The sequence below is a fragment of the Talpa europaea genome (assembly GCF_964194135.1).
Source record: "Talpa europaea genome assembly, chromosome: 14".
Classification (NCBI taxonomy): Eukaryota; Metazoa; Chordata; class Mammalia; order Eulipotyphla; family Talpidae; genus Talpa; species Talpa europaea.
Window position 1 is genome coordinate 69,452,321 of NC_140082.1, and position 288,358 is coordinate 69,740,678.

Here is a 288,358-nt window from a genome sequence, read left to right on the forward strand (position 1 = left end):
GGATCTCCTGGGCTGCCACCAATGTGATGCTACTCCAACTGCTCCAGCCATGGCCTTGCTCCCCCTCATACTCTAATTTGCGGGAGAAGCTGGTGGGCCCAGCTTGGGTGACGTGTCCACCACTGTGATAATCAGGTCTGATCTCGGGCAGAAATAGCTGTGAGGAGCTCACATGTGAGTTTTAGGGTCTTCGTAGAGAAAGGGGGACTTTGCAGGCCAGGTAACCCTTGAGAGGAATCTATGGAGGCAGCCACAATGGAGACTGGCAGAGGAAGGCTCTCTGCAGAGAGAAGAAGGAGCCCAGTGTGTGGAGAGAAGCAGATGCTGGTGGTGAGGTGGGGCTGTGGCAACGAGCAAGAGGTCCCCCCTCACATGTGAAGTTCAGGGGTGTCCCTCCAACCTATCTTTGAGGCTCTATGGCTGCTACTCAGTGATTCTACACATGATAAAATTCATCCTCACACGTTATTTTATAACAGCTGCCATGAGAAGTCTTAGCTGCCCGTGAGCCCTGCGTGGAAAGCGGATTTGTTCTTTAATTTTTTTGGTAAAGATTTATTTATTTATTTGTTTGTTTGTTTGTTTGTTTATACAAGCACTGGGCACAGTCAGAAGCGCGGGAGGGTGAGAGAATTCACCAGAGCCAGAGCAGGGAGCAGAGCAGGCAGACTGACTAAGTACACTACTGAGGGGAGCAGCGGGTGTCAGGAGAGGTCTGCAAGCCATGTGGGACCCTAGCCTGGCAGCTGGGGATCAAACCGGTGCTGCAGAGGCTGCGGGCATCAGGCTCCCAGAAAAGGAATAAGAAGACCTCTCTGTTTCCCTTGGAACCCTCCTGGGAACTATCTGCATCTCCCATTCTTAGTCTTATGGGCCAGACCAACATGCCTCTAGGGATTGAATTCCCAAGAGCACAAAATACTAAGTGCAGCTGCTACCGCTGGGATAAAAGAACCAAGTTGTCCATGTGTTTCTTGGCATGTATTTCGTGCCAGTTTCTGGGTTGGAGGACATGTCACTCAAATCCTCTGCAAACTTGTCTAATACTGTGGCACCTTTGAAAGACAGGTGCCTGGAGAGCCAAGACAAACAGGCAGTCATAGGGCAGGTGGGCCCACGACGAGGAGGGGGAGAGTGGATGGTGGGTATGGGTTATGCCTCAGCCAGGCAAGGAGCGGGAGAGAGTATTCAACTTCAGAGCTGAGGATGACAAATGCACATCGGGGGAGAAGTGACTGAGCTGGAGAGTAGATTCAGTGAGTGCAGGGAAACTTGCAGATGTGAGTGTGCTTAAAATCTAAGATTGAATCCTGCAGGCGAGGACAACTGTGGACTGACAGGACAGACAACTATGGAGGCGGCAGACAGGTAAAGGTATTGAGGATGTTTAGGCCTGGGGACAGAGGGCTCTGGCAGTGCTGTGCAGGGTGGTTTAGAGCAGGGGAGGGCTGGTCTCTGGGAGGCTGTTTAGAAGGATTTCATACAGTAATGGGACTAAGAATTCAGAGGTAGGGGTGGAGAAAGAAGGTGAAATTCACATGATCCAAAACTGTTAGTGGAAACGGAAAATAGGCAGCTCAAGGTCAACCATGGGACCTGGGACCAGAACTCTTGTTGAGTGTATATTAACTTCAGGATGGTGGAGGCCCAGGCCTTAGCAGTGGGAGGAGATGAGGCCAGGATGAGGGTGAGGTGTTGGGGTAATCTACCAGAAGGTGACTATCAAAAGCAGTGAGATACAGAAGAAGGGAGTGTTTTGGGCCTAAGACAATATCGGGATGCTGATTTATTTTTTTTAAGATTTATTTTTTATTTATTTATACAAGCACTGGGTACAGTCAGAAGCGTGGGAGGGTGAGAGAATTCACCAGAGCCAGAGTGGGGAGCAGAGCAGGCAGAAGGACCGAAGTACACTGCTGAGGGGAGCAGCGGGCGGCAGGAGAGGTCTGCGCGCCATGTGGGACCCTCCTCTGGTGGCCGGGGAGCAGCCAGGATGGAACTGGCGCTGCAGAGGCTGAGGGCAACTTCGCAACCCAGCACTCAACCGCTGCGCCACCGGGGAGGCCCGGGATGCTGATTTTTTGATGCCCCTCATTTGCAAATTGCTCTGTCTACTTGGTAACTGAGATAGATCCCCAGCAGCCATTTCTTTATCGAGTGACCCTGCCCACTGGCCACAGGGATTTCTCAGGAGTGGACACCTTCTCTGAGTTGGAGAGCTCCTTCCATGAGCATTAGGGATGGAGACAAAGGTATCTCGGCCATCCTCTGGGGTGGCTCCTTGAATGTTGTCCATGTGAACACGCAGCATGAGCACAAGGCTGCAGAGTGAAGAGAGCTGGAGAGAGTAGGCAGGAGGAGAGAAATAGGGACAAAGAGAGACAGAGACAGAGAGAGATGATGAGAGAGGCAAATACACAGATGGATAGAGCCAGAAAGAAAGGCAGAGATGTTACCTTTCTTGCTATGGCTTATTTCTGAGGCCCAGGACAACTGTCACATGAAATCCCTCTAGAATATTCTGCATTCTAAACAGGGGTGATCTCACCCCTAAGAAGGCAAAATTACTTCTTGTGGTGGGGAGGCCTTAGATAGTACGATGATTGATGACCCTCCAAAAGGACATAGCACATAAACAGATACATAGTATATGGAATTGGGGGGACCTTGATTACCAGGGAAAAAATTGTCTGAAATGGTTCCTGAGTGTGTGTGTGCGAAAACTTTTTTAAAAGGTTGAGAAACCTACTCTGAATCTTTGGAATGAAGTCTCCTCTCCACCTTTGTTTCTCTAGCCAGCTCACATCAACTGTGGTGTCTTTATTAGGGCCCTAACTTGTGCAGATGCCCTTGGCTGGTGGCCACACTGGAGGACTGGGGAGAGCGGGGAGAAGAGCAATGGCAGGCTGAGGGTCTGGAGAGAGGGGCCAGCCCTCAGGATGACCAGCAAAGGCTGAGGGCTGGGAACAGAGGTCTGAGGGGACCCTCATGGGGACTGGGACCAGAGGGAGCAAAGCTGCCACCCTCCTCCAAGGCCCTCATTAGCTGAGTGTGCACCATTCTGGCAGAAGAGGGATGTGGATGTGTTCTTGTGCCATGGAGTCTCTCTCAGCTTTGCAGGCCTATGTTGAGGATTCCACTGCCCTGCCATTCCTGAACACCGAGGCTGGAGTCGGGCAGCATGGGGTAGGGGTGAAGGGAGGTGGTTGAGGGGTTGAGGGTAGAAGTCCCTCAAGCATAAGGAGGGAGGTAAAGCCCAGCCCAGGGCAAGGAGGGAGCCATGAAGACTCCAGACGTGACTCAGGCAGGTGTTGGCACCATGGTTGCTTTACATATTTTAAACAGCTTTTTGGAGCTATAATTCACATACCATATGTTCACCCACTCAAAGCATGCAGGTCAATGTTTTATAGTCTATCCAGAGAGTTTTGTGGCTATTACCACCATCAATTTTAGAACATTTTCATCACTTCAGGAAGAAGCCCTGCACCTTTTAGCTAACTCCTCTATCCCCTCTCTCCCTACCCAGCCCCAGGTGGCCATCAATCTGTTTCTGTCTCTGCAGATCTCTCCTTAGCCCTCGGTGTGTCTGGCTTCTTTCACTAAGAACAATGCCTTCAAGGATCCTCCAAGTTGCAGTAGGTGTCAGTACTTTCTTTCTAAGACCAAATAGCACTCCATTGTGGGACAGACCACATGTTGTTCATCTGGGCCTATACACTGAGGTCATTTGCACCTTTTGGCTACCGTGAATAATGAACATTCATGTACAAGTTTTTATGTGAATGTATGTTTAATTTCTCTTAAGTGTCTATCTAGGAGTGAACTTGCTCACCTAGTAGCCTATGTGTAATTATTTCCAAAACTTCCAGACTGTTTTCCTAAGTGGCTGTACCATTATGCACCCCCATCAGCAATGTATGGCCATCCTGATTTCTCCTTATCCTCACTAACACTTGTTATTATCTACGTTTTTGATTCTAGCCCTCCTAGTGGATATGAAGCAGTATCTCATCATGGCTTTGAGCCAGTACCCAATTTTCAGGTAAAAATTGGTGGCAGGAGGAGCTGAGCAAACCAAAATTCTTGGAGGTGGCAAGTGATCATATCACCAAGGGCAGGACACTAGTTAGGGAGAGAGGGAATGGTAAATGAGGTCACTTCCCTGAGGGGAGATGGAAGGGATTTGGAACGCAGACCAGACTTTAAAATCAGCAGAAAATCAGAGATTTTTAAGGAAACCGAGGCTCCAGTTCTTTCAAATGGCAGCCACTCAACATGTAGTCCACCCCTCCCACTCCTTTCTCATGGCAGATGTCACTAACTGATCACATCATTCCTTCTTGCTGGGCCAGGCAGGCCAGGCAGACAGTTCAAATGCCAGCTGTAAAGCATGGGTCAAATAAATTGGATGGGGTCAAAGAGCCAGAAGGAATCAGGGAAAGGGGACTATACAAGTGGGACCATTACCACAGGCCCCAGCAAGCAAACAGGTGCCCCCAGCAGGTGCCCCAAGGAGATGATCCTCCTGGCACCTCACCCAGGGGTGTCAGGAGCCCAGCGGCCAGGACAGCAGGCACCCAGGAGCACCAGGGTAGCTAGGGATTATGTGCAAGTAATAGTGGCAATGCCTGAAAGAGAAACCCAGCTAATTTGTGGGGAAAAAATTCCAGCAGAGAGAAAGAATTTTCACAGATGCAAAATATCAGTAGCTATCAAGCCATAGCAGAGGCTGACTATTTCATTGGTCTCTTAATTCACAAAGCAAAGAGAAGGTCAGATCAGTACATATTATACACTCAAAACCAGCATCCTTGAGGAGATTGGAATCTCCAAGTGTTTGAGTTGAGCTGGGAAGCAGCTACTGTATTTGCAATATCATTTGTTCCCCTCTGGCTGATCCTATGCTGCACACAGAAATATATTTGATACACATTCTACTAATCCTTTAATAGCTCTCATTGGCCCTAAACACAGTCAGGGTTTTGCTTGCTCTACAGTATCTTTACAGTATCTCATCATGGCTTTTCAGTCCTTCTTACCTGGAAAAGAATGCTTCACGAAGTAAAACTAAAATCTAGAATTTATTATCTTCATTTATTCATAATTTAAGCTATAATTATAACTTTTTGCTATTTTTTAGAATTAATGAATACTAACCCAGGTTGATTTAAGAATTTTTTGCATAATTGTGAGATGACACTGTGTAATGGCAGAAGACGACCTTCTTCACTGACCAACCCAAATGGTGGTATTTTTCTGAAAAAATAGTCCAGGGTTTTATTAATTTTCCAAGAGCCTCTTCTGATTGTTTGGTGTTGAGATAACTGTTTCCTAAATTCCCTTCAGAGTTGACACTGTTTTTGTTAATCTCTTTTTCACTTGCTATGTGTCAACGAGAGTGTGAGTCTAGACAGTTCTTCAACATCACTTTCACTGACTTTATGAAATTTACATCCTTCCCGAGTGTCCTCATTATGAAATTTGCATCCTTCCCAAGTGTCCTCATTTCACTTTGTGATCATTTGAATTTTATGTGCTATATAGTGTGGATGTTTGCAAAACTCCTGTTGGGAAAAAGTAAAGGGTAAAAGCTGGGAAAAGCAAGTGAACATGTGAACTAGGATCCAATGGGACTGCTTTTATTAGGGGTCAGGTCCCCAGCCAATATTTGCAAGAGAAGACCACTCTTATTTCCACATGCAACAAGTGTCTGTGGGACACCAATATGAATACACAGATAACCCTCATTTCCTGTGTATGGGAAGACCTTAAAGAAAAGATGGCTTTGGTGTTCTGCCCCAGGGAGCAAAGGATTTGTAGAGACAAGGGAGTGGGGTTTCCAATGGGAGGATCCAACCTCAGCATCAGCAGAGTTGGTTCAACCTAACATGTGTGCCATGAGCATCAAATAGAGCCTAAGGTGAGTGTAAGAGTATAGTGTTGGGAGAGCCAGGTGCACAGCTCACAGAGGACTTAGGAGAGTGGACTTTATTTTAAAGGCAACGGGGAATCACTGCTGACTTTGGGTTCTGAGCTCAGCTTGGAGTTTGACACATATTAGGACTTAAAAAAATACTTTGAGAAAAGCTGATAGTAGGCTTTGACGGTTACTGAATCACAGCAGACAGTAGAACAAAACCTAGAAGTCAAAATTACCTATGTGCAAACCCTCTCTATCCATATTGGAAATTGTTCTTTTCCAAAGGGACTTTGGCATGTTTACTACAGATAGAGAAGCTATTTCTCAAAGTAAGACTTAGATTGAATGCAGCCACCATATATCCCAATATGCTTTTTGAAGCTGTTACTCTGAAGTGTGAGCCTCTGACCTCTCTAGTGACATGGACAATGAATACAGCATGTGACTCACTCCCACAGCTAATTAACTCATTTGTGTTTTAAATTTTAGTCTCTACCGATCTTGTAGTAACAGCACCAAGGTAGAAGCTCAATTGGTGGAGAGTTCATGTGCCCATGATCCTGTGCCCAGGGGCATGTCAATGAACCAGGAGATAGCAAGGTCTGGGGAAAAACAAAGAGCTCCTAGAATTTCTCTGAGGCAGACAGAGGCGAGGGCTGTGCTGCACTGGGAAACACCGCAAGGGAGTAACAGCTGATGTTTAGATTTCTCTCTCTACTTGTGATGATTAAAAACCTACTGACTTTCTTTTTTGGTACCAAACCCAAAGGTACACCAGAAATAAAACAGAATTTGAAATATGCAATAGGCAATGCTAATACCCTCTGTAGTTATTTTTCAGATGGGGAAAAGGGAATAAAAAACAATGAATGCTAATTAGTTTACATTAATCAAAATTGTTTCCAGCTTTTTTTTTTTCCTTTCCAGACCTCTTAAGTATGAGGAAGCAGTTTATTCAAATTTAACCTCTGTTTTTCAAAAATTAATAAGGACTATACATTAGTGTAACATTCTGCCTGCCTCATAGAATATATTAGTAAAGGTTTTAATTACTGAAATTATACAGTCATAAAAAGATGATTTAATGAAAGCAATCATATAATTTACATTCTGGGTCTGCCTGCACGTAGATACTGTAAATCACACTGAAGTGCAGTCAAATAATTATCTCCACTGTCACTCTGCCTGAGGACCTGGGCTCAAATGACTTCAAGTTCAGTAAATACCTTTTGGAGGGACAAGAGAAGCAGCTTCCTTTGAGACAGACTAGAGACAGCAGTGGAATTCTAAAATCCCCTTTCTTTCCAATAGCCAAAGCTTGTCTTTCCTGGAGGAGCTCATGATGACCTCACCTCACATAAGGGAAAATTAATTGGCATGCTCTTTTGTTGAAGAGGGTTTTGTGCTGGTTAAAATAATTAGATTTGAGCCTGAAAATGATGGCCTGGGTATAAAAAGACAGGTTCTTTCACAACTCTCATTCTCCCTTCCCCCTGCCATGTGACAGGGCAAGTGGACATGTGAAATCTTGCAGAATGTTGTGCTGGTTGAAAACCCAGACTCTGTGTGGGCGAGTGGGGCTAGACCTGCCCCCCAGGTCCTCCTGGTTTCTCCACACAAAGAAGGGGGCAAACATGAGTGATATGTGAGTGATATGTGACTAGTGAGTGCTGTGGAAAATTATTTAAAGTGAAATGAAGAAAGGAAAGTTTGTTCAACGAATGGTGTTGGGAAAATTGGAAAGCCACATGCAAAAGGATGAGGGAGAGGAATCAAAACAGGGAAGAGCACAAGGGACTAATGTGATGGTGCTCGGGTGAATTGGTGGTGGGAATTCTACAGGGACAATACCAAAAGGAGAAAGCAAACAGTGTACAAAAATGAACAATGATGTAAAAATATATATATATATATATATTTTAAAAAGAAAGGGAAAATCAGTTGCACTTCTATCAGTTAGAACATAATTTGCATGTCTAGAGGTAAAAATTATTTTGCATTGCTCTTATTTACCTATAATTTGCACTTGTAACATTGTTCCCATAAATCAGATAACCTGAAGGAGACAAAAAGAATGAAACTTGACCACTGTCTCACACCATACACAAATTCAAAATGGATCAAAGACTTGGATGTAAGACGAGAAACCATAAAGCATATGAAGAAAACACAGGCAAAAAAACACTCTACAATACTGGTTTCTGGGTGTCTTTGGGTACTCAACTACAATGGCAAGGGAAACAAAAGCAAAAATAAACACAGAATTGTTAATGGGTTTATCCAAATTTTACTTTGATTACCTTCTTGGGGAAGCTAGGTAAAAGAACAAATAATTTGAAAGTTAGAAATATGTATTGTTCTAGTTCCTTGGGCTCTTTATTTCCACACTTTGGACACTGGTTTTCTCAATGGAGTGCTCAGAGGTAGAGATTGCATCAGTTTCTCCAAGCTATGTTCATGAAACTCTAGTGTCCCATAAGACACTGACTACTTATAGGCAAGACAAGTTCTATGATTGAGTAAGTTGGGAAAAGCTACACACTGTAAGTACCCTTTTGGGCACACACAATGCATATAATATATTAAAGCTGCTTCCCAGCTTTTTGACATCATTACACACATAGAAAATGATGATACTCTATTTCTATAGCTCACTGGAGTAAACAGGAGGGAATTTACATTCACATATATTACATTTTAAAAAATATTATATAATTATGCTTAGAAACTAAAATACAAACTCTCACTCTTCAAAAATAGCCTGTCATGAGAAACCTGAGCTTGCTTTCAAGTACTTTTAATATCAGGGTTTATATTTGAAATGTTTACATATAAACCTTAGTTAATATTTTTAGGGCTAGCATTGGAACACCTATGTGATGGCAGCTGTCAGATAATACCTTTCATTCTTCATCTGGTAGAAACTTCCCCTTCATCATTAGTCAGAATCTATACAATTTAATCTCTTTAATGTGCTTTAATGGTAAGATGACTCTTTAAATCCAGTAGCTCATTTTCTTGCATTGATGAATATATCTCGTGATAATGGGAATGGATTTAGAATGCAATCAAATTTGATAATATTGAGTATTTCTAAATAATAATGAAGGTTTTCATTAAGCCTACACAGATGTTCTCCTATTAGGCTTAATCATTTTTAGGATTCACATATTAGACCTGATTAGTATCACTGTTAAATCACATTAACCCCACTTATCCAAAGTAAAGTTTTGCCTTGCTTTAAATTCATATTTTTTTCCATATACATTTATGTTTTCATATAATTTTCACACTTTTCATTGGTTTCTAGCATATGTTCAAAAATATTTGTTAAATAGGCCAATTTAAGAGGTCATTTACTATTCCTTAGTAAATCTGAATAGCATGAGTGATTCAAAAATCAATTGTTAATTCTTTCATTCATAAATTCCAGACAGTTCTTTCCCTGACCAGTCAACACACTTCAGTATGAAGTCTCAGAAACAGCATTATGATACCGTTTAGAATAAAGCAGAAAACATATGGGACTGTACAGATTGAATTTAATTAGATTTACCATTCTTAGGGTGTAATTCAATACAAAATTCAAACCTGTAGGTTACATGTTCATAGGAGGGCTTCTCCGTGGGTAAAGCAAGATAAGCTTGTGTCTGCAGACTCAGTGCATGGTCTCCCTGCATGGCCTTGGCCCCTCCTGTCGCTGCAGTTATCCTGTCAGTGCAGACTGATGCAGCACTTTGTGATATTTGTCTCGCTGGTTCCATTTACCACTCTGAATAGTTCATCACCTTGCTTTGTTTTTGTATTTCTTTGCAAAAGAGATCGAGTTCTTCCACGCCTTTTTCTTCAGGAAGTCTAGCCAATGCAATTACTGAACACCATTACTGACATCTGTAGATGGATCAGCCTGCAGTGGAGGTATTTTGATTCAGTAATTTGCCATGTGCCATTCGAGGTGATGGGCGACACCTACTAATAGCCTCAATCAGCAGTGGTGCCTTTTTGATCCCCTTTGCTTCATTGGTCCCAAACACAGGCCTGATACTTTCCAGGAAGTTGGGTAAAATGAGTCATTAGGCAATTGTCTGTGGCATTTTGACTTTTCGTTATTAATTGCCTGACTTTATGCCCACCTTCTTGAGTTTGGTCTGGTAAAGTCTCTTAATTTGCACTTAAAATACTTAGAATACTAATTTTTTCCCTTGGTTAAGGTGGATGATTTGAGATAACATGCTGACATAGTTTGCTTGGTGTCATTTCTTCATTTTTTTTCCTTTTTAATTGTAGTGAGATACGCATAACACATCGTACTGTCTTTAATAATTTTGGTGGGGGGTTGAGAATCAGAATAATAAAAATCCTTTTTTTTTTAAATATGCTATAAGTTATAAAGATTTTATATGGCTAAAACCTCATGTTGGAATAAAGTAGGTATACTGTCAGTCTTCACTGAACACCTGATAGGTTCTCGGAAATGGCAACTTTAAACACAATGACATGTTATAAAGCCAGGTTCACAAGGAATGTTACTTTGTTCAGTGTCAGCTGGGATTGTTTTTCTCATCAATGTTGTCATGAAAAATGTGAAATGAAATGATACTATGATACTAGCAGATACATATTTTACCAAGGTAAAGAGTCAACATGACCAAGAACCCAGTAGTCCCCGTGCATTAGCAGTGACCCATAAAGAAATGGAGTTTAGTTGTTGTATCAGTCAGTTGTCACAATTAAAGCTGCATAACAAAAAAAAAAAAAATCTATCTTTATGAATGCACACAAAATATTTTAAATCTAGAGACAAATCTTTTTTTTTTTTTTTTTTTTTTTTTTTTGGTGCACACAATGATTACCAGCTGGAGTAACCTTGCAGGCTGGGCCCTGTGCCGGTAACCCACAGAGTGATGCTCTGAGAGCCAGGTGGAGGAAGCACTAAGTGAGTGGAGGCCTCGGCCTGTGGACACAGGACACAGGGAAGTGAATTGTTGGAGACTCCTAAGGCATAAAGTGCTGAGACAAGGAAAAGATCAAGGTCATGGCTGGAAGACTGACACATGGCTAAAAGACTGATCAGCATGGGTCGGAAGACTGGCCCCTGTACAGATCAGGATGTTTTGTGTGTGTGTGTGTGTCTGCAAAACTATGTCTGGGGGACAAACTAGTTTAGAAAAGAAACAGAATAACCTGATGATGCAGAACCTTGGTGGTGAATGTGTGCCCAGACAAGGCCAAATGCTAAGTGAATGCTTCATTGTTTGGTAACTAACCAGGAGGGGAAGGGGTCTGTTTGCATCAATAAAAATGAGTTGCACTGGGCACTTGGGAAGCTTGAGCATGAATGAGAGGCCTTGCTTTCCCGGGGTCCCACTTTTCTTAAACTCTGTTTTGTGTCTGTAATTTCATTATTTCCTCAGTTCAATCGCATTCCTCTCTCAACCCTGTTCACCGGAGCTCAACCCCTGCAGGGAGAAGAGGAAGCTTTCTCTCCTTCCCCTTATGAGAGAAGCTCTTTGCAGTCTTATAGGAAGGGTCCTTACTTCCATCCTAATCCTTCACTATGTAAATGCTCTCCAGTGTCTCCAATTTTACAACACAGAGACATCTCCAAATTGCCAGGCCTCCTCCCCTCTTGAAATGTTAACGAACCTCCAGAGTTAGGTACATCTTGCAGGAATTCTCTCTTCCGAGCTAATCTGTTGTGTGTTGGTTTCCAGGGCTTGCTTTTAGCTCAGGAAGCAAATCTCAGTAAAATTTGTTTAGAAAGCACTACTGCATTTGTTTAGAGTGCACATTGCAGAAATATAGAAATAGTTTCTCTGCAACCCCACATCATCCCAAAGTTGTGACTTTAAACAACAACTGCTCATGGTTTCGGGTGAACTTGGGCTACACTTAACGCATCTCAGCCGAGCCCACTCATGGCCCTGTGCTCGGCCACCAGCTAGGCTGGCTGTGGCCTCAGCTGGGTCGGTCAGGCTCTGCTCCATGTGGCCTGTCATACTCCAGTAATTCCAGTGCAAGTTTTTTAGTCTTATTTTTACAGCAGAAGCCAAGGTCTAAGGCAGAGTAAAAATATACCAAGCCTCTGAGGCTAGGACCCCCTACTCTCCTACTTCTGCCACAGTCTGTCAATCATAGTACGTCACAAGGGCTACACCCAAGAAATGGAGAAACAGACTCCACAAAGGGGTGGATTCAGGGAGATGTGGAACATTGGAGCCATTTTTGTAATTCATTTCCCAAGAGGAGCCCAGGATTGCTTTCTAGTGAGAAACCAAGCAGCTTGACTTCAAAGCAGTGAGTCACCTCTGATTTCCATAATCTAGACAAGGAACATCAAATCATTACTCTAGAATCACAGCAGAGCCCGCCTTCCAAACCAGCAGGCTTGGCAGATTATGCCACCCCCACACTCCTCCTCCCCCAGCCTCATCACACTTCTTTCTCTCAATATTTATACTATTGAAAAAATATGAAAATGAACATCAAGGGTAGCCCTGAAAGGCAAAATAAAGGATAAAAAAGCAGCACAAAACACAGAGACGTGGGTGCAAGAGGAGGGTGGCGGGGGGGGGGTCATCCCAGGCCCATCCTAAGATTTTCAGGGTTCAGGGCAAGAGCAGAAATGGCCGCCCATGTACAAAATGTCTATATATTGCAGTCCATAAATGTTCTGAACATAGCCAGCACATCGCTAGGTGAAATATAGTCTTACCTCCTACTTGACAAAATGCCCCTGAAGATTTGGACTGAAAACGCTTGAGATTCTTGGAGGTCTGTGCTGAGAGCACGGAAAGTGCCAGCCCCAGGCCCCTAGGCAGGGCCCGTCCCCTTCTGTTCACACCTGACTGCAGCCACCTGCAGGGAGCTGGTGTATTCACATACCCACGTATAAGGGCACACTTGTGAACACATGCAGGCTCTGTCACACCCTCTGCACACAACACTCCACTTTTTTGGCAGCTCAGAAACGGGGAATAGTCCATGGATGTCCCATGAGTGGGTGGCAGTCTTGAGCGAGCTCTTCTCATGTTCCAGACACCGAGAATGTGGCAGGATGGGGGTGATGGGGGCCAGGTGTTGGATGAGCTTCCCACTCTACTGAGTGGGATGTGGGTGGAAGGGGGCCAGAACAGCACCTGAATCACAGGACCAGAACAGTGTCCCCCACCCCACCTGGGGCTTAGGGGACTGTGTGGGTCAGCTGGTTTGCTTGGTAGTGATGGAAGATTTTGTGTTGCCTCTAAAGAAAATAAATTTCAGATCCTCTTAGTCACTTCTTCCTCTGATGACCGTTCTCCCTAAGTTTCAGTCTAGTCACTAGTTACGACAGCAACAAGGGCCAGGAAAGGAAGGCAAGCAAAGCAAAAGGCAGGAAAACTCCCCTGAGATAGAGGACCCCAGAGAGCATGAGGCGGTGACCACAAGTGACCGAGTACAGACAGCACTGGGGTTTTTGCCCACAATACCCCACACAGAAAAGAAAAGCCTCCCCATTGGTATATCACAACCCAACTTTGTACCTCATGTCTGAACAAGGATTTTCACATGAATGTTCACAGAAGCTTTATTTATCATAGCCAAGCCCAAAAAACAACAGATGTCCATCGGGTGAAGGGACAACTCAAGGCCAGTGGACATGGACACAGCAGCTGCATGACAATAGACCAAACCAAGCACCAGGCCACAGCGCAGGGAAAGTCTCCATTATGCTGAGGGAGAAAGTCCAGATGCAAAGAGTGCGTGCTCTAGAAAAGTCTGGAAGAGGCAAACTAATCTCTTGTCACAGAAAGCAGGTGAGCGGTTGCCTGAGTTTGGGGGTGGGGGTGGTGAGAGGGAAGGATGGGGAGGGCACTTTCTGGGGGTGATGTATCTCTTCATTATTTTGATGATGGTGATGATTTCATACTTGTATACTTCCTGTCAAAAATGGTCAAATTGTACATTTCAAATGTAATTAGTTGTATGTCATTCATACCTCAATGAAGCTGTTAAAAACAAGATGAATCAAACCATGTGACCCACACAAACTTCCCTTAAAGTCAACCACGCCCTCTTCAAATGTGTTCTTCTGAGCAAAATGTTTCAGCAGCTTCGACTCCAGTGAGAGCATTTTCTTTTTCCTGGGTTGAAGGAGTGACTCAGAGTGTTGGGGTCTCCTTTTAACACCACAGACCTCTGAGGTCTTCATCACCTCCCAATCCATTTCCCTCTCAGAGCCCAGGTCTGAGGTGAGAGGGAATCTCCTCCCTCTTATGGAGGGCCATTGTCACATCTTCATTCTTATGGACACTGGATAAGTTGTCTCACCCCACGACAGTGTTCAGACACCGACGTGGCTGATGGTGATTTTTAATCTCTACTGCTGAATATTTGGGGGCGAGAAAAATGCCTGGATGGCAAGATAGCCTTGGGATTCTCATTTCTGGGCTTTCTACCATAAATTTCCTGGAGACTTTCTTCTCTAAGTGAAATCCCATCCCCCACAGTCACCATGGGGATTAACTAGGTAATGTTCAAAGTATCTTGGAGAATATAAAGGGCTAACTAGCACACAATTGCCAGAGGAAGACTATGCAGTGAAACTGCAGGGACAGGATCCAGTGGATGAAGAGATCTCTTTCTCAGGGATTGTTGCCATGCTGTCCATCATCCACCGCAGTCCAGAGGGAGGGAAAGTGATTTTCCACAATAGCTGCACTTAAAAGAGAAAATGCATTTTCTCTTTATAGAAAAAAAGACTGTTGTAGAAGACCTTTAGAGTTTCTGATCCAGCATCCATTTTGTTTCTTCTCCCAAATAGAATTATGCTTTTTGTTTAGCTATCCACTCCCCTATCCTGTGTCTTAATGGTTGAATTGTATCTCCTTAAAATTCATATGTTGAAGTGCAAACAAATTAAAAGCATGACTGAATTTGGAGACAGATCCTTGCAGATGCCACTAGTTAAAGTGAGATCATACTGGAGTAGGATGGGCTCCTAATCCAATGTGGCTTTTATCCTCAGACATAGGGTCACCGAGACAGAGGTGCAAAGAAGGAAGGATATGTGAAGGGACACAGGGAGATGACAGCCACCCACAAGCCTGAGACAGAGACCCTTTTCCCTCAACCCTCAGGAGAAACTAACCCTGCTAACGCCTTGATTTTGGACTTCTGACCTCCAGAAGATGATAATTTTTGTTAAAATTATCATCAGAAGATGATAATTTTTGTTAAGTCACCTAATTTGGGTAGTTTTTAGAATAATAGGGCCTAAAACTCTTAGGACAAAGCTGGGTTTCCTCTGTTTCCCAGGATGAGTCTTGTCTGGTTTCCATTAAGCAGCACACTCCAGCCCTTGTGCCACCTTTATGTCGAGTCCAAAAAGAATCCTAGACAGTGTGGAGTGTGACTGAGACATTGGAACCAGGAGGAAGTCAGTCTTGGGAAGAGAAAGCAGAAAGATGAAAGAAAGAGGATCTGAGCAGATAGTCCAGTGTTTCTCTATCCCTCGATCAAGTCCAAAGTCTGCTCTGGCTTCAGAAGTTCCAGTTTATGAACCAATGAATCACTTTTATGGTTTCAGGCAGTTCACATTGGGTTTTCTATTTTCTATTTCTCTTTTGCTCCCCAAATCACCTTACCTTCATGTGATAAGTACAGAGCTTTTGAGTATAGTTTTCTATTGAAAAAGTTGTGAAGAGAATGTCATCCTCTGTCCATCCATTTCTACTCACCCTCCCTGCCTTGTCAAGATCTCCCCACTGCCACCACTTTGACCTGATATGGGGAGTGGACGATTCACAGGGAGCATTTACTATTGCAAGACTTACACTGGGCATCGAGGGGGATGTAGAACCAATAAGATCTGTTGAAGGAGCTTAGAGTTTAGTAAGATGGATGTTATTTATGTAAATGACAGATAGTAGGTGTACTATAATAAATGAATAAATACACTAAGATAAATAAATACATGGAGAAGTGCATTAGATCATGAAGCAGGATGGAAAACTAATGTTACAAAGAAAACAGAGTGCTTGTTCACCATTAGGAATAAAGTTTCAATAGAGTAAAAATCCAATATATCAGTCAGTCAGGATTCTCCAGAGAAATAGCATGTATGTTCATAGCATGTATATGTGTATATATATATAATTCATATATATGTATATATGACTGTGAAATATAGATATGAGATTTGTTATAGGAATTGGTTCACATGATTATGGAAACTGACAAGTCTCACAATCTGACAACTTCAAGATGAAGAGTGGGGAAGCAGTGTAATTCAGTCCAAATCCAAAGGCCTGTGAGAATCCAGGGAATGATGATGTTAATCCTCGTCTGAGTCCCAATACCTGAGAACCCAAAGCACTGATGTCCAAGAACAGAAGACGATGGATGTCTCAGCTCAAGCAGACAGTGGCTTTTTCCTCCCTCCCCTCTTATGTTCTGTTTAAGAGACTGGGTGGTGCCCATCGGTACTGATATTGGTGAGTGATTATCTTTACTCAGGGCACAGACTAAAATGCTAATTTCTTCCAGAGACACACACTGACACACCCAGATATGTTTCCCAGTCATCTGCACAACCCTTTGCCCAGTCAAGTCGACACATAACTTTAACCCTCACAAACAATATGTGCTGAGTCCCTTTCATGGCTTGATAGTATCAAGGACACAACGAGAAGGGGCAGTGGTTACAGTCTCTTCCTCCACTGACCTGGAACTACTGCAACAATATTGCTGCAGTAAATAAATATAACCTAAATTAAAGCTAGCAGAACTGGGCAGAGGCAGGAAAAATGGGGAGAGGGAATGATGAACTTTAAAACTTTGTGAACATCTGCATTAATCCATGCCCAAAAGCCACCCATTTCTAGACTTTTTAGTTCCATTCATTTTATTATTTGAGCCAGTGTAAGGTAAATTATCTGATACTTGCATCTGAAAATATACTGATTGATACAGAATCAGGAGTATAATCTCTTATCCCAAATCCCTGAATTAAGCATGTCTGTAACTTAGAGTTTTTTGATTTAGAATTCAGTTCCTAAATTATGTCACTGAACACTGCAAGTGGAGTCTGAGGTGGCACTTTGCAAGCCACACATAAGCAGTGAAATACATGAATATTAACACTACGAGGATAAATAAAGATTGTAAGTAGTCTGATAAACGTTCAAGTCAAGTTTTGCCACCTCGGGAGTTTGCCTAAAACTTTGGGAAATAGGGCCTCCCTAGTGGCACAAGGGGTTAAGATGCAACCTATGAAGCTGTCCACAGCCACTGCAGCATGAGTTCTATGCCCGATGAGGGAGCTACCCACATGGCGCAACAGACCTCTCCTCCTTGCCCATTGCTTCCCTCAGCAGTGTATTTCAGTCAGTCTGCCTGTTCTGTTCCCCACTCTGTCTCTGGTGAGTCCTCTCACCACCACCCACACACACCTCTGGCCTGTACCCCAGTTTACATAAATAAATAAATATTAAAAAAAACTTTGGGAAAAAAACCACTATGGTTCTTAGAGATTTAGTATTCCGGGGTTGCAAATAGAGTGTTGTGAGTCACATTACATTTCTTCCTGTCTTTAAATTCCTTCCAGTCCAAATGGAAGAAAATATTTTAATAAATGAAGCATCCTAGATTAGATCAGATAAAAAACAATTCAACTTTGTGTGTTGTGAATGCATGCAATCTTTTTTTTTTTAAAGATTTATTTATTTATGCATACAAGAGCCAGGGTACAGGCCAGAGGTGTGGAGGGTGAGAGGATTCACCAGAGACAGAGTGGGGAACAGAACAGGCAGATTGACTTCGATACACTGCTGACGGGAGCAGCGGGCTAGTCAGGAGAGGTCTGCTGCACCATGTGGATATCTCCCTGGCTGGGGATCAAACTTGTGCTGCAGTGGCTGTGGATAGCTTCATGGATTGTGTCTTAACGCCTTGCGCCACCAGGGAGGTCCCAATCATTTCTTTTGTTAAAGATAGGTGTTTATTTACAGTCTTAACAAACTGGCTAATAAATATGTATGTTTCTAGACCCAGTGTGTTGAGAGATGAGAGTCAGGCCCAGAGAAAGGAAAGGGAATAAAGGAATATAGTGTTTAAAAAGACCCTGGAGGGCCTTCCCTGGTGGCGCAGGGTTGAGCACTGGGCTGCGAAGCTGCCCGCAGCCTCTGCAACACCGGTTAGATCCCCCGCCACCTGCGAGGGTCCCACATGGCACGCAGACCTCTCCTGCCGTCCGCTGCTCCCCTCAGCAGTGTACTTCGTCAGTCTGCCTGCTCTGTTCCCCGCTCTGGCTCTGGTGAATTCTCTCACCCTCCCGAGCTTCTGACTGTACCCAGTGCTTGTATGAATAAATAAATAAATCTTTAAAAAAAAAAAATAGAAAGACCCTGGAAGGTACAAAAGGCTAAATGGCAGCCAATTAGTTAAGTAAATTATCCTCTCCCCAGTAGTGGTTCCTTCAGAAAGAAATGGGGGCGGGGTGCACACAGCTGGGAGGGTGGGGAGAGCCTATAAGGTAGAGACCAGGCTGGGGTCTTGGAGAAAGGAATCCCCACAAATGGGGACTGGAGGAGGAAGCAGATTACAGAGGTCCCTCAAATTCCAGGTTAGAGATTTTGGTCTTGATGCCACAGGAAGAGCAGTGACAGTCACTCAGAAGTTGCTGCCAATCTTGTTAGAAGATGTGGAGAGAATAAGAGGTTTGGAGTCAGGCAGACCTGGGCCAAATTTTTGTTCTGATGTTGGGTGAGTCCATTTTTTCAATTAAAAATTATGTCTCCTGTGAGACTGTGGTGGGGGATCCAGGCAATGAATGTGTGTAAAAGTGCCATCAAGTAAATGCGCACTCAGCAGAGCTCATGATTGGTGCTTGCTATTTGCCCCATGTGTCAGCCATATCAGCCTTCTCCCAGCTGCCTCTCTGGGCTGCCAGTCCCCATTCCCCTCCTGACCGAGCCACCCTGTTCCTCTCCAACTGAAGAGCACCCTGAATATAGAAGTTGCCCTAATTTGAAAGTTATAACTAAGGGAAAAGTTTGCTGCCATGATCCCAGCCCTGTTTTTTTTATTTATGGAAAGCATTACGCTTGGTCAGTATGAGGACCCAATTCTGTTCATTGTAGAGGGTGCAGCTTTTGTTATTATTGCTGTGGTTGTCCTTATAAATTCCATAGAGCACTGGAAAATATCCGGCGCCAGATCAAGTCCCTGAACGATCCCCGTGAGTAGAACGCACTTTCGTCTCTTGAGTTTCTGAATCATCCAAAGAAGCAGTGGTCTACTAGAGTAAAATTAATCACTGTTAGTACTTGACTCAAGAACGAATTCGCAAGAATCAGGATCAGACTTGGGCAAATTTTGCAATGTCTTAAAGATGTGCTGCTCACATCGTCCACTGGAGGGAGCCAGATTGACGGGTGGCTCCCAGTGGCTGCGCCATCACACTGACTTAGAGGCTGCATCTCCCCTCCCTGGCCTCCAGTCAGTGACCAGCCCAGCTATGGGCCCAGCACAAGTTTTCTTAGAAAGGCTGGGAAGTTTGAGACTTTTCTACTCCATCATTCTTCCTTCTGCCTCCCCCTCCCCAAGGCCCAGACCTGCTGCAAAATCTGAGGTCTCTCCTTCTTCCTGCTGCTCCCTCCTCTTTATCCTTCAGACATTGCAGTGAAAATCTTGTACTGTGGCACGATGTTGGCCAATCTTGTCTCCTGCCACAAAAGTTGAGGACACGGACCGTGGGGAATGAGTTTTAGAGAGTTTATTCAGCAATAGGAAAGCATGAAATCTCCCTATGACGACAGGGAGGGGAGACCTGAAACAGGTTACCCCCAAAATGCTGTATTTATACCAAATATAGCTCACTAAGGGGCCTGTATCTGTGAATGCATGCGTGAGAAGATAGCTTGCTAAGGATTAGCACACCACAGCTAGAAACTCAGAAAGCTCTCTAGAGATTAACACAAGTAGATCAAAATGTGGAGGTCATCACCCCGGTCCCTCCTCACCCCTCTTTCTTATCAAGCATTTTAGGCTGTCTTCTGCTTACAGGCACAGGGGCCTGTAATTTTCCATTCTCCGGTAAATTTTTCACTCTCCTTGGGGCTTCTACCCTCTCTGCCTAACCAGAATCTGTCTCATTACCAGGTTGGTATCTGCTTCCTGGAGGGGCTTGAACCAGCACGGTTCTGCACAGCTCTTTGAAGTAAAGGTGAGGCCTATGTGACCCCTGCGCTAGCCCAGTCTGAGTCCATCCTCAGATGTGGGAGGGTGGACCAGCACTTCTTAGACCTACATGGGTTAAATAAGATTTTCCCTCTTGGCAGAAGTTCCCACTTGGCGTGTGTTTATCTTGCCAAGCACTCCTGGCTGTTTTTGCTCTGAAACAGACAGGAGCCTAGATGAAAGATGAAAATATCTAGGGTTGGCAGCCTCAAGCAACTACTATACAAATCAGCATATCAACCTCATTCATTGTTTTAAATAGGAAAATGAATCTTACAGTCCCACAAATTACACCTGGTCGTGTAGTGATAACGGCAAATTATATGCTTTCAGAAAAGCAATCCTTTAAAAAGGTCATGCATGTTTCATGGTATTTAAGTCACATTTGAATGTCAGGAGGAGTGTATGGGTGGCACTTTATCATAAATAATATGACAGATTCTGATTCATCACCCCCAAAGATACCAAAGAGAGGAAAAGAAATAATATAGGTCTCTGGTCAGGTTGCTCAGCTTATTTCCAAAATCACTAGATGATGAGAACATTGTGAAGGGAATGAGTCAGGAGTGTCTTGTGGGCAGACAGCCCCAATCAACTTCAAAGGCAGTTCCCTAGGGCATATCCATGCAAGGAGAACACAGGAGCACCCACAGAGGAGTGCCTCCCTGTCTGAGACTAGCAGCCGGTCCTCAACATTGTCCTGTGCTTAGAAGGAGAAGGCAAGACATAGAGAGAGCTGGAGTCTGCCTCATGGCAGATTTTCTAGCCTTCCCCATGGAGTCCTGGCTCACCTGTCCTAGGGGCCCTGCTACACTCAGAGATTGGGCACCCCTGCTAGAACCCCAGGGCCCTGCCCTGACTTGAGCCTCCTCTCCATTGATCAGAGTCACTGCCTTGTTTCCCCGATGGTCCCCCCACCTGGCTCCTGTGTCTCAGGGTCTCCGAGGGTCTATTCTGCCCTTGCCCTTCATCGGTGCCCATGGACTTTTCCTTCCATCTGTGGTCCTGACAGCTGTTTCTAAGACCTCAGTGAAACTCCCTCTGGAGTAACCAACACCTTGTTGTTTGGACCCAGTGGTTCTCGTCAGTTCCTGCACAGGCTGACACAGGCTTTGACACCAGGGCGAGCCACTCCTCTACCCTCTTTCTCCTAAGGTCTCCAGAGCTCCAGGCTTTCCCAGGCCCTCCTGCCTGTAGATGTTCTTCGTCCACTTGGTGGACCTCCAAGAAGAGACTCTTGTCCTTCTTTCACAAACATCCCTCTACAGGGACATATTCTTCTAGCTGTAAGTAGGGAAAATAATAACCACTCACTTTTCCTTGGCACTCACTATGCTGGGCCCCATTTGTGTGCTCTATGTTGTGAAATAGGTTCTTTTATTTTCTCCCACAGATGAGAAAACTGAGGCCTGCAGAAATGACAACTACCCTTCACCCTGCCTTCAAGTGGCTCATCCCATCAACTCCTTAAAGCATTCCTCAAAATGTTACTTTCCTCAGTGTGGCCTTTCCTAACCATTGTATTTGCATGTTGATCCTTCTCATCCTTTCACCCACCCTGCTTTCCTCTCCTCCACAGCACTCACTGGATTTTAACTATGTTTTCCTTATTCTTGTGCTTGTAATAAGCCTCTGCCCACTGCAAAATGAGCTCCATTACATCCCAGTGCAGGAGGTAGTCAGCTTTGTCCGTCCTTTCTCCACTCTGTTCCCAGACCCAAGGGAACAAAGTAAGTGTATACTCTTAGATGCTGGTGGGTTTCTTTACCTCCTCCCTTTCTTTACTCTCTGCCCTGGACTCACCAGGATTCTCTGCCTGGCACTTTGTGCCCTGTACTGCTTCTCCCTATTCTTCTACCTATAGGGCAACCTAGCTAGCCTCCTACCCTGCTCAGGCCCTCCCCCGGCTTCGTCCCTTTTTTTAACCAGGCCACTATGTCAAAGACCAGGCTATGTGCCTCCTTCTCCAGGCAATCTTCTCAGCCCATGTCATCCCACACAGGCTTTTCCCTTCTCTGGGCTCCTTTATACTTGTAACTCTGGACAGATGTGGTAGCTCTGATGACCCCATCATCTGGGAAAGGATTATGAAGGGTGGAATTTCTAGGGGAGGAATTGCTTGCATTTTTCCCCAAGCCCGTTGATTCCCAAAAAAGAGAGGAATTAGGTAAATGCAGATGACCACTGCAGAGATAGATGGGCAAACCTAGAAAAACATTCCTAGCAGCCCAGAGAACAAGAGTGTGATGGTGGTGAGGTCAGCCCCAGAGAAATCAGCAGCAATGGAGCCTGGTGAAGCTACAGCACAGTTGTCTGGGAGAGACACAGAACTGGCATGTGGGAACGCCATGCAGGAAACTCAGTGAGAGGGAGCAGAAAAGGTAACTTTGACTTTAGAGGCCCACATGTTGATGAGCCATCGAGATTTTCCCCAAATCCTCAAACTGTATGTGGTGTCCATGCTTGTTGGTTCTCAGGGTTATGAAATGATCATTTGTTGATCAAACATATTCATATAACTAATATGCTAGACTGTTTGAAGAAATGCCATATTTGCAGAAACACTGCTCAGTCAATCTTCAGAAATATTCTAAGGGAATCCTTCCATCCCATAGAAAGGGAGTCCTTCCCAGGGATGAAGACAATCCTTCAGTCATGCACACGGAGTCCCGTTTTCCTCCCGTTCTTTCATATGCATTGTTATTTTAAGCTAGTTGATTATTCTCTGAATGGCTGGGACCATGCCAACCTGTACTTTCTCTTTCAAAATTCCTCGTAATAAACACACAGTAGATTCCGGATAATTTTTCAATTGATTTGTCAATAAATAAAAGGTAAATGTCTTCCTATTTCTTCATGAGAGATGAGTAAGTACAGATCTGATGCCTGGCCGTTTCCTGAGACTTCAGCATTGACATTAGTTTATATTCTCTGTCCCCGCATAGGGAAGCCTCAGGTAAAGGGAGAAAATAGCTTTTCAAGGAGACTCAGGGGCCTGGGAATTATTCCAAGAGACAGACAGTATTAATCAGCTTGTGACACAGAGTCAGAGAAGGATGGCTTGGTCTGCAGAGGGCAAGTTAATGCAAAGCACAGTGGCAGTGCTGACAAGTGTAGATCTGTGTGGATAACAGAGTGCAGGGCAGCCTGTGACCCTCCATTTCTGGTGTGGTGCACCCACCACCTACCCCCAGGTAGTGCCAGTGACCCTTTCCCAGGCCCCTCTGCTGTGACTAAGTCATTCTTTCTCTCTCTCATCCTTTGCCTGGAATCCAGAATGTTTTGGGCAATGGTGGTAGCAGTCCTTTCCCTCCTTCCCTCTCTCCCATAGAAGGCCCACAATGAAACGAATCACCCAGTGGCTGTTGGCAGCAGAGTGAAGGGACCCCCTTCACCCCATCTGCCATGGATCATGGAGTAACATTAGGTTCTCCAGCAGTTGGGACACCAGGAATGATACCGCAGATGCGCTTAAACCACCTCTCAGACAGCTGAGAGCCTGCTCTGCTCCCAGCCAGACCATGCCCATTCTAGAAACTTGCATAAAAGATTTCACCCAGGGCAAAGCAAACCCCTTGTATTAGGCGATCTCCCATGTCTTTCCCAGCTGCAGGGAGCTGTGTGGTTCTAAATTCAGAGCTTCACTAGCAGATCATGAGGGCCCTTGCTTATTTTCCTCTGCTGCCTGCATTTGCTATTTCATCCTGTTCCTTATCTCCCTGGCCTTATGGGACTAAAAGTAAAAAGAAATTAAAATCCATCATTTTCTCGGCTTGTTGACAGCTCAAATTCTCCACCTTTGCAGTTTGTTTGCAGCTCCTGGGAAAAAAAAAAGTGTGCTGGGGAAGGGTGATAGAACTACTGCCCAGCAGTGAGAGGGCAGTGTGAGGGCATCCAAATTGTAAAGGTACGTGGAAGCACAGGCAGGGAGTAACCTGCAGCTCAGGGATGCGAGAGGAGATATTGAAGAGGCTTTAGCATTGGGACTGAGTCTTATGCAAAGCTCATGAGTTGCCTAAGTCTTTATCTGTCCTGTTTCGTTGTCAGGAAACCACTTGTTCCCTTCAAGCAATTCCCATGGCTCATTATAATCATGATGATGAGGAGGATGATGATGCTATTTTCACCACTGATTGTGGCTTACTTGGGTTCAAATTGAGAGCAAAGGGTACAGTGACGTGAGACACACATGGGAACTTCCCTTGTCTTGGGATTTCCCAAACAGATGACTATCACTCATCCTTCACCCTGCCTCGTGTAATGAAAGAGCATGAGGCTTATCGTTGCGTGAGCCTGAGTTCAATTCTTATTCTGAAGCACATTCATTCTTTGATTCAACATGTATTTATTGAGCATTCATTCTGTGTCAGGCTCTATACCAGGAACTGGGATATAAGAAATAAGATAGAGAATATGTCTGGATTTTATTTTCATGGATTTTATTATATTAGTCAACAAAAACTTTTCAAGTTAATTTCATATCGATACATACTAAGGAGAAAATAGAATAAAAGGATAGAGAGTGATGGGCTCAAGTGATTACATTAGCTAAATGATCAAGGATATTCTGAGGAGGTGAGGGATCTGAATTGTGTGAAGGAAAAAGCTGGAAGAAAGATCGGAGGAAGTATATTCCAGGTAAATACAAGCTCTCTGATACAGGAATGAGAGTAACATGTCTAAGAAATATCTAGTCAGTCTCTATTATTGGGGCATCAAGGGCAAGGGTGGGAATGGGAGATGGGGCAGAATGTCAGCAGGCTGTGTATGTCATGGTGTCTGGAAATCATCGAGGCCTTTTAAGCAGGATGTTATTGTGATCTAGCGCTCTACAAAGAGTGTTCATACTATTGTAGAGAGAATGCACTATGTGGAGGAAAGGTGGGTGGTAGGAGTGTCCGCAGGTAGAGTTACTTGGAAGACCACTGTAGTCAACCAGGCAATAGATGGGGGGCAGGGTTGGTATAAAGTATTGTATGTGCAGATGATGCATTTGGACCCAAGGACTGCTTTGGAGATAGAGCCCAGATGATTGACTAATGGTTTATCAAAGGCAACATGTCTGAAGGAGGGAAAGAAACAAATCAAAAATGACTCCCAGATCTTTGACCCAAGCTACTGTGGTATCACTAATTGGGTGAGGTGGATGTGCAAGAGGGACACAACTATTTTGATTGGGGAGGGGGAAATCAAGATGTGTTTTGGACATGGTAAATCCTCTAAGTAGAATAGCCATCTAAGCAGAGATGCAAGTGGGTAGTTCAGCATAGTCCAGAACATAGAGCTGATTGTGTGGATGTGAATTATTTTTTTAAAGATTTATTTATTTATTTATACAAGGTATTTATTTATACTGGGTACAGTCAGAAGCGCGGAAGGGTGAGAGAATTCACCAGAGCCAGAGTGGGGAACAGAACAGGCAGACTGACGAAATACACTGCTGAGGGGAGCAGCAGGCGCAGCAGGAGAGGTCTGTCGCACCATGTGGGATCCTTGCCAGTGGCTGGGGATTGAACCAGCACTGCAGAGGCTGCGGGCAGCTTCACAGCCCAGTGCTCAACCGCTGTGCCACCAGGGGGGGCCCGTGTGGATGTGAATTAAGGCAGCATCCGCTTATGGGTGAGATTTTCAATCTAGAGGAGATCATGTAGGGGAAGATTGCAATGGGAGATGAAAAGGTGTATGACCTGAGACTCATTAGATATGTGATTTGAACATGTTTTTAACTTTCTGAGCTTGATTTTGAGCTAGTCTATAAATAGAGTTTTATAATATCTCCCATGCAGAGTTGTTATACGAAATAGGTTAGATAATGTATGCAAAAGTATCTGGCACAAGACTTGGTAGAGTTGAAAGAAATTTTATTTTCTTCACTCAGAGTATTCTCATCCCATTTTGTTTGGTGATAAAGTTATTTATGTGAACTATTAAAATTGGATCGAGGCAAAGTGCGTGCCCAGGAAGAAGTTATCCTTGACATTTCTTTTTTGGTTGACCAACTTTGAAAAAGTTATTCTTGAGTACTGGGAGATTAATAAGAAAGAAATTGTGTCATATTTCTCTGCAAAGAGAACCCAGCTTTCCTTACATAGGTATGGGGTTTTTGTGAATGGAGAGGGCTGGTATAGGAGAGCAAGGAAAATGAGGAAAAAAGTATTACAGACAGGGTAGATTGAACAGAGGTGGAAAAGCTCCAGATCTCAAACCTCCGACCTTAGGACAATGGTGGCTCTGGCCAGAAAAAGAAACATCTCAATATGAGGTTACTTTGGGGTAAAGATAGAAATGATAGATTTGGTTTGGGCCAAGTCAAGTTGAGTGTGAGCTCCTTACAGGGCATTTTAGAGGAGATACTAGGCAGACAGTTAACATTGAGGGAGTTTTTGTAGCTTAGGAGAGAGAGAGACTAACCCAAAAGCTAGAGATTTAGAGAGCCCAGCATGAGATGATTGAAGCCTTAAGAATGTGAGGTCGTTGATGAGTCCATAAGGAAAGTCTTTTCCAAAGAGTTCTTTTATTACTGTGTTGTTTGACTTCCCTATTTGTAAATTTCTTAATTGCTCTCCACTTTCTCAAAGGTGATTTGGTAAATTCCCTATTAGCTTCAGCTACCTCAGCTCTATAATGGGACTAACAATACCTGCCACATAGGTTATTGGGAGGATTAAGCAAGATCATCTATCTATAGTGCCTGGAACACAGCAGGCGCGCAATACAAAGCTGAATGTTGTACTGATACTAGTTTCTTTGGTTCAAAATCAAGAAGTGCTTGCAGATCTATGGGTGTATGAATGCTTCCTATCCTTTCAGGGGACTGTGACAGTGTGGGGAATACAGAGGGGGTTCTCTTCTTATAGCTCCCTCTTGTCTAAGCCTAAAGCCACTTCCTAACCAATATTGGGAGAGCTGTCCCTTCATTCCTAGGGTAGAGAGGAATGGTAGAGTGTCCCAGATTCAACCAAAAATAGTATATTTCAGTTTCCACAACTCATATACTGTTTTGATGACTCTCACTAGCATAAATATGCAGTTCTTCTTGTCCCAAATAGGACTTCCTCAGCAGGACATATGAGAAGTTGCCAGAAGTTGGGCAGGTCCAATTATAAGTCAATTAAAATTGAGGGTTACCTCAAGCCAATGGCTGGAGAGGCCATGAGGCACTTCTATTTCAACCCATACAGCACTTTGGGCCTGGCCCACAGTCCCTGTAAACTTAGGCTAACTGCTGCAGAGGCAGGTGGTTTGATTTGAGAGCATGGTGCTCAATGGGTGAATGGCTCCATCTGCAAGTCCCCCTGCTTATCAACACAATTTGCTTGTCTCCTGCTCCTTCAATGCCACCTCCTTGGGTTTTGAATGGCAGTGATAATCCACTTCCTCAAAACAGTGGATACCCCAAGGGCAATAACTCGGAACTAGGCACTTGCATAGAGAAGGATGAATGCATGAAAAGACTTGCTGAAAGGAAAATACCAAGGAAGAGAAAGCAGAGAAGGAAGAGCTGCCTGTCAGAAGCAGCCCTGCAGAATCCACCCGTTTGCTCCCCAGGAAACATTCAATCTCATCTCTCATTTCATTGAACACCAGAACATTATTCTCTCTGGCATGTGAAAAAGTTATCCTAAAGAAAATTTATAGTGGTATTAATGTATCTTTGGCACAAAGATAACTCGAGCTTCCCAAATTGCAGAGCAGTTGTGTTTGGGGATCGCATCAAATCAAGCCCCATGCATCTGTCTTCGAATTCTAATTTAGGCAGCTTTAATTTGAAGTGCCGGGTGCACTTGCCTCTGTGTACACCTTAGTAGTTAGCATTTGGAAGTGGCTAGGGGTACAGTGTTTTCTACAATACAGCCTTTATGTCAAGTTTTAAAGACATGTCACCATTCACCATGCAGGATAACCTTGGCCTCCCCAATGTAACTCCTTCAGCGTTTGTGTGTAGTTTTGAGACAAGCAAGTTTTGCACTCCTGCATAGGGCTGTATGATGCTCCCAAGCCCAGACACTCGCCCAGCTACCCAGAGGCTACCTGATCTGGCTCCCTCTCTACAAAGTGGGGATGGACTCAGCTGACTATTCTGCTCCTGTTGGATGGTACTTGTGTGACGGCCTCTGAGTACCCCTGGGCAGAGGTCATCCCTCCTGGATAGGGGGTGTCCCATGGAGCTCACAGAACAGCTGTCTAAGCCCTGACCTTCCCATGGAGCCATCATAATTCAATTTTAAGAAATAGTTATTGGCAGTCAACACTAGAACAGATGCTCTGGGATGAGAGTTCAGGATACACAAACAGTACCTGCCTTCAAAGATGGACAGCCTAGTGGGGGCTCAACTAACTTGTTGAGGGAAAGTGGTAGCCCACAAACACAGCCGGGGGCTGGAATCACTGGGTTGGTGTTGGGTCCACAGTCCAGTTGCTTCGGCGGGCAGTGGCAGTTGGCGGCTAAGAGTCTCCTGGAACCTCCATTGTAAAGGGAGGAAAGCACTCCTTCCAGAAATTTCTCATGAAGGTTAATATGAGAATAGACATGAAGTCCTTAGAACAGCAAATGGCCCAAAGGAGGAGCCCAGTAAACAGTAGCTGTCTTTGAGGGTCTCCCCCAGGCTTGTGAGCAGGGTGTAAGGCTGTGCCTTACAGCCGTGGGAACTCAAGGTGAGAGAAGTGAGGGGCTCGCTGCAGTTAGCAGTTTGTCAGCAGAGGGGCCTCCCCGACACAGCTGGCTCTCGTGGTGTCATGATCTTCCACAGAGAAGAAACATTCTGGCGTCTTCTTAGAAACACGCCACTAATAACAATGGTCGCTTGCCTTGGTGTAATCTCATTAACTTTCCAAAGTGCTTTCACATCTATTATCTTCAATCCCATCTGTTCCTAAGGAGATTCTTTTTTGTTCAACCTGCAAAAATCACTTCTGCCAGAACTTTTTCTGCTTGAAAGACTGAAGCGTGGCAGAATGAATGTCTTCTTCAGCCTGGCAAGAGTAGGATGACTTCTCTTCCGGGCTGAAAAGGCACTGTTCTTCTTTTGACCTTTGTGCAGTTCCCCTGGCCCACCCTACCCACTTCCTGCTTTATGTCCTGAACTAGAGGAACGTTTCTTCTAGTTATCCCTAACTCATTTGGGGGTGCAGCAGAGGTCGCATTGGTAGGAACCTTGGACCAACTGCTAGTTCTTGTGTCCCTTGGGATGTGTGTGTGTGTGTGTGTGTGTGTGTGTGTGTTTGTCATTTTCCCCAATTAACTTTCCCAAAGGCCCAAATGTTGATCATCCACCTCTCCTTCAATTTGGTTTAGGGGTGCTCCCATTCATATAGGTTGTATTAAATAGGCACATTCTATTCTTTCTCTTTGAGCAAGGTTATTTTTCAAACACTAAGCGCAAATAATTATTCAAGAAACACTTTGTGAAAACTGCATTGTATGAAAACTATACAATTCAAAATCTATTTTAGAAGCTTTTACATAAAGCAGGAAATGTGGGGAGGGGGAAGCAGGTGCTGCATTCTTGATAAATGGTTGCACACCCACAGAGCAGGGTGGGGAGCTGGGGTGGAAGGCTGTCTGAATATTCCCTAATAGAGTGCATGAGAAGGTTTTTCAAACAGTCACTTTTAGCTCCAAACCAAAATTCCCTTCAACTCAAATAGTTCTGACCATAAAGATGGGAATGAAATGTCCATTTTGCTGGTTCTGAGATTTGTAGGCAGCACAATAAAGCAAACAGTTGATTTAGCCTCTTGGCCCTGCTGAACTTACCTTTTGACAATCCTGCATGTGCCCCTGGCAGGAGTTTCAATGACAAAATAACACTAGCCATATCTGGGGTGTGGAGGGTCCCCAAAGTAGCTTAGGAGGAAAGGTCTTCAAGTCTAAAGACATCTGTAGAGTTAAACTCCTCTGTTTCTTGTGTTTCAACCCTAACAGTTAGTGAGCTTCTGGTGAAGGAGGTGATGAAGAAAATTAATACCAGTAGCAACATAGCTACCATTTTTCACAAATTTCTGAGCCACAGGCTTCACATACATTATCTCACCCACACTACTGAGTATGGTTGTTTGTTATTCACCTGCTCTTCACAGTAGAGAATTCCATCATGTCTCTAGTGCCTCAATTTATTTATCCATCCTTAAATTTATCCATCCTACCATTGATGGATGTTGAATTGTTTCTGGTTCTTGACTGCTACAAAAAATGCTACTATGAAAATATAAACTTTTGAGGTTGTAGACGAAACAGTGTTATCTGGATGATCACATCATCTGGAAATAATGAGTGTGAAGGCTTTTATTCCCTTTCCAACCTTATACCTTTCATTTCTTTTCTTTTTTTCTTCCTGATTTAATAATGTTGGTTGTAGGTTTTTGATAGACTCTCTTTACTGGACAAAGGAAACCCCTTTCTATTCTGAGCTAGTTAAAATTTTTTGTATCACAAATAGGTATTTTGAATTTCATCACATGTGTTTTCTCCATCTTTTGAAATAACCATATTGTTTTGTTCTTTTAGTATGCTAATGTGGCAAATGATAATTACAGACTTTCTGAAATTAGGACTTATATTCTGGGATGAACTCAGCTTTGTCATGATGAATTTCTTTCCCCATAAAATGCAGGATTCATTTTGCTAATATTTGTGTAGGATTATTGTCTTTATTGTATTTTTCAAGTTTAGCAACAATGGTAGACTTAAAGAGTAAGTTGGGGAATATCCTTTTCCTTTTTTTCTTAAATAATTTGCATAAAATTACAATGAATGTTCCATGAATGTTTGGTAGAATTTACCTCTGAAATTATCTGTGAGTGGTGATTCTTTATAGGAAAATTAAGCAATTGATTCACTTGATGATGGTTATGAGCTATTTGGACTTTCTATTTCTTTGTGAGTTGGTTATTTTTTTAAGGATGTGTTCACACATCTTTATACAAATAAATCTTTGCAGAGAGGCAAACTGTTTTTTCTCTGTTGGATCTCTCATTATATTCCACTTGTTATTTTAATATTATTTGTGAGTCTTTCTTTCTTGAAAAACTCTACCTGAAGCTTACCTATTTTATATTGCCTTTAACGAATCCATTTTTGATGTCGTTAATTATATATTTTTTGTCTATTCCACTCATTTCTGCACGTACAGTTATCCTTCTACTTTATTTGAATTAATTGTTGTCCTTTTTCTAATTTCTTAAGTTGGGTGCTTAACTCATTTATTTTCACCATTTCTTCTCTCATATTAATAAGTGTTGAAGTATCTACATTTCTCACATAATCTTCCCCACTAAATGCCATAGGGCTTGGCTGCTGGTATTTCCATTATGGTCCAGTTCTAAATATTTTTAAATTTCTCTTAGAGTTTTTTTGGCCACCAAGTACTTAAAAATGAGATTTAAAAATGTTCAGTATATGTTTTGAAATCTACTTGGATTGCATTGTTGTTAGAAAACTCAGTCCATACAATCATGTATATTTGAGAATTTTAACCCTTCTCTTCCAGTATATCCGACTGTCAAGTTTTGTAAATATCCCATTACTATATGGAATCTACATAGGTCCAACAAACCACACTCATTGATCTATCTTTAGTATTTGTACTAACTTTCTGTCCTATCATAAATAAAAGCAGCACCTTGCACATGTCTGCTTTGAGAATGGGGTCTTCAGTGGGACCTTTCAGTCTTGCTTGACTTTATTTAAAATTATTTTATCTTCTAAGTTAATGAAATATTTTGTTTTTATTTTATTTTACCTTTTTAAAAAGATTTATTTATTTATACGAGAACTGGGGTACAGGCGAGAGAAGCGGGAGGGTGAGAGAATTCACCAGAGACAGAATGGGGAACAGAACAGCCAGATAAACGAAAACACTGCTGAGGGGAGCAGCAGGTGAGACAGAAGAGGTCTGCCGCGCCATCTCCCTGGCAGACCAGGAACTGAAACTGTGCTGCAGAGGCTGTGGCCAGCTTCATAGCACTGTGCTCAACCCGCTGAGCCATCGGGGAGGCCCCAAATATTTTGTTTTTATAGAGAGACCCTCTTTACATGATGCTTTTCTGATTTAAATCTTTTTTTCCTGAAGCATCAAACTTTCTTTTGATTAATATTTTCTTTGTAAATCTTTTACTTCCAAAATCTAAGTGTGTCTGTAAGTGTCCCTTGTGAACGGCACATAGATTTTTCAAACATTGAGTGTGACAATCTCAGTCCGTGGGGTGGTGATTTTAGTCCTTTTCCATTCATTGTTATGACTGACATCTTTGTTCCTCTTTCTACTGTGTTGTTACCTTTTGTTTCCTATTTATCCATTTTCCTCTGCCTATTTTCCTCTTCTTGACTATTGAAACTTTGCATTTTTATTTAGTTTTTATGCCCTTCTTTTCTTCTGCTTGCTTGAAAGTTGTACTGCATGCTCCTTCTATTTTTGTTTACTCCTGAAATATTATCATGCAAAACTACTAAACTCCAACTTTGGTCCCCAATCCTCCCATAAGATCTCACAACCATTTACTCTCTCAGCTTTCATATGCTATTATCTGGCAGTCTTTATTTTGTTCTTTTAAACATCTTTATTTTCATGAGTTAGATATGGAATTTCAATATTGTCATTTGATAGCTAATGTTAATATATGCCTGCTTATTTACTTTTTTGCCTGCTTATTTACTTTCTTTCAGAATCATTTTCCTTCTTCATCTGGAGGCATCTTTTAAAAGCGTCTCTGGCTTTTAAGTCTGTTGGTAGTAAATTCTGTTTCTGTTTATCTGAAAATGTTTTTATATCACTCTGAGTGGAGATATTTTTGCTGTGCAGAGGATTCTAGGATGACTGATTTTCTCTCAGCACTTAGACGATATGATCCCACTGTCTATAGGTTTTGATTTTTTGCAGTTGAGAAAATTGCTGTCAGTCTGACTGTCGTTCCTTGGAAAGTGATGCATCCTTGTTTTTAATGCTTTTAAGATCCTCTATTTTGGGGGCCTCCTTGGTGGCGTAAAGGGTTAAGTGTCAGAACTATGAAGCAATCTGTAGCTACTATAGCATGAGTTCGATCCCCAGCCAAGATGCGAAGCCACATGGCACAGCAGACCTCTCCTGTCTAGCTGGCTGCTCCCCTCAGCAGTGTACTTCAGTCAATCTGCCTGTTCTGTTCCCCACTCTGTCTCTGGTGAAACCTCTCAACCCCTGTACCTTTGGCCTGTACCCCAGTTCTTGTATGCAAAAATAAAAATAAATCTTTGAAAAAAAAAAAGATCCTGGGCCTCCCCAGTGGCGCAGCGGTTGAGCACTGGTCTGAGAAGCTGCCCGCAGCCTCTGCAGCGCCGGTTCGATCCCCGGCCACCGGCGAGGGTCCCACATGGTGCGCAGATGTCTCCTGCCACACCTGCTGCTCCCCTCAGCAGTGTACTTCATCAGTCTGCCTGTTCTGCTCCCCGCTCTGGCTCTGGTGAATTCTCTCACCCTCCCGCACTTCTGACTGTACCCAGTGCTCATATAGATAAATAAATAAATCTTTAAAAAAAAAGTAACCTATGATTTAAAAAAAAAATCCTCTATTTTGGTGTTCAGCAGGTTATTTTTACACCAAGGTTTGATAACCTTTTCTTTGTATTGTTTGGTAACTGCCATGCAGACTGTCCTGACACATCTTTCATCAGTTCTAGAAAATCATCTCTAAGTTGGCCTCTCCCCTTTTGATCCCTTCCTCCTGGACTCTGACTTGATACTGGAATTGCTTACTTCTTTATCTCACAACCTCTGCTTTGCATTTTATATCTTGTTTCTTTGCAGTGCATTCTAGGAACTTTCTCAAATCTTACTTCAAGTTCACTCTTCGGACATGTTTGATATGTTATTTACCCCACCCTCTGAGATTTTGAAAATAACATATGTTTTTCATTTTGTAAGTCCATCCCTTTTTCAATCAGCCTAGTCACGCCTGCTATTCCTTTCTGTTTATTTTTATCTCTCCATTTGAAAAAAAACTTAAGCTTTTAACACATGACTTTCTCTGTTCTCATAGTGTTTTATTTCTGCTGAGAAGAACTCATGATTTTCATTCTTATGTGATGATCTCTGTGAGCTCATATTTAGCTGATTTTGATCTGTGAAAAAACCAAGAACTCAAGAAAAGGGTGCTTACCTTCAGATTGGATTTGTCTTTGCTTCTGTCAGGAGTCAGAGACATGACGAACCTGAACCAGTGTTATCCCCTTCCAGGTGTAAACAAGGAATCTCAGCTTCTCCCTTTTAATCTGGCAGCATTTGGAAATGTCCTCAGACTCTCTGCCAGCAGTCTGTGTAATGACTGCTCAGATCTCTGACCATGTGTGTGTGTGTGTGTCCTTGCTGAGGTTTCCCTTACTTTCATAACTTCAGCAATGGAAAGAAACTATTTTATGAAGGACATAGCTGTTCTGAAGCAGGAGTGCCCTCAAGATTACTACTTTCCTGTAGTACGGGAAGCAGACGTTGGGCTTCTTTTTGAATTAACAAAAGAGTGTGAGAATTTAGATAAAGGTGGAAACATTCCATTGCCATTAAATCAATTCTAAATAAATGCTAGCTATTGTTTTTGGCATGAACTAGACCTCATATCTCATCTCGTAATTGTTCTCTGGCTACCTCGTGTGTGTGAGGCTTGTTTCCTTAGTGAGTTCCAGTAGCTACCCTGGTATTTTTTTCATCTATTTAGAATCCCAAGAACCCTCTGTCCCACTCCACCCCATCTGGTAATGTCTCCAAAGCCCCTATTTACAGGCTGAACCAAGTATAATACTCTATGGTATAATGCAATGATGGACATAAAAATAGGTTTGAGAGAAGGGCTTATAAGCCAAGTTGGCCCAAATGTAAGTCTTTCCTGGAATTTTCCAGATTGAAAGCAGAGAAGTCTCTTTGCTTGGCTGCAAATATGAAATACATATGAAGATTTTGGTGGCCATTTTCCATGTCATTTTGAAAAAGTCTATCTGTAGCCATGGTTAAAACCTGAACCTAAAGAAGACATTTACAAAATGATTATAAAGAAGGGTTGTAGGGGCTGCCAGCACATGTAGATGTTTACAGGAGGGCTCCCCTACTGTGCCATGGCTGTGCAGCCCTCTGTCCACTTGCCACCGTCAGGGCATGACTTTGAGCAATTGCCATCATCCACCCAGTATAGAAGAAAATTAGGCTAGTAGAGAGGATAAGATTCATTCCCTTTTGCAGTGGTTCCCCCTCCCCTTTAAGAATTAGCCCTCCTCTACTTTAACTCACAAAATATAAGTTTGTCAGTGAATCTGATCCCATATTTTCTTCGACTTAGAACATCTGTAACATCTGTAGCCAGAGAACAATTATAAGATGAGACATGAGGTCTAGTTCATGCCAAAAACAATAGCTAGCATTTATTTAGAATTGAAACTATAACTCCCTTTGAAGTATAGGAAAATTTACTGAAATTAAAACTATCCGAGTTTTAAGAACTGTAAGAAAGGCAAGTGAACCTGGTTATAACAGAATTAGAATATATCAACAACTGATTTTTGAAAAAGGCAAAAATTGGCAAGAGTTTGTTACCTCAGAAAATAATTTAAAAAGCCCATTTATGGAAAGACTCTTGATTATATAAGATACAGAAAAGAACACAGTTCCAGATCTTTCAGTGACATTCGAAAAGCAGGAAGGACTAATGCCTGAGCATACTCAACTGAGTCAGCACTTCCCCCTCCACACAGAATCAATACAGGTCCAGGATGGAGTGGGAACATTAATAAAAGCTGGTCCAATGTGGAATTAATTCAAGCATACAATCACTGGGGAAAGACTCAGATCCCTTAGAGAAAAAGGCAATTTTTTTAAAACTCCTGATATCAATTTAAATCTAAATACTATCATTGTCAATCTTCAAAATTCTATAATAAAAGACATGGATGTTAATATTTGACAAGAATTAGGCTACTTCACCATTCATTCCTCCAATTCCTGAGTGTTCCCAAAAATCAGATTTTTCAAAGTGAAAATTTTTCTAGCATTCGATTAAAAAATATTTTATTATAAAAGTTAACATGGAGTTCGTATTGTGTATTAGGCACTGTTCTAAAATCCTTACACACATTAAGTCATTTGATCATCATAACCCTATGAGTTATATGGATAAAGAAACCAATGCATTAATGGGTGAAAAACCTTGTCTGAGGTCACTCACTAGGTTAAGTGACGGAGCTTGGACTTGAACATGGGCAGTCTGGTTTCAAAGCACGTATCCTGACCACCACGGACAACTGCTTGTCATCACTAAAAAGTTGTGTAATTTGCAGAAACAGCACAGGGAGTCAAGCAGCACCATCTCAGAAATCCCGCTCAGCTTCACTAAACCTCAGCTCATTTGTGAACTATTATAATGTCATAAAGAGAAGTTATAAAATTAAAGGAGATAAGTGAATGTAAAAGACTCAGTGTTAAGTACCTGGTACACAGTGAGCATTTGGTAAGATTTGTCTATTAGAGGATGGGATATTTTGATGCCTTAGTTTCCATCAGATAGGTTCTTAAATATAAATGTTTAAGCCACAATACTGAGGCTAATATATTCCCATTGAAAGAGTATTGTCCAACACAAACTCTTGTAAGCCACTCTTTTTTTCAATTCTGTGATCATTTTTCTAAACAGTACCACCATTGTTTCCAAAATATCTAGTTTTCAATTACATTTTTTTTTGCATTGAGATCAATTGCATTTATTTATCAGTGGTTTGACAATATCAAATGTGATCAGTTATAACCTCTTCTATGTGGGCTTTTGTTCGTCAAAATTATTTCTACTAAGTTCAGTTTCCCTAGGTCAGATTCTATAGATTTAAGTTTTGTCAAGAAAACCTGGTTCTATTATTCAATTTTAGTCAATAGCAACTTTACTCCTACAGTTTTAGCCTCTGTTGAGTTTACTTTATGTGAATAATTTTCCACTAAATCTAGTTTTCCTGAGGCTAATTTTTGAAGTTCTCACTGTTACCAGCAGAAATGTTATTTTCCCCCAGAAATATACAATGTCAGTTTTAGTAATGTCAGCTTTGTTTTTAGAATTCTTTGAGATAATTATAGTTCACATGCAGTTTTAAGAAATAATACAAAGAAATCCTGTGTGTACTTTACCAATTTCCCTAATGATAATATCTTGTGACAGTGCCACAACACACCTCAGATGTTGACATTGGTACAGCCAAGATACAGGACATTTCCATTACCAGAAGTATACCTCATAGCCACATTCATTTCCTCTAGTCTCCTATAGCCATTAATCTGTTCTCCATTTCCGCAATTTTGTCATTTCAATAATCTTATATAAATGGATAACACATTGTATAAGCTTTTGGGAATGTTTTTTCACTCAGCATAATTCAGCCAAGTTGTCATGTACACCAGTTCCTTTTTCAGTGCTGAGTAGTATTCCATGGCGTGGCTATATCAAGTTTTTTAACCTTTCAAGTCTTTGAAAGACATCTGGGTACTTAATGTGTTATATTAACAAAATGGTGATTGATTTTCAAATATTGAATAAACCCTGAATTCTTGGAATAGTTGTGGTGTACAATTCTTTTTGTATATTGTTGAATGCAATGTGCTAATATTTCTTAAGAATTTTTATGTCTGATGGGTATTAGTTTGCATGTTTTTTGTATAGCTTAGTATCACTGGTAATACCTTCATGAAACAAATTGCTATTCTCTTTTGTTTTCCGGAAGCAGTTGTAGAAATGGCTTTAATGCTTGAATGAAACTTTTTGGGTCTGGAGATTTTAGGGAAGAGTTCTTGATTTAGGGAAGTTTCTTGATTAGTAAATCATTATTTACTAATTTTGAAAAATCATTATTCAAATGATTTTTTTCATATTGGATAAGTTGTGGTAGTTTGTATTTTTGGAAGAATTAGTTCATTTATCTAAGTTGTCAAATTTCTATGTGTGAAAGTGTTCCTAGAATTTCCTTTCTTTTTTATGTCTACAGAGTCTAAAGTGACATCCTTGTTTTATTCATGATATTGTGTCTTCCTTTTATTCCCCCAGAGGTTTGTGAATTTTATTGAGCCTTTCAAAGAACTATGTTTTGGTTTCACTGAATCTCTATTTTTTGGATTTTGCTCTTACTTTGATTTCTGCTCTTAATTTTTTTCTGCTTACTTTGGGTTTATTTGCTCTTTTGCTGAGTTCTTGAAGTGGGTGCTTAGCAATTGAGAGTTTTCTTTTCTTATATATGCAGTCAATGCTATGAATTTCCCTCTCCACATTTAGTTGTGACCCACAAATTTGACATCTTTTATTTTCAGTCAGTTTAATGTATTTTTTTAAATTTGCTTTGAGACTTTGAAGAATTATTTAAAAGTATTTTGGTTAATTTATAAGTGTTGGAAATTTTCCTGTTAACATTCTGTTATTTATTTCTAGTTTGATTCTATTGTGGTCAGAGAACACATATTTGTGATTTTAATTCTTTGGATTTTTATTCTTTTATTATTTTAATTCTTCTCAGTTTCTTAAGTTTATTTTATGGTTCAGGATATGTTCTTTCTTGGTACATGTTCCATTGGGAATGGAAAAAAAAATATCTATTCTGTTGCTTGCCATTGGCTGGAATTGCCTGCAAATGTTTAGGTCTTATTGGATGATGCCATTGAATTTTGATTCTTTTTTTATTTTATTTTTAATAGTCGATCAATTACTGTAAGAAGGATGTTCAAGTTTTCAACTACAATTGTGAATTTATTTTTTTTTCCCATTTCTATTAGCTTTTGCTTTACATATGTGTAGCACTATTTGCGCAATCCATATTTAGAATTGCTGTCTCCTTGGTGGGTTGATTGTCATAAGTTTACAGTCTTTCTGTCTCTGATAGTTTCTGGTTTTGTTTTTGCTCTGGAGTACATGTTTGCAAATGTTTTCTCCTAGTCTGTAGCTTGTATTCTCATTCTCTTAAGAATTTTTTATCTTCTTCAACTTTACAAGTTCGACTATGATACGTCTTATGGATTTCTATAGGTTTATACTTTTGGGGGCTCACTTACTTCTTGAATATATAGATTTAGCTCTTTTGCCAATTTTGGAAAAGTTTTAGCTATTATTTCCTTGAATACCTTTCAGTCCTGCCCTCTTCCTCTTCTCCTTTTGGAATTCCCATGCCACGAATGTTAGATCTTTTGTTGTAGTTTCCTGGGTCCATGAGGCTCTGCCAAGTTTTTTTCCCCCATAAATTTTCTGTTTCTAAGATTGGATAATATTTATTGTTGTTAAAGTTTCTTTCCTCTGCTTCCTCCATTCTGTTGAGCCCATCCATTGAGCTTTCCATTTTTTGTTATTTTTATTTTGTTCCATTTGTTTCTTGTACTTTTTGTTTCCTTATTGAGAATTTATGGAGACTTTTGCCAAGACTGAATTTTTTTGGGTGTGTTTCAAGTGCATTCATAATTGCTTGTTGAAGCATTTTTATCATGACTAATATCCTTTTTTAGCTATTTCTAACTTTTGTCATCCGCTTGTTGGCTTCTATTGAATTTGTCATTTCCATTCAGTTTGAGATCTGCTTGTTCTTGGTATGAAGAGTGATTTTCCATTACAACCTGGATATTTTAAAACTCTGGCTCTTATTTAAATTTTTGTTTGTTTGTTTGTTTCCTCTCAAGCTGCACCAGAAAGGTTGGGCCTCACTGACAACAGGTGAGGCTCCGCACTCAGCCTTCATTGCCATCTGAAGTGTGTGTGGGGGTGTGTGTTCACACGTGTGTGCATCTTGGGAGAAGTGCTCCTCATCACTGCTGCATCACTGGGAATCTTGGCCCCTATCTACTGACACTTCATGATGGGGAGAGCTAGGACTGTCTCGTTACTGCCCCTCATACAACACCTGCTGACACCGACAGAGGAACATGTGACTTGTTGCTGGATGGGCAATAAACATCTTTATTCTCCATGAGGCTTCCTCTGACACCATCCTGTAGTGAGATAAGGGGCACCCTGTTACTCTGTGATGGTGGTGGTTGAAAAGTCAAGGCTTCTCATGTGTCACAACTGGCATTGCCAGGGTGGAGGGTTCCTTTTCACAGCCTGGAGGGGAAAGTGCTTGACCCCCCAGTCTTTGCTGGCCTGGGTATGACTGGGGCCATGGGTTTTCCTGTGGTGTTTGGCTGGAGTAGAGTTATTATCTGGAAGTTTTTGCTAGGTTGCCCTTTTCCTAAGTTTGAGAGAGCAAACTTCTGTTAGGGCTTCTTTAATCTATTTGGGGGAGGAGTTTGGTTTGGGGGTTTCTGGTTTCTTTAGTGCCAGGTCTGGAAGATATGAGGCAAAATGGAACTCTAAGGAATGACCACTATGTTGTTCCTCAAGTCCTGAAATCTTTAGCTATTTGTATTTCCTTCCATCTTCAGAGTCTTTTCATGTTTGCTTCATATATAATATTCAGGATGTATATATAATACATGCACATATAGAGGCTATAAATGTGTGGGATATTTTATGTAATATTTACAATATTTTCAACATTCTATGTTAATATTTATAATATAAAATATATAATACATATAAAGGAGGAATAGGGAAACACAAGCCTACTTCATGTTGTCAGTTATATTTTGTATTGATCATTTTCACTAGTAATATTCACAAAGAACTGGATAAAAGAATGAAATCCATTATTTATTATTTCTTGGAGCAGAGAAAAAGTCGGGCAAAAGGCATAGCCTATAGATGTGTTGTCAAAACAATTTGCTTTATTGCTTTCATCTTTACCATCCATTGACCACCATTTAAACATGTGTAAAAGAAGTTGAAGACAGTGGCCCTGCCCTCCAGTAACATGCAGCCTAGTTTGCAGCCAAAATGTGGATCACAAAATGGATGTGATCATAAAGCAATAACTGCAATGCTCAGCCAGCCATGCTGAGTTTGAGATCTTCTTGTTCTGAAGCCACCCTTCATCAAAGAAGGGTGATGACAAGAAGTGGTAGTAGGGAGGCCCCACATTCCACTGAGCAGCTGAATGGGTACTTGGTTCAGAAAAAGCAGATTTGGACATGATGGGAGGAGATAGCTGGTGTGAAGGCATCAAGTAGGTAGAACGGAAGTAACAAAATTTGGAGGTCAGTATTATCAATAATAAAAGCTACAATATTTAATTGTAGAGTATGTGTTAGACTCTAGGTACTATGTCACACACTTTATACGTATTACTTTATTTAATCATCAAGACAGCCCTTGAAATCTAATTTATTCTACTTTACAGATGAAGAAACTGAGGCTCAGGAAGGTGACTTCCCCAAAGTCATGGAAGTATATTAAGAGGTGGAGTTAGGGTATGTGGGAAGTCTGACTGAAATATCCCCACCGTTACCCTCCCACAATGCCTGGAGTGTACATGACATTTAGCTAGAACAGGGTATTGATTCGGAAGGGAGAATAAGATTGGAAATTGAGGCAAGATGTATGAGCCCCTACATTTTTGAGCAAAGAAGCAACAGCCCAAGTCAGCCTCTTTGGGAACAGCATGTAGAGGTGACCCACAGCAGGGGGATTACAAATAGAGAAGAGGGTCCCTGTTTCCATTATATGAGAAAGTGCATCTCACAATGAACTCTGAACAGAATCCCTTACCAGGTTACCTTTCACATCATTTAAAAAATACTATTAAGGCAAAAATCTTCAAATGGGGCTTATTCTTTCTCTAAGATAAATGATACATCAGAGTCCTTTAAGTAAAACATTTTTAGAATTTTTCCATGGAGACTTTGAGATGTGATGGGTTAAATTCTACTTAGCTTCTGGCTTCTTATTTTAAAAATGTCAGGTTACTGAATCATGCTTAGTAATTCATTTGGAGCTTGGTTAGGTTAATTAGATACAATGTGGGTAGACAGAATGACATCATATATCTTCCTCAGAAGAGATAGAGGGGAAACAGAGAGGAAGAGAATTCCAATAGAATTTTGTTCCAAAAGACTAGATAGGACTGACAAAAAAGAAAAAGAGAATTTGATCCAATAGTTTCCAGTGAGCTCTAGATAGCTTGGCAGTGGTAGAATAGTCTTAGCAGTAGTGTTGAAGGAATTAGGGACACTTCCTATCAACACAGGGAGAAAAGGCCAAAGAAGTTCACAATCCGGGAGGAACTATTTCCAAAAACATTTCACAGAGTAACAATTCCATGGGATGATCTGAGAAAAAGAAGGTTTCATGGTTTGTGAAAACGATAGGTTAAACAAATCCATTTTACTGCAGGCCTTTAAAATTTTCATGTGCCTTACAAACTCCCAAGTATGTCCAAATCTACTAGCTTACAGAAATCTCTCCTTCTTTGAGATTTTTCATTTCTTATGACTGACTACTTCACCCTTTCCTAGGTTCTGGAACATGACACAAAACTGTATCCCCTACAATAGATTTTTCTCTCATTCCTCCATTAGTACATGATGATTTGAAGATTACTTGAGATCTAAATGAATATTTTCTATTTAAATCAAAAGTTACAAAAACAAGTAATTTCCTTTAAAACCCCCAATATCTATTCCCTATCCGTTCAACTATCCAAGTCAATCAATAAACTAATTCATGAGAGGAAATTGTAGCTATTTTATATACTTAAAAAAATCAATGCTCAATTATAACCAGATTATAAATTGGATCACCCTGCCACATCTCTTTCTGGTCGCCTGGGCTGTGAGCTGTTTATCTCTGGTTCTCAGTAGCCCCCTCTCTGTTGACAGGCTGAGAGCTGGGCCTCCCGCGCAAGACCCCCAAAGTAGCTGCTAGGGGTCGCTCTTCGGTGGTCTCTCCTGGAGGCCCGGGAGATCTTATGGAGGCCCTCGAAGTGGGCATCTTTCTCTCGCGAGATTTGCTCCATCCTCTGCTCCTTTTTCTTAATGGCTTCTTTGATGCCCTCGATATGACACTTTTCCTCTTTCTCGGCTTTCAACTTCAGGATGTGATGGTTCTTCTCCCGCAGGATGCTGAGCTCCCGAAGATGCTGCACCTTGTCCCTGATGTTCTTGTGGGCGTTACTCCTGGCCTGCCTGATCTTCTGGTCCTCCAGCTCCACCAACAAGTGCCTGTGCATCCTCTTTTGTGCCTCTAACTCCTCCGCGCGCGACCTGACCTGCTGGAACTGTTCCTCTTCCCTCCGGGCCTTGTTCCTTCGTTCTCGGTGACGCTCCCTCACCAGGCTCTGCTGGATCTCTTGGGACCACTGGGAACTCTGCTCAAGGGAAAGCTTCCTGAGGAGTTCCTCCGCCTTGGCCTGGCAGTCCATGAGAACCTTCCGGGCCTGATAATTGACTAGGGAGCTAAGGTTGGCTTCCTGGACCTTCGCCTGGGTCTCCATCGTATGCAGTTGCTTCCTGTGACTGGCCTGCTCCAGCCTCTTCTGCAGCTGCAGGCTGTCGTACTCCTGCAGGTCCTGCAGCATCCTCTCCTGCTCTTGCAAGCGCTGCGCTTGGCACTGCTTCCGGTGCTGGGCCTGGGCGTGGACCTTCTCCAGCTTCTCCTGGCGCTGGTTCTCCTGGACCTGGGCACGGGCCTTCTCCAGCTTATGGCACTGGTTCACTTTGTCCAGAGCATGGGCGCTCTCTGACGTCTCCTGGCGCTGGTTCTCTCGGTCCTCCAGTTGTGCCTTCCACGGGTTCTGGTGCGTGGCGTGCTTGGTTCGGCTGTCCCGCTGTCGGTCACGCTGCTGCTCCCTGTTGGACCGAGTCTTGCATTGCTCCACCTGCTGCCACTGCTCTTGGCTCTCCTGCAGCAGCAGCTTCCTTTCTTTCTCCAGAGTCATCTGGACCTTCTGGTCCGATTGCTTCAACTCCTCCCAGGCTACAGCCGCCTGCTGCTGCAGCTCCCGCATCTTCTGGGCCTTCTTGAGCCGGGTCAGCACTAGGGCCACAATTTTCTGGTCTCTGGAGGACAATACCACCTCTTCCAGCTTATGCTTGAGGATCTGGCTCTGCATTTCCTTGCTGGAGACTGAAGGCTGGGAGTACTGACTGGCTAATGACTCCACCAGGTCACTGATCTCTTTTTTCTGGGTGTACCCGCAAGCGGAGGGAGTTCTGAACTCTTGGGACTTCTCGGTGGGAACGGAGGAAAGGGACCTGAGACCCTGTGCTCTGCAGACCCGCACAGCCCACTGATCTCCACTTTGCGCCTTTTCCACCCCCAAAGTGTCACTCAGGGGAGAGTAAGTGCCCTCAGGGTAAGGTGGGGGTGAATCTCCCAGGGCTGCAGGGAAATGCTGGTAGAGAGGCGATTGTTGGGGCTGCTCCTGCCAGGTGAGGGTGTGCTGACTGCCCTCCTGGGACTGAGGCTTGGTCTTTGTCTCCCTGCAGGCATCTTCCAGGTGCCGGTAGCGGGACCTGTGCTTCCTCGCGCGTGGCGGCGGCCTCCGGGCCAGGTCGGTCAGGCTACGGCTTTCCCGCGGCAGGTCGTGGTACCGGTGCCCGCGAGACCAGGGGGTGGGTGCGTTGCCCTGGGGCTGCCAGTGCGCTGCCGCCTCGCTCCCTTCGCGGGGAGTCCGGGCCCAGGAGCACAGGCGGGGTTCTGCCTGCGCCCGGGGCCAGCTCAGCCGCGCGGAAGCAGTGCGCTCTCCGCGGGGCGGCGAAGTCCCCCACAGGTCTGGGTAGGGCGGCGGGGAGAAGTGGGCAAAGCCCTCCATACCACCTCCAGGCGCCCAGCGTCGGGGCCAGGGGCCTTGGGCTGCCAAGGCGCGCTGCGGGGACCTGCCCCGCCCTCCGATTCTGGGGCTCCCGGTCGCCTGTGACGCTCTGGCCACTTCACAATGCGCCTGAGCCAGGCGGTGCCGCAGTCCTTGCCCTGCACCGCCTGCCTTGGTCTTTCTGGGACCCCTCAACGCCCGCGGCCTAAGGAGGCAGACTAGAAGGAGGCTAGGGCAGAGCCAGGGTGGAGGGAGCTGTAGGGAAGGTCAAGGGTTACCTTTAAAGGTGGGGGCAGGGGCTGCACAAAGCGGGCTACGTGAAAGACATGGGGCTTCTCCCAGGCTGCTGTGTTCACCCTGTGCTGTGCTCTTCTCTGGGGTACAGAGAGGTAAGGGTTCTGGATAACATTCCCCAGTTATGGTCACCCCTTAGATAGGAAAAGTGAGCATTCGAATACTCACCCCCGTCCTTTTCACATCTCATTGGAGTTTCACAACCCCCACCAGGCAGGGCCACTGGCGCTGAGAACATCTAAGAGGGCGTGAGGCTTGGCCATATTCTCTGGTTTTCCCAAAGGTCACTCAGTCAATGCCAGGAGTTTTGACTTCAGCTTCTCTCCTTTTCCCACGATATCAAGCTGCTTCTTAGGAAATGAACTTTCATTTGAGGCACATGTTACAGGTTAAATATTTGTGCCCCCCCCCCCCAATTCCTATAGTGAAGTCTAATCCACCCATCCCCAGTGTGGTATTATTTGGGGGTAGGGCCTTTGGGAGGTAAATAGGTTTCCATGAAGTCATGAGTGTGGGGCTCCATGATGGGATTAGTGTCCTTATAAGAAGAGGAAATATGTTCTCTCTCTCCCTCCCTCCCCCTCTCCTTACTTAGGGGACTTCCCAGCCTCAGGAACTGTGAGAAATAAATGTCTGCTATTAAGCCACCTGGTCTATGGTGTTTTGTTATAGAAGCACCAGCTGATTAAGATGACATGCTTTTAAGAAAATTATGATCAGACTTACACCAGAGGGTCATGGTGACAGTGTCCTTGAAGCCAAGTGGTAGCAGCCTGGACTAGAGTGACTGAGCCTCCCCAGGAGCCCATTCTGGCTCCAGGGGTTTCAAGTACAGTCATTAGCACATCTATAGCTGAGCATAAGAAATTGTTTCTGCTTAGATTTCTAATGGCACACTACTCATACCTGTTAGAGAAATTATTTTGTGATTGTAATTTTTACTAGGTGGCAACTTTTTTTAAAAAATCAAATTTCAAATGGAATAACTAGGAAATGTTTAGGCATGAACTGAGTTGTGCTGATAGCTGATACATCTCTTTATTATAGCTAAAACATAGCTCTCCTAGATCATCAAGTGCTGTAAAACATTTTGCACCTCCAAATGTGACTCTGGCCAGTGCCAGTCCAACTCCTGTCCCAGAGAAGCAGTGTGGTGTGGGTGAGAGCACAGCACAGCAGAGCCAGCAGTTACTAGCAGGCTCTGTCACCTGCTGGGTCACCTGAGTGGTCCTTTTCACCTGTGAGTGCCAGTTTCCTCAGTACTGCAAGAGATGATCCGTAATATCTTTCAGCCCCAGATGTAACTGGATAAAGGGCTTTGTCTAGTAAATACTACAGCTTTCATTCTATAAAGTAAAAATCAGTTCATTCATGAAAAAACTTACAACAGTGCCTGGCATGAGCTGCTGCCTTATAAATATTAGCCACTAGAATTATTGTAATCATTATGCCAAGAGCACTAAAATCATAGCAGCACATGGCTGGTGGTAAAAGACCTAGTTTGGAGCAGAGCCAAAGTTAGAACCCAAGGACTTCCATTCTTAATGCAGGGTTCTTTGGCTTCTTGCCTTCTCTGAAGGTCCTCAGAGCTCTTGGTGAAACTGAGGCCAACTCACTCTGTGACGATGCAGGATATAGTCTTATCTTCTTGGAAGTCTGGACTAGAATTAGAATGATAATTTAGGGCCCTTGCCTACAATATTGCTAGCAGATACATCTCCAGGAAATAGATGTGGTAAGTAAATGTTAAATAGTAACTTTAATTGGATTTCCTGAGAGAGAGCTTAGTTCATAAAGGAGTTGGTGTGGGTTGTTTATAAGGGAAGGTTGATACAGGGTGACATTGGTGCTAAACCTGGGAGGGCCTGTAGGATCTCATCCAGGGGAGTGAGTAGGAGGACATGCCAGGCAGGAGGAGTTCCAAGGCTACATTATGGAGCTTCAAAAATGCCTGGCACATTGGGTCTTGTGGGTTTGTGTAGTAGGACCCGAGGAATGTGCAGTGGAGTGGCAGGTGTTGACCTGCCAAATTGGACTTGACCCTGATTCCATATGACCTGGAGTGTCAGACCAAGACTCACAGGCCTTCCACTTGGCAGTAGTGCTCTAGCTGTGTCCAGAAGAGTAGGGGTTCCTTGAAGCTACCATGGGCCCTGGAGGGAGTACTTTAGGTCAGGATCTGTGATCTCTGTCCCTGTTCCACACAGAACAGCTCAGGTTTTATTTGTTTTATATCCTGGGATTCCTGCTAACCCCTCATTGAAAAAATTGGGGGTTCTGCTTATAAAAAAGGATTGACATCTACCATCTATATAGATAACATATAGATAACAGTGAGGCAGCAATAAATATTTTGAAACCAAAATAATGACCTGATTGGATCTACACTTTAGAAAGCTTACACTGGCAGCAGTGTGGAAAATAAAATAGGGAGTAAAGGGAGGACAATGGGAGAGACAGGGACTCCAGAGGTCGGGTCAGTAATGCAAACAAACAAGAAGGAAGTATCACCTGGATAGTGGCAGGGGGACAGGAAGGGATGGGTTCAAGGGACGGTTCAGAGGTCAAGGGACTGGATCTGAAGGTAGATTCGATTTGGAGAAAGAAGGCTCCTAACCTGGATGCCTGGGCATGTGGTGTCAGTGATAAGAGGTCTCAATCTAGGTGTCTTGAAAGCAGCGCTCTTGGAAGTGGAGTGAAGGAAGTTGTAATAACAAGTGAAATCCACAGAGAACAGTACAAGGAATGTCTGGATGAAACAGAAAAAAATGGAAAGAGGGGCCTGGCAGGCCTCAGAAGGCCAGTCTTCTACACCTGTTTCTTTAGCATCTGATTAAGACCCCTGGGAAGGTGACAAGTTGGGACTCCTCAGTCAGCTCCTCCATGAGGAGACTAAAGAGATGTTTTGCAAATGCTAAGGTGCCAATCATTGCTGTGAGACTAAGAATAATCAGCCTCATTTTTATTTGGCAGAAAAATCCTTAATGTATTGCATCAGAGGCCTCCGAATTTGGGTCTCCTGCCAAAGGACCTGGACCTCTTTTCCTCATTTGTGTGAGACTTTGGAAATATAGGGAATGGATTCTGACCCCACAATTCTAATTAATTTTACAGAATAGAAGTGTGCTCTGGTCCCTTCCTCAGAAGGATGATTAGCTGTTGTGGTGACTTCAAATTCAATCTCTTAGCAAAGCTCCTAGTTCTTGGATGGCCAAAGGAGAGAAATAAAATAGAGAAATAGTGTTTCTTTCCACTGGGACAACCAGTAGCCACATCTGAGGATAAGCACTTGTATGTAAGTAGTTCTTGTGGCAATGTATTATATGAAATGCACACTGGATTTCAAAAACTTACTAAAAAAAAACTATCTCAAATTGGTGACTTGTTGAGATGGTATTTTGAATACAATGGACTAATTAAAATATATCATCAAAATTAATTTCACATGTTTCTTGCTACTTGTTTTAATGTGGCTTCTAGTAAATTAAAAATTGCATAGATATGTATATATAATATAGATCGTGGTCTATTTCTAGATAATTAGATTAGATAATTCTAGATAAAACTGTTCTAGATAATTAAATTTCCCTAATATTCATGTTGTAAGTAAAAGCTTTCAATATCTAGGTAATTTTTATTTTATGTAAATTTATTGCTCTGAACCCACCTTTTCTAAGAAGATAATATTTGGGTCAGAAGATAATATTTTTTCTCAGTGACTAGATGATAGGGTAAATTATTAATTTTCAAAAGTCAGCTTTGCAGTATAATTTCACAGGAATTCAGTTATTTTACACCAACTCCCATTTTTTCCCTATATACAAGAAAACAGATGCCCCAAAGTAACAGAATACAGAACAAGGCCACTCTCAACATGTGAATTCAAGATACACACTCATTAAAAATACCAGACCCGTAAAGCAGTGTAAAAAAAAAAAAAAAATCTTATGCAAACCCTCAGGGCAGTAAATGGAAAAACTTATGTTAATGCAGTACTAAGAATGAAAATTGTAGCCTATAAATTTCTATTTTTTACAAAAAGAAAATAGTGGAGTAAGAGCCTGGAAATATAACAGTTAAGTTCCCATGGAAACAAATCATTTACTCACAATGCAAATATTCCATGTGCGTAAGAGTTTGTGTGTGTAAAATTGACGCCTGACATATTGAGCATGTGTTGGACATTGCTCTAAGAGCTTTATATGTAAATCCTGCCACAACATGTTTCTTCTATGAGGCACAGAAAGAGAATTCCAAGATCAGAAAGAGAGTGGGCAGTGGGAAGCCCCACCCTCAGGCCTAACCTCTATGGCATGGCCTTCTGCTCTAGTGCTGCATAATTACAACCAGAGCAAATCTGTGTGGAATAGAGCAGGATGGGGTTTTAAGTTTTGCTGCATTTGTAGGTTTTGCTGCCTCTAAGGATTTTGATGTTTTTCACATTTGTAACCTTACTGCAATTAAGAGCAGGAGATGGTAATTAACCAATTCTTATGAAGAAAGGCAGGACTTGATATTTACAGAGCTGAAAGCTACTCACTTCAACAGTAATGTAACAGAACTAGTTCCAAGCCTAGTTCCAGGACTACATGAAAGTGGCACAGAAACACGGAACCACAGATAAAGTTATTTGTTTTTGAAATTTTATCACAGATACTGTGATTGATAGCACCCAAGAATGTGCTTTATTGAAACCTTAAAAACAAATGTGTAGTTTTTTTAATTCTTTTTTTTTCTGTTTGACTAATATTGAGCCTGGGATTTTTATTTTTATTAAAGATTTATTTGTTTATGCATTCAAGAACAGGGGTACAAGCCAGAGGTGTGGGGGTTGAGAGGATTCACCAGAGAGAGTGGGAAGCAGAATAGGCAGATCTACTGAAATACACTGCTGAGGGGAGCAGCGTGTGAGACAGGAGAGGTCTGCTGAGCCATGTGGGTTAGCAACTTGGCTGGCAGGGATTGAACTCATGCTGCATAGGCTGTGGATAGCTTCACAGTGCTGTGCTCAACTCCTTTGGCCACCAGGGAAGCCCCGAGCCTAGGTTTTTAATTTCAAAGGAAATTTATTTTAGAAAGGTCTAAGTAAGGGAAGTTAGTTCTGCAATTGAAGTTTGGTGATGGATGATTTGTGGTGCCTGCTGAGTCTGCATGTACTATAATATGTTATGCATTGTGCATCCTTTGCTGATGTTGTCAGCAGGGTAGGCACCCTCAGCCCACTAAGATTCCAGCCTCCGCATCCAGCATTCTTTTATGCTATGGGGAATTTTCAGCAGCCAGCATAGTGTTCTTTCATTCAAAGTCACCGGCACACAGGGCTGGAGTAGAATCTCAGCAACCACCTCCCTCTGCAGGAAACTTGCAAAGGTGCCTTTGCCCATCTGCCTAAATTTCTGCATGATCACAGTTCTGGGCAAAGTCATTAACTGTCCTCCTTTCTACATGGAATGGTGCCCCTTCTTCAAGTTTGGGTTCAAGGGAAGCTTCTCCTGACCTCCCTTACTGGATGTCATCACCTACTACACCTACTATATGCTCTCATAACCCTTCTAGAGCACCAGCCTCTCCTTGGTCCATAGCAGACTTGGGGGCTCTGTGGATATTTAATCAACAAAGTCCCAACAGTATATTCCATGAAAGAAACGTTGTGCCTGCTATTGTCACTACCACTTACTATCTATTCTATTAATAGAATAGTGCCTAGAATAGTGCCTCACACTTCATAGGCACTGGGAAAATATTTCTTGAAACAATGAAATAAAAGGTAGCACTGAAAATACCATATTTGATCATGGCCAAGCCCCTTAGCTGGGCATCAGTCCTTCTTGAGTGTTTGCACTTAATGCAGTGATGATTTCTGATCTTTGTGACTTCAGCCAAGCCCTCAACTTGGCCCCTGCTCATTCTTTGCTCGTGTTCTCCATCCCTAGACAAGATCACAGTCTTCAGAGCAAATGTCTTCAACATCCCCTTCTCTGTTTTCTTCTTAGACTCAGAGCAGACCCAGACTCAGAGCAGAAATTGGCCCTGAGCCTTGCCAAAGCTACACCTCCTCTTCTAAGTCTGTCCTCCACCTTCCCCAGGCCACTGCTCTATTCTGTATCCCCAGTCTCTCTTCTCTCTCTCCCTACTTTAGCCCTAGAGCAGCACTGTCCATTAGAAATTTCTGTTACAAAGGAAATACTCTCTCTCTGCTCTGTCCCATGTGGTGGCCACAAGTCACATGTGGCCACTGAGCACTTTAAATGTGGCTGAGGAAATGGAATTTTATTTTATTTAGTCTTAACTAATTAAATTAAAATTTTTAATCTGCTCATGTGCCTAGCAGCCTCCATTGTGGAGAGCACAGGTATAGATGTAGTTTAGAATCAACTGTCTTAAGTTAAAATAGATTGTCTTTGCACCACCTTCTAAGCAAATGGCCCGGGAAAATCTACATAAGTTCTTTAAGTCCTGGACTTTTTTCATCTAAAATTGTGATGATAGGGCCTCCCCTGGTGGCGCAGCGATTGAGCGCTGGGCTGCAAAGCTGCCTGTAGCCTCTGCAGCGCCAGTTTGATCCCCAGCCACCAGCAAGGGTCCCACATGGTGCGACAGACCTCTCCTGCCATGCCCGCTGCTCCCCTCCGCAGTGTATTTCGTCAGTCTACCTGTTCTGTTACCCGCTCTGGCTCTGGTGAATCCTCTCACCCTTTCGTGCTTCTGACTGTACCCAGTGCTTGTATAAATAAATAAATAAATAAATAAATAAATAAATAAATAAATAAATCAATCTTAAAAAAATAAAATTGTGATGATAATACTAAAGTTTAGAGTTGCTATGAATGAGATAATTTGTAGCATTACATTTAGCACCAAGTGTATACATTCACTGTCTGTTTGCAGTTATCGTCACTGTTAGCCAGTCCTATACAGATCATTTCTTTAAACTTCAGGTCAAAGTGTTTTAACTATTCTGATGTTAACGGAATAAAATTCTCACCTGAGAATGAAAACATAATAATATAAAGTCCATTGCAGAATGTACTTGTGACGCAATCTGCAGGGGTAGATATAATCCTGTTTTGCACATTCTAACCCCATTCCCAAACCAGTTAGGGAGAAAGCCGTGGGAGGGTGTGGAGGTCAAACCTATGGAGCTTCTGACTACACTGTTGACTCTGGATAACGGAAATGAGAAAACATTTTCCGCTTTCTGTGCGTCTTCACCTGCTTTAGCTATGCAGATTGTACTTACATGAAAAGACACTCATTGAGCCAATAATCATTAGGCACATGGTAAATATAAAGATAAAGACCTAGTCCCTGCTCTTGTCAACTTAACTGTATCTGCCAGAAGAAAGATACTAAAATATCAGGGAATATCAAAGATAAAGGAAATCATTTCTAGGTTAGAAGGGTCAAGAGTGGGGATAGATTATTACCTGAAGCATGAATGTACCCCAGAGGACCAGGTCCTTTGTTTCCTTCAATTTTATAGTTCCGGTATCTAGAGTTGCACCTCACCCATAGTAATACTCAATACATATTTTCTGGATGAATGGGTAACTAAAGACAAAAATTGTATGCTTAAGAAGTTTGTTTAGATTCATAATTGTGAACTTCTTGAGGACTGTAATGATGTCTCTTGCATGAATTTGCATTGTGTTTGACATATCAGGTACTCAATAAATGCTGGATGACTGTAGAATAAGTGATTCTACAGTGAGGTTTACTTTTTCTCTTCCCTTGCTGTCATTAAGTATTAGTCTTCCTGAAGAAAACATCCATGCCAAGCTGACAGTGGTTTTAAAGGTGGTGCCCCTTAAGAAACCAAAGGGGGCGGTGTGCTCCCTGGTGGCACAAGGGTTTAAGACACAACCCATGAAACTGTTTGCAGCATCTGCAGCGCAAGGTTGATCCCCGGCCAGGGAGCTGTCCACATGGCTAAGCAGAACTCTCCTGTCTTGTCCACTGCTCTCCTCAGCAGTGTATTTCAGTCAGTCTGCCTGTTCTGTTCCCCATTCTGTCTCTGGTGAATCCTCTCACCCCCCACACCTCTGGCCTGTCCCCCAGCTCTTATATGCATAAATAAATAAATCTTTAAAAAAAAGACACCAAGAGGAAAAAAAGGCAAGGTGATAGAAGATGACAAAACAAAAAAGCCAGGAGAAAAAAAAATTAATGCAATTAACTACTAAACGTGTTTCTAAAGTACTGGTTTACCTTTACCTGGTAAGTCAACTGCAATCAAAAGTTTGACTATAGGTGATGACTATAGGTGATGCTAAACCATCTCTCTAGCAACACTTGTTTGATTTAATCTAAGAGCCAAATATTGCTACATAGAGGTCAAAACTTGAAGTTAATGAAAATTTATCCAATTCAGAATTAAATAAAAAGGCAGAAGACCCAATGAATATTTTTGGTCATGTTCTCCCCTGCCCTCCCCAACAGTGATTTAAATTTAACTAACTGAAATTATATTCTAAGTATCAGATTTTTAAAATATTTTATTTATTTATTTATTTATACAAACACTGGGTACAGTCAGAAGCGTGGGAGGGTGAGAGAATTCACCAGAGCCAGAGTGGGGAATAGAACAGGCAGACTGACAAAATACACTGCTGAGGGAGGGCGTGGCAAGAGAGGTTTGTCGCACCATGTTGGACCCTCGCCGGCAGCTGGCACTGCAGAGGCTACAGGCAGCTTTGCAGCCCAGCGCTCAACTGCTGTGCCACCAGGGGAGGCCTAGTATCAGATATTTATGCCAGGCTCTGAAGAGGCAGCTATCTTTGCTTATTGAAATTACTCAAGGCCTGCTTTAGTGATAAACCTCCTGGATACAGAGGTAATTGCTGGGGAAAGAATCCAAAGCAAGAGAACATGATGATCTTTGCCTTGAAGGAGAGAAAACAGATTTGAAAAAGAAGGGAACAAAATCAGCAATGAGATATGTGAGTTCAGATTAATTTACAGTTTTTTGGCAGAAGCTGTAAGTTGCCCATTGAAACCTGAGCTTCCTTTCTCCTCCTGAAACAGTTGTCTCTGAGACTACATTTCTCAGCTTCCTTTGCATCTGTGTGAGACCATGTGAGCAGCTGAGCACAAGATTGCATTATGGCTACTAGAATGTCATTAGAATAGATGTATCACTTTCAGGTCTGATCCATATACACCTTACCCTCCTTTCCATATGGGGTGACATCATTTATTTTTTTAAATTGGACTATTTGACCCAGTTTTGAGACTGGCTAGAGGCTGGTCAGTTCCCCTTCTTGAGCAGTTGATTAAATCCACACTCCCAATCTCTCCCCTATTGACCATTCTCACTCCACTGTACTCATGTACCCCGGGGCCAGGTACCAGACAATGAGGGATGACCCCTATTTCCCAGAGCCCTCTGAAGTTATTCAAATTTAACCAATCCATGGAGAGCCAATGAAGCCTAACAACCCACCCCTCTTTCCACACATAAGCTGCACCCTAGAATTCCAGCTCTTTTCTTGCTCTGTCCTTGATACACTTCCCAAGTATGGCCTGCCTGGCAGCCATCTCTTGTTTGGAGCTCTAAGCAACAAAGACTTCTGCTTTCATCTGTATGAGTGTCATGGTGTTGGGTACCACCATCCTATAAAAGAGCTTAAATGGTAAAGACCAGAGGCTCTTACAAAGCATGTGATTAAGATAACAAAGTTGCCTTCTGTCTGGCACTATGGAAGTGCTGTGGCTGACTTTCTCCAACCACACCCCCTCAATTCCCTCCCCATCATCTCCCTGTACTTGCTGCAAAGGAAAAAGCAACTTCTATTATGTTGGCACCACTGTTTTTATCTTCCATTATTAATGCCCTAATTACCATTGTTATTACAAGAAAACAACCAACTCACTGCTAAGAATATAGTATGGAATGAAGAAGCTTCCAGAGAGATAGGGGCAGCCCTGTCCCTGGCACAATTAGAGCCATCCCAATACCCCGTTGAAGAGAGGAATCTCTGTAGGGGACACAGGGTTGGCCTGCTTCAAAATGGCCAACTAGCTCAACGGTTAACCATCCCTGATTATCTTTTGCTCCTTTGCACATTTCATACTAATTTTTAATTACATAAGCATTACCTAATAGTCTTCTTTCCAAAAAATAAACAATTAAGTAAAATATTAAAATAAAATAAAAATCTTAGAAATAAAACTAAAATATTTTTTGACCATCTCTCCCCAACAATTGTATCTGCTCTCACCAACCTTGCAACCTTATTGTCTGCTGTGACTCCTTTCAGGCTTTTTTCTTTTGTATTCACAGTTAGTCCAAGAAAATTGATGGCATTTTCCCCATAATGTCTTAGTATACATTTTGTTCTACAATTTGCTTCTTTAACACAAGAATAATATTCCATAGAGCTCTGCTACGTGGAAATTCAATTTATACTAGTGGTTACACAACATTCCTTAGTGTGACCAAATCACAATTTATTTATTCATTCCATTATTTAGGTTGTATACAATTTTCTGCCATTAAACAAATTATCTATGGTGAACATTTGTGGATTTGCTGGCCTGAGGACGCTTCAGGTACTTTCTAGGTGTAATTCCATTTAATCCCCTCAACAGGTGTAGGAAGTAAGTACTAATATAATTTTCGTGTGGATGAAATGGATGAAATGTCCAGGCAAATGTGCCAGGATTTCTTTAGGGATAATAATGAATCGTGTAATTGCAGGGTCATTTTACACCCCTCAAAAGTGCTATGTAGTTTAAGGGTATCTAGGATTTGTTTTAATCAGGTGTGATAAGACAAGGAGACATGGAAATGATGGTCATAAAGGAAGCAGTTTTTCATACTCTCTGCTCCCTAGAAACAGAAGGCACAGTGCACCATGCAGGGCCCACTGGACGGCGCCAGAGCTGGTCAGAAGCACAGAGGGGGGGGGGGCGGATGGGGAACTCAGGCAAGAGGAGCCCATATTGTGGTTTTTGTGGGAAGGAACAAATGAATTAGGGTGTTGGTTTAGAATAAGCCAATTTGAATTATTTCACTGGGCTGATATTTAGGGCCAAGAGTTGAGAAGGATTGTGAAGCAGTGTGCCATGGAAGCTGGCGCTCTGGGCCTCAGGGCACTGGAGTTGAGAAGGAGGAAGAGAAGGTGACAGGGCAGAGTGGTGGACTGTGAGTGATACATCCTTCAGGCGCTGCCTGTTCAAGTCTCATTGTGTCCCTTCTATGCCCACAAACCTCCACTGGTCATTCTTACTCTAAGTAAAAACCAGATCACTGCCAAGGCCTCTAAGGTTCCTGGCCAGGTAACCTCTCCAGTCTCAGACTCCTCTCCCAGGTTCTCCCCATTACTCACTCGTTTGCCTCACTGATGTCCTTCCTGTTTCCTGTTATAATAGGCATGCTTCTGTCTCAGGGTCTTTTCTGCTTTCCCCTCTGCCTGGGAATGCTTTCTTAGAAAACTTCATCATTCACTCCCTGACTATTAGGATTTTATTTAAATGTCACCTTCCAGAACTTCTCTGTCCACTTTATTGAAAATCTCAACCTATGTATTTCACAGAGTATGTAATATATTCCTAGTTTCTCCTGACCCCTCCATTCTATTCTCTTCTGCTTTCTGACCACCTGGTGTCAATAAAGACTACATTTCCCAGTTTCCCTTGCAGCTAGGTATGGCATGTGACTAGGTTCTTACCAGTGATACATGAGAGAACTAATTTGTATAATAACTTCTGCTTCACTTGACAGAAAGGAAACTGTTTGCCTTAGGTTTCCCCTCAGATTGGACTCCAGACATGCCAGTGATCTCCAGCTTCAAAATACACACACACACACACACACACACACTTCAGGAGAGATGACTTGCTGATAGCTTGATCTCAGACTTCAGTCTCCAAAACCAAAAAAAGAAATTTCTCTTAAGTCACCCAGCCCATTATCACAACCCTAGCAAATTGATACATGAGATAATTTTAAAAAACTAACAAAATGGTGTCCTAGAGCTGCCCTTCAAATATTGTGTCCTTAAGTTTCATTAATAGAAACACAGTATTTAAAATATAGGCAGTTCCAGTCCGGTGGTGCACTGGTCAGAACCCATGAAATAGAAAAGTAGAATCCTTTCTGGAAATAAACTTTTGATTATTATGAGTGGGTGGCCATTGAGAAATTGAAACTAATCTAGGGAAAGACTATAAGATTGGTGAGGAGTCTAGGAATTGTCACACTGAAGGAAGTAGCTAAGTTTAACCCGGGGAAAGGAAGATTCAAGGAGACATAAAGCCATTTCCAAAAGGATGAAGTGCTGTCTCAAGGAAGAGAAATTCGATTTAGCTGTGTGGGCCCAGAGGGGAGAGCCAGATCCAATAGGTAAAAGTTTCAGGGAGGCAGATTTCAGTTCAATATAAAGGAAGCTTTTCTAAGAGAGCTGTCGGCAAATATAACAGGCTTCCTCAAGAGGTATTTGATGAGGCTGAATGACCACTTATTAGAAATGTGAGAGAAGAAACTCAAGGTTAAATTGGGTGTTTGGATCAGGTAAACTTGGCTGTTCCTTCCAATCCTGATATTTTCTGTATAAATGGATTGAACTCTAGCTGAGGAACAGATTTTAATAGTACTTCAATATCTCTTTTATTTGTAAAAACATGTGCATGGTTGATAAATATTTTTGTGCTTTGTTGACTTGATGGCTATTAGAAGAGCTTTAGAAAATTTACTGAGGAAAAGAAAAACAAGAGGTCAGTCATAGGACTAGACAGAACTTTGGAAATGTGGAGGACAGGTCAACTAAGAAGGGGGCCCCAAAGTATAAGCTTTAGCAAGAACCAACTTGTGTGAAATCTCAAAATCTTAAACTTACTCTGTGCAAAACTGCCATCTCTATTTTGCCAAGCAAAAATCAATCAGTCACCCAATAAAAATACTGATCTACTAAGTTAATCTACCCTTAAAGAATTTGTTAAAATGACTCCCAGTTAGTTGACACAGTAAAAGCTGTAATTTCCCGACGACCATCAATTTGTGAGATTTTAGGAAACTGATAGAAGCAAGTGATGATTTGGGGGCGACATCAGAAACATGGTTTTCATAGCCACAAATTGCTACAGAATAATGGGGTGCCGATGGCTCTAAAGTGCTGCCTAAAGGCACCATCTCTTTAGCTCACACCCCTCAACTACGGTGGCTGGAAACTTGGGCCTGGAAACGAGGTAGCCTGGAGAGAAGGCCAGTCTTGGGCAGGGACAGCAGGCCAAGCAGAGTGAACAGGGGCGCCAGCCTGGAAGAGGCGAACTCTGTCCCATGGAGGCTGGGAGAGCACGGGGCCCCTGACTGGCGGCTGCAGAAGCCTCCCCTCTCCTCTGCAGTGGCCGCGACACCTCTCCGGGGGAGGAAGTGGGGTGGCTGCTGGGAAGGGCCGGAGCCAGTCCAAGACCAACTAAGAGTCCTCAACAGCAGCTCCAGAAGGGCGAACACCCAGGGCGCGTGGGAAGGGAAGTGTGTTTCGTAGGCACCCCAGGTTGTCTTTCGGGCTTCTGGGGGACGAGCAGCGCCTCGGCGGGGTGCAGGTGGGGTGGGGAGTGCGGGAGGAACTTGGGAGTATAAGAGACTTCAGCGACTGGCCCTCCTCCTCCCCTTCGCCCCCGCGCCAGGACGACCCGGTCAGTGGGGAGGGCCCGCCGGGCGCGCACTCTGGCTCCACGGCTGGGCGCCGCCGCCCTCGAGCCGCCGAGAGCCCCGCGCTCTCCCGCGCACGTGGCGCAGCGTCCGGGGGCGGCGCGGGACAGGCGGAGGCCGCGGCGGGTCCCGGGCTCGCGCGCCACCGCAGCGGGGCCGCCGTCCGGCGCCCGGGACCCGCGACCCGGCGCGCGTGGTGCGCCTCGCGCCCCGGCAGGTGCAGGCGCGCGGACTTCCCATTGGTCGCGGCGGCGGCGGCGGGCGCCTGCCCCTCCCCCTCCCCTCCCCCTCCCCGTCCCCGCCAGGCCCCCCCTCGGCCGAGGCGCCGGCTCGGTCGGCGGAAGCGCGTGCCCGCGCGCCCCCGCCCTGCCCCGGGCCGCCCCCCTCTTTCCGCGCCGCCGCCGCGCGCGCCCGCGAACGCAGGTAGCGGGGGCGCGGGCGCCGCTCGGGGGCGCGCGGGCCGAGCTGCTGTCCTCCGCCGCCCCCCGCACCGTCCGCTCCCGGGGCCCGGGGAGGGAGAGCGCGCGCGGGGAGCGGGGCCGGCGCCGCCGCCGCGAGGCTTCTGTGTCGCCGGCTCGCGCAGCGGCGGCGGCAGAGGCCGCGCACAGATGCGGGCGAGGCCGGCGGGGGGAGCAGGCGGAGGCGGGAGGCAGCTGCCCGCAGGAGACCCGCAGGTAAGACCGCGAGCCCCGGGAGGGGCTCTCCATGCCGGGGGGGGGGGGCGCGCAGGCCGGGGCCGGGAGGTGGAGCTCGGCTCTGCTCGCCAGGGGGGGAATTTTTTGACAGCGCAAAGAGATCTCATCGGGGACTGGGCAGTAGGACCCATCCGATCCGGGGAAAGACAGAGAAGTAGCTGGGGGATCGGTGTCACATTGTGGGGTTCCTGAGAGTGACATGGACAGGCCCAGGGAAAAGTGCGCTCATCGGCCTGGAGAAGCTGAAGGCTTGGACTTTCCCGTGATGGCAGCAGCCCCGGATCCGGGCGCGGGCGCAGAGCCGCGGTGCGCTAACCCCCCGCTCCCGCCCCTCCCCCACGCGCCCGCGCAGCACCCCGGGCGGCTGCCGCTCCGCGCCCGCGGGGTAGGGGCGAGCGGGGGGGGGGGGTCTCGCCCGGGGAGGGGGCGGGGGCCGGAATGGAGACGGAGCGGGGGAAGCCGAGGCTCCCGGTCTCGGGGCGAGGGAGGGGAGCGTGGGCCCCCAGCCCCCTGGCAGCCCGGGGTATTGTCGTGCTCCCTCCTGGTTGCAGACTCTGGCAAGCCGGATGCCCTCTGTGGATGAAAGATGTATCATGGAATGAACCCGAGCAATGGAGATGGATTTTTAGAGCAGCAACAGCAGCAGCAGCCTCAGTCCCCCCAGAGACTCTTGGCGGTGATCCTGTGGTTTCAGCTGGCGCTGTGCTTTGGCCCTGCACAGCTCACGGGCGGTGAGTGACCCCGCTGTGGCGGGGGGGTGGGGGGGTGGGGTGGGGGGGGGACCCGGGAAGGCCGGGCGGGCCAGCCTGGCTGGTAGGCGAGCCCTGCCACTCCCCCCATACAGTCAGACTTCCGTGCTGCTAAAACTACCTTTCCCCAACACCCCTGGAGTTCCCAGAAAATTCCTCTGTGGAACCCGCACACATTCACACACCCACGTTCTGTCTGGAGCTTCCCACCAGCCTCCCAGCCTGACTTCCCGAAAGGAAAGACAATAAAGCCTTGTCCATTATTCTCACTCTGGCCAAGAGTGATTTTTTTTTTTTTAAGTGTTGTATTTGTGATTAAGGTGTGTTTGTGGACCTTTGACCCTTGTCTGTGCCCTCAGCAGAGGGGTCTGGTTTCGGCCTCTGAATGTAGGCAAGAATTGTGAATAGGTAGGATCTGAAAATAGCACCAAACAGGCAGGTTTATCTGAAAGTTAACTTTGTTAGGGAAGCGGTGTGTGCAGGCATGTCTGTGCGTGTGGGGGCGGGGACGCGATTCAGAGGTTTTCCTTCAGGGGTGTTTTGGAGGATGGCTTGACTTATGAGATCTGGTTTTTAGGGGGAATAAAGTCAAGTACTTTTCTATGACGCAGAAGTTAGCTGAACTAAAATGGATAGCCTCAGTCTTCACAGGCTATCTGTAACATGGCGGGGGGGTCCCATCTTTTGCTTTTGGTAGAGGAAGACAGATGGATCCTGCCTGAATTGCCCAACCTGAAAGTCTGTCTTCTCTGTTCATTGCTGTCCATTTCCAATTTTCTGTGAACACTTGCAGATGTGGGCATATTACAAGGACAGAGTCCTGTTTTCAGAGCTCAAATACTTTAAACATATAAATGAATGATAACTGGTGGAAAAACAGGTACCAATGGTTACAAATACACCATCTAGTGTTTTTAAATGTTGCTGTTTCAGAGAATTTGAGGCTAAGATAGAAAAAAAGGGAGGGAAAATCAGCAAAAGTGAGGGAGGGGAATAACAAGTTGGTCTTTCATACAGCATTATGCTAACTCAGGTCTTGCATTTAGAGCTCTGGAAAATACTTGGTATATAAAAGCACTTTCTGTGATGTGCATGTCTGTTAGAATTAGTAAACAGGTGGGTATCTGTGATTTTGTTTGTTTTTTTAAAGAGGGATAACTTTTTTGGTCCTCTTATTTTTATAAGAAATAAGAAACATTTCAAAGATGTCTCAGTGGCGTTTCCTCTTCAAAAACGACAAGGTCAAAAGGGATGCCAGGCCAGCACCAGCGTGGCCTCTCTGTGCCCCGGTGGCAGCCTCTGTCTGGCCCTGGCCTCTATCTGCTTCCTGGGGAGTGGAAATAATGGACGGCAACACGGAGCAGGGCTGGCTCCCATCCTTTCCTCTTTCTTCTCTTGCCTCCAGATCTAGCTCTCATTCCCTCAGACCAGGTCCATGTGATTTTCCATCCTCTCTGTGGCTCTCTTCCCTGTGGATGACAGATTAATCGGATTCATCTGCGTATGTCTTGACTGTTGTTATTGGCAGTGTGCGGTCTTGGCACAGCCCAGATTTGAAGGCTGTGTACACTTGGTTCTGCCGTGGTGTTTACAGAGCATCCTCCTCAAAGATGTCAGAGCTCAGTGCACAGCACAGCCCCCTCGGTGTCACATTAGTCAGCCTTGCAGTTGTACAGCGTTTCTTCGTTCCTCTCTTTCAAGAGGAGAAGACACCAAATAAAAAGATCCGGAGCCTTCAAGAAGAGGGTGAGGGTGAGGGTTTCCTGTTTCTGCTTGGTTTCAGAGCTGCTTCTAGGCATCAGATGCTGCAAAAGGCTCACCATCAACTTGTTTCCTCTTTGCCTCCTTTGGGTTGAGAGTGTGATTTCTGGAAGAATGTTTACCATCTCAGAATTCTCCTGTGGAGAAACAGTTTGGGTGGAGCAGAGTGGAGGGGGATGTTCTATGGAGTTCACTCTACAGAAATTTCTTTCTTAGGAAAGAAACATACACAGAGGCTCCAGGATGGTTATGAAATTCACCTTAATTCTAGACCTATGTTTCTAAAACTTTAATGTACCTACAAATCACCTGGGGTCTTTCTACAAGGCAGATTCTGTTCATTTGGTCTGAGGCAGGGCATCACTATCTGCATTTCCCACAAGTTCCCCAATGAAGCAGTTGCTGCTGTTGCTAGGACCACACTTTGATGAGTAATGCTTTGGACTGAGGCATTCCTTAAAATAAGTTGGTTCTGACTCCTGACTCTCTCTGTTATCACTCTCAATTACCATATGCAAATGGCCCATGAGAGAGCAGAAGGCTGACCCACTGTAGGTGACACATAGAGCAGAAAATCAGCTCTCAGATAGCACTTCCCTGCCTTTTTATCCACAAAAAGGAGCATATTTAATAGACATTGTCCTGAAATGAGAATTTTCATTTTTGATTGCTTTCAATGGAAATGGAGCACCACGAGAGCAGGATAGAATAGTCTCAGCTAGGAGAAAAAAGAGTGTGCCCAATACAGGTATTACTGAAAAAGCTTGAACTTGAAAGGGTGAAACTGAGAAAATGATCATCAAAGAAATGAAGAAAAGGGGGGCATGAACTCCATCAACAACAAAATGTTTTGTCCCAGAAAGCCAGGCATTCAGGTCAGTTCTTCTGAGTGTGCTACGGTGACTTTTAGGTGTCTCTTGCCATGTTGTCTTTTGTAAGTTAGGGGGAAAGGTCCTCATTTGGGGCCACTGAGACCAAATATCCTGAGTGGACTAGCACCAGGTGTATAGGGAGGCCCAGGACCCCACTGTTCCCAGAATCTGCATGGAGGAAAACTTCAGCTGCTCCTCTGCTCCATCCCACTCCCCAGAAGGCTCCTGGAGAGGTCCCTGGAAGCTTAGAGGAAGAGACCTAAGACTTTGTAAGTGGGTCCTTGAAGGTGAAGTCATTAGCACATCCTGTGTTATTGGACCACATACTTAGCTCTTGGTAGCTTTGGGGCCTTAGGTCTTAAAAAATCTTAGTTTCCTTCTCCGTAAATAAGGTTGATGCCACCTTACTGGGTCGGTGTGAGAGATGTCAATCAAGAAAGCACTCAGCAAACATAGGTTTTTAGTAGTGAGAGGGGCCAAGTCAAATGCCATAATCTTCCAGGTCTTTTTCTTTTTCGTTCAGTGACTACTGAGTGCCTATACCTAGCCTGCATAATGTTATTTTTTCCTAGAAGAACCCTTCCTTACTCTCTGTCTTTTAACCAATCAACAATTTTTTTTTTTTAAGGCTTAACTTAAAATGACATGATGTCTTTCATATTTCCCCTGTCTCTTATCACTCCCCTGGTGTGGAGTCTACCTGGTGCCCTAGTCCTGTCTCATCTGCTAAGCCTTGAGCCCACTGCAGGCAAGAACCTTGACTTTATTTTCATGTCCCACAGAACCTGACACCCAGTAGATGTTCAGCTAGTGTTGGTTGATGGCAAGTTACTGCCACACCATTTAGAAAATAATTACCACTGGTGAGTTACCAAAGTGCAAGGGCTTTATGGCAGTGGAGGCCATATCCATTGGAAGTGGTCTTGGAGGTTGGAGGAGAAATCAGGAAACATCCTAAGAAGAGGTGACATTAAAGCTGGGATCTGAGGCGGGGAGTGGTTAGAGCACTTCAGAGGGCGAGACGCCTGTGCAGAGGCGTGAAGGTGATTCATGGTTGAATTGTTCAGGGAGCAGAGCACAGCTAAGTTAATCTAGAACATAGTATACCTAGAGGGAAGCAGCAGGGCAGCAGGGTAAATACTGAAACCCTAATACACGGGCCCTTGGACATCCCAGTAAGGATTCTGAAAGTCACCCAGCAGGTGGTGTGGAATCTACTAAAAGGGTTTAGAGTGGGAACAGGATAAGGTCTGAGCTGTGTGACTTGCGATTTTTCCCTTTGGATTGTAAATGGGAGACCAGGTATTTCCTATCACCCTTCTATTGACATCATTGTTTTGTTGATGGGAAGTGCCATTTGTTTATAAGCATGACACAGTGGATATTTTAATTTCTTGAGGCAAAGCACTGGAGAGGCAGAGGGTCCCATAAATAGTACACAGGACACATTTTTTTTTTTTTTGCTACCATCATCATCTGGCTAAGTGAGAGTAACCTACTTGCTCTCTCAGTTTCATTATCTGTGAAATGGGGACAATATTTGGGTCATCTGCCTCCCATGGTTGTGGTGAGAGTCAGGTGCCTTAACAGAAGGAAGTATCATTACTCTTAGAGATAACATCATCACTAACGAGTTGTGAGTGGCTGGTTATATCTGCAAAGACCTTCCTTTGTTCTGAAACCTAACAGATGTATCATCCTACCAGGGCACAGGCCAGAGCAGATGCGTGCTGTGGAAATCACTAGGTATTTGCTGATCCTTGTTCCCAGGAGTCCCAGAGAACTCAATGTCACAGTGTGGTATGACGGGTCCTGCAGTGGAGATTTATCCCCGGGACTCTGAGGAAGGGTGAGGAGCAGAGGAAGACTAACCAAAGAAGATGACATGAGCAAAGTCTTGATCAATTAAAGAAATTTCCAGGAAGAGGTGTTGAGAGGTGCTCCCCACCCTTCCACCCCCCGAGAGAGGATAGCGTACACAGACACTCAGGATGAGAAAGAATATGAACTGAAGACAAGAAATAGCTCAAGGCAGTCTTAAGGAAGGACACAGAGAGAGAGGAGACAAGAAGAGGCGGGAAAGGCAGATTGGATCCACATGCCCAGCTGGCTACAATGCTTAGGAATTTGAACATTATGTTGCAGTCAGCCTCAAAGATACACAAAATATATACAAAATATACAAGATATACAAAATATATCTTCAGGAGCATGGCATGATCTGTTCTTTGATTCAGAGAAGAATTTTTTTCACAATATGGAAGTCAGAGGAGAGATTGGGCTTTATTCGGGATTTATTGTATATCTACCAGAGACTAGGTGGAGGATACAGTGGGGAACAGAATAAAGCCCTATCCTTGGAGAACTGTATTATTGTGGAGACCAGTTAAGAAACTCCTACACTGGCCCCAAGGCATGTGACGAGGGCTTTAGCTATTGAGGAATAAATGCACATAAGAGACATGAAGAAGCAGAGTTAACTGAGGCCAGACAGCTGGCTGGATGTGGGGATGGAGGAAGAGGAAGATCATTCACTGGTCATTTGGAGAGAAGCTAATGAGTTCATTTTGGATCAGGAGGCTTGCATTGCCTGCAGGTCGTGCATTTGGGTACCATCTGTACATCAGCAGTTGAAAACACGGCTTGGCACATGGGAGAGAGATGAGAGCTGAAGATCTGTGTGTCATCTGCATGGTGAGGTTGTGGGACTGCAGAGAGCCTGGGCTTCCCCAGAAGAGCCTGTAGAGTGAACACAGAAGAAGTTTGATAATAAAACCCAGGAAAAATCTACATTTACTTCAAAAGAACAGATGCCAGTAAGGAGAGTGAGGAGTATACTGATAAAATCAGTATTGGCAGTAATAGTGATAAGAACAACAACTATCAACAACCTGATTCTGGCTGTTGATGATCACATCTGATTTGGGACAGGTGGGTTGTTTTTAGGCTGGTGTTAAAGTTCTTTGAGTTCTGGATGCCCATACCAACCGCAAGAAAGGAGAGCAGGACCAGGCGATGGGGAGGGTGGAGAATCTGCGTAGAGATGTTTGAAGCTGGGCTGCAGAAGAATCAGAATATTTTCAGCCTTCACTGGGAAAACAAAGCTAATCTCAGAACAAGGTTTGACAGTGTCACTAGGGGACCATGGGCAGCTTTGAGTGTTTCTCCTCCCAGGGATGTTGAGCAGAGGGGACCTTGCATGTGAGGGCACTGATGGTAACTGGGGGGCTCCCTCCCTGCTGACACCCATTCCCCCGCCCTGCGCTGGGTTTTTTTATGTGCCCAGTGCTTTGGATGCACGTCCTTCCTACATGAGTCTATTGGCAGCCTGTCCTCCATCCTTCAAAGACGCAGTCTTCTAAAGTTGTCAGTTAATCTTCAAAGGTACAATTGTCAGAGTGATCCCTCTGCCACCCCCACCCCCTGTGACCAGCTCTGTCACCTCTGAAGCAAGTCATTTAACCTCTGCATGCTTTGGTTTCTTCATCTGTAAATCAGGGGCAATAAAACTTGTTCCTCTACTCTTCACAGGGGGTGGGATGTGCGAGTATGGAGGAGGCAGGGTCAGAAGACAAGAATACAAAGCGGTTATGATTGCTTGTCTGGAAGGAGACCTCTCTACGGCGCCTAGGGCCATTTCTGCCGTTTGCCTCTCTGCATCCGAAGGGAGGAGAAGGGTTGTTCTGCACAGCATGTAAACGCCTCCCCACATGTGGGTCCTGACCCCCATGAAAGCTCATTTTGTGTGGACATGATGCCAGGCAGCTGGAGGAGCTCTTTTGCTGCAAAGTGGGATGAGACAGTCTGTGCTGGGTCCCTGCTGCTGGCGTGTTCAGTGAATAGTCGCGTCTGGGGATGGAGAAGGTCCTTGTGCCGTTGAGAGGAACTTCTCAATAGCTGTTGGCTCAAGCCCAGTCGGCCCCTTTTGTGTGCTCACATAGGCCTCTGGGGGAAAAGAAGCTAAACATGTGAGGCAGGCAAGTGATTGATTATAGGTGCTTCAAGCAGCCCAGGAGGGAGGCAATGGCTCAATGTGTCCCTCTCTGTCCCCCCTTAGCCTGTTTGGTGTTTCTGTGTCTGGAAGCATCTGGGCACAGTGGACCAGCAACTTCAGGCTCAGGTAGGATGGTGGATGTATCAGAGGTTGCTTTTACGTGGGGAGAATCACTGAGTGCTTGATCTGAGTAGATGTCTCTTCTTGGCCCAGCCGCACACTCTAATTCTTGATACCCTGTTTCTTTAAAGCTTTTCTGGTGGGATACTACTTTGGGGTGCTTGTGTGCTAGAGATCTTGGGATTGCTGCTCCTTTTTGGGAAGGCCTAGAAATCCTCTGTGGACATTCCAGCCTTAGTGGCCTCCAGGAAAGCAGCCTGTTAGCTGGCCAAGGGCTTCTGGCTGCAGCCTCTTCATGGGTCCTGACTGTCCTCAGCCCTTTGCCACAAGTGGGCTCCTGGAATTCCAGGGTCTGATTTGGGGAAGGATTCTGTAAAGTATGACCTGATCAGCAGGCTTTGAATTAAGAGAAGAGAGTCTTGCATGGTTTTATGAGAAATAGCACAGCATTCATCCCCTTGAGAGTGGCTTTGCTGAAAATCTGCCTCTGCAGTTTTCATTTACATGGTAATGAGCACGCAGAGCTTTGGCCCTTTGTCATTTCCAGATGAAGGAAGACCCAGTTCTTTGGGGGCTCCCCAAACACACAGAGTATCTAAAAATGGGAGCGAACCTGTCCTGTCTCCGTAGCAGGTGCGGCTTGCCTCATGGGGCACTGCAGCCGTGCTCAGGGGTGGGCTCTTTCGTTTCTTGTTGCTGTTGTGAAAATCGTTCTTTCTCTGTTTTCTCCATGTGGTGTAATTACCAGGGGCTTAAATCAAAACCAGAGCCTGTTACTGGTCCCTGCCTCCGCTTTGCAACATGGTTTGTGTGCGTCTCACCTCCTGCGTGCCTCGGTCTCTAATACTTGGCATTCTCTGTAGTACCTGCTGTGCTGATGTTGTTGCTAAACTGGGTCATGTTTTCAGTGACACAGCACAAGCTAACGCACAGGAATGCAAGAGGGTGTACCAGGCCCGTTTTCCTTGGACCTCCCATTTACTTTTAACTCTTTTTTCAGTACCATTCCTGGGTTAAGGTACACACACAAGCTGCTCTCATAAAGCTGAAGAGCAAGGTGGCCACGTGTTTGTTACCAGTTACAAGTTCCAGAAGAAAGGGGATACACTCAGGGTGGTCCATTGACCCGGGAAGACAAGGGGGGAGCGAAATCCAAACTGGACCCATAGCGTGCTTTGTTCCTCCAGCTGGCCGGGACTCCCTCCTGCCCCTTCCTAGCCTCACCGCCTTCCCGTCCCTTCCGAAACAGCTTTCACCACTGCGCCTTCTCTTCCATGGTGCTGGGCTTCCCTGGCTCTGAGACTTTTGTTCTCAGCTCTCAGAGCGTTAGAATCATGGATTGTTGTCCTAGGGAGGCCCATGGCAGTGGTCTGGTCTGGGGCATCACATAGAGGCCCTTGGCTCCTCCACAAGATTGCCCTGGAAAGAATGGGGTTGAGGGGTCTTGCTGAGCAAAGCATGCAGGCCCCCCCCCCCCCCCCGCTTCCATGCGAGTGGCACTTGCTTTATATTCTGTGCCTTCTCTTAACACTCTTCACCAACCTATTAAAAGACTGCTCCCAGTCAGCCCCCTCACTCTAGAGGGTGAAAATGAAATTCCCCCTCATACACATGGCACTTCACTGTAGTCACTACGAACAGGGTGCTGGAGATGGCCACTCGGGATTGAGGCCCAGGTCCATTCCTTAGTTGTCTTACATGTGGGGCAAACTACTTAATTTGTATCTGCCTCAGGGTCCTCATCTGAGAAATGGGAATACTAATACAAATGACATTGAACTGCATGAGGGTTAATGAGGTAAATATATGGAAAACACACAGGATGTGCTTGACATGTGGTGAGATTTCAATTGGTGTGGACAGTCCATCTCATGCTCCTCGTTATTTTCATTTCTTGTAGTTTAGTTAGCAAAACTCCTGAAGGCTGGGGTCTACAACTGAGCATCTTTTATCTTTCCCCTGATCATGCCCTGCATTTTCTGCATATTCATTTAACATGTGTCTGCTGACTTGTGGACATTCAAAGGGCTGAGAGAGCAACGCCTAATGTCAGCCCTCCAGCACTAGATTAGTTTCCTCGGGGGCCCCAGGCTCTCCCCTCCTTGATCTCTCAAAGCACAGCACATGTGTTTAGTCTCAACCCCATATGCAAAGCCCAGTCAGAGGGTTAAAGGGCTCTGTGGCCAGGTTCAAAAGCCACAGCCTGCTGCCATATGAATAAAAGATATTGCTGAGTAGAACGTTTTATTATTTCTAAACCTTTTCCCCTCTTACTGCTGACATCCGGGTCAGGTAGCAACATCAGCTGCAGTGATTGGCGGGAAGGATAGTATTAGGCTTGGCCTCTGGTTTTGCTTGAGTGACATCCCCTCACATGTCTGATTTTCTGCTTGTTCTGATCAAATGGGGGTTCAAAGGTGGCTCTGAACGCCTAAGGGTCAGAAAGTGAGGTGGTCTTTCCAGTCTCTGCCTTCATCTGTTCTTACATTTACTCAGTGGGAATTTATTAGGCACTTATAATGTGCAAGGGCTGTATTAAGTACTAACACTAGAAATAGGATTAAGATATAGCCCAGCCCTCAAGGACCTTGAGTTGGTGCCTTGATACTGTTATGGATTCATGTGGGTGGCTCTAGTGAAAAACCACAGACTGGGAGATTTCAACAACAGACCTTTATTTTCTTACAGTTCTGAAGGCTGGAAAGCTGAGGTCAGCTGCAGGCAGGGCTGGTTTATTGTTAGAGGGTCTCTTCTCAAATTTATCTTTTGGGGAATAAGTTCTTCTCTCCTAGCCATGTCCTCACATGACCTTTCCTTGATTTGTCTGTGTGGAGAGAAAGAGAGGAAGAAGCAGGTTTCCCTTCTTATAAGGATATGTGTCCTATGCAATCAGGATGCCACCTTTATGACCTCACTTAATCTCCATTACCTCCTTATAGCCCCTTTGTCAAGATACAATCTACATTGGGGGTTAGGGCTTCGATATTTGAATTTTCAGTACATGATCCAGTAGGCACCAAAAGAAGACATTTTAATTTTGATGAAACAATATTATAAGGACCCTGAGTTCTTACCCTAGCTCGGGGAGATCAGGGAAGGCTTCCAGGAGGAGAGGATACCAGAACTGAGTTTTGAAGAAGAGTGGCAATTAGGTGATGAAGGGGAGGAAGATATAGGGTAAACAAAGGTGTAGCCCCCCAAACCTGCATGTGTGTTGGGGAGTGGGATAGGGAGTAGGTTTACAGACTATTCATTTACCTATTCATGCACTTTATTAAGTCACTCACCAAACATTTCCTGAGGTTTTCTCTATTCAGACTACATGCGGTCGCTGATGGTGGGGTCCAGAGATGACCCAGAAGCTCAAATTTGTAGAGTTCCTAAATTATAGGGCTACAATGTTCACTCTAACCTAATCAACCTACTGCTGGACACCCCCATTATTCAATTACAGCTGCTGGGCACTCAAAAATCAATTATGAGGGACTCCCCAGGCCACCCAGGGGCCCACCCCTGGTTTAGGTCAGGTAAATATTGAATTATTATGTAGAGTTAGCCTGTGGAGAAGTGACAGGTTAATATCTACAGTAACAGGAGGCTCTCTCCAATTGTATTTTTAAGTCATTTCAAAATTATCTTTTGGGGAGTAAGTTCTTCTCTCCTATTTAATATATTTTCTTTCTTCCAGCCCCCCCCCCAACCTTCTTCTGATATTTTAAGTGGAAACAAATGGAGCATCTGCATGATTCATGGACTTAGGTTTGGTTCTGATGCCATTTCAGGGTATCTGTGTTATAAGATCCATGGCCTGTGTCCTTAAGGGCCTTGCCGGGATCAGCTGAGAAGGTAGCAGCCAAGTCAACTGAGCGCTAATGCTCTTGCTCACCCCCTCTGCTTACCACATCCTAGGGGTGCTTAGTCTTATGCCTGGGGGCTGCTTCAGGAGGTCTGTGCACCATCCCCCACTGCACCTCTGGACTTGTAGGAAGACTTGTGTGTGCATTTCTCTAAAGGGGGCCTGTAGCTTTCAATAGATTCCAGGTCATTACCTGGAAAGGGTAAAAAATCCCAAGCTCAGAACAAACTGCTATACACGGTACACATCACCTGCAGCTAATTCTAGGCAGAGATCAGGCAGAGGAGGGAACCATTTTCGAGGGACTGGGAAATGATTTTTCCGATTTATGATTGCCTTTCTCTTGAAGATTTGAGATTTAATTGTCTATGGGCTGGGCTTAAAGATGTGCTGGGGAATAAGTGCTGGAGCAGGACAGGCGGATGGGGTGCTGATGAATCCACTGGACTGGCAGCCTTGGGAGAGCTGCCCGAATTTAGCCTTCATCCACCCTGGCAGTCGCAAACACTCTGCCATTTAGAAAAACGCTGCTATTAAGCAGTTTCTCTATAAATATCAAAAGATAGATATACATGGAAGAGGTGAGTTGATCATTTGCTCAACAAATGTTCATTGAGCCTTTATTAGGTGCAAGGCACTAGGCCAGACGAGCAGGGAGCATCAGAGATGAATGATAGGCAGGCCCCCAAAGCTTGGGTTGTTATACAAAATTATGTGTGGAAAATATTCATCCTGATTTTCCCCCCCGAAAATGTGGGCAGAATGAGAAATATTCCAATAAACAGGCAAAAGCGATGCTTTTGTCTCAGTTATCTCTGCAATTCAGCATGTTGTTATGACATATTGAAGCATTATAGACTTTATAACTGTGATTATGCTACTGTTTCCAGTGTTAGAAATGGATGTTTTAGTTGCATATGAAAAAAGTGGTTTCTCTTTTTTTGCTTCTGTTTTATTTTTCCATTATGAATATTAAAAACATAATCAATGTCCCTGTTGTTCAGATTTGTGATCCATCCAGTCGGGGCTTTGGCTTTGGATTATGAGAGCTGATGGGCCTTCTAGAGACTTGTCCTGGTTACTGGTGCAGAAGCCAAGGCCCAGAGAGGAGAGAGTTGCTGGTTTCACAGCTGGTTAGTGGAGGAGTTGCTACTAGAACCCTGGAATCTTCTCTCTGGTGGGGCTTTCCTATTACATCACTTGTTGTTTTCCAGACAACAGGGGGTTCATAACAACAGAACCCCCATGGCGGGGAGGGAGTTGGTTAAGTGTGATGATATGTGGAAAAGCGCTTACAACAGGACTGGTCCAGAACACAGGTCAGTCAATACTACCATTATTGCTGCCGTTATTCCTGTGAACCCTGTTCTCCATAAATTCATTTAAATGCTTCCTATGTCCATTCTCATCTTTGCCCCTTTGTCTAAGGTAGTGCATTTCATATCCTTGTGAGCCACTAAGTACTTCTTTTATTTTCCCTCCAACACATTTATAGCTATATGGGGCACTGAGATAAGCCTGCACTTTTTTTTGTAGAATTCGAATATGCTGTTGTCCTTCAGACTTCACTTCCCTGAGAAGGTAGCTTGCCCCCTTGACTGCTCAAGTGCTCGAGTGTCCTTGACTACTCCTGTGCCTGAGTGTCCCTCTGCTGGGCTGGCCCCTTAATCCCTCTTGGATTGTGCCGAGGGGCCTATGGGCTGGCCCAGGACCAGAGTGTCAGGCTCCTTTCTGATGACTTCCAGAACATTGTTGGCAGTTCTCTTTGTGTTTCCGGCATTGCCCTGGGTGACTCTTTTTTCCCAGGGAATAGAGACCCAGACTCCAGGCTCTCGGTACCTTTGCTGGAACACAGATGGCTGGGAACACTGTGTTTCATGACCACTGTGTAGTGTGAATAGTTTCCTGAGCCAGACTTGCTCACACTGAAACCCAGGAGAAGACATACCGAGGAGCCCTTCGCACTGAGAACCTCACACTCACAAGCAAACGCTGAGGTTTTAGTAAGCCTGGCTATGGCGAAATCATTAAAGCCAGCACAAAGCAAATCTGCAGTGAAGCAATTAGCGATTTATGTGGGAACAGTAATTCAGCACTTAACAAAATAATAAAAAAAAAGTAGACACATGCTTAAGACCTTGTAACTAAGAACTGGAAGTTTGAAATCTTTTCTCTTAGAAAGTATGTGTTAGCAAGAATGGCTGACTCAGTATAGCAGACGTTGAATATTTAGATGCCTTAAAATGCTTGTCTTTGATAAGAAATCACTATGTTATAAAAGTATCTTACTTTGGTTATTTTATATATGTATTCAAGTTTGAATTACTTGATACTTACTGTGTAAAGGGCATTATCTTAGAGTCACATTCTGCATTCTGCAGAGTAACCCCTAAGGCAGGTCTTCTGCCCCTGGGAGTTGAGATGTATTTAGTTGGATGTATTTAGTTGTCACCTGTAATTGTGACAAAAGAATGTGCTAAGCCAAGAGAGAGATGTGGGGTCCCAGAGCAGGAAGAATGGCTTCTGACTTGTTTGAAGAGGGAAGGATTTGTTAGAGATCACATTTGAGTTGGGTCTTGAAAGGCATGGACAACTCTGACAGAAGGGAATGGAGAACAGAGGGTTTGAGAGCATGATTGGGTATCTCAGTGGGCAAGCATGAAGTGTGTTCACTGCCTGCTGGGGACTCACTTTGGCCTGAGCTGAGAGCCTGTTTTGGAGACATACAGGCAGTAGGGCTGGAAATAAATAGCATTTATAATATGAGTGGGTATCACTTACTTGCTTCATGCTGGCCACTTTTCCATTCATTTCGTCTGATGAGTTTGGCTCCTTTTTCATCTTTATTTTTCAGACAAAACACAGCAGCGAGAGGCTAGAGGACAGGCCCAAGGTCCTAGAGCTGGAATTGGTGGGGCTGGGGTTGCCCTCTGTTTCCGATCCCAGAGTCCTTCTTGCCTACCGCCTCTGGCCTAGGACACTCAGCCGTGGGGGCCTGGGATGTCAGACTAAGGATGAATTTGCCTGCTTTTCCTCTTTAGAAGCTCTTTCCTCAGTACCCCTTGGACCACAGACTAAAGGTGGTTAAGCCCAAAGTCTTAAAAGAAAGGCATTCACAAGTAGGAAAAATAATTTCCTAATCTCTTGAAAACTGTTTCCTTTCTAAGAATCTTTCAGGAGGCTCCCAGGAGCCTCTGAGTTCCTCAGAAGAGCAGCTTGTTTGAAGCAAACTTTAGGGCCCTGGTTCTCAGCTAGGGCCATTTTGCCTCTCAGGGCACATTTGGGAATGTCAAGGGACATTTGTGGTTGTCATGACTATGGGGCAGGGTGGAGGGTGTGTGCTGCTGCTCTGATGCTCAACACCTTACAACATAGGAGAGCCCCCTACAACAAAGAGCTCTCCAGCCCCAAATGTCCTTGGCTTGAGAAACCCTGCTCTAGGGTGATTGGTCTGTCCTTAATTGGGGGTGGGGTAGATTAGAGGGGAGTCCAGGCAGGGAGGCAGGTGACCAGGAGGAGGTGTTCCAAGTTGGGGGTGCTGAGAACCCAGAGGAGGTGCTGGCAGCAGGAATGGGTGGAATGAGAAAGCCTGGGAAGGCATTTCAAAGGTTGAATTCAAAAGAATAGAGAAGAAGACCAAGAAAGAAATTATAGCCAGAGGTTTCTAGTGTGGGTGTCAGAGAGAAGAGTGGAATCATTAACTGTAATGGAGATGTCAGGGAGAAAAGCTTATTTTAGAAAGATGAGTTTGGTCTTAAGATATTTAAATTTTGACATGCAGGTAAGAATTGCCCAGCAGGCATTTGAGAATGAGGACAGCAAGAGAGTAGTTGGGGTTATGAAGGCAGACTTGCGAGTCTTTTCATGGGAAGCAGTAATTACAATCAGCGTTCAGTGGTTTCGGGAGAAGAGGAGGAATAGGGGCTCTGTGATTGGTGCCTCTGCGGGCTGGGGCACAGGGAGAGTCAGGAGGCCTGGATGTGAATCCCAGCTCCTTCTCTTAATAGGCGCATGATCTTGGACATGGCCTTGAACCTCTGTTTGCCTCTTTGTCCTCATAGGAGACCAAGGGAATGTTCATATTGGTGGATGGGGAGTAAGGATTGTGCAGTGTCACTGATCCAGGACAAGCGCTTAGGGAGCAGCTGGCTGCCCTGTGACACTGCGGAGGTGCAGGGGACAGATGAGAACTAGCAACAGCCCCCCATATTAAGAGCTCCTTGGTGACTTTGGAGACAGCATTTTCATGATCAGTTTGTGGTTTTGTGCATATCCCTTCAACCCGAGCTAGCCTCACTGACACCCTTTGCTTATTTATATATGTATTGCGGTGGGTGATGGGAGTTGTATATATGTGGCTTATCATCCCCTCCACTCCTGCCCCTTCTCTTCAGTAAGAGAAAATATAGAGAAGTATAGAGAACAGAAAGAGCAGATGAACAGCTAAGAAGTTATATACAAGTGGTAAGAGACAGCAGAAGATGTCGTGATCATTTCTGCAGAATCTGTTTTTCTTCTAACCCCCAAACTCCTAGTCTCAAACATAAGAAATAGTGCTAAATGTTCTAAACACTAGAAAATTGTCCAGACGGACTCTAAGAAGCAAACCTGCTTTCCGGGAGTACATGTTGAACTTGTGCTTTGTTGTGGGGCTTGATGGAAAGATAGTGCGCCCAGCCTCCACTGGGACGTGTCCATCCTGCTTAGATGAGGGTTGTGGGGCCTGAGGAACATGGGATGTGGCTGGAGTTTTTCTGGTGTTGAGGTTTGAATCTCATGGGATAGTACTAAGCTCACACTGATAAGGAAAGCAGACCTTGTCCTTGGTGGCCCTTCAAGGATGCACTTTTCCCAGGGATAAAGAGTTCTTGAGCAATCCCTCCTGCGTGTTAAGTGCTGACTAGTTCTTCCCTTACCTGGAAATAAGCAGGCCAATTTTATTCTCAAGAAAGGAAGCCCCCAAAAAGTGTGGTATCAGCACCACCTTCCCCTATTAAGAATGCCAGGCAGTGGGATCCTTGGACTGTCATGAAATTTATTTTTCAGATCCTCACTTGGGAAACTGGGTACCATTTCCACCCCTACTCTGACCTCTGGCAGCAACACTTTAATTACCTGGATCTTGCTTATTTCTTATGTCATGTATATTGAATGCATCAAGTATGCCCATCTCTTTGAAACATTATGAGAATGATTTTTGCTGTTGAATATTAAGACCTCCAAATGCCCCTTCTTCCATTTGGTTAGGTGGCCAGTGTGTCCATGAGTATTTATTGAGTAGCTACCATTCTTGAAGCCTAAGCGTAGATAATTGTCCAAAGGGTTGTAACTCATGTTTCATTTGAACTGTTCTTAGGAGTCTGGCTGTTTAGTGAAATATGAGGTTCTCTTAAAGCATGGTGTGCTCTTTGGTTTAGTTTTATTTTCTGAAGATGGGGAACCTGTGATTGGAGGAGGCTAAATAGAACTCTACATTATACCTTGGCGTTGGGCTATGTTTCTTTCTGTTAGTGGAAATAAAACTAGAGGAGTGGAGAAGGAGGGAGAGAAGATAAGTGGAAAGAGACACCATCTGTGGTTCTTATGGTTCTTACAGCAATCACACAGGGGTACCAAGGTCAAAAAGGAAAACCATGGATAATTGTACCCTTTACCTTTATTAAAATTGCCATGTGCATGTATGTGCACATATATATGTGTTCATAATTGACATTTTAAAGAAAATAAGCAAAATCAGGAAAATAAATGTCACTCTGATCCTCTCTTAAAAATGTGATTTATGGGGCCTCCCTGGTGGTGCAGCAGTTGAGCGCTGGGCTGTGAAGGTGCCCACAGCCTCTGCAGCACCAGTTTAATCCCTGGCCGCCAGCGAGGGTCCCACATGGCGCACAGACCTCTCCTGAAGTGCCCGCTGCTCCCCTCAGCAGTGTATTTCGTCAGTCTGCCTGTTCTGTTCCCCGCTCCGGCTTTGGTGAATTCTCTCACCCTCCGCGCTTCTGACTGTACCCAGTGCTTGTATAAATAAATAAACAAATAAATAAATAAATAAATCTTAAAAAAAAAGAAAAGCGATTTATGTGTCTTTTCTCTGTGTACACATCCCTCCCCATGGCACTATCTGCATTACTTTGTAGCTTGTTTTGCTACTTAGTAACATGTTATCTTTTATACTCTTAAATATCAATCTGTTATAACATTTTTAGCTGACTGTATATTATTCCATTTTCTGCATAGCCTATAACTTTCGTTAGTTTTTGTGCTGCACATACAGTGATCAGCAAAATATAGAGACAGTTTGTCCAGCAGGGGAGACAAACATTTTGATCATTACAAAGATGAATGTGTAGGGCCTCCCCTGGTGGCGCAGTGGTTGAGTGCTGGGCTGTGAAGCTGCCCACAGCCTCTGCAGCGCAGGTTCGATCCCTAGCCACTAGTGAGGGTCCCACATGGCATGCAGGCCTCTTCTGCCGAGCCCCCTGCTTCCCTCAGCAGTGTATTTCATCACTGTGCCTGTTCCGTTCCCCACTCTGGCTCTGGTGAATCTTCTCACCCTCCCACGCTTCTGACTTTACCCAGTGTTTGTATAAATAAATAAATAAATCTTAAAAAAAAAACAACACTGATTATATTAAAAAAAGAAAACAAAAACAAAACAAAACAAACAAAGATGAATGTGTAATGACAAGCTGTGAAAAGTGAGGTGAAGAACACTTGGTCTTGAAAGTGCTCATAAGGGGGAAGAAGAGAATCTGACTTAGTCTAGGTTGCAGGGGTGTGTTCAAAGAACGCTTTCCTGGGAAAGTTGGCTTTGAGTGGAGACTAGAGGGAATCACTACATGCATGAAGCTCATAGAGAGAGTGTGTTCCTGGTAGAGGGAAGAGCCTGTGCAGAGATCTTGTATCAGGAGGCAGCACAGAATGTTCAAGAACCTGAGAAAAGGCCAGTGTGGATAGAGAGAGGAGAACCTCAGGTCTTTAGTCTTTCTTGGCCATTTTGTATTTACTGGTTTGAATTGTTCGTTCATGTTCTTTATCAATTTCCCTGTTGACTTTTCTTTTTCTTAATTCATTTGTAAAAAGGCTTCACATATATATTACATATCATTTTTAACATATATGTATATATATTTCACATATACTACAGTCATCATTCTTGCAATTTCTGTTTGCCTTGTGTTTGGTAGTTCAGTCTCATTTATTACAAATTTGCAAACCTCATTTTCTTTTAAGCACTGAATTTCTAGTGACATGTTTAACACTCCCTTTTTTATAGAAGTATAATTGACATACAACATTGTTTTAGCTTCAGGTGCACAACATAGTGATTCCATATTTGTATCCATTGCAGAATGCTCACCATAATGTCTGCTTACCATCTTTTCTTAGCAGTTTTCAGTTTGCAACACAGTCACATTTACTATCATCCCTGCGTTATACATTGCATCTCTAAGACTTCTTTTTTTTATAACTGGAAATTTGTACCTCTTTCCATTTGTGCCCCTTCCCGCTTGACTTTTAATTGCATTTATGATAGTTCTGTTGACTGTTTTTTTTCTCTGTGATTTCTGCTATTTGATGTTACCTAGAAAGTTCTTTCCAAGTCTAGGGTTATTCAAATAACTACCTATACTTTCTATATTTTATCTGTTATATTTAAACCTTTCATCAATCTGGAAACTCATTTATGTATATTCAGAAAAATGGGATATAGTTTATTTTCATCTGTTAGCCCGTTGTATGGTACCATATGATTTACCAAGCAGCCCCTTCTTTTCCTGCTGCTTGGAAATACCACCTTCATAATATACTAAAATCATTTAAATAGTTGGTTCTGTCTCTGGCCCTTATATTATAGTCCATTGATTTGATGTCTTTCCTGTGCTATTACCACACTATTTTACTACTTGTACCCTTTAAAATCTGATAGAGCAAATCCCCACTCATTACTCTTCTTTTTCAAAATGTTCTTGTTCTTCCAGATACATTTTAGAATCATTTTGCTAATTTGCAGATTAATTTTGGGACAAGTGGCATCTATTCAATACCAGTCTTCTCAGAAAAATGGCAAATCTCTCCAGTATCTTAAATATCCCTTAGGATAATTGGATAGGACAATTCTAAAGGCAACATCAACCCCTAAGATATTGCTGTGTCATCTGGAAACTATCACTGACCTGGAGAAATTGACTGAGATGAAACCTGAACCAGTAACAAAACACTGAGGGCCCTCTGCTGGGCTCCTCTGTCCTGTGTGTTCCATGTCACTACCTGTCCTCCTGGTCATGATCTAAGGTGCACTTGGGCAGCCACACCTCAGCCTTGTGTATGAAACACTAAATGAGCCAAGAGCTGTTGACCTTTTGAGACTTATTTGTGATGTGCATCCTCTTCAGTGCTTTCCAGGTTAGCTCATTTGCTCTTGATGTGACCATCAAATTGTGATCATTAGCCTCTGTTTTATAATGGACACTGACAACTGCCATAACTTGGTCAAGAGAGTGAGGGGTAGTGATGGACAAGTAGGAGGCTGAGATGGGTTTGGACCCAGGCCTCTCTGAATGCAAAGTTTCACCTCTTTCCTCTAGACCAAGATGTTTGTGCCCCTCCCTCGGACTGAGAGCCACCTCCTCACTGGTCATTGACTGGAAAGAAGGGAGTTGGGAGCCCCCATCTGGTGTGGCTGCTCACAGAGCTGTTGTCATGGTTGGGACCCAGGGGAGCCAGCCCAGTTGTCCCTCTGTGTACAAACAAGACCTGCACCTGCAAACATTTGGGACCTGTCAGTGGATTGGGGGACCACCAGCACACCTGCCTGGGGTGTTCTCCGTAGGGCGCCACCTCCTTGCCTCCACTTAGCCAGCATAGCTGGAAGGTGCTCCCGGTGGGGGCATGGTGGGACCCTCGCAGGCTCTGCTGGCGGCACCTGCCTCGCATGGAGCCTGGGCCGGTGAGATGCAGCTCAGCTTTGCTATTTTTAAGCTGTCCGCTCTGCTCCTGTGGAGGCTGCCCACGTTGGATGCTGAATCATGATCCAGCTTGCTAATTGCAGCAGTGCCCGTGGCCTGCCAAGTACCCAGACGGGCATCTGGCTCTGCGTTTTGGCTTCCTGTGATGTAGTGGGAACCCAGCAGCATAAGGAAAACCTCCAGAGAGGGTCGCCAGGTAGGCTCTGTGGATAACTTAGGATTTTACACATTTATAACAACAACGCTTCCCCAAAGAACAACAGATCATTACAGGTTCTGCTTCAAGATGAGGACTTTGTATATCAAACGTGCCTATTTCAGTGATCAAAGTTGCTGTTGTACCCTTCTTAGAACACAGCTCCTGCATGCTAGGCAGATTAAAAGACTATGTGTAACACACGGAAGATCAGACGGGTGAGGTCAGGTATGTCTTTTGCTAGAAGTCAGTTTTATCTGTGTGCTTATTATATTTCTGAAACAATGGAGATTTAAGAAAACTTTCTACAGGGAGTTTGGCTGCTTTTTGACATACTCTCTGCTGGTCTGGGCCTATTTACCCAGGTTCTCTCTCTCTCCCAAACTACCTCGTGGGTTCACAGGACTAAAGGGGTCCACACTTCATGCTCTTTATCTCTTGGCTGGAACCCCTTAGAAACCCAGCTCCCCAGCTGTCAAAGATGGCTGAGTATTCTGGTCTTTTGGTTAGTGAGGATTTAAAGGACTAAAAATGCTGATGGCTTTTCCTTGGAGGGTGGCGTGTCTACCTCAAAGCCTTCTCTGCAGTGGGAGTCTTCCTGCCTCATGTCTGACAGAAATGACTGTGGTTTTCAACCACAGCTGTAGCCTGCGTGCTCGTCCCGCTCCACACTCCAAGTGGAGGCAGCAGGGGGTCGGGCCATGCCTTTGTGGCTGCTCAGATGCCCATCTCTTCCCATCGCCCCTCTGCAGCACTGACAAGCCCATGGGTCTTCCGAGCTTGAAGTGCCTGAATTCCTGTCAGCTCCAGACGGCAGGACCAGTTTCGTGGGCACTGCGCTGACTTGGGAATAGGAGTGATAGACACACATGTGGCTCCCCTGGCTCCCAGACAAACAGGGTGTGTGACTTCCTGGCACTGTTCTTGTTTTGCTCCGGCATTGGGCCCAGCACTAAAGCCGCTGTCACCGACAGTGTGTTCTCCCAGGATCTGGCCATGTGCACATTCCCTTCAGGGAATGTGACTTGGGCTAGATGATTGCTGGCCTTCATTACCTGCAGTTCTTCCGAGCCCACTGAGGAAAGGAAGACAACTTTAAGGAGATAAAGGGTTCTGTCTTGTTGCTCTGTCAGAGCAAGGCTGGTGGATGAGAGGCCCTTTCCTTCCAACTTAGCAAATAAGTGTTGACTTCCCTCAGGACAGTGCTGGCAATAGTGATGGGCAGACCTTGGGGTCGGCTAGTTCTGTGTGGGGGCTGAGATCTTCCCAAGCTTCCTTGGGCTCTTGGGCATACAGTTCATAGGACTTGTTAAGTCAGCTCAATCCCAGTGTGTAGAAATCACTGGGGAGCTTCTGTGAAGGCAGATTCCTTGTCCTCACTTCCCAGCAACTCTGAGAAGGTGGATCTGGGTGGAGCGTGGTAATTTATATATTTAAGAATTACCATGAGGTTCTGTGAGGGTCTAGGTTTGATGACTCTGCTCTAGTGGTCCCTCAGTCCCATACAAGATCTCAGAGGACTTGATGTTCTGGAAGGAAGGTGGCTGTAGCAGCACCAGATCCTGAGATGCCTTTGGGGGCATGGCAGACTGAACGGGAGCTGGTGTGGTGGGAGGTCTGGGGTTCCTCTGTTCCATCCCCCAACTTCCCTCCTGGCTGCACTGCAGTAGACAAATGGGTTCCACATCTCTCTCAAATAAAAACCCTTCCTGATCCTGGCCCTGCCCTGATGTTCTCTTCCCTCCACAGTGAGCTTCTAGAGAGAAGTGTCCATATTTAGTCTCTTTCCTCACTTCCAACTCACTGTTCGACCCACAACAATATGGTTTCCACCCCCTCCACTCCACTGAAATTATCCTGGTAAATGTCACCATCGCCACCCAGTCTTGCCTTTTCTCATCTTTCTTGAGCTTTGCAGCACTTGACTGCTTTTTCCTGAAGCTCTCTCTACCCATGACTGTGAGGACATTGGTCTGCTGTGTCCCCAGAGTTCTGTCTTGGTCTTCTTGTCTTATACCACATAGTCTGTCCAAGCAAGCTCATTTACCCCATGACTCCAACACCAACCTCAAACTGGGTCTGTTTTTTCACTCAGGTGTTTTTCCTGACAGTGGGGTACCACTGCCCACTGGGCACTTCTTTGTGAGGTCTCCAAGCAGACCTCAACTTGTCCAAAGTGGAATTATATTCTTCTCTCAAGTCCCATCTCTCTGAGTTCCCCCACTTTGGTCAATGGCAGTGTTATCTGCCTCGTCTTCTGTTCAGAGGCCCTGCATCTTCATGTCCAGTCTGTGCTGGAAGCGCCTCAAGTGCCTTGAGGATCGTACCCCCTCCCCGTGTCTGCTGACCTTATTCCACTCCCTTCTTGTTTTTTTTTTAAAGATTTATTTATGTATGCATACAAGAGCTGGGGTACAGGCCAGAGATGTGGGGGGTGAGAGGATTCACCAGAGACAGAGTGGGGAACAGAACAGGCAGACTGACTGAAATACACTGCTGAGGGGAACAGCGGGTGAGACAGGAGAGGTCTGCTTCGCCATGTGTGTTGCTTCTTGGCCAGCTGGGGATCAAATTCTTGCTGCAGAGGCTGCGGATTGCTTCATAATGCGGTGCTTAACCCCTTGCACCATCAGGCAGGCCCTCCACTCTCTTCTTGTTCCTGGGATGTTGGAGAAGCTTCCTCATTGATCCTCTGTCTCCAGCATTGCACCTCCCAGCCCACCCTCCCTAACACTAACAGGCTTATTCTGAAACACATGTTTGATTACACCATGTTCTGCTCCAGTCCTTTGCTGGCCCCCTGCAGTAGAAGATAAGTCCTGCCACACAGCCCCGAAACCCTCTGCAGTCTGCTCCTTGCATCCTTCTCCCTGGGCCTCAGTTGCCACCATGCTCCCCACTTCTCTGAGCTGTGCTAATTGACATGTTCCCTGGGTACTCTGTAGCCCTGATGGATCTGATGACGAAGCAGAGAGCCTGAAGATTCCTTTGAAAGCAGCCTCACTCCCCGTGATCCCTTTTCTCATTTTCAACCTGCTGATTTGGTGTTTTCAAGGAGATGGACTACCTTAGTCAATAGTTAATTCATTTGTCCCATTTTTGAATGAAGATACAGGTCCAGGTACATACCAGTGTGTTCAACAGGATCTAAATCTTTTGTCCACATTGCTTTTGCAATCAAACAAAGAAGCCTAAATTTTTACATTGACCGTGTAGATCTGTCCTGAATAAATGTACTATTTCCATTCACCTTTTTAAGGAAACAAAAAATAGTTCAAGCATTCCCTAGGAGTCCAGGGAGCTTGGGTGGAACAGCTACTAGTCCTGCTTGAGAGGGAGGCTCTGCCCAGAGGGCTGGGTGACCTCCGATAGGGCAGGCTCTCAAGGGGCTCCTGGTAGCCTTTTTTAAGGAATTTGGTGTGCTTTGGCCTCATTTTCTCATTCTGAGCCTCCTTTGTTTTGGCCTCTGCTTATGCAAAAAGCAACAGCCCTGCCTCTTGAGGACAAAAGCAACTCTTGAGTGATGACCCTGTAAACTGATCGTCTAGCAGGTGACCTACAAAGTTGACATAGTCTAGGGAGGCAAAGAGTATGTCCTGACAATTCTGTGCACAGCTCACAGGAGCAAGCGGTGGCCCTGGGCTTCCAGGCTTTGGTGTCCTAATTAGCATCTGAGCAGATGGCTTCCTTGGGTGGTGTTAAGGTTGCAATAGAGCTTCTGCTATTAACACCCAGTCGTAGCGAGAGCTTCCATCTCCTCCTGCCCCCATTTTCAGTAGTTCATTAATTGGATCCTTATATTTGTCCCTCACACCTCAAGCTAAATTTAGACCTTTAAGGTTTTGCCTGCTCAGCAGTCTGGGGGAAGGCTCTGTGAAATGTCATTGTGCGTCCATACATTTTACTAATGTTTGAACACAGGAAAGCATGGTGACTGAGGTGGAGAAGTCTGCTTTCATGGAGTACAGTCTTGATGGAAGATGGACAGTAAAACAAGTGCATACCATGGAAGCAGAAAAAGGACTTTCAAGGCTGCATGCTGACTGCCATCTGGAGCATGCGCTGGCAGGGAGCAGGGCTGGATGAGGTAGACCTGGCAGAAGGCTAGTGGAGGTGCCTTTCCTGTCATCTTAACCGCACACCCACCAGGTTCCAAGCTCTTCAAGGGGATGCGAGTTGTGCAGCAAAGGGAATCACACCATCACCGAATAATCTGAGACCACTCCAGCGTGCCTGATAGTGTGGGAAGAGGTAGAGAGATAGGCTAACTTTAGATTCAGAGTCAGAAGAGCTGGAGTCCAAGTTCACCTGGACATAAACTGTGTCAAGTCCTTACAGATCTGTCTCTGTCTCTCCTTCTGTCCTAATCATCTATAGCTATAAAGGGACAATGAGATGATATTATGTGGAAGTACTAAGAAAAAAGTTATTGAATATAAGAATGGTTGTGGTGGCTATCACCTTTATTATTGCTAGTTTCCAACCTTGCCCTCCAACAGTTCTCTTTCTGGGTGAGATAATTATAGCAGAACCTCAGTAAGACTCATGGCCAACTCAGTTTTTTATAGACCTACTTTAGCAACATCACTTACATTCAGACATCACTGGCCTTATTACTGATGATTCTAATCTGTTGCTAATGCTTTGAATAGATTCCAACTTTTCTTTTCTTGAAAACAAGTTTACTGCCTTGAGTAGCTGAACGTACCTTCTAAAACCATTTTTAACTAAATCTTTTGCAAAGTCAGACTAAAGTGCTCCCATATACTCACCAAAATGCTACTGTATATATTGAAGCCGATTCATAGAAGTCTATTGTAGGTCCGTTGACCAAAGTTCTCAGCTGTCAGATTCTGCAAAGCAGGAATAGTGGTAAGAAGAGAAACTGCCCTCTGGCAGAGGTCAGACATCAGAAACAGCAGTCCCTCTCTGGCCTCTGGGTCCTGCCTCTCACAAGCAGCTGCTTTTCCTGCTTCTTGCAGTTCACAGGCTCCCTTCATTTTTCTAAACAGTTTGCTCATACTGGGATTTTTTTATTTCTTAGATTATTCTTTAGGACGCACCTATTGATTTCTTTCTTTCTTTCTTTTTTTTGTGGGACCCTCGCCGGTGGCCGGGGAATGAACAGGCGCTGCAGAGGCTGCGGGTAGCCTCGCAGCCCTGCGCTCAATCGCTGTGTCACCAGGGGAGGCCCTTTTGATTTCTTTATATGGAATGTGAGGACATTCTTATTTCTTATTTCTCTCAAGACAGTTGTCTCCTAATTTTTGTTTACTTTTTAAAGACTTTGCAAGTCCTGTTCAGCAAGGAGCCAGAAAGTAACCCAAGAGAGCATTTCCTTTTTTAAAAAAGAACTTTTTGTTTTTCCAGGTGTTTTGTTAGCAGCTGTCCTATTTGCTTTCTCTGTTTTGTTTTATTTGCAGTATTTTCTGTGTCACGTCTTCCCTAAGGCTCCAAAGAATTCTCAGTCTTTCCTGATAGTGTTTTCTGTGTGGTTAAAAGTGACTGGTGATCTAGTGACCCCATTTTTCTCCTGGAGCTGTCCTTCCTGAGCTCCCCCACCCCCCCCAGCCACCATCCCCATTTAAACTGTCTGTTCTCTAGGTTTGTCCCTCACATCTCAAACTAAAATAACTTTTATCTGCTCTCCTGTGTTGGATTTCCTGCTTTCTGATTTGTTCCTTCCCATTTCTTGGCTCATCCCCCTGATTTTGAAGAGGGCAAATCCTTTAGTAACTTCCTGAATAACAGAGTTCAAGAGGTAATTTTTTAAAAAGATTTATGTATGTTATGCATACAAGAACTGGGGTACAGGCCAGAGCTGCGGGGGGTGGTGAGAGGATTCACCAGAGACAAAGTGGGGAACAGAACAGGTGGATTGATTGAAATACACTGAGGGGAGCAGCAGGTGCAACAGGAGAGGTCTGCTATGCCATATGGGGCACTTCCCTGGCTGGGAATCGAACTCATGCTGCAGTGGCTGCGGGTAGGTTCATAGTGCTGCGTCTTAACCCCTTGGACCACCAGGGAGTCCCCTCAAGAGGTAAATATTTTTGTGATTTGTTTGAAAATGTCCTTCCCCCTGCAACTTCTTCAGAATTTTGAAGGGATCACTCCATAGTCTTCTGACTTCTAGTACTGCTGATGAGAAGTCTAATGTCATTCTAGTTCTTTACGTGTAACCTGTGCTCTCCCAGAAGTTCAGGATCTTAGTTTTAGTTCTAGTTTCCTGAAATTTCCCAGTAATCTACAAGGTAAAGTCGTTGTATTCCTTTACTGTGGCGTTGTCCACTTTGAAACTCATGTGTTTTATTTTTGAGTAATTTTTTTATATTACCCAATATATTTTATAATTTTCACCACTTCCTTTTTTTCCTCCTTTCCAGAATTCCTGGAATACCTAGATTGATTTTTAAATGTGCCTATCTTTTCTCCTTTTTTTTTCTTTTCTGAGAGATTTTTACTTTTCTTCCAGATATTTTATTGAATTTTTTAGTTAGCATGTTTTCATTATTAAGAACTCTTTCCTTTTTTTATCTGTTGTTTCATAAACAGCATTCTGTTCTTGTTTTATGGATTCATTGTCCTATTGTATATTTGAGGACATGGATTTCGGCATTGTTTCAGATTTCTTTGTGTGGTCCCTCTCAAATTGGAGACTTCCTTGGTCATTTATAATAATTAAAATCCAGACACAGAGGAAAGCTCTGTGTACATGAGTGGAGTTTATCAATTAATGGATATCACTGAAAATTGACTGGGCTAGAATTCACTCATTTCATTGGATATGTATGGGGGGGGCAATATCAGTAGGGGTTGTAAGTATTTTCTTTGAGAATGTTTTTTTTTTCCCCAGAGGAGAAGGCTCTGATTATTTCTCTCCTGGGATGGGTATGAGGTGATATGCCAGGATGCCGCCTTTCTCAGAGGAGGTAGAAGGGCATTGGAGATGAGTGTTTGGTCTAGATTTGAACTTTCATTGAAATGCTTGTTCTATGTACAGTGCCTTCCTCTGCTGAGGTTTGTATCCCTGATTCTCTAAGTCTGGGGCTTCCATAGAGTGGACCTCATTTTCTCCTGCTGTAGTGGGAAATAGATGGCTAGCCAGAGGTCAGTCAGGAGAGAGTACTTGGGTTTAAGTATTCCTTAACACATTTTAGCTAATCCCTCTGTTTTCAGTCCCACACCTTACCTCACTTTCTGCAGAACCTGGTGCTTCCAATTCCCCAGACCTTTTGGAGTTTTTCAACTCAGAAGAGGGTGACCTTCACAGCTCTGCTAACCCCTCTATCTACTTTCCATTTTCTAAAAGTCAGAGACATTTTGTGCATTGTTGCTTCTCCCATTTTTGTGTCATTGGGGGTTGGGGGAGCTTATGTCTTTTCTTACTCTCTTGTTCTCATTTTAGTAGAGTTTGGGGAAGGAGAAGAAAATTTATGCATGTATTCAATCTGCCAAGTTCGATGGGAAGTCCTAATTTCATTATGACCTTAGATTTCTTTAATTGAATGTGTAATAGTACCAGACACTATTTTAAGTGGTTTACATCTTTAAAATCACAAAATCCTCAGGTTTGCTCTTGGAGGTACTGGTCGCCCCAGTTTACAGCTGTGGAGATTTAGGCAGAGTGAGAGCTTAAAAATTACCCTGTAGAGAGGGTGGAAGTGCCAGCGGGACTGAGCCTTAGCCACTGCTCCACTGTGCTGCCTTTCAGGGCTGAGGATGCGAGCCAGTGTTTGTGCGATCCAGGACATAGACACAGCAGGGTTACAGTGGGGAGCTGGAGTGGATGGGTTCTGTTACGGGGATGGGAAAGGCTATGGCAGGTTCTGGAAGCAGAGTCTGAAGGACAGTGAGTTGGCCGAGCCCCTTTGGGCAATCCTGTACCTGGTGCTGAAGCTGATTGCCCGGGTACAGAGTTCTGAGCAAGGTGGACCAGGTGGCATGGACAGGCAGCATGGAAGGTTGGGCAGTGGAGGGGGCAGTGTTCACCCAGAGTGCCAGGACAGTCACTTAGTGGAAACCTGATGGAAGAGGCCACTGTGAAGACCTCATAAAATGGCCCCATCCCCCCAACCCCCTTTAGAGGGAGGCATGAAGCACAGGGCAGGAGAGGGAGCTGTCCAGCTGCAGAATGAGAGGCCACAGGAGGAGATTTAACCCCTGGTTTATTTCCCTGGGACCTGAAGAAGCACAGGCTTGTCCATGCAGACTGCCATCTCCCCATTACCGCTTTCTGTCACCCAGAATTGCAGAATAACTATCCGGGTGTCACCAGGCCATGTTTCAGTGCCCAGGATGTGCTTTTTAAAGTCTTGAACCGAAATTACAGTCTCAAAATAACTAATGACCATGAGGTGAAATGGATAGATCCTGAGAAACTTTATGTATCTCTGGGCAATGAACTCGGAAGGCAGGTGTTAGGTAACGCGAGTGCCTGAAAATTGTTATAGATGCCAGCAGTAGTAAATACCCAATTTTTGCAAGCGAGCTCACTAAAATAATTTAATCCCTCTGATGCTAGTTGGAATTCAGGAACTGTGTCTGAATACAGATGTGTTCTTTATGCATATACTGTAATATTTTCTGTAGATATGTTCTGTATATGGTCACGTATAAAACAAGTTGCTTTGAGGTAGCCTAACCATACTTCCTAAAAGCACCCTCCAAATACTTTATGAAGACATCTTATATATTTTATGGCCACATATAGCATCCCGAACATCACACCCTGACTTCTGCTTCATTCAGTAATTGGTCTTTGACTAAGAGGACTAGAACTCAGAAGCTTGAGAATAGGGGGCTTGAAACCAGTGCCACACAGGTGCCTCTGTCACCATGGCTCTGTGGGGGTTCCAGGAGCCCCCCCACCCCGGACCTCCAAGTTTGGATTTCACGAAGCAAAATGCACGTGGGAAGTCAGCATGGTGAGGCGGGTATTGAACACTAGAATTGTGAAATGCCCCTTTAGGATTTATGGAGGACCTGCCTGCTGCCTCAGCTGTTAGTAGACATCGTGCCGTTACTTTTACTGTTGTTTTCAATCTAACAAGGGTGTGTTTGTGGGGCAATTTCTTGGTAAAGACATGGGGTACACACATCCTCCCTGGCATCTCTGCACAGGCACCGCCAGGCTGGGGTGCAGGCATCTGGGCCCCCATGGCTCCTCACTCTGGGCCCCCAGGGTTCCTCACACTGAGCCCTGCTTGCAGGAGCAGATGGCTTGGTCGGAGTCTTTCCAGCCTGGCAAAAAAAGACAGAAAGTCATGTGAATTGAGGTCTTGCACATTGTGTGAGTTAGTCAGACAAGTCAGTGTTGAAAAGTCTCCGGCCCCGAGAACCTCATTTTCCGCCTTGTGAGAGAGTATCAAAGGCATTGGAAATAAACCAAGACTTTTAAGTCAGCAGTGTGGGATGACTGTGCCTTCCCGGCCACGCTGGCATTTGCTTTTTGGAGGCCCTTTTAGTCACACTCAACCCCAGCCACGGGGGGACACAGGTTCAGCTGTATTTTTGCTGGAAATGACAGAGTTTTGTTGGCACACAAGGTTTCACAGCTGGTCTGGGACAGGAAGAAACAAGAAAAAGGGAAAAGCTTGTATTTGGGACCTCAGTGGCCCCCTCAGGCTATGCACTAAGAAGCGGATATCTCTGTGACACTGGAGTTGGAAAGCTCCTTGGGAACCCTACAGAACTCCAAAATCTGGGCTGTTGCTACTCTGTGGCATTAGTAGTCACCACTTGGAGCAGTTGTACTTGCTCATATCATTAGAGAAAATAGTACAGATGTAATATTGAAGTCTGCATGGTCAAGTCTAGTAGGTATCCCTTGAGTGGATCCCTTAGAGGTTTGGGTGGGCCTGCCGTGGAGAAGTGCCCACTGACAGGTGGCATGCCTCTGGCAGAGATTCTGACAATGGAGTGGGGGTGGAGGATGCAGCTGAACTAGAATGTAGGTGCAGGCATTTTTATTGGAAAAAGATCCCACATCACCACTCAGCAGCACTCCTATCCCACACTGCTGCGTCTGCAGTCCTTACATCTTTCACTTCTGATGGATCCTCCTTCTGTGATGAGGAGGCTGTGGGCACAGGACTGTCCCATCAGGCTCCCCTGTTTTTACATGAACCCCACCAGCTATGGTGACTTGTGCTATGAGACTAAATGCTGCAATCAATTGTGCCTATAATCTGTTTACTTGAATGTGTCTCCACTACACTTGAACTCTGTGGCTCCCATTGCCGAGTGTGCTGACTGTACATTAGCTGCATGAGGCTGGAGACGTACAGGTTTATTTCTATTATGCCGAGAGAGAGAAAGTAATGGTATGTTACTGGCAGATATTCCTTTTGCTGTCAACTAACCTATTTTATTTTTCTTAGTGTGGACTTTATTTTCTCCTTTGTTGTTTTCCGAACTTAAAACTTAAAATTTGATGAAAATAGGCAACAAGAGTCTTAGGAAAGAATGAAGATATTTTAGGAGAACTTGGAAGGCATATCAAGCAGGGGAGAGACGGCAAGCCTGGGGGAATTTTTCCAAACAGAAACTTTTATTTCTTAAATATGAAGTGAGAACAGTGATATGTGGGCTGTGGTTTAGTCAGAAATCTAGCCCTTCAAGTGTGGACCTTTTATGGCTTTCCCTTGCTACAGTGTGCCAGTGTGCTTTTAATTTAGTGGTGGCAGTAGAAAAATTGCAAAACCTTCCCAACTGAGAACGTGTCAGGAATCCAATGAGTATGATAATGAGGATGAATGTGAGTTGCTTTTCCAAAGAAACAGGAAGAGAGTAAGTTGTAGTGGCATGCGTGAAGAGTCTCCCTTCTCCCATCCTTCCATCCATCCATCCATCCATCCATTTAGCCATCCACTCAATCAACTGTCACCCAGCATGATGAGCTTTAGGGATCCAAAAGTGCATGTGCCTTCCAGGTGCTAAGAGTATAAGAGACGAGTACAGAACATGAATGACGGTAAAAGAAAGAAAGCAAACAAGGAGCAAAGTGCTGGGGAAGGTGAGAGGAAAAGGAAAAGGGAAAAGGGCATAGAGTGTGAACATATGGAGAAAAACAGGGAAATTTCAGGCAAAGGTGTTTTAAGTTTCTGGGAATGAGGTTATAAATTATTAAATCAGAACAGACAGCCCAGTTAGTTATTCTTGTTCATTAATTGATTGAGAATGAGAAAATTTAGGGAAATGAAGCCATTGATAATCCCTACATTTTATTGATATATGCATGTGTTTCAGCCTTTTCTCTTATTATAAATAAGAAACTGGACTTAAAAATCCTCTTTTCTCACTCTTCTCCATACCCTTTGATAAGGTGCTGAATGGAGTGAACACCAGCCCAGGGAGTAGTGAGCTGGAGAGGAAGAGAAGCCATTAGCAGGAGGAGATATACCAAGTACTAGTCCAGGATCAGCAGCTATAACAACTGAGCACTAGTCGTTGGGACTGAACAGAGAGCCTGCTTTTTGCTTGCTTGGTGTAGGTGGTGACGGGTGGATTTGGAAGCCTGGTGGGTGGAGTGTGGTGCTAATGGTCATTATGGACTACGGGCTAAAATAAAGGTTTGTAGAGCTGTGGCTGGGGGAGATCTCTCTACAGCCAGGGCTCACCTCTACCAGGGAGCCAAAGCCAACTCTGAATGGCAGGTTTAAGGGGGGACTGTGAGGACCACCTGGTCTGTCAGACCAGGGAGCAGGGACAGTACCTGAGGCCCGACTGCTGATACATGGGCCCAATGGATTTGGCAACACCAGGCTTATACCCAGCGAGTATATGCATGCCTTGTAGATGTTTCTGAAGCCAGTTCCTGGGGAAGCAGGGGTTCTGGGATGAGGCTGATGAATGGCGAAGGCCGCGGCATCGTCGGTCACCCTTTCCCTGGACAGAAGCACTGGCTCTTAGAATGGCGCGGGCAGCCAGGTGGCAAAAGCAAACACAGAGGTACATTTTAACTGGAGAGGAGCTCCTGGTATGTCTGATCAGAGGACTCAGGAACTTTTCAAGACAGACTAGGTGGATTCACTCCTCAAAGCACTTTAGACAGCCCTGCCAGGAGTACTGGGTGGCAGAAGAGGAAGAGGCTGTGATGGGTCTTTGTTCTGAGTTTGTCACCAATCCTGAGACTGGAAGCAAGTCACTTAACACCTCAGAGCCCTGCTTTACTTATCCCTAAAATAAAGGATAGAAGGGCCCAGTAGGGAGGACTAAGTGGGACACACTACTTGCGAGCTGTTTATAAAACATGAGGAGCCAAATAATTGCAAGATATTTTAATAACTGCCATACTTGGACATTTGACCCTGTGAATATCATGTATAGTAGTGAAGGTAAAAAAATGCCATTTTGAAAAAAATATCTTTCTTTAGAGAAGACTAATTACTGAAGACAGGTGACATTACCCCTGTGGTCTCTTGGCCAATGGTAAATACGGAGGAAAAGATTGCCTTCGTGGATAGAGGTTGGAGGCCGCTCCTGAGAACTCACTCCTTTCTGCCCCACCCTCCCTGTGGATCAGAGCCAAACACAAATCCCCCTGGAGAAGATACATTTTCAGCAAACTGGTTCTTTCTAAAGGAATAGAGGGTTTTCTCCTTGGTTGTCTTATTGAATCTTTGATGACTCCCAGCCATGGGGATTGTCGTGGTGTGCCAAGGAGGGCTCAGCTCATCACTTCTAGGCTCGAGATACATAAAGGCTCCCAATTTAGTGAGGTGCTTTGTACCTTGTGCACTTCACTAAAGTGCAGGAGTTGTGAAGTCAGTGGAATCCAGAAGCTTCTTACCAGGGGCTCCCCAACCTTATGGCCCCAAACACAGTGGTTCACACTGTCAGGTTTTAACCATATAATAGGAAGGTCATTTTCTCTTGTTCTCTGTGGTGAATGGGTGAAATCATCGGATGAGTTAAATATGGTTTACAGGAAACTGAACATTGATGAAGTTTGGTATGCATTATGAATTTTCTTAGAATTTTGTATAACTGTATAACTTCTAAAATTAATCTCCACTGTCACTCTCGACATATTTGTGATAGAATCATGTCTTGGCTGGGTTTTTTCTTATAGCTAAATTCAACTGAACAATATTATTTCGGGTTTTTTTAATTTTTTAAATTTGCTTGTTTAAATTTTAAACACAAGCAGACCTCAGCACATAGGCAGGTTATTCTTGCCTGGTGGAGAAGCCATAGAGAAGTATACTGAGGCCCAGGCTCACAGAAAGATGGACTTGAATTTCCCTCCTGGTCAGGTATGACCTAAGCAAGTCATTCAAAATTTCAAATTTCTAAACGTCTTGGCAAAATGAAACAGAGGATAGGCCACCTCAGCTGTCCTGTGGGAGATGCACAAGAAAAAGCCCCACACACGTTGGGGCACTGGGCACCACCCTGGAGCAGGGCAGAGGAGACCCATTAATGAGAACAGCAAAAGCAAATGTAGTTACAAGAGGCCAGGCTAGCTGGTTCTGCCCGAGTGCCCATCACCCCCTCATCACCAGTTTGTATACACACATCCGGTTCAGTGCTGGCTCTCCCAAGTGCTGTGGTGGCATCTGGGTGCAGGGGAAGCCTGAGGTCCTCATGGCTGTGGGCAGGAGCATGCTGGCCCTGAGCCTGCCTCTCCAGAGTCCTTGTCTTATGGTCACTGGGCATCTTGCTGGCTCCAGGGCCTGTCCAGCTGGTGTAACTCTTGGTCTTGAGGCCCCTCCTCCAGGCCGCCTGCTGACTGATCTTGGAGTCACTCACCATCATATCTGTCCCTGGCCTGGGGCCCTCCCTTCCTGGAGTTTAGCTCTGAAGTCCCTCTTTTGTTTACCACAGCAGCCTTATGGCCTCCCTGCTGCTTCCAATTTTCAGCCACCTTCCCTGCCCCCATTGTATCCCTTCATGTCCCCTGGAAGCCGGGGCCCCTCACAGGGGCGCTCATGGACCCCTGTCTGTCAGGACCCTGCACAGCAGCACTGCATTTCCCTGCTGCCCTGGACCCTCCTGTGAGTGCAGAGGCTCTCCCCAGGCTCAGTGGGACACGGGAAATAAGTGGCTTCAACTTTCCTCTTCTTCCCTTGACCTCTCTTCTTCCTCCCTTCCTCCTTTTTCCCCTTTCTTCTCCCTCAAGGTGAGGATCAGCCCCCAGGAAAGGAGACCCCAGTGCTGCCCCTTGGCCCCTGCCTGCTCTCCTCCGCTGCCCCCATCCCCGCCCGCCTGGTGGAAGGCCAGCAGCCTCTCCCATGCCCTTCTCCTGCCCTCGCTGCGACTGTCTGGGCATCCTGGGCGCTGTGCTCCTGTTCCCCAGGAGAGCCTTAGCTGCCTGAGTCTTGAGGGTTACAGAAAACGTGATTATAAGGGAATGAAAAATACATCAGTTTAATATTTTCAAAAAACGGTTCCTATTGCACAAACATAAATAGAACATGGTCTGTGTCCGTGAAAAGCTTACTCTCGTCAAGGAGATAGATTCATAACCTGTAATTTCAAAATAATTTGATAAATGCAAAACTGCCTGATGGTCTCCTCCCCGCGGCCTCTCAGGTGCAGCAGCGCCCCCAGCCACCTGCCCTCCCAGGTGCCAGTGTCTGGCCTTTTCCAACATCTTGTATTGCAGTCGTTTGTGTGCAGATTTTAACTTCTAGAAGACAGGCGTGAGGTCTATGGCACTTGGCACAGTGTCCGAAGTTCATGGATTAAAACAATAGCGTCAGTCCTTCCTGTGTGCCACGGCTAATAGAACGAGCTTCAAGACTCACAGTCTACATGGCGGTGCTCAGCAGAGTTCAGTGGGTCTGTGACCTTAGATTAGGAAGAAATGACCTACTTGTTTTTGCTTACCCCTTACAGAAGTGCAGCATTTCCTCTAGTTACCAAGGTAGGGCGCTGAGTGACACAGGCAGTTCCTGGGGCTTCCTCAAAGTCACGGCTATTTTCACATCACTTAGAGTTGTAAATATTTCAACATATCATTTGCGCTCATCACTCCTTCCAAATTAGGGCAATTACTAGACCCAGCAGTAAATTCTGTTATGTGATGTGTTCTAAAGAATCACATTTATTACCATATCTCCGATCTGTTTTTAAAAAACATTTTGATAACTATTTCAGTATGATTGATTTTCTTTATAATTCTCTGGGTGTTATTTTACGCATTTGAAAACATCACTTTGAAAAGGAGCCCACGGCCTTCACCAGGTTGCCAGAGGGGCACACGGCACCAAAAGGTTGAGAACACTCTGCCAAGCTGGCTCAACAAGCGCGTGATTCAATCATCAGGGCGGCGGGGTGGGGCTGGGGAGTGACGTGAACGCCATTAGGGAGGTGCAGAGGAAGAGGCAGGCACTGCCCAGAGAAGTCAAGAGTTTCCTGGAAGAGATGAAGGCTGCTCAGTAACGATGATAATAATAGTAAGTATTGATTGCTGCCAGGTGCCAGGCAAAGTTCTAAGTGCTTTATAGATGCCACCTCTTTTAAACCTCCTTTAAGCAGCCCTGGCAGGTAAGCACTTTATTATCCCTATTTTACAGATGGGGAAATTGAGTCCCAGAGAGGTTGATTGACTTGCCCCATGTCATCCCACCAACAGGGGCCTGATTCGGGATTCAGGGCAGGTTGTCAGATTCTACTGTCTATACTTTTCTCTCCCATAAGCATACTGCCTCCCAAAACCCTGGAGAAAAGCAGAAGGGTGTGCTTGGGGCTGGCACCTGAGTATGGGGCAGGCACAGTGCCCCTGGGTGACCCAGCCAGCAATAGTTCCTCTGGCACCACCATCTCCCTCAATACCGAGGTCCAGTCTGCTTTCCGCTGGCTGTGTGGGGCTGATGTTCTTTCCAGGCTGGGCAAAACCTGTGGAGTTGGGCAGTGGTCTGATGAGAAGGGAAGACACTACTAATGGCTGAGAAAGCAATGATAGACTGATGCAGAGGTCCAGGGGATAGTGGTAGAAGGTTATTGGAACTTTGGTGATGGGTGTGATATGGCATCATCCATTTGAAGAAGTGTGACCCTGTGTTCCTAAAACGTACAACGTTGTAAACCAATGTTACCGCAATATTAGTTATTTAATGAATGATTTCGAGAAGCAACTTGTACAGGGCAGAGTTGAGACACAGCCTGGGGCACAGGCCTGTGGAGTTGTGATCCTCCCAGGACAGCTGTTTTTGAGCCCAGGGCAGTGAGGGGAGAAAAGAGACTGTTATTATAATGTGAACATTCTCCTCACTCTGAAGACAGCAGGATCTTGCAGGAGCTGCAGGGCCCTGAGACTTCCTCTCCCCGGGGTGAGTTGCAGGGAGTAAAAGGCTAGATCAGGACTCCCTGTTTTAAAAGAACTCTCTCTGCATGTGTGCTGCCCTGCTCCACCCAAAGGTTGATCCTTGGCCCCCCATTGTGCCCTTAGTCACACGTTGGACCATAAGGGTCTGTGTGTGACACCCCAGGATTGGTGGGGACACGGCTGCCCAGGGGCCCACCTGTGCAGAGAGAAGCAGCACGTCTGCCCACAGGGGCTCCCGCTTTCCCGTCTTGCTCCTCACAGGACACGGAGGCAGTGAGGGGGCTGTTGCTCTTCTTCCTGCCTTAATCCCTTGACCAGAGTTTCTTAAGGACACTGCAGTCCCACTACCCTTCCACTAGATGCTGCATAAAATAAAATATTAAAGACAGGTCAGGACTGGGCATAGGAAGGTGCTGCTGCCCTCTAAATATGTGGAATTTATCAAGGTGGCGGGGACAGAGAGGAGGGAGATGAAAAAAAACTTTTCCCACTTTCACCTACGTTTTTTTAAGGACAAAAAAGGAAACCATTGAAGATTAAAAAATACCTCTCCTAGTTAAGGAAGGACGAAAGGAAGCCTGTTGAGGGCTTGGATGCCTGGGGCGTTGAGCTAATCACCCTTACCGAGACTTCCCTGCTTTCCATGCCCGGCCTAGCCACTGTTAACCTGGTCAGGCTGGTGCGAGGGAAAGACATTCAGCCAGCCAGGGCCACCTTGAGGCTAGTGGCAGAGCAGGATGTAAACCTGTATCTGAATTGACCTCAAGCTCTTGCCTTTCCCACTGTCCCCCCCTCCCCCCAGCACTTCTGCAAAGGTAAAGGAAAGATGATGCTTCCAAGCATATTTACACCTTTATGTTTTAGGTCAGTGTGGAGCTTTTGATTTTATTGAAACGTAAAGAACCGGGATTAAAATTCAGCAAGAAGAAACTTGCTCCTAGAAAAGAAGTGGATGCTGTTGAAAGCTCAGCTTTGTTCCTTGCAGCCCGTGAAACCTGGATTGTCTGGGGCTCCCCAATGCTGTGGGTGTTGGTTTGTTCAGTGTGTGTGTGGTGGGGGGTTTGTGCGTGTGTGTGAACCAGCAGAGAGGAAGAAGCTGTCTCTTGGGGAGGTGGCTAGCTGAGCCCTGGGAGAGTGGGGCAGAGCCTGCTCTGCTCATTCATTTCCCATTCAGAAGGGGAGTCCTCAAGGTGAGTCCTCAAGGGCTCCCGTGTAGTCAGGGCCATTCCAGGGCAGCCACAGCCAAGCAAATGTGGAGTAAATGGGCTTCCTGGCCTCCAGAGAAAGCGATTTGAGTTCTGAATGAATAAATAAATAAACCCTGCTGGGAGTTAAGGAGGAATATGAGCTGTTGGCAAAGATCACTTCTCCAAGTTTCTCTAGTCCTTTCTGAAAGACTTGATGGAATTTCAAAGCAAAATCTTGTTAGGTTGAGATCTGAGAAAATCCAAGACTCTAGTCTATGGCTTGCCTGGAGCTGCCCTCTCATCTTCGCCCCCCTGGCCATGACTGCCCCCCACACTACACGATCTGCACTGCTTGTCCCCACAGAGACCTCCTGGCTGTCCCACATCCCACAGACTCCCTCCATTGCCTTTGCTGACTAATTAGATGCTGTTAGGTCAGGGCCCCTTGAGGTGGGATCATGTAGTGAGAGAGGAGACTACATGGTCCTGGGTACAGACCTGAGCCCTATGACCTATTGATTTAGTGATGATCTTGTACAAGTTACTTAATCTTTCTGAGCCTCCATTTCCTCAGATATAAAATGGACACGTACCTGTGAGCCCCAGCCCGGCCTTCTGCCTTCCCCTGGGCATGGTGCTGAGCTGGAAGGTGGGTCCTGGATCTCACGGAGGTCTGTTTGAATGGAGGACCAATGACAGACACATTCACCCTTGGGAAAAGTGAGCCAGGTAGAAGCCCTGGATCAGTGGCCGCCACCAGGGGCGAGGAGAGTGCCAGCACCATGCGGTATCTGTCATAACTCCCCCCCCCCCCACCCCCGACGCCTTTCTCCAGGGTCATTCTGGCCTGGAGCTTGGAGCAGGATGTGGCAAGAGCTCTGAGACTATGGAGCTGTTTCTAGCGAGGATTCTGAAAGCCACAGAATACAAGGCAACAATACTTTGAACTCCCCTTCAGAAGGATGTACAAAGGAGAAACGTTCTCCTTCACTTCTCCCCAGAAGCATTTGGCCTAGTGCCTGGTTACTGGTTGTTGGATAAATACACAAATAGCAGCAGTCCCCAGCCCCTCCCTGCCTCCACCATTTTTACTTAAGATTTTAGCAAGTCATTTTAGGTTCTCTCACTCAACTTTCCTGTCACTGGGCCTGCAAGCCCAGGTCACACCTCTGCAAGTGTCCAAGTTAGCTTGGCGCCCTGCCCCTCAGTCTCTGAATGCAGCTCAGCCTCTGAAGCCACTTTCCCAGGCCTGTGTGGTGGGGAGGGCTGCTCAGCTTTCTGAGTCACCTTTTTTTTCTAGAGGTCCCTAGAGAATCAGCCCAATTTTTTTCTTTGCCTTTTTGAAAACCTGTTATTATAAGGGTAGGCTTCGAAGACAGAGCATATAAACCCAGCACCACCTTCATTTGCAGCTGGGACTTCTACTCAGCAGTCTCTCCTGCCCCAAAGTTGGTCATTTTGACTTGTCATCTGATTCGTGAAAGTTCACAGGAGTCACTGAGGAGTGCCTTCCAGGACTCAGGTCTACTCTCAATGACAAACTGTTTTTGTTTTTGTTTTTTTAAAAACAGCACCAGAAAATTTTACTTAAGTGATCTTACCCCAATATAGACATAAAATAAGTGGTGATCCCAGAACTCCCCTGCCGCTACCTCTCCTTTCCCATCTGAGATCTGAAAGGGCCTGGCTTCAGTGGGTGGATAACTTGGTGGACACTTTGCTCAGAGAAGGAGCTGCCAGGAGCATTCCTGGGTCATCTTCCTACATTCACTCCTTCCTACATTCACTTCCACCTCACTCATCCTCCCCTGGCCTGTGAGCCCCTGGCCCTGCCCTGCCCCAAGACTCAGGATCAACAAGTTGGTGGGTGGTGGTGGCAGCTCTGCCCTTCCCTCTCCCCTATGCGGAGATTTCTACTCACTGAACATTTATCCTGGATTTGGTGTGATGTTCCATTCAGTCCTCACAACTCCATGCGGCAGGTATTATTTTTCCCATTTTGCCAGTCAGGAGACTGAATTCCAGGGAAATGAAAAGGCTTAGTAACCTGTCACAAATTTAATGACTGTGAATGGGGCCTGCAACACCAAACAGACCAACCATGGAGAGGGCTGGAACTGTGGGTCTTGTAATAGGAACCTGACCTCCGGGAAGTGGAGGTATGCTGGAGATTGGTTTCAGCCAGGTGGCCCATGATGGAATCACCTCTCAGTTAAGGTCCAACAAATCTCTGGATTTTAAGTCACAAAATTAAGTGATGACAAAGCCAGACTTCAGCCCTGAGGTTTGGGTCTAGTTGAAATCCAGCTTCAGGACCCTCATTGACCCTCATCACATTCCTCACTGTCTTCCTGCCACTTTGGGCCCTAAGGGCTGAGTGCAGATTTGACACCAGCTAGTTCACAGGCCACCCTCACTTCTCGCTGGCTACAAATGTGGGGGTTCCCATTATCCCCTCTGGTTTGATAATGCATGAGAATGACTCGAACTCAGGACAGGGTTGTACTTACATTACTGCACTTTTAAATATAAAGGATTTAAATCAGGACCAGCCAAAAAAAAGACACATGGGATAAGGTTTGGGGGCCATGAAATACAAAGCATCTGTGTGTCCTCAAGATCCATCACCAGTGAGGGAAGCTCACCTCAACTTCCACGTCCAGAGTTTTTGTTGCACTCAACTGAGGGATGATTCCCTCATGGGCCACCTGGCTGAAACCAATCACCACCACATCTCCCCTCCCTGGAGGTCAGGTTCGTATTGCATGACCCACAGTGCCAGCCCTCTCCATGGTTGGTCTGTTTGGTGTTGCAGGCCCCATTCCCAGTCATTTCATGAGCATAAACCATCTGGGAAACACCATAAAGACACAGATCACTCGGGAAATTCCGAGGGTTTGGAGAACACTTCCAAGGAACCAGGGAACAAAGGCCAGCTGATTCTTTATTATCCAGCAGGGTTCCCTCTGCCTTTGATTCGTGCCCACCTCCCCAGCACTTTCTCCCGACTTCCTTCAGCAGGTTGCTCAGGCTCATCATTGTGTAACAAGTTCTAAGTTGAAAATGACCCACTGACTCCCAACCTCTGCTGCACTTCTGTGATTTGAGTCAAATCTGCCACCCTTAGGCCTCAGTTTACAAAGCCAGGCCTTATTCAATTTGCATTTGAAGAGTCTTTCACACTCTTCAAAGCCGGTTAAAGAACCTTGCCTCCCTGAGTGTGCCCCCACCCTTGCTCTGAGAGAGGGACAGTGTAATTGCAAATCTGTTTTCCAGATAAGGTAATGAGGCTCTGGGATCTTCTGTAATTTGCTGAAGGTCATGTGTCACTGAGGTGATGGAGCCGACCTGGGCGTTGTGATTTATACCAAACCCTCCCATCCCCAAAGTGGGGTGAGCAGTTTGATAAGGATCACCTCTTGCTCTTGTGCAGCATCCAAGCCAAAGCTCCTTTTAGTGCCTGGCCTATCCTATTTGCCAGCTAATGAGACAAATTGTGGGTTCCATAAAAAATTAAATAGCAGCTGCTTCATTTTCTTCCCATCCAACTTTGAAATTGACTATCTCATTTGCATGGCAACTCAAGGTATGACCATCTGGGCCCACAGGATACAAGAGTCCTTAAATATAACCGGAATCATATGTTTGTTTGTTTGTTTGTTTTTTCAGACTGGCCAGTATAAAACATTTTGAGCACCACCATTCATGAACTGAACATTAGCCCTGCAAATGGAGCACTTGATTCCTGCTCACCCTGTTTGCCTCTAATTAATAATACCTTACAGGTGGAGCCACTACCTGTGGCTTTTCACTAGAATAATAGCAAAGAGATGAAATTAGAAAGTGAATTGAGCTTAGAGGAAATTAGCCAACAGTTGAGTGCTAGAACACAAAGTTCTCTGCTGCCCTTTCAGCTGTAAGAAGCAGACAGAAATACGGTACATGCCTCATCTCTAACTAAACTCCCAGATGCAGATTTTTCTATTTAGTTTGGTTTTCTGGTCAATAATGATAGTACAGACCACGAGGAAGATTTATTTGCCACTATGTTATGGAAGTTTGGGGATTTTAAAAAATGTTGCAAGAAAAATCAATAAGAACAAAACTGAATAAACGAGTATCTGCTTGCATTTGTTTCTTTGCATTCAACTTAATTCCTACAATTGACTGCTCACAATACTCTACCTCCTTCTCTCCTATAAAACTGTAATGTCATTTTAAACTGTAAATTGGGGTAGAAACCTGTAGATAAAAAGGGCCAATTTTTTGATGCCCTCTAGAGACTACAATTTTTTCTTTTAAGCAAAGCTACTCAGCAGCAGCCCATGGCCGCCTGGAAAACCTCTAATGTCATTTGCAACTTTCCCTTTATTCTCCAGGTAGTGTTTATGCTAAGATCAGAGAGAAGGATATTTGTTTTGGGAACTGGTGGTATTTTGTCAAACCATTTCTGATTCCCCTTCTTTCTTCACCAACCAGCTAACTCCACTGACGGCATATTTATAATACAGTGTTTCGGAAATTAAGTAATTTCAGATAGGATGTAATGGTTCATTATCAATCTCTACCAGACTGCTGTTTTATCCTAAGCATCCATCTGTTTTGTTTCCCTCCTAGTCTCATGGTGCCTGCCTGGCGTGAGCACCATTTATTTTCAGTATGCCGGCGACCCTCTTGGCGGGGAGAGCTATAAACTACCCCAGCGGCATTCTAGATGTCAGCAGCCCTTTCGCGTTCACTGCAGGTCTTGAGTCTTGGGTGCTCAGAATTAACGCCACCCCTCCGGCAGGGAGATGATTTAGAGAAACCACTAAAGGGTTGTTACATTATTTGCAGGCTCCTCTGGAATTTAATACCCAACAAAGCAGAACTAGTCCTCAGTACTACTCTCCTTAGAAGGGCCTTGCTGTTCTGGTTTTACTCATTGAAACTGTGTCTCTGTAGAGAACCACATGGACCATCCCTCACCCACCCCCAGTTTAACATTTTCTTGCCATTAGGGGTCATTAAAAAAAAAAGTTTATTGATTATAAACATTTATTGCAGAGAACTTGAATAATACATATTTGTAACAAACAAAATCAGCCACCTACCTTCAATTCCAAATGATCCGGGCTAATATTTAGACATATTAAATGTCTAATTTTTTCTCCCTATTTTTCCCTAGACATATGCATCCTTTGTTGTATGTTCATAGAAAAAGGATCATGCTATATATGCTCTTTTTTTTTATTTTTTATTTTTTTAGTTAACTATAGGTGGAGAATTGCCCCATATTCTTTAACATTTAATGATTAGGAAATCTTCAAAATGTAGTTCTAATGGTTTCAGGGCATTTTGTCATATGAATAGGTCATTAGCAACTGTTTGGATTCAGGTGTCCCCAAGAAAGTGCACTGTGACCAACATGTTTGCAAATCGGAGTGCTCTAAAATCTTGTACGAAGGTTCCTGATGGAATGACAGGGAGTGAATGCATGCTCTCCTTATAACCTAGGTCCCACTGTTGTGCTCATAAAACCCCCTCAGAATTACACTGCAGAGATTGGCTTTTACATGCAGAGCCCAGCCCCGATTCACTGCTGTCTCTTTGGTGCAAGACCCCGTCCCAGGGCCATCCAGCCTCAGGAGAAGATGGGCTTGTGGGACCACAGAACTCAAAGATAAAATGGGCAACCTTTCCAAGCCTTCACTCAAGAATGTCCATCTTTGGCTAATCACCAGTGGGCACCTGAGAGACCTGGCAGCCCAGGCACACAGGCCCTGGCACTGATGTGCTTGTGCAGACTGGATGTGGGAACTCAGCAGCCAAATGGTGGTGGCCTGGATGTGATGCTTTATAAGCAACGTAGATCACATGGGAAACCAAATCACCTGTGTTGCGTTTGAGAGTAAGGACAGAAAACAGGGGCTATACAAAAAATCTCGTCCTTTGGCAGACTGCATCTTACCCTTGGGAATGATCTGAGCCAGGCCTCAAGCATTCAAGAGAATCACTGTTGCAAGGATCGCTCCTCTCTGTTGCACCAAATTTACATATTAGAAATGAGGCTTATTGTGATGAACAAGAGGCAAGAAGCTGTACATCCCTGTATTTCTCTGAATTAAATGTAATCTGCTGTGAAACCTTCACTGCCTGACTTAGGGGGAGTTCAAGTGTGTGTGTGTATGTGTGTGCATGCCTGCACATGTGCACATGTCTTGGGGGACTTGAGAAGCTCCTCCATATCCATGTTCTTTGGATCAGACCAGAACCCTGGGCTCCTGTGGTAGGTCCTTCGTTCCTGACAGCTGCCATTTTACCATTGCCTCTTCAACCATGTGGTTCTCCAGCCAATGTCTTGGGCATTGCCCTTCTGGGAGGCTCAAGCTACCCGTTGTACACTCACTCCTGCTCACTACAGCAACACTCAAACCAAGCACCTTTCCTGGCCCTGTGTTTCGCCCTTGAGAGCACTGTGGCACCCCTCCTCCCTTCCTGTTCCTAGAGAAACTCTGCAGAGACTCTGTCCTTCCCCATGCTGGCCTCTTCCTGCTTCCCCCCACTAAGCTCTCTTGTAACAAAGACAGCTGATAATGAATCAGGAAACAGCACAGCAGAGGGATAAGTGGAATACTTTGCAGCTCTCAGAAAGGGAGACTGGTCTGCCTGGAGTGGTGTGCAGTGATCTGCTTGCAGGTTGGAATATAAACGCGCGCACGTGTGTGTGTGTGTGTGTGTGTGTTTGTGTGTACACACATGCACACTGCCTTTTAGCTTTGATTTGACTTTGAAGCCTGGCGGGCCTATTGAAGGAAGGTATTTTATTATTTTTTAAAGATTTATTTATTTATTTTATGCAAGAACCAGGGTACAGGCCAGATATGCAGGAGGGTGAGAGGATTTACCAGAGACAGAGTGGGGAACAGAACAGGCAGACTGACGAAATACACTGCTGAGGGGAACAGCGGGTGAGACAGGAGAGGTTTGCTGTGCCATGTGGGACCCTTGCCGGCTGGCTGGGATCGAACCTGCGCTGCAGAGGCTGTGGACAGCTTCACAGTGTGGTGCTCAACAGCCCGCGCCACCAGGGGAGGCCCTGGAGGAAGGTATTTTAATGTCTTACTCCACTGTACTCTGAGATGGTTTGCTGAAAGAGGGAGAAATAAAGAACTCTTTTGATGCAACAGAAGAATAATGTTACCACAGTTTCTTAGTCAGAAAAGACCTCTATCTGTAGTGAATGAATTTATATCGTTTTCTTCATTGGGAGGAAATCCATTTTCCTGGGGGACAGTTGTGTTGGTGTCGAGGAGTCATGCTGTCCTGTCAAGATGTCTTTTCCAGCAAGGGGCAGAGATTGTAGCCCCCCATGCAGTTTGCTTTGCTGGCGTCAGAGTAGGAAGAATCCTGGACTAAGAATCTGGACCCGTGTTCTAGTCTTACCCTTCAGTGCTGTGTGAGCTTGGACAGTTATTTAAAGTTCTTGGTCTCAAATTTCTCAGGCATAAAATCAGATAAAGGATTTTGGTGACTTCTAAGATTCCTCCCAGTAATGACGGTCTGCAATAATTTCTGGATTGCTGAAAAACTTTGGCTTATATATACTTGCTTCCTGTTTTGTAGTTTTCAAAATATTTGTATGACTGTCTCTTTGACTTAAATAACCTTGTAAGGATGAGAGGTAATAAAACTGTGTTTATTTTAAGAAAATTACTATTTAATGTGATGCTGCCACATTCAGATAAAGCATCTTCTAGCACAGATTCCAACCCTGATTGAGGAGCAGTGCTGGGCTCTGATAGAAGCCAATAGGGAACAGCACAGAAATGGTGGTGACCAGGACACCTGGCTGAGTGTCTTTATGTGGACTTTTAAAGGTGATGGCAGCAAGATGCATCTCAGGCCCATCATCTGAAAAACAAAAATAAAAACCCAAATGGAACCCTCATTTCTTTGTTACTTGAATAGGCATGTAGTGCATTTCACATCTGCCTAGGCCTACAGACAACCTTTGAAGTGAAAAGAGTCTTCTTTAAAGACACTATCGTAAGTCAGACAGCAATTTCTTATCCATCTTCCATTTCACACACAGTCTTGTTCTTTTTTTTTTTTTCAAAGATGTATTTATTTATATATACAAGAACTGGGGTGTAGGCCAGAGGTGCAGGGGTGAGAGGATTTACCAGAGACAGAGAGGGAAACAGAACAGTCAGGTCTATTGAAATAAATTGCTGAGCAGAGCAGCGGGCAAGACAGGAGAGGTCTGATGCACCATGTGGGTTAGCTCCCTACTGCAGTGGCTGGCAATAGCTTCATAGTGGTGAGACTTAACCCCTGCACCACCAGGGAGGCCCCACTCTTTCTCTTTATTCCCAAACCATAATGAAATCCCAGCAGCATTCGATAATGCAAATAGAAGCCCAAAACCTCACAGATCCTCTGGAAGATCAAATTAGAGTCACAGAGCTAGCTAGTCAGGCCACTTAATTATCCTGAATAAAGCTTTAGAAACTAGCTGTTATGAGGGAGAAGAAAAAAATATAAATAACCAAGCAAGCCAGCAGAAGGACATACCACAAAAAGAAACACAATCACCAGAGCTCAATGATGACATGGAAGAACTTCTCGGCCTATCAGATAGAGAAGTAATAATCATCCTGATTAAAAAGCAGAAAGAAAACGAAAAGGAAAAAAATGAGTTGAGACAAATAATCACTGAACAGAAGAATGAAATTGAGACCTTAAGAAAGGAAAGAGGGCCTCCCCGGTGGCACAGCAGTTGAGCGCTGGGTTGCGAAGCTGCCCACGGCCTCTGCAGCGCCGGTTCGATCCCCAGCTGCTCCCCGGCCACTGGAGGAGGGTCCCACATGGCCCGCAGACCTCTCCTGCCTCCCACTGCTCCCCTCAGCAGTGTACTTCGGTCCTTCTGCCTGCTCTGCTCCCCACTCTGGCTCTGGTGAATTCTCTCACCCTCCCACGCTTCTTACTGTACCCAGTGCATGTATAAACAAAACAAACAAACAAACAAATAAATAAATCATAAATAAATAAAAATACATGCCTCTTAAAAAAAAAGGAAAGAAAAGAAATGCAAAAGATAAAAACATTGCTAGAAGAGATAAGGAACTCAGGGAAAAGCAATGAAAACAGGATCGATGAAGTGGAAGAACGGATCAGTACTATAGAAGATACAGAAATAAAAAGAGCCAAAAGAGAAAAGGAGAGAGAAGTGCAAATGAAGCAGTATGAGGAGACTCTTAGACAATTATCAGACTCCATGAAGAGAGGAAATGTAAGAGTTATAGGCATTCCATAAGGTGAGGAGAGAGACAAAGGAACTGAGAAATTATTCAAGGAGATAACCTAAGAAAACTTACCAAGCATGATAAAGGAGATGAATATAGACATACAGGAAGCGAGAAGAACTCCCAATTACCATAATGAAAAGAAAGCTACAGCAAGACACCTAATAGTAAAGCTTGCAAGAGTCCAAGGCAAGGAAAAAATAATGAAACTGGCAAGGGGGAAGAAACAGATAACTTAGAAGGGAAAACCAAGCAGGTTAACTTCTGACTTCTCCGAAGAAACATTACGGGCAAGAAGAGAATGGAGTAGCATATTCAGCAAATTTCAAGACAGCAATGCCAACCAAGAATAATTTATCCTGCAAAGCTCTCCTTCCTCTATGAAGAAAAAATATGGACCTTCTCAGACAAACAGAAACTTCAGAAATTCATTACAACTAAACCCCCACTCCAAAAAATTTTACAAGAAGTCCTAGAGCCAAAACCAACAGAGGAATGAACAGGAAGAACAGAATAAAGCAAGGAATAAAATCACAAAAGAGACAGACAAAATGGCAAACACTGATGCCAACATATCAATATTAACTCTAAATGTAAACGGATTAAACTCAAAGTAAAAAGACAGAGAGTAGCAGACTGGATTAAAAAACAAAATCCAACCTTCTGCTGTCTCCAGGAAACACATTTAACCACAAAAGATAAACACAGACTGAAAGCAAAAGGGTGGAAAACAATCCTACAAGCAAATGGACCAAAAAAGAAGGCAGGAACAGACATACTTATATCAGATGAAATAGACTTCATATTAAAAAAAAGTAAAAATAGACATGGATGGACACCACATTATATCAAGGGGACAATACATCAGGAAGATACAACACTCGTCAACATATACTCACCAAATGAAGGGGCACCAAAATATATTAGACAATTATTATCAGCTCTGAAAACAGACATTAAAGAAAAGACATATATAGTGGGAGACTTCAACACCCCACTCTCACCAATGGACAGATCAATGAGACAAAAAAATAAACAAAGACACTAGAGCCCTATATAAAGACACAGAACTCATGGACTTAACAGACATCTATAGGACACTGCACCAAAAAAATCTGAGTACACATTATTCTCAAGTGCGCATGGATCATTCTCCAGAATCGATCACATACTGGGCCACAAGACAAACATCAACAGATACATGAAAATCAAAATCATTCCAACTATCTTCTTCGATCATAAAGGCATCAAGCTAGAAATAAATCATGAAAAGAAAACAAGGAACCACTTCAGGGAGATTGAAATCCACACTACTGGAAGACCACTGGACTAATGAGGAGATCAAAGAAGAAATTAAAAAATACTTTGAGTTGAATGACAAGGAGGATACCACTTTCCAGAATGTATAGGATGCAGCAAAAGCAGTAATAAGAGGAAAATATATAGCAATACAGGCTCACATCAACAAACAAGAATGAACTCAAAGAAACAACCTAACCTCACATCTCAAAGAACTAGAAAAAGAACAACAAAAAAACCCTAAAGCCGGTAGAAGAAAGGAAATAATAAAAATCAAAGCAGAAATAAATGAATTAGAAATTTTAAAAAAATCCAAAAGATCAATGAAACCAAAAGTTGGTTTTTTGAAAAAATAAACAAAAAAGACAAACTTCTAGCAAGGCTCACAAAGAAAAAAAGGGAGAAAACACGTATAAATAGGATTATAAATGAAGAGGAGAAATCACAACAGACTCAGTAGAAATCAAAAGAATAATAAGAGATTACTATGAACACTTATACGCTAACAAAATTAACAACCTAGAAGAGATGGACAGATTCCTAGAATGATATAATCATCCAAAGCTGGACAAAGAAGAAATAGAACAACTAAACAGACCAATTACAAGTATCGAAATTGAAGCAGTAATCAAAGCACTCCCCAAAAACAAAAGCCCAGGACCAGACAGCTTCACAAATGAATTCTACCAAACATTCAGCAGTGAATTAGTGCCTATGCTACACAAACTCTTTCAAAAAAATTGAAAAAGAAGGAATACTACAAAATATGTTTTACAAAGCCAACATTACACTAATTCCAAAACCCAACAAAGATAGCTCAAAAAAGGAAAATTACAGGCCAGTCTCCCTAATGAACACTGATGCAAAAATCCTCAACAAAAACCTTGCCAACAGAATCCAAGGATGCATCCATAAGATAATTCACCACGACCAAGCAGGATTTAACCAGGGACACAAGGATGGTTCAACATCTGAAAATCAATCAATATAATCCAACATATCAACAAAAAGAAATATAAAAACCATGTGATAATATCCATAGATGCTGAGAAAGCATTCGACAAAGTACAACACCCATTTATGATAAAGGGCCTTGAAATTCTCAGGATACAAGGAACATCCCTCAACATCATAAAGGCCATCTATGACAAGCCCACAGCCAATATCATTCTCAATGGTGAAAAGCAAAAGCATTCCCATTAAGATCTGGAACAAGACAAGGATGTCCACTCTCACCTCTGCTTTTCAATATAATACTGGAAGTCCTAGCCAGAGCACTAAGACAAGAGAAGGCTATACAAGGAATCCAAATAGGCAAGGAAGAAGTCAAACTATCACTATTTGCAGATGATATGATAATATAAATAGAGAACCCCAAAACCTCCACAGAAAAACTAATTAAACTAATCAATCAGTTTAGTAAGGTGGCAGGATTCAAAATCAACACGCAAAAGTCAGTAGCCTTTCTATACACAAACAATAAATCTGAAGAAGAAGAAATAAAAAAAAAATCCCTTTTATTATTGAAACAAAAAAAATCAAATACTTGGGAATAAACCTAAAAAAAGAAGTGAAGGACCTATACAAAGAAAACTATAAAACACTGTTAAAAGAAATAGAAGTAGACACAAAGAAATGGAAAGACATCCCCTGCTTGTGGATCAGAATTAGCACTGTCAAAATGGCCATCCTACCAAAAGCAATGTACAGATTCAATGCTATTCCAATTAAAATTTCAATGTCATTCTTCAAAGATAGAAAAAATGTTGATGAAATTCATATGGAGCCACCAAAAACCCCGAATAGCCAAAACACTCCTGAAAAACAAAGAGAAGGGAATGGAGGCATCACTCTCCCAGGTTTCAAACTAAACTACAAAGCCATAATAATCAAAACTGCCTGGCCTACAGTCCGAGCCCAGATGGGGAGTGGGAACCCACCACCCGGAGCAGACCGGGCATGCAGGGAGTGCATCCCGCATTGCCATTTTAGAACAGGGACATTTCTTCAGTAAAGACTGCCTGAAACCAGCAGAAGGCTCCCTGCGGAGCCAGAGGTGAGCTGGGAAGTTTGCCCATGCTAGGCCCCTTCTGGCCTGCAGTCCGAGCCCAGTGGGGGAGGGGGAACCCAGCCTGGGGCAACGAAGCATGCAGGGGATCATGTCCCAAATCAGCATTTTGGAACAGGGGCATTTCTTCAGTAAAGACTGCTTGAAAACTGACAGATGGCTCCTGGAGGAGCCAGAGGGGTACTGAGAAGTTCACCCAAGATGCCGGCCAGTCCCAGCAACACAGTGTCCCAATGCATATGGCAAAATAGAAAACAGACAGTAGGGAGTAGAAGAACCACCTAGCAACTCCTCAGGAAAAAAGCACACCACAAAAAGAAAACCACCCCCCAGATTGCAACAAAAGTAACTTGGTAGAACTTCTGAACCTTCCAGAAAGAGAATTTAAAATTGCCATGATTAAAAAAAAGACAGAAGTCATAAAGGAAAACAATGATAAGGGAAAAATAATCAACAATCAGAAGAATGAGATTGAGTCCCTAAAGAGGGAAGTAAAAGAAATGCAGGAGATCAAAGAATTAATGGAGGAGCTAAAGAACTCTGGGAAAAGCAATGAAAGCAGAATAGATGAAGTGGAAGAACGAATAAGTACTCTTGAAGACACAGAAATAAAAAGAACCAAAACAGAAAAGGAAAGAGAAGTACAAAGGAAAAAGACCGATGAAAGACTTCGGTAACTATCTGACTCCATGAGGAAAGGAAATATAAGAGTTGTAGGAATACTAGAAGAAGAGGAGACAGATGTAGGAACAAAGAAAATATTCAAGGAGATAATTGAAGAGAACTTCCCAAATGTGAAGAAGGAGCTGAAAATTGATATACAAGAAGCAAGAAGAACACCAAACTTCCACGACAAAAGGAAAAATACAGGAAGACACAAAATAGTAAAGCTCCTAAGAATCCAGGACAAGGAAAAGATAATGAAGCTGACAAGAGGGAAGAAACAGATAACATTCAAAGGAAAACCAATCAGGCTGACATCAGACTTCCCTGAAGAAACACTATGGGCAAGGAGAGAGTGGAGAGACATAGTCAACAGACTCCAAGAAAACAGATGCCAACCAAGAATACTCTATCCCGCAAAGCTCTCTTTCCTCCATGAAGAAAGAATAAGGACCTTCCCAGACAAACAGAAACTCTGGAATTTCATTACGACTAAACCCCCACTCCAAAAAATACTACAAAGAGTCCTAAAGCCAGAACCTCAGATGGATGAATAACAACGAAAGAAGGCCAAAAAAAGTTATTAAAAGAATAAATAAATAAAATCAAAGGAAAGACAAACACAATGGCAAACACAGATGCTAACATATCAATATTAACTCTAAATGTAAATGGACTAAATTTTCAATAAAAAGACACAGAGTCGCAGGCTGGATAAGAAACAAAACCCAACCTTTTGCTGTCTCCAGGAAACACATTTAGCTACAAAAGATAAAAATAGACTCCAAGTTAAAGGATGGAAAACAATCCTACAAGCAAATGGACCAAAAAAGAAATCAGGAACCGCTATACTTATATCAGATAAAACATATTTCAAACTCAAAAAGATAAAAAGAGACCCCAACAGTCACTACATTATGATCAAGGGGACAATACTTCAAGAAGAAATAAAACTCATTAACATATATTCACCAAACGAAGGAGCACCAAAATATATCAGACAACTATTGTCATCTCTGAAAACAGACATCAGAGAAAACACAGACATAGTGGGAGACTTTAACACACCACTATCAACAATGGATAGATCAACAAGACAAAAAATAAGTAAAGACACTAAAGCTCTAAATAAGGATCTAGAGCGCTTGGGCTTAACAGACATCTATGGAACACTAAACCCCAAAAAAACGAAGTACACATTTTTCTCAAGTGCACACAGATCATTCTCCAGGATTGATCACATACGGGGACACAAGACAAACATCAACAGATACACCAAGATTGAAATCATACCAACCATCTTTTCTGACCATGAAGGCATCAAACTAGAAATAAACCATAAATAGAAGGCAAGGAAATCTCCTACCTCATGGAGATTGAAAACCACACTACTGGAAGACCACTGGACTAATGAGGAAATCAAAGAAGAAATTAAAAAATTCTTTGAATTGAATGACAAGGAGGACACCAATTTCCTAAATGTATGGGATGCAGCAAAAGCAGTAATAAGAGGAAAACTTATAGCAATAGAGGCTCACCTCAAGAAACAAGAAAGAACTCAAAGAAACAACCTAATCTCGAAGCTCAAAGATCTAGAAAAAGAACAACAAAGAAACCCCAAAACCAGTAGAAGACAAGAAATAATAAAAACCAAAGCAGAAATAAATGAAATTGAAACTAAAAAAACCATCCAAAAGATCAGTGAAACCAAGAGCTGGTTCTTCGAAAAAATCAATAAAATAGACAAACCCCAAGCCAGGTTCACAAAGGAAAAAAGGGAGAAAGCACAAATGAACAGGATCATAAATGAAACAGGAGAAATCAAAAGAATGATCAGTAACTGCTATGAACAGTTATATGGAAACAAGTTCAACAATCTAGAGGAGATGGACAAATTCCTACAACTCTACAATCACCCAAAGCTAGATAAAGAAGAAATAGTACACCTAAACAGACCAATTACAAGCAGCGAAATTGAAATGGTAATCAAAAACCTCCCCAAAACCTAAAGCTTAGGACCTGATGGATTTACAAATGAATTCTACCAAATATTCAGAGACAAATTGTGCCTGTCTTTCACAAACTCTTCCAAAAAATTGAGAAGGAAGGGACAATACCAAACACGTTCTATGAAGCCAACATTACACTAATACCAAAACTGAAAAAGGACAACACAGAAAAGGAAAACTACAGGCCAATCTCCCTAATGAACACTGATGCAAAAATCCTGAATAAAATTTTAGCTACCAGAATCCAACAATGTATCCATAAGATAATTCATCACGACCAAGGAGGATTCATTCCAGGGACACAAGGATGGTTCAACATCCGAAAATCATCAATGTTATCCAACACATCAACAAAAAGAAATATGAAAACCATATGATAATATCCATAGGTGCTGAGAAAGCATTTGACAAAGTACAACATCCATTTATGATAAAGGCCCTTGAAATTCTCGGGATACAAGGAATATACCTCAACATCATAAAGGCCATCTATGACAAGCCAACAGCCAGTTTCATTCTCAATGGTGAAAAGCTGAAAGCATTTCCATTAAGATCTGGAATAAGACAAGGATGTCCACTCTCACCACTGCTTTTCAATATAATACTGGAAGTCCGAGCCAGAGCAATAAGACAAGAGAAGGACATACAAGGAATCCAAATAGAAAAAGAAGAAGTCAAACTATCACTCTTTGCAGATGATATGATAATATACATAGAGAACCCCAAAAACTCCACAGAAAAACTAATTCAACTCATCAATCAGTTCAGTAAAGTGGCAGGATACAAAATCAACACGCAAAAGTCAGTAGCCTTCCTATACACAAACAATAAAACTGAAGAAGAAGAAATCAAAAAAACCATCCATTTTATTATCGAAACAAAAAAAATCAAATACTTGGGAATAAATCTAACAAAAGAGGTAAAGGACCTATACAAAGAAAACTATAAAACACTGTTAAAAGAAATAGAAGAAGACACAAAGAAATGGAAAGACATCCCCTGCTCATGGATTGGAAGAATAAACATTATTAAAATGGCCATCCTACCAAAAGCAATGTACAGATTCAATGCTATTCCAATCAAAATTTCAATGTCATTCTTCAAAGAAATTGAACAATTATTGATGAAATTCATATGGAATCACCAAAAACCTCAAATAGCCAAAGCTCTCCTGAAAAAAATAGAAGGGAATGGAGGCATCACACGGCCAGACTTCAAACTATACTACAAATCCATAATCATCAAAACTGCATGGTATTGAAACAAGAACAGACACACAGACAAATGGAATCGAATAGAAAATCCAGAAGTAAACCCACAGATTTATGGTCAACTAATCTTTGACAAAGGAGCAAAGAATATGCATTGGAGCAAAGAAAGTTTGTTCAATAAATGGTGCTGGGAAAACTGGGTCACTACATGCAAAAGAATGAAGCTTGACCACTACCTCACACCATACACAAAAATCAACTCAAAATGGATTAAAGAACTAGACATAAGACCTGAAACCATAAAATACATAGAAGGAAATATAGGCGAAACACCACATGACATGCACCTCAAAGACATCTTTGCAGACACATCACCCAAAGCAGTGATAGTGAAGGCAAAGATAAATAGCAGGGACTAAGTCAAATTAAAGAGCTTCTGCACAGCAAAAAGACAATAACAAAAACAAAGAGAAACCCCATCGACTGGGAGAACATTTTTGCACACAACACTAATGATAAAGGACTGATCTCAAAAATCTACAAAGAGCTGATGAGACTCAACAACAAGAAAATAATCCTGTCAAAAAATGGGCAGAGGAGCTAAAAAGAAACTTCTCTGAAGAGGAAATGCAAATGGCCAACAGGCATATGAAAAAATGTTCAACATCACTTGTAATCAGGGAAATGCAAATCAAAACTACCATGAGATACCATCTCACATCAGTGAGAATGGCACATACTAAAAAAAACTAGCAACAACAAATGTTGGCAAGGATGTGGAGAGAAAGGAACTCTCCTGCACTGCTGGTGGGAGTGCAAACTGGTCCAACCACTATGGAGAGCTGGGTGGAGATTTCTGGACCTACTAAACATAGAGCTTCCATATGATCCAGCAATTCCACTCCTAGGTATTTACCCAAAGGACACAGAAACATTAATTCCAAAGGGCACCTGCACCCCTGTGTTTTTCGCAGCACAATTTACAATAGCTATGCTTTGGAAACAACCCAAATGCCCAAAACTAGATGACTGGATCAAAAAGATGTGGTACATATACACCATGGAATATTACTCAGCATTCAAAAAAGATAAACACATGCATTTTGCAGCAATATGGATGGAGCTGGAAGGGATCATGCTCAGTGTAATAAGCCAGAAAGAAAAAGAAAAATACCGGATGGTCTCACTCATAGCAGGAATCTAGAAAACCTAAATATGGACCAGGAAAAAGAATAACTATAAAAAGAAAAAAATCAAAATCAACAAACAACTATGAACAGAGATACTCTTTGGGGGTGGGGGGAATGGAGGGATTGGGGTCAAAATCGGGGTTGCAATTGTATGGGGAATATAAAAATTAAAATAAAAAAAAGAAAGCAACTGACAAAACACAAGAGAAAAAAAAAAAAAGAAACTAGCTGTTATTGAAGCCACCTACATACCCCAGTGTGTTAAGAAGATGAGGTACATAAACACCTCGGAATACTATGCAGCTATTTAAAAAACATACTTGCGGCCTCCCTGGTGGTGGAGCTGGTTGAGCGCCGTGCTGTGAAGCTGTCTGCAGCCCCTGTAGTGCTGGTTCAACTCCAGGCCAGCCAGGGAGAAACCCACATGGCGCTCAGACCTCTCCTCCCTCGCCCACTGCTCCCCTCAGCAATGTCTTAGGTTTGTCTGCCTGTTCTGCTCCCTGCTCTGTCTCTGGTGAATTCTCTCACCCTCCTGCACCTCTGACCTGTACCCTAGTTCCTGTATAAATAAATAAAAAATCATAAAAAAAAACATACTTGCCATTTGTGACAATATGGGGAGGATTGGAAGGGAGTATGCTAAGTGAAATAAGCCAGAGGGAGGAAGACAAATACCAGATGGTTTCCCATGTATGTGGAATATAGAGAAACACAACAAAGGAACTGACAACCAAAACAAAGCCTAGAAATAGGATATTAGAATTGAGGCTACTGAGTTGGGTTGGAACAAAGTGGGAAAGGGGCCCCAATGGTATACGATAAAGGGATATGGGTGCTGGGAGGTGGGGTGGTGGGCTGTGGTAATGTACATCTGAGGATGTGTGATCCTGTTCCGATGTGTGAACCTGTTCCCCTGACTCATATATGGTGCTGTAAACCAGTGTTATTTTAATAAAAGCGAAAGAGCGAGCCACATTTTTTACTACATCAATCCATTCTTTAATTTTCTATGCCTTTTTCAAGTCAACTGATAACCCTAAAGTTTCTATCAACTGAGAGATTTTGGTGCCACCATTTTCCTATTGATGAAAGGAATTCTCAGATTTTCTGATGAATGGATTTCTGTGCTTACTTTATTTCAGAGAGATAAAGGTTTATTCTGTTTTTCCATGTTATAATATCACAATCTGGAATAATTTTGTTATGTTGTTGGGTATGCTTTTATGAAGCTGTATCATGAGACCAGAGTGAAAAATCACATTATGAGTTAGCATTGTTATCAGTTTTATTGGAGCTGAAACTGAGTAAAAGGATTTAGGAATAATTGGGTAATCAAAGTGAATTAAATCAAGAGGGGGGAAATATCAGTTTTGGCATCAAATGGGGAGTGCTGTGACTTCCACATCTGTGGTCTTTATCTATTTTAATCAAGTCTAAATTATGCTATTAAGACTTATTTTTGCTACGTTTACTTGCTCAGACAGAGGTAGACTTTATATTCATCTCTAGATATTTCTCTAAACATAAAACATTCTCACTCTTCCTAAGAAAAGTTACCTAACTTGATTGCCATCCAGATATTCAGAATCGTAATTTTGTTTATAACTCCAGTGCATCTTCGGTGTGGATTCTGGGTAATGGGATCTAGAATACAGAACCTTCAACCCACATAGAGAAATTCTGTATCCCCCTAACTCATTATGTGTCTTCAAGAAACTAGGTGGTATCTCATTAGTATAAATTTCCTGTAATAAATAATATGTCATGCTATTGGAATGGCAGAAATACTACTATAGTAACTAGCCTGGTCTTGCTTTCTGGAGTTCCTTTGTTGAATTTCCCAAGGGATACTGTTTTTGCAGTAAAAAATTCTGTTTAGGGGCCTCCCGGTGGCGCAGCGGTTGAGCGCTGGGTTGCGAAGCTGCCTGCAGCCTCTTCAGCGCCGGTTCGATCCCCTGCTGCTCCCCGGCCACCAGAGGAGGGTCCCACATGGCGCGCAGACCTCTCCTGCCCGCTGCTCCCCTCAGCAGTGAGCTTCCGTCCTTCTGCCTGCTCTGCTCCCCGCTCTGGCTCTGGTGAATTCTCTCGCCCTCCTGCGCTTCTGACTGTACCCAGTGCTTGTATAAATAAATAAATCTTAAAAAAAAAAATCTGTTTAGCCTAATAAATAGTAACAGCAACCAGCTTCCTTTTTTCTCCTCCAGATATGGCTTACATATGTAAAGTGATAGTGCACTGAATTATGGGATCATGTTGCACTAATTCCACTAACATAATTAATTTGATACCTTTGGTTTTTTTTGTTGAATTTTTTGCATTATTGGAAAATTTGTCTGAAACCTGTTCTTTGGCTTGGAGCTCTTTCTCCATAAATCTTGTTTTCTTTTTATTTGGTTTTTGTTTGATTCACTGGTGCCCAGGAATGTACGACCTTGGGTCTGAATTTGGACCACTCTGGAGCCTGGTTACTGACCCTGAGGGATCAGTGGGGAGGTTCCCACCAGGCGCAGGCTGCTATCTTTAGAACAAAGGCTGGAGCTTTCTGTGCGTTGGAAGCTGTTGGCTCTCAGATTTCCTCTCCGTACTGAGCTCTTAATTTAAAGAAATCAGAGTTCAGTTCTTTGGAGGTTTGCGTGTTACTGTTGTCTGGCTTACAGCTTCACTGTGAGAAAGACTCCAGAAGTATTTGTTGTAATTTGTTCTTAAGTTCAACAGTCATTTTCAAAGACACTTAATTCTAGGGCAACTTAGGGGGAAAATACAAGCTTGAAGATTTTTGGAAGTCAAGGTAGCTCTAAAAAATTAGGAGAGGACCTCTTTATGAAGCTGTGTTTTTGTTCTTGAGGAAGCTGGTTAGATATTAATAACATAACAACTTACATACATTGATTGCGCCAGTCAATACTTTACAGGTATTGACATTCACTTGAGATTCCCACTTGCCCTAGAAGTATGCACTATTCTTGTAATACCCATCTTATGCATAAAGAAGCCTAAGACACAGAGAAGGCAAGTAACTTATCCACAGTTACACAGCTAGGAAATGTCAGGGTCAAGATACAAAGCGCAAAGATTCACTCCAGAACTGTGTCCCGAAGCATCAACAGCATTATTTAAAGTAAACTTATGCTTTCAAATAGAATAAGATAGATTATATTTAAAGCAGTATTTTTCAATTTTTTTGGACTGTGAGTCATGGAAAGGAATCCATTTTACATTGCAGACCAGCTTGCGTGCATCAGTAAAACTAATAAAGCCACAGAAACAGTTTTCACCTGAACCACACAGGGTGCACTCTGACTTTCCCCTTCCATTTCATCGCCAGAAGTGCTGGTTGTGATCCTTAAAATTGATTGCATGACCTACTTCAGGTCACAACTTGCAGATCAAAAACTACAGAGGGTCTTAGAGGCATGCCCGGTGCCCCCAATAGCTCCTGGCCCACACACCTGATGGTGAATGCTTCTCAGCAACTTTCCCTTCGGGCCCATCACTGTTGACAGAGCAAATGTATAAAGAGATTATAATTTTTCTTTTCCCATCTCTGCTTTTTAAAATGCTCTTCTCCCCTACTTCCCATTTAAAAACAAAGGGAGGGAGGGAGGGAGGAAGGGGGGGGGGAAGACAGCTGAAATTTTGCCAGACTTTGAGATTGTTTAGGCTGAAACAGAGGTCAAGAAACAATAACGATCTTGTTAGGGAAATAAGGATTATAAATATACACTTTTATAAAGCAGATCACATTTTCCCATTGATTTTCATTGTGGTTTTAACAGTGTATCTGTGTCTCCCACTGGTTTTGTCACGTTCTGATTCTGGGCATCCTTTTTATTGCTGGAGGATCTTCTGAGGCCACCCCATCTTCTCTTCAAGAGGTAGGTTAGTTTGGGGTGAGCTTACCCTGCAACAGTGAGACTTTCTGGGGCCACCTTGGGGTCTGCTTAGTCCCTCTGGCATTTCCTACCTCTGTGGCTGGAGAGAGGCATGCCCGACCTTGTCTTAGGACAAACCTCCAGAATATGTAGAACTTCTTTAGCATCTCGGGCCCAGAAGGCATACTTAAGAGCAGACACCTCGAGGTGACGTAGGATCCCCAGTGTGCTGCTGAGCAGGTGTCAGCCAAATGTACAGGTGATTGAATCCCAGGTGGCTGGAGGCTTCTGGAATGCCTGGTCGTTGTGTTAGCAGCCACAACAGCCGGTACCATTGTGTTTTGAAATATTGGTGTTATGAAATTGGTTTTTTGCCAAATAAGTTTTGCCCTGCTGTGATTTCTGAAGTGTTGCAGCTCTCCTTGCTCTTCTTCAGCTGCTGATGCCTTGTTGCAAATATAACAGTAACTCAAATTGTTTCTGAAATAAGACAGGCTATTGATACATGTGTTCATTTAAAAAATAAGATAGTTCTAAGAGCAGGGGATTTTTGAAACAGTAGGAAGTTCAGGATAGTTGGGGATAGCTTAAGGTAAGGGGTGTGTTGCAGAGAGAAGATAGTCAGAGACCCCTGCCCCCATCACCAGATCCTCAGGACCGAGCCGATTCGTTTTGGTTTGTGCTTGTAACTCAACAAGCCCAGGCAACTAAACTTTCAGAGTCTCTAAAAATAGGAGCGATTTTTTTTTGGAGATATTTCTCTAATGTGACAGAAAGGGTTTCCTCCTGGCATAAAGGCCTACTGAAGCAGTGATATTTCACTAGTTAAGTGATTTTACAGAAACCTTGTCTCTATTGTTGGTGATGAAAAAAGGGCAGATCTCAGCCCAGGAAGAGCTCAAATTGGCATGCTAAGACCAAATAGAGGAAAGCCCTTAAGTGGTCAAGAGGGACTTTCTCAAGCGACCACACCATTCTCTCCTTATTCCTTCCCCGCATCAGGCATTATGCACGCCAGTCTCCAGAACTAACTCTGTTTCAAGCAACTAACATCTGGGCTTAGTAGTGACCTCCTCAGGGGCATCTTTCATCAGCAGAAATGCCCTATAGGAGCACGCTATGGTCAGAGGGTGTTTGATGAAAGCCCACCTGGATTCTTGGATCTCCTAGGTGACAAGGACGGTCCTCCAGGCCCATCATGCTGAGTGTGCACTGATAGCACCAAGTGATCTGTCCCTGAATGACAGGTGTCAGCTTTAGAAATATATCAAATATATATATCAAATATATCAAATCGTGAAATATTTCACCATTGTTATTATTCCTGTAGTAACAGATGGAAACTCAAAAGCATTCACATATGTTCTTTCCCTCAAGGAGTTTACAATATCATGAAGATGTGAGTCATTCACAAACCTGAAATATGACAGGACAAGGCTGGGGGAGACAGCATTGTAAGTGAAAAGAACACTGGATTTCAAGTCAGAAGATCCAAGTTTTAATTCCAACTCCGCCAGAGGCCATGGAATGACTGAATTAGCTGCTTAACCTCTCCAGGCCTTCATGTCCCCTTGTGGGAGAAAATGGGTCAGATGAAATGACCTTGAGGTGGTTTTGATGCTAACTGTGTGAGACTGACAATAAAACATGCCAAAGCTGGGGAGGGATAGGTGGTGAAGCTTGGGGTTTGCTCGTGATTCCAGTTAAAATTTGCAGACATTCTGTTTAGACTTTAGCCGGGATACCCTCACTACCCCCAGGATCCTCTCACTAAGGAAATGCATACAAAATCAATTATTTTTGTCTATATCCTGTTTCTTCCCCCAAAGTCTCCACTAGCAGTTTATAGAGAAATGGAAACCCAGCCTTAGTTCTAAATTGATTTGGCTACATTTGATATACCCTGCCTTTCTAGAATATGACTTTTCAGTTATAATAAGCCAAAAGATTGCTTTTCACACCTCTTTTCACTTTTCTGATTGTTTTCAAATACTTCTTGTGTTATTCACAACACAGTGAAACCATCTGGTAGGTTTCAGCAGACTAAAGTAACCACACCAGAAGTGTCAAGGCCTCATAATGAGACTGAGAGTTTGATGCCTTTCTTTGTGTGGGGAGGCAGGGCACTCTCCATCCTGAAGCAGTGATATTTCACTAGTTAAATGATTTTACAGAAACCTGGTCTGCATTACTGGTGACAACCACCACAGCTTCTGGTTGGAACAAAAAGAAAAGAGGAGCTCCTGCCCCCCACTGAGAACCAGAGTCCAAATTCCAAATGACTTGGAACAAATGATTTATTCCTGGGCACACAAACAGGAGGATCAGTGCTAATAATAGAGATGCCAGGACCCAAGAGGGCGACCCACGGCCAAGAGCACACCAGAGGGGACAGCAGACTGGCATGCTGCACCTGGACTGTTGAGACCCCAGGCCCAAGGGAAACCCCACCCAGTGGTCACTCAGGTGTCCAGAGGAAAGTATCACTTTCTAGTACTCATCCCCTGAAGAGTGGGAACAGTAGGTCATTGATGTCATTTTTTAAGTGCCTAAATATTTTTAGGAAAATTGTATTAGTCTGAGTTCTCCACAGAAAGCAGAACCAATAGGATACATGTATATGTGTGTAATGTTTATACATGTACATGCCTGTGCATGTGTGTACTTGTGCACATGTGCACACACACTCACACACAGAGTAAAGAATTGATTCCTGCAAGTACTGGCAGCTGAGAAGTCCCAGATCTGTAGTAAGCAAGCTGGGGCTCCAGGAGAGCCAAAGGTTTTGTTGTAGTCTAATCAGAAAGTCTAAGATCTTGGGAAATCAATCATGTCAATTCCAGTCTGAGTCTGAAGAGAGAAGACTGAAGTCCCAGCTTGACGGTACTTGGATGGAGAGAGAGAATTCACTTACTCAGTCTTTCATTCTTCAGATCTTCACCTGATTGGATGAGGCCCACCAACACTAAGAAGGGCATTCTGCTTTACTGGATGTACCAATTCAAATGTTAATCTAATCCTCACTACCTAGGTATGGAAAAACAGTCAAAAGTTGGCTATGGTTGCAGAAAAGCAGAGGAAGTGGATGGGAATGCTCTTTTAAAAGTGAAAGAATAGGTAAAGAAATAGTACAAAATTGGATTCATGGGGAAATTTTGCTGTTTTCACACTGTAATTTTCATGATGTTCTTTTCATTTATTTATTAGAGCAGGAAACATTTTTCTGCTGTATTCAGAACTGGATCTTAAGTTCTCACTTGAATGATCTGTCCTTCCTTGAGAGAATAATTTTGTGGCCTGGGGCCACAGGTTACTGCTGGACCCTTGAAATTTCACAGTTCTCAAATGCTGGCTTCCAGACAGGTGCTGGAGTGTTTGCCTAAGGGTCATTTGGAAATCTTTGTTAAAGTCAAGGCCCCTGTACCCACCCATCCAGAGATGGATCAGTGGGTCTGTTTTTTTAAAGCTGCTCCCTGATCCTGAGGTATAGCTGGTGGCCTGGACGACTTTTTTGATGATCTTCCTACCTCTTACCTGGTCTGCATCAGCCAGTCTTCTATGTGAGGACTGAGAGAGATTGTACCCAAAAAAGCAAATCTGATCCCAATCATGTTCATATTCCAAACTCTCAGTCCCTATCCTCTACTCCTGCATTAAGCCCAAACCCTCTCCCACAGTCCCTCTTCCTCCTATCTGGCCAGTGTGTGTGCTCAGCCTTAAGGGTTCAGCTTGGGGCCCTCCAGAGACTTTTTGCAGCTCTTAGCTACCCGTCTGTGGACGCCCCCAAGCTAATACATATGCCATCCCCAATGCGATTAGAGCAGACAGGCTCTATTTGACTGACAGTGTGTGTGTTGGAGAGAATGACCTTTACCTCCATCCTGCCAGAGTTGTCCAGGTCATTCAGGTTTCAGGTTTCTGTATGTTTATGCTTTCGAGGCCATGATGAAATCCTGAATGCTATAGCTGCTAGTTTTGCCACCTCAGTGCTGTAGTAGACATAGGTTTAAAGGACCCTCCCTGAGACCACCAGACTTTGAAGGAAAATGGTGACAGCCATCACTTGACAAACCTACAATCCTATTCATAGAAATAAAAACATGGAGCCATCACATCATGACTAGCCAATAATCTGCCCCCCTGCACTCCACCCCACCTCCAATGTTGATTACCTTTGCCAGGCCTAGGCCATCAGATGTACAAGATGCAGGAACATGGCTACTGCCGGCAGGAGGGGACCCAGGGCTGCAATGCTGTCTCCTTCCTGAAAACAGCATCAGTTTGCTCAAAACTCAGCTCTGCTCCTACTTAACCGGTATGGCCACTGGATGTGGATTCTATATGTCCTCCTGCCTGACTCCTCCACTTTCCCTCAATCCTGGATACCTCCTCACCTCTGATGAGTGAGTGCCTAGCCATGACTTCTCTTCTGCACGGCAGAGCCTCCTGGGCTGTGTGGCTTTCAGCACATGGCACTGGCAGTATGCTCAGGGTTGGGGATGGGAGCAACAAGTGAGTCCTGCAGGAGCGCACAAAAGTTGGGTTGGGGGAATCGCCTACCAGCTGAGGACATCTGGCAAGTTCCTTATGTTAGAGAGGATCACATAGCTCATGAGCCCTGTTTCTGGAGGTCACTCGGAAACAAGTTGAGCCTCCAAAGAGCCCTGATGATTGTGCCTCCTGGGTAGGGATTTTATAAATTGGCCCAGGCTATTCCTTCCCTTCTGCGATGTGTTGCTGGTGTCCAACCCCACCTGGCCCCAGCAGCTGCTTAGGGGCAGGAGTGGAGAAGCATACCTATTCTTAGTACCTCTCAGTAAGGATTTGTTGATGGATTTTGTGAGGGAGAAAATGGAATGGAATGCCTTCATGGCATTGAGGAGTTACACCTCTCTGTTGGCATCCCTGCCCTTTGAGGGTACATTTGGAGTATTAGACACATGGGGGACACTGGTCTTGACCTCCCCCAACCTGCTTGTACATATTTGTTTCTGGGTTTGTCTTCACTCCAGCTGTCAGGGCACCTGGATCTGAATGTTGCACACATGAACTGTCCTCGCTGTCTCCAGCACTCACCTGCCCTTTCAGGTACATCACCTCTTACCTGCACCATTGCTGTGGCTTTCGGGCTGAATTTCTAGGCTCTCTCTCCTTCAGTTAACCCCGAGGCTGCTTTTTTTTTGACCTGCCAATACTCCCTGCCCTGTTCCATGCCCCATATTCCCACACCTGCCTCGTTGCTTAGCCCTGCCTTCTAGGTCCCCGTGATGTCCCATCTCCCTTTCCAATTGTTTATATATCCAGCACACATTTATGGAGCACTTCCTAGCAGGCACGCTATGATAGATTCTGGGGAACAAAGATGAATAAGTTGCAGGACCTGTCTTTGAAGGGAGAGGTGATCATTGTCTAAATAATTCACTGCAGAGCTGTGTTCATATTATAGTCATGGGAACAAAAAGGGGAGTGGTGGGGGAGTGAGGGAATGAAGGCACCCAGAGGAGGAGAAACTTGAACTAAGCCCAGCAGATGGGAGTGAGGACAGGGATAGGTAGGTGTCCCCAGAACACCATTTCTATAACTCTCATGTCTACTTCCTGCCCCCAAACTCAGCCCATTCCCCCAAGTCCCTGGTCATTGCTCTTGCTAGTCCCCAGTTAGAATGACACCCGTGCCTCCCTCCACAAAGAGTTGTAATCTAACCTGTCCTTCATAGTGGAGCTCAGACTCCATCTCCTCCCTCATCCTTTCTGACCACTTTCCGAGCAGTTCTCCCAACTCAGCTCCCTTCAAATTTTGGTACTTGTCTTGAGACATCTTGTTTTGCTTTTGTGGTTTACTTTTCATCTCCCTACTTCTGTAACCTCCTTCAAGCACTGACTTAGCCATGGAACTGAAAATTCTAATGTGCCCTGTCTGAGAGCAGAAAGTAGAAGAGCAGCAAAGTGGTAGCAGAGTAAAAATACTGTGCTCACCTCCTCCATATACTCACAGATAGACTGTAGTAGAACAAAATCAATAATTCCTAAAGGAAAAATAGAGGATTTCAGGACATATTAGAAACAATTTCTGGAGGAGGAGGGCCCCAAAGCAACAGGTCAAGTGGGTAGCCTAACCAAAGCAATCATGACAATAAAGAATGGAGGTATCATGCTCTCAGACTCAAACTATTCCACAAAGCTATAGTAATCAAAACAGTATGGTTTTGCTATAACAATAGACACACAGATCAGTGTAATAGAATTAAGAACCCAGAAATAAACCCATATTTCTATGTACAGTTAATCTATAATAAAGGAGCTAAGACTATTCAATGGAGAATGGAAAATCTCTTCAACAAATGTGCTGGGAAAACTGGACAGCCACAGTTTTTAACATCAGAAAATGAAACTAGAGTGCTCTCTTAAACCATACACAAAAATCAACTCAAAATTGACTAAAGACATGCATGTAAGATGGGAAACCACAAAATACATAGAAGAAAATATAAGTAAAACCACTCTGGGCATTGGCTTCAGTTGTATTTGAGCACTTGATTCCAACAACAAAAACAAAAGCAAAAATAAACAAATGGGACTATATCAAACTGAAAAAGATTCTGTACAGTGAAAGAAATGTCATTAAAACAAAAAGACACCTCACTGAATGGAAGAAAATATTTGCAAATGTACATCCAACAAGAGGCTGATATCCATGATCTAAAAAGAACTCATGCAACTCAATAAAAAGAAAACAACTCAATTTAAAAGTGGGCAGAAGAGCCAAATACATATTTCTCCAAAAGAAGACATATGGGTGACCAATAGGAACATGGAAAAATGTTCAACCTCACTTATCATCAAGGAAATGCAAACCAAAACCACAATGAGATACCGCCACACTCCTGTAAGAATGACACATATAAAAAACCCCAGAAATAACAAATGCTGACAAAGCTGTGGAGAAAAGAAATCCTCACACACTCTTGGTGGAAATGGAAAAAGGTATAGCAGTTCCTCAAAATAGTAAAAATAGATCAACCACATGATACAGTAGAATGCAAAAAAAAAAAACTAATTCAAAGTGATACATGTACTCCTATGTTCACTGCAGTCCTGTTTACAATAGCCAAGTTATGGAAATGACCTATGTGCCCAGTGACAGAAGATGTGGTTTATATACCCAGTGGAATACTACTCAAATATAAAAAAGATGAATGCTTGCAGTTTGTGATGACATAGATGGACTTGGAGGGGATTATGCTAGTGAAATAAGTCAGATGATTTCATTCATATCTGGAATACAGAGAAACAAAACAAGGGAACTGACAAAACTAGACCAAAACAAAGTCTAGAAATATGCCTGTAGAATTGAGGCTAGTAGAGGGAGAGGGAGAGTGGAAGTTGGAACAAAGTAGAGAGCCAAAGTGGAGCCCAGTGTTCTGTTGTGTGGGACTGTGGATGCTTTGGTCAGGTGTGGCATGGTGACATGCATCTGGGGAGGTGTCAACTTATTCCCCTGAATCATACACAGTGCTGTAACCCAATTTTACCTCAATTAAAAAGAAAAAGAAAAAAAGAGTGTGAGCTGTGCATCAGAATGGTTGTAGTCTTGGCTTTCTTATTGGTGTAGTTAGGTCTGCTGTGTATGAAATAATGCAGTATCAGCTATTTAGAAAGATCCTTGGCATTGGAAGAATATATTCAGAAGCACCTTTTCTTCTCTCTGTCATCTTAGGGTTTGATGACCTTCAGGTGTGTGCTGACCCAGGTGTGCCCGAGAATGGCTTCAGGACACCCAGCGGAGGGGTTTTCTTTGAAAGCTCTATTACCCGATTTCACTGCCAAGACGGATTCAGGCTGAAGGGCTCTACAAAGAGACTGTGTATGAAACATCTTAATGGAACCCTAGGTTGGATCCCAAGTGATAAACCTGTCTGTGTGCAAGAAGGTAACATGCTTATATCCACTACACTTCCTCCCACCCCACTGGCAGCTGCTCACATGGTCAGCTTGCTCTGCCACAACTGCAGGGCCAGGAGGTTACTGTGTTAGAGGGCTCTGTGCTCTGGGCCACTCTGATTCAAGGCCAACCCTGCGTGCTGCCAGAAAAGCATGAGCATGTGATGCAGACTCCAGTTGGGGCTAAATTCATCTCAACATTAGAAGTGGTCCTTTTACTTCTCTGTCTCAATTAGGATCCACTTTATCACCATTTTTGTCAATGTGAGAGAGCAACTCAGAACATTAGGCCTATTTATTTAGGCCTGCCAACTCAGCACTCATTTCCATGTTACTCAATAAAAAGTGCAGTAAATATATTGGGCAAGAACTGTATATAATGGTACAGAAGATGCATGTTACTCAGAGGATTAAATCAATTACTACTAATCAGAACTGTGGTAGATGTGCTTCATTTAAGAAGAGAAAAAAACCCTGGTAGGCAATGACAGATTGACAAGGCAGACATTTATTTCTAGCAATTTATGGGTCGTGACAAGATACTCATTTACTTCTAGCAATTATCCCTAAATCTGTTGGTTGAAACAGTTGTGTGTATGTTTGTGTGTATTTGTGCACTCACATATATATGTTGTTTGTTTTTACTCTGTGTATCTACATTTAGAGTTTGAAAGAATGTATTGAGGTTAACTAATTAGAACTCCAGGTTGTTGATTATAATTCTCTGAGGGTCAGCAAGGCTGATAGAAGAAGCAGCATGAATCAAGAATTAAGTTTCGTCCCAAATTTCTGTGAGGCATAGACTTTATAGTTTGTTCAGTTCATTAGAAATGAACTTCATTTTCTCTTAACACCATTATTAATTTTGTTTGGGGAAGGAACTTTTATAATAATGATATGTAAACATATTCTGATTTAATGAATATCTTCTTTCTGAAACTTTTGACATAATTTAACTTGACAAGTATTTATCAAATACTTATTCTGCTCCTCCTTATGGGAAATTATAAGAGATGAATAAATGGTGTCTTATCCTTCAACTATTTGCCATCTTTGACTTTGGTTTCAAGGGTTTGTTTTTAAGCCAAAATTATTATACAAAATTAAGGTTTTAAAAAAGAAATTTATTTTTCCCTTTTACTTGCAGCCCATGAAAACTGTGGTTTCCATAACATTCTATTAATTAAAAGTTTGTTTGGTTTAAAATATAGACTTCCCTGCTAAAATCTATGGCCTGTGATTCCTAGTGCTTTTAAAACGCAGACAAACTCAAGAACCTCAGAGAGCAAGGGAAAAAAAAAAAAGACTTTCTGAATATTGTCCAGAGATGAAGACCTGTTGTGATTTTACCATCCTGGGGGAGGAAATAGAGGTGGAGTAGGGTAGAAGATTTATTCCTCTTTAGATGAGGTTCCTTCTAAGCCTGTACCAAATAATATATAGTAATTCCAAGAAAGGGAATGAAAGCTCATCTTGGAGTGCAAGACTTCTACTGTACAGGTCCAAGTACATTACTCTCAACTCAGCCCTGAGTGTGCAGGGAAGGGCTGTGTGTATGGGGGTGGTGATGGTGAGTCGACAATTTCATGAGTATAATGTGAATCATATAAAACAAGAGCCTGTGTTTGCAAAGGAGGGTCCAGGACTTCACAGCCCAGTCTTGATGGTGTGCTCCAGTGATCATTTTGGAAAATCTGAAAGAACAGGTACCGCCTTCCTAAGTATGATGGTGTATTTATTTTTGGGACTATTGGTTATTTTGTTGGTCTTTGCAAGGTGTGTATAAAAGAGGTTGTTTTGGTTGCCATGATAGTAGAAAAGCCATTTCTGTCCATGTCCTGAACCTTTTGTCTATGTGGTTTGCAGGGGGCCCCTACCAATCTATGTTGTGGATGTCAGGCTGTGAAAAAGTTAAACTTTCCCCTGATTTGTAAATGGCCTTTTCTTCAGATCAGGATTTATGCTGAGCAAATATTGATAGTAAGGGCTGAGGAATTCATTTGTTTCCCATGTCAGGTAAGTCTCAGAAGGCTAATGAAATTCTGTGTGGTGGTAATAGTAGGACATGGTGTGTTACCACGTTTTAACAGATCATTGAAGTTTAATAATGCTTTCAGATCTACTGATTCATTGTCTCCTCAAACACGTACAGCTGTCCTCCAAGATGAGTTTTACTGTCCTCACGTCCTGATTAGGAAGCAGAGGCTCAGAGAAGCTCACCCTCTTTGTCAAGGTGAACAGCTGATGAGCAAGCAGATCCATAACTAGTCCCACATCAGCGTTTTCCTCCACGAGGTTGGGTCTAACTTTCCTTATGTCACAGAAGCCCCACTGTCAATTATGCAGCCGCATGCTGGTAAAGCAATTTCAGCATCGACAATGATTTAGTTTCTGTTTAACCAACAGAGAAACTGAGTCTCAGAGAAGCTCAGAGTCATCTCAGAGTTAACTGATGACTTCGGAATAGGCTAGCTAGTTCCAGCCCAGGTCTTGTCACTGTCGCCTGGACCCCCTCCAGTCTGCCATGCTGTCAGGCAGATTTCTAAAATAAGCTCATATGCTTATTTTTTAATAAGCTTGTATGCTGTAAAATGCTTTATAGCACTAACATGCTCTACAGAAGCAAGGTGGTACTAGGCGAATGTTTTCCTATGTATTCACACAGATTTCCTCTCTCTCCCTTTTTGTTTGTGCAGTGTGTGTTTATTTTTTTTATTTTTCTATCAATATTTATTGAGATTACTTTAGTTTCCAACACTGTTTGGGTTCCCAGTGTACTCCTCACCTCAGCAACTGCGTACCTCTCACCCACCCACCAGCAAAGTCACCATCTGTCACCCACCGGTCCTGCCCCATCTATTCACTCTCCTTCCTGCTTCCCTTCTGGTAGCCACCATTCTGTTGTCAAAGTCGAAGGTTTTTTATTTTGCTTGTTTGATTCCTTTTTCTATTTCTTTATAGTTCATAAATGAGTGAAATCATACTGTGGCAAGATTCCGTCTTTTTCATGGCCGAGTAGTATGTCCCTCTTTTATTCTCCACTTCACTCTGCCACATGTGCTAGCCATCTCCCCTTTCCCATGGTCTTTTATCCCTGCCTAAATTGTTGAGTCCAAGCTAACTGAATCTAAGACATTTGGATTTGTAGAACTGATGACACATGCAATGAATTAATTTCATGGCACAAAAGTCTCTAACATAGAGATACTTCTTCACCCTTTTTCTGCAAGATGGCAGCCTGCATTTGTGCAAGCAGAGGTGAGAATGTCCAAGGAGAGGTGACTGGTGTGGTGGAGAGGAGACCCTGGAATTGGCAACAAACTTAAAATATATCCTGTGGGCACAGTGCACCTGACAATAAATGCAATGACTCAAGGTCAGGCTGACAGCCCCCACCTAGGCCTTTTCCTTTCTAGAACCACTCAACTAGGTATGCTGGGACACACTTTCCTTGGGAAATACATTTCTTTCCACACATCATCAGAAAAGGTAGAGGTAAAGTGAGTTTGACTTTATATAAATATCAGTCACATTATAAACACTTACTCAGTGAATGTCAAATCAGGCCATGGAATGATGCTCTTCCTGCCTGAAAGTCTTACAAGGGGCAGGGGCAATGCTGTGGTGATGGAGGCTCTGGTTTGCATGCCATAAAGTAGAATATTTAAAACTTAAATAGAGGTGGTCCCTGACTTATGATGGTTTGACTCACTTTTTTTTTCCTACTTTAAGATGGTGCAAAAGTGATATCATGCAATAGAAACTATACTATGAATTTTTATTTTTACCCCCAGCTAGCATCAGACCCTGTGGAACTGGTAGTGCTGGGCTGCTCCCAGTCAGCCACAGGATCCCCAGGTAAACCACCCATGCTCTCCAGGGTCCTGTGTTGCCAGTGTTTACAATATTTATCTTAAAATTAGGATGGTCCTTCAGGCGTGTAATACCATTGTAAGTCAAGGAAGATATGTATCCCAAAAAGACTAAAATAAAATTAATTCACATCCACTTATTTTATGAACCAGTATTATTTGGGAGGAGGGGAGAAGATTTAGCCCGCATCTTGTCAAAAGCTACTTAATATCAATATTAATGGAAACATTTTATTACTGAACCATCTGTTGGCATGGCTGGGATAGAATGCATCTTAGCTCTTCAGGCTTGGGCTATACTAGCTATGGAAGTTTTGTTTTTTAAATACAGAACTAAATAAATAATTGTCCACAGTTCCTGGGCAGGACCAGAGCCTTAGGTGGTATGACCATGTTCCACACACCTAACCCCTCTGCTCTTAGGAGCTCCTTGCTAGGGAGGGTGCATGGGTGCTAAAGTCAGATCCTTAGCAGGAATGTCAGCTTCTGGTGTATTCGGGGTATCCCAGGAGCACCTTTGGGTATAGACGACCTGCTTCATGGGCAGAAACACCTTTTCTTCTCGGTGTTCCCTCTCCTGGAGTGCACACATATGGATGTGGAGGAGGCACAACTAGAGCTGTGGCCGATCTAAATTCTGATGAAATGGGCTTTTAATGTTTGCGGACTAATGCACGCAGCTCCTCAGAGGTGGAGGGAACCTTTCTCTTTTCTCCTCATCTCTTTTGAGCAGCTCTGCAAATAGTCCATGGCTGCTTAGGTCACTCGGCTCAAGTCAATTTCAGGTAATAAATATTAAGCAAATAGGAGAGGATTTGGTGAAACCAGAGCCCCACCGCTGACTTAGGTGTGCGGATTCCAGAGCAGGTTCCAGGCCAGCTTAACATGGCGGGTCCTGTGTGAGAGCTTGTGGCAAAGCTTGGCCAGTTTGAGAATAAACTCACTGAACAGACAGACAGCTTCTTCGGGGAGTCCTTCCGCTAATTGCCCAGTCAATTCTGGTTGAGCTGGAGAGGAGCAGAAGGACCAAGAAAGAGGTAAAAAGAATTGTTTAAATGCCGCATTTAATGAACTCCCAAAAGACCACCCCCATAAGGAGAGCCCCCCCCACTCCTGCAGCCTGTGGCGTAGCCCCTTGTGACACCCTGATGCAACATACAGGGCTACCTTAATTGGGGGGCAGTGGAGATTGTGACCATGGGCCATGATGACAGGCTTGGGACTTGTGAACTGTTTCCTGACACCCAAAGAACAACCTTGTCGGCTTTTCCATGCTTCGGTGGGGAAGATCCCGCTCTCCAGGAGTGATAGCCACCATGTACACGGTGATCAGGTCCACAGACAGATGTCACCTGCATGTCTGAGCAGGTAGTTCTTATGCAGGAGGGGAGTCCTCTCCTGGTCTCTGTGTCCTATGGCTGCTTCTGGGCTTGTCTTCTTTCATCACTTGGCCATTGGTGTGGGGGAGTCCATTTGCTTCTCTCTTTACCCGATACCCCCTTTAGACAGGTTATCAGGTAAGATTTGTATCCCTCAGGTGGGCTTTTGTCCATGGCCATGACACTGAGCACTTCTTCAGGAGTTGCTGATCTTTTTCCTCTGACCTTTTCTTGCCTTTTGGGCTCCTGTGGACTTTGGATCCCAAATCCTGACATCTGGGCTCCGAGTGCGGTTGGCTTCAGCCATTTTTAGTCATTCCCACAAAAAGAAGCACATGCACACTTGTTCCTTCCACCTTGGCCTTGGCCCACTGCATATTTTATCCTTGTTTTGCTTGCAATTAACAGTGATGTCTACAGTCAAGAATGAGTTTTCTACCAAGCGGTGTGAATTGGGTTGGCTGTCTGGGGTTCTGCACTTTGGGGACACTGATATAGATTGGGGTTCAGACAGGGCTGCATCTGAAAGAGAACATCCCAGACACCAGTGCAGAGCCTACCCCTACCCCATCAGGAAAGGCGAGTCTCCATGTTTGGCACGTGGCCCACCCCCTACACACACACCTGTTTCCAGTCAGCATATCCGTCGCTTCTCTTTTCCCGTCCTCAACAAGACTGCAGTGTTTAAAAGAAGCATCTGCCATCTGTGTTGGATACCTGTGCTTTACATTCATTATCCTCTAATTACTACAACAACCCAACAAAGTAGGTTCTATACCTTGTTTTACAGATGAGAAAGTGGAGGCTCCCAGGCTAAATTTCTCACAGTCTCAGGTAATGAGTGGCAGGGTTGGAATTCAGATCCATCCAGTTCTGTGCTCTCCAGTATGCTCATCTCACTTGCCAAAAGAGAATTTTCCCTGGGGCCTGGGGGGAGGTGACATATCATAATGGCCCCATACCCCATGGAAGTCACCTTGTTTAAACAGGCAAGAATGACCTTATCGGCCTGCTCATGCAGGGTGCTGGTTCCCAAACTATGTGCTAAAGACTTCCAGAACAAGGCAGCAAGAACTTGTTCAAAGTACATAGGCAGACCTGTGTGAGAAGGTGAGGCGTGAAGCCAAGGACTCTGAGTGTTTCCTCTAAAACTCCCAACTGACTCTTACACAAAATAAGAGTTTGAGACCCGTGTATGCAGGGATATGGTCTGATATTGCTTTAATTGCTTTGCAAGGGAGAAGAGAACATGATTTTCTCTGGTGTGTAATAGAGATCGTGGGAGAGCATTAATTCTTAGAATTCCAGAGAATGTCAGTGTTGTCATTTTACAAACAAAGAAACAAAAGCCTGTAGAATTTAAGTGACTTCCACAAGTCACATGGCAAATAAATGGGATTAAAACCAGTTCAGCATTCTTTCCGTGGTGGTGGTATGCTACTCTGGCTGCTTGTCAGCCTCTCCTGGGGGAACTTTTAGAAATAAAAGTACCTGGAACTTTTTCTAAGAGATTTCATTTCATTTTAGTTGTTGCTGGCAGCGAAGCTCAAGCATACACATTTCTTAAAGCTCCCAAGGTAATTTCAATGTGCAGTCAGGGAACCTTGCCTCCTGCTCTTCTTGTCTCTGTCTTCCCTCATTATCTGGCTGTGGCTGAAGGTCATAAGAGTGCACAGGGGAGTTGTTCTTACCACAGCCCTAACTTGCTGTGTTTCTATGCTTTACCCCACCCCCCCCTGAGTGCAGCAGGGAAAAAATGAATTCATCCAGCAAACATTATTTTTAGGTACTTAATAAAATATATTTTTTAAAGATTTATTTATTTATAAAAGCACTGGGATGCGCGGGAGGGTGAGAGAATTCACCAGAGCCAGAGCGGGGAGCAGAACAGGCAGACTGACAAGGTTCACTGCTGAAGGGAGCAGCAGGTGCGGCAGGAGAGATCTGCCCGCCATGTGGGACCCTCACCGGCAGCCAGGGATTGAACCGGCGCTGCAGAAGCTATGGGCAGCTTCGCAGCCCAGTGCTCAGCTCAACTGCTGCGCCACCGGGGAGGCCCACTACTAAAATATTTTGACTCCTGTAGACCTGACCAGAATTGCTATAAAACGTGAAATTTTTGCTTTTAGAAAGGTTTTTGAGCTTCCTAGCGGACAAGTACAATGTAAGTTTATCACATTAAAATTTTTTTTTAGATTTATTTATTTATTTATACAAGCACTGGGTACAGTCAGAAGGGCAGGAGGGTGAGAGAATTCACCAGAGCCAGAGCAGGGAGCGGAGCAGAGCAGGCAGAAGGACCGAAGTACATTGCTGAGGGGAGCAGCGGGGGGCAGGAGAGGTCTGCGCGCCATATAGGACCCTCCTCTGGTGGTCGGGGAGCAGCCGGGTATTGAAACGGTGCTGCAGAGGCTGCGGGTAGCCTCGCAACCCAATGCTCAGCCGCTGCGCCACCGGGAGGCCCACATTTAAATTTTTAATTAAAAGACCCAAGTTGACTCATGATCTGAAGCTGGTGGTAAAGATGGCAGGAAAAGACAATCCTTTATTCATTGAAACTGTGGGTTGCAGGCATTTTTTCAAAAGCAGGGTGGTCATCCCCCTTTTTCATAGTTTTTCCTCTTTAGGGGAGTTTTCTCCCAGCCCTAGAAGCTCCCCCAAAACAGAGGGATGCTATAAAAATGTTTTGTTTAGAATCCTTTTCCTTCTTTTATTTTGTATCATCAAAAATGTCTTCCTTGTCACCTTAGACATGGATTATCAGAAACAGCAGCCTGTACTGTTTTTGGCAAGGGCAAGGTTTTGCATGTGGGATTTAGTTCCCCTAAGATATACTCTTCTCATTTTCCATCTTTGAAGATGGGAAGGAGCAGACGGGGATCTCTCCTCTGGTTCCAGGACCACTAGCATGTCTTAGTTATGCTTCATTTTGCAGGAGTCCCTGCTTCTCACAGTCCCCTCCCTTGTGGCTTCAATATGAGTTTGGGTTTTGTTCTTATAAAAATATTTCTTTTTTTTTAAAGATTTATTTATTTATGCATACAAGCCAGAGATGCTGGGCGGGGGGCGGGGGCACTGTGAGAGGACTCACCAGACACAGAGCAGGGAAGAGAACAGGCAGATTGACTGAAATACACTGCTGAGGGGAGCAGCAGGCGAGACAGGAGAGGTCTGCTGTGCCATGTGAGTTCCCTGGCTGGCTGGGGATCAAACTTATGCTGCTGAGGCTGCGGATTGCTTCACAGTGTGGTGCTTAACCCCTTACGCCACCAGGAAGGCCCTAAAAATATTTCTTTAACTTAAATGTGGTCATAGCTTGATAGGGGGGGAAAAATCCAGAGGAAATAAGGTCAGGTCAGATGCAGCAAAGATAAATGACAGAAATGAGTCAGTTACCATTGTAAGATGACAGCTGGGCAGCTGCAGTTGGGGGCCCCTTTAAGTGCTGAGGGGAACAGACCCCAACAGCTTCTTTACCAGTCACCTGACATCACTTCCTGGGTTCCGGGAGCCCAGAGATGGTGCCCTCTGAACAGGGGCCATGGAGGTAACAGCTGCTTTAGGTCACAGAATTGACAGGCAAATGCAAAACAGCAGCTTCAGCACATGCATCGATCTTTGCCAGACCATATGGAAAGGTCGCAAAATCATTGCTAGCAACTTCTAGTGCCAGACTGATCATGGCGATTCCCCAGAAAGCAGTTTTTTACATGCTCAAAACAAACACTACCCTGAATTCAGCTGACTACTCATGAAAAATGTAGGGCTACCCCTGCATCAAATTTGCGTGGCAGATGAAATTTATTTCCCCACCTACCAGCCTTGAGCAGTTTCTGACCCTGGCTCCCCAGTAAGCATCTTGAGAGAACTAGAAGTAACGCACAGCTCCCTGGAGCCCACTCAAGGCCTACAGGAAGAGAGGCCTTGGTGCACAGCACCTCCCCCCACCTCCTACCCCACCCCAACTTACAAATGTAAGACCCTTCCTTACATATGTCTGACACTGCTGCTAAGGGATGGGCTGGGAGCTGTTAAGTCTGAGCCAGCCTGTGTGTGGACTGCTGTCTTCACTCCGGGTAGTCACCCAGACACCTTGCCTGGCCATCAAGCAGTGGCTCTCAACTGGTGCCTTTGTGGGAATGGCCTGAGTGACACATTTCCAAGTTAGAGGTTTCTGTGCACCTGGCGATTCACTTGTTGGTGGGGCTCAGCACTCTGCCATACCTGCCACAGAAGCTTCCCCAATAGACTCTTGAGATGTGGGATAGAACCTCTGGTGCCCTCTGCTCCAGGGATGGCATTTGAACCTTTGTCTTCTCACTTTTCTTTTCTTTTTTTTTAAGATTTATTTATACAAGCACTGGGTACAGTCAGAAGCGCGGGAGGGTGAGAGAATTCACCAGAGCCAGAGTGGGGAATAGAACAGGCAGACTGACAAAATACACTGCTGAGGGGAGCAGCGGGCATGGCAGGAGAGGTCTGTCGCGCCATGTGGGACCCTTGCCGGCGGCAGGGGATCGGACCGATGCTGCAGAGGCTGCGGGCAGCTTCTCAGACCAGTGCTCAGCCACAGCACCACCAGGGGAGGCCCTGTCTTCTTACTTTTCTTGTGAACTTTTTTTTTCACTTTTTCTTTTATATTTATATTCCCCATACAATTGCAACCCCGATTTTGACCCCAGTCCCTCCATTCCCCCCACCAAAGAGTGTCTCTGGTTCATAGTTGTTTGTTGATTTTGATTTTTTTCTTTTTATAGTTATTCTTTTTCCTGGTCCATATTTAGGTTTTCTAGATTCCTGCTATGAGTGAGACCATCCGGTATTTTTCTTTTTCTTTCTGGCTTATTTCGCTGAGCATGATCCCTTCCAGCTCCATCCATATTGCTGCAAATTGCATGTGTTTATCTTTTTTGAATGCTGAGTAATATTCCATGGTGTATATGTACCACATATTCTTGATCCAGTCATCTATTTTTGGGCATTTGGGCTGTTTTCCAAAGCTTAGCTATTGTAAATAGAGCTGCTATAAACATAGGGGTGCAGGTGCTCTTTGGAATTGATGTTTCTGTGTCCTTTGGGTAAATATCTAGGAGTGGAATTGCTGGATCATATGGAAGCTCTATGGTTAGTAGGTCCAGAAATCTCCACCCAGCTCTCCATAGTGGTTGGACCAGTTTGCACTCCAACCAACAGTGCAGGAGAGTTCCTTTCTCTCCACATCCTTGCCAACATTTGTTGTTGCTAGTTTTTTTAATATGTGCCATTCTCACTGGTGTGAGATGGTATCTCATGGTAGTTTTGATTTGCATTTCCCTGATTGCAAGTGATGTTGAACATTTTTCATATGCCTGGTGGCCATTTGTATTTCCTCTTCGAAGTTTCTTTTTATCTCTTCTGCCCGTTTTTTGACAGGATTATTTTCTTTGCTTTGTTGAGTCTCATCAGCTCTTTTTAGATTTTTGTGATCAGTCCTTTATCATTAGTGTTGGGTGCAAAAATGTTCTCCCAGGCGTTGGGGTTTCTCTTTATTTTGGTTATTGTCTCTTTGCTGTGCAGAAGCTCTTTAATTTGATGTAGTCCCAGCTGTTTATCTTTGCCTTCACTATCACTGCTTTGAGTGATGCATCTGTAAAGATGTCTTTGAGGTGCATGTCATGTAGTGTTTCGCCTATATTTCCTTCTATATATTTTATGGTTTAAGGTCTTATGTCTAGTTCTTTAATCCATTTTGAGTTGGTTTTGTTTTTGTGCATAGTGTGAGGTAGTAGTCAAGCTTCATTCTTCTGCATGTAGCGACCCAGTTTTCCCAGCACCATTTATTGAAGAAACTTTCTTTGCCCCAGTGCATATTCTTTGCTCCTTTGTCAAAGATTAGTTGACCATATCTGTGGGTTTATTTCTGGGTTTTCTTTTCGGTTCCATTGGTCCATGTGTCTGTTCTGGTTCCAGTACCGTGCAGTTTTGATTATTATGGCTTTATAGTATAGTTTGAAGTCTGGGAGTGTGATGCCTCCATTCCCTTCTTTTTTTTTCAGGAGGGTTTTGGCTATTTGGGGTTTTTGGTGGCTCCATATGAATTTCATCCACATTTTTTCTATTTCTTTGAAGAATGACATTGAAATTTTAATTGCAGTAGCATTGAATGTGTAAATTGCTTTTGGTAGGATGGCCATTTTGATAATGTTAATTCTTCCGATCCATGAGCAGGGGATGTCTTTCCATTTCTTTGTGTCTACTTCTATTTCTTTTTTTTTTTTAATAGAGGCATGTTTTATTTATTTATTTGTTTGTTCGTTTGTTTCATTTATACATGCACTGGGTACAGTCAGAAGCGCGGGAGGGTGAGAGAATTCACCAGAGCCAGAGCGGGGAGCAGAGCAGGCAGAAGGACTGAAGTACACTGCTGAGGGGAGCAGCGGGCGGCAGGAGAGGTCTGCGCGCCATGTGGGACCCTCCTCTGGTGGCCGGGGAGCAGCCGGGGATCGAACCAGCGATGCAGAGGCTGCGGGCAGCTTCGCAACCCAGTGCTCAACCGCTGCGCCACCGGGGAGGCCCTACTTCTATTTCTTTTAACAGTATTTTATAGTTTTCTTTGTATAGGTCCTTTACTTCTTTTGTTAGGTTTATTTCCAAGTATTTGATTTTTTTTGTTTCAATAATAAAAGGAATGGTTTTCTTGATTTCTTCTTCTTCAGATTTATTGTTTGTGTATAGGAAGGCTACTGATTTTTGTTCATTGATTTTGTATCCTGCCACCTTACTAAACTGATTGATTAGTTTAATTAGTTTTTCTGTGGAGGTTTTGGGGTTCTCTATTTATATTATCATATCATCTGCAAATAGTGATAGTTTGGCTTCTTCCTTGCCTATTTGGATTCCTTGTATGTCTTTCTCTTGTCTTATTGCTCTGGCTAGGACTTCCAGTATTATAGTGAAAAGCAGTGGTGAGAGTGGACATCCTTGTCTTTTCCAGATCTTAATGGGAATGCTTTCGCTTTTCACCATTGAGAATGATATTGGCTGTGGGCTTGACATAGATGGTCTTTATAATGCTGAGGTATGTTCCTTGTATCCCGAGAATTTCAAGGGCCTTTATCATAAATAGGCGTTGTACTTTGTCAAATGCTTTCTCAGCACCTATGGATATTATCATGTGGTTTTTATATTTCTTTTGTTGATATGTTGGATTACATTGATTGATTTTCAGATGTTGTACCATCTTTGTGTCCCTGGAATAAATCCTACTTGGTCGTGGTGAATTATCTTATGGCTGCATCCTTGGATTCTGTTGGCAAGGATTTTGTTGAGGATTTTTGCATCAGTATTCATTAGGGAGATTGGCCTATAATTTTCTTTTTTTGTGCTGTCTTTGTTTGGTTTTGGTATTAGTGTAATGTTGGCTTTGTAGAATGTATTTTGTAGTATTCCTTCTTTTTCAATTTTTTGAAAGAATTTGTGTAGGATAGGCACTAATTCACTGCTGAACGTTTGGAGGAATTCATTTATGAGCCCGTCTGGGCCTGGGCTTTTGTTTTTGGGGAGTGCTTCAATTTTGATGCTTGTAATTGGTCTGTTTAGTTGTTCTATTTCTTCTTTGTCCAGCTTTGGATGATTATATCATTTTAGGAATCTGTCCATCTCTTCTGGGTTGTTAAATTTGTTAGCGTATAAGTGTTCACAGTAATCTCTTATTATTCTTTTGATTTCTACTGAGTCTGTTGTGATTTCTCCTCTTTCATTTATAATCCTATTTATACGTGTTTTCTCCCTTTTTTTCTTTGTGAGCCTTGCTAGAGGTTTGTCTATTTTGTTTATTTTTTCAAAAAACTAACTTTTGGTTTCATTGATCTTTTGGATTTTTTTTTAAATTTCCAATTCATTTATTTCTGCTTTGATTTTTATTATTTCCTTTCTTCTACTGGCTTTAGGGGTTTTTTTGTTGTTCTTTTTCTAGTTCTTTGAGATGTGAGGTTAGGTTGTTTCTTTGAGTTCATTCTTGTTTGTTGATGTGAGCCTACATTGCTATATATTTTCCTCTTATTACTGCTTTTGCTGCATCCCATACATTCTGGAAAGTGGTATCCTCCTTGTCATTCAACTCAAAGTATTTTTTAATTTCTTCTTTGATCTCCTCATTAGTCCAGTGGTCTTCCAGTAGTGTGGATTTCAATCTCCCTGAAGTGGGAAGTTTCCTTGTTTTCTTTTCATGATTTATTTCTAGCTTGATGCCTTTATGATCGGAGAAGATAGTTGGAAAGATTTTGATTTTCATGTATCTGTTGATGTTTGTCTTGTGGCCCAGTATGTGATAGATTCTGGAGAATGATCCATGCGCACTTGAGAATAATGTGTACTCAGATTTTTTTGGTGCAGTGTCCTATAGATGTCTGTTAAGTCCATGAGTTCTGTGTCTTTATTTAGGGCTCTAGTGTCTTTGTTTATTTTTTTGTCTCATTGATCTGTCCATTGGTGAGAGTGGGGTATTGAAGTCTCCCACTATATATGTATTTTCTTTAATATCTGTTTTCAGAGCTGATAATAATTGTCTAATATATTTTGGTGCCCCTTCATTTGGAGAGTATATGTTGATGAGTGTTATATCTTCCTGATGTATTGTCCCCTTGATCATAATGTAGTGTCCATCTATATCTCTTTTTACTTTTTTTAATTTGAAGTCTATTTCAAAGACTTTAATTCAAAGTCTATTTCTAATATAAGTATGTCTGTTCCTGCCTTCTTTTATGGTCCATTTGCTTGTAGGATTGTTTTCCACCCTTTTGCTTTCAGTCTGTGTTTATCTTTTGTGGTTAAATGTGTTTCCTGGAGACAGCCGAAGGTTGGATTTTGTTTTTTAATCCAGTCTGCTACTCTCTGTCTTTTTACTTTGAGTTTAATCCGTTTACATTTAGAGTTAATATTGATATGTTGGCATCTGTGTTTGCCATTTTGTCTGTCTCTTTTGTGATTTTATTCCTTGCTTTATTCTGTTCTTCCTGTTCATTCCTCTGTTGGTTTTGGCTCTAGGACTTCTTGTAAAATTTTTTGGAGTGGGGGTTTAGTTGTAATGAATTTCTGAAGTTTCTGTTTGTCTGAGAAGGTCCATATTTTTTCTTCATAGAGGAAGGAGAGCTTTGCAGGATAAAGTATTCTTGGTTGGCATTTGCTGTCTGGAAGTTTGCTGAATATGCTACTCCATTCTCTTCTTGCCTGTAATGTTTCTTCAGAGAAGTCAGAAGTTAATCTGATTAGTTTTCCCTTCTAAGTTATCTGTTTCTTCCCCCTTGCCGGTTTCATCATTTTTTCCTTGTCTTGGACTCTTGCAAGCTTTACTATTAGGTGTCTTGCTGTAGCTCTCTTTTCATTATGGTAATTGGGAGTTCTTCTCGCTTCCTGTATGTCTATATTCATCTCCTTTATCATGCTTGGTAAGTTTTCTTAGGTTATCTCCTTGAATAATTTCTCAGTTCCTTTGTCTCTCTGCTCACCTTCTGGAATGCCTGTAACTCTTACATTTCCTCTCTTCGTGGAGTCTGATAATTGACTAAGAGTCTCCTCATACTGCTTCATTTGCACTTCTCTCTCCTTTTCTCTTTTGGCTCTTTTTATTTCTGTATCTTCTATAGTACTGATCCGTTCTTCCATTTCATCGATCCTGTTTTCATTGCTTTTCCCAGAGTTCTTTATCTCTTCTAGTAATGTGTTTATCTTCTGCATTTCTTTTCTTTCCTTTCTTAAGGTCTTAATTTCATTCTTCTGTTCAGTGATTATTTGTCTCAACTCATTTTTTTCCCTTTCATTTTCTTTCTACTTTTTAATCAGGATGATTATTAATTCTTTATCTGATAGGCCGAGAAGTTCTTCCATGTCATCATTGAGCTCTGGTGACTGTGTTTCTTTTTTGTGGTGTGTCCTTCTGCTGGCTTGTTTGGTTATTTATATTTTTTCTTCACCTCGTTGTTTGCTTTCTAATTAGTTCTTTGTTTTGGGACGTTGTGCCACTGGTGTTGGCGGGCTACTCTTTGGAGTGCTCCTTTAGGGGTGTTGGAAACTGTTTTCCAGATTGAGACCAGCACTGGTAGGCCAAAACTTCACCAGGGTATTGATGCTGTGTTGTTGGACTCTCTCCCTTAAAGTTCCCTCCCTCTGTATTTACTCATTTCCAACAGGGAATCAGCTAGTCGGTGATTTAGTTCTGGTCAGGAGGTGGCGCCAGAGACCAGTACTTGCTGACCTGTGCTTTTTCCCAGTGGTTCTCTGAGTAGCAGAGGTGGGGGGGGGGGCAGGGGAGCACCTCAACACAGGGGCTCTTATCAAGCCAGGTGCTGTGTCTGCCCTGTGTTCTAACAGGTGTTGTGACCACAGCTGTATGAATCCCATGCCCTGAAGTCTGCACTCTAGGTTTCAATTCCAGGGCTATAAAATCCAAAACGCTGGCTGTCACCCTGTACAGTACCCGCTGTTTATGGCGTGTCCCACACCCCAGATCCTGTGCCTAGCTCTCAGTTCCAGGATGGGGTCTTGCTCTACGCCTTATTTCCCTCCTTACACCTGAGGGTGTTTCTGTGATCCCTGGTTTCCAACTATAGGGTGTTGGTGATTTTTTTCTGGTCGCCAGGTGGCGCCAGAGATCTTTACTAGTGTCCTTCGGGAACAGTTTTTCACCCCGTGGTTCCAGGGGAACAGAGTGGGAGTGGCATGGAGAGCCTCAACGGTGTGGGGGTGCTGTGTCTGCCTTGTGCCCCACCATCGTGGGGATCCCATGCCCTGAATTTCGTGCCCTGGGTCTCAGTTCCCAAAGCCCTCAGGTCCAGGACGTGGGCTGTAGCCCAGTTCAGTGTCTGCAGAAATGGTGCTTTTTGCACCCCAGTCCCGTGTCCGGGCACCTGGTTTCTGATTACTCAGTGAGGGACATTCACCTCAATGAGGGCCCCCGCATGTCTCCCCACAAGCCTAGGTCTCAGACGCGGGGACATGGGCAGCCCCGATCAGCATATGCTTTTCAAGTGCGCCACTTTTCCGCACAAGCTTACAGGCTGGACTTGGGCTGTTTGTAGGTCTCCTGGGAGTCTTTATTTTTCTCCAATGGTGCCCGGAGCCATTTGCTCACCTTCACTGTGAATCCTGCACTATTCTCCACATTTCCAGTTCACAGGGTGCGGTGGCTGAAATAGTTCCTTTCCACTCACAGTCCCACTTGATGCGTAGTTTGTTCTTCACTTTTCTTGTGAACTTAACTCAGCCAACCAAGTGAGTTCTCTCCCTTCTGTTGTTGAAAGTGAAGTCTGCTTTGCAGAAAGTAGAAAGAGACTTTAAAGTTTATTTAAGAAAAGCTGTGTGGATATTCCTCAACCTGCTAAAGATGGAGCTTCCATATGATCCAGCAATTCCACTCCTAGGTATTTACCCAAAGGACACAGAAACATTAATTCCAAAAAGCACCTGCACCCCTATGTTTATAGCAGTACTATTTACCATAGGTAAAACCTGGAAACAACCCAAATGCCCAAAAATAGATGACTGGATCAAGAAGATGTAGTATATATACACAGTGGAATATTACTCAGCAATCAAAAAAGATAAACTCAGGCAATTTGCCCCAGTATGGATGGAGCTGGAAGGGATTATACTCAGTAAAATAAGCCAGAAAGAAAAAGAAAAATACCGGATGGCCTCACTCATACCAGGAATTTAGAAAACCTAAAGAAGGGACCAGGAAAAAGACTAATTATAATAAAGTAAAAATCAAAATCAACAAGCAACTATAAACCAGAGACACACTATGGGAGGGGGGCGAGGAGAGGAGGGAGTAGGGTCAAAATAAGGGGAGTGGGAATTGTATGGGGAGGGGAATATAACCAAGATGAAAATGCATCCATTGTGCAAAAATGAAAAATGATGTAAAAATATATAAAATAATATAAAAATTTAAAAAAAGAATAAATAGTTAAAACTATATATCAAAAAAAAAAAAAGAAATCAGATAGGGTTGTCTTTTAAGACATCCCTATCTAAACCCAATCCAATTTTCCAACAATCTCTATCTCCATAAGAGATTATACTGCCTCCGTGAAATATTCATGGAATTATAGAGTAAGTATTGTTTGAAGTTGAACTGCATTTATGTTATATTTATGGAAATACTTGCATTTTTGTTGTATGTAACTTTAGTTTGCTGTCATTGCTTCCTGCTGTTCTAATATATGAGTTGACTGTGATTGGAACATTATGATATTCATGGAATTTCAGTAGGGTTTTTTGTTGTTGTTCCCCCTGAGTCTGTTACAAATAGTACTGAATGAACATTCTAGAACATACCTCTTGGTGAATGTATGTACATATTTCTGTTGGAGGTACTTCCATACCTGAGAGTGGAGTTGGTTGGTCATAGGCTATGCCTATATTCAGCATTAGTGGGTACTGCCAGCTTTCCAAAGTGATTGTATCAACCGAGACTCCCATCAAGTGTATGAGTCTCTTAGTACTCCTTGCCAACACTTAGTATTGTCAATATTTTAGCCATCTGGTGGATATTGTAGTATCAGATGGTGATAGCGGTCAGTTTTAATATATTACTCCCTCATGAGTAATGAGGTTCCTTATTCTGTTGTCTTATATCAGGACTCCCTGGTTTGTTCCATTGCTCTATCTTCATGTCAGTACTATACTAATTTAATTACTAAAACTTTATAATACACCTTGAATTCTGAAAGAGCAAGTGTTCCTACATTGCTTCTTCAACACGTCCATGGCTCTTCTTGACCATACACACACATCAACACTTGCCTCTACATCTTTCTGCCTTATATTGATTGTTTAGGATGGCATCATTTGCCTCATTTGGTTCCACTCAACATCTTCAGCCTGATCCTGAGTAAGCTGTGGGGTTCAGAACAGTGTTCTCTGAATAATAATTGCATGGAATGGTAGTCCTGTAGAAGAGAGATGGAGCAGGCCTGATATAGAACAGTAATTCTGAGAGATGTGAATAGATATTAAGTGAAAAAAAACATTCTATGGTACAAAGTTCACTCTTCCATCTAACACCAGATTCATGTTTGGGACTCTCCAAGACCATCATCACCTCTGATACTTTTGACAAGTTCAGGGTCCCAAGGCCCCCATGACCATCACTTCTTTGATACCAACTACAAGTTTGGAAGACCCCAAATCCATCCTCAGTTTCAGTAATTCGCTAGAAGGATTCACAGAACTCATAAAAACCTGTTAAACTCACAATTATGATATACTACATTGAAAGGATACAGACAGAAATCAGCCAAGGGAAAACATACATTGTGCCCATTGGCCCTCTCCCAGTGGAGCTGTGTGGACAGTGCCTCCTGTTTCTTTCAGCAATGATATATGTGGAAAATTGACAACCCTTTGCTCATCTGAGGGTTGGTATCCAGAGATTTATTATGACTTAGTCACACAGACATGGTGGATTGATCACTTACATGACTGATCTTAGTCTCTAATGCTCCCGGAAGTTAAGCTGATACTACATGGCCCAAGCCTCCCCATTCCTCAGCCTAAATCACATTGTTAGCATAGATGCTGGCATGGCCTAAAGGCTCCAAATAAAGGCACTCCTCCTAGGCTGCATGTTCCAAGGACTAAACTTTACTTCCCAGGATTTGACACAAAGGACAAGGTTAATCCTCTACTGTGCTCTCTTAGACAACAAATAATGTCATGTTGTGACTCGTGTTTTAAAAATTCTTATAACTACCCATCACACTAAAATGAAACCTGGATTCCTTGCCCTAACCTACAAGACCCTACATGGTCTTGCCTCTTCATATGCTGTTACTCCCTATGTTTCACACATACCCATGTTCTCTTGCATTTTTAAGGACACTGGGCTATTTCCTGGCCTTTGCACTAGCTTTCCCTCTGCCTGAAATGCTCTTCTCCCAGATGCACACATGATTGAATTCTCCTTGTCATTAGGTCTCATCCTCATAGGTACCTTTGCCATCAACCCAAATTAAAGGGGTTCCTGAGTCAATTCTTATCATATTACCTTGTTATGGCAATGATCATTGCCTGTTATTTTCTAACTCATTATCTGTTATAATTTGCCAGCGGTCTCCCTCCATGCAGCACATATGAGTAAGATTTTTAACCTTCCTTTATTCCCAGCAATAGAACATACTAGACCTAGAGTAAGTGCTCAATAATTCACTGAATGAATGAACAGATGGATGAATAAAAAATAAGCTTTACAAATGCTGGCTTAAACACAATCCAGTTGAATTCTTTACAGGAAGACATTCAGAGCCCTTAACATACTAATGTGAATTGTGAATCTCTGAGTGTATATCATGTATTTGTGTTCCTGGAACACTTTTTGGGAAGGATGGATGTGAACACTTGGCACTTTTAAGGCATCAGATTCATTTTCACATATAACATTGTAAAGAAAAGTAAATCTAACTCAGTACATATTCTTTAAAATTTCTTTACGATTACTGCTTTGTAAGGACTCTACACTCTGCTAACCAGTCTGATCAGTTAATTTGTACTTAGGTACAAAATTGCAATACTGCCTTAGGGCTAGCCCCTTTTGTTTATTTATTATGTTAAATACCCCTTTGTTTCTAGAAACAGTGACAGGATTGGGCTCATGGAAGATGATTTCTACAATGGAAGTCTTTGATATCCCTTCAGTGACAAGTCCATATTGCCCATTTATGCCGACATCACTAAGTTTTGATTGCTGACCTGATTCTACCTGGCAGGATCAGACCTTCCTAACAGTATTTTCTAAGTAACTTTTAAAAATTCTGTCAGCCAGGGTCCACGTGGCCGCATGCCCACATGCACTCTGTCCATTGGCTTCGCTCTAACCGGCAAACCTCCTGGTTAACACTTGAATAAGTTTTAAGTCAATCATGAAAACAATGGTTTAGTCATATAAATTATTGCCATACGATCTATTTACAGGCAAGATTTTACAGGCGGATGCCTTGATAAATGTGTTTTTATTTGCTGTGAATAATTTCTGCATTGTGATATTGAAAAAATGTAATTCACATTTTTTTCCATTAAGAAGAAGGCGGCAGAGTTGTCAACCATCTTTTGATTCCGGTCAGGATTATGCAGGGCCTGACTTGGGGGGAAATTTAGCTATTCTAGTAGAAAAACCATTGGTTAAACATAAGCATTTGGAAAACCCCTATTCACTGCCTGAAATGCAAAGAAGAGAGGTAAAATTGAAACAGTTCTGCAGCCAAGACTCTCTCCACTGAAATCCAGAAGCAAAGGGGAATACTGATGATAGGTTCTCTCTGGGGGAGGCCTAACATCAGCTCTACACCCTGAATCAGCCCTTTAATCAGCCTCTTGGGAGCTGTGAGTTTGCAAAGTTCATAGGCAGAGGGTCACATGATGCTCAAGCCTCTCTTCTTTGCAGGTGTGCACAGAAGTCTGGCAGCATGAAGGGATTGTCAGAGCAAGTAGTTAACACATCCCTGCTCTTGAGTGATGGTGATGAGAGGGCTTAGATGAAGGCTAACCTGGGTTTGCAAGCATTTGGCTTCAGTGACCCATAAGATACAGTGAGGTCCACCGCTGCTTCACTCCACTGCCAGGACCCTCCTCTGCCCAGGAGACCCCCTTCTGTCCAGGTGGTCCCATCACTGTTCTCTGTAGTCTGTTACCAGAGTTATTGCTTCCCAAGAAACCTAGCCCCAATCCCACCTCCAAGCTCCTAGGATCTGCTCTTTTTAAAGCTGCCCAGAGGGCTCAGAGCCCAGAACAGTTTAAAAATTAGAGGAACATGAAGGTCAGGGTTCTTAGGAATATTATTCCACCCATATCATGCATATCATGGATTCAATAAACTTCGAGGAGGGGTGGCTGAGAAACATCCAATTTATTAGCACATCAAGAAAATTCTGGAGGAAGTATCTGTGACTGTTAAAGTGCAATTCTGGGATTTTGTTTGTTTTCAAAATATTAAGAAGTAGCAAATTTGAAATATAACCATAAGTAAGTCAGAACCTCCTTCTACTTTTACAGTAGAAATAAATAGCTCAAGCATATATGCATGTGGAATCAGAGACGTTGATTCCATAAGAGACACAGTGAGACTCACACTAACCTGTGTGTTTTAAGCCAGATGAGGTGAGTTGGGTGGTGTTTAAGGTGGTAGCGGACAGAGGGAGCAGGGTCACAATTTGGCAGCATGGCGTAGTGGTCTGCGGTAAACTGGGAGTTGCTAGTTAGATGGGGATACATATAATTTAACAATTTTTGTTTTATCTTACCTTTTTTGATGCATGGACTCCTTGTTTCACCACTGTCCTCCTCCTGATTCCCAGCCAGGCCTCTTCTCCCACCTGTGTGTATTCTGCTATAAGTTCATCTTCAGGAGGCAATATAGCCTCTTTCTCTGACCCTTTGTGATGTTGGCATTAGTATGTGCTGCTCTGTTTACTATCTTTTTAAAAACAGGTAAGGTGATTAGGAAATGCTAATAGCAAATGCAATCTCTTTGGGCCCCTGCTGTTCTGCGAAGCCTATTTTCATGTCAGGCTCAGGCCCTTGCCTGTGGCGGGGAGGCAGGGCCAGCAGGCTGGCAAAGAATGGAACCAGACAGATTGTTCAGGAGAATCCCTGACTCTTGTCTTTCTTTGCTTATTTCAAAAATCGTCCATAAACTCAGCTATATGGAGTGATGGGTCACAGACAGGGACTGAATCCCTGTATTCTGTCTTTCTTCCTACTTCTCTGTGAATCAGGTGACGCTGCTTGTTGTTTGGTGAGCCTAGTGGTGAATCAGGGGCCATCCAGAGGCTGCTGCATAGATCGACACCACATCGGGAATTACGAACTGTCTTATGAACCACAGCCACAGTGATTCCAAAAGTAACGGATACTTTTCATGCCATTGCAGATTGCCGTATCCCCCAAATTGAAGATGCTGAGATTCACAACAAGACATACAGACATGGAGATAAGTTAATCATCACGTGTCACGAAGGATTCAAGATCCGCTACCCTGACCTGTACAACATGGTTTCATTATGTCACGAGGACGGTGCATGGGACAACCTGCCCATCTGTCAAGGTACAGGATGGAAGCGCTTGTTCTTGGCCATTCTCCCAGACTTTACTGTAGAGTATGCACGCATTTCTCTAATAGTATGATGACAGGAAAAACAAAGCCACCCACCACCCTGCTTCTGCTCTCTCTTCTTTGTGGTCACCCAAGCTCTTTTTTTGAATCTCCACATCACCCCCTGTAGTTTTCTCCAGCTCCGTAGACACACTTTTTAAAAAAAATTTAACATATATCATTTTTTACATTTTTAGACAATATTTGCTTCCTCCCACCCCCTCAGATTGAGTCCCCATAGAATTTTCTTCCCCAAGGCACCCATGCACCATTACCACAGTCCCCTGTGCTTCTCCCTCCCTCCCTCGCATCTCTCTTCCTCCTCCTCCCCTGCAGTATGTCTCTGATTTATAATTATGTTTTTGCTTTGTTGTGTTTTGTACTGTTATTTTTTTTTACACTGATGTCTTATTTGGTTCCCCTATATTCCTGTTAAAGTGAAACCATCCGATATTTTTCTTCTGCCTTCTGGCTTATTTCACTGAGCATAATAACTTCTAGCTCCATCCATGTTGCTGCGAATGGCATGAGTTTATCTTTTTTGATTACTGAATAATATTCCACACCTTCTTGATCCAGTCATCTGTTTATGGGCATTTGGGTTGTTTCCAGGTTTTACCTTTTGTAAATAGTGCTGCAATAAACATAGGGGTACAGGTATTCTTTTGAATCACTGTTTTTGTGTCCTTTGGGTAGATCCCTAGTAGTGGAATTGCCGGATCGTACGGTAGCTCCATTTTTAGTAGACTGAGGAACCTCCAGACAGCTTTCCACAGTGGTTGGACCAGTTTGCACTCCCACCAGCAATGTAGGAGAGTTCCTTTTTCACCACATTCTCACCAACCTTTGTTATTGCTTGTTTTTTTTTGATATGTGCCATTCTTACTGGTATAAAGTGGTATCTCAGTGTGGTTTTGATTTGCATTTCCCTGATGATAGGGGATATTCAACATTTTTTCATATGCTTGTTGGCCGTTTGCATTTCCTCTTTGGAGAAATGTCTTTTGAGTTCTTCTGCCCTTTTCTTGACTGGATTATTTGTTTTGATTTTGTTGAGCCATGTGAGTTCTTTGTATATCTTTGTGATCAGTCCCTTATCAGTTGAATGGAGTGCAAAGATATTTTCCCAATCAGTGGTGTGTCTCTCTGTTTTGGTTAATGTCTCTTTGGCTGTGCAGAAGCTTTTCAGTTTGATGTAATCCCAGGTGTTTACCTTTGCCTTCACTACCACTACTTTGGGTGATGAGTCTTTAAAGATGTTTCTGAGATGTATGCCTTTAGTGTTTTCCCTATATTTTCTTCTATACATTTTATGGTTTCAGGTCTTATGTGCAGTTCTTTTATCCATTTTGAGTTGATTTTTGTGCACGGTGAGAGGTAGTGGTCTTGTTTCTTTTTTTTTTTTTGCATGTGGTGGTCCAGTTTTTTTTTTTTCTTGTATTACTTTCTTTTTTTTTTATTATTGCTTACCATTGGGGCATATCCTTTTATTTTTTTTTATTATTTTTTTTAATATTAAATTTTATTTTTATATTCCCCCATACAATTGCAAACGCCCATTCTGACCCCAATCCTTCCCCTCCCGCCCCCCACCCCCCCAAAAGTGTCTCTGGTTCATAGTTTTTTGTTGATTTTGATTTTCACTTTCTTATATTCATTTTCCTGGTCCCTTATTTAAGTTTTCTAGATTCCTGCTATTAGTGAGACCATCCGGTATTTTTCTTTTTCTTTTTGGCTTATTTCGCTGAGCATGATCCCTTCCAGTGCCATCCATGTTGCTGCAAATTGCATGTGTTTATCTTTTTTGAATGCTGAGTAATATTCCATGGTATATATGTACCACATCTTCTTGATCCAGTCATCTATTTTTGGGCATTTGGGTTGTTTCCAAAGCTTAGCTATTGTAAACAGTGCTGCTATAAACATAGGGGTGCAGGTGTTCTTTGGAATTGATGTTTCTGTGTCCTTTGGGTAAATACCTAGGAGTGGAATTGCTGGATCATATGGAAGCTCTATGTTTAGTAGGTCCAGAAATCTCCACGCAGCTCTCCATAGTGGTTGGACCAGTTTGCACTCCCACCAACAGTGCACAAGAGTTCCTTTTTCTCCACATCCTCGCCAACATTTGTTGTTGCTAGTTTTTTTAATATGTGCCATTCTCACTGGTGTGAGATGGTATCTCATGGTAGTTTTGATTTGCATTTCCCTGATTACAAGTGATGTTGAACATTTTTCATATGTCTGTTGGCCATTTGCATTTCCTCTTCAGAGAAGTTTCTTTTTAGCTCTTCTGCCCATTTTTTGACTGGATTATTTTCTTTGTTGTTGCTGAGTCTCATCAGCTCTTTGCAGATTTTTGTGATCAGTCCTTTATCATTAGTGTTGGGTGCAAAAATGTTCTCCCAGTTGGTGGGGTTTCTCTTTGTTTTTGTTATTGTCTCTTTTGCTGTGCAGAAGCTCTTTAATTTGATGTAGTCCCAGCTGTTTATCTTTGTCTTCACTATCACTGCTTTGGGTGATGTGTCTGTAAAGATGTCTTTGATGTGCAAATCCCGTAGTGTTTCGCCTATATTTCCTTCTATGTATTTTATGGTTTCAGGTCTTATGTCTAGTTCTTTAATCCATTTTGAGTTGATTTTTGTGTATGGTGTGAGGTAGTGGTCAAGCTTCATTCTTTTGCATGTAGCGACCCAGTTTTCCCAGCACCACTTATTGAACAAACTTTCTTTGCTCCAATGCATAGTCTTTGCTCCTTTGTCAAAGATTAGTTGACCATAAATCTGTGGGTTTATTTCTGGATTTTCTATTCGATTCCATTGGTCTGTATGTCTGTTCTTGTTCCAATACCATGCAGTTTTGATGATTATGGATTTGTAGTATAGTTTGAAGTCTGGGAGTGTGATGCCTCCATTTCCTTCTTTTTTTTTCAGGAGAGCTTTGGCTATTCGGGGTTTTTGGTGATTCCATATGAATTTCATCAATAATTGTTCTATTTCTTTGAAGAATGCCATTGAGATTTTGATTGGAATAGCATTGAATCTGTATATTGCTTTTGGTAGGATGGCCATTTTAATAATGTTTATTCTTCCAATCCATGAGCAGGGGATGTCTTTCCATTTCTTTGTGTCTTCTTCTATTTCTTTTAACAGTGTTTTATAGTTTTCTTTGTATAGGTCCTTTACCTCTTTTTTTAGATTTATTCCCAAATATTTGATTTTTTTTGTTTCGATAATAGAAGGGGTGGTTTTTTTGATTTCTTCTTCTTCAGATTTATAGTTTGTGTATAGGAAGGCTACTGACTTTTGCGTGTTGATTTTGTATCCTGCCACTTTACTGAATTGATTGATGAGTTGAATTAGTTTTTCTGTGGAGATTTTGGGGTTCTCTATGTATATTATCATATCATCTGCAAATAGTGATAGTTTGACTTCTTCTTTTCCTATTTGGATTCCTTGGATGCCTTTCTCTTGTCTTATTGCTCTGGCTAGGACTTCCAGTATTATATTGAAAAGCAGTGGTGAGAGTGGACATCCTTGTCTTGTTCCAGATCTTAATGGAATTGCTTTCAGCTTTTCACCATTGAGAATGATACTGGCTGTTGGCTTGTCATAGACGGCCTTTATGATGTTGAGGTATGTTCCTTGTATCCCAAGGATTTCAAGGGCTTTTATCATGAATGGGTGTTGCACTTTGTCGAAAGCTTTCTCAGCATCTATTGATATTATCATATGGTTTTTATATATCTTTTTGTTGATGTGTTGGATAACGTTGATTGATTTTTGGATGTTAAACCATCCTTGTGCCCCTGGAATGAATCCAACTTGGTCGTGGTGAATTATCTTATGGATACATTGTTGGATTCTGATAGCTAAAATTTTATTGAGGATTTTTGCATCAGTGTTCATTAGGGAGATTGGCCTATAGTTTTCCTTTTTTGTGTTGTCCTTATTCAGTTTTGGTATTAGTGTAATATTGGCTTCATAGAACGTGTTTGGTATTGTCCCTTCCTTCTCAATTTTTTGGAAGAGTTTGTGAAGGATAGGCACTAATTCGTCTCTGAATGTTTGGTAGAATTCATTTGTAAATCCATCAGGTCCTGGGCTTTTGTTTTTGGGGAGGTTTTTGATTACCATTTCAATTTCGCTGCTTGTAATTGGTCTGTTTAGGTGTTCTATTTCTTCTTTATCTAGCTTTGGGTGATTGTAGAGTTGTAGGAATTTGTCCATCTCCTCTAGATTGTTGAACTTGTTTCCATATAACTGTTCATAGTAGTTACTGATTATTCTTTTGATTTCTGCTGTGTCCGTTGTGATTTCTCCTCTTTCATTTATGATCCTGTGTGTTTGTGCTTTCTCCCTTTTTTCCTTTGTGAGCCTGGCTAGGGGTTTGTCTATTTTATTGATTTTTTCAAAGAACCAGCTCTTGGTTTCATTGATCTTTTGGATTGTTTTTTTAGTTTCAATTTCATTTATTTCTGCTTTGGTTTTTATTATTTCTTTTCTTCTACTGGTTTTGGGGTTTTTTTGTTGTTCTTATTCTAGATCTTTGAGCTTCAAGATTAGGTTGTTTCTTTGAGTTCTTTCTTGTTTTTTGATGTGAGCTTCTATTGCTATATATTTTTCTCTTATTACTGCTTTTGCTGCATCCCATACATTTAGGATATTGGTGTCCTCCTTGTCATTCAATTCAAAGAATTTTTTAATTTCTTCTTTGATCTCCTCGTTAGTCCAGTGGTCTTCCAGTAGTGTGGCTTTTAATCTCCATGAGGTAGGATAGTTCCTTGCCTTCTTTTTATGATTTATTTCTAGTTTGATGCCTTCGTGGTCAGAAAAGATGGTTGGTATGATTTCAATCTTGGTGTATCTGTTGATGTTTGTCTTGTGCCCCAGTATGTGATCGATCCTGGAGAATGATCCGTGTGCGCTTGAGAAAAATGTGTACTCCGTTTTTTTTGGGTTTAGTGTTCTATAGATGTTTGTTAAGCCCAAATGCTCTAGGTCCTTATTTAGAGCTTTAGTTTCTTTACTTATTTTTTGTCTTGTTGATCTATCCATTGTTGATAGTGGTGTGTTGAAGTCTCCCACTACGTATGTGTTTTCTCTGATGTCTGTTTTCAGAGAGGACAACAGTTGTCTGATATATTTTGGTGCTCTTTCGTTTGGTGAGTATATGTTAATGAGTGTTATTTCTTCTTGAAGTATTGTCCCCTTAATCATAATGTAGTGACCATTGGGGTCTCTTTTTATTTTTTTGAGTTTGAAGTCTGTTTTATCTGATATAAGTATAGCTGTTCCTGCTTTCTTTTTTGGCCCATTTGCTTGTAGGATTGTTTTCCATCCTTTGACTTTGAGCCTATTTTTATCTTTTGTAGCTAAATGTGTTTCCTGGAGACAGCAAAAGGTTGGGTTTTGTTTCTTAATCCAGCCTGCAACTCTGTGTCTTTTTATTGAAGAGTTTAGTCCATTTACATTTAGAGTTAATATTGATATGTTAGCATCTGTATTTGCCATTATGTTTGTCTTTCCTTTGATTTTATTTATTTATTCTTTTAATAACTTTTTTTTTTTTTTTTTGGTCTTCTTTCGTTGTTATTCGTCCCTCTGAGGTTCTGGCTTTAGGATTTCTTGTAGTATTTTTTGGAGTGGGGGTTTAGTCGCAATGTAATTCCGGAGTTTCTCTTTGTCTGGGGAGGTCCATATTCTTTCTTCATGGAGGAAAGAGAGCTTTGCGGGATAGAGTATTCTTGGTTGGCATCTGTTTTCTTGGAGTCTGTTGACTATGTCTCTCCACTCTCTCCTTGCCCGTAGTGTTTCTTCAGAGAAGTCTGATGTCAACCTGATTGGTTTTCCTTTGAATGTTATCTGTTTCTTCCCTCTTGTCAGCTTCATTATTTTTTCCTTGTCCTGGATTCTTGGGAGCTTTACTATTATGTGTCTTGCTGTGTTTTTCCTTTCATCGTGGAAGTTTGGTGTTCTTCTTGCTTCTTGTATATCAATTTTCAGCTCCTTCTTCGCATTTGGGAAGTTCTCTTCAATTATATCCATGAATATTTTCTCTGTTCCTACATCTCTCTCCTCTCCTTCTGGAATTCCTATAACTCTTATATTTCCTTTCCTCATGGAGTCAGATAGTTCCCGAAGTCTTTCTTCATTCTTTTTCCTTCGTACTTCTCTTTCCTTTTCTGTTTTGGTTCTTTTTATTTCTGTGTCTTCAAGATTACTTATTCGTTCTTCCATTTCATCTATTCTGCTTTCATTGCTTTTCCCAGAGTTCTTTAGTTCCTCCATTAATTCTTTGATCTCCTGCATTTCTCTTACTTCCCTCTTTAGGGACTCAATTTCCTTCTTCTGATCTATCACTTTTTTAATCATGGCAATTTTAAATTCTCTTTCTGGAAGGCTCAGAAGTTCTTCCAAGTTGCTGTCGTTGCAATCTGGGGAGTGGTTTTCTTTTTGTGGTGTGCTTCTTTCCTGAGGAGTTGTTAGGTTGCGTGTGGTTCTTCTACTCCCTACTGTCTGTTTTCTAATTTGTCGTATGCGTTGGGACACTGTGTTGCTTGGACTGACTGACATCTTGGGTGAACTTCTCCGCTCCCCTCTGGCTCTTCCAGGAGCCATCTCTGTCTTCTGGGGGAGCTTTCTGCTGGTTTTTGGCAGTTTTTACTCAGGAAATGTCCCTGTTCTCAAATGGCGAAGCGGGATGCAGTCCCTGCGCCTCCGGTTTCAGGCACACTCTTCTGCGCACCCGGTCTGCCCCGGACGTGGGTGCCTGCTCCCTCTGTGGGCTCAGACTGCTGGTCGGAAGGGGCCTGGCGTGGAATAACTTCCCGGCTGGCCACTGGGTCCTCCAGAAGCCTTCTGCCCTTTTCAAGCAGTCTTAAGAAATTTCTTGTTTTATGGGGTGTTAGTGACTTTTTTTTCCTGGTCGCTAGGTGTCGCCAGAGATCTCTCCTATTGTCCTTGGGGGGCTGTTTTTCGCCTCCCCCCACCCCGTGGGACAGGGAACAGAGCGGGAATGGTAGGGTACACCTCAACAGCTTTGGGGTGCTGTGTCTGCCTTGTGCCCCACTGTCGTGGAGAACCCACGCCCCGAATTTTCGTGCCCCGGGTCTCAGTTCAAAGCCCTCAATTCCAGGACGCGGGCTGTAGCCCAGTTCAGTGGCGCGGGAATGGCGCCTTTTGCACCGCTCCCGTGCCTGGGCGCCTGGTTCCTGCTTACTCAGGGAGGGACCTTCACCTCAGTGAGGACCTCCGCGCTTCTCCCTGCAAGCCTAGGTCGTCTCCCCGCAAGCCTAGGTCGCAGGCGCGGGGACCTGGGCAGCCGCGATCCAGGTCTGCACTTGCTTTTCAAGCGCGTCGAGCGTGCTGCTTTCCGCGCAAGCTTACCAGCAGCCCGGGCTGTGTGCGTGTCTCCCGGGGTCTTTGTTCTTCTCTTATGGCGCCCGGAGCCGTTCGCTCACCCCTGTGGCGAATCCTGCAGGGTTCGCCTCAGCTCCCGTTCACGGGGTGTGGTGGCTGCAATAGTTCCTTTCCACTCACAGTCCCGCTTGCTGCGTTGTTTGTTCTTGTTGGCCGTTTTGGTTTGTTGTTTTCCTCCTCTCTGCTCCTCTCTGTGGGCGGGGGAGGGGAGCAGGGTTCTGCGCTTCCCTCCCTTCTAGTCCTCTTTTATGGCCACTTTCTTCTTCGGGTAGTTTACTGGAGTCACCCGTTTATCTTCCGTGTCCCAGTTCTCACTGGGACCTGCCGCTTTTCCTCCCTATTAACTTTTTTTAATGGGAGATCTTACTCGCAGCGTCTCCTCACCGCCATGTTGCTCCGCCCCCCTCCTCTTGTATTTGGTGGTCCAGTTTTCCCAACACCATTTATTGAACAAACTGTCCATGTTCCATTGCATATTCTTTGCTCCCTTGTCAAAGATTAGTTGTTCATATAATTGTGGCTTTATTTCTGGGCTCTCTGTTCGGTTCCATTGGTCTGTGTGTCTGTTTTGGTTCCAATACCAAACTGTTTTAATTATTATGGCTTTGTAGTATAGCTTGAAGTTTGGAAGTGTGATAACTCCTTTATCCTTTGTTTTCATCAGTAGAGCTTTGGCTATTTGTGGTTTTTTGTGGTTCCATATGAATTTCATCAGTATTTGTTCTATTTCTTTGAAGAATGTCATTGGGATTTTTTATTGGAATAGCATTGAATCTGTATATTGCTTTTGGGAGGATGGCCATTTTAATAATGTTGATTCTTCCAGTCCATGAGCAGGGGATGTCTTTCCATTTCTTTGTGTCTTCTTTGATTTATTTTAACAGTGTTTCATAATTTTCTTTGTATAGGTCTTTCACCTCTTTTGTTAGGTTTATTCCCAAGTATTTAATTTTTTTTGGTTTCAATTATAAAAAGGATGGTTTTCTTGATTTCTTCTTCTTCCAATTGAGTGTTTGTGTATAGGAAGGCTACTGATATTTGTGTGTTGATTTTGTATCCTGCTATTTTACTAAACTGGTTGATTATTTTGAGTAGTTTTTCTATGGAGTTTTTAGGGTTCTCTACGTATATTATCATATCATCTGCAAATAGTGATAGTTTTACTTCTTCTTTCCCTATTTAGCTTCCTTGTATGTCTTTCTCTTGTCTTATTGCCCTGGCTAGGACCTCCAGTATTATATTGAAGAGCAGTGGTAAGAGAGGACATCCTTGTCTTGTTCCTGATTTTAAAGGAAAAGCCTTCAGCTTTTCTCCATTGAGAATAATGTTGGCCATGGGTTTGTTGTATATGGCCTTTAAAAAAAAAAAGATTTATTTATTTATTTATACAAGCACTGGGTACAGTCAGAAGTGCGGGAGGGTGAGAGAATTCACCAGAGCCAGAGTGGGGAACAGAACAGGCAGACTGACGAAATACACTGCTGAGGGGAGCAGCGGGCGGCAGAAGAGGTCTGTGTGCCATGTGGGACCCTCGCCAGTGTCTGGGAATCGAACTGGTGCTGCAGAGGCTGCGGGCAGCTTTGCAGCCCAGCACTCAACTGCTGCGCCACCAGGGGAGGCCCTGTATATGGCTTTTATCATGTTAAGGTATGTTGCTTCTATCCTGAGAATTTCAAGGGCCTTCATCATAAATGGATGTTGGACTTTGTTGATTGCTTTCTCAGCATCTATTGATGATCTCAGCATGTGATCATATGGTTTTTATTTTTCTTTTTGTTGATGTGTTGGATTACACTTACCGATTTTCGTATGTTGAACCATCCTTGTGCCCCTGGGATGAATCCTACTTGATCATGGTATACTATCTCTTTGATGCATTGTTGGATTCTGTTGGCAAGGATTTTGTTGAGGATTTTTGCATCAGTGTTCATTAGGGAGATTGGCCTATAATTTTCTTTTTTTGTGCTGTCTTTGTTTGGTTTTGGTATTAGTGTAATGTTGGCTTCGTAGAACGTATTTTGTAGTATTCCTTCTTTTTCAATTTTTTGAAAGAGTTTGTGTAGGATAGGCACTAATTCACTGCTGAATGTTTGGTAGAATTCATTTGTGAAGCCGTCTGGGCCTGGGCTTTTGTTTTTGGGGAGTGCTTTGATTACTGCCTCAATTTTGCTGCTTGTAATTGGTCCGTTTAGTTGTTCTATTTCTTCTTTGTCCAGCTTTGAATCATTATATCATTCTAGGAATCTGCCCATCTCTTCTAGGTTGTTGAATTTGTTTGCATATAAGTATTCATGGTAATCTCTGATTATTCTTTTGATTTCTACTGAGTCTGTTGTGATTTCTCCTCTTTCATTTGTAATCCTATTTATATGTGTTTTCTCTTGTTTTTTCTTTGTGAGCTTGGCTAGAGGCTTGTCTATTTTGTTTATTTTTTCAAAGAACCAACTTTTGGTTTCATTGATCTTTTGGACTGTTTTTTTAATTTCCAACTCATTTATTTCTGCATTGATTTTTATTATTTCCTTTCTTCTACTGGCTTTAGGGTTTTTTTGTTGTTCCTTTTCTAGCTCTTTGAGATGTGAGATTAGGTTGTTTCAGTTCTTTCTTGTTTGTTGATGTGAGCCTGTATTGCTATGTATTTTCATCTTATTACTGCTTTCATAGACACAATTTTTAAGTCCAGATGGGAAGTACCTTGTTCTTTAGCGTGCAAATGTCTCCTTTACTCTAAAAAACCAAAAGCAGTCAAGAATTAGGAGCTTTATAACTAGGCTGTGAACACAATGATGAACTACTGTATGTTTAATGGAAATAACAGAGCATTTATACTTATTTCAGGAGTGTTGAGAATATATTTACAGCCAATCTTACAGAGGTTGTTTTTTCTTAATAATGTTATCCTTTTTTTATAATGCATGAGGAGGAGAAAAGTAATCAAATTCAAATTTCCTCCAAACACCACGAATATTTATCCTCTTGCATTTTTTAAATTTGCCTGGGCTGACATAGAGGGCCCTGTTTGTGAAAATAACCCCTCGAGTTCACATTAATTCTGATTTTATTTTTTGACATGTGACTTGGGACCAAAGGACCAAGAAGCCAAGACATAATTCATAATTCGAGGAAGAGGGAGCACAATCTTATTTGCACCAAAAGCATTGGCGTTTTAAAGTTGAGACGAATGTTAACTTTGTGCCTGGAAATCACAACTGGCAGAGTCTGATTTTGCTTTGCTTGCCCCTTAGTTGGAAATAAATCATTTCCTTATGCAAGAGCTTAAGAGTCACTGCCCCTTGAAGAAACAAAGACTTCAGGATTTGGAGGACAGAGGCAGCCCAGACCATCACATTTGGGTATTTCTTCCCAGAAACTCGCTGTGTTGTTATATGGGCTATGTATTCCATCGTCAGAGAAGACATGTGATTTATTTACATTTTCAGAGACTGTCCACAAAATCAGCAGCTGGCTCTTAGGTCAGGTTATTTATTCACATGAATTGTATTAACCAGTGATTCGTTCCAGTCCTGCGGCACTATCAGAATAATGGTGAAGAAAATTACCTCAGACACTAGGCACCACTGGCCTTCATATTTTCCAATTATCTTTTTGTTCTCCCACCCTTTCTATTTCCTCTTATGACACTTAAACTCAGTATGTTTCTTTAGGGGTTCTTTTTTTCCCCAGTGATTTTTAAAAATACCCTATGTTGGTATGTATCTTGGGATGTCATTGTCAGGAGTTCAGAGGCAGGCTTTCCCTTTGCTCCCTCTGTCCCCTCCTTTCATACCCCTTCCTCAAATCTCAGTCAAAAATAGCTTTTATAGTTCTGCAGCAATAAAAGAGCTGGCACTCTCTAGAGGCATGCTTTTTCAAGCAGCTTATCCTGCACCTTCGTTCCTCCTCCTTGCCCTCTATCTGCATGATGGGGGTGCCTCCAGCCTGTCCTCTGCCCTCTACTCCACCCCTGTGCCCAACTGCAGGGCCAGGAGGGAGCCTGTGTTCCAGAGCTGCTGTCTCCCCAGCTTCCTCCTATGTCCACTGGGTCACAGGTGGGCCACGAGGCATCACGGCGGCTGTAGACAGCCTGAAACCTCTGGAGTCCCCAGGGGGGATATAATTGGCCCTTTGAGTGACATTTCATCCTGTAACTTTTATTTGCACCTATAGATCCAGGGGCTAAAGCCAGAGGAGACTTTACTCTATTATCTACAAGTACAAATAGAAATCACATTGAACTGTTGAGTCAAAGCCAGTTTTCTACTGTTATATTTAGGACAGTAGAAACCCAGAGTGAGCATATCTTTTCCTTCTCCCATTAATGGCAGGAGTCACCACCCCATTGGTTTCTTGGGGGGCAGGGGGTGGAAGGCACTCTTCCCAGGCCATCTTTTCCATTGGAATTTGGCATTTTGGAGATAGGCGTCCTGATGCCACTGCCTCGCTGTGGGTCAGGGTTAGTTTTTATTTGAAGGAGGCCAGTCTACCCATGTGGGTAGCTTAGAACTACACTCCTTTTGGGAAGGAGTGTGCACAGACGTTTTTATGCCAGCTCATTTGAGCTACACTTAGGAGTTCTAATGCATTCACTTGTTAGATTAATTTGCTTATATTTTTCCTTAATTATAGATTCTGTTTATTTCTGATTCTCAGCCTCCTCCACCCACTCTACCTTTTTACCTTTGCCATGAACATCATCTGTTTTTAGGTCAGGGGGGATAAAAGTCAGGTAAAGGCCACAAGGACTGTCTAAATGGAGGGTCTTACCTGGTGGTGGCTGGCTGGACCTGCAAGCCCAGTGGCACCGAGACACAGGTAGAGGCTCAGCACTAGCACAACCCCAGGGTGAGCACCTCCCTAGGGGCCTCTCACTCCTCACTCTGGTCTCACCCTGACACAGACACCAGATCACGAGGTGCTGACTGAGGCAATTTGCTGAACACAGAGCTCTCTGATGCTCATACTCTCTAGCAAAGTCAGCCTGGGAGGAGCCCAGACCTCTGCTGCAGTGCACATGAGCTCCTTTGCACTTGGTGATTGGAGGGGAAAGTCGGGATCTCCATTATACATTATTTACTGCATGCACAGTTAGTTCTCCCTGGGAAAAGCAGCTTCTCGTCAGGGTCATTATTCCCTCCAGTGAAATGCTGAAGCCAATAAGAACCTCCCTGATCACAGTGTATGCCACACAAAGTAGAATTCTGTGCCCCTGAGAATTTGCTACTGGGCTCACAGTCTTCAAGACAAAAAGGCAGCTGCTGTCTTACAGGAGCAGGGATTTGGGACCCTAGTCTCCTGCTCAGATAGCTCACAGACTTCTGTGCTTGGTGCATGTACTCCCTCCAGCGGGACTTTGCAAGCCAGGTCTCCAGACCAGCAGCAGCAGAAAATGTAAGCTGTGCAAACTCAGGGTCCCCACCACTGACAGGGTGAGGGTGGAGAGTGCAAGTGTGGCTGAGGTGTGGGTACCGTGGTCCTAACAAGCTCTCCCTCTGGGTCACTGTCAAGTTTGAGAACCACCACACCACAGGCTTCCTTACCTATTTCACATGAAGCACAGCTGGATTTTTAAAAGTTCAGTCGCACCATGTCAGACGGGAGTCTCTTCCATCATCAGCAGTGATAGAACCAGAGCTGAGTACACATCAAAACCTTCCCAGACCTCCCACCAGCACCGTTGAACATCGAGGTGTCTCTTTGGCCTGTGGCATCTTGGTGGCTCTCACCCGGATACAGCATTGGGATTCTGGAGAGCTTCAAAAAAAAAAAAAAAGGAAAAATGTAGCTAGGCCCAAGTTCTGTGTAGATCCTGAGTGTGGGCCCTGGGCACTGGTGTTTCATAAACATTCTCAGGTGCAGTCAGGGCTGGAACCACCCACCAGGAAAATCCCCATTCTCCGGACCCCCTCTCTCATGCTTCCCCATCCTGTTGTCCTCCTGGTGCTATTTGCAACAATGAAAGCACAACCTGCTTGCAAATAAAATGGGAAGTAGGTAAGGAAGTCTGAACTTTCAAGACCAAGCTCTTCAGTTCTCAGAGACCATGTGGTTCGCAGTGGGGGGCAGGGAGGTTTCTAAAGAGTTTTAATGCTTTGTTTGCCTTTTTGGTATAAAAAATGACTCCATGAGACCTGCCCTTTTTTGTCCCCCATGTCACAGGCTGCCTGAGACCACTCACCTCTTCTAATGGCTATGTGAACATATCTGAGTTCCAGACCTCCTTCCCCGTGGGAACTGTGATCTCCTACCACTGCTTTCCTGGATTTAAGCTTGAGGGGTCAGAGTATCTCGAGTGCTTACACAACCTTATCTGGTCATCCAGCCCACCCCGGTGCCTTGCTCTGGAAGGTAACACATCTTATTCTTTTGGAAGTTGAATTTCAGATGATTAAAGAGGGTGTTTCCATAGGAAATAGCAGAGAATTGCGGTCAGCAATAACTTTGGCTCCCTGGGTGTGATCTTTGCTGCCTGTGTCCATGTCATCCACCATGAAGCCACACTTACAACCAGACATAAAACTTGCTTGGCTTCAAAGGGTGGAGGGTGGACAACAGAGAAAGTTTCAAGCACCAAAGGTTAAGCTACAAAATATCGCAAAGTTAAATGAAATGTCTTCAAAACTTAATTTTCTCCACACCAAATGAAAACAAATTGTATTATGGCATCATTAATCTCAGCCCTCGCTTTATTGTTGTGTCAGTGTTTCTTCCTATTTCCATGCATTTTACGGCTTAGCTGTAAATGTTTTGCTTCAAGCACACACTAAGAAGCTCTAAACAAAGAGCCCTTTCTTCCCTCTTTTTGTTAAATATATGTGATTGTTTTATTTCCCTGGAGATCACTAATCAGTCGGATGAAGTAAGGAGGGAGACGGGGTGTCCCTTGCTGGAATCAGGGCAGTGTCAGTAGGGGATCGAGTCCATAAAAATTTCCACTAGGCAAGCAGGACATGCTGCCTCAGACCTGGCTTTGCCGTGGGTCTTGAAATTGTGATCACAGACAACAAACCAACACCGATTTGCTTTTTTGGCACCTGAGTACAGTGGACAGAAGGGGGTGTGTATAGGGAGAGAAAAAATGAAAAGAAACCTCCAATAAAGAGCCTCTCCAAAACCTATTTGCAGCCTTTCTTGAGAAATAAAACAGGGCACAACAGAATGTGGAAGCAAATGAGTCCTTACAGGCAGCCTCTCTCCAGCGGCACCTCAGTGTAGGGAGAGGTCAGATTAGGAGGTGTGTTGTGGTGGGTGCTGGGCTGGGGGATCAGAGGTGTGTCTTAAAGGAAACATGGGACTTGGAGTGGTGTGGGGCCTTCTTGGGGAGAAGTGAGGGAAGAGGGTAGGAGGGAAGAGCCTGGCATGTGGACGAAACAGAATGCCTAGTCCCCAAAATGGGCTATTAGTTTCGCTGTTCTCTCTGGATAGTAAATGGATCCTTCACTCACCCCCACTTCCCACCCATCTGTCCCAAACACTTCAGGGAATCAGAGACTACAGTAGAGAAGTCAGATGGCAAACTCAGGATGCCAGTTAAATCTGAATTTCAGATAAGTAACATGTAAATATTTAATGTGAGCATGTCTGAAATACTGCATAGGATTTATGATAAACAAAGCAATTCTTTTTTTTTTTTTTTTTTTGGCCTGAAATTCATGTGTCCTGTATGTTTATTTGCTAACTCTGGTGAACGTAGCATAGAGGGATGAGATCATCCCCTTTGTTTCCACGAGAGCAGCCTCTCTGCTGTCTGGGCACCCCGGCAGGCCTAGGTGAGCATGGACGGCTAATCAAATGGGGCCCCTCTCGTGCCCGGAGGTCTCGCCCTACTCAGATGAGCAGAACTAGAGGAATGGTTGAAGTGTCATTGTCGCGATGATATCAATTGGAAATGCCTATTTTTAAACCTTTTCAAATTTGGTTTCAATGTGTTTCAAGTAGTCACGTCACGTTCTGACAAGCTTCATTTTGGGACTTTGAAAGCAGTTTTTAATACTCCAAGAGAATAGGCAGAAAACAAAATCTAACTTCCAGAGGCAACAACCTACGGTTAAGAGCAGGGAGCTGTGTGTGGCTGGCTTTTGACTGGAAGCACGCCATGGTGAATGCATTGTCCCTTGTTCTCCGCCCACCTGGCCGTGGCCAGGGAGGGTGCTGCCATGCAGAAAGGTCACTTGGAACCTTTTTTCCTTACATTTAAGAAAAAAATTAAGCTTATTTTCCTTATTTTCAATTCCTGTCCCTTTAAACTACCTGACGGAATTAGTCTGAGACCTTTAAATGCAACATTGGCTACAGACACCAAAGACGTGATTCTTAACCAAAAAGCACAGGCAGATGAAAGGACTTTTTTTTTTTGTCCAAAGACTTAATAGAAACTGGGTTAAATTAACCAGTGGGTGAAAATAGGAGGCAAAAAAAATTATCCAGGTGTACCTGGGTGTTGGTATTTCTTTAACTCTTACTTGAATTCTGTATCACCTTTTTGCTTAAATGTGTGATCTTGTCAGGGTAGTGGGTGTTGATGGAATATCCTGCTCACACTTCCTCCTTCACTTCACTGTCTCTGCAGGCACTCAACTTGATTTTTTCTTTTCTTTTCTTTTTTTTTAAACAGTTAACTTGTGTGTGTGTGCGTGTATGTGTGTGTGTGTGTTTATTTATTTATTTGGTGTAGAAGATCTGGGGTATGGGCCAGAGGTGCGGGGTTGAGAGGATTCACCAGAGACAGAGTGGGGAGCAGAACAGGCAGATCTACTGAAATACACTGCTGAGGGGAGCACCGGGTGAGTCAGGAGAGGTCTGCTGCGCCATGTGGGTCAGCTCACTGGCCGGGGATCGAACTCATGCCACTGCGGTGATAGGGTGATAGCGCTGAGACATAACTCTTATGCCACCAAGGAGGCCCTTGATTTTTTTTCTTGATGGCGTAAGTCATGTGCTGGGGCATCCCACATTCTTGGGAGCTTTTCTGTATATTAGGATGTTCTGTCCCTAACGGCTCTGATTTTGACAACTGTGCTGTGGTCCCCAACTTCAGGGGACCGTGAGTCCAAGGGATGCCCTGCTGCCCACTGCCCACCCTGCTGCCTCCTATGTGCCCAGTAGCCTCCACAGCAGAGCCTTGCTGCAGTGGAAGCTGGGCCCAGGCGGTGCCTCCTCTCACAGACCAGGAGACAGGCTCTTGAAGGGTGGCACAACTGTCCAGATTCTCCAACGCTTGGTCCCTGGCTCTTTCTGCTGCATCGTGCCTCCTCTCCCTAGTAGGATGGAGGGCACTTTACAAGCCCTGGCACCAGTGTTGAATGACAGCTGTCATGCTCACATGTCAACAGTCTCATAATTGAGGCCTACTTCATCAAGGATTTTATAATTTGGAAGCAAAAGCTTTGGCAGCTTCACCAAATGCATGGGTTTTTTGGTGTTTTCAGGCCTGTTCTGTGATGCCCACCTTGTTGTGAGTGGACAGTCCTGGTGCACGTGGTCTTCCCAAAGCTATGTTTGTTTTTTTTTTTTAAAGATTTATTTATTTATACAAGCACTGGGTACAGTCAGAAGCGTGGGAGGGTGAGAGAATTCACCAGAGCCATTGCAGGGAGCAGAACAGGCAGACTGACGAAGTACACTGCTGAGGGGAGCAGTGGGAGGCAGGAGAGGTCTGCATGTCATGTGGGACCCTCGCCCAATGGCTGGGGGTTGAACCAGTGCTGCAGAGGCTGCGGGCAGCTTTGCAACCCAACGCTCAACTGCTGCGCCACCGGGGAGGCCCCCAAAGCTATGTTTTAAAAAGCATCTGATATCTCAAAGTCTTCATCTAGAATGATGACTGAGTCATTTTTAAATGGATGAGTACATAGCTATCTCTATGTGTGTATATATGAATTCATGTATTTACCTAGCTATAGATCTGGACCTAGAAGGAGTCCATGGATTCCTTTATGTTGGCCTGTGGGTCTGTGGGCCTTCTTGTTCCTGTGTATCTTCATGTTTTACATCCTTGGGTCATCTTCATTTCTGAATTTCTCATCTTTCTGTCTCTGTCTCTGTCTCTGTCTCTCTGTCTGTCTCTCTTTCACACACACACACACTCTGAATCCAAGAAATCTTTTTTTAAAGAAACTCATTTGACAATGGATGTGGGCAATGTCTCATTTATAAGTGCTAGGAACTTGGTTTACATTGTCAGTAGTTTTCACTGAACACTTGCTAAGGACGGAGTAACACGAATTGGGCACAGGGGAATTACAAAGAAAGAAAAGAGCTTAATATCTTACTTTGAAGAGTTTACAGGATAATGGGGAGAACAAGATGGCAAATCCCATTGTCTGGAGACAAGCCTCGTTCCAGATGGCATGCGTATATGCACGCAGCACCTTTACCAAGGGGTTCATGAGTGTTTGGAAAGGGTGGGAGGAAAATTCTAGTAGGCGATATCAAAATTGTAAAATGAATATTTCTACCTGGGATTTACAGGATTTTTTGTATCTTTTCTCTGGAGATCAAACAGAAGCATATTTTCTGTCTCCACTTGAGTTTTGGGGAAAGAGAAAGGGTCCAAATAGCTCATCGCATGGATGGACTCTGCCTTTTGAAGCCCATAGCACCCATCGCTCTGGGTTGTATGTGGGGGTGCCAGCCCAGTGGTTTCAAGGTGGGAATGTGGGAGGATATTGAGGGGCATAAAAAAAAGTAAATGAATGAGCCATGAAACAAACAGTTATGGGGTAGACTGCACACACACATGCAGAATGGTGTAGGAGGAGGTCCTGAGCACCTCGAATACCTAGACTCTGGGTGCATGGGATGCTGGCCGAGGGCAGCTATAGGAAAAGACTTTTTCTCAACATGGAGACGAACCATCCTAAAGCCTTAAGCATCCATCAGATTCTCAGGTGGCTTGGAGCTCTCTGGTGATAGGAATTCCTGGGGGCAGGTTTAGCAGTGGCAATGGTCACATGGGCTAGGAGGGCAGATGGTTGAACCCAAAGTTAGAACTCCAGGCCTTGGTTGTCGCCCACCCACTTAAAGATTCCTCTGTCTCCCCAGTTTTAACCAGAAGTCCTTCTATCCTTTAACAAGATCCTTTAACCAGAAGTCCTTCTGTCAATAGACTGCCAGGGGAAGAGACAGGATCAAAGCTAGAAGGGGCCCAACATTCAGAGATGAGTGTTTAAAAAGAAATCAGTGGGATAGCCACTTTATTTTTTTTTTTAAGATTTTATTTATTTATGCATACAAGAGCTGGGACACGGGCCAGAGATGCAGGGGGTGAGAGGATTCACCAGAGACAGAGTGGGGAGCAGAACAGGCAGACTGACGAAATACACTGCTGAGGGGAGCAGCAGGCAAGGCAGGAGAGGTCTGCTAGACCATGTGGGTTGCTCCCTGGCCGGCCAGAGATAGAACTCATGCTGCCGAGGCTGTGGATTGCTTCATAGTGTGGTGCTTAACCCCTTGCACCATCAGGGAGGCCCCAGAGATAGCCACTTTAAATAAAGGCCTGTGAGATGATTTAATTAGGAGACAACTGTTTGTGTCCATACGCTGAGTATTTTGAAAGGTACAGAGACCACAGAAACCAGCAGCAAGTCACACAAGGTCTCTGCACAGGCCCATGTGTCTCGTGTGTTGCTCCTGAAATCACCCAGCCAGAGTGGGTTCTAAGCATTCCACTTGTCAGTCATCTGCTAGGAAAGATTATTCCCTCATCTGAGGCCACCCACCAGGGGTTCTGAAGAGCAGGGGAGAGGGGGCAGTGTAGGGTCAGCTCTGCCATATGGTGCCAGGCTCCACTCAGATGGCAGCTGGGACACAGGCATCCCAGGGGGTCCAAGGGGACCAGGGGCCTTTGTTGTGCTGCTTGTTTGCTTTTTCCAAATAGGGGAATAAATCACTACGGGAATCGCGGTATGAGGGCCCCAATGGTAATTATGACCTGGGCAGTGGCTTCCCTGATGCCGACCTTTTCAGCAAGCTTTTCAGCCTTGGGGCTGGCATTTCTCCCAGGAAAGAGCAAACCTGGCCTCATTAGAAGCTGAACATCTAAAACTTTTTGTGTTTAAATCCTTCTAACTCCCCAGACTCAGAAAGCCCAAAGTGATTTTCCCCACTTCCCAGTCGTTTCCGAGCCCACATGGATAGAGATGGAGGCTTCACCAGACAGTTTCAGATTCAATGGCAGGGAACACAGCAGTGGGCTTCCTAGGAACCTCCTGGTGCCCAAGTCTCCATGCTTTTATTTAAAAAAGGAGGAAAAATAAGGACGTGAAAAACCCTGTTTGCCCAAATTGAAACAACTTGAATGGTTCCAATTTGGGATCAAAACTCAAAGCCAGTTCGGACGTGGAGGGGTCCCAGCTCTCAAGCTGCCTTTACAACTATGCTTTGTTCCCCAGTCAAAACCCCTTCAGGTACCAGAGGGAACCCATCTGATTTCTTCCTCCAGGAGCCCTGCCTTCATGCAGAGAAATGCATCGTGACTTCAAAGTGAATCCTGTGTAGGGAACTGAAAGACCCAGCGGAAACATGTAGATCTCTTGAGATCAGAGCCCCTGTGCCCTGTGAGAACAGAGAGAGCCCTTGGGAGCTGACTCCCCAGAAACACTCCAGGTGGTTCCCATTTCCAAAAGGAAAATTCAGACCACTCAGAGGAATCCAGGCCAGTTCCAAAGAAGTATCCTGTTAAGTGTCGTCCCTAGTAAGGTCAAGTATCACTGTGTCACTCGCCTTCACCCAAGTCCCAGTCAGGACAGTCTCTGGATCGAGCCTGTGCCCCTCTTCTGCCACACTCCCCAGCATGCCAGGGGGAGGTGAGGCTCTTATACCTTCCTGCCTGTGGCTCCTCAATAAAAAATGTCAAATCGGATCCTTCAATTAACTGGAAAGTCTTCTACCTTGAATTTTAAGTGGATTTTAAGTGGAAATGACAAAACCAAGTCACAGTGGGATTTAGTGGCACTGATTTTGGATCACGGACCACAGAATTCAAAGCTTCGGAAGTCTTAGGCGTCACGCAGCACACCCCACGCTCCCAGTTCCTCCTTGGCAGCACTGAATTGGCAGTGCCAGAGGTGAACAGGTTTGTTCGAGGCCTCGAGGGAGTGCCAGTCAGGGTTCCCACACCCACCCCACCCCCTGGCATCTTCAGGTACAGTCTCCCTCCCTTGCCTACATTCTTCCATAGAGAAGCAACTTGCAAACTCAGAAGTTCTTCCTGAGCAACTCAGAGATGAAAATGCCTTGTTCATCCCTGTATTCCTAACCCTGGCACATGATAATATGTCAATCAATATATTCACCAGTGTGGAGTCGTTATAACTAAAATGTCCTTTGTCATTCAACAGTCTTTGGGTGCCTGCTCTATGCTGGGCACAGTGGAATTGCCTTTAATACATGATCTAACACTAATAACTCATAAGAAGTGAGTGTGGTGAGGAGAACTTCCCCCCTTTGCCATGGTGACCCTCTCACAAGTGAACCAGGTCCAGTGCCTCTTGAACCCATGGTTTCTGCCCACACTGCTCTCCCAGGCACTTCTAGAACTCAGAGAACCTGTGGGGATTATGGTCTGGCTCTAACACTAGCTCTGTTGCTTCCTGGGCTGGGGCGAGGCAGTCCTTCCTCACAGGGAAGGGAAGGATCTGAAAGAGTCAGTCTCTCGGACTCCTGCCTGGCAGTCACAGCCTTTGACTCTGTTCCTTGGTTGCTCTGTCCTCTATTGACTCTGGGAGGTGAAGCAAAGGGACAGGAATGCTAGACTTTCTCCCCCTGACAATTGCTGACAGAATTTCTGAGTCCCCTGTAGTTGACCCATGAGCCTTCCATCACCAGGGAGGGAGGGAGGGGCAGGAAGTGGAAATAGATGTTTGCTGAGGGTCTCCTTTCTCCATTCCTCTCTCCCCTTCCCAGGTAGAGCTTTGGTGCCAACCAGAGATGTGCTGAGTGATATGGGGTCATGGACATTAGGAATTCAAGTCATGCTCATCCCCAGTGGAGTGATACTCCCAATGACTGACTGGTCACACACACACACCCCCACCCAGGCTCCCATCGTTCAGAGTGGACCGACTGGCAGGGGCATGGTCTCCATTAGCTTCTCCTGGGCTCTCATGCCCCCTGCAGACTCACCTATTATCCTGCCAGCAGCTGAATCCAACATGAAATTGAATAAGCATAAAATGAGGAAAAGAGCAATGAGTGTCTTTTTTCTCTTGGTTCTGACCACTATCGCAGTGGGGCTCTCTTCACAGGAAGGCAGAGGGAGGGCTTCTGTCATGTCTGCTAGTTCCAGTCTGCGCCCTTTTCCCTCCTCCACCCACTGTGAAAGGTCTCTACGAGGTGAGGGTATACCTGGCCAGGTGGACTCATCTTCTCAGGCCCTGAGACCTAGGAGTTCTCTTGGAATCCAAGAGCGCCCCAGCTAGTTTTGCTCAGCAGCTCCTTTCCTAAGCGGCTCTGTTTTACATATTTACATGTTGTGTTCCCATTAAGGCTTATTTGAAGAAAGAGCTTGCCAGTGTAACCTATGAAAGTCATTCATCTAGTTCTGCCTCCTTGGAAACTTCAGATCAGAGAAATGAAATGCTTTGCCCGGGTCACACAAAAAGTCTCCTCCTCCTCAGATTCCCAAGTGTGTGAGTAGATGGCTAATTTAGAACCTTAATTAGAAACCCAGTTTACAGCCACCAAGACTTAGGGGTTTTAGATTTTATTCTCAAAACCAAGCGTCTTCAGTTCCCTCTGAAGACAAATGTGTGTTCCCTGGCCCCAGGAAAGAGGAAACCACAGGCCACCCCCCCTCCCCAGTGTTGGTGACTAGCTAGTAAGCTGGGTCTGAAACAAAGTGGAGGGTGCCTTGTGAGCTGATGTGTCTAGCATCTGGACACGTATGTTTGTGCATAACATGCTCTGCTATTTGGTTTCCTTGCAATGAAAATTCTCGTATCAGCCACTATTTGTATTACAACTACCTTGCCTGTGACCCTCGCAGGGTTTTCTTGTGAGAGGGAAATGCAAAATAGCAAGTGATCTTGCTAATTAATTGTTCACAAGCAATAGTAAATTATTCTAATGCCATTTCCATGTACTGTTCATACATTTCAGCAGGGTGATTATAAGAAAATCGCTGCGTGCGTGTCGTACAGCATTTCGCGGGGATCACTGTGCTTCATTCTCCCTCTTTCTCTGTCTCTCTCTCCAATAAGTAATTGCCACTGTAGCCTCTTCCCCTTCTCCATCACACATCTCTCTTGTACTCAAGAGTAGATTGTGCTGTGGCATCAAGAAGCTTCATTATTCTTTTTTTTTTTTTCTATATTGAACTCAGAAACACTGATCTTTCTGTCTTAGGAAACCAAGAGACCTTGTTCTTATTTTTCAAGTAGAAACAAGTTCCCAGGCTTTCCTGCTTTGATTTCACAGGCTCTTTATCTCTTATGTTTTGTTACTTCTGACCTGTTAGATAAGCACTGACCTCTCCATCATCTTTCTCTCAGGTCCACTGTTCACCAGCCTCAGCCCCTTGACAGTACCCACCTCCATGCCCTGACTTGCCTTCCATTTGGCTTTGTTAGAAACACACTACCATCAACCCTCCAGAAATATTGATTTTTTTTCTTCACCTTATTCAAATGCAGAGATTTCACCCTGAAGTGAAAGGAAGAGGAGAGTGGATTCTTCTGCCAACTAGAAAGCCATGAAAGTAGCAGAATTTGGGATGATTTCTCCCACAAAATCAAGATATAAAGAGAACACCAAGAGGACTCCAACAATGTCCTCTCTGCACCACACATTTACATTCAGAAGTGGGATCCCAGGCCCCAACCTGGCTACCCCTGTGCTCTCCATCCCAGGCCTGGGGCCGTGGGTCACATCTGAACCCAGGCCCCATCACTCTTGTCTTTATGGAAATACCTCTTGGGTGCAAGGAATGGAGTTGAGTCAGTGAATAATGTCGACACTGGAAATCCTCTTGTCCGTGGCCTGGAGAAGCCCTCTGGACATCATTCACTGGACAGCTGCAAATTTCCTGCAGCGAGAGCCACTGTTCCACAAGGGCCCTCCCCACAGACTTCTCTCAGGGTTTACCAACTCAGTTGGTCTGGAACTCACTCCTTCCATGGCAGGAAGGTCTGAAATCTTTTACCCCTTTGCTGCAGGCCAGAGTGGATTTGGTGAGGTGCCGGGGTGGGGAACTCGTTTCTTTGTTTCAGTTTCACGTTATCCTCACTTTGCCTTTTGGTCTCCTATTTTTGAGAAAACTCACAGACCTGCAGTTCTTTATTTTGTGATGTTTAAATGCCAAGCCATTGAGAGGAGAGAGGAGCTAAACAGCAGCAAATCTGCGGCCAGTGGTTTGAACCAAGAGCTTGTTTTCATTTTGCTGAGGAAATAGATGACCAGTTCAGATGGGAAAATTTCAGTGTTTGGCCTTCAACTCTAGAATATCTTCTCCATCCCTGCTCCTGGCAGAATTTATTTTAAAAGAGATTTTAAAATTTGTCCTTAGCTCAAGAAAGCATAAGTGAGCATAACTTTCCTTTCAGGGAAGTTAGGTGACTTGTATTTCATGGTCATAAAACCTCTTGCAATCAGATGCAACACAGAAGGTAATAAATCCCTCCAGGCATGCTGTGTTTTTTTCAGGCTGAGTCACTAGAAATTATGGGGGTGAGGTTTGCTTGGGGGTCATTCCTCCTCAGCTCCCACACTTATTTTCGTAAATAACTGCCAAAATTCCCTGTCCTTTTTTCCCAAAGTAATAAGACATCTGAGGTGATAGGCAGGGAAAATATTTATATCTTTCCATGTCTATCTTTGTGTTTTGTGATATCTGCTTTTTTTCATGAACCCTCTAACCCTAATTGTTTTCTCTTTTTGTATAAGAGGAGAGATTTTTTTGTCGTCATGTTTGATTTTATTTTTGCAAAAAGACAGTGTTCGACTCTAAGTCACACCCCAATTTCTCTAAAGTTAAAGTGCTTGAAGGAGATAAACTTCATCTGACAACATACCTTTCTCTTTGTAATTGTGGGTCCTGCAGAAAAACCTAGGACTTAGCTCACATTCTGGCCAGTTTATTCTTTGATGAATGAGAAACTAATGCATTTTCTAATGTCTTTCACTCATGGGAAAGGACAAATAGGTTTAGACATTAAGAAGGTGGTAAATAATAGCTGAAGTTCAAAAAAGGGGTCAAGTATATTGGAATGGAGATTTTAAAATTTGTCCTTAGCTCAAGAAAGCATAAGTGAGCAGCTCTGTCTACATCAGTATGTGTTTCTGTGCTGTCTGTATTTTATGCAGAGGAATTTTTTTTTTAATTGGGAAGAAAAGTAAATTTATAAGAAGCTGGGAAACAAAGACTTCTTCAGATAACCATGGCTGACATGGTATGTGAAGGAACTTTATATACTGTGTGACATTTTCAAATAAATGGTGGCCCTTTGAGTTAGCTATGGGTGACTTGCTACTGCTCCCAAGCACAATGCTCACCCACCTAGTTTCTGCTGGCACTACCCAAAGGGAAGAATGACTGAGACCTACCCAAGAAGTTCCTAGGGGCCAAGGCCTGAAATCCAGTCTTCCTTTGCTACCTTTAATCCACCCTACCCACTGCAGCCTATCTCCTAAGTTAGCTACTTTAGTGTGTACGCAACTGTCTTTTTACTTCACTTTCAGGAAATCTCTGGTGTCTGATTCCTTCACCCAAGCATTCTGATATTAGCCAGGAAATCCTCCTGCTATAACTGCCTGCTTCCCCATCAACCTGGACCAAGAGCCCAGCTTTCCCTCCCAAGCCAAAGATGGGCACAGACTGTATTAGTTTCCCAGAGCTGGTATAACAAATGCTACGTACTGTGTAACTTTAAAAAACAGAATTTTATTTTTTCAGTTTTAAAGGCTGTAAACCTGAAATTAAGATGTCAGCAGGGCCATATTCTTTCCAAGACTCTCATTGGAATCCTTTCTCGCCTTTTCCTAGCTTCTAGGGGTGACCTTGACCTTCCTTGTCTTGTAGTCACACCATTCAGTGTCTGCCTCAGTGTTTACATGGCACTCTCTGTGTGGCTTTTCTTATAAGTGTTATAAAGTACACAGAGACCTGAGGGGTGCCCCAAGACCCTCAAACCTGCCTACTCTAAATGGGTTCTGCCATCTGCTGCATCAAAATAAAACATACTTTAGGGCCTCCCTGGTGGCGTAGCGGTTGGGCGCTGGGTTGCGAAGCTGCCCGCAGCCTCTGCAGTGCCCGTTGGATCCCCGGCCACTGGGTGAGGGTTCCACATGGCGCGCAGACCTCTCCTGCTGCCCGCTGCTCCCCTCAGCAGTGTACTTCGGTCTTTCTTCCTGTTCTGCTCCCCGCTCTGGCTCTGGTGAATTCTCTCACCCTCCCGTGCTTCTGACTGTACCCAGTGCTTGTATAAATAAATTAATTAATTAAAAAAAAGAATAATCACAGTCAGAGGTGAGCTATGGTGCTTTCCTTAAAAAAAATAAAATACTTTAGTGTGTAAGACCTTCAATAGAAAGAAGAGCTTCAATACAATTAGTGTGCAACAATACAATTAGTGTGCAATAGAGAGAAGAGAAAGAGAAAGAATATAGTTTCCAAATCAAGCATCCAAAGTTACCCATCCCCTCATGGGCTAATGCCCTACCAGCCAGGGTTGGCCCAAAGCAGGGCAGCTGAGGCCCAAAAGCTTGCAGCTGAGGCCCAAAAGCTTGCAGCTGAGGCCCAAAAACTTCCCACAGGGACCCATAGGCAAGGGGCAGAAGGCGCCAGACAAGTCTGGGACTAAAGGAACGAAATCAAAATACAAATTAAGGTAAATACTGCATAACACAGGTCTCTCATCCACATCTCCGTCTCTTTCAAGTGTCTCCTTTCATGTCCCCCAAGTCCCTGGTACAAGTCCAAGACTGAAAAGCAAGCACAGTTTCTTCACATGTCCTTGTGCTTTATGTGCTTTCTCCTCCAGGTCCTCTTCTTGATTTTCTTCCTTCCTTCTTCCAGTTTTCTCTAGCTTCTCCATGCTGCCCACATGTCCCTTGGATGGGGCAGGCTGGAATCTCACCTTTTTATGGATATCACACTGTTACATAAGGACCCCAGTCACAATGGACGAAGGGCCCACTCTACTTAAATATCACTTCATTTTAACTTGATTACATCTGCAATATACCTGATTTCCAAACAGATCAGATTCACAAGTGCTCAGGATTAGACTTCAACATATCTTTGGGGGGATACAATCAACCCACACCACATGCTCTCCCTGTTAGACTTGAGAAAAACAAATGCCCCTTCTCTTTTCCCTCTACCTATTGCTTCCATTTTTAAAGGAGTGGAAGTTTCCCAAAGTATAATTGCCCAGTATCCTAGGACTCTGCCCACAGCCCTGCCCTGAGCTTACCTCTCCTCTGGTCCAGCACAGCTCCCTGCTTAGGCCCACTGAGCCAAGACTGCACTCCTGCCTCCCACACACTTCCTCCATCTCATCTTCTTTCCATGTGTACAGGCCCCAAGTCTTTTCAAAACTCTAACCCCACTTCACATCTTAGCAGCGAAAGAATCATCATTCTCACATCCAACCTTGGTGGTCCACATCCCCTTTTTCTTCTGCACACTTAAAACCCCACAGCGAGACTCAGTGAGAACACAGCTTCAGAGGAAACCTCACTGAAGGTCAAATGCCAGCTACTTATTGCTAGGCAACCTTGGCAAGTAACTTGCCTTTCTGAGCCTCAATCCCCTTACCTGTATAAATGAGGCAATAACAACACCTGCTCTACAAAATTGTCATGAGGATTAAGGGAAAAGTGTGTGTGTGCTGCTCTCACAGTCAGTGTTTGTTAAGTGTTGCATAATTGTTGCTTGCGTTTTATCTCATCGGCTCACAATATAACTAATAATAATAACAGTTGTCTTTATTGGGCATGAACTTTTGTGCCAAGCACTATGCTTGCTGACTTACAGGTATTATTCCTCATTCTTACCGAAGCCCAGCAATGTAGGTTTTATTATTCCTGTTTTACATGATGGAAACTAAAGCTGGCTCAGATAGAGGTTAAGTAAAATGCCCATGGTTATGCAGCTACCGCATGTTTGAGCCAGGATTGAAATCCAAGGAAGTGCACTTGGCGCTGTGTAAAGCTGCCTGCCAGGTCCTTCTTTCATTAATCCACTGATTTGCTTTGTCTTTTCAGTCTTTCTCACTTTCTCACATTCTCTCTCCTTCTCTGTTCTCCCAGCTGATTTTTCTCTTCCATGTTCATCACTGTCCATGACTATTCTAAGTCAGTGGTTCTTGAATTTGTTCAGTTGTCAGGAAAACAGCCACTTTTCACAGAACAGTATACTCACCCCTTTCCCTCCCCAAACACTAAGAAATACTGTCCACATCTTAGAAGCACATTTGCTAGCAGAAAACAGGGCTGTTTATTTTCCATGCATAATAGAGCACCACGTGGAAGACTAGGAAGACAGTGTGGTCAGTTGCTTCCCACTGTTACCAACTGCTGCTCCATTGTTTCCTCATCTGCTAGGATTTACTAACAGGCAAGAATGAGAAGACACCATAGATATAAGGAAAAATTATGGGAGAAAAATTTGAAGGTCAGAAAATTTGATACATTAATTTATATTTATCCATGTGGCACCTTGGTCCAGCTAGTGGGGGGAGAATAAAAAGATTGCCAGGCACACTGGCAATATTTAATGCCAGCACAACCTGTAGGTAGAAGGGTGGGTTGATTGCCAGAAGAAGCAAAAAAGACCTACTCGTAGTGATCCCTTACCTGTGGGCTTTCTGGGTAAACTTGTGGGACACACTCCTTTTTAATCTTATTCCCCTAAATGCTCTCCCTTTAAAAAACTTAAAATGCCCTGATTACCATGAGGAACTCCAACTATAGAGGAATCCACTTTTGGAAAAGGTTCAGACTTCAGGACACTTTGACACTACAGATGTCTTGTGATTTATTTTCACCTTGTGGTGATTAAGGCAGTACTCAATTTAGCCGTTGGTGCTCCAGTCGCCACAAAGAAGGAAGAACAGCCTCATCGGGATCCAGAAACACCTGTCAGCTTTTGATTTCAGCACCAGCCTCTCCTTGCTGCAAGAGGCTGTCAGAATAAATCATGGTTTTACATCTGCTCCTCACCTACAGGCTCCTTCGAGACATCCCCCTGTTGCTGGAACCAGGCGCACTTCAGTTTTCTTACACGAAGTCATATATATATATATATCTATATATATATATAGATATATATATATATATATTTTTTTTTTTTTACACTGGAGTTTCACAGTTGTCATCAGATGCATTCTGTATTTCTTCGGGGACACCCTGATGTGGTGATTCCAAGATGGAAAGCAGATCAGAGCCCCTGCCTCGGGCCTACCGGGTAATATTGATTTTCCATTTGATCTGTCAGCACATCTCTGAGCAAGTAAACACCATTCTCCATCCGATCTGACTGAAAGCCCAGCCCCATCATCATTTGCTTCCTTTCGTGGACACATTTATTGGCCTTCCATGTTGTTACAGCAAAACAAAAGTGGAAAATGTAATGTGCTGTATAATGTTTATTGATTTTTCCCTGAGCTAAAAGCAGTTTCTAATGTCACCTTGGAAACATTTCTGACTTTGGCGTGGAGAGTTCCATCCAGCTTCCTGGAATTCACCTGAACTCAGATCAGACTAGGGACAATGGACTGAAAGGCAGCTTCTGATTAACAACCATCCCACTCCTGAAGGCGGAGGTCTGGGTGACTCCTGGCCTGTGGAGAGCTGTGCCTCTCCTCCTGGTTCCTCAGACAGCACGCTGGGTTGTGCAGAGATGAGGCCTTTGCACTGGCTTGATGCATACTATCACTGGCTCCACACCACTTCCAGTGCTTTTCCAGGCCAGCTGAGTCCAGATTCCAGCATCAAGAGCAAGCTTTCTCTCCTCATCACCATTGGACGTAACTGCAGTTTTCTCATGGCCTGGAGCAGTGCTTTCCAGAGTGAACTGCATGTACAAATCACCTGGGACTCAGACTAAATTTGTTAGTGTGCAGCCTAAGGGGTATTTGGGACCCCAAAACTTGCATACTTTAAAGGGGTTCTGCCATCTGCTGCATAAAGACAAAGCATACTCTTATTGCAAAAGAACCTTAATAGGATTAGTGTGCAGAGAGAGAGAGAGAGAGAGAGAGAGAGAGAGAGAGAGAGAGAGAGAAGTAAAGGTAATATTTTTCCAATAAAACACCAAAGTTGAGTGGGGCCTCTGAGGCCTGAAAACATGCCACAAGTCTAAGGCACCTTCTGGCAAGGAGCCATTGGAAAGGGACAGAAGAGGCCAGGCAAGTCTAGGACAAAAGAAGCAAAATTAAAGTGCAAATCAAGATAAAGGCTGCCATTGTCAGCTTCTCCACGTGTTTCTCAACCATGTGTCTCCTCTGTGTCCAAGTCCCTGATACAAGTCCAAAGACAAGAGGCAAGCAGACTTCTAGATCATGTCCCTCTGCTCTATGTGTCTCCTCCAAGTCCTCTCTAGTTTCCCCTCGCTGCTCAGCTCCACCCTTCACTAGGTGGGGCAGGGAGCATGGAACCTCCCCTTTATATGGAGATTCTTCTCTGTAACAAAAATGAAGCTTCTGGTTTGGTAGGTCTGGGGGATGGCTTGAGATTGTGTGTTTCTAGCAAGCCTAGAAATAGTATTTCTCACTTCTGCTCACATTCCATGGACCAAAACTCAGAGGAACAGGGAACACTGGGCAGTGTGAACAGTACTATGTCCAGGAAGAGGGGAACAGGATTGTACTGCGCACCCAGGAGCCTCCAGCCCTGAGGGAAAATCTGGGTGCACAGATGAAGGGGGCAGCTCCTTCCTACCTGAAGAATATCCAGAGGCTTCTGAACCTTTGGAGGATTAAAAATGGAAACATCAGACCAAAGCACATAGGCTCATAGCTCAGAAGGATTGAAAAAAAGTTAGTCTATCGGGTATAGTGTTCTACATTTCTCTGTGCCCCCAAGATAATTTGTGTGAATATTTATGAGGTACATGGACTATTTTTAAACCTCATTTTCCTCTTTTGCACATGGTGAAATACATAAATGGGTGAAGGGCTGTGGGAAGTGATATATGTAATTCTCAACTCTAAATTCTCCACAACCGTGGCCTTCCCTTATACTTCATTCACAAAGCAGTGGCCTTCAGAGAGTCTACCTTTGTCTGTACATACACGCACACCACACCCCCAGCTTCAGGTCTACTCCAGCCTCTGTCCAGCTGTAGTTCTCTGCCTGCCTTCTGCCTCTGGCAAAGGCCAGTCTGTCCACATGTGACCCCATCTCCTCTCACCTCCTTTGTCCCTCTCCCACCCTGCACTGCCAGTCTTGTCCTCCATGTTGGAACACTTTCATATGTAACATGTCAACACAGAGTGCCTACGGGGGTGAGGGGAACCATCCCCCGCCCTCCAGCTGCCCCTCGTGCCTTCAGGAAATTTCTCTCATGAGTCATCTACACTTGCCACTGACCTCCCCTCTATCACTACTAAAGTGCTTTCCTTTAAAGTCACTACTAAAGTGACTTCCATGTGGTCAGAGGTCACATTTCTGTTCCCATCTTTCTTGGCTTGCTGGGAACCAGTTTCTTCTCTGCAAAACAGATTCCTCTCTTGGCTTTGGTGATATGCCAGTCTCCTTTACCCCCAACTCAGCATTTGACCTGGCACCCCTTCTTTTTCTCTCTCCCCTCTCTCTCCTCAGATGAGTTCCTCTCTTCTCATGGTTTTAAGTATTAACCTCTATGCTCCTGGCTCCTGACTCCTGAGCTCAGACTTAACCAGACCCTCTCTCCAACTTCCTGGTGGCTGCTTCGCTGGCTCTCACTGGCAGCTCCAACATAACCAGTGTGAAACCCACATCTTCGCGCCTTCCCCTACAAAGCAAGCACTTCATGGTGACTGGTGCCTCCATTCCAGGGGCTAATGTCAGAAACCAGGGACCCATCCTTAATGCCCTCCGCCCTGTGCCTACATTTCCCTCTGGCAACAGGTCCTAAAATGGGTTCCATCACTTCTCATTCTGTGCTGCTGCCATCCTCTCTCAGCTGGATATCAGCCTCCTGCAGCCTCGTCACTTCTGTCCCAGTCTGTGCTTCCACATTGCAACTAGAGCTGTCCTTCTGCAGTAGGTTTATGCCCTTCCTGAATCTAGCCCATGAGAGACTAAGTAGGGTGAGGACTGTACTGCACAGCCACTGGGATAAGCAGGGATTGCCCTGCTAACCAGGAAGGACCCATGACCCTCTGCCATGGCAGAGCATGGGCTAGGTGAGTCTTTGGGACTAGTGTCAGCAGAGCCTCTCTCACATTCTGCCTGTAACCACCCTATGTTGGGACTCTGTGCCTCACAAAAGCCTTTACAGTTGCTAATAATTTCAAAAGTTGTGAAAAACGTTTTAAAAAAATAGACTTGCAGTAGAATCTTTGTTCACACCACCCACGGGTTTTCACGGGTATGATTTTGCTTAGAACTGGCGGCCAACAGGGTCCGAGTGGCTGCCCAACCGGAGGCAGTTCTAAGGAAAGCAGTTCCACGCAGACCACCTGGGACTTCCAAGAACACATGGGTTCTTCCCTCCTGTTAGCCATGTGGTCAGGAATATGGCTTCTCCCCTCGTGCCTAGGGCCTCCGGTTGTGGGGGTGTCATCTGTGTCTAGGTGTGCCTGCCTCTTGCAGAGGGGGGCTATACAGAGAGGAGAGACGTCACAGAACTCAGTTTAACCCAGGGAGAGGCTGGGGGGGTGGTGTGGGAGACCCCTGAGCCACAGGTATTCGTATATTGTTATCTTTGGAATACCTTCCCAAATTTAAATTAACAGCTCTCTACTGTCATTTTCTTCAAAATTAAAAGGACACCCTCAACTTCTGCCCCTCCTAGGACACATGGGGTTTCCCTGGCAGTAAAGCTAATGGTTGGCCAGGTGTGATCCGCAGAAACACTGCAAGGTGTGGAGATGAATGTTTCTGCCCAGGGGGACATGCATCTCCATTAGCAGCTGGTTATGACAGTCCTGGAATTAAAGCTTCTACAATGGGTGGTTTTTATCTGGCCTCTGAGAAAACAGTGATAAGATGCATCCAGATTCTGTACAGGAAAGCATGGGACTGGCCTGGTGCAATCCAGGAATCCCGATTGCATAAGAGGCCTGGCAGCACCCATCCTGGGAGGGGCTCCTGATACTACATGCTGTTATTCATTACGTGTCTGCTGGGTTCCGAGTGTTACACACTTGACAGGCACCTTCTAGTTCTCACAACACCCCTGGGAGTTAGGAATCATTTCTCAGTGTACAGATGGGGAAGCTAAAACCTCAAGAAGTAAAACAAGCTGCTGACACCCCCCAGCTCATCAGGAGAGGGAGGATTTGAACCTAAGTTTGGGGCTTCCTGCAGCTGTGCCAGGGGGCACCTCCCATATCTCCACCTTCCCTTCTTAAATGATCCCCTTACTGAGTAATTGATCCAGGCAGCCCTGTCCTTCTTCAGCACATCCTGGGACCACTTGCCTCGGGGTTGAGGCAAAGATTGAGCAGTCCTTTTCTTCAGGCCAAGGGAGGAGGAAGCTGCTGATAAACTTGCATGCATTTATGGGGCCTCTTCCCACCTCTCAGGAGGTTTTCTGGGTCTTGAAAACCTTCTGGCAATTTTCTGATCCTCGGAGACTGCTTGGAGGGCCTGCTAGGGGTGCCCGCTGCTCTGTAGAGCCCTGACACAGGAAGGACGCTGGCAGTCACGGGCGGCTGGAGGCCGCGGGATGGTTGAGATGGTAGAGAAGATCAGGCTGGTCTCTCAGTGGCTTCAAATCTCCCCGCAAGACCTTTTGCCCTCCCTCTGCGGCAGAGTCCCTCAGCCCAGGAATGTAGTTCTGGGCCCCTCCCTGGGCTGGCATGTGCTTGAGCCCAGAGTGCTCTCCTTTCCCTGTGTTTCTCCAGGGCTTCTGTGGAGGAAAGTGCCTTTGCTGCCATGTCCCTGGGGCGACCCAGGGCCAGCTGAATGCTGCTGGTGACTTTTTCTATTTCCTTCTGACCAGCTGTCCTTCCCTTCCCTGCGCCCTTGTTCCCAGGGGATTTTCGTGAGACACCTTGGAGGTAGTGATTTGACAAGATCTCCGGTTTTAGCCTGGAAATGTGATGGGTGATGGGACTCCTCATGCTGGGCAGCCCTGGGGAAGGGGCCAGCTAGTCCAGGACATGTCCTCTACCTCAAAGTCACGGCTCTAGACCTGACTGCCAGTGACCGCCTGTGGGACCAAGCAGCAGTCACCTGACAGCCCCCACTCCTGGAGTTCATGGGGCCATTCCTAGACCTTCCCCTGCATTGCCCCCTGCAGGCCTGTTCCCAATCCCCCTGACCAGCTGTCTTCCCTCTGACTTTGTCCAGAGGAACCCTGGCAGGCAGCAGGCAGAGAGGCCCAGCCATTTCCCCTTGACCCTCTGTCCAGGGGCTATCTCGGGCAGCATTCAGACTATACCCCATGGTTCCGACTTACCCGGGTGAGCCAGTAACCAGGACCCCTTCATCCTGCCCATGCAGGGGAGGGAGTGGCTTCCATCTACTGGTAATCTCAGGGGACCTCCCCCCCATCTCATTAGCTTTTCTATCACATCTACAAGCAATTACCTCATTACAGTCCTCTCCTGGCCACTCTGACCCGGCTCTCCCCACTTTCCACTTACATTCTGTCAGCTCTGAACAGAAGCCTTGCCAGCCTTTCTCAGAATAACCCTCAGACGCTTTTGCTTTACAAATGAGGACATGGAAGCTCGGAGATGAGAAGCGACTAGTTCAGGGTCATGGGGTGGTGAGTGAGTCAGACAGCAGACTGCCTGGAGAAGCCTGAGCTCCAAACCTCCTCTAGCTGCTTCTGGAAAACCTGAACTCTCTGGGTTTCTGTTTCCTTATCTCTCAAAGAACCAAGAAGGTCTTATTGCCACATTGTTTGCAGGATTAGACATAGTGTCTATAGAGACCCTATAAGAGCAGGAATGGACACAGTGCAGGTTTTCTAGGATCCAGCAGACAGGGGTAAAGGAGGAGTCAGAGTCCTCAGTGGTTTTGCAGGTTTTTATTGGGGTTTATCAGGCATATGGCAGGCAGGGGTGCTGGTGGGCCGGGAGGCTGGCAGTCCTCCCAGCCCCCAGCAAATCCTCACTATCTGGGCTCTCCGGCCTTCTCTCTGCTTCTCTGCTCTTCTGTTCGTTCTGCTGCTTCTCGGCTTCTTCATCGGCTTCTGCTGGAGCCCCCGTGATGCCGCCCTTAAAAGCCTAGTCTCAGCCCAGGTGAATCCCATCTACCTATGCCCACACCCTACTCCAGGTGCCCGCCATCAGGCATGCATTCAGGACTGCAAGGATCCATCATCTATCCTGATGGCGGGAGGGCAGAAAAGCCTGACATTTTTTCCTTACCCTACTGACCCTCATCCCCATACCTTGGAACGCCTCCATTGGTTGGGCCCCCTGAACAGGAGCCCACCTGGTTATCTGGCCTCAGTGGGCACATGTTGCTGCTATGATGTGCCAGTGTGCTTTCTGTGGCCTTCTGGTGGCCAGTGTGGGGTGAGCAGTGCCCCCATGGATATGGCCTGTGTGAGGATGAGCTGTGAAGTGTGCCTGTGGCTCTCCACTGGTCAGGGCATCAGGAGCCCCAGAGAAGGGGCTCAAAAGTTAACTTTTGTGTATGTGTCAGAGTTCTTAGTCATCTCCAGATGTATGAGTTTGAAGCCGGCCTCAGTAGAGTGTGTACTCACCAGAGGGCAGGCTCAAGAGGGAAAATTGAAAACATTTCCCCCTTGAAATCATAGTGTACTCCAGTTAGAAAAACAGTAAAACATCATGTAGGGTAGAATAAGCTCCCCCTTTTTCAGAGGGGGAAATCAAGGCTTCAAGAGGTCAGGTGATGTGCATGGGGTCATGCCGTGTGTTGGTGGCAGAATCAAGCCTAGAACCTGGGGTCTCCTCCCAGAACCCCAGGCTGGTCACCCACTGGTCAGGGGGCCCAGGAGCAAGAGGCTGAGACCTGGGTCTGCCTGCAGAGCTGGCAGAATTGCTGCATATTTCTCAACAACCAACCCTCAATGAGGCGTTTGGGTATCGAGTTAGGGACACCCAGGGATTTGGACAGTCCCAAATTACTCCCGTAGTCACAGAAGCAAGACTCGGGATTGCTATTCCTTTCAGTAAAGATTTTGCCCATAAATATCTTAATTTTATTTACTAGGTTGTCTGGCACATAATAGCATGCGTTATTAATAGAGTAGCTTAATACTGTCTATTAGGTAGGCATACTCTTTGCAGTGTAAAACTCTTTTACAATGTCCTTTACCAAGCCGTATGAGAGCCACACTTGGTCAGAATATTATAGTGGACATCTGTTTGACCTCACGTGACAATATGAAAGGGACAACTCACTCTTCTGGCAATTAATGTCACAGCACATCTCTGAGTTGTGCGTTCTCCCCATCTCTGCTTGGGGGGTGGCTGACAGGGATGAGCATGTGGTTCTGAAACTCTTATTCTCCCCCACTGCCCAAGTTTGCCCGCTACCTCCAATGGTGAGTCATGGTGATTTCATCTGCCACCCGCGGCCTTGTGAGCGCTACAACCATGGAACTGTGGTGGAGTTTTACTGCGATCCTGGCTACAGCCTCACCAGTGATTACAAGTACATCACCTGCCAGTACGGGGAGTGGTTTCCTTCCTATCAAGTCTACTGCATCAAGTCAGGTAAACTCATCCAGGCCTTGCCCTCCCTGCCAGTCTCACGGGCTCACAGGCTACACACAGTGGCTGGAAGTTGCATCCCCGGTGCCTTCCCTCCGTTCCCACAAGTGCTGTGAGGAAAAAGATAGAGAAACTTACCTTTGTGGTTACTCACAACTAATAGTTCCAGGCCCTTGCTTTAACCTGCCCAATCACAGGTTAAAATGCTTTCCCTGTGAGCAGGGTCCCCACCCCCTTGCAACCTTGGGGAGACTCCTTGACCTCTGCACCCTGTCTTCTCCCAGGCTCACCACTCCACTGGAAGAACATGGGCTCATGGGTGTGACCTCACCTTTCTCTTCCACTCAAGAACACATTTCAGTTAATTGCAGTAAACAATGGTCTGAAAATATTATGTACAAAAGGATATTTGTAAAGAGAGACCACATTCATGTAACTTTTATTAGGCCACATTGTTATAATTGTCCTATTTTATTATTTTATTTGCTATTATTAATCTCTTGCCTTGCCTAATTTATAAAGTAAGCTTTGCCATTGGTAAGTCTGTATAGGAAAAAAGCATTATCTATGTATATACATATATTTATGTTATAAGCAGTGTGTGTGTGTGTGTGTGTGTGTGTGTGTGTGTGTGTGTGTGTGTGGTTTGGTACTATTCACGGTTTCAGGTATCCACCATGGAACATCCCGCAGTGGATAAGAATGATGGGGATATATCCTCGGTGGATAAGGGGAGACAACTATATTATAACTGAGATCTGTTTTCATTTATAAACATATAGGCTGTCCACGAGCTTCAGCGCTTTTTAGTTAATAACGAATTGCTGGCTGTGGTCTCCGTGCACTAGGGAGTGCACATCATAAAGGGCACCAGCACACACACACCCCTACCTCTCCTACCCCCTCCCAGTCCTGCACACTCATCCCCTGTTTCCCAGGCATGCCTGAGGCTGCCTACCCTGACCAGTCGTGATTCCAGCACATGGGGGAAGTGTTTACTGGCCCAGGGCCTCTGCAGGCCTCCAGCAGGCAACGTGAACCTGTGCCGGAGGAGTCCAGGTTGCTCCAAGAGGACAACTTCTGAGACAGAGGTGGTGCGAAGCTGGCAGCAAAGGAGGGCAAGTTACAAGAGACAGGGCTTAAACCAAAAGGGATCTCTTCTGGAATGCCAGCCCTGCAGACACGAGATAACCAGAGGTATGGGGATTGAGGGCTGTTGAAGAGGGATGTCCCCATTATCCTTCTATCCCTGTCTTCACACCAAACAACAATTCATCCCAGAAAGCTCACAAAACACTCAAATCCAGCTTCCCACGCCCTTCCGTTGGCCCACCACGGAACATAGCTTCTCTAGAGGAGAGGAACCCCATCATTCTCTGCCTGAGAGGCAGGTTCATTATTTAATTCCATGCCAGGCTGTGCCACCAGGTATGGAATGTGAACATGCTGGTCTCTACAGTCTGGTGGAGAGGGTTTTTTTTTTTAGTGTAGTGTGATCCTGATGTCCTGTAACATGGACCTGCTTGGGGAGCACCCCGGGCATATGATGAGCTAAACCCAGCAAACAGATGCTGGGAACTTCAGCACCATCATAGTCCAGTAGCCTCACTTGCTGCTTCGTTCTCTCCCACGACAGAGCAAACGTGGCCCAGCACCCATGAGACCCTCCTGACCACATGGAAGATTGTAGCATTCACGGCGACCAGCGTGCTGCTGGTGCTGCTGCTCGTCATCCTGGCCAGGATGTTCCAGACCAAGTTCAAGGCCCACTTTCCCCCCAGGTCAGTGCTGGGACCTTGGCAGCCCGCAGCCACCCCAGGCTGGCACACTGGCAAAGATTGAAATTGGTGAGCCTGGCCCTTGTTGAGGGCAAAGTTGAGCTGCTAAGGGGAATAGAGAGTAAAAGCACTTTACCTGGGATGTTTTGGGGTGTCTGGAGATCAGAGTCTGGGAGGGACAACCTCATTTCCCTCTTCCTACTGCCCTCCAGGAACCCTTATCTGCCTCCTTCCTGGATCTACAGTCTCAAAGCAGGCATTATGGGGGTGTGGATGGGGCATGGTGTCAAGGCTGCATGCTGGGCCCAGCCCTGCCAGGGTCTCCATCCCCAATGCCAATTGCATGCAAGTGGCCCTGGAGTCCATACATGGGCACTTCCAGTCCAGGGCACATGAGAAATACATAGAACTAATCAGGAGACAAGGTCAATGGTGTCTGACCCAACTGAGGCTCAAAATCTGTGTGTGAAGGGAAGTCTGAAGATGGGTGAGGCATCAGGATGGACACCTCATCAGCACCTGCTCCAAGGGGGCCTGAGTGTGTGGGTGGGTCCTGCCCACAGAGGTTGTCTGCTGCACGGATGTGCTTGGGTTGGATTCTTCATCCTCCTAGTGGGCTTCACCGAAGAGGAGTTTGTCTGACTCCCTCATGAGCAGGCCTAGCACCCAGAGTGCAGAGCATCTTGGGACCCCCTCCTTGGGTCCCTCCCCTCTCTTTCCCTGTAACTTGTGCCCAGCAAACTACACCACCATCCCGCAGAACAAAGAAGAACCACCCAGCACTGCCGCTGGCAGATCATTGTTGCTGGAAGGAGGAAATGCTTAGAAAGCAAAGATCATTGCACAGTAGGAAAGTGGCAGGGCAGCAAACAACACAGCCCTGGCCACTGGGCTCACTGATCCAGGCCCCTGTCACCACTGAGTCAGAAGTATTTCCTTGGAATCCTGTGCCCATGTCAGCCTTTTCTCATTTATTTCAGAAAAGGCCACATATTGGGCCTCCCCTGGTGGCACAGCGGTTGAGTGCTGGGCTGCAAAGCTGCCCACAGCCTTTGCAGTGTTAGTTAGTTCGATCCTGGCCACCGGCGAGGGTTCCACATGGCGCAACAGACCTCTCCTGCCGTGCCGCTGCTCCCCTCAGCAGTGTATTTCCGTTAGCCTGCCTGTTCTGTTCTCCGCTCTGGCTCTGGTGAATTCTCTCAATCCCGCACTTCTGACTGTACCCAGTGCTTGTATAAATAAATAAAAAATTTTTTAAAAATCTTTCTCCACACCCTCGCCAACATTTGCTATTGCTAGTTTTTTTAATATGTGCCATTCTCACTGGTGTAAGATGGTATCTCACGGTAGTTTTGATTTGCATTTCCCTGATTACAAGTGATGCTGAACATTTTTTCATATGCCTGGTGGCTATTTGCATTTCTTCTTCAGAGAAGTTTCTTTTTAGCTTTTCTGCCCATTCTTTGACTGGATTATTTTCTTTGTTTTTGTTGAGTTTCATCAGCTCTTTGTAGATTTTTGTGATCTGTCCTTTATCATTAGTGTTGTGTGCAAAAATGTTCTCCCAGTCGGTGGGGTTTCTCTTTGTTTTGGTTAAAGGAACTCTCCTGCACTGCTGGTGGGAGTGCAAACTGGTCCAACCACTATGGAGAACTGCGTGGAGATTTCTTGACCTAATAAACATAGAGCTTCCATATGATCCAGCAATCCCACTCCTAGGTATTTACCCAAATGACACAGAAACAGTAATTCCAAAGGGCACCTGCACCCCTATGTTTATAGCAGCACTGTTTACAATAGCTAAGCTATGGAAACAACTCAAATACCCCAAAATAGATGACTGGATCAAGAAGATGTGGTACATATATACACCATGGAATATTACTCAGCATTCAAAAAAGATAAACACATGTAATTTGCATCCACATGGATGGCGCTGGAAGGGATCATGCTCAGCAAAATAAGCCAGAAAGAAAAAGAAAAACACCATATGGTCTCACTCATAGCAGGAATTTAGGAAACCTAAATAAGGGACCAGGAAAAAGACTAATCAATACAAAGTAAAAATCAAAATCAACAAGCAACTATAAACCAGAGACACACTAGGGGGTGTGGGGAGGGCTGGGGAAAGGAAGGACTAGAGTCAAAATAAGGGGGGAGGTGCAGTTGTATGGGGAATATAACCAAAATGAAAATGCATACATTGTGCAAAGATGAAAACAGATGTAAGAATTACATAAAATAAAATATTTAAACAAAAAAAATTAGAAGAGAAAATTGACATTAAAAAAAAATCATAACTATAAAAAAAAGAAAAGGGCACATATTTTTGCCCTTTGACTGTCCAGCCTCCTGGTCACAGCTCCCGCCCTCTCTGCATAGCCTTGAGAACCATATTCCAAAAACTGAGCAGACTGGAGACGGCCCCTGGAGTGTTACAGAGAGGTGAGGCCTAATGCTTCCTCTCCCCAAATGCCAGCATCCAGACATTCCATTCTCTCTGCTTTTGGAGCCCTGTGGCCATTGTCAGAGGTCCAGGACCTGCCCATCCATCTGCATCTGCTCTTCCTGATATTTTCCCCTATGGACACATCCCTCAGCCCCAGTTCCCAGCATAGCAAACAAGAAATCGAGTTCCGTGACCACCCAGGAAGTCATTCCAGGTCACTCTAACAGGTCAGGAGCTGAGAGAGGTCGGACAGAGCTCAGGCTTTGAGGTCAGACCCACCTGGGCTCAGGGTCGCAGTGTTGAATGCCAGGCAGTGGGATGTGCAGGGGCAGAGCCAGGACCTGCATGTGCACCCTGAACGGGAGCGCCTGAGAAGCATCACATCCGCCGCCACTGACGCCCACACCACCCCTGGCAACTCAGGCTCCTGCAGGTCCCGATGATGCTTGGTGGAGTGTGGGGATGAGCCCCAGGGCCTGAATCAGGTGGTGAGATGGTACACTGAGCTTTCCTTTTTTTTCCTCCTCCTGCTGGTTTTCTATCTTGGTGAATAATGATTGACTCTCCTACTCTAGTGGGAAACAAAAAAGAAGCATAAGATAAGCATGGGCTACACTTTCCCTGTGGGCACTTGGCATCCGAGATTAACTGCACCTCTAAGCTGTTCTCCCTGGGGGAGGCACCCCGGGACACCTGACTGGAAAGCATGTGGTGGTGCCCCTGCCTGAGGCAAACAAGCAGGAGGCAGAGAGAAGCAGCTTCTGTTCACTGCATGCGTGGCTGCCGTGGTAGACAGCAGCGTCCCCCCAAAGGGAGGCTGGTTCTGCTGCTGGCCCAGATCCTGGGAACCTCAGTAGCTGTGTGGGGCACTGGCTGCCTCTTTCCTGGGCAGCCCGTCACTCTGCTATTTGACATCGCTTTCTTTGGCACAGGGGCCCTCCAAGGAGTTCCAGCAGTGACCCTGACTTTGTGGTAGTGGATGGCGTGCCCGTCATGCTCCCATCCTACGACGAGGCTGTGAGTGGTGGCTTGAGTGCCTTAGGCCCTGGGTACCTGGCCTCGATGGGCCAGGGCTGCCCCTTGCCTGTAGATGACCAGAGTCCCCCAGCATACCCCGGCTCAGGGGACATGGACACGGGCCCAGGGAATTCAGAAACCTGTGACAGTGTCTCGGCCTCTTCCGAACTACTCCAGAGTCTCTATTCAACCCCCATGGGCCAAGGGGGCACCCTCCCAGCCTCTGACGACCCTGACACGATTGCCAGCACAGCAGGGGAGGTGGCATCCACCAGCCCAGGCATCGACATCGCAGATGGTAAGTGTTTGCCTCAAGCCCGGAGCCGCCCTCTCACACACCCCTGCACCCAGCACTCAACATCTTCGAGCCAGCTTCTTGTGATGCACCCCACATACCTGGCACAAAGCCGACTCATTCCATTTCACCCTCAAGTTCAATTTCTTCTTGCTCTCTCTGTACAAGGATGCCACAGGCAAGACCAATTATTGGGAGGAGTGACTGTCCGTCTCACAAGTGATGAGCCCATTAACTGAAAGTTCAGGAGGCACAATAGAGCACCGAGCCTTCCAGAATAGATGAGCGGTCACGGGCGGCCCTGGGTTTCATAGCGGGTGTTTCTTCTTTGCCTCTTGATAGGGCAGGATTTTGTAGGTAGAGCAAAGGAGCAGGATAACACGCGTGCAAGGAGAGGAGACCCAGGCATGTGCATGGGGCCCAGCCCTGGAGAAGTTCTGTGTACGTGCAGTTTGCTTTCTTCAGGTGTGACGTAGAAGATTTATGTGCCCCTGTCCAAAGGAAAGGCAAGTTATAGATCTCAAGGACAAGTAGCAATAATGTACCAGACTAATTAGAGTTCTTTTTGCCAGGGGAGGGGGCTCTGGGAACAATTTACATAGGAGAACACTCATTCCACCTTGTATCCACAGAAATGGCAGTAATGATGTGAAAATGGGAGTCTCCTGCTTACCCGTGGAGCTCCCTTTCTGTCCTTCTGTACCTCAAATGCTAGCCTTTCCCCTAGTAGATCCCATGGTTAAAATCCCCCCTTTTTTTTAATGAGCTGGGGTGTAAGCTTTTCTGGCAAGTAGATACTCGGTAGAGGAGTTGATTTATTTGATTCACTGATATGTGGAAGTTCACATTTTCTCCCTTTCCTGCTCACTTATTTCAGGAAATATAGATATTTTAATAAACTCATACTAATAAGATCATGATATTTGCAGTGTTTTTTGGTGTACTAAACTAATAACCCTCTCTTCTTTTGTAGAGATTCCTCTAATGGAAGAAGATCCATAACCAGGAAAGGTCCTGATGACTCTATTGCCCATTTGGGGATGGGAACCTTATACCATGGAGTGAGACCACAGAAGGACAGAGCTTGGGAGAATGAGGGAAGTTTTCTGATTTATCTCCATAAGGACACTGATTCACATGGCACATCTCGGACTCAATAGTGAGGCTGACAAACTGCAGTGGCAGTGCTTTTAAATGAGACTTGAGAATTTGCCAAGACCAAGGGGGAACAAAGGGATGAGAGGGACCCCTGTGTGTTCCCAGAAGAAGGTGTTAGCGTGTCTCATGCTTCGGAACATGGGACGATTGCACACACATCCCACTGAATCCCACATCCCATTGACTTACGTATGAGTGCCACCTGCCTCCTCTGAAAGCATGTCACATTATGTAAATCCGCTTCTAAAATAAGCTTCAAACTGTCCATCCAAATTAGGATGGATCAGCCTCTGCAGGAAGTCTGAAGAGCAGGAGAACGCTCCCTGCAGGCTCCTAAAGGGAAGGTTCTTGTGTGACTTGGACCATCTTCCTTGAACTGGACAACTCTACCCAAAGCAAATCTAAAACCGCATGTGGCAGTTCCGATGCAAAAGGGAAGGAAAGACTCAGGCCGACTCTGCTTTCTGGAAATTTCTTCAAAAAGCAGAATTCATGTACTCTGTGCTGTCCTTCAGTGAAATATTGTCAGTATTTGTATTTATGGTCTAGCACATGAATCCATGGCACTGGATAAATCATGTGACTTTGAAAATGGTCAGAATGTGTTCAGATTCATCTCATGATGGAGAAGGTAACCAAGGTAATGTTTTGTTTCTGTGTTTTCAAAGGATTCTGTTCAGCAATTTATCTGAATCATGAGCCTCTCCCCAGTTAACTTTGTTGCCCTACTCCCAAATTCAGCCAAACTTTCACTTTCCAAAACAGAAATTGTTTCTGTGAACACTTTCCTCCTCCAAATAAATTGTGAGGTTGAAGTGTTCCCCCTTTTAATTGGTCCAGCAGTGTCCACAGGCTGAACTCTCAGCCCCAAGACAGCTCTGCCCTTCGGCTTTCAGGCCTTCGGCTGCCCCACCTGCCTGCCAGTTCTGCTTTCCTCCTGTGCAGGGCTCTGGTGCCACCAGGCATTGTTCCCAAGAAAATGATTGATTAAAGAATTCCCTGAGTCCCACAGTGTCTCTTTAAATACATGTCGATCCATGCTGTTGATTCTTTTTCTCCTCTGGGTTTTAGACAAATATAAACAAAACTCTGATCCGTAAAATTGCTATGCTGATAGAGCGGAAGGAGCTGGAAGCTTGATCAAATCCTGTTTCTTCTTGACACAGACTGATTAAAAATTGAAAAGAAAATGACAGTTTGAAGCGTGACTTTAATAGTAGAATGGAGTCAGGTAGGCAGGGAGGGCAGTGACAGCATCCATGGTGAGGGAGGTAAAGCAGAGGAGGGAAGTTAAGAGGCTAAAGGACTAACCTGGGGCTTTTGCCTCACCCGGTACTTGGGAGTAGCTCCACCAGCAGATCAGTGTAGCGTGCTGGGCATGCTGGTGACTGGTTAGGAAGGGTAGCTTCCTTTAGTGGTGGCCTTACTTGTCACTGGCACAACTTCGTACCACAAGCCCTGTGGAAGGAGCTGGCTTTCGTGAATGACCTGCTTATGTGGCACTGGGCCTGCCAAGAGAGAGGTGGCTGGGCGGCTGGTGGAGGAGGTCCAGGGTGCATTGTGGGCAGCCTCCCCCAGCAGTCTTCTCAGGAGCCGGGTCTTAGCCAGGTCACCATGCCCCCTAAATGGATAGTGAGTCTCAGAGATCACCAGGTAAGTGCTTCATTTCCCAAAGGAGAGGTGGAAAAAAGCAAGCAGGGCTGTCTCTGGGGCTCTTCCTTCTAGAAAATACTCTCCCTCCCAAAGTAGAGAGCAGCAGAGTACAGTCTCTTTACCTACCAGCGGAGTACATAGGTGCCTCTCCAGCCTTCCCATGCTGGGGGACACGTACCACAGGTACCACATACATCCAGGTATTAGTCTTGTCATTATTCTAAAAGTAGAGGCGTGTAGGAAGAAAATGCCTGACTACTAGCAGCAGCAGACAGCGCCTAGCCAGAACATTTGGACCTTCCCCTCCATCCCTTTGGCTTGTGGCTCTCTTGTCCATAAATGTTGTTTACTATGACTGACTTACTTCATCATAGGGAGCTTTTGTGGCAGTAAAGAATCCTCACAATATCCCCAGCATGTCGTAATTCTGACTGTTATGATTTAAGAGTCCCAGAGGCCCTCAAGGCGTGAATGGAATGATCTTTCTCATATGCCTCAGGGATTAGCTGGTATGAGAACAAACAGACGGCCTTGTGGGCTGGCACCTAGAGGGGTGTGGAGAGAGAACCTAAGGGCTTTCTACCTTGGGAGAAAGATGCATCTTCAGGACTCTGGGCAGGAGCGTGCTGCTGAGGTCCCAGGGTGCCGTTGCAGCTCACAGACAGGTCTCTAGGATCTGCAAAGTGGGGGTTTCTAGCTGACTTATTCCCTGTCAAAAGCATGGCAGAAGTCACAGGCTGTCTTCACACTTCATGTAGCTTTTTTTTAATTGCAAGTCTGTGACTCATTGGTGTGGGATCTTCAGAACTTTTCCTGCCTGATGATACCCGTCCCAGCAGCTGCCACATGGGCAAGGTGGCCTCCTGCTCCTGCAGAGATGTTCATCCCAGGCCACACAGCAGGCCTGGCAGTTGGGGCAAATGCAGAGGTTCACAGCCACAGCTTGCCGGCTGGTCCAGCTGCTTCCCCAGCTCCTTTGCTAGCCACTCCAGGCCTGGCAGGCCAGATAGCCCTCCTCCCCAAGTCTGGCCCCAGTGCCTCAATGTGCTTCTTGAGGTCGTCCACATCATGGGAGGATGTGGGCTTTGCGACCACCTGACTTCAGAGCCCTCTCCCACCCCACCCCCTAGGAGTAGTCACCCTCCCTGGGTCTCAGTTTCTCCGGGTGTAAAATAGAGTTGGGTTACCATTGCCTTCCTTGCTGGCTATGGTGTGGATGACAGCTGATGTAAGTCACATCACACCATAGACTTTTTATAAATGGCTGGGTGCTCCCTGTGTGTGAGGGAGGGTGTCCTGTGGGTGGCTCATTCAGGCACACCTGTGTCCTGCTTGGCCACTGCCACCCTCTAGTGCATTTGCAGGTGATGCTTGTTCAGGGCTGCCCCCAAGCAGCTGGCTGTGATATGAATGTTCCCAAGGATCCCCCTCCCAGGAGCCCCCTCCAGCTTCTGTTGTCTAAACTTTTCTGTACAGAGGAGGTTTGCAGCCCTTGACCATTTGCCTCCCAACACACTCCTTCTCTGCAAATGCTCAGACAGTTCTGATAGGGAGGGTAGAACAACCTCAGAAATTTCCCCAGGGACCCTGAAGGACTCAGATTCCTTCCACAGGCAACCCCGTAGATTAAGACTAGCCCGCTTCTCTAATTTTACTGTCTATTTTGGATTTAATACATAAAAATTAATGCCCATGCTTTTCCAACGTGATAAAGGGGAAGGTCGAGAGTAAAGATGCCTGGCCTGGCAGCAGGAACAGGACTCCAGGGAGCAGCAGGCACTTAGCAGGGAGGGCAGATGCGTAGCTCGAAAGGCTCTGAGATCATAAAATCTAACGCGGTGTGCAGCGCCTATGCAGCCGTGTTTAACTGAGACGGCAGGCCGTATACCCTCACAACACCGGACTGGAAATCAGTCCCTGGGTACCTGCAATGCAGTTTTAAGCGGCCCATTTACCTGTGGAAGAGCTTCAACCTGCTTTGTTTAGAAGCTTCATCAAGGCATTTAGAGCCAGCGGGAACCCTGGCCCCTGGTCCTCAGAAGCGGCCAAGGAAACCCAATCGCCATAAAGAATTTGAGGCCAAGGTGATGGGACAGCACCTGAGAGAGATAATAAGGAGACTAATGTCTTCTGCTTGGGGCCTAGAAGAATTTATATTTATAGACCCTCATTTTAGTCACTAAATATTTAGTAAGTATCTGCTATTTGGCAGGCCCTGTCTTCACTCCAGGACTGGAGGCAGCTGCTACAGACCAGTGCCGGAGCAGGAGACTCAGACCCAGGCCCGCTCAGCTGAGGTTGCCCACAGGCAAAAGCAGCCAAACTGGGAGTGGCAGAGCTGGGGAGGGGTGCAGGGGCACCTGAGGTCCAGGTGGGTTTGGGAAGTACAGAGGGTTGTATGTCCTGGGCCTAGACTTTGGGGTAGAGAGCAGGTTGGGGGAGGGGAAGGTGAGTGGAAGGGGAGAGAGAAGGTACTGGAGAAGTAGGTGGGGCCAAGACCAGAGAGGCCCAGGCACCATTGTACAGAGGCAAGTGGTTCCCTGAGGGGCCTGGGAGGCCACTGAGAGGTCAGAGTTCAGACCTGGTAGGAAGAGGAGGGGAAAAACTGGCAGGGTCCAGAGCTGCCTTGCAGATCCACTCAATTTTGTGGAGCCAGGGACATCTAACCCAGCTTAGAAGTGCACTGTGTTTCTGGGAGACCCCTCCAGGCCCCAGTTTCTTCAAATAGAGAGAAGGTAAAACAGATAGGTCCGTCTCCAAGATTTCTTTCAGCTCTGGCAGCGTGAAAGTCTGTTTCCTTGCTTTTTACCTCTTTTTAAATCCATAGTCAACATCACCTAGCTCTCTTAGTCCCCACTCCTGCTAACCCTGCATCTCCACAAAACACTTGACACTCATCCCAGTTCCCTCTCACTGGGTACCCAGAACTTAATACCACTTAGGAGGGGGTCTATGCTCTAGAAACTCTGAGAAGGGGATGAGGGTGGGGGACACGAGGCCGCAGCCTCAACTGTCTGGCCACCCTTGATGGGTCCTTGGACCCCTGGCCAGGAGCAGAGGCTAACAGCACCTCCTGGAGTCCACTATAGTATATTGGCTCAAAGCAACTAAAAGACTAAGCCAATCTTGTTAAAATTGTGTAGCGTTTCCCATGCTAGGAAGCTTGTTCACTGACTGTGTACTTGAAGGAGGTATGGATGGAAAGTATGCGGACAAGTTAGGTTCCTGTGGGCTATATCTGTTTTTATAATACCCATTGCAGGGAGTGAGGAGGCTGCCCTTCTCAATAGTTCTAGTATCTCTGTGATTTTACATTAGCATGTCAGCAATGTATCTTAGGGATGCTGCGGGGCAGCACAGAAAGCTCTGTGTTTTCTTAATAGACTTTATGTTTTAGAGCAGTTTTAGGTTTACAGAAAAAATGAGCAGAAAATACACAGTTCCATATCCCTTCCCCATCTGGCTTTAGTGTGGTACATGTGTTACAATTGATGAACTAATGTTGACATTATTAACTGAAGTCTATAGTCTCCACTAGGCTGCACTCAGTGGTGTCCTTTTTTATGGATTTTGACAAATGCACAATGACCTGGATCCACCATGATAGTATCACACAGTGTAGCTGCACTGTCTTGAAACCCCTGTGCTCTGCCTGTTCATCCCCTGGAGCCCTTGGCAACCTCTGATCTTTTTTGCTTTCTCCATGGTGTTGCCTTTTGCAGTGGGTTCACACACCATGGAGCCTTTGCAAACTGGCCGCTTTCACCTAGCATTTAAGGTTCCTCTATGTCTTTTGATTGCAGTACTTTTAAAAGGATTAGGAAAGCAGTTAAATTTTCAAAACTGGAATCTTTGTAGACTTCATAGAATTCTGGGCATGCTAAGCCAGTGAGGGTGTCACATGGTCCCCTACCCAGTCCACCCGGGGGCCTCTGGAAACAACACTCCACAAGAGCCCACAGACCACATTCTGGCGTTCAACAAACTTCTTCCCTATGTCCTCCCTGCCCACTTGGGTTTTAATTGTGATTTTGTCACACCTGCCCTATACACCTCTGTTAGCTTTCAAGCTCCACTGGCTTGCACCTTCCCTCCCTACTCTGCAACTCCTCCAATTTCTCAACTCTGGATGGAGTTCGACCCTCTCATTGACATTTAATGAATACCCATGAATTCATGAATTATCCTTGAGCTTCATGCCAAGGGCACCTAAGTGTCTGAGATGACATGCACACACGGGGAATTATAAATCAGCTGCCTGGTGAACACTTGGAAGTGGCCTCCACTGCACCAGGAAGGCAGGGAGTTTGCCAAAGGAGACGGGTGGGCCCATGGCACTGGGATGTCTTTGCTCACATGTAGGCTGGTCTGTCCCCGCTGTAGGGGGAATCCCCAGTGCAGCATGAAACTCTCTGTCTTGACTGTCCACAGCTGTGACACCTTCCTCTGCTTCTGTTTCCCCAACTACAAAATGTGGAAAATAATAGGACCAACCTCACAGAGGTGATGGGAGGAACTAATGAGTTAATCTATTTGAGTGATTAGGATCTTGCCTGGCATTGAGTATGAGGTTGAAAGCTGTTAGCTATGCTCGTTATTTAATCCAGCCAGTGCTGTCATATTGGCTCCCCAGCCCAGTATTCCAGACAGTGAAATCAACTTGCTTGTAGGTGTTTGCTTTTCTCCACGTGCATGTCATGGCAACATCTTCCACGCTGATTAGAGAGCCATCCATCTCCACTTGGCCAGTGAGACCCTAAGCTCATAGTGACTGTGCAGGTCCCTGAGGGCCCATGAGAAAGCAGCCTGGTATTATCAATCTCACTCTCTAGATCTAACTCATGGACTTCACGAGAAATGGAAGCAGTCACTTATGGAGACCCATATGCAGATCCCCCCCACCCCCATAGAAAGACAAGCCATAAAGAAAATGAAGTTAGTTTGGCATGACTTGTTCTTTTTTAACTTATGGTCTTATGGTGAATTTTATCAACATCAGCACTGAATACACAAGTTCATGGGTCACAGGCCCACCATCTCCATTTTGGCCAAACACTGTTTCCAAGGAGCATCTTACCCCAGCCTCCGAGGTGACCACTAACATTGCTTTAGCAAATCAGCTTTGGGTTTCTGGGGTCGAGGGGTGGGTATTTAGGCCATATAACTCACTGGTTAAACTTATGGATATTGAAATATGACAGACTTGGGTTTGATTTCAACTCTGCCACTTTGAGAAGTTAACATCACCTTTGAGCAAGGTAATTATAATCCCCAATATTATAATTATATAATTATAATCCCCAATATTCCTCAGCATAATGTACATCTAGCACATCTTGACATTTAAGTCTCCTATCGTCATATCTTTCACCTGTCAAGTGAGGCTACTAGCAACACCCATATCATAGTTCATTGTGAGGATTAAAATACTATGATAATATGAGCTATTTTAACAGCGCCTGGTGCAGATTGATCACTCAACAACAGTAGCTGCCTTCAATATCCTATTCTTTGCCTTTCTGTATATAAAGGAATAAAGAATAGGCCTCCCCTAGTGGTGCAGTGGTTGAGCGCTGGGCTGCGAGGCTGCCCACAGCCTCTGCAGCGCTAGTTCATTCCCCAGCCGCTGGGGCAGGTCCCACAAAAAAAAAAAAAAAAAAAAAAAAAAAAAAAGAATGCCTGTCATCCCTGAACTCTCCATCAGGGGGCAGCAGTGCCTCCCCGCTATTATGGCCTTTAAAAGAACTTCCTCTACCGTGGGGTTGTTTTCAAAGGCTCCATTCAGATCAGGCCCAAACCCTTAATCAGGCTCAACTCCCTGCCCTTCCCACCTGGATGCTCCCCCAACTTGGCTCCTCTGGAGTCCTGGTCAGCATTACCATGATGCCAGCTGCCAGCGCTGCTAAGGGCCTTTCTTTTGGAATCTCGGGCCATGAGACCAATCCCTTTTGATCCTCACTCACTGAAATCTGGTGTCCTAACAAAAACAAGATTTTTTAAAAGCTTCATTGACTGAGTGCTTAGGTACTGAGACATTACAATTATAACCCCCAATATTCCTCTGATATCACAATATACATCTAGCACAGTGGTTTTCAGCAGTGGTAATTTTGGCCTGGAGACCTTCTGGGTTGTTATAAGGGGTGGTGGGACATGACTGGCATCCAGCAAGAAGAGGCCAGGGGTGCTGCTAAACTCCCTACAGTGCACAGGATGTTCCCACAGCAAGGACTTGCCCAGCCTGGGGTTAGCAGTGCTGAGGTCCAGATGCCCTGATTCAGAGGGTCATCCCACAAGGCCAGCCTCCCAGCCCCCCAGCTCTCCTGCCTGCTGTGTACCTGGGTGCTGCACTACAAATGATGTAAAAAGCTCAATAAAAGCCTGAAAAATCCACTGAGGGCTCCAGGACTCTCCTTCACCTATCTGCTGGTTCATAAAGAACCAGCTCTGTGCCTTGCTGGCACTACACTAGGGCATCTGGACCATTTTGTGCCTGGTTTCATTTAAAAGTCTGGTGAGCCTTTCTCAGAATTTTTGAAATGCATAAAATAAATAAAACCAATGGTTTATATTTAAGCACAGACTGCAAGACATTTTGAAAAACTAACATATAGCATAGTTATATATTTTTTTCTTGGTTAACATATTAAATAAAGTCTAGCAGCAGGTCTTTTAAGTACTATAAATGTGAACCAGCAATTGGTTATGTGAAGAGTATTTTGAGATCCCTGTAAATAATGTGATGCGATATAAAAATATCTGTAATTTATTTTGGTGACAAAGATACAGAGGATGCTGTGGTTGGTCATGTACACGATACTCAAGGAAATACTAAATTAGAGGTTAACAACAATGAGATGCAGGTGTTTCTCATCCAAGTCCATTTATCCCATGACTTCTATCCACCAATCCAGGTATAAAACCTTTGCTCTACTGGAAGGGATTATTCTCAGTGAAATAAGTCAGAAGGAAAAACATAAATATCGGATGGTTTCACTTATAGGAGGAATATAGGGGAAACCAAGCAAATTTTTTTTTCAGAAAAGAAGAAAACTATTAATAGTAGGAAAACTATAAATTGGAGGCATACAGCAGGGGATGGGGAAGGAGAGGGCTCAAAATAACAAGGAAGAGCACAAGAGACCATGGTGAGGGTTCACCAGGGATTTAGTGATGGGAATTTTATGGGGCTTACACCTGAGAAGAGAAATAAAAAATTGTACAAAATGAATGATGTAAATATTTATATATATGAAAATATAAAATTAACTTAATGCTGTAGCAAAGAATATTGACAAATCCTTAAAATTAAGCTGCATAATTATTTTCAAAAAATAATAATAATAAATAAAACCTTTGCTCTAAAGCCTGTATTGCCAGGGGTGGAGTTTGCTTCCAGATGGGTTCAATTTCTCCCCGCTGACCTGACAAGCATGAATTTTGGGTTCAGAGCAGTAACTATCCCTGTAGAGTGGCCATTGTTACTCAGTATGCAGCCAAGGCCAGAATTTATATCCCCACTCAGCCATCCACCAGCTGTTAGTTAACCTCTCTATTTTTTTTTTTATTTTTTATCTTTTTTTTTTTTTTTTTATATAGAGGCATGTTTTCTTTCTTTGTTTTTGTTTATACATGCACTGGGTACAGTCAGAAGCGCGGGAGGGTGAGAGAATTCACCAGAGCCAGAGTGGGGAGCAGAGCAGGCAGAAGGACTGAAGTACACTGCTGAGGGGAGCAGCGGGAGGCAGGAGAGGTCTGCACACCATGTGGGACCCTCCTCCCGTGGCCGGGGAGCAGCCGGGGATCGAACCGGCGCCGCAGAGACCACGGGCAGCTTCGCAACCCAGCGCTCAACCGCTGCGCCACTGGGGAGGCCCTAGTTAACCTCTCTAAACCTCAGTTTATTCATTCATAAAATGGATGGAGATCAAATAAAACAGGAAATGGAAAATGCATAATGCAACATTTAGCACATAAAGAAATGTTTTTTAAAAATGGGTAGTTGTTATCCCTGAGGGAAGTCAGCAGTTAAATAATGTTTTCAGCAAGATTCTACAGAGTTGAAATCACATTGACACAAGTCGCATATCTACTGTGCCCTCCTGACATATTAGCCATTCTTCCACCTGGTCAAGTGGCTTCATGAACTGTACCCCCTCCCCCGCCTCCCAAAAAACATGCCAAGTGTGTGTCTTCTACACCTGTCACTTCCTTCCAGGCAGGTGTAGGTCCCCCAATTAAAGCTCTCTCCTTCCTGTGCCCTCCCAGCCAAGGGGCTCACCCAGATCCTCAGGAATAAGGCCAAGTCATAGGTGCTGTACTCTGTCTGTGAAGGCTTTGAAATCATTCCTGAGACTGTTTCATTTTCTAAACTCTGAACTGTGCTCCTATCCTCCACATTCGGAACTCCTTTCCACACAAATTTCCCCAAGCTCCCTCCACCCTTGTGCAGGCACACTCAGATTTCTTAAACTGAACTGGAAACATGACGCTTTAATTCAACCCAGTCTGAGCCTGTGTCAAGGGTGTGTCCTGGGGGTTACTTTCAGTCCTTTGTTGAATGTCGTTGCTGAGAAAAAGTTTACCCAGATGTACCTGTTTCCTGGTGGGGAAACCAGATATGGGATCTCCTGTGAGGTCCCATTGGAGAGTCTTGAGCCTTAGTTACCTTTACTTTTCTCTGAAAAAGTCTTTGTATTCCCCGATTTCCCCAATTTCAGGATGTTAGGAGATGTTAGATGCAAAGGGTTCTGAGGTCAAACTTGGGGAAAGTTCTGTTCAGCAAACATCAGTGAGTGAAGGACATCTTGGAGTTTGTAATATAATAATGGTACTCTAGGGTTCCTGTGAGACCCTCTTATCACATGGCATCCCCAGGCTCCCTCTGGATGTGCTAACCTGGGGCTAGGGGGTTGACTGTGAGGCTGCTTGAGCCCACACCTCCTATAAGACTTTCCTCATCCCAACATGTTCTTCTCCAGGATGAGGAGGAGGTTATCATGGCCCCAGGTGGGCTCACACTAACTCCCATCAGGGCCCCTGAATTGCAGTCCTGTTCTGCTACCCATGGCTGGGTACCCACCTGCTTCTCAAGAACCTCACCAAGGCCTCACACACTTTGACCCCAAGAAGAATAAGACACTGCTTTGCTTCCCACTCAGGCCTCATGGTCACCATGCCCCCACCCCAGGACTGGAGCAGCAGAGGAGGTGGGGATTCCAAGAGGGAAGTACTGATGTGGATAGGATGTGGCCTAGCTGAAGCAGCTGCTGGGGGGTGGTACCTGTGAGCTCTCAGAGTGAGGACATAGAGGGGGGATCTCGGTGGGCCTCCTGAAACAGGAGCCCACTCACAAGGATAGCCCACGGCAGAGGTCAGTTCCTATGAGGCATCACCAATACCAGAGAAGCTGAAAGGAAATATATTTTCAAACAAGCAGCAATAGAAAAACAAATTGGGATCAACTATGCTTATAGGAAAGATGGAATTATCTTTTTTAGTCTCTATAGAAAATAATCATAGAAGAGATCAAAGACTATACCTCCAGAACAGGTAGGATAAAAGGATTAAAGTGGAGTGGCAGCAGATGATCAATAATAATAATTTACAAAATAATTTATTTTTTCTGAATTTTTGTGATGTCTTTGTTGGCATATAAATGTGTAATTTGTTGTGATTTATCATTCTAAATAAACATTTCTTCTTGTATTAATGCTGAAGTTGCAGTTTTGTATTATTTTTCTTAAAGAGAACCCCCAAGTTTCTGGGCCTACCTGGTGAGTTTCCCTGAAAGGTAGCAGGGGTTCTGGATGACCTTTTAGATCCCTCCCAGCTCTTTTTTTATCAGTCTCCATAAAACCAGAATGCAAGCCTCTGATGAGGGATAATAAGTACTAATACTTGTAGAGCTGTCAAGTTTTCACAGCCCCATTTGTGTCTCCTGATCACCTGTCTCCCTGACATCAGGCAGGGAAGTCTGGAGAGCTGGGGAGGCAACCCAGGCTGCTGGGAAGATGGCAAGAAGGTGAGTCAGAAAAACAACTCCAGGCCTCAGTTTCCCCATCTGTTCAAGAAAGGGGAACATTGATAATTCTTCGGGTTCCCTCTGGCTCTGATATCCTCTGCTTCCACTTAATTCAGTGTCTGCAAAGGTCCAAGTCCAGCTCCCAGGGATACAGAGAGCATAATATGGCATAACTACACTTTCTAAATATCTGGGAGTAAGCTGTTAGGTCTGGGGGCTGCAGGTGATGGAGAAATGTCAGGATACCTTAGAGAAAGTGTGTGTGTGTCCCTCCCCCTCTGCTTCTGGCTTAGCTGGGTCGTTGATCACCAGGTGTGGTGTGGCCAGTTCAGGTGCTCATCACACTGGGTCCTTCCACAGGACAGAAAACCCAGGTAAGAAAGAAAATCCAGGAGTGGGTGGCAAGAGGGTGGATGACTGTAGGAAGGTGAGGTGATATAAACTAGTCACCTACCTGGCAGATGGTTAGACCAAATATATGCAATCTTTTATTTTTTTATATTAAAATAGCCATCTTTAATAAAATATTAAAGATAATCAATTTACTTTTTTACCAATTACATGGTCCAGATGTCATTTAAGATTAGTCATAAAAGCTAGGTCTCTAGACTCAAAAATTCATTATATAATACTTCCTTTTAAAATAAAACAAGAATTTGAAGTTCTTATCTACAATTTAATCTGTTTAATACCTATAATTTTCCTACTAATATTTCTACAAATACTAATTCTTGGCTTTAGACAATCTAGCATGTTAGCTTAATGGGATTTAAGACAAGCACTAAACTACTTCCTGAGGTATTTACAGTCCTATCCTGTGTCATTAATGTTGAAAACATTTTAACTAATTTCCTATCTAAAATAATAAATTCAAAGCATAATTTTTGTCATTGTTAGTTTTCTAAAAAATAGTATTTAAATCATTTCAATAGGCAATTATATGTGATTTTCCTGTTAAATTAAAAAATATAAATACTACATATCACAATAAAGGGTATTCTACAGAATACCTGACGTTCTCCTCTTTAAATTTTTTCATTAAATTTTCCAGAAGAAAAAACTAGAGGTTTCACTAGAGAACAAATAAGACTAATAAGTCTATCAATTAGGAGTACCCTCTCTTGGTGAACTCTCTGACCTATGCATAACCCCAAGTAATTAGATCTGACCTCTCTGTGACCTCACTGACTTTTGCATGACCCCAAGTAATTAGATTTGACCTCTCTGTGAACTCACTGACCTCTACATGACACCAAGTGACTAGGAGAGCCCAACTCTGAATTCACTGAATTTTACACCAAGCTAACTGACCTCTTCATGAACTCACTGACCTCTTCATACCCCTAGTGATTAGGAGAACTTAGCTGTATAAATTCCTATAAAATATTTTCTCTGAAGTATTGTTTCATCTTCCAGTAGGTTTTATTTTTCCTATAACCTGGATACAATTATCCATAAGATAATTCACCACGACCAAGGAGGATTCATTCCAAGGACACAAAGATGGTTCAACATCCAAAAATCAATCAACGTTATCCAACACATCAACAGAAAGAAATATAAAAACCATATGATAATATCAATAGATGCTGAGAAAGCTTTTGATAAAGTACAACACCCATTCATGATAAAAGCCCTTGAAATTCTTGGGATACAAGGAACGTACCTCAACATCATAAAGGCCATATATGATAAGCCAACAGCCAATATCATTCCCAATGGTGAAAAGCTGAAAGCATTCCCATTAAGATCTGGAACAAGACAAGGATGTCCTCTCTCACCACTGCTCAATATAATACTGGAAGTCCTAGCCAGAGCAATAAGACAAGAGAAAGACATACAAGGAATCCAAATAGAAAAAGAAGAAGTCAAACTATCACTATTTGCAGATGATATGATAATATACATAGAGAACCCCAAAAACTCCACAGAAAAACTAATTCAACTCATCAATCAGTTCAGTAAAGTGGCAGGATACAAAATCAACACGCAAAAGTCAGTAGCCTTCCTATACACAAACAATAAATCTGAAGAAGAAGAAATCAAAAAAACATCCCTTTTATTATCAAAACAAAAAAAAAAAAAACAAATACTTGGGAATAAATCTAACAAAAGAGGTAAAGGATCTATACAAAGAAAACTATAAAACACTGTTAAAAGAAATAGAAGAAGACACAAAGAAATGGAAAGACATCCACTGCTCATGGATTGGAAGAATAAACATTATTAAAATAGCCATCCTACCAAAAGCAATATACAGATTCAATGCTATTCCAATCAAAATTTCAAAGTCATTCTTCAAAGAAATAGAACAATTATTGATGAGATTCATATGGAATCACCAAAAACCCCAAATAGCCAAAGCTCTCCTGAAAAAAAAAAGAAGGGAATGGAGGCACCACACTCCCAGACTTCAAATAATACTACAAAGCCATCATCATCAAAACTGCATGGTATTGGAACAAGAACAGACACACAGACAAATGGAATCGAATAGAAAATCCAGAAATAAACCCACAGATTTATGGTCACCTAATCTTTGACAAAGAAGCAAAGAATATGCATTGGAGCAAAGAAAGTTTGTTTAATAAATGGTGCTGGGAAAACTGGGTCGCTACAAGCAAAAAAACGAAGCTTGACCACTACCTCACACCATACACAAAAATCAACTCAAAATGGATTAAAGAACTAGACATAAGACCTGAAACCATAAAATACATAGAAGGAAATATAGGCGAAACACAACGTGATATGCACATCAAAGACATCTTTACAGACACATCACCCAAAGCAGTGATAGTGAAGGCAAAGATAAACAGCTGGGACTACATCTAATTAAAGAGCTTCTGCACAGCAAAAGAGACAATAACCAAAACAAAGAGAAACCCCATCGACTGGGAGAACATTTTTGCACCCAACACTAATGATAAAGGACTGATCACAAAAATCTGCAAAGAGCTGATAAGACTCAACAACAACAAAGAAAATAATCCTGTCAAAAAATGGGCAGAAGAGCTAAAAAGAAACTTCTCTGAAGAGGAAATGCAAATAGCCAACAGGCATATGAAAAAATGTTCAACATCACTTGTAATCAGGGAAATGCAAATCAAAACTACCATGAGATACCATCTCACACCAGTGAGAATGGCACATATTAAAAAAAAACTAGCAACAACAAATGTTGGTGAGGATGTGGAGAAAAAGGAACTCTCCTGCACTGTTGGTGGGAGTGCAAACTGGTCCAACCACTGTGGAGAGCTGTGTGGAGATTTCTGGACCTACTAAACATAGAGCTTCCATATGATCCAGCAATTCCACTCCTAGGTATTTACCCAAAGGACACAGAAACATCAATTCCAAAGAGCACCTGCACCCCTATGTTTATAGCAGAACTATTTACCATAGGTAAAACCTGGAAACAACCCAAATGCCCAAAACTAGATGACTGGATCAAGAAGATGTGGTACATATACACCATGGAATATTACTCAGCATTCAAAAAAGATAAACACATGCAATTTGCAGCAACATGGATGGCACTGGAAGGGATCATGCTCAGCGAAATAAGCCAGAAGGAAAAAGAAAAATACCGGATGGTCTCACTCATAGCAGGAATCTAGAAAACTTAAATAAGGGACCAGGAAAATGAATAACTATAAGAAAGTGAAAATCAAAATCAACAAAAAACTATGAACCACAGACACTCTATGGGGGGTGAGGGGTGGGGAGGGGAGGGATTTTGGTCAAAATAAGGGGGTTGCAGTTGTATGGGGAATATAAAAATAAAATTTATTATAAAAAATTAAAAATAGAATTGCCAAAAAAAAAAAAACCTGGATACAATTATTCAACACTATTTAAGTCTCACTTTAGGTTCTTTATTTCGGTATCTGTGAGGATGCACATTTTAGTAACTGGGAAACTAAAAGTGGACATTTTGCCAACAAATTTACTCAATATTGATATAACTACAAAAAAATTTAAAGAAGCACATGGAGTTTAACAATATACATTTTGGCCCTCTCCCAAGCTTATGTATAAACAAAGTCACTCAACTCATCTGTCCTAATGTGTTACCTCCAACTGTATGGATGATTGTCTCCTTAAGATGGAGGTAAACCCCAAAATTTCCCACCCAGGATGCGACATCAGAACTCAGAGCAACTCTTACTGAAATCTTTTTTAGTCCTATACTACAGTGCCGACCAAGAGAAGACATGGGTTCTCATTAAACTTTGTTTAATAGGTCTCAAAATTCTATGTGACAGGTTTTGGGTCAAGTTGCTTCCATTAAAAAGTACTGATTTTAAAAACTAGTAACTTCAAATTGCCACAAAAGAAACCAAATTGTCCACAAAAATATTTCCCTTGTGAAGATTTTACAAGCCATTGTCATCATTAACCAGTTTTTTCCTATTATACTTAAATCGACAATGAGATAAACAGTTCAGAGACTGTTCTCCCACCACTGATTAAGGCTTGAATGACAGGTGTTGTGGAAAATATTCATTTAGCCTCTCAGCTTTCCAGGCAGGCTTAGTGACTTTACGGGTTCTGACTGTTACTTGTCCACTGCTTTGGATGCCCAGAAAAGGATAGTCAGAGAAGCTCTCAGCACATCTGGGCTTGGTTCCTGAGCCATAGCAACTATGGCATCATCACCAAATTTCAAGAATTTGAGGCCACCTTCCAGTTTTTTCCCAAAATGACGATCAATCTTCATCTCAGCAAACTTGCATGTAATGTGTGACAATCCAGCACCAGTGCACACCTAGCACTTTCCCAGGACAGTTCAGAAGAGTCACCTGAGCTATGGAGCCAGCAGCCTCCATTGGTGGGTCACTTTTGTTGCCACAGCCACATTGCCATGATGAAAATCTTTTTTTTTTTTAAGATTTATTTATTTATACAAGCACTGGGTACAGTCAGAAGTGCAGGAGGGTGAGAGAATTCACCAGAGCCAGAGCGGGGAACAAGACAGGAAGACTGATGAAATACACTGCTGAGGGGAGCAGCGGGCACAGCAGGAGAGGTCTGCACGCCATGTGGGACCCTCACCCAGTGGCCAGGGATTGAACTGGCACTGCAGAGGCTATGGGCAGCCCTGCAGCCCAGCGCTCAACCGCTGCGCCACCAGGGGAGGCCCGCCATGATGAACATCTTTGATAGTCACATTCTTGACACTGAAGCCCATGGAATAGCTTCACTCAAAGCCTTGTGGTGCATTTCAAGAGACTACTTCGCCTGTAAAACTGACTGGCACAAAGGTTTGTGAATACCAGTGTTAACTCAGCCCCCAGAGAGAATCCCAATACCGCCAATTCTATAGACATCCTGGAGGTGCAGACGCATGGGCTGGTCAGTTGGATGAGCTTGGGGCAGGATGCAATTCAGAGCTACAAGCAGCAGGTTCCACTGGCAGTGCCATCTTTATGAGTGACTGTCCCTCCCTTGAACAAGGCACATTAGAACTTGGCTCCAGCATGTGATCTTCATTCCAACCAGATAGGGCACAAATGTTACTGTGTCAGGGTTGCAGCCAATTTTTTCCACATGGCCAACGATTTCCTTTTATCTCTTCTAGCTTTAGGATATCTCAGTGAAATCCATTTCAGTAACAGTAACAATTAGTTGTTTTATACCCAGTGGGTAAGGCAAAATGGCACACTCCCAGGTCCATCCATTCTTGGACAGATCAGCTTCAAATTCACCACCAGCAGCAGCCACAACCAGGACAGCACAACAAGCCTAAGATGCACCTGTCATCATGTTTTTGATCAAGTCTTTGTGTCCTGATGCATCGGTGATAGTCACCCATGCCTGGTGTTGAATGTCCTCAGGGAGATACATTCACGTTCAGCTTTCAGTTTACCCAGGACCCAGGTGGACTTGAAGGAGTATCTCTCCATCTCAGCAGCCTCCTTCTCAGTTTTCAAAGGTTATTCTGTTGATCTCCCCACATTTGTGGATCAGATGGCCATTAGCGATGGACTTGCAGACTGGACCATGTTGATATGAGGCTTCTCCTTTCCCATTTTGCTTAGTTTAGCTGTGGCTTTCATGATGTTCTGGCAGCAAACCTGTAGGGAAAAAATGTCTGTGAGGTGTTTCTAAAGCTGTATTATTTGTTTTTGTTTTTTTTAATTTTATAGAGGCATGATTATTTATTTATTTTATTTGTTTGTTTGTTTTGTTTATACATGCACTGGGTACAGTCAGAAGCACGGGAGGGTGAGAGAATTCACCAGAGCCAGAGCCGGGAGCAGAGCAGGCAGAAGGATCGAAGTACACTGCTGAGGGGAGCAGCGGGCAGGAGAGGTCTGCGCGCCATGTGGGACCCTCCTCTGGTGGCCGGGGAGCAGCCGGGGATCGAACCGGCATCGCAGAGGCTGCGGGCAGCTTCGCAACCCAGCGCTCAACCGCTGCGCCACCGGGGAGGCCCCTAAAGCTGTATTATTTGTAAAGATACTTTTAAGTTCTTCATAGTAATAACTCAAAACTTGCTAGCACATTGCACCACTAGTCCTACGTGATTCACATGTAAACACAAAATTTCCCATGTTTTTCCAAACACAGCAGAGCTGGTACTCCTTATACCTATATACTACTTCCCTATATTCCTTGTACTTCCATTCAATACTGAGATCCTCCACCTGCCTTTCCAAGTGCCACTAATAAAATTTAACTTCTAGTTCCTTGGCTCCAAATAATAGCTGGATATGTGAGTATTAACCTGTTACTTTAAGCCAAAGAACAGAACACATAGATCTGAAATTGCTAAACCGCCCATGTGCATTCAGCTTCTTATTTTAAAAGCAATTTAATCTTCTAATTGCAAGCCATTTGACACTAACTAGGAGATAGCAGAATGGCTTAAGTATCGAATATGTTCTGAAGCTGCTTTATTTAAGTTTACTGACCTGTATTTCCAGGTACACTGCAGGACTATTTTGGTGAAGTTGATCAGTAGGACTGACTCATTGTAGAACCAAGAAAAGTCAAATCCTTAAATTTTAATATAGTGTGCATCCTGTTGTGAACTAATGCAGCATCCAATTGGAAATGTTTGAAGGTGGGTTATGAGATAATTATGTGGGCATACCAAATAATTTGAAAGGGAAAGACATGGTAAGGGTTAATATGTAACCTAACATACCAGAAGATGGAACTTTAACTCTGACCCGACCCATGAAGACAGGACCCTCTCTATAGGGTAAAGTTGGGGCTGAATGAATAGCATTAAGGGAGTAACACTGCATCATGCAAAGATTAATCAGGAACAAATTTCTTCAATCTGTTTCAAGTAGAAAGGGATTTGATATGGTGAATAATGAAGGTGCTGAACCACACTGGGAAGTCAGGGCAAAAATATGTGCAATATTTTAAAAGTCCAAACAGAACACCCTGCCTGCAGAAGGCCAAGGAAGAGTAGGTAAGCTGAGCAGTGAGCACCACCGTGCTCCTCAGGTGCCACTGCTGGGCACCATGACACTCACTTTCACTGGGTAACGAACCCAGGATCTAGACGGAGTTCTGTCTCTCAATCAAGATCAGAGTGTTGCACTTGAATTCAGGTTTGTCTGACTTCAAACTGACATCTATCAGGGTTTAAATGAGCTGAAAGTGGCAAAAATCCAACAAACGGGCAATACTTATGTTTTATTTCTCAAAAAAGCTGGGGCTTGGGTGAATTCTGGGGACACCCAGAGAAAGGTGTGTGATACAGAACTGGCACCAGGCAAGGGGGTGATATCAAGGACTGGGTTCACCCTGACAAGCTCTCCTCAGCCATTCATTTATTTCACATTTTTTCATTAAAAGCCTGCCTTGTGCCAGGCATTGTGAGAGATTTGGGGAGTCTGGGGTGAACATGAGTGGTATGATCTCAGAGTCTAGAGAAGACAGTCATCAAGTAGATGCAATCACTAGGCAGGGACTATGACAGGGGAAAAAAAGTGTACTGGGGAATCTCAAGCAGGGGCCCCAAACCTGGTGCAGATACAGAGGACCTGGTGGGATGTGGAGAATGTGGGCAGTGGGGAGCCATTGAGCTTTTAACAATTTTCTCGGTAGTCTGGGGAGCTCCCTCCAGCCACAGCGTGGAATGAACAGGCTGGAGGAGAGACCAGAGACGAGGCTGAGCTAAGGGGAAACATGGCCTGGACTGGACTGCTGGGGGACACTGGTTTGGCAAGATAATCCAGAGGCAGCACTGATGGCCTGTTGGATGCACAGGAGAGCTGAGGTTTTGGGTTGAGGGAGGAGAGAAGGGAGGGACCGAAGCTTTTCCTGATGATGGGTTTAAGTGAGTGGGTGATGGGCATCAGCCACATGGTTGGGAGAAGTAAAGCAGGTCTGTTTGATTTTGAGGCAACTGCAAGACTTAAGAAGTTGAGATACAGACTAGGCAATGGATGAGGATGCAGCAAGATAGTGCTGGAAAGGGAGAGTTGAGCCCTCGGTATGGGACTTTCAGCCAGGTGAAAGACAAGATGACCAGAGAATGTGTGAGGGGTAAGAGGAGCAGACTGCCAGGTGGAGACTGAGGAATAATGTTTAACCCCTAGGGTGGCCGGCCTACTCAGCGAGCCAGAAAGAGAAGGTGGGAGCCATGTACTCCACCAGCACAGAAGGCCGCAGAGGAAGGATTAAGCCTATTATTGCAAGGGTGCAGTAGATCATTTCTGCAAATTTTCTGTAATGACAACATAAATTGTTCTGGTATGCACTGCTCTCATAGCGAGTTTCCTGTACATAACTGGCTTCTCACAGTCCTGCTATTTGGATGAGATTGAGGAGATTAGAGTTTCATTCATTTTTATTTTATTTTTTTTAAATAATAAATTTTATTTTTATATTCCCCATACAATTGCAGCCCCCCCCCATTCTGACCCCAATCCCTCCCCTCCCGCCCCTGCCCCCCTAAAAGTGTCTCTGGTTCATAGTTTTTTGTTGATTTTGATTTTCACTTTCTTATAGTTATTCATTTTCCTGGTCCCTTATTTAAGTTTTCTAGATTCCTGCTATGAGTGAGACCATCCGGTATTTTTCTTTTTCTTTTTGGCTTATTTCGCTGAGCATGATCCCTTCCAGCGCCATCCATGTTGCTGCAAATTGCATGTGTTTATCTTTTTTGAATGCTGAGTAATATTCCCTGGTATATATGTACCACATCTTCTTGATCCAGTCATCTATTTTTGGGCATTTGGGTTGTTTCCAAAGCTTAGCTATTGTAAACAGTGCTGCTATAAACATAGGGGTGCAGGTGCTCTTTGGAATTGATGTTTCTGTGTCCTTTGGGTAAATACCTAGGAGTGGAATTGCTGGATCATATGGAAGCTCTATGTTTAGTAGGTCCAGAAATCTCCACACAGCTCTCCACAGTGGATGGACCAGTTTGCACTCCCACCAACAGTGCAGGAGAGTTCCTTTTTCTCCACACCCTCGCCAACATTTGTTGTTGCTAGTTTTTTTAATATGTGCCATTCTCACTGGTGTAAGATGGTATCTCATGGTAGTTTTGATTTGCATTTCCCTGATGACAAGTGATGTTGAACATTTTTTCATATGCCTGTTGGCCATTTGCATTTCCTCTTCAGAGAAGTTTCTTTTTAGCTCTTCTGCCCATTTTTTGACTGGATTATTTTCTTTGTTGTTGTTGAGTCTCATCAGCTCTTTGCAGATTTTTGTGATCAGTCCTTTATCATTAGTGTGTGCAAAAATTTTCTCCCAGTCGGTGGGGTTTCTCTTTGTTTTTGTTATTGTCTCTTTTGCTGTGCAGAAGCTCTTTAATTTGATGTAGTCCCAGCTGTTTATCTTTGCCTTCACTATCACTGCTTTGGGTGATGTGTCTGTAAAGATGTCTTTGATGTGCAAATCACGTAGTGTTTCGCCTATATTTCCATCTATATATTTTATGGTTTCAGGTCTTATGTCTAGTTCTTTAATCCATTTTGAGTTGATTTTTGTGTATGGTGTGAGGTAGTGGTCAAGCTTCATTCTTTTACATGTAGCGACCCAGTTTTCCCAGCACCATTTATTAAACAAACTTTCTTTGCTCCAATGCATAGTCTTTGCTCCTTTGTCAAAGATTAGTTGACCATAAATCTGTGGGTTTATTTCTGGATTTTCTATTCGATTCCATTGGTCTGTATGTCTGTTCTTGTTCCAATACCATGCAGTTTTGATGATTATGGCTTTGTAGTATAGTTTGAAGTCTGGGCGTGTGATGCCTCCATTCCCTTCTTTTTTTTTTCAGGAGAGCTTTGGCTATTCGGGGTGTTTTGTGATTCCATATGAATTTCATCAATAATTGTTCTATTTCTTTGAAGAATGACTTTGAAATTTTGATTGGAATAGCATTGAATCTGTATATTGCTTTTGGAAGGATGGCTATTTTAATAATGTTTATTCTTCCAATCCATGAGCAGGGGATGTCATTCCATTTCTTTGTGTCTTCTATTTCTTTTAACAGTGTTTTATAGTTTTCTTTGTATAGGTCCTTTACCTCTTTTGTTAGATTTATTCCCAAATATTTGATTTTTTTGTTTCAATAAAAAAAAGGGATGGTTTTTTGATTTCTTCTTCTTCAGATTTATTGTTTGTGTATAGGAAGGCTAGTGACTTTTGCGTGTTGATTTTGTATCCTGCCACTTTACTGAACTGATTGATGAGTTGAATTAGTTTTTCTGTGGAGTTTTTGGGGTTCTCTAAGTATATTATCATATCATCTGCAAATAGTGATAGTTTGACTTCTTCTTTTCCTATTTGGATTCCTTGGATGTCTTTCTCTTGTCTTATTGCTCTGGCTAGGACTTCCAGTATTATACTGAAAAGCAGTGGTGAGAGTGGACATCCTTGTCTTGTTCCAGATCTTAATGGAATTGCTTTCAGCTTTTCACCATTGAGAATGATACTGGCTGTTGGCTTGTCATAGATGGCCTTTGTGATGTTGAGGTATGTTCCTTGTATCCCAAGAATCTCAAGGGCTTTTATCATGAATGGGTGTTGCACTTTGTCGAAAGCTTTCTCAGCATCTATTGATATTATCATATGGTTTTTATATTTCTTTTTGTTGATGTGTTGGATAACGTTGATTGATTTTCAGATGTTAAACCATCCTTGTGTCCCTGGAATGAATCCTACTTGGTCGTGGTGAATTATCTTATGGATACATTGTTGGATTCTGATAGCTAAAATTTTATTGAGGATTTTTGCATCAGTGTTCATTAGAGAGATTGGCCTGTAGTTTTCCTTTTTTGTGTTGTCCTTGTTCGGTTTTGGTATTAGTGTAATGTTGGCTTCATAAAACGTGTTTGGTATTGTCCCTTCCTTCTCAATTTTTTGGAAGAGTTTGTGAAGGAGAGGCACTAATTCGTCTCTGAATGTTTGGTAGAATTCATTTATAAATCTATCAGGTCCTGGGATTTTGTTTTTGGGGAGGTTTTTGATTACCATTTCAATTTCACTGCTTGTAATTGGTCTGTTTAGGTGTTCTATTTCTTCTTTATCTAGCTTTGGGTGATTGTAGAGTTGTAGGAATTTGTCCATCTCCTCTAGATTGTTAAACTTGTTTCCATATAACTGTTCATAGTAGTTACTGATTATTCTTTTGATTTCTGCTGTGTCCGTTGTGATTTCTCCTCTTTCATTGATGATCCTGTTTATTTGTGCTTTCTCCCTTTTTTCCTTTGTGAGCCTGGCTAGGGGTTTATCTATTTTATTGATTTTTTCAAAGAACCAGCTCTTGGTTTCATTGATCTTTTGGATTGTTTTTTTAGTTTCAATTTCATTTATTTCTGCTTTGGTTTTTATTATTTCTTTTCTTCTACTGGTTTTGGGGTTTTTTTGTTGTTCTTTTTCTAGATCTTTGAGCTTCACGATTAGGTTGTTTCTTTGAGTTCTTTCTTGTTTCTTGATGTGAGCTTCTATTGCTATATATTTTCTTCTTATTACTGCTTTTGCTGCATCCCATACATTTAGGATATTGGTGTCCTCTTTGTCATTCAATTCAAAGAATTTTTTAATTTCTTCTTTGATCTCCTTATTAGTCCAGTGGTCTTCCAGTAGTGTGGTTTTTAATCTCCATGAGGTAGCAAAGTTCCTTGCCTTCTTTTTATGGTTTATTTCTAGTTTGATGCCTTCATGGTCAGAAAAGATGGTTAGTATGATTTCAATCTTGGTGTATCTGTTGATGTTTGTCTTGTGCCCCAGTATGTGATCGATCCTGGAGAATGATCCGTGTGCGCTTGAGAAAAATGTGTACTCCATTTTTCTGGGGTTTAGTGTTCTATAGATGTCTGTTAAGCCCAATTGCTCTAGGTCCTTATTTAGAGCTTTGGTTTCTTTACTTATTTTTTGTCTTGTTGATCTATCCATTGTTGATAGTGGTGTGTTGAAGTCTCCCACTACCTATGTGTTTTCTCTGATGTCTGTTTTCAGAGAGGACAACAGTTGTCTGATATATTTTGGTGCTCCTTCGTTTGGTGAGTATATGTTAATGAGTGTTATTTCTTCTTGAAGTATTGTCCCCTTGATCATAATGTAGTGACCATTGGGGTCTCTTTTTATCTTTTTGAGTTTGAAATCTCTTTTATCTGATATAAGTATAGCTGTTCCTGCTTTATTTTTTGGTCCATTTGCTTGTAGGATTGTTTTCCATCCTTTAACTTTGAGCCTATTTTTATCTTTTGTAGCTAAATGTGTTTCCTGGAGACAGCAAAAGGTTGGGTTTTGTTTCTTAATCCAGGCTGCTACACTGTGTCTTTTTATTGAAGAGTTTAGTCCATTTACATTTAGAGTTAGTATTGATATGTTAGCATCTGTATTTGTCATTGTGTTTGTCTTTCCTTTGATTTTATTTATTTATTCTTTTACTAACTTTTTTTTTTGGCCTTCTTTCATTGTTATTCGTCCCTCTGAGGTTCTGGCTTTAGGACTCCTTGTAGTATTTTTTGGAGTGGGGGTTTAGTTGTAATGAAATTCCAGAGTTTCTGTTTGTCTGGGAAGGTCCATATTCTTTCTTCAAAGAGGAAGGAGAGCTTTGCAGGATAGAGTATTCTTGGTTGGCATCTGTTTTCTTGGAGTCTGTTGACTATGTCCCTCCACTCTCTCCTTGCCCGTAGTGTTTCTTCGGAGAAGTCTGATGTCAGCCTCATTGGCTTTCCTTTGTATGTTATCTGTTTCTTCCCTCTTGCCAGCTTCATTATTTTTTCCTTGTCCTGGATTCTTGGGAGCTTTACTATTATGTGTCTTGCTGTATTTTTCCTTTCGTCATGGAAGTTTGGTGTTCTTCTTGCTTCTTGTATATCAATTTTCAGCTCCTTCTTCACATTTGGGAAGTTCTCTTCAATTATCTCTTTGAATATTTTCTCTGTTCCTACATCTCTCTCCTCTCCTTCTGGTATTCCTATAACTCTTATATTTCCTTTCCTCATGGAGTCAGATATTTCCCGAAGTCTTTCTTCGTTCTTTTTCCTTCGTACTTCTCTTTCCTTTTCTGTTTTGGTTCTTTTTATTTCTGTGTCTTCAAGAGAACTTATTCGTTCTTCCATTTTATCTATTCTGCTTTCATTGTTTTTCCCAGAATTCTTTAGTTCTTCCATTAATTCTTTGATCTCCTGCATTTCTTTTACTTCCCTCTTTAGGGACTCAATTTCATTCTTCTGACCATTTTTTTCCCTCTTTAGGGACTCAATTTCATTCTTCTGATCGTTGATTATTTTTCCCTTATCATTGTTTTCCTTTATGACTTCTGTCAGTTTTTTAATCACGGCAATTTTAAAATCTCTTTCATGAAGGCTCAGAAGTTCTTCCAAGTTACTGTCGTTGCAATCTGGGGGCTGGTTTTCTTTTTGTGGTGTGCTTTTTCCCTGGGGAGTTGCTAGGTTGCATGTGGTTCTTCTACTCCCTACTGTCTGTTTTCTAATTTGCCGTATGCGTTGGGACACTGTGTTGTTGGGACTGGCCGGTATCTTGGGTGAGCTTCTCTGCTCCCCTCTGGCTCCTCCAGGAGCCATCTGTCAGTTTCAAGCAGTCTTTACTGGAGAAAGGTCCGTGTTCTAAAATGCCGATGTGGGGACACACTCCCCTGTGCGCCTGGTCTGCCCCTTCGGTGGGTTCCTGCTCCCCCTCTGGGCTTGGACTGCAGGCCAGAGGGGGTCTGGCGTGGGCGAACTTCCCCTGCTCACCTCTGGCTCCTGAGGAAGCCTTCTGCAGGTAGTCTTTACTGAAGAAATGTCCCTGTTCTAAAATGGTGATGTGGGACACACTCCCTGTGCGTCTGGTCTCAGGCACACTCTTCTGCACGCCTGGTCTGCCCCGGCTGTGGGTGCTCACTCCCCCCGTGGGCTCAGACTACTGGTCGGAAGGGGCCCGGCATGGGCTTACTCCCCAGCTGGCCACTGGCTCCTCCAGGAGCCTTTGCTGGTTTCATATCGCTAGGTGGCGCCAGAGATCTCTCCTAGAGCCCTTGGGGAGCTGGTTTTCCACCCCGTGGGACAGGGAACAGAGCGGGAATGGTAGGGTAAACCACAACGGCTTTGGGGTGCTGTGTCTGCCTTGTGCCCCACCGTCGTGGGGAACCCACGCCCCTAATTTCGTGCCCCGGGTCTCAGTTCCAAAGCCCTCAGTTCCAGGACACGGGCTGTAGCCCAGTTCAGTGGGGCGGGAATGGCGCCTTTGAATCCAGCTCCCGTGCCTGGGCGCCTGGTTCCTGCTCACTCAATGAGGGCCTCCGCGCATCTCCCCGCAAGCCTAGGTCGCAGGCGCAGGGACCTAGGCAGCTGCGATCCGGATCCGCGTTTGCTTTTCAACCGCACTGCTTTTCCGTGCGATCCTGATTCCGATCCACACTTGGTTTTCCAGTGCGCCGCTTTTCCGCGCAATCCCGATCCCGATCCGCGTCTGCTTTTCCAGCGCACCGCTTTTCTGGCAAGCTTACTGGGCGGCCCAGGGCTGTGTGCTGGTCCTGGCCTCCTCCTGGGGGGCGGGGGCTCTCTTTAATGGCGCCTGGAGCTCACCTCCGTGGTGGATCCTGCAGGGTTCTCCACAGCTCCTGTTCACTGGGTGTGGTGGCTGAAATAGTTCCTTTCCACTCACAGTCCCGCTTGCTGCGTAGTTTGTTCTTGTTGTTCGTTTTAGTTTGTTTTTTTTTTTTTCCTCCTCTCTGCTGGTCGGAGAGTGCTGACTCTGGGTGGGGAGGAGAGCAGGGTTCTGCGCTTTCCTCCCTTCTAGTCCTCTTTTATGGCAACTTTCTTCTTTGGGTAGTTTGCTGGAGTCACCCGTTTATCTTCCGTGTCCCAGTTCTCACTGGGACCTGCCGCTTTTCCTCCCTATTAACTTTTTTTAATGGGAGATCTTACTCGCAGCGTCTCCTCGCGCCATGTTGCTCTGCCCCCCCTCAGTTTCATTCATTTTTAATCACTTGAAGTGGGGTCTATACCCAGCCACTCACCCTCTTGGTTCTTGGTTAAACCCAGACCAGAGTAATCACCTCCTGCCTGTTGCCCCTCTCTTCATTAATTCACCCCACAGTCCTTCAGAAGACAGTTGGGGACTCATGCCCTGGAAGCCTTCCAGAAAAACCCCACCTGCCCACTGACTGACCACTTCGTCGTCTGGCTCCCTCCCCTACCTATGGACTCACACCTGTGTCTGCAAGTCAGCACCAGTGCTCCTGCATGATGGAAATGTGGGTCCACCATCCCAGCAGGGGGCGCTCATGCTCCAGGGCTCAGTACAGCTCTGGTGCAGGGGCTTCTTCCAAATGCTGGATCCACACAAAATCCCAAAGTGGGGTACACCTACCTCCTGGGGAATAAGGAATGATTTTACATGGCAAATGGGAAACCTCCTTTGTATATTTAAGATTTTAGTTTTTAATCTATTTATGGAAAATGAAATAGTTTTTCATGCTACAATAAGAATGTATTCTTTTTAAAATCAGAGTATTTAATTTTAAATGAATCAATTTAAAGGAAAATGTCAGTGAATAACAGCATGCTCAAAGAAGGTGAGCATGGTGAATGAGACATTTGGGAACTATTGAAATAAGAGATGAACTGTGGGGCCCTCCTGGCCCCAGACTCAACTCTACAGCTATCTGCAATTACCAAGCAAGGACCATTTCCTGCTTTCTGAATGTGTCTTAGCAACACATTCTATCTTTTTTTTTTTAAGATTTATTTATTTATTTATACAAGCACTGGGTACAGTCAGAAGCACGGGAGGGTGAGAGAATTCACCAGAGCCAGAGCTGGGAGCAGAGCAGGCAGAAGGACCGAAGTACACTGCTGAGGGGAGCAGCGGGAGGCAGGAGAGGTCTGCACACCATGTGGGACCCTCCTCTGGTGGCCGGGGAGCAGCCAGGGATCAAACCGGCGCTGCAGAGGCTGCGGGCAACTTTGCAACCCAGTGCTCAACTGCTGCGCCACCGGGGAGGCCCCACATTCTATCTTTCAAGGTGTGTGTGTGTGCACGCGCGTGCACACACACGCGGGCACACAAGCACATGTGTACTGGTGCCTACATCTGCAGGAGAGGAGGGAGGGCTAGGGAGTGAACCTACAACAGTTGAGCTGACCTAGTGCACCATCAGCCCTCAGTCTTAGCCCAAAGCCCAAAGAGACACCGATTCCTGGGGATGCTGATTCCTGGGGATCCTGTCTCAAAGAGTCAGACATGGACTAATTCAGAACCTCTGTTTCTGCATTGAAGATGCTGAGGGCTCAGTCTGGCTCTGGGTTCAGAAACCTCTAGATGATGAAGCAATTCAACAACCTCTGCCTCCCCAGACTGGCTGGGCAGGGGAGGGAGCCAGCGAGGCTGGAGAGATGCCTGTTGGCTGATCCCAAGAGCCTGGCTGCCCAGCCAGCTAATGCCAGGTTGCTGTGGCTACTTGCCCTAATGGAGTGGAAACTCCCAGCTGATTACAGAAATGTCCTTACAGTTCCTTGCTTCGGACCCTCCTGGGCTTCATCACACTCTCAAAATGTGGCCCATTTTCTTCACACATACAGCAAATAGCACCCATGCTTCCCCTAAACCTCACTTCTTCAGGGTCCTTAAATACCCAGGCCCTTGACCCCAGGGCATGGACATGTTGTTCTCGACCCTCTCACCCCCATGCCTTTCCCTGGCTAACTTTGTTCAACTTTCAAACCGCAGCTTCACTAAATGTCTTTCCTTTGTGCCCTGAGCCCTCCTCCCCTGTCAGAGGCCTCACCAAGCTCTGTTCTACCTGCTGTCCCATGTGCTCCCCCACTCTGGACTAGAAGCCACTGGAAGTCAGGGCCAGTCCTCCTCCATCATAGCTGTTCCCCTGGCTGCCCATTCTGTGTCTGCACATGGTAGACAGTATTACTTGTTGAGTGACTGAATGAATGAGTGAATGTGCTTCCAGGAACTCATTATGAACAGTAAGGCATTCGTATAAATCACCATAGAGAACATTTGGAAATTAGCTCAGATTCCACATAATCAAATCAAGCATTTTCAAAATCAGTCTGTCCCCTGAGGGAAGGGGTGTCTGTGCCCAGTGACCCAAGGACCCTGAGCCTGCTGCTCCTCCCCTGACAGGCAAGGAAAAGATGAGATGTGGGGTACTGAGCCTGGAGGTGAGGGAGGTGACAACCTCCTGCTGGCAGGTGCCATTCTCACCTGCTTTCTCATCAATGAGAAAGGCTCAGGCTTAGGAAGACACCAACACTGCTCTCTGCAGGGCCACCAAGCCCTGCAGTCAGGGAACTCCACTGAGTGTGCTCTCTCCACCCAGAACATCCCCCCCACACCCACCCATGCTCCTAACCTGCAAGATTAGAGACTCACACTGCTCTGCCAGTGAATTCTCACATGTGCTGCCCCACCCCCCACATGTGGCTGGGTGGAGGAAGGCTGCAAAGATCAGTTTGATAAGGAGTTTTTCTCTCTAGATAAATTGGCCTCAGCTCCCAGTCTGGATATTTCTCCTTTTCCCTGCAAATTGTGAAAGGACCAAAAGTCATCTTGGGGGAGCAGAGTTCTGGCCTTGACAGCCAGCATTGGTGAAGCTTGCCATCTGGGGCTTTCCTCATGCCAAAGCAGGTTGGGTCTGTTAGGCTGAAATGATATTCAATTAGTCTGGTTTCTTCCAGTAGACCATTGAGTATCAGACTCTGAAATGCCTGCTTGAGAGCCTTGTGGCTCCTCCACAGTGGGGCTGTGCAAGAGGGAGAACCCTCTAAAAAGGAGGTGTGCTGACTGGGGCTGGAGCTCCCCCCTTACCACTGCTTTTCCAGTTCAACTTCATTAGCCTTTGGGTCGTGAAACTGGCAGACAATTGTACTTTTCCTACCTGCCTATTAATGCAAATGTTCTGTGTCAATTTATCTCCCAGAAGCAGACATCTGTGCCCTTCTAGCCCCCGCTACATCGGGTCACATTCAACCTCAGAACCTAACATTTCAATCATGAGAGTGTGTGTGTCGGGGGAGGCACGCCAGGGACTTCCCAGGTAGGGTCTGAAGGAGTGGCTTTCAAGTCGAGAATGCACTGCCAACACTTGCATGCTTGTTAAAACATACAATGCTGGGCCCCATCCCTAGTGCCTCTGATTCCAGGGGCTGGGGTGTCTCGCAATCTCCAACGTGTGGCTAACATTGTGGGTGCAGGGATGCCCACTAACCTATATTGTTAATGCTTCCTTTGACTCAGAAGAGATTGCTCTCATATCCTGTCTTAGTCTTCTTATAAGGACACTATCATGGAGGCTCCACTTCATGACCTCATCTAACCCTAATGACCTCCCCAAAGCACCTGCAACTACCATTGTGTTGCTGGTTAGGGTTTCAGCACCCAGATATTCAGCCCATAACACCCCACAGTATCTTACCTCTGTCTCCCCAATCCCTATAACTCAAAGCACACCTATGAGACACACACTCTCTCAGGATGTTACAAACCACCAAATACTGGCGGGGGTGTGAGAGCAATGACACACAGAAGTCTGGGCTTTTCTCTTCCTATTTTGGTTTAACTCCATCTCATTGGGTCAATGTGTGGTCCAGTCAAAGTTCAAACTTTATATCCAGGCTTTTCTTCCTTCTGTAATAGCCCCAATATGTCCAGGACTCAGGGGTTTCAAAACTAGAAAAGTGTCAGGAAAACTGGGACAAGTATGTACACCTAAAACCTTAGGGAAACCATTATCGCAGATTAGTGTGGCTGGGTGTTTTCATGTTTACAGGAAGTGTGGGTAGCCTTTACTGAAAACTGGCAGTTCACATTCCTTACCGTTTTCTTACTATTTTTGTTTATATTTTTAAAATATTTAATCTATGGACATTCTTTCAATCAAGAGATATTAACTATGTATATTCTAATCAATTATTTGCACTTTGATTTTGCTTGCGGATTTTTCTTATATGAAACCTTTAATTTGTACCTAGTCAATATATCTCTACCCTTTCTGTGACGGTTTCTGAGATTCCCTGCCTTGTTTAGAGAGTGCTCCTTCAATCAAGATTTTACAAATATGCCCCTAAATTCTGTTCTAATATGTCGATATTTTGCTTTGACACAAGTTATTTATTTGCCTAGAATATATCTATGTATCATTTGGGTCTCCTTGTGTTTGTCTTAAAGTTGGATAACCATTCATGTTGGTACAATTTGTTAGATAAATCACCTCTCTAACTGAAATGCCAACATTGTATTTTAGGTTCCTCTAACTACCTGCCTCTATTTCTCAGCTCTGTAATCTGTTTCCTTGATACTGTGTCAAGTTCCTGTGCCGGAATCATGCTATTTAGATACTGATAGGTTGGGTTTAAGTTTTACCAAACTTGGTCCTCTTTCATTTGCAATTTCCTTCTGTACTAATCTCTGAATATTTGAAATGTAAAATTATTTTAGTCATATAAAATTTTAAATACTTTAGCCAGTTTTAGAAGTAGAATTCTAATTGTAATTGTATTAACTTTTTATATGAATGTCTTAAGTTTATATTATAGTTTCTTAAGGACTGACATTTTATGCTATTGAGACTTTCCACACAGAAACAGGCCTTCTGAAGCTCCACTTGTATTGTTTCATGTCCTTCAATATATTTTATTTGCTTGGGTAGCATGCCTTTTCTTGTTTAATACATCCTTTGAAATTTCATAGTTTTTATTGCTATTACAAATGAGCTATTTTTTCTACTTCCTTTCCCAAATGTTTATTGTTATTGTACATCAAAATTCTATATACTTGCCCGTCTACCTTAATAAAATTCTTCTACTAACTTTAATATTATTTTATTAAAATCTATTGAGTTCTCTAGTACATTCTTAATCATCTATAACCAAAGATTTTTTTTGTCTTTTCCAATATTTATTCCATTCAATTCATTTTCCTTTCTCACTATATTAGTTAAGCCTCCAAAGCTGTGCTGATCAATAGTGGCAACACAAGCACTAAATCTCATTCTTGAATTAATAGAAATGACTTTGGCATTTTTCCACTTAGTAAAATATTTGATCTTGCTTTTTAGTAAATAGTCTTTATCATGTTTAAACTATCCACTCTCAACTTCTTAGTGGAAAAAAGAATATGTGCCTGTCATATACATGATAGAAATACCAAATATCTATGAAATTGGCTACGTAATTTGTGAGACATAAATCATATTTCCATTTTCTCTGCAGCAATTTGAAACTCATAATTTTTTTTACTGTTAGAAAATTTAAAGCCACAGAAAACAAGGGTCATTTTGGAAACACCCAAGTCCGCTCTCTCACAGAATCCCACCACTAGCCTTACAGCCTACACCCACAAACATATTTGACACCCTGGGAATTTGCTGACCTCAGGGCTCAGTACTCCAAAGACAACGCACATAGTGGACTTCCAGTCCAGTGAGGGCCAGGCAGAAGGTGAAGGGGAGAAGGACACGAGCCAGAAGACAGAGGCTGCCAAAGATAATGTGGCAGAGATGGACCAAAACATGGCATTTTTACCAGCTTCTTAGCCTTCTCTGTGTGCTCACCTGGTGGAGAGAGAGCAAACTCTCTTCTTGTAAAGCCACTAATCGCAGCTGAAGGACCCCACCTTTGTGACCTCACCTACTCTTAATCTCTCCCAAAGGCCTCATCTCTAAACAATATCACATTGAGGGTAGGGATCCAACATGTGAATTTGGGGGACCACAATGAAGTCCATAGCATAGTAGTGATCAGACTCAAACCCCACCATTCTGGGGTCTAACTGAGATGCATTAGCAGAGGGGGCGGATTTTGAAGGCGGTAGGAGTCTAAGAAACATTCCTGCGTTATGGCCAGTGAAGGAAACATTTATCCTCATGAGAGGGGTGGACTTTCAGCCTCAAGTAGAATTCTTTACCCAGACATCCCAGAACTTCCCCCCTGCCTTAGGGACACAACTCTGAGGGGTGGATTTTCAGCATATCTTCTTGACCCAGAGCAGACCAATGAGGAGCCAACTCTCCCCAGAACATTTGGCATGCTCATTTCTGGTGTCCCTTTTTTGGGATCAGGCTGCCCAATCATCCTTCTCCTCCAGGCTGGTGGGGTGCAGAGTGTTAAAGTCTACATAAACCTCCACTGCAAAGTAATTTATAGTAACTTTCAAGAATGAAGGGAGAGATAAACTGACAGGGAGGGTGTGGAGGACCTATATGAACACTTATAAGACAGGATAATCAAGTTAACTAGATTAAAAAAGAGAGTGAACTGAAACACAAGTAGATTTCATGGGCCTCCCTCTCTTTCACAGAACACGCCCAGGCTTTCTTGACACCCCCAGACCACCTGTTTACTGTATCACCATTTAACCTGCCTCTCTAGCTTATCATCTTCCAGCACCTTCTTTCCTTACTGATGCCTTAGCTTCTCCCAGGCCCTGTCAACGCTTTATTTAATTTCACAGCCTGTCATAGTGCTGTGATTTCAGGCAGAGAGAGCATGGAGTGATTTATACAGCTGCTCCTGTCTCTCTAGCTGCCTGCCTTCCTGTCATGCTCCTGTTCTGTCCCGCAGGCTCCCACTGACCCCACTGTGCCCAGGAGGCAGTGTGGATGGTGGTCCTGGTGCGAGTCAAGTGAGAGTCTTTACAACGATCATTTCACATTCTTCTCCAGATTAAAAAAAATGTCTTTATGAAAAGTCTTCCTTCATAAGTGAGAGCCTGCAGCAGAGGCTGGTTTTTGTGCTTCTGCTGGGCTAGGGCTCTGAGTGTGCTTCTTCTGGGCTAGGGCCATTACTTGGGGAACAGAGAGGGTTAGCCAGGCTTGTCTTCTGGGTACATTTTATCCATACAGGAGTAAAGGGCGCTTTCTGTATCCACATATTGCTACCCTCCAGGCCCTGTACAAGTTTCACTTCCCTCTGGAACTCTGGCTCCAGGCCATAGTGATTCTAGCTTCCTGTGACTGCCTGCCATTCCTGGTGCTGGGAGTCCTAGTTCCCTAGTCACATGTCGCCTGGGTCACTTCCTGAATCACTACATCACAAACCACCTGCTCTCAGCACAGTGCCTTTCAGATTCATCTCTCCTCCACATGCATCGGTAGCCTGTTCCTTTTTTTAAATCACAGAATATTATTCTATTTTGAGTGCCACAATGTGTTTCTCCATTTGCAATGAGTTTGCAAAACCGCCAAATCTGAGGATACAATCCCGCAAGACTGCCTTCACTCCAGACACCAGTCACAAGTTTGGGGGATCCCAGGGCCACGCTTACTTTCGACAAGCTAGCTATAAATTTGGGAAGCTCCATAATCACCCTCAGTTTCAATAATTTGCTGAAACAACTCACAGAACTCAGGAAAAGTGCTTTACTTAGATTTACATTTTTAGTATAACAAATTAGAATAAGCCAAAGGCCCTGCCATTTAGGGTGGAGCTGGGAGGTGTCCAAACACACAATTTCCACATCCTTAGGGAAGTGTCTCTGTTCTGGCATCAATGTGGAGCAAAAGTCATCCAGTGCTAACCCAGGAAGCACCCAAGCTTTTCTTTGGAGTTTTCATAGGGGCTTGATCACCTGCTGCCTCCAGCCCCTTCCAGAACAGATATGGTGGGTCCAAACACCCTTCATAAATCGCACTGTCACACGCTGGGTGACCAGCTACCAGGCAAAGTTGAGTCTGTGAACAGGATACTCACGGGCCTAGATATCACCTCCCCATTGCCAGAGGCAAAGCCCAGACCTCTCTTCACTCCAGCATTCTTCTGCTAACAGGTGGAGCTGTCAGGACTTAAGCTGATGATGCATGCAACAGCATGGGTGAATCTCAAAAATATTAGGCCAAGTGAAAGAAGCACACACTTAGGATTCAATTTGCATGAAACTATCAAAAAAGTAAATCTAATCTAACCTCTGGAGGTAAGAGGATGGGCTACAGCTGCATGATTTGTGGGCCAGTGTATTTTATTATGTGTAGATGATACCTCCATAAAGTTTTCATTTAAATGCCAACTATTTTGCTAAGCACTTTATGATTTGAATACTTTTATGCTTACATAATATCGCAAGGTGGGCATTCTGAACCCTATCTCATAGATGAAGAAATTGAGAAAGGAAATAGAGAAGTAAAGTGAATTTCCCCAAGTCTCAGCTGGGAAGAGACACATTTTTGGATTTGAACCCAGGTCTAGTAGGCATATATCTTCAGGCACATTGTTATTTTTATAAAATTGAGATCTCACTATGCATATGAAAAAGGCTGAAAAGAAGGGCACAGTGTACCCCACCGAATACCCTGCCTTTCACCATCTCTGCTCTTTTAGGGACTTTCATGGTGGGAACACTGGAAAAACACTAACAAAAAGCCAACTGCAGCCTTTATGGAGGGACTGAGCCAAGTCCGGGGTGTAGGGGTTCCTGGTCAAAGGTGCAGGGATGCCTGATAGACCTGTATGTAACATGATTTTTTTCATTTAATAATGTTCTGAGTCAGTATTTCTTCTATTCTTAGATGGCATTCTTTCAGCTACTGGTTGGTTGAGCTACCCCAGCAAGGCGAGAGAGACAGGTTTCACGTTTCACACAGTGTCAGTGACACGCTGTTCACTGCACATGATGGTGCCACAGCCTTTCTGGCACAAGAGTCTCACTGCAAATTAGGATGCTCGTGTCCTCCACATACTGAGGTCAGAACTTACAGGGAAAAGTCCTTTATCACACCTATGCAGCTCTGTTTTTTTAAGGACAACTCTAAAGGGTCAAATAGGAAATGTTTCACACTAATTTATATGTATACACATATAAATATGTGTACATATATATAATAATTTTTATATATCTCATGAACTTAAATATTTTCCAAGAACATGATCTTTAAAGACTACATGTCTCCCAGGATGGAGATGTGCCATGATTTATTTAGCCATTTTCCCCTTTTTTGTTTGTTTTTGTCCATTTTTACTTTATTTGGCATATACACACAATACCACTTGTGCAATTTATCTCTTTCTTTTGTGCCAGGATCATTATTTTGTGATTCCTGACCTATCTATCTAAATGTGACTTCATTCTGTATTTCCCTACTTTCCCCCACTTAGCTCGCCACATTAAATTGGGGCGCTCTCTTCACATCTCTTAAAAATTAAAAAATCAGAATTATAAATAATGCTGCCATGGACCCTGTCCACACATAACTCTGATCACTAAACTTAGCATGAAATTTATCAGACAAAATTAAAAGTTCATGGGAGTAAGTTTGGGGGAGGTGGTATCAGGTTAGGAGGCTGCTCTTTGAGATGACACCTGAGCTCATGTGTGGGTGTGAATGGGAAGCACTGAGGCAGCGCTTCATCCCTCAGCCGAAAGGCTTAATATTTTGCACCTTAGAGACCCACATAATCCATTATTGGTCTCCCGGGCAGACCGGAGTCTCACCAAGATATTGTTGGTTCAGAAAGATACACATTCTGCAACTGCGAAGAGAAATCACAGAGGTGCATCCAATTTCAGTTTTCATTTTCCTTTGGGTAATGTTTTGCAGCATTGTCTGTGTGACAATGAATGGAATAAAGGGGTAGGTTTCAAATTCATTTTTGGGATCAGACATTGGTGAGGAGGCATTGAGATTAAGGCAGATGGTAAGGATAAACTTTCCAATAGAGCCCTGACCCAGTGCAAGGATAGGGGCTGTGGGATCACCCCACCATGAGGCCGTTGTGTGATCTGCATGTGTGTGTTTGTGTGTGCAGCAGATGATGTGAACACTCAACCCAAATCCCGAAGTACCAAAAAAAATCCTATGGACCCAGAGCCCCCCAACTAAATAGCTCATTCCTTCTCCATGGAAGGAGAAAGTGAGATGAGAGGGAGTGCATATTTAGGGGGGTTCTCCCTTCTCCAAGCAGACATCAGGGGCAGGGAGGACATGTTTTTCTCCCAGTCAGTATGAAATGGCAGCTCTGTATTCTGGCTGCCCTTCTCTGTCTATTCCTGATGTTAAGCAAATTTTCATGAATTTATTAGCCATTGAGGCTTCGGCTCTGGGGCTTGAACATTACTATTCTTTGCCCATTTTTCTATTGTGCTGTTGGTAGGCATTATTTATACATTACAAATATCAAACCTTTGTTAGCAATACACACAGCTAGTAGTATATTTTTTTAAATAAATTTTATTTTTGTATTCTCCATACAATTTCAATGCCTTATGTTGACCAAAATCCCTCCCCTCCCCACCCCTCACCCCCCATAGAGTGTCTCTGGTTCATAGTTGTTTGTTGATTTTGATTTTCACTTTCTTATAGTTATTCATTTTCCTGGTCCCTTATTTAAGTTTTCTAGATTCCTGCTATGAGTGAGACCATCCGGTATTTTTCTTTTTCTTTCTGGCTTATTTCACTGAGCATGATCCCTTCCAGCGCCATCCAAGTTGCTGCAAATTGCATGTGTTTATCTTTTTTGAATGCTGAGTAATATTCCATGGTGTATATGTACCACATCTTCTTGATCCAGTCATCTATTTTTGGGCATTTGGGTTGTTTCCAAAGCTTAGCTATTGTAAACAGTGCTGCTATAAACATAGGGGTGCAGGTGCTCTTTGGAATTGATGTTTCTGTGTCCTTTGGGTAAATACCTAGGAGTGGAATTGCTGGATCATATGGAATCTTTATGTTTAGTAGGTCCAGAAAACTCCACACAGCTCTCCATAGTGGTTAGACCAGTTGGCACTCCCACCAACAGTGCAGGAGAGTTCCTTTTTCTCAACATCCTCGCCAACATTTGTTGTTGCTAGTTTTATTAATATGTGCCATTCTCACTGGTGTGAGATGGTATCTCATGGTAGTTTTGATTTGCATTTCCCTGATGACAAGTGATGTTGAACATTTTTTCATATGCCTGTTGGCCATTTGCATTTCCTCTTCAGAGAAGTTTCTTTTTAGCTCTTCTGCCCATTTTTTGACTGGATTATTTTCTTTGTTGTTGTTGAGTCTCATCAGCTCTTTGCAGATTTTTGTGATCAGTCCTTTATCATTAATGTTGTGTGCAAAAATGTTCTCCCAGTTGGTGGGGTTTCTCTTTGTTTCTGTTATTGTCTCTTTTGCTGTGCAGAAGCTCTTTAATTAAATGTAGTCCCAGCTGTTTATCTTTGCCTTCACTATCACTGCTTTGGGTGATGTGTCTGTAAAGATGTCTTTGATGTGCATATCACGTAGTTTTTCGCCTATATTTCCTTCTATGTATTTTATGGTTTCAGGTCTTATGTCTAGTTCTTTAATCCATTTTGAGTTGATTTTTGTGTATGGTGTGAGGTAGTGGTCAAGCTTCATTTTTTTGCATGTAGCGACCCAGTTTTCCCAGCACCATTTATTGAACAAACTTTCTTTGCTCCAATGCATATTCTTTGCTCCTTTGTCAAAGATTAGTTGACCATATCTGTGGGTTTATTTCTGGATTTTCTATTTGATTCCATTGGCCTGTGTGTCTGTTCTTGTTCCAATACCATGCAGTTTTGATGATTATGGCTTTGTAGTATAATTTGAAGTCTGGGAGTGTGGTGCCTCCATTCCCCTCTTTTTTTTTCAGGAGAGCTTTGGCTATTCGGGGTTTTCAGTGATTCCATATGAATTTCATCAATAATTGTTTTATTTCTTTGAAGAATGACATTGAAATTTTGATTGGAATAGCATTGAATCTGTATATTGCTTTTGGAAGGATGGCCATTTTAATAATGTTTATTCTTCCAATCCATGAGCAGGGGATGTCATTCCATTGCTTTGTGTCTTCTTCTATTTCTTTTAACAGTGTTTCATAGCTTTCTTTGTATAGGTCCTTTACCTCTTTTGTTAGATTTATTCCCAAGTATTTGAATTTTTTCTGTTTTGATAATAAAAGGGATGGTTTTTTGATTTCATCATCTTCAGATTAATTGTTTGTGTATAGGAAGGCTACTGACTTTTGCGTGTTGATTTTGTATCCTGCCACTTTACTGAACTGATTGATGAGTTGAATTAGTTTTTCTGTGGAGTTTTTGGGGTTCTCTATGTATATTATCATATCATCTGCAAATAGTGATAGTTTGACTTCTTCTTTTCCTATTTGGATTCCTTGGATGTCTTTCTCTTGTCTTATTGCTCTGGCTAGGACTTCCAGTATTATATAGAAAAGCAGTGGTGAGAGGGCACATCCTTGTCTTGTTCCAGATCTTAATGGAATTGCTTTCAGCTTTTTACCACTGAGAATGATACTGGCTGTTGGCTTGTCATAGATGGCCTTTGTGATGTTGAGGTATGTTCCTTGTATCCCAAGAATTTCAAGGGCTTTTATCATGAATGGGTGTTGCACTTTGTCGAAAGCTTTCTCAGCATCTATTGATATTATCATATGGTTTTTATATTTCTTTTTGTTGATGTGTTGGATAACGTTGATTGATTTTCGGATGTTGAACCATCCTTGTGTCCCTGGAATTAATCCTCCTTGGACGTGGTGAATTATCTTATGGATACATTGTTGGATTCTGGTAGCTAAAATTTTGTTGAGGATTTTTGCATCAGTGTTCATTAGGGACATTGGCCTGTAGTTTTCATTTTTTGTGTTGTCATTGTTCAGTTTTGGTATTAGTGTAATGTTGGCTTCATAGAACGTGTTTGGTATTGTCCCTTCCTTCTCAATTTTTTGGAAGAGTTTGTGAAGGAGAGGCACTAATTCGTCTCTGAATGTTTGGTAGAATTCATTTGTAAATCCATCAGGTCCTGGGATTTTGTTTTTGGGGAGGTTTTTTGATTACCATTTCAATTTCGCTGCTTGTAATTGGTCTGTTTAGGTGTTCTATTACTTCTTTATCTAACTTTGGGTGATTGTAGAGTTGTAGGAATTTGTCCATCTCCTCTAGATTGTTGAACTTGTTTCCATTTAACTGTTCATAGCAGTTACTGATCATTCTTTTGATTTATGCTGTGTCCGTTGTGATTTCTCCTCTTTCATTGATGATCCTGTTTATTTGTGTTTTCTCCCTTTTTCCTTTGTGAGCCTGGCTAGGGGTTTGTCTAGTTTATTGATTTTTTCGAAGAACCAGCTCTTGGTTTCATTGATCTTTTGGATTGTTTTTTTAGTTTCAATTTCATTTATTTCTGCTTTGGTTTTTATTATTTCTTTTCTTCTACTGGTTTTGGGTTTTTTTGTTGTTCTTTTTCTAGAACTTTGAGCTTCGAGATTAGGTTGTTTCTTTGAGTTCTTTCTTGTTTCTTGATGTGAGCCTCTATTGCTATATATTTTCCTCTTATTACTGCTTTTGCTGCATCCCATACATTTAGGAAATTGGTGTCCTCTTTCAATTCAAAGAATTTTTTAATTTCTTCTTTGATCTCCTCATTAGTCCAGTGGTCTTCCAGTAGTGTGGTTTTCACTCTCCATGAGGTAGGAGAGTTCCTTGCCTTCTTTTTATGGTTTATTTTTAGTTTGATGCCTTCATGGTCAGAAAAGATGGTTGGTATGATTTCAATCTTGGTGTATCTGTTGATGTTTGCCTTGTGTCCCAGTATGGGATCGATCCTGGAGAATGATCCATGTGCGCTTGAGGAAAATATGTACTCCGTTTTTTTGGGGTTTTGTGTTCCATAGACATCTGTTAAGCCCAAGCACTCTAGATACTTATTTAGAGCTTTAGTGTCTTTACTTATTTTTTGTCTCGTTGATCTATCCATTGTTGATAGTGGTGTGTTGAAGTCTCCCACTACCTATGTGTTTTCTCTGATGTCTGTTTTCAGAGATGACAATAGTTGTCTGATATATTTTGGTGCTCCTTCGTTTGGTGAATATATGTTAATGGGTTTTATTTCTTCTTGAAGTATTGTCCCCTTGATCATAATGTAGTGACTGTTGGGGTCTCTTTTTATCTTTTTGAGTTTGAAATCTGTTTTATCTGATATAAGTATAGCTGTTCCTGCTTTCTTTTTTGGTCCATTTGCTTGTAGGATTGTTTTCCATCCTTTAACTTGGAGTCTATTTTTATGTTTTGTAGCTAAATGTGTTTCCTGGAGACAGCAAAAGGTTGGGTTTTGTTTCTTAATCCAGCCTGCGACTCTGTCTTTTTATTGAAGAGTTTAGTCCATTTACATTTAGAGTTTAATATTGATATGTTAGCATCTGTGGTTGCCATTGTGTTTGTCTTTGATTTTATTTATTTATTCTTTTAATAACTTTTTTTTTGGCCTTCTTTCGTTGTTATTCATCCCTCTGAGGTCCTGGCTTTAGGACTCCTTATAGTATTTTTTGGAGTGGGGGTTTAGTCATAATGAAATTCCAGAGTTTCTGTTTGTCTGGGAAGGTCCATATTCTTTCTTCATAGAGGAAGGAGAGCTTTGCAGGATAGAGTATTCTTGGTTGGCATCTGTTTTCTTTCAGTCTGTTGACTATGTCCCTCCACTCTTTCCTTGCTCGCAGTGTTTCTCTGGAGAAGTCTGATGTCAGCCTGATTGGTTTTCCTTTGAATGTTATCTGTTTCTTCCCTCTTGTCAGCTTCATTATTTTTTCCTTGTCTTGGATTCTTGGGAGCTTTACTATTATGTGTCTTGCTGTATTTTTCCTTTCGTCATGGAAGTTTGGTGTTCTTCTTGCTTCTTGTATATCAATTTTCAGCTCCTTCTTCACATTTGGGAAGTTCTCTTCAATTATCTCCTTGAATATTTTCTCTGTTCCTACATCTTTCTCCTCTCCTTCTGGCATTCCTATAACTCTTATATTTCCTTTCCTCATGGAGTCAGATAGTTCACAAAGTTTTTCTTTGGTCTTTTTCCTTCGTACTTCTCTTTCCTTTTCTGTTTTGGTTCTTTTTATTTCTGTGTCTTCAAGAGTAATTATTCGTTCTTCCATTTCATCTATTCTGATTTCATTGCTTTTCCCAGAGTTCTCTAGCGTCTCCATTAATTCTTTGATCTCTTGCATTTCTTTTACTTCCTTCTTTAGGGACTCAATTTCATTTTTCTGATCGTTGATCATTTTTCCCTTATCATTGTTTTCCTTTATGACTTCTGTCATTTTTTTAATCATGGAAATTTTAAATTCTCTTTCTGGAAAGCTCAGAAGTTCTTCCAAGTTACTGTCGTTGCAATCTGGGGGGTGGTTTTCTTTTTGTGGTGTGCTTTTTTCCTGAGGCGTTGCTAGGTTGCATGTGGTTCTTCTACTCCCTACTGTCTGTTTTCTAATTTGCTGTATGCATTGGGACACTGTGTTGCTGGGACTGGCCGGCATCTTGGATGAATTTTTCCATTCCTTTCGGGTTCCTCTAGGAGCCTTCTGCTTATTCCAGGCAGTCTTTACAGGAGAAATGTCCCTGTTCTTAAATGGCAATGCGGGACGCACTCACTGCACGCTGGTCTGCCCCGGCGGTGGGTTGCTGCTCCCCCTCTGGACTCGGACTTCAGGCCAGAAGGGGCCTGGCATGGGCAAACTTCCCAGCTCACCTCTGGCTCCTCTGGGAACCTTCAGCTGGTTTCAGGCAGTCTTTACTGGAGAAATGTCCCTGTTCTAAAATGGCGATGAGGGACGCACTCTCTGTGTGCCCGTTCTGCCCCTGCGGTGGGTTCCCGCTCCCCCTCTGGGCTTGGACTGCAGGCCAGAAGGGGCCTGGCATGGGTGAACTTCCCAGCTCACCTCTGTCTCCTCAGGGAGCCTTCTGCTGGTTTCAGGCAGTCTTGTTCTAAAATGGCGATGTGGGACACACTCCACCATTAGTATATTATCCCAGTCTTTGAGTTGCATATTCTTCACTAAGTTATGATGAAATAGAAATATATGAAAACTGAAGTTTTTCATCTAATGTAGTCAAATGCTTTATTAGTTCTTCCCTTTAAGAGGGCTCTAGGCCCCACCTTCCCCTACAAAGTGTTGCTGCAACTGGAGCACTTTCCTGGCTGGCCTGTGCACCTGTCTGCTCACCCCTGGGGACGGCCAGGCTCTGTGACTCCAAACTGGGACCTGGCTCAGCAGCTGGCTCCTAACAATAGCATAACTAGAGTATTGACACCTATGACTTGCCAGCCTTTTGCTAAGTGATTTACAGGCCATGAATTACTTTTATCCTGACAATAGCCTCACAAGGTAAATTCTTTCTATTTTACAGATAAAAAACTGAGGTTTGGAGAGATTGAAAGATTTATCCAAGTTCAACTAGCAGGGCTATAGAGAGTCTGACTTTGAGTGCAGGGTTGGCGGGCTCACTGAGCTGGAGCCACTACTGAGAAGAGATTCAATAAATATTAAATGAGTGAATGAAGACATGAGGGCCTGGACTAGGACAGAGTTGGTGAGAGCAGGAGAAAGTCATGGCCAAAAGAAAAATCTGTGCAAATCTTTGTGTCTGTATTGGTGGTGGGGAGCAGCCACCCCAGAAGACTGCGACATGACTCCACTGCAAGGAGGCATGTGAGTGTGGCTGGGAGCTGACAGGAGAGAAGATGCAAATGTATTTCTGGGCCTAACATGGAAAGTGTAATAAAAAGCTCAGAAGTGACTCAGAAATGCAGAGAGAAGGCCACTGGAGGAGATAGCCATAACCAGGTCAAACGGCTTCCTCAGGGTCAAGTGGTTAAAAGCCAAAACATTTTTATCACAGAGCAGTTTTTGAGGAACCAAAATTACAACATTACCTAAGAATATTCTGTAACTTGATTATTGCAAGAGAATCTAGACCATCTGTGTGATGAGAGGTTGTGAAGTTCACTTCCACCCCTCCAGTGCCAGCCCCACCTGAGATCCCTGGCACAGGGAAGGAAATGTACATAAACTTGAAGCTTCCAGTCCTGGTGGTTGGATTGGCTCCAGCCCAGGACAGCCCCAGCCTCCTGAGTCTGATGGCAGCTCACCCAGCAGTGAGACTCCTCTCCACATAAGGGGGACTGCACCCCAAAGGGTCTTATATATTTCTGCCTTTGCCCTGCAGTCAGACATCTAGGAGTGCTCCCTGAGGGCTGATAAAAATGTGTGATGTGGGCCTCCCCTGGTGGTGCAGCAGTAGAGCGCTGGGCTGCGAAGCTGCCCGCAACCTCTGCAGCGCCAGTTTGATCCCCGGCCACCGGCAAGGATCCCACATGGCTCACAGACCTCTCTTGCCCGGCCCGCTGCTCCCCTCAGCAGTGTATTTCGTCAATCTGCCTGTTCTGTTCTCCATTCTGGCTCTGGTGAATTCTCTCACCTTCCTGTGCTTCCGACTGTACCCAGTGCTTGTATAAATAAATAAATAAATCTTTAAAAAAAAAAAAGTATGATGTAGGATCTCACCAGGTCCTCCTCAAGATTTCCAGACATGTCTCTGATGCAAAGTGCAACAAGTTTACAGGAGATAAAGTATGAGGAAAAGGAAAATAATTCATTCTCATGGAATAAACAGAAGAGAAAGGAGAAGGGGGGTAATCTTATTTGCTTATTACTGGAGTTGCCGGGCAGCAGAATGAAACCTTGCCAGCAGTGCCTGAACTCCTGCCAACACACACCTCCTCTGGACACACCCTTAGCAGATTGGAAAGCTGAGTCAGGTCAGCCATTTTAGACGCCCTGCAGCTATGCCCGTGGTTGTGATTTCACATATGTAAGTGTGGGTCTGGGGTGGGTCCATGCCACTCTAACTTCTGGGAATTCAACTTACAAAGTAAAGTGCTTTGTCTTGACTGGAACTGGGAGAAGGGTACAGGGAGCATGGAAGCGGGAGGTTCCAGGAAGAAGAGCTGGGTGGGTGTCCCTAGAATCTAGGTAGACTGCCTGTGATGGGAGGAAAGGAGAGCACCTATGAAAGTTTCCTGGAAATAAAAGGCTTTGCTTTGGCAAAAAGAGAAAGGAGGTGAGGGAAAGGGGCAGGGAGGCAGAACAGGAGGGGAGGCGGGGGAAGAAGGGAAGAAGGAAGCAATTCAGGTTCAATAGGACCATTTCCAAAAAGACAGAAATCCAGCACTAAACTAGATGGGTGATGATGATTCACCTTGTTAGGGGGAAAGGATGTCCTTTGCTAATCCCATAAAGGCTTTGTGGACCCCACCCCCACTCCAGACTAAAGCCATCAAGACATTGGGAAAGACAAATCCTGTCACCACCAAAGGGAAGGTGGCTGGGACCTGAGGGTGGAGTTAAGCAGCCAGGTCGGGTATAAAAACCAAACACGTGGGCCTTGGGCTCTCTCGCTCGCCTCCTGGCTTCACGGCTCCTGGCTTGCAGCCAGCTCTCAGAGTGCCATTTGGGATTCCAGATCGGCGGATCGGGTAGGACGCATTAAAAACTTTGTCTCTCGGGCCTCCCCGGTGGCGCAGCGGTTGAGCACTGGGTTGCGAAGCTGCCCGCGGCCTCTGCGGCGCCGGTTCGATCCCCGGCTGCTCCCAGGCCACCGGAGGAGGGTCCCACATGGCGCGCAGACCTCTCCTGCCGCCCGCTGCTCCCCTCAGCAGTGTACTTCGGTCCTTCTGCCTGCTCTGCTCCCTGCTCTGGCTCTGGTGAATTCTCTCGCCCTCCCGCGCTTCTGACTGTACCCAGTGCATGTATAAACAAAACAAAACAAACAAACCAGCAAACAAATAAAGCATGCCTCTATAAAAAAAATAAAAAATAAATAAAAAAAAAAACAACAAAAAAAAACTTTGTCTCTCACTTTTCTCCCTGAGCTGTACATTTCCTCATTTCCCCTTCCCTTGTAAATAAGCCTTTTATTAACCTTTCATGTGTGCCTGCAGTAGAGTATTGATAAGTCCTTTTAAGCGCGCGGGTGAGGACCCACAGTCAGGCACCCCGTTTTGTATCGGGGCTGCTCTATAACAACCTTAGTGAGTGTGAGCGTAAGGAGCAATGTCCCCGGCTAACCTAAAGCATGGGCTCAAGGACTCTTCCGAAGTTCATTTATAAAACTGAGATTAGACAGTCTTCCTTGTATTCCTGAGCCCACCAACAGCTTCATGTCCTAATGAGGTTTGGCACCTTTTCACTTACCTATTGGTTATCTCGGAATTCTTCTTTTGTGAAGCATCAGGATCTTCTGTCCAGTTTGCTATTGCCTTTTCATACTGATTTTGTTACAGGGCAGCCCTGATATAAAATGGGTTGCCTGACTGTGGGTCCTCACCCACACGCTTAAAAGGACTTATTAATACTCTACTGCAGGCACGTGCGAAAGGTTAATAAAAGGTTTATGTACAAGGGAAGGGGAAATGAGGAAATGTACAACCCAGGAAGAAAAGAGGGAAATAAAGTCTTAAGCTGATCTGGAATCCCAAGTGGTGCTCTGAGAGCTGGCCGTGAGCCACGAGCCATGAAGCCAAGAGGCGAGAGCGAAAGAGAGATCCCAAGGCCCATGTGTCTGGTCTTTATACCAACCCTGGCTGCTTAACTCCACCCTCAGGTCCCAGCCACCCTCCCCTTGGTGGTGATGGGATTTGCCTTTCCCAATGTCTTGATGGCTTTGGTCTGGAGTGGGGGTGGAGTCCAAAAGCCTGTATGGGATTAGCTCAGGACATCCTTCCCCCCTAACAATTTCAAGGACTTCTTTATATACTGGATACTTGTCCTCTGTACATATGCTGCTTATATCTCTAGTTTCGCTTCCTGTCTTTTCACTCTTTTGATGATGTCTTTTGGGGAACAGGTCTTATTTTAATGTAGTTAAATTTATCAGACCTGTCCTTTATGACCCTTAGTATCCTCCTCAGACCTTGACTTTGCTCCTTCTAGACACTGTTTTCCACTTGTAGTTTCAGCTGTCTCCTCCATCTTGGTGCCTCCTAACTCTTATCTCCATATAAAAGTCTCTCACATGCTGGATACATCACTTCCACGGCCCATTGAACAACTCTACCTTCATGTCCCACAAACAGCCCCAAACCAATTCATTCCAAACTGAACTCAATCTATCTTTCCCTCAAAGCCCACCTTCTACCATGCTACCATCCTCACACCTGTATTTCTTAATTCTTAATTCCATCTCTGGCATTATCATCCACCAATCACAAAGCCAGTAACCCCATGTATTTACTGTAATATATTTTCCCTTTTGTAGGAACCACATTTTTCTGGTTTAATGACCTAAACCTTGCCCCACATCTCCAGTCCCAGAATGTAAGTTCCATGAGATCAGGGACTTTGTCCGGCTTCTTTATTAGCATGATATCAGTATAGGATAGTGGTCAAGAACATGGATTCTGGAGTGTACCTTCCTGAGTTTAAATCCTGGCTCTGCCATCCACTAGCCTCTGCTATGTGTTATATAGCCTATAAGTTATACAACATCTTCTCCTTCAATTTCCCAACTTGAAAAATTCAGGCGATAATGGTAACTGGGTATTCATAAAGTTACAGCAATAATTATATCAGTTTATGTATGTATAGCTCTCAGAGCAGGGCACAAGATAAGCATCCCATAAATATGCACTCTTAATATTATATCCTGCCACCAATATGGTGCTTGGCTCATAAAAGCATAAAACAATTATTGGAACTGAGTGAATGTCACTGCTCTAACTGTCTTGCTTGGGCAATAGTAGTAACTTCAGAACTGGGATTATTTCCGACGTACTACCCATCCCTTACCCCACTCATTCTACACACTGCTGTTAGGATTATACTTCTAATACACATATATGAAGGTGTGATGTCACTCCATCACTTAACGGTATCCAATAGATTCCTCCTCCCACAAGCTGCTGACAACATCTAAACTGCATCCACGCCCACCCCATCGCACAACTTGCACCTCATTTACACCCACCAAACTAGTGGCCATTTCCCCAGTGAGCCACCTACCTTCCCCCTCAGTTCATTGCAAGTTGTGCCCCTTGCCTGCAATACCCTCCCTCTGTCCTGTCCAACTGATAGCTTAGCATATCTATTTACTTGCAGCTAGGACATTATCAAATCCTGGAGGCAGGGTTTTCCAGACTGAATTAGCTACACATGTTCTTGTAGCACTGATTGACTTATAGTCTAAGCATTTTGTTTACATGTCCACCTTCCCCACTGGGCTATGAGCTCTTCATACTGAAAGCTGACTCTTGTTCAGATTTATATTCCTGTCAAGCAGCACAGGCCTATAGTAGAACCATAATATATAGTTGTTGAATGTGTCGTTAGTTTTGAGAAGTAACTAATAAGCCTTGGTATTTGCATTTCCTTGAGTCTTGTTTTGATTGTTGCCTTTTAAAATAGAAGTCACTAATGCTCGTGTTTACAAGCTTATTGGATTCAAATGATGTCCTTTAAAATGAAAACTGCTAATATTCATTCATTCACCAGCAAATACTTATTGGGAGACTCTTGTCAGATACTGAATTTAAAGTGGTGACCAGATCTGTTGTGGCTCCTCCCCTCACGAAGCTTACAGCCAATAGGTCTGTGAAGTAGATCTGACCTTGGGCCAGTGAACACATTAGTATAAAAACACAAATAGAGGTGAGAGTTATGAAGAAAAAGAATAAGATTAAAGGAGACAAAATAACAGGAGGAGTCTGATTTAGGAGAGGGGTTAGGGAATTTCTCTTTGAAGAAGAAATATTTTTGAGGGGAAACTAAAGGATGGGTGAGACTGAAGCATGCAAAATCATGTCCCCATGATTTGGAGCATTCCAGGCAAAAGGAGATGCATGGATGGAGCCCCTAAAAGAGTGAAAGGCAGTTAGGAAGGCTGGATCCTGAAAGGAGGAGACAGGGGTGGGGCAGAACCTTGGTTCAGAATCTGGACTTTATTCTCAGCTCATTGGAAGCACTGGGGCTTACGCAGGGGAGTGACAAGGAACCTCTAAAAAGACTGCCTGTGAGAGGCTTGTCATACCCTGAGGGTGGGTGTTCTATTCTGAATGTTAAAGGACAAAAAGCAAGTGACAGCCCCTCTAACCCTGATCAAAAAAGGCTTTCATCTCAGTCCCTCCTCTGCCACACTGGAGAAAGATAATGGAGGCTCACTTAGAGGGCCACATATGAGAAGACCCTTAGCTGGTCGTGCTATCCAGGTGGAAGTTGTCATCTCCCTCAATGACCACATTTGTTGAAAGAAGAGCCAAGCAGACAGGACCCGACAGTCCATTCAAGTCTCACATGAGTCCCTGGAGCTGTTATAGAGCAACCCCGATATTAAACGGGTTCCTGGCTGTGGGTCCTCACCCGCGCGCTTTAAAGAGACTTATGAATACTCTACTACAGACACATGCAAAAGGGTTAATAAAAGGTTTATTTACAAGAGAAAAGGAAATAAGGAAAATGTACAACTCAGGGAGAAAATAGGGAAATAAAGTCTTTAATGCGTCCTACCCGATCCGATGACCTGGAAACCCCAAAGTCACTCTCAGAGCTGACCGGACGCTGTTGCTGGCCAAGAGCCCAAAAATGGAGAGCGCCCCAAAGCCCACGTGTCTGCCTTTTGTATCCACCTTGCTGCTTAACCCCTCCCTCAGGTCCCAGCCACCTTCCCTTTGGTGGTGATGGGATTTGGAGTTCCCAGTGTCTTTAGCTTTGACCTGGGGTGGGGGTGGAGTCCACAAAGCCTATATGGAATTTGCTTTGGGACATCCTTTTCCCCCTAACAGAACCAGGGGACTGGACCCAGTATCCAAAGCCTGGGGCTGTCCCAGGGAGAGGCCTTTGGATGTCCCTGTGAGACAGTAACAGGGCCTGGAATGTTCCTCTCTCCCCTATATAACCACAGCACCCCTGCTCCTGTCATATACAAGGCCCACACTGGTCTTGCTACATGCACCTGTGAAACAGGACAAAGCAGGGCAAACAGTGTCTGTCACGGAGCAAGCTCCCCAACACATGCTTGGCTCCACAGGCAGAAAGGGGACTTGGACTTGCTCCAGCAAGGCACGACTGGACACTGGGGCTCCCAGTCCTCAGCACTCCTTGCACACCCTTATGGACACTGCTCTATCCACCCATGCACAGGGCCAGAGTGTAAGCACCCATCTATCTCCACAGTGCCCCATCTCACACACACACACACACACACACACACACACAAATGGGTTTGGGGTTGAGTGAGGAGCCTTTTTCAGAGCTGCACGTTGCCCTTTCACCTACTTGAGGCAATTTGCCACTTCAAGCTGCCAACAAAGAGACGGAGCAGAGAAGAATATAATGAGATCCTTGCGCTGTAATTTAGTGCCAGGTTTTGTTTTACACATCATTCCCTCCTTGGTGGATCAGATTGCCAACTCATTGACCAGGGAGTGGGGGTGTCAGCTGTTCTGGGATTATACCCTGAGCTCCCAGGGGCAGGTTAGTTGGGGTGGGGGCTCTTTCAATGACAGTCTGTGCCCCCACACCCAGATCCCCCAGTTTTACCCAAGCCAATGCCGTATCTGTCCTTAAACTGGGTTTTACCCCAGAAAGTCACCCTTTTCCTGATAAAGTCACCTCTCTTTAACACTTTGTTGGATAGAATAGGAATCAAGGTGGAGAGAACTTGATTTTAAATAAGTTGAACAAGTTTTAAATATTTTTCTTGCCATAATTTTGATATACTATTTGCTGTTTAGTTATGGCTAATGCCTCCAGATGGACTATTTTCCAGAAATGGAGGACTTTTGTTATACTGGACATTCATGGACAATGCTAGTGACTGTTGCTTCTTTAACACACACTGGAACACTGAAAAAGACTGTCTTCTAAGGCTGCACCTCAAGATCTTCACCACCATAGATGTGGAATAAAAATTAAAAGAGGGGATTATAGGTCTTCCCTGGTGGTCCGCAGGAAAAGGGGAGGTTCCAAGTTCCTTGCCCCACCCAAGGAAAGGTGGAGCTGAGCAGGAGGGAGGAGAAGCTGGGGAGGGGACTAGAAAAGGAAGGAAGCAGGATGGAGACCTGGAGGAGGTGCATGGAGCAGAGAGAGATGAAGAAGCTGCACTTGCTGCTTGGTTCTGGACTGGTTGAAACAGACGTGGGAGAGAGACCTGTGCGGAGGTTAACATTGGCAGTTTTTATATTGATTTTGATTTTGTTTCTTCTGTCCCAGACATGCTGGCCCACTTCTGCCCCTTTCCTATGGGTCCCCAAAAGGTGATGCCTTAGACTTGTGGCAAGCTTTTGGGCCTCAGCTGCCATGCTTTGGGCTGACCCTGTCTGGCTGGGCATTTGCTCATGTGAGGATGGGTAACTTAAGGTGCTGGATTTGGAAACGATATCCTTCCCCTTCTCTGAATTGCACACTAATTGTATTATAGTTCCTTTCCATTAAAGGTCTTACACACTAGAGCATGTTTTGTCTCGATGCTGTGGATGGCAGAACCTATTTAGAAGTGGAAGGAGGTTTGGGGGGTTCTGGAATGCACATGTCTCTGGGGAGCTCTTTAGTCCCTTTTCCTGCAAATCCCAACGGGGTGGGGGGAGGGGTGGGGGGGTGGCAAGGAGAAAAGAAAATAAGGGCCTCCTGGTGGCGCAGCGGTTGAGCACTGGGTTGTGAAGCTGTCCGAAGCCTCGGTGGCGCCGGTTCGATCCTGGCTGCTCCCCGGCCACCGGTGGAGGGGCCCACATGGCGCGCAGACCTCTCCTGCCGCCCGCTGCTCCCCTCAGCAGTGTACTTTGGTCCTTCTGCCTGCTCTGCTCCCAGCTGTGGCTCTGGTGAATTCTCTCACCCTCCCGCGCTTCTGACTGTACCCAGTGCTTGCATAAATAAATAAATAAATCCTTAAGGGGAAAAAAAAAGTTTAAAAAAGTAAATTAAAAAAATATTAAAAAAAAAAAGAAGAAAAGAAGACAAGGCAGAAAGAAGTTTGCCAAAAGATTTGTCTTCCCTTGAGATCTCCAGAACTCAGTCCCCCTCGCAGCCTGGACTCTATCATAAAGACCTCCAACCACGAGCGTGTGGTCCGGAGCAGCTGCAGGCGCACTGCACTGGAGTCAGCATGGGGCCGCGTTCCTCTTTTGCCAGCTTCTGGCTGTGCCTTGGACAATTCCTCCAGGTCTCCACCCGGGCTTCCGCCTCTGTGAGATGGGAGGAGGGAGGGAGGGGAAACACTGGCCTGGATGTTCACCATGACATCTGGGGCGTCTACAGAACTGCGGCTCTGCGCCTCCCCCTGCACTCACCACCCACCGCCTCCAGAGCCACCTCCTCCTCCTTGGGTCCAGGGTGCCCGAGAACCTAGCCTTCCGCCCCCCAACCGCACGGGTCCCCGGCACTTCCCTTCAGCGAGCAGACACTCCGCCCCACCCCTGGGGGTGTCCGAGGGGCCTCTGGGTAGAAGCAGGTCACCCTGCTTACCTGAGAACAAAGAAGTTACCTGGGCAGAGGGGCGTGGCCGTAGGGGGCGTGGCCTGTCGGGCGCCTTCTCCCGGGGCGGGATCTGTCCGGAGGCGTGGCCGTCGGGGTCTTAAGACCTCGCGGAGAATCTGCGGCGTGAGGAGCTGGTGCCGGCGGCAGCAGCACTAGGGGACCCCACTTCCCGCGCAGGTAAGCGCCACGTGGCTGAGGCAAGCTGGGGCCGGCGCCCCGAGACGCGTCAGCTCGCGATCCGGAGTCGCGGAACCGGAATGCCCGAGGCGGTTGGGCGCCTCCTGCCGCCGGTGCCGTCCCGGGGTGCTTTGGGCTCCTTCCCCTCTCCTCCTCCGCGGGGCGGCCCGTCGAGCTTCCAGCCGCCTGGGTTTGGCTGGTGGAGGTAAGCAGGAGGCGAGGCTGGCGGGGAGGAGATGTTCCTAGGCTAGGAGGGCCGGGACCTGTGGATTCACCGAGCCAGCGGGACGCAGGGAAATCTCGCTGTGGGGAAGGTGGTTGCATCTCCGTCTTGGAAACAGTCTTGTCAGATTTTCTCCTTTTCATTTTCGTGCCCAACTGAGAAGGCGGCGTCACTACCTTCCTGGGAAGAGGGAGTCAGTGACCGCCAGCCATGCCATGAACATCCCAGAAATTTATTGAGCCCCTCAACAAAAGGCCTTGAGCCTCCACCTTAGCACCAGGTAGAATAGGCAAAAGCTCCAGAGAAACGTTGTTGGCCTTTATGTTAAAAAGAGAGAGAAAAAATGCCAGTGAGGGTAAGCTCACAATGGCAACGCTTTTGGAAAAACCACAGCTGGAGTGACATCTTATAAGGGGTTTGAGGGTGGCTTTGTCTTGGGATGAGGAGTGCTACCCCTGAAAGGCAGCTGAGGTCATGTTGGGTGGGAACCCATGGGGGGCTTTCTCCTTGAGGACACCTAGTGCAAGGAACACACCTATCCAGCGAGTGACTGGACCTCGGCGTCCCCTAGATGCTGTTGCTGACCAACAATCCTTTCACTGTGTTGCCGGGTTTGACCACCAAGTGCACTTGCAACCCTTCCCTTTTGCTCTGCACCTGGAAGAGAGCGGTGATGATTCCCAGAGAAGCTCCTGGGAGCAGCAGGCCTCTCCAGCAGGTGGTTTGACAACTTCTCACTCGCTGTGTTTGTTCATCAGGGTGGAGCTCTGAAAAGCCGGTTCAGGAGCTGCCAGAGTCCCAAAATTGCTTCACCTTTGTTCTTGTGAGAAGAGGACAGTGGCCAGTAACTTATTAGTGCGCCAGGCACAGCCCCTCCGGAAAACCCTAGGACAGCGCCCTGACTAATCCCTCAGTTTTAGAACTGGGGGAGGGAGAGAGGAGGTTTTTAGAGGAGGCATCCAGGCCGAAAACAGTTAACAAAACTAGTGTATTTTAACAATTGGTATGGTCTGTATGGCCACACCTGTGCATGTCACCTCACTGGGACAGCCATCCTCAAGGATGTTATGGAATTGTTCCCTTGGGCATTACAGTTCAGAGCAAAGCAAGAAACTGTTAGATTTTGTTGTCTGAATACAAAGCCTATCCTGCTGTGCATTTTGGGTGTTATTTTTTTTTTTGTTTTTTTTGAGGAGGAAAGACTTCTGAGAAGTTGTGTCCAGCATCACAGAGTCTTCTTGGTTGATTTCCCTGCATCAGGAACTTTGACTTTGCTGAGTGTTGAAATCAAAATAGTCCTATTTGTTTGTCTCTGCATGCTCACAGACTCAGCAGGAGAACACTGGAATACATGGCTGTGGATTCCACATGTGTCTATTTCACCCTTAGTTTTATGGAAAAGAAAGCAGAGGCAGATGCAGCCATTTCAGATGTGGGTGGTTTTGGTGCTGCTTTTACAGCACCAGGTAGGGCCACTTCCTACAGTGGGCTCGGTTCTGAGGAACCAATCAAGTTTGAGGATTTTTTCCTGCCCTTCAGAAGCTTCCAGGTTTAGGTGAGGAGATAAACCCAGCACCTGTGAAACAATGGATTGTGAACTTCTGTAGTGTCATCTGCTAGTTCAAGGAAGATAGCCAGGGTGAGCTGGCAAAGGCAGAGAGCGCTGCTGGGAGCTACTTGGTCTTCAGCTGGATTTAGAAACAACAGTTAAGGAGCAGGCCAGGGAGAGGGAAGGAAGCCCAAGGATCATGCGTGAAGCTGAGAATAAGCAGAGACAATCCCACCCACCAGACACAGCCCAAATTCCCTGCCTCCCTCTCCATGTCCCCATCATACTGACCTTCCAATCAGTTTCCTATTAACCTCAAACTAAAATACCAAAATGAGAGGCAATCAAACATTCATTTGAAATTAAGAATTGCAATTCAGTGGTTGGGGGTTTTAAGCTAAGTTGGGGGTTTTAAGCTAAGGAAAGGAGGATGATGAGCTAAGTTAAAGAAAATAGTTTAATTAATTATTTTAATTTTTAATTAATTAGTTGTTAATCAGCTTCAACTAGTCTTAGCTACACATAATTTGTTCCTGAGTCTATCTGTTGGCAGGAAGTCTGTCCTCATCAGTTTTTATGATCAAGATGTTCTCCTGCTGGTATCTCAAACCACAGAGGTTCATGACACAATTGCTGTTTGGCCCAGGGTCAAACAAAAGCAGCTTTTCCATCAACACAACTCTGACCCTATTTTAAAATGGCTTCATTTAGTGTCTGTTTTTCATGTTCTTTCTCAAGCCTTGCCCTCCTTATGCCTGCTTTCCAGAGTGCTCTGTTGAGGGTTCTACTGTTTTAAAGAAGCATCTCAAATGGTACCTCTACCAATAAGTCTTCCCTGGCTTATCCCTGCCCTGGTCTTTAAGCAGAGTTGGAGAGATCTTCCTTTGCTGCATGGCTCCTTGCATGAACCTCTGTTGAAGCTCTGACTCCCTGTATTGTCCATTTGCATCAAGGGGGTCTTGGTCCCACTCACTGAGGTGGGGTGTGCCACACTCCTGAGCCAGAGTTGGGGTCTGGCACATAGTAGGCATTTGGGAAATGATTCTTAGGTAAAGTCACCCATGTGTAGGGCACAGTGAATACCTCACCTACTTGGAGCAGAAGTCCTGTTTAAATGTCACTATTAGGAATTTGAGCTTGGATAAATTTGGTGGCACCAATTTCCAGAGGCCTTGGAGTTTCATGTACCAGCAGTTCTCAAATCCTTAGCAGCCCCCACTACCTCCAGAGTGGAATGCAAAGGTCTTCTTGATCCCCTTGTCTCTGCTTATTCATCCCCTCTCTCCCCCCCACCAGAGTATCCTCTCCAGCCTCACCTTCTACCAGCTCCCACCCTGAACTCACACTTCAACCATCCTGGCTGCTGTAGCATAAGTGGGGCACTCAGGCCCAAGCTCCCTTGACCCTGGCAGTCTCTGCCAGGAATACCCGCCCCTCTTCGTCACTTGCGCCTCCTGATTCCTAGACTCAGTGTGTCCTAGACCCCTGCGTGTCGAGGTCCCCTCGGGCTGAGTCTTCATTTCTTCCATGCTCTGTACACTGCCCACACATTCTCTGGCCACAGGTTGTCAAAACTGTCCTGCTAAAGAGAGAGGGGAGAGGTCAGACAAGAGTAGATGGGAAGGAGGTGAACTTCAAGAAGGGGGCGCCCATTGGCAAGTCAGATTCCGTGGGGTCATCAGAGGCCAGTTAATGGGGAGTGGAGACACTGGTTGGAATCTTTAGGCTTCATGTCCGAGGAATTTGGCCTTAAAAGGAAGAAGAGGTTTTCTCTCAGCAAAAAGGGAGGGGTGGTCACGTCAAGAGATCTTGTGGTTTGTTTTATAATAAAAGAAATCTGACCCGGCTTGGATGCTAGAGGGGAAGAGTCTGTTTATAACTAAGGAACATTGATAAATACCCCTCTTTGCTTTGATTTCATTTCACTTAAGTCCCCCCTCCCCTGTAAATGTCCATAGAACTGTCATTTTGGGTAATTTCCAAAGTCAGTGTATTGCTCAGTCAAAGATAGGATGTTGCAGTGCTGAAATGACTGATCTCACTTCCCTGGCCCACAGTCAGCTTGCTCCAAATGCCCCTCACTTTCCTTCAGAGTGGTGCTGGATAGACATTTTCTCATTTACTGTGCACAGACTAAAACTCCAGTAATAATAGAAAATACATAAATTGCATTTACTCTGAGCCACACTCTGTCTTGAGTACTTATGAAGTGGGCATGGCTATTATTCTAATTTTTTCAGACAACAAAAATGAGGTCCAAGAAGCTTAGTGATAACACATAGAAATCAATGATCCAGGCTTCAGACTGGGCCTCTCTGGCCCACAGGGCTGTGGGCTTAACCCACTGCACTAAAGGAGAAGAAAGTTCTTACTATACTGAGAACTGATGACACTACTTCACAGTCCTGGCACTAACAACATAACCACTCAATTTTATAAACAGGGAAATTGAGTGAGTACTTGAACTCAGACAATCACAATAAATGCCAGATTTGAGCCACTTTCAGTGCTGAGTTTCTGTGATCTGCCCACACATTCTCTGGCCACAGGTTGTCAGAACTGTCCCGCTAAAAAAGAGAAAGGGGAGAGTCAGAGGAGTTTCCTCCTCTTCATGGTTGGAGATATCATTGGTTCTATATAGTTCCAAGACTAACTTTATTATCTTTCCCAACATGCAAAACAAAAAGATAATGAGTATGGATCTCTAACATGCTCAGATGTGCAAGAAATATGGCCCTCTTCTTATTTTCCAGATAACAACTTAATATTATGTTTGGAGACTTTGTCTCACGAGGCTGGCAAGAAAGGAAATCACCAGGGTTGTATCACAATTTTCTGATTTTATGCAGCGCCCAGATCTCAGGGTTGGGAGGGGTGACCCTGCTCCCCAATCTGATCCACACTTTGATTCTTGTCCCAGCTTCTGTGGTCTCTGCTGCTCTCTGCTGTCTTGTCAGGGTCCTCTTCCAGAGACCCACATACCTTTCCTCTTCCCATTCTCTCTTGCCTTTCTGCTTCTCCCCTACCAACCCTCTCTACTCTGTACCTCCTGCAAAAGCCAGACCTAAGGACCTGTCTTGGAAATCAGCCAGAAGAACCAGCAAGTTACTTCTGGGTATAATCCTGCACATACCTGGCCTGGGGCAGTGATATCAGGAAAGTGTTAGAGGTGGCAGTAGAGAGGGGGAGGTGGACACACAAGGAGGGGAAAATGTTTTCCTCTCTCAAAGTATTATCTAGCCACACAAGCAATCTTCTCTGAGAGTACATGCTTATGGGTATAGGGGGAAGTTGCTGTTTAAGGCCAGGATATATATAGAGTTCCATCCTATTGATCCATTTTATTGGTGCATTAATAACATTAAATTCCACTCAAGATTTTTTTTTAAATAATAAATTTTATTTTTATATTCCCCATACAATTGCAGCCCCCCCATTCTGACCCCAATCCCTCCCTTCCCGCCCCCGCCCCCCTAAAAGTGTCTCTGGTTCATAGTTTTTTGTTGATTTTGATTTTCACTTTCTTATAGTTATTCATTTTCCTGGTCCCTTATTTAAGTTTTCTAGATTCCTGCTATGAGTGAGACCATCCAGTATTTTTCTTTTTCTTTTTGGCTTATTTCGCTGAGCATGATCCCTCCCAGCACCATCCATGTTGCTGCAAATTGAATGTGTTTATCTTTTTTGAATGCTGAGTAATATTCCATGGTATATATGTACCATATCTTCTTGATCCAGTCATCTATTTTTGGGCATTTGGGTTGTTTCCAAAGCTTAGCTATAGTAAACAGTGCTGCTATAAACATAGGGGTGCAGGTGTTCTTTGGTATTGATGTTTCTGTGTCCTTTGGGTAAATACCTAGGAGTGGAATTGCTGGATCCTATGGAAGCTCTATGTTTAGTAGGTCCAGAAATCTCCACATAGCTCTCCATAGTGGTTGGGCTAGTTTGCACTCCCACCAACAGTGCAGGAGAGTTCCTTTTTCTCCACACCCTCGCCAACATTTGTTGTTGCTAGTTTTTTTAATATGTGCCATTCTCACTGGTGTGAGATGGTATCTCATTGTAGTTTTGATTTGCATTTCCCTGATGACAAGTGATGTTGAACATTTTTTCATATGCCTGTTGGCCATTTGCATTTCCTCTTCAGAGAAGTTTCTTTTTAGCTCCTCTGCCCATTTTTTGACTGGATTATATTCTTTGTTGTTGTTGAGTCTCATCAGCTCTTTGCAGATTTTTGTGATCAGTCCTTTATCATTAGTGTTGGGTGCAAAAATGTTCTCCCAGTTGGTGGGGTTTCTCTTTGTTTTTGTTATTGTCTCTTTTGCTGTGCAGAAGCTCTTTAATGTGATGTAGTCCCAGCTGTTTATCTTTGCCTTCACTATCACTGCTTTGGGTGATGTGTCTGTAAAGATGTCTTTGATGTGCAAATCACGTAGTGTTTCGCCTATATTTCCTTCTATATATTTTATGGTTTCAGGTCTTATGTCTAGTTCTTTAATCCATTTTGAGTTGATTTTTGTGTATGGTGTGAGGTAGTGGTCAAGCTTCATTCTTTTGCATGTAGCGACCCAGTTTTCCCAGCACCATTTATTGAACAAATTTTCTTTGCTCCAATGCATAGTCTTTGCTCCTTTGTCAAAGATTAGTTGACCATAAATCTGTGGGTTTATTTCTGGATTTTCTATTCGATTCCATTGGTCTGTATGTCTGTTCTTGTTCCAGTACCATGCAGTTTTGATGATTATGGCTTTGTAGTATAGTTTGAAGTCTGGGAGTGTGATGCCTCCATTCCCTTTTTTTTTTTTTTTTTTTAGGAGAGCTTTGGCTATTCGGGGTTTTTTGTGATTCCATATGAATTTCATCAATAATTGTTCTATTTCTTTGAAGAATGACATTGAAATTTTGATTGGAATAGCATTGAATCTGTATATTGCTTTTGGAAGGATGGCCATTTTAATAATGTTTATTCTTCCAATCCATGAGCAGGGGGTGTCTTTCCATTTCTTTGTGTCTTCCTCTATTTCTTTTAACAGTGTTTTATAGTTTTCTTTGTATAGGTCCTTTACCTCTTTTGTTAGATTTATTCCCAAATATTTGATTTTTTTTGTTTCAATAAAAAAGGGATGGTTTTTTTGATTTCTTCTTCTTCAGATTTATTGGTTTTCTTTTTGTGGTGTGCTTTTTCCCTGGGGAGTTGCTAGGTTGCTTGTGGTTCTTCTACTCCCTACTGTCTGTTTTCTAATTTGCCGTATGCTTTGGGACACTGTGTTGTTGGGACTGGCCGGTATCTTGGGTGAGCTTCTCTGCTCCCCTCTGGTTCCTCCAGGAGCCATATGTCAGTTTCAAGCAGTCTTTACTGGAGAAAGGTCCCTGTTCTAAAATGCCGATGTGGGGACACACTCCCCTGTGCACCTTGTCTGCCCCGGCGGTGGGTTCCTGCTCCCCCTCTGGGCTTGGACTGCAGGCCAGAGGGGGTCTGGCGTGGGCGAACTTCCCCTGCTCACCTCTGGCTCCTGAGGAAGCCTTCTGCAGGTAGTCTTTACTGAAGAAATGTCCCTGTTCTAAAATGGTGATGTTGGACACACTCCCTGCACGTCTGGTCTCAGGCACACTCTTCTGCGTGCCTGGTCTGCCCCGGCTGTGGGTGCTCGCTCCCCCTGTGGGCTCAGACTACTGGTCGGAAGGGGCCCGGCGTGGGCTAACTCCCCAGCTGGCCACTGGCTCCTCCAGGAGCCTCTGCTGGTTTCAAGTCGCTAGGTGGCACCAGAGATCTCTCCTAGAGCCCTTGGGGAGCTGATTTTCCACCCCGTGGGACAGGGAACAGAGCGGGAATGGTAGGGTAAACCTTAACGCCTTTGGGGTGCTGTGTCTGCCTTGTGCCCCACCGTCGTGGGGAACCCATGCCCCTAATTTCGTGCCCCGGGTCTCAGTTCCAAAGCCCTCAGTTCCAGGACGCAGGCTGTAGCCCAGTTCAGTGGCGCGGGAATGGCGCCTTTTGAATCCCGCTCCCGTGCCTGGGCGCCTTTCCACTCACAGTCCGGCTTGCTGCATAGTTTGTTCTTGTTGGTCGTTTTAGTTTTTTTTTTTTTTTTTTTCCTCCTCTCTGCTGGTCGGAGAGTGCCGACTTTGTGGGCAGGGGAGGGGAGCAGGATTCTGCGCTTTCCTCCTTTCTGGTCCTCTTTTATGGCAACTTTCTTCTTCGGGCAGTTTTGGAGTCACCTGTTTATCTTCCGTGTCCCAGTTCTCACTGGGACCTGCCGCTTTTCCTCCCTATTAACTTTCTTTAATGGGAGATCTTACTCGCAGCGTCTCCTTGCCGCCATATTGCTCTGCCCCCTCCACTCAAGATTTTTAAGATCCTCGGTAACAAATTCACAAATTTGCTAAAAGGGAGGGTGAATGTTCTATTCCAAGGAAGACTGCCTTGCTCTGTGGTTGCTATCATGGTCCTCAGCAAGTGCCATCTGATAATTCTATACTTTACAGGGATATAAAAAAGCTCCCAGTTCACACTCACCGTGATACACATTCAGAAACTGGACAGGGACAGTTAAAGGTATCAAGGACTCCCAGATAATGGCTAAAGAGGGCTGAAACCCAGGTTTCCCCGCTCCCAGCCCAGGGTTTTGGCTAGATGTCAGGCATCCTAGCCTGCCAGCCGACAGCAAGTTGGAGCCAAGTTTCTCACTGACTCTGTCCCCACTCAGAAAGGAGCACAGCTATCCTAGGCAGCCTGCCCAAGGCAGAATCCAGACTCAGTGAGCCTCCCTGGGGGCCCAGGATCCTGGGCAAATAGCAGGAACATGTGCTTCCTGCAGGGGCTTTTGTCTGAGCCCTCAAGCCCATGCCTGTCTGCCAAGCTCACAGAGCCTGGGGTACTGCGGGAAACTCCTCCTTCTGAGCCTTGCAGCCCTAGAGTTCCGGTACCCCTCCTCCAGGCCTCACTAGCCTCCCTGCCATCATCCTCCCCTGGAACCAGGGTGTCTCCATCAGCTGTAGAGTCTGAAGACGTTTCTCTTGATGCTTCTGCTGCCCAGCAGAGACTCCAGATCCCTCCCAGGCCAGTCCTCTAGTATTTTATAACCTCTCCTCTTCACATTTCCACTTTTGTGTCTGATAGATCACAGTTTAATATGGTGTCTCTTCCCTTTGCCTCCCTGCTCCCCAATTACTTTCAGTTTACGTGACAATCCAGATGAAATTTTTTTTTTTTTTTGCTTCTCTTAGCGAATTGATTGTCCAAGTTCTGTCTTTCAGGGGATGCCATTGCAGATTTGCCAGCTGTCTGCTCTGGCTCTTGACCTTGTACTTGCCCATCTTTCTGGTAATTTGCTTTGCCCATCAACATGCCAGGTTTAGCTAAGTTACATCCAGAGATACAGATGTTAATTTTCTAATTGAGATTATTGATGCTGCCTGAACCTGAAGACAGGTAGAGATTTTCTATTCCCAGGAGAGCTATTTTTTTTCCAAAGGATTTAAAATGTGTCATGCTAGTTATTTGTATTAAATAATCATTCAGATCAAATTATTTCTTTTAATCAGATGCTTTAGAACTATGCGCTAAAGAATAAATAATAAGCAGACAGATGAGGACCCTAAACCTAAGTCTCTTGAGTTTTCAACATTCCTGGCTTTAGAATATCAATGCCTCTGAATGCCATTGTTTTGTGGCTTGAGGGGACTGCCATCTGAAGATATTCAAGAAAATGATCGAAGCTTTTACATAGAAGAGAACCCTGATCCCCACAGTATACTGAGAAATTCCATTTCCTCCTCTCACTGTTCCCCTTCATGGTTTTCTAAGAGAAATGTTTCTAGTGAGGTGCAGTTGGATAAATGCTGCCTGTCTACTTAAGCGAAAAATAAATATTAAAGGATTATGCATCAATAACTGGATTCTCTGGTTTGGCCACTGGAGTGTCCTCAGAGGCCACCATTGCAGCCTGGGTGGTGGTGGGGTCACAGCTTTTATTGTTGCTACCCCACAGGTGATTAAACTGATGCTCCCACAGATTGAGCTCAAGGTCACACATCTATTTAACTGTGGAACTGGGCTTTGAATCCAGCTACAAACTTAGTTGTCATTTTGATATTTCATTAAAAAAATCAAAATTGTGTTCACTGCAGAACAGAGACAACTTCAAAGGGTGTGTGGGGATGGAGAGTGGGTAATTCCTTCTAAGGAGCATGCTCAGGAAGAAATCACAGGCCTATTTTGAAATGCAGTAGGGAGCTCTGCTCCCTCTGTCTTAGAATGGCCGCCTGCCAGGAGTACCTGTGTGTGCTCTAAAGGTAAACAAGCAATAGGAACCAACCCGTAGGGCCCAGCTTAGAGCACCTCTGGGTCCCCACACCCCAACTCAGCCTCTCCAGCAGCCCTTCGGCTATGTCTTCCCTGCGACTGCAGCCCTTTCTGCGCTCCCTGCTGGTCTTCAGGAGAAGCGCATGTAACCAGAGAAATTACAACCAAGCTGTTTCCTTAGCTCCAGGAAATGACCAGCCCATCTGCACCTCTTCAGAAGCCTCAAAGGAATCCTCTTTGAGCAGGTGGTTACCTACTGCTTTACCTTTCAGAACTGAGAAGAATTGGGGTAGGGGTAGGTGGGCGTTGCGTGTATTCACATAGCTTCCCTTCTCAAAAGTAATCCTGCAGCATCTTGGTCATATTTCATTCCCAGGAGAATGAGACGGCAAGGCAAATAAGTCTTTTAAGTGTCCAGTGAAACAGAAGCACCGGAATCACCTATAGCTCCTACCCCAGACCTGCTGAATATGAATCTGTATTTCAGTAAGATCTCCAAGTGATTCCTATTCAAGCAGTCTTAAGAGTCTCTGAATCTGATTTGCAGTACATTCAATTTTGATTTTTTTTTGAAAGCTCAAAATGACAGTTATGTTTGCAGCTGCGTCCATGTACTAGCACCACAACTTAATAGAGTGGCAACCATAAGGAAGTGCTTAGCCTCACTTTTCACCGATCGCACTGAAAGTAAAGAAGGAAGCCCCTGCCCCTCCCAAATCCGAAGTGAAAGCAAACGCTTTGAAGGCCAAGAAAGCTGTGCTGAAGAACATCCATGGCCACAAGAAAAAGAAGATGGCACATCACCCACCTTCCTGGGGCTCAAGACACCGCAGCTCCAAAGGCAGCCCAGATATCCTTGGAAGGACACCACCAGGAGAAACTAGCTTGACCACCGTGCAGCATCCGCTTCCCCCTGACCAGAGTCAGCCATAAAGATAAAAGACAACAGCATACTTGTGTTCATTGTGGATGTCAAGGCCAACGAGCACCAGATCATACAGGCTGTAAAGAAACTGTATGACATTGACATGACCAAAGTCATGCCCTGATCAGGCCTGGAGAGAAGAAGGCTTGTGTTCCACTGCTCCTAACTATGATACTTTGGATGTTGTCCCAAAATTGAGATCCCTAAACTGAGTCCAGCTAGATAAGTCTAAATATAAATTATTTCACCACAAGTGTATGTGTATAAAAGAACTAGCCTCTCTGTGCCTCAGCTTAATCATCTGTAAGATGATGAAAAGACTATGCATCAATTCTTCATCTTCCAGGATCCCTCTCTCACCTTAAATCCAAGATCCAATAATTCCTCAGTGTCTCCTGATTCAGCCAATTTACCTCACCACACTGCTTAGAAATGTCAGACTCCGATGCAAACTCTAGGGTTTTCCCTAGAGATCCCTGAGTTCTTTGCCTACTGTGGAACACAGTGGACTTCCTCATACTTATGCATGAGTCCTCAGAAAGCAAATAATTACAGAAATGTCATGAAAGGGAACTTCCAGATCCAAGGCACTTTCATTCCTTCAACGGATATTGGCTGACTCGGTAGGTTCTAGGTGCTGGCAATGTGGCAGTAAACCAAGGAAACAAAACAATATACCTGCCCACAGAAATAAAATCCTAATTTATAAAACAGAAATAGAGGTGGACTTCAAACACATCTAGAAGAGATTTAGCAGACAGTATACAGCTCTGAGAAAGGCAGTGGGAACCCCTTGGTGTGAACATAGTTTCATGAACTGCAAGTCCCATCAGCCTTAGCTCACTTCTTTCCTGACAGAGCTACCAGCTTCTAGCAAGTCTGGGAATTCGGCAAGTATTTGACAGTTTCCCATGCTCTCCGTATCCACCCCTGCTGCATCACTAATGCAACAGAGGACACATCAGAGAGAAATTTCTCACTAGCCTAGACTTAATAAATATGCTTTGTACTATGGAATCATGAACTTGCAGATGGAAACAGACCCTAATTAGACCACTGAGCTTGGGTAAAAGAGTAAACCTTTCTGCAGTTACGCATCTGCACAGAAATCTGTGCTGATTTCCGATTCTTCTTGGGAGAACAGAGTTGGTTGTCAGATGTCTACCCTGCTGCATTAATTCCTGATGCGCATGGAAGATGCTAACAACTGCCGTGGCTCAGACATGTGGTGGGTGTGAGAAGTGTGGGTGAGAACCAGCTCTCCTTTTCATCTGTGTGAACAGCCTGTTCCTAGCTGTGGAGCACCTTTTTGCACTCAGATTTATGCACTCAAGCAGCCCTTTCTGGTCACACTAGCCTGAGTGTGAGGCCCTCTTTGTCCATAAGCGCCCCTCCAAGGAGTACTGCAGGGCTCTGCCCTCAGGGCTGCCAGTGAGCCCTCCTGTGGGCACTGCTGTCCAGACACTGTTAGTCTCCCTGATGGTGGCTATGTGTTCCTTCCTTTCTAACAATAAGAAGCAAGGTCAGATCCTCCTTGGTGGCTTAGGGGTTAAGTCACTGCACTGTCACCACCATGACCTGAGTTCAATCCCCCGTCCAGGGAGCTGACCCACATGGCACAGCAGACCTCTCCTGTCTTGCCCGCTGCTCCCCTCAGCAGTGTATTTCAGCAGATCCACCTGTTCTGCTCCCTAGTTTGTCTCTGGTGAATCCTCTCACCCCCCTGCACCTCTGGCCTACACCTCTAAGCAAAAATAAATTTGAAAAAAAAAAAAAAAAAAAAGAAGACGAAGCAAGGGCAACTGTTTCTGGGAAGGCCCAGGCAAGGGGGGATGGCGAGAACTGGTGAAGGTTTGGGATCACTCCTGAGGCGGGCAGAAGAGAGGGGGGCTTCGGATGTGTGGATGTTTTGTGGAGGATACAGGGTGATTGGATCCTGCACATTATATTTTTGTGCGACCCCTGGCAGAGCCCAGCCACCGGGGATCGGCACACAGAAGACAAGGGGCTGGTATAGATGGTGGGAGAGAAGAACCAGAAGGCAGGATAATTGAAGGAGTTGAGAGAGAGTCTTAGAGAAGGTCTGCAGGGTTCCAGGGTGAAGGAGAGGTGGAAGGAGGCAGATGTATTTAAAGGACAGGGCAGGTTCAAGGGGAATCCTGAGGCCACAGGGTCAATGTAGGTGTGAGAGAATAAGGGTGTGAGAGAATAAGGGTGTGAGAGAATAAAAGGGGAAATAAGGGTGTGAGAGAATCAGAAGGGGAAGGCTATGAGAGAGAGCAGGAGACAGCTCAGCATTTGAAAGAGGCCGCATCTTCTGAATGAGACACTCTGGGGTTGTCCATGTGGACAACTTCACATGGAAGTTGACAAGGGAGAGGGGCTGCGAAGCTGACCTTCCTCTGGGAACCAGGACCAATGCCTGTTGTGACTGGGGGAAACTGACCATGAGATCAGCAGATGATGGCCAAGTAGTGGGCTGCATGGTAGCCCGTCCCGACCCACTTGTGCAGCCACAGCAGAGGCACTAGGTTTGGGGGGAGGGAACATCCAGTAGCCAGAGTTGTGCATCCTTAAATACGTTCCTTAACTTCTCTGCACCCTAGTGTCCTCATCTGTATAATGGAAGTAGCAACAGTTCTACAAAAGACTGGGGAGTGAGGAAAGGGAGGGGCCAGAGCCTTGTGGAGAGGAGTACATAGGCAGAGGTAGCCTACTGTATGGTGTTGTCATTGTTAGAATATATTTTTGTCCTCCTTGTCCTCCCTCCAGACTAGCCTAGTGGTTTTCAAATGTGAGTGATTAGAGTTACACAGGGACTGATTCATATGGTCAGGTGGGTCTCCGCCCCACAGCTTCAGTCGGGCTGAGATGGGGCCCCTGAATCTGCGCACAGATGATGCTGATGCTTTCTGTCCAGGGGACACACCTAGGGCAGCTCTGCCCTAGTTTCCTGTATTCCCTGTGAGTAGGGACCCTGCACCATCCTGCACAGTGATTGGCACTGTCTTTTGTATAGAACTGTTGCTACCTCCATTGTATACATGATGACACTAGGGTGCAGAGAAGTTAAGAACATATTTAAGGATGCACAGGAACCTCAGCCTAGGAAGAGTTCTTCTAGGGGCTGCTGATTACCATAGGAGGCAGTGATGAATAACAAATAAATCACTCCAGAAAAACTTTGACATCATGGCAGTTTATGGAAGAAGCTAGAATCATGTCTAGGGAGAAGGCTCTGAGGCTCCTGGCATACAGTCCTCTGTGTGTTTTATGGAAACTGTTGCCATAGGCAGACTGTCAGGAAAGACTGTGGCCTAAGCGATGGTCTGGACTCCATAGAGCTCATCTGCTGGCTTGTTGCTAGGGGTAGCTGCATTCTGCACCTGGAGGAGGCACCTGCCCTGCCCTGTCTCTGGTCCCAGCCTTGGCCCTTCTATCCAAGGCTGACTTCAGCACCCACACTGGGACTCAGACCTGGATGTTTATGCTAAGTGGAGTTTGGAGAAAGTCCCCAGGCACCCATTTGAAAATGAATTAAATCTTTTTCTCAGACAGGGAGTCCTCCATGCCCAGTCTCAAGGTCCCTGTCGGGTGTGGCCTACACCCACCAGGAGAAGCCTTGTCTGGACAGACTCAGCTCAGAATCCTGAGTCCTGCCAGTGTGCCCACACCATATTTAGTATTATTTAGGGATCAAACATTAAATCAACACAGGCACAGCCATGGCCCCAGCCAGAGGGATTTGCAGGCTCACTGTGGTGCCAGGGAGCTGAGGTGCCCTGAAGCACAGGCCATTTCCTGTGGTGGGGACAACAAGTCCCTAACTCCCTGTAGGGTGGAATGGCCACTGAGCAGGTTTTCTATGATCCAGCAGACCGGGTAAAGGAGTCAGTGTCTCAGTGGTTTTGCAGGTTTTTATTGGGATTAGCAGGTACACAGCAGGTACACAGCTGGGGGGCCAGGAGGCTGGCAGGCCTCCCAGCCCCCAGCAGGTCTTCACTCTGGACTCTCCGGCCTTCTCTCTGCTTCTCTGCTCTTGACTTCTGTTCTGCTTCTTTATCGGCTTCTGCTGCTCTCTCGGCTTCTCTTTTGGCTTCTCCTCGGCTTCTACTGGCGTCCCCATAATGCCACCCTTAAAAACCCAGTCTTAACCCAGGTGAATCCCATCTACCAGTGCCCACACCCTATTCCAGGTGCCTGCCATCAGGCATGCATTCAGGACTGCAAGGATCCATCATCTATCCTGATGGCGGGAGGGCAGAAAAGCCTGACATTTTTTCCTTACCCTACAGCCCACCCCCTCAGGGTTTTCTGCCATATAGTCTTCATATATGCAATTTTCTTAGCAAACAAACAATGCAGCCATGGCCCACAAAAGCAAGTACATCACAATATAACAAAATACAACAGAACACAAATAAGTCCAGGCAGGGCCCCAACCTAGTGGCAAAAGACAATTATTGGTACCAGCAGATGAGCCACCACATCTGCTGCCAAAGGCACTGCTCATATGAGGGAGGGGAATCACTCACGGCATCTATTGTAACACACCAGGAGCCGTCAAGCTTCCTGGCCTTCTCTGGCTATAGTCTCGGCTACAAGCCACACACCGCATCCACCCCCAGGATGCACTCACTCTGGGATTGGCGATTCTATTCTGTTGGGGGTAATCGCCAACCCTCAGGGTTTCTGTCTGCAGTCGCTCCAACATTTGGCTTTCGTAGCCACCAATGCGACTCACAGAGCCCTGCACTCAGGCCAACCCACTGCATATGCACATGGGTCGGGGATCCTTGGATACAAACTCTACATTTGGCTTGGGCTCCACCCCAAGCCATGGTCCCCACCCGTCCCCCATGGACAGGTTCCTCAGCTCCTCACCCTCACTCAAGAACAAGCAGGGCATCACCCACACGTGATGTTACGAGACTCACTGGCCTTCCTCAGCTTACTTAGTACTTAACTCAGGGCTTCCCAAACTTAGCATCAGTACCAGCTTTTGCCTTCTCAGTTGGCTTTTCTCCTCTGCCTAGCTACTGGGCATACACAGGCTGCTTTTGACCATCAAGGCCCACTGGCCACCCCCAGATTCCCAAAAAAACATAACCTTCCAAGGTCCTCCACCTTCTGGCGGGATTGTCAGTCCAAGTTCATCAGTCCAAGTCCATCAGTCGAAGTCCATCGGCCTCTCCTGCATCAGCACTGGTGAGCTCTGAATCGTGGTCCTCTCCTCCCTGGCAATTCTTGCTGCCTCAGGGGTCGTTGGCTGGTCCTCTTGGGCATCTCCTCCTCCAGCTGAGGTCTTGTTCCGTAGCTCCTGGACGGTGTCCATCTCCTGTGCCTCCGTGATGCCTCCAGCGTCGTCACAGGCAAACACAGTGTATTACTCCTTAGTCCCTCCAGGTCTTCAGAGGGCTCCATACCCATCTGCATGGATCATCTTGCTGACTTACGCCAATTATAAGGGCAGGACATGGGCACAGTGCAGGTTTTCTATGATCCAGCAGACCAGGTAAAGGAGGAGTCAGAGTTCTCAGTGGTTTTGCAGGTTTTTATTGGGATTACCAGGTACACGGCAGGCAGGGGCGCTGGGGGGCCAGGAGGCTGGCAGGCCTCCTAGCCCCCAGCAGGTCTTCACTCTGGGCTCTCCGGCCTTCTCTCGGCTTCTTTCTCGGCTTCTGCTGCTCTCTTGGCTTCTCTTTCGGCTTCTCCTCCGCTTCTACTGGCATCCCCATAACGCCGCCCTTAAAAACCCAGTCTTAACCCAGGTGAATCCCATATACCTATGCCCACACCCTACTCCAGGTACCCGCCATTAGGCATGCATTCAGGACTGCAAGGATCCATCTATCCTGATGGCGGGAGGGCAGAAAAGCCTGACATTTTTTCTTTACCCTACACGCCCCTAAGCTTAGCTGGCCGGCTCTGTCCAGGCAATTAGGTCAAAAAATGGAATCTGCTCTGCTAATGGCTGGTATTAAAGCTGAATGCACTCAACTCAAATGAAAGGGATACTAGCCCTTCTCCCTCCGGTCTCATTATCTTAATTAACAGGCTGGGCAGGAGTGTTGAGGCCTATATTGATTGCGCCATTCCCATCACCCCCAAATACATGTCAACACAGCCTTAGTACTAAAAACCCAATACACAACAGCCTCTGAATTTTCTTACCAGATCTTCTTCTTCAGGAGAATTATGATGTTTCTGAGGGGTCCTTTAGACCAGTTTCTCAAAGCATGGCCTGAGAACCACTTGGATCAAAGTACCTGGCAAATGGGTATAAAATGCAAATACTTGTTGAATAAGTTATAGAGAAGGAAAATGTTTTAAGACATTGTTGAGACAGGCAAGAACCAATAATCTAAGTCCTTGCAGGATTTTATCCCAGGAGCAGAGGGAAGGGTGGCCGGGTTATGTGCAGAGAGGAGCTATATCATCTGAATCTCATTTTCCAAAGAACACTCTGCTGTTCAGAGAATTGAGGGTGGGACCAGGGCAGCAATGTGGATGGAGCTAGAAGGAATTATGCTCAGTGAAATAAGCCAGAAGGAAAAAGAAAAATATCAGATGGTTTCTCTTATAGCAGGAAGATAGGGGAACAAAAAAAGACATCAGTGTAAAAAAACAAATAACAGTACGAAACACAACAAAGCAAAATCAGACAATTATAAATCAGAGACAAACTGCAGGGGAAGAGGAGGGAGAGGGATCCGAGGGAGAGAGGGAGGAGCACAGGGGACTGAGGTGATGGTGCATGGGTGCATTGGTGAAGGAAATTCTGTGGGGACTACACCTGAGGGGGTGGGAGGAAACAAATATTGTTCAAAATGAACAATAATGATAAACAGCTGGGACTACATCAAATTAAAGATCTTCTTCACAGCAAAAGAGACAATAACAAAAACAAAGAGAAACCCCACCGACTGGGAGAAAATTTTTGCACACACTAATGATAAAGGACTGATCACAAAAATCTGCAAAGAGCTGATGAGACTCAACAACAACAAAGAAAATAATCCAGTCAAAAAATGGGCAGAAGAGCTAAAAAGAAATTTCTCCAAAGAGGAAATACAAATGGCCACCAGGCATATGAAAAAATCATTTGCAATCAGGGAAATGCAAATCAAAACTACGATGAGATACCATCTCACACCAGTGAGAATGGCACATATTAAAAAAATTAGCAACAACAAATTTTGGCATGGATGTGGAGAGAAAGGAACTCTCCTGCATTGCTAGTGGGAGGGCAAACTGGTCCAACCACTATGGAGAGCTGTGTGGAGATTCCTCAACCTACTAAAGATAGAGCTTCCATGTGATCCAGCAATTCCACTCCTAGGTATTTACCCAAAGGACACAGAAACATTAATTCCAAAGAGCACCTGCACCCCTAAGTTTATAGCAGCACTGTTTACAATAGCTAAGCTTTGGAAACAACCCAAATGCCCAAAACTAGATGACTGGATCAAGAAGATGTGGTACATATACACCATGGAATATTACTCAGCATTCAAAAAAGATAAACACATGCAATTTGCAGCAACATGGATGGAGCTAGAAGGGATCATGCTCAGTGAAATAAGGCAGAAAGAAAAAGAAAAATACCAGATGGTCTCACTCATAACAGGAATCTAGAAAACCTAAATAAGGGACCAGGAAAAAGAATAACTAAGAAAGAAAAAAATCAAAATCAACAAACAACTATGAACCAGAGACACACTTTGGTGGGGGGGGGGCAAAGAAAGGAGGGATTGGGGTCAAAATCAGGGGGTTGCAATTGTATGTGGCATATAAAAATAAAAAAATAAAATAAATGAATAATGATGTACAAAATGAAAAAAATTAATATAAAAAAAAGGAAATAGGAGGGCCTCCCTGGTGGCGCAAGTGGTTGAGTGCTGCACTGTGAAGCTGTCTGCAGCCTCTTCAGTGTGGGTTCTATCCCAGCTGGCCAGCGAGAATCCCACATGGCAAGCAGACCTCTATTGTCTCGCCCGCTGCTCCCCTCAACAGTGTATTTCATCAGTCTGCCTGTTCTGTTCCCCACTCTGTCTCTGGTAAATCCTCTCATCCCCCCATCCCCCACGCATCTGGCCTATACCCAGGTTCTTGTATAAAAATAAATAAATCTTAAAAAAAAAAAAAGGAAATAGGAGGGACTACGGAAGCCTGTAGTCTAACCCAGTCAAGAGATGGTGGTGGCTTGAAATGGAATCAGCTTGGGTACTTAATATTTTTTACTTAAACCAAGCAAATCTGACTCTTAGTGGGAAATGAGGTAAAGTGTCCAGTTGTTCTGAGATGCGTGGTGTATGGAGCAAAGATGGATGGATGGAGATGGACTAGTGATCTTGACAGGTTAGAGGGAAGAAAAGTCCATGGATTTATTTCCCACTCTAGCTGAGGCCTCTGTGGGCTAGGAATGGGGTCCTTTCATAGAGTAAAGCAAAAATGTGTCCCTTTCTTCTGTTTTCTCCAACTTCCCTTAGCACATCTTGAATAGATGCATGCATGAACTAATGAATGGACAGAGTTATTATAAATGTTATAAAGGAAACATTTCTAAAGTGCTTAGAATAGTGCCTCCTCTGTAGAAAATCAAAAGATAGAGAACAGTTCTTTCTGCATGGCCATATCTGTCAATAGCCACATCAGTATAGAGGAGCAAAGGGTTCAAGCGAGCAGACACATCCTAGAGGAAACCTCCCAAGTTCTAAGGGATACCTTGAGCTTAGATGGCAGCATTTTCATTCTCCCTTCTTCTCCATAGGAACATGGGGGATCACCTTGACCTTCTCTTAGGAGTGGTACTCATGACCAGCCATGGGCTTGGACTTTCTCCCTGCTCCTCCAATGGTCAGATAGCATTGTATCGTTTCTGCAACCTCACTCAAGTCCCCCAGGTCCTCAACACCACTAAGAACCTCCTGCTAAGCTTCAACTACATCAAGACAGTCACAGCTACTTCATTCCCCTTCCTGAAGCAGCTTTTACTGCTGGAACTTGGGACTCAGTTTACTGCCTTGACTATTGATAAAGAAGCCTTCAGAAACCTGCCCAATCTTAGAATTTTAGACCTGGGCAAGAGTCAGATAGACTTCTTACATCCAGATGCTTTTCAGGGACTGCCCCATCTGTTTGAACTGAGGTTATTTGGCTGTGGTTTCTCCAATGCTCTGCTAAGAGATGGTTATTTCAGACATCTGGAGTCTTTGATGCACCTGGACCTGTCCAAGAATCAGATTCAAAGCCTTTACTTTCATCCTTCATTCAGGGAACTGAATTCCTTGAAGTCCCTTGATTTTTCTCTCAACCAAATATCTACCATGTGTGAGCATGAGCTCAGGCCTCTTCAAGGAAAAACACTCTACTTTTTAAACCTTGCTTCTAATCACCTATACAGAGACTTTGTGGACTGGGGGAAATGTATGAACCCATTCAGAAACATGAGCCTGGAAACCCTAGATGTTTCCAGCAATGCCTGGACCGTAGACATCACAGGAAACTTTAGCAATGCCATCAGTGGAAGCCCAGTGTCCTCTTTGGTTCTTTCCTACCACATTATGGGTTCTGGGTTTGGCTTCCAAAACATCAAAGATCCTAATCGGAACACATTTGCTGGCCTGGCCAGAAGCTCAGTGATACGCCTGGACCTTTCACATGGCTTTATCTTCTCCCTGAACTCCCGAGTTTTTGAGGCCCTCAAAGAGTTGAAGCTTTTGAACCTTGCCTACAACAAGATAAACAAGATTGAGGGTGAAGCATTTTATGGACTCAACAGCCTCCAAGTTCTCAATATGTCATACAACCTTCTGGGGGAACTTTTTAATTCTAATTTCTATGGACTACCTCAAGTAGCCTACATTGATCTGCAGAAGAATCACATTGGGATCATCCAGGATCGAACGTTCAGATTCCTGAGAAAATTAAGCACCTTGGATCTCCGAGATAATGCTCTTAAAACAATTAATTTTCTTCCAAGCATATCTACTATCTTCCTGGGTGGCAATAAACTGGTGAGTTGGCCAATGGTCACGTTTACAGCCAACTTCATCCAGTTATCAGAGAACAGGCTGGAAAATCTGGATGATCTCTATGTCCTTCTCCAGGTGCGTGGCCTCCAGACTCTTATTTTAAATCAGAATCGCTTTTCCTCTTGTCACCAACAACTTGCCCCTTCAGAGACTCTCACCTTGGAACAGCTTTTCCTTGGAGAAAATATGTTGCAACTTGCCTGGGAAACTGGGTTCTGTTGGGATGTGTTTAAGGGACTTTCCAATCTCCAAGTCCTGTATTTGAATAGTAACTACCTGAATTTCCTTCCACCAGGAGTATTTAGCCACCTGACTGCATTAAGGGGACTCAGCCTCAACTCCAATAGGCTGACGGTTCTTTCTTCTGGTGACTTACCTGCCAAGTTAGAGGTCCTTGATATATCGAGAAACCAACTTCTGTCTCCTGATCCTGATATATTTACATCACTTAGTTTCCTGGACATAACTTATAACAACTTCATCTGTGAGTGTGAACTAAGTGCTTTTATCATTTGGCTCAATCAAACCAATGTCACTCTAGTGGGGTCTCCTGAAGACCTATCCTGCACGTACCCCAGCTCGCTCTCTGGGGCATCCCTCTATGCTGTTTCCACGGAAGATTGTGATGAAGAGAAATTCTTAAAGGCCCTAAGATTTTCCCTTTTCTTATTCCTCACTGCCACATTGACAGTGTTCCTCGTGGCTACCCTGACAGTCATAAAGTTCCGGGGGTTTTGTTTCATCTGCTATAAGATAGTGCAGAGACTGGTGCTCAAGGACCAGACCCAGAGGAGAGCATCTGACATGTACCAATATGATGCCTATTTGTGCTTCAGTAGCAAAGACTTCGAATGGGTGCAGAACGCTTTGCTAAAACACCTGGATACTCAGTACGACAACCACAACAGATTTAACCTGTGCTTTGAAGAAAGAGACTTTGTCCCGGGACAGAACCACATTGCCAACATCCAGAATGCCGTGTGGCACAGCAGAAAGATCATCTGCATTGTGAGCAGACACTTCCTTCGAGATGGGTGGTGCCTTGAAGCCTTCACTTATGCCCAGAGCAGGTGTGTGTCAGACCTCAGCAGCGCCCTCATCATGGTGGTGGTGGGGTCCCTGTCCCAGTACCAGCTGATGAAGCATCCGTCCATCCGAGAATTTGCACAGAGGCAGCAGTACTTGAGGTGGCCTGAGGATCTCCAGGATGTTGACTTTTTTCTCAATAAACTCTCTCAACACATACTGAGGAAAGAAAAGGGAAGGAAAAAAGATGATAATGTCCCATTGCAAACTGTCACCACCATCTCCTAATCAAAGGCACAGTTTTCAGCTTCCCTCATGCCATAAATAACTCTTTCACTTGGGACTTGCTCTAAGTTACCATTTTGGGTGTTTCCCAGAGTTTTATTTTCTTGATGAAAACAACATAAATCTCTTGATTTTTCATAGTAACACAGTGTTTTTTTCTCACTGACTGCCAAATTGCAAGTAATAGATCTAGAAAATTGCAGGTGCTTCCAGAGGTTCCCACTCTCCATTGATTTCCTTTCAGACCGAATAATACTGTTCTCTCCTGTTGCACTGACTCCTGTTCATTGATCCCTCTCCTGGGAAGGGCACCTTGAGAGCAGTTCCAGATAGCCAACCCTCCAGATTTAGAAGGGGCTGGCCAAAGATTCTGAGCTCTCTGCTTGGTAGAATAACGCTAAGAAAGTGAACAGAAAAAGAGGGATGTTTCCTACTTCCACCATGGAGACAATCATTGGGTGCAGGGCTCAGTCCCAAGGTTAAGATGTGGCCCCAAAGGAGCCGGGATGAGAACAACTAGATCTCTTCTGGCCGTGCAGCTCTTCCTGCTCTTCTGTCAGTTCCACCATGTCTCATCCTGCTAGGTCACCAATGTCATTTCATACACAGAACTTTTATTTCAAGCTGGCATTCAAGACCCTCCATGATTTAACACCAATGTATTTCAGCTTTATTTCCTTTCATTCCTTGTGTATCAACCACTCAGGCTATTGTGGGTAAAGCTAGGACAGATGCTAGTTTGAGTTCTGATCCTGCTGCTTTTTAGCTGTGTGACCTTGAGCCTCTTACACACACCCTCACTGTGCCTCAGTCTTCACTGCAGACACGATGATCTCTACCTCATGCAGTCGCTGTGAAAATTAAATTGACTAAGGATCTCAGGGTTTCTCAGGTCTTTTCCTTAGTCATCCAGTGGCCACCAGGAGGTACACATACCAGGGGCCTTCTGGAAGCTGTCATAATTTCTTTGAAGTTGTATTTTTTATCTTAAAAATAAAACTACATGTATTTTGCATCCTATTTCTTTGTTTTTATTTTAATATGGAAATGTTTTCTGTAAAAGTATAAGAGAATTTCAAACAAGGAAGGTATGCCAAAATTGCCCCATGGTTTCATATATGGCCTCCCCCAAATCCATAGGGCCCTGCTGCCTCACAATGAGGGCTACACCTCAGCCTGGGATGCAATACCCAAAATGTCACTCCTTTCTGCTTGCTGGGTCTCAAATCCTAACTGCTCCCACACACACCCCTCACACACACTCGCACACAGTAGTACACACACCTACATACACACTGTCTGCTCTTACCCAACTTCTTAGGCCCACTCTGATTCATGAGACTGAGCTTTCCTTGCACCCATTGTTCTTTATTCTATAATACTGCCTGTGTGTGAGAACATTGGCATTGTGCTTGGGCACAGTGCCTATGCACGCACACACACACAAACACACACACACAGAACCCTTTCCTTTTGGAATCTTCTCCTATCGCTGCACATTCACCTCTACCCCATGTTCTTCCAAGCCTAACCCCCAACCCAAAACCCCTTTGTGTAAACTCTTAGAATTTTTTCTTTTAAAATAAGCACTTACAACTTCCTGAGAGTTGTGAGCCATCTGGCTGCCCACCCCCCTGGACTCAGCTCTGTGGTGTAAGCCACCCTTATTGGGTATAACAGATCACATATGGTTTGGGAATCATGTGAGAGTTTCCCACCCACATGTGTCCATGCTTCTGCCTCCCCCTCCAATTCCTTCTCCCTGTCCCACCTCCATCTGCCTAGCAAACTCCTCAACACAACCGCCCTTTCCTTGTAATTCTACAGATTTCTGACACTGTTATGTGAAATTGTGTTGTGCTGATGTGTGTGTGGATATGCAGAGACCTAGACTGCGAGTCCCTGCTGTCAGGGACCTGTCTTATTCACCTTTTATTCCTAAGCCTGGTACGGTGCCTGGCCACAGGATGTGCTTAATAAATACCTGGTGAGTGTATGAAGCGCTTCATGAATCACACCTCTCTTGTGTCAATGCCTGCTGCTAGTGGATGCCCCTGTGGGGAACCTGGAGGACTGCGGCTGGGGCCTGCTGCTGAGTGGGAGGCTGAAAGGTAGGAGACCACAGGCTCTAGAAAACCCACTGGACTTCATTTCAAACCACAGAGCATGGCATGGAGATCCTGGGTAGGGAGCATGGGAGTGGGGTGGGGAAGGAAAACAGGGTGAGGAAGGTGCTCTTCAACATAGGGGAAAACAAAACAGCAACAAAGTATCAGTAACCTTATAACCACAGCTCCAAAGACTGTTGAAAGCCACTTTGTTTCAGTGTTGCCCTCCTACCCACCTGGGGGGGTAGCCGAGGTACTCCCCAGGGTGCAGAAACATGGGACACTGGCAAAGTCTCCCATGGAAAACTCCTTTAAGAGCAGGTGTTCCAGGTGCATTGATAGGAACAAGTTGGAATATAAGTAACTCTTGACAAATGAAGAGAGTCAACCCACAGCCTTTTCTTAGCGCTTATTTAAAAAACACAGTGGGAATTTTCCTAATGAAACATACTTATAAAGCAACTTTTGACATGTCCATACAGTTTATGGGGGACCTGTCCATCACACCTCTCCGCTGCTGTTGCCACTCTAATCTTTCCCAAAACATTTCTAGCAAGACCCAAACTTTCTCAAATTTCTTTCATTTGTCTTCTCTTCATCTCCAGGCCCAGCAGTTGGACTTCTTTTCAAGGCCACTTTCCCAAGTACCTCTTCACAAGAATTGCAGCATAGATGACAAGGGAAAAGACTGGCAGTGCTGTATTGGGGTGTGGGTGCTGCATTCTAGTTATCAGCAATTCAAAGTCAGGCCTCAGTTTAATGATAAACTCCATATAGCATGGTGCTATAAGGTCACTCCTGAAAAGGAGGGACTATGACAATTCCATTTAAGAATGGCAAGAGCTTGCTGTAGTTGAAATGGAGACTATATTGGAAAATCTAGAATACTGTTGGAGCTGCTACAACCTTCAAAAAGAATCCCACTCATCACCCTAAATACAAATGACTTTGAAATTTCTCGTCAACCACATGAATCTTCAGTGAATAATATGTTAGTCTTGATATAATGTAAGTAAATGTGGCTGAAAGTTTGCAATGATTAACTATTGAGATGATAGAATGGGAAGTACATGTATATGTTAGATAAATGCTCATCTACCACAATATAAAATCATAAAATGCCTAGAATGTTAAATCAAGAAACAGCATTCACAATGCATATTTAGAAATATGGAAATTTGAGAAGAAAGAACTAGACAAATTAGTGGCAATTGCCTGAGGGAGTTCTGTCCTGTTCTTCCATTGCGAATACCTGGAGAAACTATTTTTTAAATCTTTTTAAAGTCACTGGGGAACTACAAGGCAGTAAGGAGGACCAAGATCCAAGAGAAGAAGGCAATCAAGAGAGGAGTACCTTTAAATTAAGACCTTCTATTCATCAAAAAATAAAAATCATGAACAAACCATAACATGTAAAAATAATTCATATAGCTAAAATATGAAAGCATGTGTAGGGGCAGGAAGGGCCAGAGCAGGTTTTCTATGATCTGAGCAGATGGGGTAAGGAGAAGAGAGTCCTGGAGCCCTCGGTGGCTTTTCAGGCTTATTTTGGGATTTTACTGGGTACACAGCAGGCAGAGGTACCAGGGGACTGGGAGGCTGGCAGACCTCCCAGCCCCTGAAAGGACTTCACTCTTTCTGGGCTTTCCGGCCTTCTCTCCCATTCTCTCTGCTTCTCTCATGGTTCTACTGGCATCCCCGAGATACCACCCTTATAAGCCCAGTCTTAGCCCAGGTGAATCCCATCCACATATGCCCACACCCTACTCCAGGTGCCTGCCATTAGGCATGCATTCAGGACCACAGCTCCATCATTAATCCTAATGGAGGGAGGGCAGAAAAGCCTGATACTTTTTATTTACCCTACAGCATGCCTACAATACAAAACAATAAGAAAAGGATAACACAAAAGTGGACAAGAGACTTAATTTCACAAAAGGGTATCCAATGTCCAACAAATATGAAAAGGTGGTCAACCTCCTCTATTCCTCAGGACACGCAAATTCAAACCACATTGCCAAACCACTGCACACCCACCAAAATGGTTAAATTTGAGATTAATCACAGTAGTAGGATTCCCTCCATTTTGCAGCAGAAACTCCCCTTGACTAAACCATTTAGGAATAAGACACTAACCACTGAATTGCACTCCTTATTCCCCCCTCCTACTGATTAACCACTCACTGGCTCCACCTGTATCCCTGAGACCTTGAAAACTTGTTTTACATCCCTAATAAAATTCTCTGTGACCCTTTGGGGTTGATAGGTTGATTGCTAGAGAGAACACCCTGTTGGGAAAGTCAAACACCTCAAGGTAGTTGTCACCCAGACTGCCTGCCTGGACTATCCAAGGCAGGGATAGGGATGATTAACATAGTCATTAAGCCAGCCATGCCAATTTTACAAGGCCAGGAACTGAAGGTTGGGGAGTGGGGAGAGAGAACTAAGTCATTACTGCAAACCAAACTAACCCCAAAGTGAGAAATTCCACCAAGAACAATATAAAAGGCCACCCAATCTTTTAAAAATGTAACCTTTGCCCACTTATGTCTATGCAAGTGTCTCTTAATAAACTCGCTGTGTACAGGTTAAGGTGACTTGTTGAATTCATTCTCAAAGTGATCCAAATGGGTGAAACTTGGAAATCACGTTGGGCGCCAAGCTGTTATAGGACAGCCCCAATATTGAACGGGTTCCTGGCTGTCGGTCCTCACCCGTGCGCTTAAAAGGGACTTATTAATACTCCACTACACACACAAAAGGTTAATGAAAGGTTTATTTACAAGGGAAAAGGAAATAAGGAAAATGTACAACTCAGGGAGAAAAATAGGGAAATAAAGTCTTTAATGCGTCCTACCCGATCCGCTGACCTGGAAACCCAAAGTCACTCTCCGAGCTGGCCGGACGCTGCTAGCTGGTGGAGAGACAAAATGGGGGAACCCCTCCAAAGCCCACGTGTCTGGCTTTATACCAACCTGGCTGCTTAACCCCACCCTCAGGTCCCAGCCACCTTCCCTTTGGTGGTGATGGGATTTGGAGTTCCCAGTATCTTTGGCTTTGGCCTGGGGTGGGGGTGGAGTCCACAAAGCCTGTATGGAATTAGCTTTAGGACATCCTTTTCCCCCTAACACAAAGAACCCTCCCCTTTTCCTACACCAACAGTACCAAATATTGGTAAGGACACGGAGCAGTTGAAATCCTCATGTTATTGGTGAGAATGTAAATGGGCATAATTTAAAAGACTGTTGGCCATTATCTACTAAAGTTGAACCCACACGTGCCCTATGATACTACAATTTACAGGTATAGACCCCTTGGAAATCCTTGCTCATGTGCCCCAGAAGACCTGTGTTTGTAGCAACATTGAAAGCCACCCACATGCCCATCAACCACAAACTGTTGTAAACGTGTGGTAACTGAAAACGACACAGAAAATAACAACCAATGGTTGCTCTACGTGCAACAACGTGTGAATCTCACTGAAAGCTTAAGTCAAAGAAGGGAGGTATAATTTACATAGCTAGTGGTTCTATTATAGGGCAACCCCTAAGGGAAAATAGGATGTTGGGGTGTGAGTCCTCATCTGTGTGCTTAAAAAGACCCCTCAGATCAAGACCCAAGGGCAGGCACACATATAAAGGTGAATAAAAGGTTTATTTACAAGGGAAATGAAAAGAAAGGGAGGAGAGAGAATTGGTTGGTCAATACATCCTCCCACTAACACTGCCTAAGCTGGGATCCGGATGCACACTGAAGGCAGTCACAACCAAGCCCCCTTTAGGCCACATGTATCCAGTTTATACCAAGCATTGCTGCTTAACTCCATCCTTGATTCTCAGCAATCCCCCTCCAAGAAGTCAAGAGTCATGGCAGATTTATAGCATGATGGTGTTGTAGAGCAACCCCAATACAAAACGGGGTGCCTGACTGTGAGTCCTCACCCGCGCACTTAAAAGGACTTATTAATACTCTACTGCAGGCACACGTAAAAGGTTAATAAAAGGTTTATTTACAAGGAAAAGGAAAATGAGGAAATATACAACTCTGGGAGAAAAGTGGGAGACAAAGTTTTAAATGAGTCCTACCCAATCCGCCGATCAGGAATTCCAAAATGGCGCTCTCAGAGTTGGCCGCCAGCCAGGAGCCGTGAAGCCGGGAGGCAAGCATAACCAGAGAGACCCCAAGGCCCACATGTCTGGTTTTTATATCCATCCTGGCTGCCCAACTCCACCCTCAGGTCCCAGCCACCTTCCCCTTGGTGGTGATGGGATTTGTCTTGATGGCTTTAGTCTGGAGTGGGGGTGGGGTCCACAAAGCCTGCATGGGATTATCTCAGGACATTATTTCCCCCTAACAATGGGAGTTGTAGTCAACAGTGCCTGGGCTCTCTTGGGCATGGAGCTGGGGGTGGAGTGTGTAAAACATTAGTGGGTGGGGTTCTTTCAGAACATACTGTCCCCCAACAATTCTATTTTTAGAAATTTCAAAAAGACAAAATCAATGGTAATGAGGAAAAGGGTTACATTTGGGGAGAAAGAGAGGATAGAGAGGGCCTTCTGGAATGCTGGTTTTAGTCCATTTCTTGACCTAGATGATGATGACATGAGTGTGTGTACTTTACGTTAAATACATTTTACATGTACTGATTAATTTGTTCACTTTTCTGCATGGTATTATTCTTCAGTTAAAAAAAGTTGAATAGATTTTTTTCGTTGCAAAATAATTCATTTTGAGCTAATGGGACTCCCTCCCCAAAATGCCTTGTTTTATTATGGTTGGGGTGTGGTCAAATGTGTTTCCATGTTCAACCCAACCAAAGGGAAAACACAAGTGATGGTCTGAGGACGTAGAGGTGGGGTGTGACAGGGGGCTGCAAGCTTATTGAGTCTTTGGTGTAATTTAATGTTCAATTCTGTATATGCATTTCATTAAATACACTTTAATATAGACCAATATAAATTATATATATATAATATCTGTATAACATATAGATATCATATACAGGAAATAGAAATGGTCATTTCTGTCCTTGGCAGAAGACAGAGGTTTTTAATTAAACCACCATCAAGAGTTTTTTAATTAAACCACCACCAAAGAAAAATCAACATTATTCCAAAGGTGAAGGGTGTATATCATGTTTTGTTCCATTTTATTTTTCTTAAGATCAAAGGAACTTTGGGGCCTCCCCTAGTGGCACAGCGATTGAGCACTGGGCTGCGAGGCTGCCTGCAGCCTCTGCAGCACCGGTTCGTTCCCCCGCCACAGGTGAGGGTCCCACAAAAAAAAAAAAAAAAAAAAAAAAAAGGAAATTTTAATCTGTTTACTTAGTTACTAAATATTTTATTTCTCCATGGTCTCAATAGCTTCCGTTTTGATAGAAATTTTAAGAGATTAAACATTTTTATTTTGCATATAATTCTAGGGAATGAACTCACTAAGTTTGTTGGAGTCTGTAGAGGCAGGACAGGATACAGTGCAGGTTTTCTGATCCCATGCAGACCGGGTAAAGGAGGAGTCAGAGTCCTTAGTGGGTTTTTGCAGGTCTTTTATTGGGGTTCACCAGGCATATGGCAGGCAAGGGTGCTGGGGGGCTGGGAGGCTAGCAGGCCTCCCAGCCCCCAGCAAGTCTTCACTCTATCTGGGCTCTCTGGTGTTCTCTGCTTCTGCTTCTTTGCTTCTCCTCGGCTTCTTTCTTGGCTGCTGCTACTGCTTTGCCTTCTGCTGGCGTCCCCGTGACGCCGCCCTTAAAAGCACAGTCTTAGCTCAGCTGAATCCCATCTACCTATGGCCACACCCTATTCCAGGTGCCCCCCATCAGACATGCATTCAGGACAAGGATCCATCATCTATCCTGATGGCGGGAGAGCAGAAAAGCCTGACATTTTCTTTACCCTACAGAGTCCTCTTAGGCACGGTGGTCCAGGAGAAAATGACAAGGCAGCTTTATTCCTGAAACCCAGGGGCCTGATCCAACAGGCTAGAAATCGTGTTTCTTTTTCCCTGGTGTAGGGTAAATAAAAGGTATCAGTCTTTTCTGCCCTCCTGCCATTAGGATTGATGATGGAACTCTGTGGTTCTGAATGCATGCCTGATGGCGGGCACCTGGAGTAGGGTGTGGGCATATGTAGGTGAGTATACCTGGGCTGAGAGACTGAGCTTGTAAGGGCGGCATCATGGGGACACCAACAGAGAGCAAGTGAGTGGAACAGCAGAGCAAAAGAGAGAGCAAAAGGAGCAGAGAAGCAAAGGCCATGAGAAAACACCAGAGAGCCCAGGAAGAGTGAAGATTCACAGGGGGGTGGGAGGTCTGCTAGACTCCCAGCACCCCTGCCTTCCATGTAGGTGGAAAATCCCAATAAAAACCCGGAAAAAGCCACCGAGGGCTGCAGGACTCCTCCTTTGCCCGTCTGCTAGAGTCATAGAGAGTCTGCTCTGTGTTCTTCCTGCCGCTACACCTGCTCAGGCCCGTTTTTCTGTCTCCTCCCCAGGGAGGTCACCTCAGGGAGATATGAGAAAAACCAATGACATCATGTCTTATGGTGTCGGGACAGACCTTGCAGGAAGCAAGTGCTTTGGCTGAGAGGAGCCTCGGCCATTTTTCTGCTGACCTGGGTTTGCTGCTCAAGCAGCCCTCACAACCTAACACTTGTAAATGGAAAAAAAAAAAATAGGAACAGCCCTATAAAGAATTTATTAAATAATCAAAGTAAGTATTCGAATCCAAGAATCAGCCCAACAGATTTTACAGAGAACTGTTTCAAATAAGCGTAAGCCTGAGTTCAGTTTCTACAGCCAGAAACCTTGAGTCATTAATACCAATAACTATTCTTGATAACAGAAGCCAATCTCATCCCCTCTGAAGAACATCCTGCAGAGATACAAGGTTCAGGTGCCCTTTGTAATATCATCAATCTGTAAAGACTGAAGTGTCTTTAGGGCAGTAGATTTTTGCAAAGGTGGAGCCTGTGAAGATGGCTGGTTTGCCCTCCTCCCCACCTACCACGGGCGGGGTCCCCAGGAAATTTTACATTATGTTCACGTACTTGGGGTCACTCATGTATTTTTCAGTGGCCTTGACCATTATGTGGGCTCCCAGCTCTTTTCCCATCTCTGTCGTATTGTAGGACCAGGGTCTTCCAGGTTGTGCCGAGTGGGGAGGACATTGTGAAAAATCACCAGTGTTTCTGACCGCTGGTGCATGAGAAAACAAGAGAACACTTTTGGAGAGGGGGAGGACTCACCACTTGTGCCTTTAAGGAAGATTTCCAGTGCTTAGACATGAAGGATGAAAAGCTACTGAGGGGGTCACTAGCTGACAAAGGCGTCCCCTCTATCCTTGCTCAGGCCACAGCCCCCGCAGGATTTCCCCAGCTGGCATCTTCCCCAGAGACAGCCAGAGCAAATATCCTGGGGTTGGCATCAAAAAAATTTGTGCCAGCTGCTCACTTGGGGTTCTCAGCCTTGGGTCCACAGCAGAATCACCTGGGGAGCTTTTTAAAATTTCCCAGGCCCCACACCAGACAGATTACATTGATCCCTGGAGGTAGAGCTGTGTAGGGTAAGGAAAAATGTCAGGCTTTTCTGCCCTCCCGCCCTCAGGATAGATGATGGATCCTTGCGGTCCTGAATGCATGCCTGATGGCGGGCACCTGGAGTAGGGTGTGGGCATAGGTAGATGGGATTCACCTGGGCAAAGATAGGGCTTTTAAGGGCGGTGTCACAGGAACACCAGCAGAAGCTGAAAGCAGAAGCTGAAAGAGAAGCCAAGATCACTGGAGAGCCCAGATAGAGTGAGGATTTGCTGGGGCCTGGGAGGCCTGCCAGCCTCCCGGCCCCCCAGCACCCCTGCCTTCTATGTACCGGGTAAATCCCAAAAAAGACCTGCAAAAACCACTGAGGACTCTGACTCCTCCTTTACCCGGTCTGCATGGGATCAGAAAACCTGCACCGTGTCCCTTCCAGCCCTTACAAGCTGTTTACAAGTTTCCCCAGGCGGTTCTCACGTGACCTGACTTAAGGAAGTAAGGATCACAATCTTCCCTCAGTTGTTCTCCCCCTGGGCTGGAGAGTATCATAGGTCCAAGAGTTAGTTCATGCTGCAGACCAACTACTGGGGGCCCCAGTGTGGGACACATGCCTGGGTGTTTTGTAAGCTGCTGGGGGAACCAACATGCCCCAGCGTTTGGCATCACCACTGGGTGCTCATTCACCAGCTTCTTCCTCTTCCATGCAGCAACCAGAGGACCTTTTCATGCACAAACCTGATCATATGGTCCTTCAGCTTAAAAATCTATAAATGAGGCCCTTTTGCTTTGAGAATAAAATTCAGAATCTTGAGATGTGTCCACGGTACCAACCAGCCTCCTGTGTGGTTGCCAGAGGTATCCTGGAGGGGGAGCCCTGCACCCAGATTTCCCTGATGTCATGGTGACAGCCCATGAGGGATAGCGGGGGACACTGGAGGCAAAAGTGGCAGAGGAGCCATAAGCTGAGTCTTCAGGAGCAAATCCACATGGACTCCACGGAAGTAGTCACCTCTGTGGCAGTCAGCATGCTATGTGAGATTGTTCTGGAGCGTGGCTGTTCCCCACACACCTGTGAACTCCCTGTGAGCAGGGATGCTGCTTGTCTGCTTCACCTCAGTGGTCAACACAGCACATGTAGGGTGCACACAGAAATACATGTCAAAGGAAGGAAAGAGGGACTCTGGGTGATGGGCCTGAACTGGGGTGCAGGGGTGGTCTACGCAGGGTGGCGCCGCAGAGATGAGAGACTCCAGAGAGAGAGGAGGTCCCTGATAAGCGGTAGGTAAGAAATGGGCACTAAAGGGGAAGCTCCCCCAGGAACCTGCAGGGGACAAATGGAAGCAAATGAGTGTGGGTGAGGGGAAGAGGGAAAGGAGGAGACAAGCATCAACCTCTATGCAGATGCCCATGGGTGTTTATAGACAAGGCCATGTGGTACTTTTGAACTTGAAAGAAAACAGAGGCCAGGTACAAATAGGATGAAGCTCACAGTCTTTCCAGAGCTGGCTGCTTCCCCGTGTCAGTACATTCGGGCTGTTTTGCATCTCGACTTGTACCCATCCGCTTTTAGCACACAGCAGATTTATTCTTGGCTGAACTGACTCCTTGTTTACGTGTTTTTAGGAAACTTTCTTTATCAGTTATTTTCAGAGAATATACAGTGTGTGTGTGGGTGCACATGTGTGCTTGTGTATATAATTTCATTCAAAGTTCCAGCTGGGAACAGTAAGCAATGTAGGCACGTAATGGAAAGAAATGTTCAGTTCTCATAATATTTTGGCTGTGGCGGGACCAAGCCATGCATCTGTTACATGTTTTATGTGTGTGAGGCAGCAGCGTAATTGACATTACATTGAATGCTGAGGAATTCTTTTTCCCAGCAGATCCATCTTTGTTAATTGCACTTAACTTTCATGGAAATCGGTTTTTCCTTGAAGTGTTCCACAATCTGAGTCAGTCTGGGAGGGAAACTTTTGGAGGAAAAAGTGAGCTAAAATTTCTTCAACTGTTTTTTGATTGATGGGATGTTGGAAAACACACATACACACTTTCTTCTTTAAAAGAGAAGAAAAAACACTGACCTATTTTTACACTTGCCCAACTCATTGAATGGTGGAGCTGTAAACTACAAACTTGGCAAGGCTGGGGCTGACATCTTTGAAGAGGCAAACCCAGCTGGCTCAAAGCAAAAAGGCCACAGACATCACAAAAGTTTAAAATCCTGCATCTGAGCCTACACAGAAAACATTGCTTACCCAGAATTTCAGCAAGCCTCATTATAGGAGCCCCACTAAAACACTTCAGGGATGTTGCCAACTGCCATTTCTTTTCATTAAAAACAAGCCTAAAAAAAAAAAGAAAGAAGCTGAAAGCAAAGCAACATTTATCACCCAGAAGCAAGATGGGAAAGTGACAAATTCCTAAGCCTGACTTCAAAGACCTAAACTCCTGCAGACATCTTAACTGACTCTGGAGACAATTGCAAGTTTTTCTGGACTGATGTGGGTATTTTAAACCTGCATTGGAAGGCACAAATAGTAAAATCCCAGGCACTGGCTGGCTGAATCGAGCCATTGAAAGGAGTAAGGAGGCCAGCAGATTTGTCTTCCAAATGGCACCTAAAATTTCAAACACAACAGATTTCCCATTGAAAATAGCTCGCCTACGTGCAAGACACATTGTGACCCAGCAAGCTGGCAAGAAAAGTCATATTGATCTCTTTAATCTGCAGAGACATGCTAGTCCTGCCCCAACTGTGGGACTGGAGGATTTTCCTCTTAGGTTTAGGGTCACCTAAGGAAGCCAGAAGTAAATAGAGCATGGGGTTTGGAAACAGAGGACCCCAGTTCAGAGTCCAAGTCTCAGTTGTCCCTTGCAGGCTGCTGTGAGACCTGGCACAGTCTCCATAGACATGCTCCCTGGCTCCCAGAGGCCCACACTCTGCCTCTGCTGTTCTATGCACTTCAGGCAGCCCTAACTTCTTTGAACCTCAATTTTCTTATCTGTAAAATGACCACGATGATGATGATGATGATGATGATGATGATGATACCTACTTTATCTGAAGAACAACTGTTGGCTCCTGCGGGAGCTCCCTTACTCCCAGTATCAGGAATCAACTAATAAATATACAGAAGAATTTGTAAGCTATAAAGTACTATAAAAATGTATCTCCATTTTTGTTATTATGTGTTACATGAAAAAGTAATGTATAAAACATACAAACTACACATTGTATCATGTAAAAATATACATTTCACATCATATTCCCAGTGATGTTATGGTACCAAGAGCTGGTTCTCTCTCTCAGCAGGCTGGAGCAGGGCTTCTCACCTCCTGGTTTGAGTATGGCACCCCAAAGTCATGGGGCCTCCAATTGCCAGAGCCCTCAGCAGCGCCAAAACACCACCCCAGCAAGAGATGAAAATCTTGTTATTTGTTATTGGCCCATTGGCTATGCCACTGTAATGGCAACCGGAAGCTCTCAAGACTTGATTTCCTGGAACAGCCTCAAAGACCACACATAGCATCTGCCATCTCTCCTACTGCCCTTCCCGTCTTTGCAATGTCCTCTGGCTCCAGCTCACAGCATGGCCCTTCTCCAGCTCCAGATTTTTACCTGCCCAGGGTCCAGGCAGCCTCATAATGCCCTGCTTGGGGGACTCAAACTCAGAGCCCCAGGCCAGGGAGATGTGAATCCTTTGTTCTCCAAACTGTTATAATCCATCTCTAACACATTGTCCCTGAAACCATTTTCATCCCTTTCAAACACAATTGATTGCTAGGATGAGAGTTTCAGAGACTATCAGGCAAATTTCATTTCTTTGATGTCTAAAGAATAGCCCTGGTTTAGATGATCCTGGGGTGCCAGATGCCTCAACCTCTCCTTGCCTGAGGCCAGGTGAGAGATCAGAGGGAGAAGTCTCCACAGCTCTTGTTAAATACAGGTCACTTTGAGGAATTCCCAAACCCTCCAAGGCATGGCCAACATTTCTGAGAAGTAGGTAATCTGAAGCGGACCTTGGAGTGAGTCAGTCTTAAACCAAGGATGTACAGTGTCCACTTAGGCCTTGACTGTGCATGCACCCAACACTGTTCTAATGCTGATAAAGGCACAGAAGATGGGCCCAGCCATTTAGAGGTCTACAGTTTACAAAAGCATTTGTTGAAGGTGGTGCCTTAAGCACCTTGAGGTAGGACTCAGAAAGAAACAGAACTGACTCACGTTTGCACCAGGTTCTGACATTGTGAACTGCACCCAAACTGTTATAGAGCAGCCCCGATACTGAATGGGTTCCTGGCTGTGGGTCCTCACCCGCGCGCTTAAAAGGGACTTATTAATACTCCACTACAGGCACACACAAAAGGTTATGAAAGGTTTATTTACAAGGGAAAAGGAAATGAGGAAAATGTACAACTCAGGGAGAAAAATAGGGAAATAAAGTCTTTAATGCGTCCTACCCGATCCGACGACCTGGAAATCCAAAGTCACTCTCCGAGCTGGCCGGACGCTGCGAGCTGGCCGAAAGCCAAAATGGGGGAACCCCTCCAAAGCCCACGTGTCTGACTTTATACCAACCTGGCTGCTTAACCCCTCCCTCAGGTCCCAGCCACCTTCCCTTTGATGGGGATGGGATTTGGAGTTCCCAGTGTCTTTGGCTTTGGCCTGGGGTGGGGGTGGAGTCCACAAAGCCTGTATGGAATTAGCTTTAGGACATCCTTTTCCCCCTAACAAAACCTGCTGGAGAGGTAAGACTAACAGCCAGTGAGGTGGTAGAGGAAGCCACAGAGTCCATCTGTTTACTAAAACCCAGTAAATAAATGAAGCATGCTCAGGCATGCAAGGACCATGAGCTGATCTTGAAGGTCCTTGAAGAAGCTAGATTTTTGGGGGCTCCCCTAGACTTCCTCAGCAGGGCTATCCCAACGTTGGCCAAGCTGGGTATCTTCTTATTGCTTCCCAACACAAATCTAATCTAAGGATAAATAAAGTAATCCTGTTAGGGGGAAAAGGATGTCCTAAAGCTAATTCCATACAGGCTTTGTGGACTCCACCCCCACCCCAGGCCAAAGCCAAAGACACTGGGAACTCCAAATCCCATCACCTCCAAAGGGAAGGTGGCTGGGACCTGAGGGTGGGGTTAAGCAGCCAAGTTGGTATAAAGGCAGACACGTGGGCTTTGGAGGGGTCCCCCATTTTGACTCTCCGCCAGCTCGCAGCGTCCGGCCAGCTCTGAGAGTGACTTTGGGTTTCCAGGTCGTCGGATCTGGTAGGACGCATTAAAGACTTTATTTCCCTATTTTCTCCCTGAGTTGTACATTTTCCTTATTTCCTTTTCCCTTGTAAATAAACCTTTCATTAACCTTTTGTGTGTGTGTGTAGTGGAGTATTAATAAGTCCCTTTTAAGCGCGCGGGTGAGGACCCACAGCCAGGCAACCCGTTTAATATCGGGGCTGCTCTATAACAATCCTTCTAAAGATTTCCTGAGGAGATAAGACTTTTACTCACACCTCAAACAGTAAAACCTTTCCCCCTAACCCTTTGTTCCACATGACTTTGATCCTTGTCCAAGTTTTTGTTGTTACAGCAGCTGCCTCATCCACCCTGACAACCCAAGTGCCCCCAAAATCTCCTCCTAGCTTCCAAGCCATCTTCCTTTTCAGAAACCCATCCCCTTTAGCTTTTATATTCCATTTAGCAAAATAAGCCCGGTGACTTGCCAGATCTGCATATTGCAGCTGAATTGTGTCCCCTTCACATGTTGAAATCCTAATAATGTGACCTTGTTTTGAGGTAGGGTCTTCAGAAAGACCATCAAATGAACATGAGATTATTACAGTGCACCCTGATCCAATATGACTAGTGCCCTTATGAAGAGCAGAAATGTGAAGACAGGTGTGCACACAGGGAGAGCACCATGTGAGGAGACATGAGAAAATGGCTGTCTCCAAGCCAAGGAGAGTGGCCAGGAATAGACTCGTTCATGGTCTTCACAAGAACCAAACCTGCCTACACCATCCCAGCCCTCAGAAGAACCAGCCCCTAGACAACTTGATCTCTTCTAGTTCTGGCCTCCAGACCCAGAGACAATAAACTTCTGTTGTTTAAGCCCCTCCCCCAGCCCAGTCTGTGTACTTCCTTAGTTCCTACCGCTGAGACCTCTCCAGGAACCCCCAGCACCGTGCAGGAGGCTGCAGTTCATTCTGCTCCAGAGGGAGCATCGCAGATGCCAATGAAGGGGAAACAGCATTGAGGCCTGGAGCCAGAAACAGGGAGGCCCAGCCTGGCTCTGAGGGGTTGGTGATGAGGACATGAGAGGAGGAATGTCAGATAATGGGGTTGGGGACAAGCCGGGACTGAATAAGAAGAGAGCCGGACCGTGGAATTTAGATGTGCAATATTCACCCCCTCTTTGTTCCAGAGAGATCAGAGGCAGCAGCTTCCAGGTTCTATAAAGCCTCCTTCTCCCAGACCCAGACTTTAGTCTGACTATTTTCACAGCTGCCTGCGTCACTCTTTCCTCCTCACCGGCAGCTCCCCTTCTGCAACATACTGGTATGTTTCTGTCCGCTGTGTTGCCTCGCTCCCTTCAGATTCTGCCTGTTGCCTATGACCCTCTGTGGGTGCCTGGTCACCCACTCGCAGGGGTAGGGTGGACCGCATGCCGTAGCTTGGGGTGGAAGAGTCTGGGTTTAAAGTGGAGGCTACACCTGCCCAAGCCTCAGTTTCCTCACCTACCAATGGTACAGGTGGACTCAACAATCACCTTGATTTGAATTTTCTAAGGATTTTTGCATAATTGTTACCTCTTAATAGAACAGTTACTCTGACCAAAAAAAATAGAGGAGGCAAAGGAGTGGGAGATGGTATCTTCTGGTCACTCTGGGGTTCCCAGCAAGACAACCCCACTAGAAACCCAGGCTTTCAGGGAGGATTTTTTTCCCTGTCTACTGATAAAAACATGGAGCAGATCCCCAGGGTCTCCAAGGAACTCTGGGGTCCCCTGGCATCTGCCACAAAGGGGAGGCAGAGGCTGAAGCTTAGGGCTCCTCTTCTAGTGACCATTCTCCTCATTGCCCCCAGGGGGCACTGCAGGACCACAGCCCGAAGCTGTCATCCAGGACAGCCCCCAGCCCTGTCTGGGGAGGAGAAACCAAGAGGCTAAGCTTAAATTCAGGGCCTGGCCATCTTCAGGCACCCCACAACTTTCTTAAGCCTTCCAAATCAGTCAGTTTAAATGCATCGAGCATGTCCTTGTCACTTGTCATCACAAGTGACACAAAGCTGGGAGCCTGGTTGCTGAAATTCACACTAGATCAGGGCCTGTCCTGCCTGACCCGCCCACTGTCTGTTCTGGAGCTGAGGGCCTCCCTCCCTTTGGCCGCTTTGGCCTCTAGAAACCATACCAGTACATATCCACAGGCACAGTGGCCTCAGGAAAGAAAACCTCTGTAAGTCTCAAGTTCATAAAAAGAAAAATAAACAAAAAACAAATAATTTTTTCACAGATAGAGCCTTCTGGCTGGGAAAACAGCACATTTCCTCCGCCTGCATTCCTTCTGCAATTCCTCCATAATCAAGGGGAACCACAGCACCCCAAATACGTACACACCACACTCACGCTACATATACCACACATACACACGTGACTCTTACACACACCACACTCACATAAACCGCAGTCACACATGCCACACATATACCCCCACACACATACACACACACACCACACATACATACATATTCTAGTTGGTCGTTATCTTGGTGCCTAGGTAGGGAAGATTCAACATCCCAGTCCCTGTTTCTCAACAGCCACTAAGGATTATCCTCCCAAAATGAGAATTGCCAGGACTCAGCAAAATGTAACTGTCACCAAAATGTAACTGAATAGTCTGAATGAAAGATGATCAAATGTGCAAAGCATCATGAGAATTTAAGAAGTCCAGTCTCCCATTTGTACAGGGAGTATTCTAATTCTCCCAGTAGGGCTGATCCAGATTCTGCTTGAACACTTCTAGGGACAGACGTGTTTTGTAAGTCAGACTACCCTGTCATTGAGGGGTTCATTCTTAAATTGATATAAAATCTACCTTCTGAAACTTTCACCCACTGGTCCAAATGCCACCTCTGAAGCACCACAGAAGGTGTTTCTCCTCTTCCCACAGGATGACTAGCTCTCATGGACCACTGTCTGTAAGGGGAGTGTTTGAAGTCATAAGAGTGAACCAGCAGCCACGTAGACCAGACCACCTGCCATACTCATTCCCTGGAGACCTCCTGGGCTGGAGGCAGGGTTTTAAGTATCTCAGATTTTGTGGACTGAAACAATTCAAAAGCTCACAGCCTCAGAAGAGAGCTCACAGCTCCTGGGCTTAAACTTCCACAGGTATAGATGCTCCTGAGATGGGCCTGGCGGCCTCATGGGTATGTGGCTTGTCTCTAGAGACACCTCTGGCAGCTGCTCTCCCCTGGCCCCTCAGTCCACAACAAGGGGTGCAGCCTTTCTCCATCTTCCCCACTCAGGACTTGTGGCCTTCTTGACCAACAGAAGGCAGCAGAAGTCTCCGTCCTCGTCCAGACCTAGTCTTTAAACCTCTGTGCTGCTACTTCTGTGCCTGGAATGGTGGCCATGCAAATCAGTTCTGACCTGTCATTGAGTGATGGAATCCAGTGCACAGATGTTCCAGTCCCTTCCTGAGCCATCCACATCTTGGTTTTGACTGCAGGAGCCAGCCCAGCCCTACAGTTCTCTTCTGCTTAGGCCTTGACGCCCCCTGCTTGCTCACCTCCCCTGCTGGCTTGCCAAGCCAGTGCCTGTAGGTGCCCTCACTCCTGCCTCCTCAGCCTCTCTTCCCCAGCTTCGCACAGCCCAAGCCTTGATGGATAAACACAGCTGGCAGCCGGGGCAGGGAGATCCCGAGCCGGTCATGTGTTGGCTTTGATGCATGGAATTCCCAGCTTTTCTGAAGGCCTCATAAATATCGATCCATTCCCTTTTCATCACAATTTTATTGCAAGATAGGCATTTGGGAGGGAGAAAACATCCAAAAGGCCAGGAGGGAGAGTCAGATGGTCTCATCATTAAGTGTCTCACCTCCTCAGTGACAGAGCAGTGACAGACATTACCTCATGTCTCTATGATGTGTCTGTGACCTCTGGGATAGGGAGAAAAGTGACTCTTCGTCCCTCCCTCCACTCCATGACTCCGGTCCTCCACCCCTTTGTACCTAGAAAGTCAGGGAGGCCCTGAAGGGCAGAGAGGACATGGGAGGGAATGGGGCACATGAGCACTTACAGGAGAGAGGAAAATCTACCTCCACTCTTCCCACAGATCTGGAGATAGGATCCCCTGGAGTAGGAGCCAGACCCTGCCTTCGGAGATGCGAGGTGTGCCTCCAGGGCTGGACCTTGCTGTCCAGCACCACCTCAGGCCCCTCAGCATCCAGCTGAGTTGCTTCTTGGTGCCATCTCTCCATCCCATGCCAAGACCCTTCTTAGGACAAGAACTCATATATTCACAGAGATCCTTCAATGGCTGGTATTTGTTATACAATATCTGCTCAGTAAGTGAGAAGCCAAATGAAATGAAATGAATTAGCAATTCATGTGTGGAGATAAAGGAGAAGGAATTTAACATTCCCCGGAACCCAGAAGGTGAATGTCAGGCCAGAAGGCTAATCCACAGCAGCCACGCCGTCCATAACTGTGACTGGCAGATGCTGCATGAGGCACAAGCACTGACAGGACATAGGGTGCAGGACACTCATCCCCAATGCCCTTTGGTCGTGAGGGGCACTGGAGGTCAGGGCCCCCACCATGCTCCCTGTGATGCCAACAGTCCCATACAGCAGGACAGGAGGGAGAGATTTCTGGAACAGAGCCCATCTCTTGGTCTGCAGTGGCGTCCACTTACTTGGCCTACCATGGTTTCCTTCCTTTCACAGGGGCTATTCTTGGTTCTTCCCACTCATCTTCAAGACTGAAAAGCAATCTTTGAAAGCCACAAGAAGGGGAGGCGAACTGAGAGGAACTCGACCAGAGAAACGCTTCTGAAAGTCACTGATCTCCAAACAGGAAAGCGGGTCTTTCCTGTTTAGACATCATGTCTGGCAAGAGGAAATCAAGACTGAAGTAACAATAATAATTACATAAACCTATGATATGCTGACATCACCATTGTAAGAAATGGGCTTGTTTGTGTAGAGCTGGCCAGGGCACAGCTTGACCGTGGCTGTTGTGGTCAGATGAAGAGCTGTGGCATTTGGAAGACTTCACCAGGGAGGGATCCCTTAGGGATGCCACTGAGTGCCCAAAGACACTGCAGCACTGGGGAGAATAACCTTTGGGCAGAAAGGAGTCTCAGCTTAGCTATCAGCCCAGGCTCCGGCCCCAGCCCTGCCTGGTACCAGACGCTGGATCATGAACTCGCATTCGGATTCTCTCACTGCAGCTTCCTTGACATTAAGATGGAGATAATAACCAGCTCTTATTGTTATGTTGGAACAAAAACTGGCAGCAAGCAGGAAACGTATTATCCATACCCTTGAACATTTATCAGCCACCTTGAGCTAACTTAGAAATACTTAGGCTGCAGGTGCAACTCTAACCTAGAGATGGGTGTGGTTGGGACAAAAAGGGGCAAAAGGACTTAGTTCCCAGTGGGAAAAGAGATGTCGGGGTGAGGGGGCGTATGTGGAAGGGGGTAATAGGTCCCAGGCCTTATTTAGTTCTCCTTGCAAGCTGATTGCTCCGCCCAGAGAAACCCTCATTCCCTCAGTCAGCGCCAAGGAGGTGGTCTCTGTCTTCCCGGTCACTGTCCTCACACAGCCCAGAGCAGCACAGCTCCAGATGCGATTGTGGAGCTCGGCAATGTCTACATAATGTGTCTGTGCCTACACAGGGAACCAGGAAAAGAGAATGTGAATGGTTCCCTGGGACCCAACTCAGCATGGAGGAGCCATCTATCAGCTATTCCTTGGCTACTGAAAGTGGCCTTTCAACTGAGTTTAAATTAATAAAATACTAGAGGGAATCCTAGATAAATGCCAATGGGTGCCTCCTGAGCCTAAGGATCACTTACAGAGATTTTGTTTGATTGCATTTCTGCAATTCCTTCAGAATGTTGCAACTCCATGCTTCAGGCATGAGCTAGCAAAGAAGGAAACTGAGACACAGTGGGAGGAAGTGTGCATCCTAAGTTCTGCACGTGATTTGCAAAATCTGAGAGGAATCTGGAGAGCTGGTCCATGTTAGCTGATTCAAGTTAATGTTATCTCCTGTCCACTCATAGTAAGTAAATTTGTTCTGCAGGACTGTCTTTTTTTTTTTTTTCTTATCTAATGCTTGTTTTTGTTTAACTGCTTCTGATAGCTTCCTGACCATTAAGACATCAAAAAGAGTGTTCACTGAATCTAACAAATTGTTAGGCAAAAAATATGAACATATATAAAGGCTAATTATTGAGCTATAAGGTTGCTGATGAACTAAGAGACTTTTAACAAGGACAGTGGAATACAGAAGGCATCGCACTGAGACTGGCAGCGAGCCAGGCACGCCTTCTCCTCTGCTGGGGGCTGCTGGGCATGAAGCACCCACACCCGCCCACGCCCACAAATA

General features: G+C 44.5%; 3 protein-coding genes across 4 annotated transcripts; 2 read left to right on the plus strand and 1 right to left on the minus strand.

The window, feature by feature from the left end:
* Positions 1-42,836: 42,836 nt before the first annotated feature.
* Positions 42,837-44,795, minus strand: CCDC185 (coiled-coil domain containing 185; the record flags this gene model as incomplete). The annotated part of the gene is made up of 1 exon (XM_084254056.1): positions 42,837-44,795. One exon carries the CDS (start codon positions 44,793-44,795, stop codon positions 42,837-42,839), a length of 1,959 nt encoding a protein of 652 aa, XP_084110182.1.
* Positions 44,796-60,024: 15,229 nt separating this feature from the next.
* On the plus strand, positions 60,025-192,181 carry SUSD4 (sushi domain containing 4; the record flags this gene model as incomplete). Of its 2 annotated transcripts, none has more annotated exons than XM_084253805.1 (8): positions 60,025-60,169; positions 126,731-126,943; positions 149,109-149,282; positions 162,905-163,093; positions 185,335-185,532; positions 187,166-187,310; positions 190,689-191,071; positions 192,042-192,181. In XM_084253805.1, 8 exons carry the CDS (start codon positions 60,025-60,027, stop codon positions 192,068-192,070), a joined length of 1,476 nt encoding a protein of 491 aa, XP_084109931.1. In that variant the 3' UTR covers positions 192,071-192,181. The 2 variants fall into 2 exon arrangements, with proteins under 2 accessions (XP_084109931.1, XP_084109932.1); XM_084253806.1 differs by having other exon boundaries at positions 185,341-185,532.
* Positions 192,182-264,535: 72,354 nt separating this feature from the next.
* TLR5 (toll like receptor 5) lies at positions 264,536-267,109 on the plus strand (the record flags this gene model as incomplete). The annotated part of the gene is made up of 1 exon (XM_084253430.1): positions 264,536-267,109. The coding sequence occupies one exon, from the start codon at positions 264,536-264,538 to the stop codon at positions 267,107-267,109; it is 2,574 nt and encodes an 857-aa protein (XP_084109556.1).
* Positions 267,110-288,358: the final 21,249 nt, after the last annotated feature.